Raw genomic sequence first — 278,360 nt, forward strand, 5'->3', positions numbered from 1 at the left:
TAGGGTTGTGTCAAACTCTGCGTAGACAAGTTGCCTACACTGGCTGATAATGTTCATGTCTACAATAGGTAAGATAGGTGGTTCGGTGCCAACGGGATCCCTGACTACTAGAAAGCTACAATTTGGTATCTTCATGCCCACTGCTTGAACCTCTAGGTCTAGATACCCAAGGTAGGGATTATCAAGACCGTTTGCAGCTGTTAAACTAAGCCAGCCAGCAGTGGACAACAGCCAGCACAGCAGTCCTCTCCATTCAAGTGTTCTCAAAAGAACTGCTCTCGGTCAGGGTGCTTTCTTGACTACCTGTGTTCGACAGACAATGGAGAGCGATACCTGCTATTTCAAGCTCAGCAACTGGACATGTTCCTATGATGCGTTGTAGCAACTGGTCACGGGATAGCGGTTCATTCTCCGTATCTGTGAGGTTCCATCGATTTGCCCGACTCCCAACCTCTTGAGGGCGGGAGGATGCAGTCTCCACTTCCCTTGCACCCCTCTTCCATGGGCAATTCTTGGCCAAATGCCCTCCCACCTGACTCTTGAAACATATTGGTTGCCCATTTTCTGTGAACCTAGGCTGTAAATTTTGTCTGCTGCTAGTAGCGCACGTAACCTCCCTCTGTACAGTGAGATCTTTCACTGCTCGAGTCAATTCACAAAGGGCTTTGCCCTGCTCTGCGACTACTTTAAAGACGTCATCTAGTGTGACAGATTCAGATTCCCGAGCTTCAAGAATCAATCACTGTGCCTGGCTACTGCTACACTCTGACTTTCCAGACTTTGTATTTCCCAGGGCCACAGACGAGCCTCCTCTCGCACTTCTATCATCGAGGACTCAGGGTGGTTCCGCACAAATCCGTGGAGCTCTCTTAAGAGGGAAGAATCCCTGATCCCCTCTATAAATTGATCTCTTAGTACCACCCTCTTATTGGTCACGGCATCAGGGGAGTGCTTCAGTATCAAGTTAGAGCTTGGGCTAGGGCATGTGAAAACTCTCTTACATCTTCAACCTTGATGCACCATCAATAACTCTCGGAGACGGGAGGCAAACGATAGGCTTTTATTAGCTGCAAATGTGACAACATCTTGGAGACTGAGGGAGGAGCAGTGCCTCCAATCGCCTTTATACAGGGGTGTGTGGGAGAAGCCATAGGAGCAGTCAGCAGAGGGGTGTGTCCAGACAAGTATACACATAGTTTACCACATTCACCCCCCCCCCCTTTGTTTTAAAAGAGAGTCCCCACGGGGCGAAGTTTCTCACAAGTATATTTACAGGTTAAGTCTATCAGGTGGTCGAGTCTATCGCTGCGATCTACGTAGCACCGGTGGTGATTGCACCGGTGACGGTGGTTGTGCTGGCTCCGGACTGACTTGAGGTGCCAGCCCGTTGGGCGTCAGTAATCCCTCATGCGTGTGCCTGGCGCCCGGTATGGGAGTGTCGTGAGGAGACTGCGTAGGGCTTGGTGTGCGCATGGGCCTCGGCTGAGAGGGGAGTGTGGGTGGGGTATCGTGGGTATATATATATACATCAGTGGGTACAGGGTTTATAGTCACCATGGAGTGTTCGGGGTAGGGGTCTGGTGCTCCTGCGGGTGCCAGGTCACGGACGAGCTGCGCACTGGCACACACTCCCCGTTATAGGGCATCAGGGGGCTCATTGAGTCTTCCAGGCCGGTACAGGATGTCATAGTTGTAGGTGGAGAGTTCTATTCTCCACCTCAAAATTTTATCATTTTTGATTTTGCCCCGGTGTTGGTTGCTGAACATGAACGCAACTGAGCGCTGGTCGGTCAGCAAGGTGAAACTTCTGCCGGCAAGATAGTGCCTGCAGTGCCTAATAGCTTCCACTATGGCCTGGGCTTCTTTCTCCACCGCGGAGTGCTGAATTTCAGGGCCTTGAAGGGTACGAGAGATGAGGACCCGCCCGACGGAGGCAAGGGGCAGAAAACCCGTCGGGCAGCGGCAGTCCGGCCGGACGCGCCCGACGGAGGCAACAGGTAGGAAGGGGCAGAAAACCCACCGGGCAGCGGCAGTCCGGCCGGATCCTCCCGACAGAGGCAACGGGTAGAAAGGGGCAGAAAACCGGACGGGCAGCGGCAGTCTGACCAGAGCCGCCCGACGGAGGCAACGGGTAGGAAGGGGCAGAACCCCAGCCGGGCAGCGGCAGTCTGAACGGAGCCGCCCGACAGAGGCAACGGGTAGGAAGGGGCAGAACCCCAGCTGGGCAGTGGCAGTCCGGCCAGACCCGCCCGACAGAGGCAACGGGTAGGAAGGGGCAGAAAACCCGCCAGGAAGCGGCAGTCCGGCCGGACCCGCCCGATGCAGGCAACAGGTAGGAAGGGGTAGTACCCCCGCCGGGCAGCGGCAGTCTGGCTGGATCCGCCCGACGGAGGCAACGAGTAGGAAGGGGCAGAAAACCCGCCAGGAAGTGGCAGTCCGGCCGGACCCGCCCGATACAGGCAACAGGTAGGAAGGGGTAGTACCCCCGCCGGGCAGCGGCAGTCTGGCCGGATCCGCCCGATGGAGGCAACGGGTAGGAAGGGGCAAAACCTCCGACGGGCAGCGGCAGTCTAGCCGGATCCGCCCGACGGAGGCAACGGTTAGGAAGGGGCAGAAAACCGGCCGGGCAGCGGCAGTCCGGCCGGACCCACCCGACGGAGGCAACGGGCAGAAAGGGGCAGAAAACACGCTGGGCAGCGGCAGTCTGGCCGGATCCGCCCGACGGAGGCAACGGGTAGGAAGGGGCAGAACCCCAGCCGGGCAGCGGCAGTCTGACCGGAGCAGCCCGACGGAGGCAACGAGTAGGAAGGGGCAGAAAACCCGCCAGGAAGCGGCAGTCCGGCCGGACCCGCCCGATACAGGCAACAGGTAGGAAGGGGTAGTACCCCCGCCGGGCAGCGGCAGTCTGGCTGGATCCGCCCGACGGAGGCAACAGGCAGGAAGGGGCAGAAAACACGCTGGGCAGCGGCAGTCTAGCCTGATCCGCCCGACGGAGGCAACGGGTAGGAAGGGGCAGAAAACCAGCCGGGCAGCGGCAGTCCGGCCGGAGCCACCCGACGGAGGCAACGGGCAGAAAGGGGCAGAAAACACGCTGGGCAGCGGCAGTCTGGCCGGATCCGCCCGACGGAGGCAACAGGTAGGAAGGGGCAGAACCCCAGCCGGGCAGCGGCAGTCTGGCTGGATCCGCCCGACAGAGGCAACGGGTAGGAAGGGGCAGAAAACCGGCTGGGCAGCGGCAGTCCGGCCGGACCCGCCCGACGGAGGCAACGGGTAGGAAGAGGCAGAACCCCAGCCGGGCAGCGGCAGTGTGGCTGGATCCGCCCGACGGAGGCAAAGAGTAGAAAGGGGCAGACAACACGCCAGGCAGCGGCAGTCTGGCCGTAGCCGCCCTAAGGAGGCAACAGGTAGGAAGGGGCAGAAAACCCGCCGGGCAGCGGCAGCCTGGACGGAGCCGCCCGACGGAGGCAACATCCCACAGTTCCGGAGCAGGCAGGCAGATCCCACAGATGGGGGCAGGCAGGCAGATCCCACAGTTCAGGGCAGGCAGGCAAATCCCACAGTTCAGGGCAGGCAGGCAGGCAGATCCCACAGTTCGAGGCAGGCAGGCAGATCCCACAGTTCAGGGCAGGCAGGCAGATCCCACAGTTCAGGGCAGGCAGGCAGATCCCACAGTTCAGGGCAGGCAGGCAGATCCCACAGTTCAAGGCAGGCAGGCAGGCTGATCCCACCATTGGGGGCAGGCAGGCAGGCAGATCCCACAGTTTGGGGCAGGCAGGCAGGCAAATCCCACAGTTCGGGGCAGGCAGGCAGGCAAATCCCACAGTTCGGGGCCGTGAGGCAGTCAAATCCGACAGTTCGGAGCAGGCAGGCAGGCAGATCCCACAGTTTGGGGCCGTGAGGCAGTCAAATCCGACAGTTCAGGGCAGGCAGGCAGGCAGATCCCACAGTTTGGAGCAGGCAGGCAAATCCCACATTTCGGAGCAGGAAGGCAGGTAGATCCCACCATTTGGGGCAGTCAGGCAGATCCCACAGTTTGGGGCAGCCAGGCAGATCCCACAGTTCGGGGCAGGCAGGCAGATCCCACAGTTCGGGTCAGGCAGGCAGATCCCACATTGCGGGGCAGACAGGCAGGCAGATCCCACAGTTCGGGGCAGGCAGGCAGATCCCACAGTTCGGGTCAGGCAGGCAGATCCCATAGTTCGGGTCAGGCAGGCAAATCCCACATTTTGGGGCTGGCAGGCAGGCAGATCCCACAGTTCGGGGCAGGCAGGCAGATCCCATAGTTCGGGGCAGGCAGGCAGATCCCACAGTTCGAGGCAGGCAAGCAGGCAGGCAGATCCCACAGTTCAGGGCAGGCAGGCAGATCCCACAGTTCAGGGCAGGCAGGCAGATCCCACAGTTCGGGGCAGGCAGGCAGATCCCACAGTTCGGGGCAGGCAGGCAGATCCCACAGTTCGGGGCAGGCTGGCAGATCCCACAGTTTGGGGCAGGCTGGCAGATCCCACAGTTCGGGGCATGCAGGCAGTTCCCACAGTTCGGGGCAGGCAGGCAGGCAGATCCCACAGTTCGGATCAGGCAGGCAGATCCCACATTTCGGATCAGGCAGGCAGATCCCACAGTTCGGGGCAGGCAGGCAGATCCCACAGTTCGAGGCAGGCAAGCAGGCAGGCAGATCCCACAGTTAGGGGCAGGCAGGCAGATCCCACAGTTCGGGGCAGGCAGGCAGATCCCACAGTTCGGGGCAGGCAGGCAGATCCCACATTTCGGGGCAGGCAGGCAGGCAGATCCAACAGTTCGGATCAGGCAGGCAGATCCCACAGTTCGGATCAGGCAGGCAGATCCCACAGTTCGGAGCAGGCAGGCAGATCCCACAGTTCGGATCAGGCAGGCAGATCCAACTGTTCGGATCAGGCAGGCAGATCCAACAGTTCGGGGCAGGCAGTCAGGCAGATCCCACAGTTCGGGTCAGGCAGGCAGATCCCACATTGCGGGGCAGGCAGGCAGATCCCACAGATCGGAGCTGGCAGGGAGGCAGGCAGATCCCACAGTTCGGGGCAGGCAGGCAGGCAGATCCCACAGTTCGGGGCAGGCAGGCAGTTCCCACAGTTCGGGTCAGGCAGGCAGATCCCACAGTTCGGATCAGGCAGGCAGATCCAACAGTTCGGGGCAGGCAGTCAGGCAGATCCCACAGTTCGGGGCAGGCAGGCAGATCCCACATTTCGGGGCAGGCAGGCAGATCCCACAGATCAGAGCAGGCAAGGAGATCCCACAGATCGGAGCAGGCAGGGAGGCAAGGAGATCCCACAGATCGGAGCAGGCAGGGAGGCAAGGAGATCCCACAGTTCGGGTCAGACAGGCAGATCCCACAGTTCGGGGCAGGCAGGCAGATCCCACAGTTCGGGGCAGGCAGGCAGATCCCACAGTTCGGGGCAGGCAGGCAGATCCCACAGTTCGGGGCAGGCAGGCAGATCCCACAGTTCGGGTCAGGCAGGCTGATCCCACATTTCGGTGCAGGCAGTCAGATCCCACAGTTCGGGGCAGGCAGGCAAATCCCACAGTTCGGGTCAGGCAGGCTGATCCCACATTTCGGGGCAGGCAGGCTGATCCTACAGTTCGGGGCAGGCAGGCTGATCCCACAGTTCGGGGCAGACAGGCAGATCCCACAGTTCGGGGCAGACAGGCAGATCCCACAGTTCGGGGCAGGCAGGCAGGCAGATCCCACAGTTCGGGGCAGGCAGGCAGGCAGATCCCACAGTTCGGATCAGGCAGGCAGATCCCACAGTTCGGATCAGGCAGGCAGATCCCACAGTTCGGATCGTGCAGGCAGATCCCACAGTTCGGATCAGGCAGGCAGATCCAACAGTTCGGATCAGGCAGGCAGATCCAACAGTTCGGATCAGGCAGGCAGATCCAACAGTTCGGGGCAGGCAGTCAGGCAGATCCCATAGATCGGAGCAGGCAGGGAGGCAGGCAGATCCCACATTTCGGGGCAGGCAGGCAGGCAGATCCCACAGTTCGGGGCAGGCAGGCAGGCAGATCCCACAGTTCGGATCAGGCAGGCAGATCCCACAGTTCGGATCAGGCAGGCAGATCCCACAGTTCGGGTCAGGCAGGCAGGCAGATCCCATAGATCGGAGCAGGCAGGGAGGCAGGCAGATCCCACAGTTCGGGGCTGGCAGGCAAGCAGATCCCACAGTTCGGGGCAGGCAGGCAGGCAGATCCCACAGTTCGGATCAGGCAGGCAGATCCCACAGTTCGGATCAGGCAGGCAGATCCCACAGTTCGGATCAGGCAGGCAGATCCAACAGTTCGGATCAGGCAGGCAGATCCAACAGTTCGGGGCAGGCAGTCAGGCAGATCCCACAGTTCGGGTCAGGCAGGGAGGCAGATCCCATAGATCGGAGCAGGCAGGGAGGCAGGCAGATCCCACAGTTCGGGGCAGGCAGGCAGGCAGATCCCACAGTTCGAGGCAGGCAAGCAGGCAGATCCCACAGTTCGGATCAGGCAGGCAGATCCCACAGTTCGGATCAGGCAGGCAGATCCCACAGTTCGGATCAGGCAGGCAGATCCCACAGTTCGGATCAGGCAGGCAGATCCCACAGTTCGGATCAGGCAGGCAGATCCAACAGTTCGGATCAGGCAGGCAGATCCAACAGTTCGGGGCAGGCAGTCAGGCAGATCCCACAGTTCGGGTCAGGCAGGCAGGCAGATCCCACAGTTCGGGGCAGGCAGGCAGGCAGATCCCACAGTTCGGGGCAGGCAGGCAGGCAGATCCCACAGTTCGGGGCAGGCAGGCAGGCAGATCCCACAGTTCGGATCAGGCAGGCAGATCCCACAGTTCGGATCAGGCAGGCAGATCCCACAGTTCGGATCAGGCAGGCAGATCCAACAGTTCGGATCAGGCAGGCAGATCCAACAGTTCGGGGCAGGCAGTCAGGCAGATCCCACAGTTCGGGTCAGGCAGGCAGGCAGATCCCATAGATCGGAGCAGGCAGGGAGGCAGGCAGATCCCACAGTTCGGGGCAGGCAGGCAGGCAGATCCCACAGTTCGGATCAGGCAGGCAGATCCCACAGTTCGGATCAGGCAGGCAGATCCCACAGTTCGGATCAGGCAGGCAGATCCCACAGTTCGGATCAGGCAGGCAGATAGATCCCACAGTTCGGATCAGGCAGGCAGATCCCACAGTTCGGATCAGGCAGGCAGATCCCACAGTTCGGATCAGGCAGGCAGATCCAACAGTTCGGATCAGGCAGGCAGATCCAACAGTTCGGGGCAGGCAGTCAGGCAGATCCCACAGTTCGGGTCAGGCAGGCAGGCAGATCCCACAGTTCGGGGCAGGCAGGCAGGCAGATCCCACAGTTCGGGGCAGGCAGGCAGGCAGATCCCACAGTTCGGGGCAGGCAGGCAGGCAGATCCCACAGTTCGGATCAGGCAGGCAGATCCCACAGTTCGGATCAGGCAGGCAGATCCCACAGTTCGGATCAGGCAGGCAGATCCAACAGTTCGGATCAGGCAGGCAGATCCAACAGTTCGGGGCAGGCAGTCAGGCAGATCCCACAGTTCGGGTCAGGCAGGCAGGCAGATCCCATAGATCGGAGCAGGCAGGGAGGCAGGCAGATCCCACAGTTCGGGGCAGGCAGGCAGGCAGATCCCACAGTTCGGGGCAGGCAGGCAGATCCCACAGTTCGGGGCATGCAGGCAGTTCCCACAGTTCGGGTCAGGCAGGCAGATGCCACATTTTGGGGCAGGCAGGCAGGCAGATCCCACAGTTCGGATCAGGCAGGCAGATCCAACAGTTCGGGGCAGGCAGGCAAATGCCACAGTTCGGGTCAGGCAGGCAGATCCCACAGATCAGAGCAGGCAAGGAGATCCCACAGATCGGAGCAGGCAGGGAGGCAGTCAGATCCCACATTTCGGGGCAGGCAGGCAGATCCCACAGTTCGGGTCAGGCAGGCTGATCCCACATTTCGGGGCTGGCAGGCTGATCCCTCAGTTCGGGGCAGGCAGGCTGATCCCACAGTTTGGGGCAGACAGGCAGATCCCACAGTTCGGGGCAGACAGGCAGATCCCACAGTTCGGGGCAGGCAGGCAGTTCCCACATTGCGGGTCAGGCAGGCAGATCTCACAGTTCCGGGCAGGCAGGCAGATCCCACATTTAGGGGCAGGCAGGCAGATCTCACACTCGGGGCAGACAAGCAGATCCCACAGTTCGGGGCAGGCAGGCAGATCCCACAGTTCGGGGCAGGCAGGCAGATCCCACAGTTCGGGGCAGGCAGGCAGATCCCACAGTTCGGGGCAGGCAGGCATATCCCACAGTTCGAGGCAGGCAGGCAGGCAGATCCCACAGTTCGAGGCAGGCAAGCAGGCAGGCAGATCCCACAGTTCGGGGCAGGCAGGCAGATCCCACAGTTCGGGGCAGGCAGGCAGATCCCACAGTTCGGGGCAGGCAGGCAGATCCCACAGTTCGAGGCAGGCAGGCAGATCCCACAGTTCGAGGCAGGCAGGCAGGCAGATCCCACAGTTCGGGTCAGACAGGCAGATCCCACAGTTCGGGGCAGGCAGGCAGATCCCACAGTTCGGGTCAGACAGGCAGATCCCTCAGTTCGGGGCAGGCAGGCAGATCCCACAGTTCGAGGCAGGCAAGCAGGCAGGCAGATCCCACAGTTCGGGGCAGGCAGGCAGATCCCACAGTTCGAGGCAGGCAGGCAGATCCCACATTTCGGGGCAGGCAGGCAGATCCCACAGTTCGGGGCAGGCAGGCAGATCCCACAGTTCGAGGCAGGCAGGCAGGCAGATCCCACAGTTCGGGTCAGACAGGCAGATCCCACAGTTCGGGGCAGGCAGGCAGATCCCACAGTTCGGGTCAGACAGGCAGATCCCACAGTTCGAGGCAGGCAGGCAGATCCCACATTTCGGGGCAGGCAGGCAGATCCCACAGTTCGAGGCAGGCAGGCAGATCCCACATTTCGGGGCAGGCAGGCAGATCCCACAGTTCGGGGCAGGCAGGCAGATCCCACAGTTCGAGGCAGGCAGGCAGGCAGATCCCACAGTTCGGGTCAGACAGGCAGATCCCACAGTTCGGGTCAGACAGGCAGATCCCACAGTTCGGGTCAGACAGGCAGATCCCACAGTTCGGGTCAGACAGGCAGATCCCACAGTTCGGGGCAGGCAGGCAGATCCCACAGTTCGAGGCAGGCAAGCAGGCAGGCAGATCCCACAGTTCGGGGCAGGCAGGCAGATCCCACAGTTCGGGTCAGGCAGGCAGATCCCACATTTCGGGGCAGGCAGGCAGGCAGATCCCACAGTTCGGATCAGGCAGGGCAGATCCCACAGTTCGGATCAGGCAGTCAGGCAGATCCCACAGTTCAGGTCAGGCAGGCAGATCCCACATTGCGGGGCAGGCAGGCAGATCCCACAGATCGGAGCAGGCAGGGAGGCAGATCCCACAGTTCGGGGCAGGCAGGCAGTTCCCACAGTTCGGGGCATGCAGGCAGTTCCCACAGTTCGGGTCAGGCAGGCAGTTGCCACATTTTGGGGCAGGCAGGCAGGCAGATCCCACAGTTCGGATCAGGCAGGCAGATCCAACAGTTCGGGGCAGGCAGGCAAATTCCACAGTTCGGGGCAGGCAGTCAGGCAGATCCCACAGTTCGGGTCAGGCAGGCAGGCAGATCCCACAGTTCGGGTCAGGCAGGCAAACTCCACAGTTCGGGGCAGGCAGGCAGATCCCACATTTCGGGGCAGGCAGGCAGATCCCACAGATCAGAGCAGGCAAGGAGATCCCACAGATCGGAGCAGGCAGGCAGATCCCACAGATCGGAGCAGGCAGGGAGTCAGGCAGATCCCACAGATCGGAGCAGGCAAGGAGATCCCACAGTTCGGATCAGGCAGGCAGATCCCACAGATCAGAGCAGGCAAGGAGATCCCACAGTTCGGATCAGGCAGGCAGATCCCACAGATCGGAGCAGGCAAGGAGATCCCACAGTTCGGATCAGGCAGGCAGATCCCACAGATCGGAGCAGGCAGGCAGATCCCACAGATCGGAGCAGGCAGGGAGGCAGGCAGATCCCACAGATTGGAGCAGGCAGGGAGGCAGGCAGATCCCACAGATCGGAGCAGGCAGGGAGGCAGGCAGATCCCACAGATCGGGGCAGGCAGATCCCACAGATCGGGGCAGGCAGGTAGGGAGATCCCACAGATCGGAGCAGGCAGGGAGGCAGGCAGATCCCACAGATCGGAGCAGGCAGGGAGGCAGGCAGATCCCACAGATCGGAGCAGGCAGGGAGGCAGGCAGATCCCACAGTTCGAGGCAGGCAGGCAGATCCCACAGATCGGGGCAGGCAGGGAGGCAGGCAGATCCCACAGTTCGGGGCAGCAGGCAGGCAGTTCCCACAGTTCGGGGCAGGCAGGCAGGCAGATCCCACAATTCGGGGCAGGCAGCCAGACAGATCCCACAGGTCGGGGTAGGCAGGCAGACAGATCTGGGTTAAAAACTTTAATAACTAATTGAATCTGTGGATACTGAGGGCCTGAGGGAACTAAAGTTGATGTAGGGGAAGCAAACAGAGAAGTATTGTAAGATGGAGAGGTGCCTTTGACCTCCTACAATGGGTTGGGGTGGACTTGATGCTCTGCCTGGCGCTCTCTCCCTGGCTCTGTGCTGTGGCACACTGCTGGATAAATGCTTCAGCAGCCATTGTCTCCTCTTCATGAGGTTGTTTCTCTCCATTAATTTTGAAATGCCTCGGATCCATTGCCTGGCCTCGTCGGCGTTGGTGGCCACCAGATCTAAGTTCTTCCGGCTGCCTTTAAATACAATGCTGAAGCATTGGTCGGTTGGTATGTCTGTGGCATTCCGCTGCATTCCCTGCGTCTGATGACCAGCCTTCAGCTCCTTGATATCATTAATTGAGACTGCAAGGGAGGAAGCAAAACAGCAGCAGAGATCAGAACAAGAGATTCAGACACATTCAGAAGCTGGAAATTCAGAGTAACACACACACAAAGTTATTTATTCACAGTACTCTATCTATTTAGAGATACTCTGTAGAACTGGCCCTTCTGCCCCAGAAAGCTACATTGCCCAACAGCCCACCTATTTAACACCAGCCTAACCGCAGGAAAATTTCCAATCACCAATCAGCCTTTTTTGAACTACAGGAGGAAACCCACATGGTCACAGGGAGAATATACAAACTCCTTACACAAAGCACTGGTATTGAACTCTGAATTATTACCTGCCCTCTCCCTGACCCCCCCCCCCCCCCATCCCTGACCGAACAGCAACAGCATCGCACAATCCCCTCTGCTATTGTGGTGCCTTAAGATGCCGGAGGAACTCTGCAGGTCAGGCAGTATCTATGGAGAGGAGTAAAGAGTCAACACTTCAGGCCAACGTCCTCCATCAGGATGAATGCTGCAGACAGGTGTGTGTGTGTGTGTGTGTGTGTGTGTGTGTGTGTGTGTGTGTGTGTGTGTGTGTGTGTGTGTGTGTGTGTGTGTGTGTGTGTGTGTGTGTGTGTGTGTGTGTGTGTGTGTGTGTGTGTAAACAGTTGTGGATGCTGCCTGGCCTGCTGAGTTCATTCTGCATTTTGTGTGTGTTGTTCTAGCATCTGCAGAATCTCTTGTGCAAAGGCATCATTTTGTTGCTCAGCTGCAGAAATTAGGGCTGTGTGGTGTGGGGCTTCAGGTTTCCCTAGCTCCTGCCTGATGGATATGCCTCATGTCATGTTTGTGGGAAACCTGGATGAACAGAGAAATGGAAATGGACCAAGAGCTGAGAGACAAAGGAACTTTGCAGGAGAATATTGCAACATGTGGGTCATATCGTCTGAAAGTTCTTCTGCCTGTGGAATGCTGAAGGAATTGGAGAGTTCTTATCCTGAGCAATACGCGCACGCGCGAATCGGTTCTACGAGCACCTGTGTGAGTCTACAGCCTGGAAGGGCACCCTTGCTCTCACTTTCTCCCCCGGCTGGCTCAGTCCACAAGGCAGGTTGCACAACCCCCAGGCTCACGGATATTAGCGCACGCACATTGCCACCCTTCCACCCCACCCATGGGTGCTTCTGGTACCACTTAAAGAGCTGTGAATGCTTGATGACACAGAAGAAACTGCTTAAGCTAATATTCTATCTTTGTCATCAGAAAAAGCACAGTGATTGTTGACGTTGGGGTATTCTGTTGCAGTGGCAGAGACTGTGTTTGGAGTACTGTGTACAGTTTAGCCCTGTTTTGCAAAATGCATGATTCAACTGGAAAGAGTTGAGAGAAGATTTTCCTGTCTGCAGTCAGGACCCGAGGGTCTGAGTTAATAGGGAGAGGTTGAGCAGGCTCAGACTCTCACCTTTTGTCTATGTGTCAAGAGTGATATATATTTAGTAGGTGCACTGTGGTTTGGAGTAACATTGTTTCGTTTGGTTGTAGATAATTACTGTCACATGGCAATAAACTCAAATTTGAACTTTATTCCTTGGAATGCCCGGAGACTGAAGTGAGGAAAATGATCAGGGCGAATACACATATTCTTTATCCAGGGACATGGAACCAACAACTAGGGCACAGAGGTCTAAGGTGCGAGGGGAAAGATTTAAAAGGGACATCAGGGTATTGTCATATGGAGTTGTGGCAGGTCGAATAATAATATTTCAGACCTTTGGTTAAGTGCATGTTTAGGAAAAGCTCAGAGGGATTTGGGCCAAAAGTGAGCGAATGGGACGAGCTTGGTGGACTCTGTGGTTGAATGGATGGTGGCTGTGGCATTGACTCTCAGGAGTCATGTGACTTTGGCAGAGTTGCTGAGACTCGCCCCAGTTCGCTCCTCTTGTTTGGCAGATTATAATCCAACCTCTGGGATTTAAGGTAAAATGAGCTTTATGTGTCTCATGTACATCGTAGCGAACAATGAAACATCTCATTTGCATCAACGAGCAACACGATTGGAGGATGTGCCGGACACAGCCTGCAAATGTTGCCATGTTCCTGGTGCTACCATTGCAAATATTCAGGTAAGATTAGTGAGTTGTGGGCATGCCGTGTTGGTACCAGGACATGGTGATGCTTTTGTGGGCTGCCCAGCATAACCTTCGGTGATTTGATTTGATGCATTTCACTCTACTTTCAATGCACGTGTGACAAATGAAGCTGATCTTGATCTTTTCTCGCCACCACCCCTGGCAGCCTCCGCACCCACCGCAGTGTGTCCATTCCAGTGTTGTCTGTATGGAGTCTGCATGTCCTTCCTGTGAGTGTGGGGGTTTCCTCTGGGTGCTCTGGACTCCACCCACAGTCCAAAGACCGACCAGTTAGTAAGTGAATTGGTCGTTGTAAATTGTCCTGTGATTTGGCTGGCGCTAAACTGGTGGACCGCTGGGTGGTGTGGCTGATTGGGCCAGAAGGACCTGTCTGTACTCTATCTCCAAACAAAATAGAATCAATGAAAGACAGAATCTAGGTCACTGGTGCAGTGAAGCAGTAACTCTACTGGCCTGAGAGTGGTGCCATACCAGGAATCAAGGACTAACACCTGCAATTGTTGGTGCCCAAGACAATTTTTTAAAACTCATTTAAAGTATGTTTGCCGTCACACCATCCCTCCAAGTTTTGAGCAACACTCACACGTTTGGCTCCTGGCTGACTTCAGGATCTTTTTGGAATTGTACCACACCGTCTGACAGTCTTCCTGGAGCTTGTAAAACCGGGTCTTCCTCCATGATCTGGATCTGAGCTTCTGCATGTGACTACCCTCGAGCATGGCTTTAATATCCTTGTCCTTGGCGAGGCCTTGGGAGGAGCACAGAGAGGACACGTCAGTCAGAGTGATGGCAGAAGGGAAGTGGGTAGTGAAGGAGAAGTGGAATGGAGGGAAGGAGTGATGGAACACACAAGAGGAGAGTGAGTGAGGATCTGGTGAGGTAGGGGTAGGAGTTCAGGAGTTAGGAAGGTAGAGGAGAGCAGTGGAGGACAGAGGAACGGTGTTAATGTGTAGGAGAGGGGCAGGTATTGCAATGAGTGAGATAGAACTCTAGAGCACACTACAGGCTCTTCAGCCCACAGTATTGTGCCAAATTTTGAACTGTTCTAAGATCAATATAACCCTTTCCCCAGATAGAGCACTCCCTTTTTCTATCATTCATGTGCTCTGTACAGGTATTTCTTAAATGTCCCCAATGTATCTGCCTCTACCACCACCCCTGAGGTGGTTCCATACACACACCACTCGCTGTGTGCACTCCCTGGTATTAGCCATTCCCACCCTGGGAAACTATCTCTGGCTATCCACTCGATCTATGTTTGTTATGAACTTGTACACCCCTCTCAAGTCTCCTCTCACCCTCCTTCACTCCAAAGGGAAAAGCCCTCACATGCTCATCCTCTCCTCATTTTTCATTTTCAATCTTTCTTTATTGATTTTCCAGCAGAGAAAAAATTGCAGATCAGAGGAGAAGTTTTAACAAAAACATAATACAAAAAACATTTAAACAACAATAAAGTATATAATGTCAAAGTCAATTAAATATAATGTTACGCTGCTGTATATAATATATAAACAAGAAACCACAACTCCTCTTGGCAGGTCGTAAAGAAAAAAAAGATTGGAAATTTTATTGTATAAGAAGAAAATAAAACCCGCTAAACTAGCCTAAAAAAAAGAAAGATTGGGCAGTCCATTTGAGGATAAAATTAGAAAAAAGAAGAAAGAAAGCATCCTTCCAGTCACCTCCAAACGGTCAGGGACGAGGAAAATTTTTCCTTAAAGAAATAAAATAAATAAAGAAATAAAATAAAATCGTATGAAAATATTGAATAAAAGGTCACCAGACTTGCTCAAAGTTAAAAGATGAGTTAAACGTCTGGCTTCTAATTTTCTCCAAACTTAAACAGGACATAATGGAGGAGAGCCAATGAAAAATGGTAAGTGGATTAGACTCTTTCCAGTGTAACGAGATAGCTCTCCTAGCCAGTAAAGTTGAAAAGGCTATCACATGTTGAGCGGAAGCAGGAACTCTACCTGTTTCCTCTGGAATAATCCCAAAAATTGCCGTGAGTGAATTGGGTTGTAAATCCACACCTATAACTTTTGATAATATTCTAAACACATCCCTCCAAAAGTTATTTATCGTTACACAGGACCAAAACATATGAGTTAGAATAGCCACCTCTGTGTTGCATCTGTCACAAATAGGGCTTATATTAGAAAAAATATGTGCAAATTTATCTTTTGACATATGGGCCCTGTGTACTATCTTAAACTGAATTAAGGAATGACGAGCACAGATGGATGAATTATTAAGTAGATAATCAATTTTACTCCATTGATCATCTGAAAGTGAATGTTGAAGTTCTATTTCCCAAGTACGTTTAACCTTATCATTAGGCGTCATATGTGCATTCTTTGACTGTTTACAAATAGCTATTAATCGTTTCTGAAATGGTTTAAGCTGAAAAATAGCATAAACCAAATTTGGTGAGTAAGCCAAGGGATAATTCAGTAAGAAATCACGTAAAAATTCCTAACTTGTAAATATCTAAAAAAAAAATGCGTACTAGGTATATCATATTTATCCATTAACTTTGAAAAAGACATTAACAATCCTCTGAAAATAAATCTAAAAAATTTTTTATTCCCTTAGTTTTCCATATTAAAAAAGCCTTATCCAGAGTTAATGGTTTAAAGAAAAAAGTTAGAATAGATATTACTAGAGAGTACAAAAAATTCAAAAAATCTACGAAACTGAAACCAAATTTTTAAAGTATGTTTACCAATAGAACTAAGACATTGTCTACCTATTCTGGAGAACGAAAAAGGAAGGGGAGCTCCTAGTAAGGAAGCTAAAGAAAACCCCCTTACCAAATTCTCCTCCAAATCTGACCATGAAGGGTAATCCTGGTTATCTATACCATGAATCCAGAAGGTGATATAACAAATATTAATTGCCCAATAATAAAATCTAAAGTTTGGTAGCACCAGTCCTCCCTCATTTTTTGATTTTTGCAATCAAAATTTACTCACTCTGGAGCTTTTATTATTCCAAATGTAAGGCAAGATCATAGAATCAATTTTATCAAAAAATGTTTTTGGAACAAAAAATGGAACTGCTTGAAATGTATAGAAAAATTTTGGTAAAATAACCATTTTTATAGCATTTATTTGACCAATCAACGACATCGACATAGGCGACCATTTAGAAAGCGCTTGTTGAGTATATTCAATTAGAGGGGAAAAATTATACTTATATAGGTCTTCTAAAATTTTTAATAATTTTAATACCAAGGTATGTGTAATAGCTTTTAGCAATATTAAAAGGTATTTGATCATAATAATCAGAATAATTATTAATAGGAAATAGTTCACTTTTATGTAAGTTAAGTTTATATCCAGAGAAAATACTAAATTCCGTAAGTATAGAAAACATAAAAGGAATAGATTTCCTAGGGTCTGAAATGTAAACTAATACATCATCTGCATATAACGAAACCTTATGTAATTTATCCCCTCTCCTAATACCCTGCACAGAATTAGAATCCCTAAGAGAGATTGCAAGTGGTTCTAAAACCAAATTAAATAATAAAGGACTGAGAGCACAGCCCTGACGGGTTCCTCTATATAATCTAAAATAAGGAGACTTTTGATTATTAGTTATAATTGCAGCCACCGGGGCTTGATAAATCAGTTTAATCCAGGAAATAATTCCCGGACCAAAATTAAACCTCTTCAAAATCTGAAACAAATAAGGCCATTCCACCCTATCAAAAGCTTTCTCTGCATCCAGAGACACAATACATCCAGATTCTTTAACCGAGGGGGATTAAATGATATTAACAGTCGTCAAATATTAAAATGTGAGTACCTGTTTTTATTAAATCCTGTTTGATCATTTGAGATAACAGTAGGCAAAATATTCTCAAGTCCATCGGCTAGAATTGTAGAGAGAATTTTAAAATCTACATTCAGTAAAGAGATAGTTCTATAGGATACACATTCCAGTAAATCTTGTCCTTTTTTAGGAATCAATGAAATTAATGCCTCATAAAAAATTTTCGGAAGATTCCCAGACGGTATAGAATCAATAAGAGTTTGATGAAGATGTGGTATAAGCATTTCATGGAAAGTCTTGTAAAATTCCACCGTGTAGCCATCTGGTCCCGGAGCTTTCCCTAATTGCATAGAGGATATAGCTTTAGCTATCTCAACTTGATTAATAGGTGCATCTAATATATCAACATCTTGAGTCGAAATTTTGGGTATATTTAACTTTTGCAAAAATCTATTCATAATAATAGTATTATCAGAGAATTCAGATTTATACAGATTAGAATAGAAATCCATAAATATCTTATTAATTTCACAAGGATCTAAGGTTTCAATTCTATCTGGTCTACGAATTTTTAAAATCTGTCTTCTAACCATACCAGCCTTTAACTGACCAGCCAAAAGTTTACCAGATTTACATCCATGTATATAAAATAAACTTTTAGATTTAAGAATTTGCTGTTTGATAGGAAAGGTCAAAAGCAAATCATATTGTGATTGATGTTCGACCCTTTTTAAAAAAAAAATTTATTAGTTTTTCAAAACATTTTACAAAATTAAAAACCCCAAATCCCAATGAGGAGCATTAATACAGAGCAAGGTTAATCATACAATAACAATATGCTACACAGGAAGAGAATTTAACAAAAAAGCACCTAAATTAAAGACAAGTGAGCTTAGTGTCCTCCCCAAACCCCACAACACAAGAAAAAAAAACAATTCCAGACCAACCACCACACAATATAGAGAGTATAAGTCCGGACAGTCAAACTCCCAGACTGTAAATACACTTAGCAACAGAGGATAATAATGCCTACTACCAAAAAAAAAGGGAGCTGAAAGCAAGGGACTGAAAAGAAAAAAAAAACCTTAGTCAAGAGGAAGGTTATGAAAGTACTCGATAAAAGGCCCCCAGATCTTATGGAACTTTAAATCCGAATTGAGAACTGAATAATGAATTTTTTCGAGGTCCAAGCAGGCCATAATGTCGTTAAGCCATTGCGCATGAGTGGGCGGGGCAACATCTCTCCATCTAAGGAGGATCAAGCGTCTCGCCAGGAGAGAGGCAAAGGATAGTATTCGGCATTTGGTCGGACCCAGACATAAATCTGTCTCGCCCCAAAAACCGAACAGAGCAATTAAGGGGTTAGGTTCTAGGTGCTGATTCAGAATACCCGATAGTGTAGTGAAGACATCTTTCCAGAATTTCTCCAAGCTAGGACAGAGCTAGTACATATGGATGAGAGAGGCCACGCCCCTCTTGCATTTATCACAGAGCGGACTAATGCTAGGGTAGAATCGAGATAGTTTAGATTTAGACACATGGGCTCTATGAACAATCTTAAACTGTAAGAGACAATGGCGAGCACAAAGAGAGGTTGAGTTAACCGATTTGAGAACTGAGTCCCAGCTCTCCTCGGATAAGGAGATATTTAAATCCTGCTCCCAGGCCATTTTAATTTTATCCACAGGGGCCCGTCATAAGGCTGCTAGTTTATCTTGGATAATTGAAATTAAACCTTTACCTAGTGGATTAATGGAGAGAAATAGGTCCATAGCATTTTTCGCAGGCATTTCAGGAAAGTTAGGAATTAAAGGAGCAGTAAAGTGTCGGATTTGGAGATATCTGAAAAAGTGAGCGTTAGGCAGGTTGAACTTAACAGAGAGCTGTTGAAAAGAAGCGAAGCGGTTATCAATGAAGAGATCTTCAAAATGTCTAATGCCCTTCCTGTACCAAACATGGAATGCTGAATCGAACGTGGTAGGTAAAAAAAGGTGATTATGTGCGACAGGGCTAGAAATGGAAAACCCCTGGAAACCATAGCATTTCCTGAACTGAGCCCATATACGCAAAGTGTGTCTAACCAGAGGATTAGCTATTGATCTGGGCAGACTGCTAGGGAGTGCAGAGCCAAGAAGTGCAGATATAGATAATTCTTTAGTGGAGCTCAACTCCATTGCCACCCAGTTAGGGCACTCAGGTTGACCGTGGAAGAAAGACCAGAAGGCAGCACAACGTATATTAGCTGCCCAGTAATATAAGCGAAAGTTAGGTAAAGCCATGCCACCCTCTTTTTTAGATTTTTGGAGGTGGATTTTATTAATTCTAGAGTGCTTATTCTGCCACAGATATGACAAAATAATAGAGTCTAAGGAATCAAAAAAAGATTTAGGAATAAAAATTGGGATAGATTGAAATAAGTATAAGAATTTGGGGAGAACATACATTTTGACAACATTGATACGACCTACCAAGGACATAGATAGAGGTGACCATTGTACCAGACTCTGTTTTGTAGCATATGAGAGGTAGACAAAGTTTTCACGGAAGAGATCTTTAAACTTCCTTGTGACTGTAATTCCAAGATAAGGAAATTGATTATGGACTACTTTAAAAGGGAGATCTCAAAATATTAGTTCTTGTGCTTCTTTATTAATTGGGAAAAGTTCACTCTTATGTAAGTTGAGTTTATAGCCAGAGATCTGGCTAAACTGGTCAAGAAGTGAAAACATTAGAGGTAAGGATGTAGACGGATATGAGAGAAAGAGTAGTAAGTCATCAGCATAGAGAGAGACTTTATGTTCAACACCCCCTCTCCAAATCCCGGTCAGTTCAGGACATTTTCGAAATGCTATCGCCAGAGGTTCTATAGCCAAATCAAAGAGAAAGGGACTTAAGGGGCATCCCTGACGGGTGCCACGTTTGAGATTGAATACTTGGGATTTCTGAAAGTTAGTTAGAACAGAAGCAGTAGGACACAGGTACAGCAATTGGATCCAAGAGATGAAACTTTGGCCGAGGTCAAATTTTTCTAAGACTGCAAAAAGGTAGTTCCACTCTATACGATCAAATGCTTTCTCCGCATCAAGGGAGATAACACATTCTGGAGTCCCAGTTGGAACTGAGTATAAAATATTAAATAGACACCGAATGTTAAAAAAAGGGAGACGGTTTTTAATAAAGCCTGTTTGGTCATCAGAGATAATGGAGGGAATAACGGTTTCTAATCTATGAGCCAACACTTTAGCTAAGATCTTTACATCAACATTGAGCAGAGAGATCGGCCTGTACGAGGAACACTCTGTTGGGTCTTTGCCCTTTTTTAAAAGAAGAATAATAGATGCCTCATTGAAAGAGGGTGGCAATTTGCCGTAGTTAAACGAATCAGATAATACTGAAAGTAACTGAGGAGAAAGAAGTGAGGAGAATGATTTATAAAATTCCACAGGGAACCCATCAGGTCCAGGAGATTTCCCTGAGGACAGTGCAGAAATTGCAAAAGATATTTCTTCTAGTGATATAGGCGCATTAAGTTTGGCTTTGAAATCAGATGAAAGTGAGGGGATATTCAGATTCTGTAAAAATTGATCCACAGAGATATTGTCATTCAGGGATTCAGAGGAATAAAGCCGAGAATAAAAATTTTTAAATGCGTCATTAATTTCTAAATGATCCGATGTAAAGTCTCCGTTCTCCTTCCGGATCTTTGTAATATGTTGTTTGGCTTTAGAACGCCTCAGCTGATTGGCTAGGAATTTACCAGACTTATCCCCATGAATGTAAAAGCGGCTCTTGCTTTCGAGAAGTTGGCGTTCGACAGGTTGAGTGGACAGAAGGTTAAATTTAGTTTGGAGTTCAACGCGCTTCTTGTATAATTCAGGGTTCTTAGTTTGGGCATATAATTGATCCACATCTTTAATCTGGTTAATGAGGTCTGCTCGATCTGCACGGGATCTTCTATTGAGATTTGCTGTGTAAGAGATTATTTGACCCCTCAAATATGCTTTCATGGCATCCCAGACAATCTGGGATAGCACTTCAGGTGGTGTATTAGTGTTAAAATAGAAGGTTATCTGGTCTTTAATAAATTTTACGAAATCATCATCCGATAATAAAGTTGAATCGAACCGCCAGTGTTTGTTCCTCTGAGGGAGACCGGGAAAGTTCAGAGAGAGGGTAATTGGGGCATGGTCAGAAATCAGTATACTCTGATAGTCACAAGTGTGGGCAAATGGGATAAGTTGGTTATCGAGTAGGAAATAGTCAATTCTAGTGAAGGTATGGTGAACATGTGAGAAAAAGGAATAATCTCTCTCCGTAGGATGGAGGAAACGCCATATATCAGAGATACCAAAATTAGAGAGAAACGACTGAATAGCTAAGGCAGATTTGGTAGGTGATCTGGTAACAGAGGACGATCGGTCCAGTTTAGGATCCAACCAACAGTTAAAGTCACCACCCAATATAAGAGAGTATGAATTTAAGTCTGGTAGTGAGGAGAAAAAACATTCAAAAAAGTTAACATCATCAAAGTTGGGGGCATACAGGTTTGCTAGTGCAACTTTAGTGTTATATAGTTTACCAGAAACAATAATAAAACGGCCGTTTGTGTCCGATATTTTATTATGGAGTTCAAAAGGAATATTTGAGTTAATAAGAATGGAGACTCCCCTAGCTTTAGCGGCAAAGGATGAATGAAAATGCTGACCCGCCCACTTGGACAGAAGCCGGGAGTTATCGAAACAACGGATATGAGTTTCTTGGAGGAAAGCAATGTCAGCTTTGAGTTGTTTAATATGTGAGAATACCTTCCTCCTTTTAACAGGGTGGTCCCTTTACATTCCAGCTCACAAATTTAAGTGCACTAGCCATTATCAATTACTAATGCATAAAAGGCAGCAGGCATATAAAAAATCAAGCGGTACAATAGCAGTCTGGGAGCAGAGATGTAAACATAGATTCGTAAGGTCAAAATATAAACATGTCCTAAACAATAAAGAAATGTTGGAACTGGAAAATCCACCCCACCCACACAACCCAAAACTAGACGGCTACCAAAACAAGTAGCTAGCTCTACCAGAAAAATTAACCCAAATACAACTTCCAGATCTGTGTCATTGACAGCAGTTCTGTATAAATGCTATAACAAACAGTAACTAGTTTATGCACTAGAAAACATAACTACAGATTAGAACACCTTCTGCCGAGATATACAACTTAATACAGAGCGAATCGGAAGAAAACCAAAACTAACCTACCCGCGAAATATTATAGAAGAATAAAGTAAGAGAAAGGGAAAAAAAAAGGTAAGAAGGGAAAAGAAAAAAAAGAGGAAGGGGAGAATTATAAATTCAAGACGAGTATTTATCAACCGTTTACCGAGAAGGGAGAACAAAACATTCAGAGAATGGAAAAAAAAGGGGATGAAGAAAAGAAAAAGATAAAATAAATAAGTATTTAAAACAGAGGAAAAATAAATCAGCAGTTAAACTGTGAACCGACAAACAGGGAGGCCTTCACTAAAGACTTCAAACCTCCAAAACAAGTTAGATTTAGTTGTAGAACTCTGCAGGTAAAGTTATACAGAGGTAAAAATAGATTACACACACACCAAATCCCGGGAGAGATTGTCAACAGCCTTTAGAGTTTCAGTGAATAATGTCTGAGTGATTCAAGTGAATTCCGAGTCCAAAGAAAGTAATTTTACTACGAGGAGTACTTATCCACCATTTTAGGAGGTCCGATCAGATTCCGAAGATGACTGGATAGCCGGAAGACTTGCCACAAACGCTTCAGCTTCCCTCGCTGATTTGAACCACTTGAATTCCCCGGTATTAAACTTGATTCTTAGGTCAGCAAGATTACGAAAGGAAGGTTTGAAACCACGATCAAAAAGCACTTTCATTACGCCTTTATACTCAGCGCGCATCTTTAAGGTCTGGGGTGCAAAATCTTCCACAAAGCGAATGGTTGTATCCTGGAAAGAAAAAGAGCCTCTGCAACGTGCCTCCACAATCAGACTGTATTTTACCTGGTATTGATGGAAACACAAGATTACTGGTCGTGGACGGGATCCCAGAATTCCGGGAGAGACATAGACTCTGGGTGCCCGTTCCAGCTCGGGCGGGTTTGGAAGCAGATCCTTCCCGAATATCTCACAGAGAAACTCGGCGAAAAACTTCACGATTGACCCCTTCTCAGTTGCCTCTGGTAATCCCAGAATTCTGATGTTGCAGCGTCTGCTGCGATTTTCGAGATCCACCATTTTGGAAAGAAGTTTATTAGATTTTTCCTCTAAGCTGGAACAGAGAGTCTCCAAGTATCGAACCCGACTTTCTAAAGCTTCAGAAGTCGAATCGATGCGAGATAAGTGTTCAGCATGTTTGTCCACTTTATCGTTGATCCGATCCAGTTTCTCTTCTAACTGTTTGAAAGCGGTTTTAATTTGCTTTAAGATTTCGTCTTGGAGATTTTCAAGCGCCTCCATCGTCACGTCCGACGAGGTCGTAGTTTCTTTTCTCCCGGATTTAGAACTCTTGCTAGACATTGTAGGTTAGATATATTCACAGGCAAGTAAGAGATACCGAAATAATTCCTAACTAAGCTTTATAAAATGGAGACATTTAGTGCAAAGGTAGCGACCGTAACAGAACAAAAGTTCGGAGCAGCTAAGCGATCGCCATCTTACCGGAAGTCGACCCTTTCTTTATATAGGTCTTCAGTAGGTTTAACTGAATATGCTTTATCTATCTCTCTAATTTTATTAGTAAGCACTGACAGTTCCACTTTAGTTTTCTTTCTTAAAGCTGCTGAGTATGAAATTATCTGTCCCCTAAGAAAAGATTTCATCGCGTCCCATATAACTAGGTTTGATATTCCTTCAGTTGTATTAAATTCAAAAAATATAGAAATTTGCTCCTTAATAAAACTAACAAAAGCGGGATCCTGTAACAATACGGGATTCAATCTCCACTGTGACATTTTCAAAAAGCTATCCAAAAACTTCAGGGTTAACTTCAAAGGCGCGTGATCCAACAATACAATGATGCCATACACACATTCAACAACAAAGTGTAGCAAATATGTGTCTAGAAAAAAGTAATCGATTCTAGACTATTTATGATGAAAGTGTGAAAAAATAGAGAAATCTTTGTCGTTAGGGTGCTTATATCTCCAGATATCGACCAGGCCATATTCTAGTAAAAAAGAATTAATACACGCCGCCGCTTTATTAGGAAGCGACGGATTGGTTGATGACCTGTCAATTACCAGATTCAGACAACAATTAAAGTCACTGCTCATGATCAACTTATATTACTTCAGATTCGGTAGCTCAGAAAAAAGCTTCTTAAAAAATTCAGAACTATCTACATTAGGTGCGTATATACACACCAGAGCTACCTTTTACTTGCACAATAAACAAGTAACAATTAAATATTTTCCAGTCGAATCAGTAATAGTATTAAAATGTACAAAAGGAATTTTGGAGGTAACAAAAAGTAGATACGCCTCTAATTTTATTAGTCGATAACAAATGAAATAAAGGAACCTTTTCAAAATTTGAAAAACCGGTCCTCATTCTATCTCCGTATATGATCTTCTTGCGCAACAATAATATCTGCGTTAAATGTTTTTCATTTCTTAAAAATCTTTTTACGCTTACTAGGATGATTCATACGTTCAGATTCCAACAGATTATATTAATGTTATTAACATTCATGTTTAAAATTTCATTTAATATTTTATAAAGAAAACTATTGCACAAGCGCAGATTAATCCAAAAGGCACGGATATGACTAGAAGGAATGACGTATTTGCGAAAAAAAATCCATCCAAAGAACAGCCCAATTGAGAAAAGAAACCTACTCTAATAGCCCCCTCCCACAAAGCCAGAAAGACAGCAACCAATAGGCTGGTCGCATGCTAACCTAGTGACTCCTGACTCCATCCTCCATTTTGCAGCTACATATATTAAATTTGAAATATTAATCCCACCCAATATAGCCATAATAAAAGGAACAAACAAATTTCAAATACTGCAATGTTATGTCTAACAGTAATAAAAACATAATTGGCGATGGCCATCTTTAATTCATCTACAGTATATTAATCACATATTAAAAGAAAAGTAAATCCAAGCAAATAATATTACAAAGTTCTTCTTTCTCTCAAAAAGAAAAAAATGAATATATATATATATATATATATATATATATATATATATATATATATATATATAACAAACCTAAAATTATATCAATGTTGAAGCAAACAAAAAAAATAAAAAGAGTAATACACGGCAGGTCCTATACAGACCTTTATAGTATAATACTGTAAGAGTTCCCTCCAAAACAATTTTATATATATATACTAATTATTAATGAGTAAAAAAAAGTTTGATCAGCCACATCCCATACCAGAGACTCAAAAAGCAAAGAATAAACTTAACTCAGGCATCTGTAACATCTCATACATCAGAATTACCTATTCAGCAATCAGCTTAACTTTTAAGATTTTTAATGTCAAAACACAAAAATACAACTGCAGATGCTGTGGATCAAAGAATACGTATACAACGCTGGAAGAACTCAGCAGGTCAGGCAGCATCCGTGAGAAAAGAGTAGCCAACGTTTCGGGCAGAGACCCTTCATCAAGATTTTTAATGTACTCCCATCCCTCCTGGGGAGAGTAGATTCTCAGTGACTGAGACCCTTCCGGAAAGATTATCAGCTGCGCTGGATGCCGAAGTGATGGATGTAAATTTAGCTTATACATTTCACTCATGACGTCTCGGTATTTCCTTTCGGCAAAAATTTCAGGAGGAAAATTTTCGACTATACGAATCTCTGTTGATTTAAAGATTATCTTTCACTTTCTTCTGGCCTCTCGAAGTACGGCTTCTTTGGTTGTATAATAATGCAAACAAAGTACAATTGGTCGAGGATGTAATTCAGATGAACGCTGAGAAATAGAATTCTATGGACTCTATCGATTAAAGGGCTAGCTTCCAGGGTCTCACTAAAAAGCGAGTACAGCATGTCTGAGAAGAACTTTAACAGATCAGCAGCTTCAGTATTTTCAGGCAATGCTAGTATACGCAAATTCCTCCGACGCGCTCTACTATCTAAATCAACCATTTTTTCTTCATTTTAGATAGATCCGAGGTAATTTCATTCATTTTCTTTTCCGTCGAAGACACCTTAACTCCTTGTTCTTTAATAGTTTGCCTGAATTCATCATGTTCGTTCTCAATTCGATTTGTAGTCTGCTTAAGCGTCTGAAATTGAAAGTCCAAATTCTTCAGAGATTCTTACATTAGAGATAGACTTTTCAAGCTTCCCGTTGGTGTCCGTCAGCTTATCAATCTTAGTATTGAGCGATCCAAATTCCAACTTCATGTTTTCTATTGAAGAAAATATTCCCGCTGAAGTAACAGGTTCCTCCGCTTTCTTTACTTGTTCAGTTTGGTCTGTTTCAGGAAAAGTCTTGCCGCTTCTCAGTTCAATACCAGATCGACTTACGGCCATCGTAATTCCTTCAGTAGAAGTAATAAATCATCAAACTTAAAAGGAATCTGTCAGTGGGATGTAAAAAGAAAAGTGGCGCCGCTGTGAAATGCGACTTACTCCATGCGCTGCAAAATGGCGGATCCCATCCTCTCCTCATAAGACTACATGAGGATGGGTTAAACTAGTCCAGATAGCATCCTAGTGAATCTCCTCTGCACAATCAATACCAGGAAGGGGGGAAATTGGAAGATTTCAATTGAACTTGGAGGAAATCCATGGTGTCTTGGGGAGAATGTACAAACTCCTTTCAGAGAGCAGTGGAACTGTATCCTGATTGGTGATCGCTGGCCCTGTGGAGTGCTGCAGTAATTGCTTCTCCACTGCCCTGTACCAGTGACAATCGGCAGTTAGATAATGAAGGTGGGTGGGAGACTGCAGGTAAACAAAGGGTCTGTGATGTCATGATGTGTCATCGAAAGATGAGCACAGAATCAGGCCATTCGACCCATCATTTAATGATGTCATCCATACTAGCCCCAGTTATCAGCATTTGATCAGTAGCCTTCTACAACTTGGATATTCCAGAGCCCCAAAATCTTTGGAACACTGACCCCTTTATATTAAAAACTTGATATAGCAATTGTGCCTATACATTTATTCTCAAACTCTTACACGTACACACAGACAGATATATTTAAACTAATATTTTTACCTTCATTCGCTTTACGGTCTTCTGTGTTCCTTCTTGGACTAATGGACTGCTCTATCCATTTTCCTTTCCTTGACCCAGCCTCAGGCACTGGTTCACTGAACCAGAGGACCCTTCTGCAAGTTCGCCGCTGCCCCCTTCTACTTCTCTGACCTAGAAAGACTTGATCCCTTTGAAGTTTATTCTTCCATCTCCTCAATTCCTTCCCCTCGCCAACCAACTTCTTTGCAAAAGAACGCTTTCTCTTGCCCAATTTTATTCTCCTTCGCTTGCACACTTGGCCATTAGTGGAGTGACCCCACACACCCCCCAGCCTCTCTTCATTGTTTGGCTCTTCCTGATCTCCGATGGTTTGTTTGTCATTTTCCTCCCTCTCCTCCTCTCGTTGCTCGTGTTCGTCCACTGATTCAGTCGCCTCTTTTTGGGTATCTTCAGGGCTTCGATCTGCCAGTCCCTGTGATGACATCGCATGTTCATTTCCTTCATCCCCTGACTGAATATGCCCCTCCTCCATACTTTCGTTCTAACCTTGTGGCTTCAGATCCACAGTATTAATTCTCAGAGTGTGAGCACTGCCCCCCGGCTCCACTTCCTCAGTGTTGGAATCTATTGTCTGGCCTGTGCCAACCACGGGCTTGGTTGTCACAGTTTGAGGGTGCTTCTTGTCAAACCTCAGGCAGCCCAACAGCTGAAGAAGGTGGCAATACCACCAGAGACCATCAGCCTGTATTGTTTACGGAATTCCGTTAACTTTGTCAGTTATTCCAAGAAACTGTTGTAAAAGCAGCTCAGCACATCGAGAAGAGTTCCCTTTCCTCGTGTACTTGGATGAACTGCACTCAGCCTGCAGTTTCTTGTGGTCAGGTACTGGATCATAATGACCTCACAATCTACCTCATGATGATCAAGATGTGACTACAGGAAAATGCAGGGTGATATGGACACAACTTAGCACATCACAGAAATCATCCTTTCCTCCTTGGACTCTCTCTACATTTCTCACTGCCTCAGTAAAACAGCAAGCACAATCCAAGACCCCTCCCATAATCTGTCTTATCCCCTCTCCCATTGGGCAGGAGATAGGAAAGCCCAAAAACACAAACCAGCAGGCTCAAGGAGAGCTTCTACCCTGTCTGCCATTGAATTTAGGACAGACACAGTAGGAACAATTAAACTCTTAGATAGGCACATGGATGAGGGAGAGACTGAGGGCTATGTAGGAGGGAAGGGTTACATAGATCTTAGAGTAGGATAAAATATTTGCAGAACATAGTGGGCTGAATGGCCTGTATTGTGCTGTAATGTTCTATTGAATGGTCCTCTACTGTGATGTGGACTGTTGATCTCACAATGTCAATTGCTACAATCCTGCACCTTACAGTTTACCAACACTACACTTCTCTGTAGCTGCTGCACTTTATTCTGCATTCTGTTATTGTTTTACCTTGTTCTACCTCAGTTCCGTGTGTGATGATTTGATCGGTATGAACAGTTTGCAAGTCAGGCTTTTCACTGTATCTCAGTACATGAGAAAATAATAAACCAACACCAAATAGTGAAAGTAAAGAATGAAGCCCGAGGCCTAGACTCTGGTGTTTGTTTTGGGAAGGGGTGAGGAGATGTCCATTTTAATTTCATCATGGTTATTTCTGGCCACACTTCCTGTGAGTGCCCTTCACTCTCCCTTGACTATGACACTGAGGCAATGCTGATACTGGAAGACCTTGTTCTACTGGGGACAAGGAAGATGGCAGATCAGTCATGGTTGCATACAGCACACAAACAGGCCCTTGGACCCAATTGGTCCATGCCAACAAAGCTGCACGTCTAAGCTGGTCCCATTTGCCTACATTTGGCAGATGTCCCTCTGAACATTTCCTATCCGTGTTCCCATCCAAATGACTTTTATATGTGATGGTCCCCACCTCTACCACTTCCTCTGGCAGCTCAGTCCATGTAATCACCTTCCCCTCTGTGTGAACAGCTGACCTCATGATGTTATATTGTCAACCCCTCGACCTTCTGCGCTCCAAGCAAAAGAAACTGTCCGATCCTATCCAGTCTTTCCTTATAACTCTAATTCTCCTGTCCTGGTCACAGTAAATTCCTTGTAACTTGAATTTAATGACTTCCTTCCCATTGCAGGATGACCAGAACTGTACACAGCACTCCAAATATGGTTTTCCCAACATCTTCCATAGGTTTTACAAACATTTGTGTTGATTTAGAGATACAGCACGATGATGGGCTCTTCCACCCAATGAGTCCATCAGAATCAGAATCAGGTTTATCATCTCCAGCATGTGACGTGAAATTTGTTAACTCAGCAGCAGCAGTTCAATGCAATACATAATCTAGATAAAAATAAAATAATAATAAAATAGACAAAATAATAAACAAACAAGTAAATCAATTAACATATATTGAACAGATTTTTTTAAATGTGCAAAAACAGAAATACTGTATACTAAAAGAAAAGTGAGGTCGTGCCCAAAGATTCAAAGTTCATTTTGGAATCGGTTGGCGGAGGGGAATAAGCTGTTCATGAATCACTGAGTGTGTGCCTTCAGGCTTCTGTACCTCCTCCCTGATGGTAACAGTGAGAAAAGGGCATGCCTTGGGTGCTGGAGGTCCTTAATAATGGACGCTGCCTTTCTGAGACACCGTTCCCTAAAGATCTCCTGGGTAGTTTGTAGGCTAGTACCCAAGATGGAGATGACTAGATTTGCAACCTTTTGCAGCTTCTTTCGGTCCAGACTGCCTAATCAGACAGATGTCATACATAATGGCCTTTGCAACTGATAATAGTGCTGCTTCGATGAGAAGAAGATACAGAGGATTCATTACTCATTGAAAAATGCTCTGCCTGACATACTTTGTATCATCCATCTTGTGAAAATATTGGGAGAATGTTTATAAGACAGCCTTGCTGTGTGATAATGGCTGTCAACTTCATTACATTCAACACACTTTCATATCGTCTTTTTCAACAATTTTGTGAGGAAAGTAAACAAGATATTGAATGGCTACTAATGCACACTGAGGTACGATGGTTATCAAAAGGTAATTGTCTTTGTTGGTTTGTTGAAATTTGTGTAGCATCTGTGCCCCCAATTTACCCCCGTTCACCTAGGGTGAACCACCGTCGTCCTGCCAGCAGTGCAATACTTCGGTGTAATGCCCCACCCCCCCCCCCAGTACACGCTCACAACACAATAATCAAATACACCAAATGCGAGTAAATAATTACAACTTTAACTATAAATTTAGTGATGGGTTAGTAGAAACGGATAACCTAAAGGCACCAAATCAGTAAGTTTATCAGTTTGCGCACATAATATTTTAATACTTTGGAGCTCACGCCTCCAGTTCCTTCCACAATGACCTTCCAAGCCTTTGGCCACCATCCAAACTGCCGACTTCCGTATCTGCTGCCCTGGAATTGCTGCTCGCTCCTCACACGTCTGTCCTCCTCGCTCGCCTCCCTGAATAAGACCATGAACACCCGCTCAGCTTACTCATACAAGACAGCATAACAATTCTCCATTGGTTAGTTCCCCCCTTACCTGCAGTTATAACCCAAACATTCCAGGCACAGAAACCCATTACAGCATTAAGTAACATTACAGAGAAGCCATTTCATTATAACAATACAGAGAAGCCATTCTGTTAGCCTGAATAGTTAACACCACAGTTAATGGTACTGACAGCCCTACATTTGGGACAGTATTGTAGTATTTCTAGGAGAACAAATTGTCACTGCAAAGTCTGACATATTTTACCTGTCAGATACAGTTGAAAAACTGAATTTATTAAACAGGGCAGTTATGGGGAAAAAAACTGCAAGGAGGCTCTTACTGTTTTCCAAGGAAAACTCAAACGTCTCGGGAATAATATTGGATTTCACAAGTTTATGCCCTTTCCTTCCCTGGCCACTCTTATAATGCAATTACAAGATGATGATCTATAGACCATTAGACATAGGAGCAGAAATAGGCCATCTGGCCCACTAAGTCTGCTCCATCATTCAACCATGGCTGACCCTTTTCTTTATCTCCCCCTCAACCGCAGATCCCGGCCTACTCCCAGTAGTCTTTGATGCCATGTCCAATCAAGAACCCATCAATCTCCACCTTAAACATACCCAATCACCTGGTCTCCACAGCTGTACGTGGCAACGAATTCCATAAATTCACCACCCTTTGGCTAAAGAAATTTCTCAGCATCCCAGTTTTGAAAAGGCGCCCCTCTATCCTGAGGTTGTGCCCTCGTGTCTGAGACTCTCCCACCATGGGACACATCCTTTCCACATCTACTCTGTCTAGGCCTTTCAATATTTGAAAGGTGGCAATGAGATACCCTCTCATCCTTCTGAATTCCAGTGAGTACAGACCCTGAGCAATCAAACATTCCTCGTATGATAAGTAAGCACAAAGTACACTGCAGATGCTGTGGTCAAATCAACTCAGCAGGTCGGGCAGTATCCATGGAAACGATCAATCAACGTTTCGGGCCGAGACCCTTCGGCAGGACTGAAGAAGGAGGGGGTAGGGGCTCTATAAAGGTGGGGGGAGGGAGAGAAGGAGAAGGCTGGTAAACCACTGACTCTCAGAACTACCTCGACTATACCTCTTCCGACACTGCCAAATATAAAAATGCTATTCCCTATTCCATAAGACGTTAAGACAAAGGAGCAGAAGTTGGCCATTTGGCCCATTGAGTCTCTCTGCCATTTCATCATGAGCTGCTCCCATCTCCCCTTTAGTCCCATTCCCCCGCTGTCTCATCATAACCTTTGATGCCCTGACTACTCAGATACCTATCAATCTCTGCCATAAATACACCCAATGACCCAGCCTCCACTGCCGCCCGTGGCAACAAATTCCACAGATACACCACCCTCTGGCTAAAGAAATTTTTTTGCATCTCCGTTTTGAATGGGCGCCTTGCAATCCTCAAGTCACGTCCTCTCATACTGGACTCCTCCACCATGGGAAACAACTTTGCCACATCCACTCTGTCCATGCCTTTCAACATTCAAAATGTTTCTATGAAATCCCCCCTCATTCTTCTAAACTCCAAGGAGTACAGTCTAAGAGTGGTCAAATGTTCCTCATATGTTAACCCTCTCATTCCCGGAATCATTCTAGTGAATCTTCTCTGAACCCTCTCCAATGTCAGCACATCCTTTCTTAAATAAGGAGCCCAAAACTGCACGCAGTATTCCAAGTGAGGTCTTACCAGTGCCTTATAGAGCCTCAACATCACATCCCGGCTAATATACTCTATTCCTCTAGAACCACACAATGGAGTAAAGCGTCGTGGAGCTTGCAGACGTGAAGCCTGGAACAGTAGAGGCCCTTCAATCCACGATGTGCCAACCTTTTAACCTTCTCTAAGAGCAATCTAACCCTTCCCTCCCACAAAAGTCACTATTTTTCTTTTCATCAATGTGCCTATGTAAGAGTCTTTTCAAAGCCCCTAATGTATCTACCCTGGCAGCACGTTCCAGAGACTCTCTGCAGAATTGTTATTTTTCTCATTTCTTTTTGTAGTTTAACTTTCTATGCTTTATGTATTTTATATAGTCCTCTATTATTGTGTAATTCTTCAAGTAAATGCAGTTGACAATGGACTCTTTGCTGCAGGGGATTCCTCATGTAGCAGTATATCTTGATGATATTTTGATTACGGAAGCCACGGAGGGGAAGCATCTGCCTAACTTAAAACAGGTGATGAAGAGACTCTCAGATTCAGAACTGCGGTTGAAAAGCGGAAAATGTGTCTTCCTGGCTCTGAGTGTGACCTACCTGGGACACAAAATTACAGCTGAGGGGCTTTGCCCAGTGGAGTAAAAAGTGAGAGCTATTAAGGAGGCAACAAGCCCCAGGAGCATCACTGAACTCAGATCGTTTTTGGGCATGGTGAATTATTATGGCAAGTTTCTTCTGGACCTCTCAAAGGTTTTGGCCCCACTGTATAAGCTGCTTCACAATAACACTAAGTGGCAGTGGGGTGAAGAGCAGGAGGAAGCTTTCAAGACAATGAAAGAACTCCTGCACTGAGTGAAGCTGCTCGTTCACTATGACCCAGACAAGGAGATCACCCTTTCTTGTGACGCTTCGTCCTATGGAGTCGGGGCAGTTCTCTCACACGTAATGGAGGACCGTTCAGAGAAGCCTATTGCTTTTGCTTCACGTACCCTGACGGCTGCTGAGAAGGGATATTCACAGCTAGACAAAGAAGGTTTGGCCATTATTTGCGGTCAAACTTTTTCATCAGTACCTCTATGGTCGTGCATTCACAATTTAAATGGACCACAAACCACTGATGAGCCTTTTTAGGGAGACCAGATGCATCCCACAGCTAGCCTCAGCCAGGATACAGCGTTGGGCTCTCACATTGTCAGCCTAACAGTATACTATAGTGTACAGAGCGGGTGGAGATAATGCAAACACCAATGTGCTGAGTCGACTCCCTTTACCTGAGAAGCCTGTTACTATGTATGTGCCTCCAGAGACTGTTTTCATTGGACAGACTGTCCGCGACACCTGTAAGGGCAACCCAGATCAAGCAATGGACAGAGAGGGACCTAGTCCTGTCTGAAGTCAAGATTTTTCTTTGATAAGGTTGGCCCAGAGTTGTGGAAGGAGAGGAACTGAGACCTTATGCCAAACACAAGACCGAATTGAGTCTGCAGGATGGTTGCATTTTCTTGGGGGGGGGGGTGCGAGGGCCATCGTGCCTCCCTCTGGCCATTCATAGATTGTAGAGGAACTATATACAATGCATACTGGGAGTAAAAGAGTGGAAGTAAAGACCCCGCCAACCCGGATAGTATTAACTTATCTTTAATAATACTCACATTACAACACTTCTCCCCCTTTAAAATCCAACATTCCCCAAATATAGAAGAACTGGGAAATAAAAACAGTGGTATTATTAGCAACAGGTTACCAATACAAAAACACCTAAAAAACATGGCAAATTCAACATTCAATCTAACAACAGAAGGAACTATCCAATCAAAGATTCAGTCTGTCAGGAGGTTTGCGAGGGTGCTGCGATCTACACACTACTCCCGGTGACCAAGCATGCACCGCTGGTGAGGATGTTTTGGGTGGATCTAGTGTTGGGGACATGAGAGGGGTCTGTGTGTCCGCGTGAGAATGGTCTATCCTCTTCAGGGGATTCTGCCCCCTCTGCCAGTGTCTCTCCCTCTAGCAAAGTCACTGGTGGACATGCTTTCCTGGTATGCATTAAGTGGTCATTGCTCCTGAACTGTTTTGGACTACTGAGCTTCTTTGAAATCTGTGGCAGGCTATTCTCAGCATTATTGGGAGAAACGACATCTGCAGGTTTGCCACCTAGCTTGGAATGCATTGAATAAGGAACTTTGGTTTTTGAACTTTTGGCTTTTGACTGTGGCTCAGAACAGACCCAAATGCAAATTTTTCATAGAGTTCCTTGTTATCACTTGGAACTATCTGGAGTTCAACAGCAGGAAATCGCAATGCGGTTTGGAAAACCTCTTGTGCTTGAACAAAGGTCTTGTCTGTTAAATCACAGTTATTGATTTGATGATACATTCATTCCCCTGGAGCAGGTTCTCTTTTCTTTAATGGCTGTTCTCTTCAATACCACGAATACTCAGGCCAAGAAATCTTCCACTCAGTGTAGAGTTAAAAGGCACCACAAGGATTCCCAGGGGGCCACCGCTTCCAGAAAATTCTATGTTCTTTGTCAAATCACTTAGAGTGCTTTCTGAATGCTTGTCTGGTGGTCCTGGAAGCTCTGTTCTTACATCGTCTGCGGGTGCCCCGTCTGCTACTGTTACGATTGGCTTCACATGCAGGTTCCTGTTAGCGAGATCATCAGGCTGAGATGCAACTTGCTGTAACTGGGCAGGTGGTACAAGAGCTGGGTCACTCACATTGCCATCGGCGAATTCATCTGCACGCTGCACCTCATACTCTTCCGTCATGTGTGCATATTTAAATTCATGCCAGTTGAGCCAGATTTTACAAAGCCAATCATGGCCCAGAAGACTGGGCCCACTACCCTTAGCTATCACCAACCTGGCTTCAGCCTTCTGGACCCCAGCCGAAATATCCACATATAGCATTCCTAAATGAGGTATGGGCTGCTCGTACAGGTCCTGAGTTAGAGTTCAGATGGTCTGATGGGAGGCAGGTTGGATCCCCATGTCCTGTAGGTTTCTTCACTAATGACCGATGCAGTAGCCCCTGAATCAATCTCGAACTTAATGTCCTTTCCCTTGACAGTGACTGTGGTATTATAGGGTTCAGGTGGTCCCTCGTCTGTTTCCAGCCCAAACATGTTGTAGGCACACGCTGCCTCTTCGTCTGCTTCCCCTAGGTGGTGTGTGGCTGCCTGAGTCTATTGAGCTTTCCCCTGCCCAGGCTTAACCTTACCCTTTAGGCTCCTGCACTTCTTAACTAAATGTCCCTTCTTGCTACAAGCACGGCTGACAGCATCTTTGAATTTACAAACATTTGCATAGTGCGTTCCTCCACACCGAAAACATTCCACCCGCTTTGCCTGTTTACCGGTCTCCCTTCTGACTTGGAGCACTGCCGTCCACTGCGACCACCCCCCCCCCCCCACCCCACCCCATATGCTTTGTGTATATCCTTGGCATTATTAACAGCCAACTCCATGCCTTGAGCAATTTCTAGGGCTGTCTTGATAGTCAACGGTGGGGTTTCCCCCAACAAGTGGCATTATTATTGCTGCATACTAATCTATCACGGAGCATGTCATCCGACACGGCTCTGAAATCGCAATGTTCCGACAGCTGCCGAAGCTTGGCCACAAAATCGCCCGCAAGCTGACCTGGCTGTGAAACTTGAACTATCACCGAAAGCTTCGGATTGCGGTGGTTCCCCACAAGCATGACCAGTTCGTCATATGGAATTTCTCCCGGTTTCTGCGGCGTAGCCAAGTTCCATATCAGCTTGTATGTCTTTGCCCCACACACACTCAGGAGAATAGAGTGCTTCTTAACCTCCTCAGTGATTCCATTAGCACAGAAGCAGAAGCCCAACCTTTCCTCGTACTCCGGCCACTCCTCGATTTGCTTGTCCAACACACCGACCGTTCCTAACGCAGCCATCCAAACACGAGGCTCCTTGCCCGCTCACAGCTCTTGACTGAAAACGGGGCCGACCCATCCACAAAACCAGTTTACCTCGTCACCAAAAATATGTGGTAATTTCTACTTTACAAAAAGACCACTCGACAGCTTGATGGCCAAAAGAGCATCTTTATCTGGGACGGCAAATGATATTTACAATACGGAGGCTTCCAGGTACCTCGTGCAGCATGGGTCGACAACAATGCATACTGGGAGTAAAAGAGCGGAAGTAAAGACCCCACCAACCCCAGTAGTTTAAACTTACTTTTAATAATACTTACATTACAACAGTAGTAAAGCTGGTTCTGTATTTTTCTAGCTTTTCCGTTTTTCTGTAACGATTGTCGTACCACTATTTTAAAGGTTATTTGTTATCACTGGAGAGTTGTTAGCATTTCACTCAGAGCAATATTTTTATAAGAAAAGACAACCACAACTTCTTTGCTTTCTCCTTTTTCTTCAGTTGTTTGCTCTTTATTGCTGTGACATTTCTCATTGCTGCTGTTACCTTGTGGCTATTGTTGTTTTGTTGCTTGTTGTGTTCTGTGTCGTTCCGCTGAGCACTGCGGGCGTGCAATGTTGGCGCTAGAACCTGTGGCGACACATGCGGGCTGCCCCCAGGTGTGTTGGCTGTTAATGCAAGCAATGAATTTCACTGTTCACTTCGACGTACGTGTGATAAATAAATCTGAATCGGAATTATTCTTGACTTCTGAATCTCTAGATTGCAAAAAAACAGGACACTACCTTTGCCACTCACCCCCCTCCATACTCTCCTACAATCATTTAAAATTATGCCCTCTTGTACTAGTCATTCTGTGGAATCATAATTGTACTCCTCCAAGAGTACCACAACTTTATCACAGGGTTTCAAGTCTCAATTACCCAGAGATCTATGTTGGCTGGAGTCAGGGCCTTGTGCTTTGGCTCTTGGTAATGTCACCTATGCCAATTAGGTCAAAGGGTAGAGGCCAGACTTAGAGTGGTCCACCAGTCCTTCAGGTTTGTGGGGTCAGCTCAGGACTAACAACAAAAATTGTTACTGAAACAGCCAATGACAAATCCTTCTGTATCTGTGTGCGATGATATGGACTGAGATGGAGGACCATCATCGCTGCCCTAAATGCCATCAGCGTAACAGGCCATTGATATAATTGTAATTGCATGACCTTTTTTTCCAAGTCTTCTGTGCATTTGATTCCTGGTCTTGCGTCTAATGGTCCAACACTATTCCTGCATGGTTCTTCTCCTAGTATTCTCTCCATAGACTTGACCTAGGTATGGTGCAGCCATCTATCTAGAAGCAAGGCTGGGCAGTTCTGAAAGGCAATGGAAAAAGACCCCTCAACTCCCATCAAAATATCTTTCTTTCTACGTCCTTTTATTCTAGAAGATTCGTGAGGGTAAAGGGGGAAGAGATTTGTTCAGTCTACTCCTTCTATAGCCCACATACGTTTACATACTTCAATGATGTCCTTCCTTAACCTCCTCCACACCAGAGAAAACAGACACAGCCACTCCAGTGTTTCCTTATGACTGAAAGGGTCAATCCCTAACAACGTCCTGGTGAATCTCCTCTGCACACTTTCTACAGTGACCACATCCAACAATATTTTGTATTCTCTTGTGTGGTGGCATGGTAGCATAACGGTTAGCACAATACTTTACAGTGCTCGGGGTTCAAAACCTGCCACTCCCTGTAAGTAGTATGTACATTCTCCACATGACAGTGTGGGTTTTCTCTAAGTGCTCTGCCTTCCTCTCACATTTTTAGTTGTTTGTTTGATAGATAGATAGATACTTTATTCATCCCCATGTGGAAATTCAACATTTTTTCCAATGTCCCATACACTTGTTGTAGCAAAACTAATTACATACAATACTTAACTCAGTAAAAATATGATATGCATCTAAATCACACTCTCAAAAAAACATTAATAATAGCTTTTAAAAAGTTCTTAAGTAGTTTACTTAAATACATTAAATACAATCAACCCCGGCACTTTAACATATCTTACTCCTGGCGGTTGAATTGTAAAGCCTAATGGCATTGGGGAGTATTGACCTCTTCATCCTGTCTGAGGAGCATTGCATCGATAGCAACCTGTCGTTTGTTGTTTTTCTCACTCTCTGCCCATCACTCTGCCTGTACTTCATCTCCCTCTGGTGCTCCCCCCCCCCCCCCACTTTCTTTCTCTCGAGGCCTCCAATCCCATGATCCTTTCCCTTCTCCAGCTCTGTATCACTTTTGCCAATCACCTTTCTAGCTCTTAGCTTCATCCCCCCCCCCCCCCGTCTTCTCTTACCATTTCGCATATCCCCCTCCCCCCACTACTTTCAAATTTTTTATTATCTTTCCTTTCAGTTAGTCGTGACAAAGGCTCTCTGCCCGAAATGTCGACAGTGCTTCTCCTTACAGACGCTGCCTGGCCTGCTGTGTTCCAGCAGCATTTTGTGTGTGTTGTTTGAATTTCCAGCATCTGCAGATTTCCTCGCGTTTGCTCATCGGGTATACTTAAGGCAGAGATTGATAAGTTATTGATTAATCGGGGCACAAAGGAATATGGGGGAAGGCAGGAGGTTGGAGCTGAGAGGGAAATAGGTCAGACATGATGAAATGGCGGAGCAGACTCAATGGGCCAAATGGCCTACTTCTGCTCCTATATCTTATGGTCTTATGGTTTCATATGTATGGTGTTTGATGATCTGTGAGGACTTGGTGGGCCAAAGGTTCTGATTCTGTGCTGTATGGCTCCATGACTGCAAATCTCTCCTCCACCTTCCCTGATCCAAGGAGATAGATCACAATTACTCTCTTCCTTCCGTCAGAAGTAGAGAAAATGCAGGATCATCGGGACTATCGTGTTGAGATTTGAGAGGCAACAGACAGCAGCAGGAATTGAACCCGGGTCACTGGAGCTGTAATGGTGTTACACTAATCACCACACTACTGTGCTGCCCCACAGTTGGACATGCTGCGACTTCTTGCTCTAGAAAATGGAGGAATGTCAGATCATTAGGAGAGTGATAACAGTCCTTTCCCCAGGGTAGGGGAGCCTAAAATTGGCAGGTGAGAGGGGGAAGATTTAAAAGAGACCTGAAGGATAACCACCTTCAGAGAGAGCAGGGGTTCCCAACCTTTTAAATGCCATGGATCAAAACAATGAATCGAGGGGTCCATGGACCCCAGGTTGGGAACCCTGACATAAAGAATTGTAGGTATATGGAATGAGCTGCCAGCATAGGATTTTATTTAGATATTTAAACAGTAACATGGATAGTAAAGGTTTTGAGGGCTATGGACCAATGCAGACAATTGGGACCTGCTCAGGTAGACAACTTGGTTAGCAAGCACGAGCTGAGCGGAAGGGGCTGTTTCCGTGCTGTATAATCCTTTGAGTGACTGACTCTGCCCCTGTTTTCTTACGTATGTTCTCCTGTACCTAACGACTTTCATGAATAATGCTAATTTCTCAGCACGGGCATGGTTTTGAAAGAAGTAGAACTTTTGAAAGAAGTGGCGTCGTTAGGCAGCTAATGGGAGGAGCCAACCATGAATCTTACTATCACCCAATGAGATCACAGATAAGAAGAGATATATTATACTTCATGAAATATTCATGGAATAGGTTTTCAATAAATCTCAGTATTGATTAAATCCATTAAAGCAGCTGGATAAAAATCATGAAGAATTAAGAATACGTATAGCTATGAAAGAGGTGGCACTTTGAGAAATATTCAGTCTCGTTTATTACCAAGCAGGGACCTTCTCGGAGTGCACCGACTCATGACAGCAGGTGATGCACAATGATGTGGCATTACTATGATGGGATGAATGGCCTCTTTTTCACTCCATGGACTTGAACTTCGAGATGTTTTGAATTTCTTGGACAACCTTTTTCAGAGAAATTTGTTGTTCCACCTATCACCCTCCCTGCTTTCTCTGCTACCTAGACTAAACTGCTCCTTCTCTTTTTCATTTCTGAAGAGGTTTCTCAGACCTGAAACACTTTTCGTTCCAGAAGCACACAGATTGTTTCCAGCCATGTAATAACAACATTTAAATGAAACAAGACAGAAACATGGATCAGAAAGGTTTAGATGGATATGGGAAAAGTGGGACTCGCTTGGACAGAAATTGAGCCAAAGGCCCTGTTCCAGGCTCCGTGACTCTGTGATTCTATTACTCGAAAAGATGTTGCGAGCATTGACAAAACTTCCTGTTTTTATTTCAGCTTCTGTTTTTATTTCAATTTTCAAGAAAGTTTGTGTTAAGATACAGAAAAGATTCACAAAGATGTTGCTGGGACAAGAGATTTTTCAGTGATAAGGAGAGGGGGCTGACAGTAATGTATAGCATTTTGAGGGCACACACGGAGGTTAGTCACAGTCCTTTTCCCAGGGTAGGGGAGAGTTTTAAGGTGAGGAAAATAATTTAAAGAGCACCTGGGGGGCAGGTTTTTCACAGAGAGTGTGGTGAATTCATGGAACAACCAGAGCAATACAATAAACCACATTCCTGGTCTCACCCCATATCCTATGACAAATCCCTCGAACGTAGAGTACTTCTAGAGATTTTATCTTAGGCTTATAATGACACAGAAGGTCCATTAAGTGCATGGTTCCTCCCCCCACCTCCCCAGGAACAGTAGTCCATTCATCCCATACTCTTCACCCTTTCATTTATCGCCTCACACACGTCTGGCATTCTTCTTTGAACCCTTTTATTGCCATTTACTGACGACTGAATTCTCTGAGGTAAAGGTTAACTGATGTACAGCAGAAAATGACTTTGATAAGGTCCCAAGCAAGAGGCTTGTACAAAGGAAGGTTATAAATTCAAGGAAAAAGTGATGGTTTGAATGCTCAATTGATTCAGCAGGTGGTGATGTTCAGTTACTGGTTAATCTACTGGGATGTAGGAGGAAATGGCTGCAAACCCATGTGACCGTGGAGAGAATATCCAAACTCTGCACAGACAGTGCCTGAAGTCACTACCTAGGTCTGCCCATGCCACTGAGCTGTGAGACAGCAGCTCTACGGCACTGTTCCATAAACGTAATACCTTTATTCAAGAAAAAGGGGGAAGTAAACGTATCAGTTATCTTCAGGGCAGCTGTCAGAAAAATGCTGGAGTTCATTATTAGGACCGCCAACAGGACAGTTGGAAAAGCTCAACATGTTTAAGACAAATCATGCCACGAAAGAAATGTTGCCCTGAATGAGCTTCGTGTTTTGGAGATGTGACAGGTAGGAGATTGAAATGGTTCGTAAGCTGGAATGTCGTCAAGTGAAGAAGCAATTACCTTTTATTTATATGGGAAAAATCTGTGACCGTTCGCAGACCCAAAAAATAACCTGCCAAATCATGCCAAATAACACATAAAACCTAAAATAACAGTAACATATAGTAAAAGCAGGAATGATCTGATAAATACACAGCCGATGTAATGTAGGAATACTTTTCTACAATTATTGCAGCACTGCCCCCCGCAACGAAAATCTCACGCAAGCGCTCTCGGCAGGAACACACGGCGCAAGCGCGACCGGCCCGGCAGGAACACACGGCTCAAACGCGCCCGGCCCGGCAGGAACACACGGCGCAAGCGCGCCCGGCCCGGCAGGAACACACGGCGCAAGCGCGCCCGGCCCGGCAGGAACACACGGCGCAAGCGCGCCCGGCCCGGCAGGAACACAAGGCGCAAGCGCGCCCGGACCGGCAGGAACACACGGCGCAAGCGCGCCCGGACCGGCAGGAACACACGGCGCAAGCGCGCCCGGCCCGGCAGGAACACACGGCGCAGGCGCGCCCGGCCCGGCAGGAACACACGGCGCAGGCGCGCCCGGCGGAAACATGAGCGCAAGCTCTCGCGGCAGAAGCACTTTTTCCAGTAACCTTAAATTTAAGCTATGAAGCTACTGAATAACACATAAAAATACAGAGCCTATATAAAGTTGATATAATGTATGTACAGCGTAGTTAACTTACTGAAAATCGGTAAGACAGCGAGCACACTGATGATGGTGTGCTAGGCTGAGTCGTCGGAGGTTGGGGTGGCGGCACACTGGGGTGTCATCTCATCGTCGTCTGTTTCCATCAGGGCAGGCAGGTCACCTTCTTCTATGTCGAAGGTCGAGCTTCGTCGTCTGATGTGGCTCATCTGGAAGGCCTGTAAAACGACAGTATGCTTGACTGCTCAGCCTCGCACATTTTTCTGTCATTCAATTCTTTGTAAGCAATCAAACCATCCTGCAAACCTGCCCTGAACCTACATACCCTTTCAAAATTAAAGTCAAACTTTTCTGCAATCTTTGCTGCGTTGTCAATCACAGCGGAAATCTCACGCAATTGCTTCCCGTTCAGTTCCTGGACGTCTTTCGCTACTGCGTTCGGCTTCAATTGTTATCCTTTCCTCTTCATCAGCTCTTCATCCATCAGCTCTTGGTCTCGGGATGCCAAAACCTCTTCAACATCATCTTCGTCAATTTCCACAAACCCTTAGCCAAACTCTCTATATCTTTACTTCGTTCACCACGATCGAAACGCTTTATTATCTCTAGTTTTACGCCGTGTAACACCCTTATGCGCTCTTTTAGGCTTTTCCGATACCTTAGAACTCATCTTGCTAATGGATGTACAAAATAAAACGACATGAAGCACAGATGCTCACAGGCACGTGTTTAAGCAATGGCGGCTAGAATCCGGTTCCGGGGGAGGAGCTAGTCTGCACGGCGCGTGCGCTGCCCTTATCCGCGCGCTGCCCTTTATCCGCGCGCTGCCCTTATCCGCGCGCTGCCCTTATCCGCGCGCTGCCTTTATCCGCGCGCTGCCCTTTACCCGCGCGCTGCCCTTTACCCGCGCGCTGCCCTTACCCGCGCGCTGCCCTTTACCCGCGCGCTGCCGTTACCCGCGCGCTGCCCTTTACCCGCGCGCTGCCCTTACCCGCGCGCTGCCCTTTACCCGCGCGCTGCCGTTACCCGCGCGCTGCCGTTACCCGCGCGCTGCCCTTTAACCGCGCGCTGCCCTTACCCGCGCGCTGCCCTTTACCCGCGCGCTGCCGTTACCCGCGCGCTGCCCTTTACCCGCGCGCTGCCCTTATCCGCGCGCTGCCCTTTACCCGCGCGCTGCCCTTACCCGCGCGCTGCCCTTTACCCGCGCGCTGCCGTTACCCGCGCGCTGCCCTTACCCGCGCGCTGCCCTTTACCCGCGCGCTGCCCTTACCCGCGCGCTGCCCTTTACCCACGCGCTGCCCTTATCCGCGCGCTGCCGTTACCCGCGCGCTGCCCTTTACCCGCGCGCTGCCCTTATCCGCGCGCTGCCCTTTACCCGCGCGCTGCCCTTTATCCGCGCGCTGCCCTTTATCCGCGCGCTGCCCTTATCCGCGCGCTGCCCTTTACCCCGCGCGCTGCCGTTTTCCGTAACGGTGAAAACACTTTCTGTTACCTAAAACAGGTAACTAATGCAAAATATCTCATACATTCACCATTGAATTGTAGACCATTGTCTGTGAAAACTTCATCAGGTATACTATGTCTATGTCTACTATATATTATGTCTGGAAAAAACTGTTTTCTTGCATGTAATTATGTTCTCTGCTGTTGTTCTGCTCAAAACCACACACTTCAGGATACAATGAGTAGTAATCTGTTATTAATAGATAATCTTTGTTGTCATTTACACAAAGATCAACGTCTACCTTCTGATAAGTTCTCTGAGGACTAAGATGTGGAAGCAGTGGCGCCTTCGGGTTGCTAGGTTGGTATTTAAAGCATATTCAACAAGAAGACACCAATTCTGCAATTTCTTGATTCATCCTGGGTCAAAACATCACTTCCCGCACCCTTCTCTTACACGTTTCAATACCTAGGTGGCCTTCATGAATTTTCCCAAGCATTTCTTTTCGGAGACTTTTAGGTATCACAATTCTACTACCTTTGTACAATATCCCATGCACAACAGACAGTTCTGATCTATGGTTCCAATAATCTTGTACTACTGAGGTACAGCCATGCCTATTATCTGGCCATCCATCCATCACCACTTGTATTACCTGACTGAGAATTATGTCCTTCTCTGTCTCAAGGCACAGCAGTTCCAACTTTCCGGGAGCAACAGGTACAGTCTCTATGATCACATCAACAAATGCCTGAACATCATCAGCGTCCCTGTGACTGTATTTTGTTGTTGGATCCACAGCGCTGGAAAGTGTGTCAGCCGTGTACATGAATTTTCCAGGTGTGTATGACACATTCAATGCGTATCTTTGCAATTTGTTCATCGTTCGCTGAATTTGCAAAGGACAGTCACTTAAAGGTTTGTTAAACAATGCAATCAGAGGCTTAGTCTCAGTTTCAACATCAATAGATTGCCCTGACACAAACTGATGTAATCTCTCACAAGCAAACATAATGCTGAGCAATTCTGTTTCAATTTGGGCATACCTTGTTTCTGGATTGGATAATGCACGAGATGTATATGCCACTGGTAGCCATTCCTGATCATGTTTCTGGAGTAATACTGCCCCTAAGCCTGCTTGAGATGCATCACATGAGATTTTGATGGGTCTGTCAGCATCATAGAATTTCAACACAGGTTCTTTGGCAAGCACTTTCTTGAGATTTTGCCATGCCTTCTGTTCATGATTCCAGCTCCATTTGTTTTTCTTTTCTGTTAGCTGCCTAGGTGGAGCATTCTATTCCAAAAGAATTTTCCCATGTAGTAGACCATTCCCATAAACCTTTGAACATCCTTTTTATATTGTGGTCTTGGCATGTCCTCGATACTAGAAACCTTCAGTGGATCAGGACGCACACCCTCTTTGCTGATGATATCACCCACAAAGGTAAGCTAAGTCACTCCTAGCTGAGATTTGTCTTTATTCAACTTCAGGCTTGCCTTGCGTGTTGCCCCTAAGACTTGTCTTGAGTCTGGTGTCATGCTCTTCTTTAGATAATCTCCAAACAATAACATCATCCATGGAAGTATCCACACCCTCAATGTGCTCATAGAGCATGTGAATGGTTTTATGGTACACTTCAGGAGCTGATGCCGTTCCAAATGGAAGCCTAAGAAAACGGTATCCAGAAAAAGGAGTGTTAAAGGCACACAACTTTGAACTCGGTTTATCTAGTTTACTTTTCTTTTTCAATCTTTTTATTAATATCATCATGATAAGATTAATACATTGTTATTGGGATTACAAAATTAAAATGAACATGAAAGGATACACAAGCAATAAGTACAATATAGTTAAGTTCCCAAATCATGAATGATACAACTATCATATAAACGAAACAACAAAAAAAACTAGGTATATCATGTTGAGAAAAAAAAGAAAAGAGAAAAAAAATATTGCCCTAAGAAAAACTAATCTAACAAAACTAACCACTAACTAATAAAGAGAAAAAAAGGGAAAAAAGGGAAGAAAAAAAATGGGCTGTTTATAATATCTATAAAAAGACAAAGAATTATCAGTGTCCCCCAACCCTGATCCTCTCAACAAACATATAATCAAAACCGGAAAAACAAATAGGATTGGAACGGGGTCGAATTACATCATGTGAAAATATTGAATAAATGGCCTCCAAGTCTTTTCAAATTCAATAGACGGGTCATATATGACACTTCTAATTTTTTCCAAATTTAGACATAACATAGTTTGAGAAAACCAATGAAATATGGTAGGGGGATTAATTTCTTTCCAATTCAGCAAAATAGATCTTCTAGCCATTAATATAAGGAATGCAATCATCCGACAAGCCGAAGAAGATAAATGAATTGACTCTATCATTGGTAAACCAAAGATTACAGTAATAGGATGAGGTTGTAAGTCAATGTTCAATACCGTGGAAATAATATCGAAAATGTCTTTCCAATATTTTTTCAAAAGTGGACATGACCAAAACATATGTGTTAAAGAAGCTATCTCAGAATGACATCTGTCACATGTAGGATTTATATGGGAATAAAAATGAGCCAATTTATCCTTGGACATATGAGCCCTGTGCACTACTTTAAACTGTATCAATGAATGTTTTGCACATATAGAGGCTAAATTAACTAATTGAAGAATTTTATCCCAATTCTCAATAGGGATAGTAAGGTTAAGTTCTCTTTTCCAATCATTTTTGATCTTATAAAAGGCCTCTGAATGTATTTTCATAATTATATTGTAAACATTTGATATTACACCTTTCTGAAAAGGATTCAGTTCTAACAATTTCTCCAAAAACCCGAAGAAACAAGATTTGGAAAGGTAGGAAGTCCAGTGTTTAAAAAATTCCTAATCTGTAAATATCTAAAAAAAATGAGATCTAGGCAAATTATATTTATTAGATAATTGTTCAAAAGACATAAAAAATTATCCAAAAATAAATCAGAAAATCATAGTATACCTTCAGTCTTCCAAGCTGAATAAGCTTGGTCCATAATAGAGGGATGAAAAAAGAAATTGGATACAATAGGAATTGCTAAAACAAACTGATTCAACCCAAAAAGTTTCCGAAGTTGAAACCATATACATAAAGTGTACTTAACTATCGGATTGTCAATTCGTTTATGCAATTTAGAAAGAGCAAAGGGAAGAGAAGTCCCTAAAATAGAACCCAAAGAAAACCCTTGTACAGATTTAGTTTCCAGATTTACCCAATGAGGGCTAGGAGATAAATCCAAATCCCTTAACCAACAATTCAAATATCGAATATTAATTGCCCAATAATAAAATCTAAAATTAGGCAATGCCAATCCACCTTCCTTCTTTGACTTCTGTAAATATCTTTTACCCAATCTAGGATTTTTATTCTGCCATATATATGAGGAAATTTTTGAATCAACATTGTCAAAAAAGGATTTTGGAATAAAAATTGGTACCGCTTGAAATATATATAAGAACTTGGGTAAAATAATCATCTTAATAGCATTAATCTGACCTATCAGAGATAAAGACAATGGTGACCATTTAGTAAACAAACATTTAATCTGATCAATTAAGGGTAAAAAATTAACCTTGAATAACTCCTTATGATTTTTTGTAATTTTAATCCCTAGGTATATAAAAAAGTCATTAACTAATTTAAAAGGTAAATTTCCGTAAATTGGAACCTGTCTCTTTAAGGGGAACAATTCACTCTTATTAAGATTCAATTTATACCCGGAAAAGTTACTAAACTGAGCCAATAATGATATAACTGCAGGAATGGATTTCTCAGGATCAGAAATGTATAATAACAGATCATCTGCATATAATGATAACTTATGTATATCTATCCCTCGAGTAATGCCAAAAATGTTAGGTGATTCTCTAATAGCAATTGCCAAAGGTTCCAGAGCAATATCAAATAATAATGGACTAAGAGGACAGCCTTGCCTGGTACCCCGAAATAAACGACAAAAGGGAGATCTTTGATTATTAGTAAAAACCGAGGCTACTGGAGTATGATATATCAATTTAATCCAGGATATAAATGTCGGACTAAAATTAAACTTCTCAAGCACAGTAAATAAATATGGCCATTCAACTCTATCAAATGCTTTCTCCGAATCTAATGAAATGACACATTCTGAGGTACTGCGTGAAGGAGTATAAACAATATTCAATAATCTCCTAATATTGAAAAAAGAATAACAATTTTTAATAAAACCAGTTTGATCCTCCGAGATAATTTGAGGTAATACCTTCTCCAGCCTGGTTGCCAATAACTTGGAAAAGATCTTGGAATCTACATTCAATAGAAATATTGGTCTATAGAATGCACAGTCAGTAGGGTCTTTATCATTTTTCAATACTAAAGAAATGGAGGCTCTATAAAAAGATTGTGGTAGTTTACCTAGTCTAATTGCTTCTTCAAAAACCCTGCATAACCAAGGAGAAAGAGTAGAGGAAAAAAACTTTAAAAATTCCACTGTATACCCATCTGGACCTGGTGCTTTCCCGGAATTCATAGTGGAAATAGCACCTTTAATTTCTTTTTTAAAAATTATTATTTATTTATTAAATTTTAGAAATTACAAAGAATAAATGTGATGATAAAATAGTAAGAAAATAATATTAACACTCCCCCTCCCCTTAAACCTCCCCCCTTAACCCTTATCTAAAGAAAGAAAGAAAGGAAAGAAGAGAAAGATTGCCTGGATATCAGAGGATCCCCACATGCTCCATGGAGTTCAAAATAATTTTGATATTTATTGTTACTTTCCCCCATTACTTTATAATTTTATCTTCAAAGGACCTATGTATTTAATCCTATCTTTTGTAAGTATGGGAACCAAATTTTCAAAAATATATCATATTCATTTCTTAGATTGTACGTAATTTTTTCAAGTGGAATACAACTATGTATTTCGTTATTCCAACGATCCATAGTTAAATATAAATCACATTTCCAAGTAACTGCGATAACTTTTTTGGCTACTGCCAATGCAATTTTTATAAATTTTTTCTGATACTTATTCAATTTAAGTTTCGGTATTGTCCCTTCAATGTCTCCTAATAAAAATAATAGTGGACTATGTGGGAGTTGTACTCCAGTAATTTGTTCCAATAAAAGTCTTAAATTTATCCAAAATGGTTGAATTTTAAAACGAGGCCAAGTAGAATGTAAAAAAGTACCAATTTCTTGATTACATCGAAAACATTGGTCAGACATATTTGAATTTAATCAATTTATTTTCTGTGGTATTATATATAAAAATGAAATATATTTCCTAGATTGCAATATTTATTTCAAACTTTACCAATACAATTACCTCAGAAGTTTTTTCAAGAACTGAATAAATATGTAAGGAAATTTCTTTGGAAAGGAAAGATGTCAAGAATATCATTGGAAAAATTGACATGTAAATTTGATTTAGGAGGGTTACAACTTCCAAATTTTAAGAATTGTTATAAAGCAAATCAACTTAGATTTATTGCGTCTTTTTTTGATGAAGAAAAACTGGCATGGATTAGAATAGAATTAGATAAGATAGGAGAAAACATACCGGAAGATTTTATATATAAATGGGAATCCAAATGGATACGGGAAAAAAAAGAGTCTCCTATATTAAGACACTTGATTGATTTATGGAATAAGGTAAATATGGACGATGAGATAAAGAAATCTTTATTAGCAAAAAGAACTTTAATTCAAAATAGGCTTATTCCTTTTACAATGGATAATAATTTTTTACATAATTGGTTCCAAAAGGGGATTAAATATATAGGTGATAGTTTTGAAGGAGGTATATTGATGTCATTTGATCAATTAAAAAATAAATATATCAAATAACACTCTTTTCTGTTATTTTCAATTAAAAGCTTACTTACGAGAAAAGCTGGGTCAAACAATGTTGATACCAAAACCTAGTGAAATAGAAATATTAATTCAGAAAGGAAAAATAAAAAGAAATTACATCTTGTATGTATAATTTGATTCAAAAACAGGCAATTAAATCAGGAATTCATAAATCAAGACAAAAATGGGAATCTGATTTGAATGTTAAAATCGATGGAAAAAACTGGTCAAGATTATGTTCTGATAGTATGAGAAATACAATAAATGTTCGACTTAGATTAATACAATATAATTTTTTACATCAATCACACCTTTGATTTCTGCATCCGTAATAGGAGTTTCTAATATTAAAAGTTCTTCAGATGATAATTTTGGAAAATTCAATTTCCCTAAAAAATCATGCATGGTATTATGATCATGAGGAAATTCAGAATGATACAGGGAGGTATAAAAATCTTGAAAAGATTTATTTATCTCATCATGATTAACTGTCAGTTCACCATTCTGTTGGCGAATCTTAATAATTTGACGTTTAACCAAAGCATTCTTCAATTGGTTAGCTAACAGTTTACCCGACTTATCACTATGTATATAAAAATCACTTCTGGTTTTCATTAATTGATTTTCAATCGAAGATGTAAGTAATAAACTGTGTTCCATTTGAAGCTCAACCCTTTGTTTGTGAAGCTCCTTACTAGGAGCAATCAAATATTTCTTGTCAATTTCTTTAATCTTATCAACCAATAAAAGAGTTTTCTTCTTAATACGTTTTCTCAAACCAACAGAATAGGAGATAATCTGTCCACGTATATATGCTCTAAAAGTGTCCCAAAGTGTTCCGCAGGAGATTTCATCCGTGGAATTAGTTGAAAAGATCAATCTGTTCCTTTATAAATTTAATGAAATCCGGATCTTGTAGTAAGGTAGAATCAAATCGCCATTGCTTAGTACTGGGAGCTGTGTCCATTAATTTAATAGAATGTTTCATTGGAGCATGATCAGAGATGGCTATAACGTCATAATTTCAACCAGTTACAGATGGAATAAAACGAGAGTCAATGAAAAGTAGTCAATTCTCGAGTAAGAATGCTAGACATGTGAGAAAAATGAAAACTCTTTGTCCTTAGGATGTAGAAATCTCCAAATATCGAAAATTCCAGTATCAGTCAAAAAAGAATTGATATAAGTGGCCGACTTATTTGGTAAAGTCTGAATGGATATAGATCTATCCAGCAAAGGATTTAAACAACAATTGAAGTCGCCACCCATTATTAACATATATTCCTTTAGATCAGGTAGAGAAGTAAATAAAGACTTAAAGAAATCAGGATAATCCATGTTTGGAGCGTAAACATTAACCATAGCAAACTTCTTATTGAAAAGTAACCCAGTAATTAACAAAAATCTACCATTTGGATCCAAAATATTATCGTGTTGAACAAATGTAATAGAGGAGTCAATAAAAATTGAAACTCCTTTTACTTTGGCATTCAAATTCGAATGGTACTGTTGACCCCTCCAAAAGCGAAAAAAAGTTGATTGTCCTCTTTCCTCACATGAGTTTCTTGTCCAAAAATAATACGCGCTTTCAGTCTTTGGAATACTTTAAAAATCTTTTTCCGTTTAATTGGATGGTTTAAGCCATTAGTATTCCAAGAGACAAAATTAATGGTCTGAGCCATATTTCTAAAGTCACGCCTTTGGTATATAAAGAGTTAACCAAAGTATGAACTCATGCACCCGGAAGAGGAACAAAAATAAGTGGAGGAACTGGAAATGATGACACATCGGACATTTTAGTAGTTTGAAGTCAGCCCAAATGAAAAAACTAGAAAAACTAATAAAAAGACCAATAGAATTAGAAAGAGATCCCCCACCCACCACCCACAAAAAAGAGACTCTCCTGAGCCTAAAGAAGGCAAGGAAAAAAAAGTGTGACACTAAATCTACCCCCATGTCTCCAGAAGGCGACTCCAAATATATAAAGGAGAAAAAAAAAATCCTCCCAAAATCCTAAAAAGTAGTTAACACTATGCTAAAACAGATTTCTTAATATAATTGCTAGTAAAAAGAAAACAAAAAGAATATGAACACTGGTAACTTATAAATCGGGTTAAAACCCGAACAAATAAAAGTTAGGATGTGATAAGAAAGGCATTATAGGAAGAAGAAGACCAAAAAAAATGGCGAAATCAAAAAGAAAGTAAGAAGTATTTTAAAAAAGAAACCGCCATCTTAGTTACACAAAAAAATGAAAAAAAGATATATATCAAAACGTTTTTAAAAATTCACCTTCAGAGAATTAATATAATAATGACCAAAAAATGAAATACAATGGTTAAAGTAAATAAATTTTAAAAATTAGTATGTCGATAAAGAAAAGCTTTAATAGGAATATAAAATGTAGAGTAAACCTACACCAATAACCAGAAACAAAATCTGGCTTTGGAAACAAAGATTATCTTGTAACGATCAAAACCATACATTTATTAGAGATGAGAAACTGAAGCAGTAGGATAATTCTCATCCAGAAAGCTTCGAGCATCAGATGTGGAGAGAAAAACATGTCATGGTGCATTCGAAGGCGAGATTCTAAGTTTCGCAGGGTATAAAAGCGCTGGTTTTAGGTTTTTCTCATAACATTTAGACATCAAAGGTTTAAAAGCGAGCCGCACCTTCATCACTTCTAGGCTAAAATCCTCCACAAGCTGGAATTGGAATTCTCGCAATTTAACCATCCCTAAACGACGAGCCAAACGAATAAGGTGCTCTTTAACATGCACATAGTGAAATCGAACAATTACAACAGGTGGTTTAGATGAAGAACTTGGTGATCGGCGCATAATTCTATGGGCACAATCAAGTAACGGAGGACTACCTGGGAAAACAGAAGGGAACGCATCCTTTAAAAGTTGAGCAAAATACTTTGAGGGGTCTCCTTGTTTGATACCTTCCGGGAGACCAAGTATGCGTAAGTTCTGTCTTCTAGATCGATTTTCAAAATCGACACTCTTGGCTTTAAGTATTTCCAACTGTTTAATCGCCAAAGATAATTTCTGCTCCAGATTCTCGATTTTCAAGTCTCGTTTCCGAGTGTCCTCTTGCAGAGTTGCGATTAAAGTTTGATGCTGTTTAACTTCATGACCAATCTTATCCAGAGAATCCTGGAAAGCCTTTAAATCTTCTTTGAAAGTTTGTCATTGTTCTTCAAATTTTTCATTTAAGTGCTCCAAAAACGTATCATAAGTCAATTCAGTACATTTAGGATCAGTCTTTTTTTTCTTTCCATTGCCGTTAGAATCTTCCCCAGGGTCTCGCCCTTCAGATCTTAAAGCCATTTCTGTACTCATTTCTTCAAAGTTCACAGTACACTCTTAAAGATAAGTCCAAGAAGGTAACAAGAATCTTCTGGTGTAGGTAAAAATAAGTTAAATAGGGGTGATCATAGGTTAAAAAAGTAAAGGTTATGGAGCGAATCTAAAATAGTGCTCACTGCATGAGCGTCTCCTGGTGACCTGGTTTATCTAGTTTAAGTTGCCAGAATCTAGAGGACGCATCTAGTTTACTAAAGTCTCCTGGAAATCCCACATCTTACACCCAGAACAGAACACTGGTTCTGTAAACATACTGCCTATTCTCTGAAGTTAATACAGAATAAGAAATAAGGAATTAACTTACCTACTTACCTTGCCTCTGCCTGTTCTCGCCAAAGCCTTGTTGAGCGAGGCCTTACAACTCTGCCTCTGTCGACTCCGATGACCGCACACACGATGACCGCTCTGCTAGGTGGTACCTCTCTTTTATAGAGATGCCCCATGTGTCTTATTTGTTATACTGTACTGTCTAATGAAGCCATGAAACTGTCAAGATGGCAGGAACACTTTCATAAAAGGCACCCTGATAAAGCTGCTTGTGGTATTACCCGGTTCCAGATGGTGAAAGAAGCATTTGAAAAGTGTTGATGCCAAGAAAGCTAAAAATGATCTTCTTCTTAATGGTGTCATTGTTTCTTATAACATTACAAAAATGTTTGCAGAGTGTGGAAAATCTCACACAATCAGTGAAAGATTAATAATGCCTGCTGTATCAGAAGTGCTCATCACTGTTCGCAAAATGGATACCAGTATTTTAAAATCAAATCCTTTGAGTAGTAACTCTGCAGCTTATCCTATTGAGGAAATGAGTGAAGACATTGAGTATCAACTATGCACAGAGCTACAAAACACAGAATTTGGGATCCATCTGGATTAGTCAACTGTGCAAGATAACAAGGTGTTGCTGATAGCATATGTACAGTTTGTCAAAAGTGGATTCTTTCCTCCAAACACCATAAAATTATGCCCTCTTGTACTAGCCATTTGCTCTCAGGAAATAAGTCACTGTCTAGCCATTCGATCTATGCCCCTTTTCATCTTGTACACCTCCTCAAGACATTTCTCATCCTTTATCATCCTCTATTGCTCCAAAGAGAAAAGCCCTAAATCACTCATCCTATCTTCATAAGATGTGCTCCCTAAACCAGGCAGCATCCTGGTAAATTTCTTTTGCACCCTCTCTAAAGCTTTCAATTCCATCCTACAATGAGGTGAGCAGAACCAAACATGATACTCCTAAGGTTGTCTAACCAGAGATTTATAAAGGTGTAACATTTTCTCACTTCTCTTGAACTCAATCCCCCACCATTTGAAGACTAGCACACCATACATTTTCTTAACCACCCAATCAACTTGCATGACAACTTTAAGGATCTTTGGATGTGCCCTCCTATTTCCCTGTTCCTCCACACCGCAAAAAAATTGCCATTTACTCTGTATTTTGCCTTCAAGTTCAACCGTCTAGAGTGAATCATTTAATACTTTTCCAGGATGAACTCTTATCTGCCACTCAGCCCAGCTGTGCATCCTATCAATGTGTCATTTAATCCTACAGCAATCTTCTACCCTATCTACAACACCATCAACCTCTGGAGTCCCATTAAATGTTCTCAGTGACTCTGCTTCCTCCACTCTCCAGCAGTCTTTTCCAAGTACTCACCGCTATCTGGGTGAAAAAGGACCCCTCAACTCCCATCAAAATCTCTTTCTTTCTATGTCCTTTTATTTCAGAAGAAGGGGGAAGAGATTTGTTCAGTCTACCCCTATATAGCCCACATACATTTGCGTACTTCAATCATGTCCTCGCTTAACCTCCTCCACACCAGAGAAAACAGACACATCCACTCCAGTGTCTCCTTATGACTGAAAGGGTCAATCCCTAACAACGTCCAGGTGAATCTCCTCTGCACACTTTCTACAGTGACCACATCCAACAATATTTTCTATTCTCTTGTGTGGTGGCATGGTAGCATAACGGTTAGCACAATACCTTACAGTGCTCGGGGTTCAAAACCTGCCACTCCCTGTAAGGAGTATGTACGTTCTCCCCATGACAGTGTGGGTTTTCTCTAAGTGCTGTGCCTTCCTGTCACATTCCAAGTACATATGGGTTAGGGTTAGGATTAGTAAACTGTGGTCTTGCTGGGTCATGCTACCCCAGCATGTCCTCAGTCAAAACAATCCTTTACTCCAACCCTCCATCTTCCATTACCACACACAAAATGCTGGTGGAACACAGCAGGCCAGGCAGCATCTATAAGGAGAAGCACTGTCGATGTTTCGGGCTGAGACCCTTTGTCAGGACTAACTGAAAGGAAAGATAATAAGAGATTTGAAAGTAGTGGGGGGAGAGGGAAATGCGAAATGATAGGAGAAGACCGGAGGGGGTGGGATGAAGCTAAGAGCTGGAAAGGTGATTGGCGAAAGTGATACAGAGCTGGAGAAGGGAAAGGATCATGGGATGGGAGGCCTCGGGAGAAAGAAAGGGGGAGGGGTGGATAAGCACCAGAGGGAGATGGAGAACAGGCAGAGGGATGGGCAGAGAGAGAGAAAAAAAACAAACAACTAAATATGTCAGGGATGGGGTAAGAAGGGGAGGAGGGGCATTAACGGAAGTTAGAGAAGTCAATGTTCATGCCATCAGGTTGGAGGCTACCCAGCCAGTATATAAGGTGTTGTTCCTCCAACCTGAGTTTGGATTCATTTTGACAGTCGAGGCCATGGATAGACATATCAGAATGGGAATGGGATGTAGAATTAAAATGTGTGGCCACTGGGAGATCCTGATTTCTCTGGCGGACCGAGCGTAGGTGTTCAGTGAAACAATCTCCCAGTCTGCGTCAGGTCTCACCAATATATAAAAGGCCACACCGGGAGCACCGGACGCAGTATACCACACCAGCCGACTCACAGGTGAAGTGTCGCCTCACCTGGAAGGACTGTCTGGGGCCCTGAATGGTGGTGAGGGAGGAAGTGTAAGGGCAGGTGTAGCACTTGTTCCGCTTAACAGGATAAGTGCCAGGAGGGAGATCGGTGGGAAGGGATTGGGGGGGGGGGGTGCGAGTGGACAACGGAGTCACGTAGGGAGCGATCCCTACGGAAAGCAGAAAGGGGAAGGAGGGAAAGATGTGCTTGGTAGTGGGATCCCGTTGGAGGTGACGGAAGTTATGGAGAATTATACACTGGAACTGGAGGCTGGTGGAGTTGTAGGTGAGGACAAGGGGAACCCTATCCCGAGTGGGGTGGCGGGCAGATTGGGTGAGGGCAGATGTGCAGGAAATGGGAGAGATGTGTTTGAGAGCAGAGTTGATGGTGGAAGAAGGGAAGCCCCTTTGTTTAAAAAAGGAAGACATCTCCTTCGTCCTGGAATGAAAAGCCTCATCGTGAGAGCAAATGCAGCGGAGACGAGGAATTGTGAGAAAGGGATAGCATTTTTGCAAGAGACGGTGGGAAGAGGAATAGTCCAGGTTTGGAGGAAGTGGGAGGAGCCAAAGGAGAAATTATTGAGAGTAGGAACTAATTCCACTAGTCGGAGGAGAGTGGTGGTAGAGGGGAATTGGTTAGGTCTGGAATCCAAAAAGAAGTGAAGAGCTTTGAGAGCGTCCCGATGGGGGACGGAGGTATATAGGGACTGGACATCCAAGGTGAAAATAAGGCGGTGGAGACCAGGGAACTTAAAATCATTGAAAAAATACAAAGTGTGAGAAGTGTCACGAATATAGGTGGGAAGAGGTTGAACAAGGGGGGATAAGACAGTGTCAAGGTATGCAAAATGAGTTTGGTGGGGCAGGAGCAAGCTGAGACAATAGGTCTGCCTGGACAGGCAGGTTTGTGGATCATGGGTAGGAGGTAGAAACGGGAAGTGCAGGGTGTGGGAACTATGAGGTTGGAGGCAGTGGATGGGAGATCCCCAGAGCTGATAAGGTTGGTGATGGTATAAGAGACAGTGGCCTGGTGCTCCTTAGTGGGGTCATGATCAAGGGGTAAATAAGAGGAAGTATCAGAGAGTTGTTGCTGTGCCTCGGCCAGGTAGAGATCAGTACGCCAGACAACAACAATTCACCCTTTATCAGCAGTTTTTATAGTGAGGTTGGGATTGGTGCGGAGAGAGCAGAGTGTTCGGAAGGAGTTAGGTTGGAATTGGAACAGGGTGTGGTGAAGTCGAGACGGTTGATGTCCCGTTGGCAATTAGCAATAAAGACCTAGGAGAAGCAGACAAAGAGGCAGCGTCTGCCTACAACATGTTTGGGCTGGAAACAGATGAGGGATCACGTGAACCCTATTATGCCACAGTCACTGTCAAGGGAAAGGACATTAAGTGCGAGATTGATTCAGGGGCTACTGCATCGGTCATTAGTGAAGAGACCTACAGGAGGACATGGGGATCCAACCTGCCTCCCATCAGACCATCTAAACTCTAACTCAGGACCTGTACGGGCAGCCCATACCTCATTTAGGAATGTTATATGTGGATATTTCGGCTGGGGTCCAGAAGGCTGAAGCCAGGTTGGTGATAGCTAAGGGTAGTGGGCCCAGTCTTCTGGGCCATGATTGGCTTCATAAAATCTGGCTCAACTGGCATGAATTTAAATATGCACACATGACGGAAGAGCATGAGGTGCAGCGTGCAGATGAATTCGCCGATGGCAATGTGAGTGACCCAGCTCTTGTACCACCTGCCCAGTTACAGCAAGTTGCATCTCAGCCTGATGATCTCGCTAACAGGAACCTGCATGTGAAGCCAATCGTAACAGTAGCAGACGGGGCACCCGCAGACGATGTAAGAACAGAGCCTCCAGGACCACCAGACAAGCATTCAGAAAGCACTCTAAGTGATTTGACAAAGAACATAGAATTTTCTGGAAGCGGTGGCCCCCTGGGAATCCTTGTGGTGCCTTTTAACTCTACGCTGAGTGGAAGATTCCTTGGTCTGAGTATTTGTGGTATTGAAGAGAACAGCTGTTCAAGAAAAAAGAACCTGCTGCAGGTGATTGAATGTATCATCAAAATCAATGACTGTGATTTAACAGAAAATACCTTTGTTCAAGCACAAGAGGTTTTCCAAAACGCATTGCGATTTCCTGCTGTTGAACTCCAGATAGTTCCAAGTTATAACAAGGAACTCCATGAAAAATTTGCAATTGGGTCTATTCTGAGCCACAGTCAAAAACCAAAAGTTCAAAAAACAAAGTTCCTTATTCAGTGTGTTCCAAGCTAGGTGGCAAACCTGCAGATGCTGTTTCTCCCAATAATGCTGAGAATAGCTTGCCACCGATTTCAAAGAAGCTCAGTAGTCCAAAACAGTTAAGGAGCAATGACCACTTAATGCATACCAGGAAAGCATGTCCACCAGTGACTTTGCTAGAGGGAGAGACACTGGCAGAGGGGGCAGGGTCCCCCGAAGAGGATAGACCATTCTCACACGGACACACAGACCCCTCTCATGTCCCCAACACTAGATCCACCCAAAACATCCTCACCAGCAGTGCATGCTGGTCACCGGGAGTAGTGTGTAGATCACAGCACCCTCGCAAACCTCTTGACAGACTGAATCTTTGATTGGATAGTTCCTTCTGTTGTTAGATTGAATGTTGAATTTGCCATGTTTTTTAGATGTTTTTGTATTGGTAACCTGTTGCTAATGATACCACTGTTTTTATTTCCCAGTTCTTCTATATTTGGGAAATGTTGGATTTTAAAGGGGGAGAAGTGTTGTAATGTGAGTATTATTAAAAGTAAGTTAATACTACTGGGGTTGGCGGGGTCTTTACTTCCACTCTTTTACTCCCAGTATGCATTGTATATAGTTCCTCCACAATCTATGAACGGCCAGAGGGAGGTACGATGACCTTCCCCTCTCCCCCCCCCCCCCAGAAAATACAACCATCCTGCAGACTCAGTTCGGTCTTGCGGTCTTGTGTTTGGCATAAGGTCTCAGTTCCTCTCCTTCCACAACTCTGGGCCAACCTTGTAAAAGAAAAATCTTGACTTCGGACAGGACTGGGTCCCTCTCTGTCCATTGATTGATCTGGGTCGCTTCTACAGGTGTCGCGGACAGCCTCTCCAATGAAAAAACAGTCTCTGGAGGCACATATGTAGTAACAGGTGTCTCAGGTAAAGGGAGTCGACTCAGCGCATTAGCGTTTGCATTATCTCCACCTGCTCTGTACACAATAGTATACTGTTAGGCTGAAAATGTGAGAGCCCAACTCTGTATCCTGGCTGAGGCTAGCGGTGGGATGCATCTGGTCTCCCTAAAAAGGCTCATCAGTGGTTTATGGTCCGTATAAATTGTGAATGCACATTCATAGAGGTACTGATGAAAACGTTTGACTGCAAAAACAATGGCCAGACCTTCTTTGTCTAGCTGTGAATATCCCTTCTCAGCACCCGTCAGGGTACGTGAATCAAAAGCAATAGGCTTCTCTGAACGGTCCTCCATTACGTGTGAGAGAACTGCCCCGACTCCATAGGGTGAAGCGTCACATGAAAGGGTGATCTCCTTGTCTGGGTCATAGTGACGTGCAGCTTCACTGAGTGCAGCAATGCTTTCACTTTCTTTCTTTCTTTCTTTCTTTTCAAATCTTTTTATTAATTTTTAAGAAAACATAAGTAAAATATAAGTACAAAACATTTGAGAGTACATAATAGATTAATAATCAAATATGTATTAATCAATACATAAAGTCTCCCAAACTCATAGTATAATGTAAAGGAATTAAGAAAAAAAAGAAAAGAACCCCCCCAAAAAAAACAACTAAAAAAAAACTAAAAAAACTAACCAACATGGGCAATTGCATAATATTAAATACATACAGTAGTGCCGATGACTCCCAACCTCCATCCACACAATTCAGGATAGTAACAATAAGGTTCAGGATCAGACCATTTAATTCATATGAAAATGTTGAATAAATGGTCTCCAAGTTTCCTCAAATTTAACTGCAGAATCAAAAACCACACTTCTAATTTTTTCTAAACTCAAACAGGAAATAGTTTGAGAAAACCACTGAAATACAGTTGGAGGGTTAATTTCTTTCCAATTCAGTAAAATAGATCTTCTAGCCATTAGTGTAACAAATGCAATCATTCGTTGGGATGAAGCGGATAAACGCTTCTTATCTATCATTGGTAGACCAAAAATTGCGGTAAAAGGATGTGGTTGGAGATTAATATTTAAGACTCTTGAAATAATATTAAAAATATCTTTCCAATAGTTTTGTAAACAAGGACAAGACCAAAACATATGGGTCAACGAAGCAATATCAGAATGACATCTATCACAGGTTGGATTAACATAAGAATAAAATCGAGCAAGTTTATCTTTAGACATGTGAGCTCTATGTACAACCTTAAATTGTATTAGAGCATGTTTAGCACAGATAGAGGATGAGTTTACCAATGATAAAATTTTTTCCCATTGCTCAGTAGATATAGGGCAATGCAATTCTTCCTGCCATTCCTTCTTAATTTTTTCTGATATATCTGGTTGTACATTCATAATCATATTATAAATGATAGCTACTAAGCCCTTTTGACAAGGATTAAGAGCTAAAATTCTTTCTGTAATGTCCAATGGACATTCTTTCGAAAAAGACTTTAGTTCATTATATAGAAAATTTCTAACTTGTAAATATCTAAAAAAATGGGTTTTAGATAAATTATATTTATTAGATAACTGTTCAAAGGACATAATGTTATCATCCAAAAACAGATCACGAAAACATGTTATACCTTTTGTTTTCCATAAAAGAAAAGCTTGATCTATAGATGATGGTCGGAAAAAGTAGTTAGATATTATAGGACTTGACAGCATAAACTTATTCAAACCAAAAAATTTACGAAATTGAAACCAGATTCGTAATGTATACTTGACTATAGGATTAGTTATCTGTTTATTCGTTTTGAATAACGAAAAAGGAAGTGAAGATCCTAAGATTGAGATCAATGAGAAATCTTGCACAGATTTACATTCCAAATTTACCCATTGTGGGCCAGCAACTGTAGTCGATTCTTGTGTCCAAAATATCAAATACCGTATATTAACTGCCCAATAGTAAAATCTTAAATTTGGTAGAGCCAAGCCGCCCTCCTTCTTAGGCTTCTGTAAATATTTTTTACCTAGCCTAGGATTTTTGTTCTGCCACAAATACAAAGATATTTTAGAGTCAACTATATCAAAAAAAGATTTAGGAATAAAAATTGGTAATGCTTGAAATAGATATAGAAATTTAGGTAGTATCATCATCTTAATGGCATTAATTCTGCCTACCAAAGACAAAGATAGTGGGGACCACCTATTAGCAAGTTGCTTAATTTGATCTATTAAAGGCAAAAAATTAGTTTTAAATAAATCTTTATGTTTTTTAGTAATTTTAATACCTAAATAAGTAAAATAGTCTGTAAGAATTCTATATGGTACCTGATTATAAATTGAAGTATGCATATTTAATGGAAAAAGTTCACTCTTATTAAAATTCAATTTATATCCAGAAAAATTACTAAATTGAGCAAGCAAAGAAGAAATAGCAGGAATAGATCTTTCAGGGTCAGATATATATAATAACAAATCATCCGCATATAATGATACCTTATACATCGTCTCCCCACGGGTAATACCTAAAATATTGGGTGATTCACGAATAGCTATAGCCAAGGGTTCTAAAGCAATGTCAAATAATAAAGGGCTTAAAGGACAACCTTGCCTTGTGCCCCGAAATAACTGAAAAAAAGGGGATCTTTGATTATTGGTGAAGACCGAAGCTAAAGGTTTCTGATATATTAATTTAATCCATGATATAAATTTTGAACTAAAATTAAAATGTTGCAAAGTATTAAATAAATATGACCATTCGACTCTATCAAATGCTTTTTCGGCATCTAAAGAAATGACACATTCTGGGATTTTAGATGAAGAGGTAAAAACAATATTAATTAATTTTCTAATGTTAAAAGATGAATAGCGATTTTTAATAAATCCAGTCTGATCCTCAGAAATAATCCGAGGCAATATATTTTCTAATCTAATAGCCAAAATTTTACTAAAAATCTTAAAATCCGTATTCAGCAAAGATATAGGCCGATAGGATGCACATTCAGTAGGGTCTTTATCTTTTTTAAGAATTAAGGAAATAGAAGCTTCATAAAAAGATTGTGGTAGTTTACCTATACTTAATGCATCTTTAAAAATTTTACAAAGCCAAGGAGAAAGTATGGAAGAAAAGGATTTAAAAAATTCTGCAGAAAAACCATCTGGACCCGAAGCTTTACCCGAGTTCATTGAGAAAATAGCCTTTTCTATTTCAGACTCCGTAATAGGTGTGTCCAAAAATACACTATCCTCAACAGTTACTTTTGGAATATTCAATTTCCTTAAGAATTCATTCATTATAGAAGAGTCTTTAGTACATTCTGATTGATATAAAGAATTATAAAAATCTTGGAAGGCTTTATTTATCTCTTTATGATCAATCGTCAAAGTACCATCTCGTTTGCGAATCTTAGTAATTTGTCGCTTATCCGAAACAATTTTCAATTGGTTAGCTAGTAGTTTACCAGACTTATCTCCATATGTATAGAATTGAGCTTTCGATTTAATTAACTGACTTTTAATCGAGGAGGTTAATAATAAACTATGCTCCATTTGAAGTTCCACCCTTTCTTTATAAAGTTCTTTACTAGGGGTCAATGAGTAGATCTTGTCAATTGCCTTAATTTTATCAACTAATGTTAATATTTTAGAATTAGTTCGTTTCCTAACTCCGGCAGAATATGAAATAATCTGTCCACGAATATATGCCTTAAAAGTATCCCACAAAATTCCACTAGAGATCTCTGCTGTAGAATTTATTGAGAAAAACAAATCAATTTGCTGTTTAATAAAGTTAACAAAGTCAGAGTCCTGCAGTAAAACAGGATTAAACCTCCAACCTTTAGTACTAATATATGAATCCGTCACCTTAATAGATAACTTCAAAGGTGCATGATCAGATATAGCAAGAGTCATATTTGCAATCCATAACATCTATAAGTAAATGCTGATCAATGAAAAAGTAATCAATTCTTGAGTAATTATGATGCACATGGGAAAAGTATGAGAACTCTTTGTCATTAGGGTGTAGAAAATGCCAAATTTCACAAATAGCTGAATCAATCATAAAAGAATTAATAAGAGAAGCCGATTTGTTCGGAAAAGTTTGAGTGGGCTTGGATCTATCCATCAAAGGGTTTAGACAACAATTAAAATCCCCGCCCATTATCAATCTATATTGATTCAGATTAGGAAAGGATGTAAATAAGCATTTAAAAAATTCAGGACAGTCAGTATTTGGAGCATAAACATTAACTAAAACAACTTTTTGATTAAAAAGTAAACCAGTAATAAGCAAAAATCTACCTTGCGGATCTGAAATTGTTTCATGATGTATAAAAGCAGTTGATGAGTCTATAAAAATAGAAACACCTCTCACTTTGGCTTGCGAATTTGAGTGATACTGTTGGCCCTTCCAAAACCTAAACAACCGCTGACTATCCACCTTCCTTACATGAGTCTCTTGTACAAAAATAACATTAGCGTTCATTCTATGGAATACTTTGAATACTTTTTTCCGTTTGATCGGATGATTTAAACCATTAGTATTCCAAGAAACAAAGTTAATAATCTTATCCATATTGACAATATATATTACAGTTAACATATAGGTTTGAAAGAAAAGTGAACTCATGAACCCGGAAGAAGGAAGTAAGTTCAAAGGGAAACCGGAAGTCACAGCACTGCAGCCATTTTTGTAGTTTCATATAAGCCCATGAAATAAAACTAAGCAAAAAGCAAGCGAAAAAAAGAAAAAAAAGAAAAATCCCCCTCCCACCACCCTCAAAACCCCAGGAAAAAAGCCAAAAAGAGGCAAGCGAGCGATCTAATACTAAAATTACCCCCTTGTCTCAAGACGGCAACTCGAACGTAACAAAGTTAAAAAAAATACAAACAACCCACATTATAAAAAAGGGTTGATATAGCAAAAGTTAAAATATAAAATTAGTGTTATAAATGTATATAAACAAAAGGGTTAAAAAAAAGAATTAAAACAATAAATGAAAGTTTAAAACTTTCAAACACATCAAAACAGTTATGACGCTGCAAACACTGGAGTCTGTCGGGAAGAAGAAACGCCATTTTATTTTTTCCCCAATCTTAATATTCAAATGTTAAAAGTGTAAAAGAGAGCGTATATCAATTTTAAAAAAAAGAAAAACAAAAAAGAAGAAAAAACCCTAATAGGTCATTTTCAACGCTAATAGATTAATAATATGAAAAAAATATAAAGTCAGAATAAGCCCAGCAAAATAAGAGAGCTTTAACCGTATGTAAGAAATACATGTAAACCGTATCAAAAAAAAACCCAAACGTCAATCTATAACAGATCCAAATCTATAGGCTAAATTACATTGGTCAGCCCGATAAAATGTCATTGTTCCAGGAAACCTTGAGCATCCGCTGGCGATTTAAACACCCGAATAGTTCCATCTTGGAGGGTGACTCTCAGGTGTGCTGGAAATAGCAGCGCTTGCTTGTAGCCTTTCTGGTGAAAATTCGACATAACCGATCTAAAAGCCAGCCTAGCCCGTAATACCTCCTGGCTATAGTCCTCCAGAATGCGAAAATTGAAGTTTTGATGGGTTATCATGCCTTTTTTACGAGCCGCACGAATCAGACGTTCTTTGATATGAGGATAATGGATTCTGAGGATTACGTGTCGTGGTTTCAGACTTGAATCTGCCTGAAATCGTGAAACCCGATGTGCCCGATCGATTACCGGGGGGTTATCCAGGACCTCTGCGCCCAGGACATCCACTAGAAATTTAGAGAAGAAAACGGTCAGATCACCGCTTTCAAATTTTTCCGGGATCCTAATTAACCAAAGATTTTGTCTTCGAGAGCGATTTTCCAAATCAGTAATTTTAACTTTATAACAATCCATCTGTTGAAACGTCGAAGTTTGCTCTTCTTGTATTTTTTCGATTATACGATCCTTCTTACGAGCGGCTTCTTCAAGAACCAAAATGCTTGCTTGTTGTTTTTGTGATTCCAGTGAAAGGGTCAGGAACTTTTCTTCAAGTGATTTCAAACGTTCGTCATACTGTGAAAATCTTACGAATATTTTTTTCTCCAGATCTTCAAATTTAGCTTCTATAAGCTTCACAACTGCTTCTAAAGTTATCGGTTCTTTCGTCTGTTTCGGTTCTTTTGCTTTAGACATTTCAGCAAGTTGAGAATAATTCAAATAGTTTAAAAAGAAAAATTCTATATGTTTAGACCCCTTTAGAATAAGTTTAAGGGGTGTTTGTAGGTTAAAAAAACGTAAAAGGTTTGGAGCAAAGCCTAGATGCGGTTTACTCCATGAGCGCCATCTTGAGACTCCGCTTTCACTTTCTTGAAAGTTTCCTCCTGCTCTTCACCCCACCACCACTTAGTGTCATTGTGAAGCAGCTTATACAATGGGGCCAAAACCTTTGAGAGGTCCGGAAGAAACTTGCCATAATAATTCACCATGCCCAAAATTGATCCGAGTTCAGTGACACCCTTGGGGCTTGGGGGCTCCTTAATACCTCTCACTTTTTCCTCCACTAGGCAAAGCCCCTCAGCTGTAATCTTGCGTCCCAGGTAGGTCACACTCGGAGCCAGGAAGACACATTTTCTGTGTTTCGACCGCACTCCTGCATCTCGGAGTCTCTTCATCACCTGTTTTAAGTTAGCCAGATGCTCCCCCTCCGTGGCTTCCGTAATCAAAATATCATCAAGATATACTGCTACATGAGGAATCCCCTGCAGCAAAGAGTCCATTGCCAACTGCATTTACTTGACAATTCATTGAAGAATTACACAAAAATAGAGGACTATATAAAATACATAAAGCATAGAAAGTTAAACTACAAAAAAAACTGAGAGAAGTAATAATTCTGCAGAGAGTCTCTGGAACGTGCTGCCAGGGTAGATACATTAGGGGCATTGAAAAGACTCTTACATAGGCACATTGATGAAAAGAAAAATAGTGGGTTTTGTGGGAGGGAAGGGTTAGATTGCTCTTAGAGAAGGTTAAAAGGTTGGCACAACATCGTGGATTGAAGGGCCTCTACTGTTCCAGGCTTCACGTCTGCAAGCTCCACGACACTTTGCTCCATTGTGTGGTGATCTGAGACTGAGGGGTGGGCCTGCTCTGGCTGCTCTGTGCTGCGTGCCTGTGTACTCACTCTTGTTCCAGATGCTGTTGCTTGCATTTATTGTTTTCACGTTCTGTGCTTTTCTTTGATTTGTTGGTCTTTTTAAATGGATTATTTCAGGTTTCATATTTTGTGGCTGCCTGAAAAGAGACAAATTTCAAGGTTGTATAATTTGTACATACTTTGATAATAAATGTACTTCGAACTTTTTATACATTCTTTTTTTATATATTGTAGTGATGTGCTATACACAGCGCTGAAATAACGACACGCAGTCGGTAAGTCATTTCCAGACTAGTTTATTCAAACTTCGCAGTGCTGGCATTTAATCCCTAGCGCCCGCCCTCTCTGGGCGGAAATGACATCACAGGTGCATTACCAAAGTCTCTCCCCGCGCGCTGGCTATTTGTGAGGCTGTTCGCCTGCGCAGAAAGTGGGTCGCCACATGACCTCCTCCCCCCAGAACCGGCGATACACCCCCCAGTGTCCACAGTCTGGATCAGCCTCTGTTTGGGAGGTCTGCCTCTGCGCTGCGGTGCCTGAACCTCGACCGGCTGTGCCAAGTCCACATGGGCTGGTTAGAGTCGGTCCACTGTGAAAACCTCCACTTTCCCCCCAATGTCCAGAACGTACGTGGACCCGTTGTTGTTGATCACCTTGAACGGCCCCTCGTATGGCCACTGTAGCGGTGCCCAGTGTCCGTACCTTCGTACAAACACAAACTTAACAGTTCTGCAGGTCTTTGGTACATGGGTCAGGGTCCATCTGTACTGTGAAGTCAGTACGGGGGCTAGGTTGCTGAGCCTTTCACGTAGTCTGTCCAGGACTGCTGCGGGTTTTTCCTCTTGCTCCCTTGGGGCTGGTATGAACTCTCCTGGGACGGCCAGGAGTGCGCCGTACACCAACTTGGCCGATGAGGCGTGCATATCCTCTTTGGGTGCTGTGCGAATTCCATTCACTGACCTGCTTGCGAAGTCCGTGCCATGCAAACTGCTGGAGACCATCCGGACGGTTGTCCTGATAGATGGGTGCGCCAAACTGTGTATGGAGTCGAAAACTCGCCGCCTCCAGGCCGCTGGGATGATGGGGCGAGGTTGGCCGGTAGCCACGTCGCACAGGAGGGTCCTCTCACCTGGGCCTACGAGAAAGTCCTGCAGCTGCAAACCCGAGACTGTGGTCCTGTAGCTGGGCATCTCGTTGTCTGCCTGCTGCGCCTCTGCCAGTGCTGCATAGTCCACCCCCAGGGACAGAGCCTGGATAGCTGGTCTGGAGAGTGTGTCCGCCACGACATTGTCCTTTCCCGAGACATGCTGGATGTCCGTCGTGTACTCGGAGATGTAGGATAGATATCGCTGCTGGCAAACCGACCAGGGATCGGACACCTTCGTGAACGCGAAGGTCAGTGGTTTGTGGTCCATGAACGCCTTCTAAGAAGTACCTGCAATGCTGGATTGCCAGATACAGTGCCAACAGCTCCCGGTCGAAAGCACTGTACTTGAGTTCGGGTGGTCGTAGGTGCTTGATGAAGAACGCCAGGTGTTGCCAGCGCCCCTCGATGAGCTGCTCCAGCACCCCACCGACTGCTGTGTCGGATGCGTCCACCATGAGTGTGGTCAGAATGTCCGTTCTGGGGTGCACCAGCATCGCGGCATCTGCCAAGGTTTCCTTGGCTTTAATGAAAGCGGCCGTGGCCTCCTCCTCCCAAGTAATGTCCTTGCCTTTACCCAACATTAGGGTATACAAAGGGCACATGATACGGGCTGCTGAGGGGAGGAAACGGTGGTAGAATTTCACCATACCAACGAACTCCTGCAGGCCTTTGACCGTGTTGGGCCAAGCAAAGTGGCGAATGGTGTCTACCTTGGCGGGCAGAGGTGTTGCCCCGTCTTTGGTAATCCTGCGGCCCAGGAAGTCGATGGTATCGAGACCGAACTGACATTTGGCCGGGTTGATCGTGAGGCCGAAGACATAGTGCATAAGGCAATGGATGCACTTAATGGAATCTTGGTGTTGCTCCTTCATCCAGTTCAATTCTGGCCTTCATGGCTTTGATTTTACCAATCCTATTTCAAACACCTTCTCATTAGCATTAAGCAGCTATGACAGTCTCTGGTTAGTGCTCCCAGGAGGGCTGCAGTTGCCTGTGATGCTACACTAAGAGCTTTGATTGTGTGCCAGTCTAGTGGGATTTTTCTCAACCATCATGTCCAAAACGTGCTGCCCTCCACCTTTCAACCTTTGACTGGTTCCTATTGTGAAATCTAAATCTCTAAGCTATTACCAGCAGTTTAGGGCTCAAATGATTTTGTAAAATTGCAACAATTTCATTGAATGTCTTGCTTGCTGGCTTTTCATGTGTTACTAAGTTCAGATTCAGATTCAGATTCAGTTTATTGTCATTTAGAAACCACAAAGGCAATGCAGTTAAAAAATGAGACAACGTTCCCCCAGAATGATATCACAAAAGCATATGACAAAACAGACTACACCAGAAAATCCACGTAACGTTTGGCAATCCCCAATCCAGAGTCTGGAGAGGCTGCTGCGTATTAATATCGCGCTACCGTCTAGCATGTTCCCCGGAAAGGAGCTCCAAATCCACCAGACAAAAACAAGACCAAAAACTAAAGCTACAAGACCTGCACAAAACCACATAATTACAACATATAGTTACAACAGTGCAAACAATAGCATAATTGATTTAAAAAAAAGACTATGAGCACAGTAGAAATAGTCCAAGATGTTAAAGGACTGTAAGTTCAAAAGAAATCACCACAGTTTCCACAAGTCCCCAGGGTCCTGACAGACTTGCCATCCCACGCCGGCGGAAGAAGGGAGTACCCCCACTATGGATTTCCAAGGCGCCGCCCAACTCAGCCGCACAGACACAGCACACAATGGAAGCTCTGTCAAAACCAGCCTCACAGACGCAGCACACACCAAAAGCGACCTGAGTCCGTTGAAAGCACTCCGAGTCCGTCGAACCTCCGAGCCGATGACCATCCCCTCCGGCACAGCTTCTCCGAGCGCCATCCTCTGCCGAGCGTATTAAGACAGCCCTGCCAATGGCCATTGGCAATGTGACCCCGAGGACTGGGGGGCTGTTCTTCCCAGCAGAGTCCCGGACCTCACAGCAGCAGCAGCATCGAAGAAGGTCTTCCTGGAATTTCCCGATGTTTCTCCGTGCTTCCACGTCTATTTTCAATCGATTATGATTGTGCACGGCACCCTACTTCACAAACAGCAGATAATCAGTTCCAGAGTGGCCGCTGCAAGCTGCGTCGCGCCGCCATCTTGGAGCAAGACAGCAAACAGTGCAAGACATGCGCGCAATCCAACAGGTCAATGTGCATGGGTACGTTATCCGTCAATAAGAGGTGCCAAGGGGAGTCATTGTGATAAACAAAATGCATCCATACATTATACTAATTATTCTAATACACAGTCAATATTTATGTTTTAACTGGTTACAGGTATTATTTTATGTTAAATATGTTACAAGTGTATATGAAAAATAAAACTTTTAAAGCTCTGAATAGGATTCTTTATTTACAATATATAAATATTCTTTTACAATATTCTTCCAACAAGCTGCAAAAACACGCTTAATTTTCTTACTTTGGCTGTTCAGGGAGATCCTCAGGACTGATGCAAACAAGAGATATTTTCAATATCTGACTGCAACTTGGTTAAAGATAATCGAAGATCACCTCTTTTCACAACATCAAGAGGGTTATGAGCTTTTGATAGCAGGTGTCGAACTTGACTAAAACAACATTCAACTCAATAAGAGGTGGGAAATCCAATTATAAACAACATTGCTTTCATCCAGAGCCATGGAAAGCTATTTTAAATATCACTAGTTATTCTGAAACATTGTTTGCTGTGTCAGAATTTTGCTTGAGCTGTTGTATTGCTCTGCAGCTCAATAAGACATTCTTGCAATTTGGAGTCAACATTGTTCACATTCAGTCCAAATGCATCCATCACCCACTTGGAAAATGCATTTCCAGCAGGTCTTGGAACCAAAATTCCATATCAGTGTGCAGTTGTTCAAGTGATCAATGTACATAATCGGATCACTGGTGAGGCCTCACCTTGAGTAATGTAAACAATTTTGGGCCCCTCGTCTTAGAAAAGATGTGCTGGCATTGGAGACGGTTCAGAGGAAGTTCACGAGGATGATTCCAGGAATGAAAGGGTTATCATACGAGGACAACATGCTGGAAGAACTCAGCAGGTCGGGCAGCATCCGTGGAAATGAGCAGTCAATGTTTCAGGCCGAGACCCTTCGTCAGGACTGAGAAAGGAGGGAGCAGGAGCCCTATAAAGAAGGTGGGGGGAGGGTGGGAAGGAGAAGGCTGGTAGGTGCCAGGTGAAAAACCAATCAGAGGAAAGATCAAGGGGTGGGAGAGAGGAAGCAGGAATCGTGAGAGAGGTGATAGGCAGCTGGAAGAGGAGGCAGAGTGAAAGTGGGATAGGGGGAGGGAGAAGGAGGAAATTACCGGAAGTTGGAGAATTCGATGTTCATACCAAGGGGCTGGAGACTACCCAGACAGTATATGAGGTGCTACTCCTCCAACCTGAGTTTGGCCTCATCATGGCAATACATGAGGCCATGTATAGACATACCCGTATGTCCTGATCCTGTCTGATGTTGCGGACGGAGCGGAGGTGATCGACGAAGCGGTCCCCCAATCTGTGTCGGGTCTCGCCGAATGTAGAGGAGGCAGCACAAGGAGCACCGGATGAAATAGATGACCCCCAACAGACTCACAAGCGAAATGTTGCCTCACCTGGAAGGACTGTTTGGGGCCCTGAATGGTGGTAATAGAGAAGGTGTAGGGACAGGTGTAGCATTTACACTTGCAGGGATAAGTACCTGGTGGGAGATCTGTGTAGAGGGACATGTGGACCAGGGAGTCGCGGAGGGAACGATTCCTGGGAAAAGCGGAGAGGGGTAGAGAGGGAAAGATGTGCTTAGCGGTGGGGTCCTATTGAAGGTGGCAGAAGTTGTGGAGGATAATATGCTGGATCTGGAGGCTGGTGGGGTGGTAGGTGAGGACAAGGGGAACATGGTCCCTGTTGTGGTGACAGGAGGATGAGGTGAGGGCTGAAGTGCGGAAAATGGAGGAGATACGGGTGAGGGCATCACTGATGCCGGCAGAAGAGAAACCATGATTTTTAAAGAAAGAGGACATTTGAGATGTCCTGGAATGGAAAGCCTCATCCTGGGAGCAGATGCGACAGAGACGGAGGAACTGGGAATAATTGTCTAAGGGTAGATAAGTCTCCTGGACCAGATAGAGTGCACCCTCGTGTTCTGAAGGAACTAGCAATGGAGACCGAGGAGGAATTAGCAATGATATTTCAAAAGGCGATAGATTCTGGCCTGGTTCCGGAGGACTGGAAGATCGCAAATATCACTCTGCTATTTAAGAAGGGGGCAAGGAAGCAAATGGGAAATTATAGACCTGTTAGCTTGACATCAGTGGTTGGAAAAATGTTGGAGTCGATCGTCAAGGATGAGGTTACGGAGTACCTGGAGGCATATGACAAGATAGGCAGAACTCAGCATGGTTTCCTTAAATGAAAATCCTGCCTGACAAACCTAGTGCAATTTTTTGAGGATATTACAAGTAGGCTAGACAAGGTAGATGCAGTGGATGTTGTGTATTTGGATTTTCAGAATGCCTTTGACAAGGTGCCGCACATGAGGCTGCTAAACAAGATTAGAGCCCATGGAGTTACAGGAAAGTTACATATGTGGATAGAGCGTTGGTTGATTGGCAGGAAATAGAGAGTGGGAATAAAGGGATCCCATTCTGGTTGGCTGCCAGTTACCAGTGGTGTTCCGCAGGGGTCCGTGTTGGGGCCGATTCTTTTTACGTTGTATATCAACGATTTGGATTATGGAATGGATGGCTTTGTGGCTAAGTTTGCTGATGATACAAAGATAGGTGGAGGGGCCGGTAGTGCTGAGGAAACAGAGAGTCTGCAGAGAGACTTGGATAGATTGGGGGAATGGGCAAAGAATTGGCAAATGAATTACAATGTCAGAAAGTGTACGGTCATGCTCTTTGGTAGAAGAAGTAAATGGGCAGACTATTACTTAAATGGGGAGAAAATTCAAAGTTCTCAGATGCAACGGGACTTGGGAGTTCTCATGCAGGATACCCTTAAGGTTAACCTCCAGGCTGAGTCGGTGGTGAAGAAGGTGAATGCAATGTTGGCATTCATTTCTAGAGGAATAGAGTATAGGTGCAGTGATGTGATGTTGAGGCTCTATAAGGCACTGGTAAGACCTCGCTTAGAATACTGTGTGCAGTTTTGGGCTCCATATTTAAGAAAGGATGTGCTGATGTTGGAGAGGGTTCTGAGAAGATTCACTAGAATGATTCCAGGAATGAGTGGGTTAACATATGAGGAACATTTGACCACTCTTGGATTGCACTCCTTGGAGTTTAGAAGAATGAGGGGGGACCGCATAGAAACATTTTGAATGTTGAAAGACATGGACAGAGTGGATGTGGCAAAGTTGTTTCCCATGGTGGAGGAGTCTATTATGAGAGGACATGACTTGAGGATTGCAAGGCGCCCATTCAGAACAGAGATGCGAAAACATTTTTTTATCCAGAGGGTGGTGAATCTGGAATTTGTTGCCACGGGTGGCAGTGGAGGCCGGGTCATTGGGTGTATTTAAGGCAGAGATTGATAGTTATCTGAGTAGTCAGGGCATCAAAGGTTATGGTGAGCAGGTGGGGGAATGGGACGAAAGGGGAGATTGGATCAGCTCATGATGAAATGGCAGAGCAGACTCGATGGGCCGGATGGCCGACTTCTGCTCCTTTGTCTTATGGAATAGGGAATAGCATTTTTATATTTGGCAGGGTCGGAAGAGGTATAGTCGAGGGCATTCTGAGAGTCAGTGGTTTACCAGCCTTCTCCTTCTCACCCTCCCCCCACCTTTATAGGGCCCCTGCCCCCTCCTTCTTCAGTCCTGATGAAGGGTCTCGGACTGAAACATTGACTGATCGTTTCCATGGATGCTGCCCGACCTGCTGAGTTCCTCCAGCGTGTTGTCCGTGTTGATTTGATTACAGCATCTACAGTGTACTTTGTGCTTACTTATCATACGAGGTATGTTTGATTGCTCAGGGTCTGTACACACTGGAATTCAGAAGGATGAGAGGGTATCTCATTTCCACCTTTCAAATATTGAAAGGCCTAGACAGAGTAGATGTGGAAAGGATGTGTCCCATGGTGGGAGAGTCTCGGACACGAGGGCACAACCTCAGGATAGAGGGGCGCCTTTTCAAAACGGATGCTGAGAAATTTCTTTAGCCAAAGGGTGGTGAATTTATGGAATTTGTTGCCACGTACAGCTGTGGAGACCAGGTGATTGGGTATGTTTAAGGTGGAGATTGATCGGTTCTTGATTGGATATGGCATCAAAGACTACTGGGAGTAGTCCGGGATCTGCGGTTGAGGAGGAGATAAAGAAAAGGGTCAGCCATGGTTGAATGGCGGAGCAGACTCAATGGGCCAGATGACCTATTTCTGCTCCTATGTCTAATGGTCTATAGATCATCATCTTGTAATTGCATTATAGAAGTGGCCAGGGAAGGAAAGGGCATAAACTTGTGAAATCCAATATTATTGCTGAGACGTTTGAGTTTTCCATGGAAAACAGTAAGAGCCTCCTTGCAGTTTTTTCCCCATAACTGCCCTGTTTAATAAATTCAGTTTTTCAACTATATCTGACAGGTAAAATATGTCAGACTTAGCAGTGACAATTTGTTCTCCTAGAAATACTACAATACTGTCCCAAATGTAGGGCTGTCAGTACCATTAACTGTGGTGTTAACTATTCAGGCTAACAGAATGGCTTCTCTGTAATGTTACTTAATGCTGTAATGTGTTTTTGTGTCTGGAATGTTTGGGTTATGACTGCAGGTAAGGGGGGAACTAACCAATGGAGAATTGTTATGCTATCTTGTATGCGTAAGCTGAGCAGGTATTCGTGGTCTTATTCAGGGAGATGAGCGAGGAGGACGGACGTGTGAGGAGCAGACAGCAGTTCCAGGGCGGCGGATACTGGAAGTCAGCAGCTTGGACGGTGGCTAAAGGCTTGGAAGGTCGTTGTGGATGGAACTGGAGGCGTGAGCTCCAATGTATTAACATATTAGGTGCACAAACTGATAAACTTACTGATTTGGCGCCTTTAGGTTATCTGTTTCTACTAACCCATCACTAACTTTATAGTTAAAATTGTAATTATTTACTCGCCTTTGGTGTATTGTTTGATTTTTGTGTTGTGAGCGTGTACTGGGGGGGGGGGAGGGGGGCATTACACCGTATTTACACCGAAGTATTGCACTGCTGGCAGGGCGACGGCGGTTCACCCTAGATGAACGGGGTTAAATTGGGGGCACAGATGCTACACAAATTTCAACAAACCAACAAAGACAATTACCTTTTGATAACCATCGTACCTCAATGTGCATTAGTAGCCATTCAATATCTTGTTCACTTTCCTCACAAAGTTGTTGAAAAAGACGATATGAAAGTGTGTTGAATGTGATGAAGTTGACAGCCATTATCACACAGCAAGGCTGTCTTATAAACATTCTCCCAATATTTTCACAAGCTGGATGACACAAAGTATGTCAGGCAGAGCATTTTTCAATGAGTAATGAATCCTCTGTATCTTCTTCTCATCGAAGCAGCACTATTATCAGTTGCAAAGGCCATTATGTATGACATCTGTCTGATTGGGCAGTCTGGACCGAAAGAAGCTGCAAAAGGTTGCAAATCTAGTCATCTCCATCTTGGGTACTAGCCTAGAAACTACCCAGGAGATCTCTAGGGAGCAGTGTCTCAAAAAGGCAGCGTCCATTATTAAGGACCTCCAGCACCCAGGGCATGCCCTTTTCTCACTGTTACCATCTGGGAGGAGGTACAGAAGCCTGAAGGCACATACTCAGTGATTCATGAACAGCTTATTCCCCTCCACCAACCGATTCCAAAATGAACTTTGAATTTTTGGACACTACCTCACTTTTCTTTTAGTATATAGTGTTTCTGTTTTTGCACATTTAAAAAAATCTGTTCAATATATATAATTGATTTACTTGTTTATTTATTATTTTGTTTATTTTATTTATTACTATTTTATTTTTATCTAGATTATGTATTGCATTGAACTGCTGCTGCTGAGTTAACAAATTTCACGTCACATGCCGGAGATGATAAACCTGATTCTGATTCTGATGGACTCATTGGGTGGAAGAGCCCGTCATCGTGCTGTATCTCTAAATCAACACAAATGTTTGTAAAACCTGTGGAAGATGTTGGGAAAACCACATTTGGAGTACTGTATACAGTTCTGGTCATCCTACAATGGGAAGGAAGTCATTAAATTCAAGTTACAAGGAAGTTACTGTGACCAGAACAGGAGAATTAGAGTTATAAGGAAAGACTGGATAGGATCGGACATATTTTTTTGCTTGGAGCACAGAAGGTCGAGGGGTTGACAATATAACATCATGAGGTCAGCTGTTCACACAGAGGGGAAGGTGATTACATGGACTGAGCTGCCAGAGGAAGTGGTAGAGGTGGGGACCACCACATTTAAAAATCATTTGGATGGGAACTCGGATAGGAAATGTTCAGAGGGACATCCCCCAAATGTAGGCAAATGGGACCAGCTTAGATGGCATCGACCAATTGCATAACAACCTGCATCTTCCTGTAGTCACGTGTTTGATCATCATGAGGTAGATTGTGAAGTGGTTACGGTGCAGTACCTGACCACAAGAAACTGCAGGTTGAGTGCAGTACACGAGGAGAGGATACTTTCCTTGATGTGCTGAGCTGCTTTTACAACATTTTCTCGGAATAACTCACAAAGTTAACAGAATTCCATAAACTGTATAGGCTGGTGGTCTTTGGTGGTATTGCCACCATCTTCAGCTGATGGGCTGCCTGAGGTTTTGCAAGAAGTGCCCCCAAGCTGTGACAGCCAAGCCCACAGTCGGCATAGCCCAGACACTAGATTCCAGCACTGAGGAAGTGGAGCCGGGGGGCAGTGCTGCTCACTCTGGACTACCAGTCAATAGAATTTACACTGTGGATCTGAAGCCACAAGGTTAGAAGCCAGAGTATGGAGCAGGGGTATATTCAGTCAGAGGATGGAGGAAATGAGCAGGGGATGTCGTCACAGGGACTGGCAGATCGAAGTCCTGAACTTACCCAAACAAAGACAACTGAATCAGTGGATGAACTTGAGAAACGAGAGGAGGAGAGGGAGGAAAACGACAAATGAACCATCAGAGATCAGGAGGAAAAAAACAATGAAGGGAGGCTGGGGGGTGTGTGGGGTGACTCCACCAATGTCCAAGTGGCAGGAGAAGGGGAATAAAATAGAACAAGAGAAAGAGATCCCTGGTGAAGAAGATAGTTGGAGAGGGGAAGGAAATGAGGAGGTGGAAGACAAAACTTCAAAGGGAACAGGTCTTTCTAGGTCAGAGAAGTAGAAGGGGACAATGGAGAACTCGCAGAAGAGTTCTCAGGTTTAGTGAACCAGTGCCTGAGGCTCGGTCAATGAAAGGAAAATGGAAAGAGCAATCCTTTGGCCCTAGCAGGAACACAGAAGACTGTGAAGCGAATGAAGGTAAAACTATTAGTTTAAATAGATGTGTCTGTGTGTACGTGTAAGAGTTTGAGAATAAATGTATAGGCACAATTGCTGTATCAAGTTTTTAATGTAAAGGGGTCTGTGTTCCAAAGACTTTGGGGCTCTAGAATATCTAAGTTGTAGAAGGCTACTGATCAAATGCTGATAACTGGGGCTAGTATGGATGACATCATTGAAATGATGGGTCCAAGGGTCTGATTCTGTGCAGATCTCTCGATGACATGTCATGACATCACAGAACCTTTGTTTACCTGCAGTCTCCCACCCACCTTCATTATCTAACTGCCCCTCGCCTCTGGTACGGGGCAGTGGAGAAGCAATTAGTGCAACACTCCACAGTGCCAGCGATCACCAATCAGGATACAGTTCCACTGCTCTCTGTGAGGAGTTTGTACATTCTCCCCAAGACACCATGGATTTCCTCCAAGTAAAATCGGAAGCTTCCAATTTCCCCCCTTCCTGGTATCGGCTGTGCAGAGGAGATTCACTAGGATGCTACCTGGACTAGTTTAACCCATCCTCATGTAGTCTTATGAGGAGAGGATGAGCACGTGAGGGCTTTTTCCTTTGGAGTGAAGGAGGGTGAGAGGAGACTTGAGAGGGGTGTACGTTCATAACAAACATAGATCGAGTGGATAGCCAGAGATAGTTTCCCAGGGTGGGAATGGCTAATACCAGGGAGTGTACACAGAGAGAGGTGTGTGTATGGAACCACCCCAGGGGTGGTGGTAGAGGCAGATACATTGGGGACATTTAAGAAATACCTGTACAGAGCACATGAATGATAGAAAAAGGGATTGCTCTATCTGGGGAAAGGGTTATATTGATCTTAGAACAGGTTAAAAATTTGGCACAATACTGTTGTTCATCAGGAGTCACTCCTGTTGAAGGGTTTCGGCCCGAAACATCATCACTACCTCCTCCCATAGATGCTGTCTGGCCTGCTGAGTTCTGCCAGCATTTTGTATTTTTATTTATTTCCAGCATCTGCAGATTCACTGGTGTTGCCTAAACTGTACATAGTACTGCAAATGCAGTCTCTCCCACTGCAACAGAATGCCCCAACTTCAACGCTCAGTGTGCTTTCTCTGACGACAAAGAAAGAATATTAGCTTAAGCAGTTTCTTCTGTGTCATCAAGCATCCACAGCTCATTAAGTGGTGCAAGAAGCACCCATGGGTGGGGTGGAAGGGTGGCAATGTGCATGCGCTAATATCCGTGAGCCTGGGGGTTGTGCAACCTGCCTGGTGGACTGGGACATCCGGGGGAGAAAGTGAGAGCAAGGGTGCCCTTCCAGGCTGTAGGCTCACACAGGTGCTTGTAGAACCGATTCCTGCCCCGTGTCCAAGGGTCAGAGTTACTCCAGCCCCAGGCTCTTGTCAGGGTGCACTCAGGCCCAGTTAAAACTGGCTAAGGCAGCAACACTGTTATTCACCACACCAAAGTGAGGAACACACTGACCCAATCTCCACCGATCCTGATGAAGGGTCTCGACCCGAAACGTCAAACATCAACTGTTCATTTCCCTCCATAGAAGCCACCTGCTATGCTGTGTTCCTCCAACATTGTGTGTGTGTGCATGCGTACTGCTCAGGATAACAACTCTCCAATTCCTTCAGCATTCCACAGGCAGAAGAACTTTTAGACGATATGACCCACAAGTTGCAATATTCTCCTCCTAAGCTCCTTTGTCACACACACACACACACACACACACACACACACACACACACACACACACACACACACACACACACACACACACACACACACACACACACACACACACACACACACACACACACACACACACACACACACACACACACACACACACACACACACACCTGTCTGCAGCATTCATCCTGATGGAGGATGTTGGCCTGAAGTGTTGACTCTTTACTCCTCTCCATAGATACTGCCTGACCTGCAGAGTTCCTCCGGCATCTTAAGGCACCACAATAGCAGAGGGGTTTGTGCAATGCTGTTGCTGCTCGGTCAGGGATGGGGGGCAGGGAGTGGGCAGGTAATAATTCAGAGTTCAATACCAGTGCTGTGTGTAAGGAGTTTGTATATTCTCCCTGTGACCATGTGGGTTTCCTCCTGTAGTTCAAAAAAGGCTGATTGGTGATTGGAAATTTTCCTGCGGTTAGGCTGGTGTTAAATAGGTGGGGTGTTGGGCAATGTAGCTTTTTGGGGCAGAAGGGCCAGTTCTACAGAGTATCTCTAAATAGATAGAGTACTGTGAATAAATAACTTTGTGTGTGTTACTCTGAATTTCCAGCTTCTGCAGAATCTCTTGTGCTTATGAATGTGTCTGAATCTCTTGTTCTGATCTCTGCTGCTGTTTTGCTCCCTCCCTTGCAGTCTCCATTAATGATATCAAGGAGCTGAAAGCTGGTCATCAGACGAAGGGAATGCAGCGGAATGCCACAGACATACCAACCAACCAATGCTTCAGCATTGTATTTAAAGGCAGCCGGAAGAACTTAGATCTGGTGGCCACCAACGCCGACGAGGCCGGGCATTGGATCCGTGGCATTTCAAAATTAATGGAGAGAAACAACCTCATGAAGAGGAGACAATGGCTGCTGGCTGAAGCATTTATCCAGCAGTGTGCCACAGCACAGAGCCAGGGAGAGAGTGCCAGGCAGAGCATCAAGTCCACCCCTACCCCATGTAGGAGGTCAAAGGCACCTCTCCATCTTACAATACTTTTCTGTTTACTTACCTATGTGACCTTTAGTTCCCTCAGGCCCTCAGCCTCCACAGATTCCATTAGTTACTAATTTTTTTTCAGTATTATTTTAATATATAGTCAATCTTTAGGTTTTAACATGTTATAGGTATTATAGGCTAAACTTAATTTTATAGGAGTTTATGAAATATAAAACTGCTTTAAAGCTCTGAATGAGATACTTTATTGATATAATATTCTTCCAATCATCAACAAAAATACACAATATTTTGTTTTTATAACCAATGCTGATGGTGGATGAAACCCTGTTTGCAAAATACAACAAGCACTGCATTTTAAATGAGTAATGAATCCTCTATGTCATCCTACCATCAAAGAAGGATGCTTCCTTACACAAGCTATGATATTTTCCAGCGGAATTTTGTTTTTCAAAAATAGTTTCACCTTTTGTATCTGTCTTTAACTGTCAAGAAAAAAGCATTTCCTCACTGGTGTAATCTCACGTGAAAAAGTATCAATATTAAATATACATGTAAAAATAAAACTAGCTTTTTAGGCAGGTTCTTAGACAGTGTCATAGAGTCTGAGCAAAGCACAGCACAGAAACAGGCCCTTCAGCCCATCTAGTCCATGCCTAACTAAGCTACCTTCTCCTATCGATCAGAGAAGATTCACAAGAATGATTCCAGGAATGAAAGGGTTGCCATAGGAGGGACGTCTGGCAGCTCTTGGGCTGTATTCCCTGGAGTACAGGAGAATGAGGAGGGATCTCACTGAAACATTCCAAATGTTAAAAGGCCTGAACAGATTAGATGTGGCAGTTATTTCCCATGGTAGGGGAGTCCAGCAAAAGAGGACCTGACTTCAGGATTGAAGGATCAGGGATGTGGAGAAATTACTTTAGTCAGAGGGTGGTATGTCTGTGGAATTTCTTGCCATGAGTGGCTCTGGAAGCCAAGTCATTGGATGCATTTAAGGCAGAGACAGATAGGTTCTTAATTAGCCAGGGCATCACAGGTTATGGGGAGAAGGCAGGGGAGTGGGGATGCCTGAGAGATTTGGATCATCCTGGTAGCTCATTCACAATCTCACAATCCTAGACCCTAGATTTAATCCTATAAACCTCAGGTGCTATCCTTGTGGAGTTTCTGCACTCTCACTGTGACCATATAGACTTTCTCTGAGTATTCCAGCTCCTATTGGCTAAACTAGGTCAAATTCTGCCGATATCAAAGACAGTTATTCCTGACCCTCCTATGGAATTCAGCTTTTCAGTGCCTCTTTGGACCAAGGGTGTGATGAACACAAGAACATTAGAACTAAGAGCACAAGTAGACCACCTGGCCTTTTGAACCTGCTCTGCCATTCAATAAGATCATGGCTGGTCTGGCCATGAACTCAGTTCCACTTACCACCCTTTTCCCCACAGCCCCTGCTATGCAAAACTCTGTCTATCTAAGTCTTATGTAACTGGGTGACCGTCGAATCTTATTCATTATCGTTAAAAGCGTACTTGGGCATCCATCTGCATGCTTATTGTGAAGACTTTAAAGACTTGAGCTTTTACTATGTTACGCTCAGAGGACACACCAGTTGAATTTGATTTAAATGAGCAAATTAGGGAATTGCGTAGTAGGTTTGATGAAGCCATGGCAACCCTAGATACATTAAGCAAAAGGTCCTATGTATATGGCCCAAGGGAAAAGACACATCGTTCCATTGACGGGGGTTGTTGAGAAAGATGGGAGGCCTGTTGATGACTTTATTGAAGAAGTACAATGTGCACTTCATAGCAGAAATTAGTCTGACCAGGATCAGTATGACTTTGTCATGTCCCTGCTCAGGGGTGCAGCCTTAGAGGAAGCACGTATGCGCAGTGATGCTGGGGAAGACCGGACTGATGACTTGTTCACCTATCTCAGGGAAGCTTTTAGAGACGAGCGTAGTGCACCCCAGCTGTGGTCATAGCTTCTACAGTTGCAACCAACGTGAGGGTAAAGATGTAAGAGAGTTTTCACATGCCCTAGCCCAAGCTCTTAACTTGATACTGAAGTACTCCCCTGATGCCGTGACCAATAAGAGGGTGGTACTAAGAGATCAATTTATAGAGGGGATCAGGGATTCTTCCCTCATAAGAGAGCTCCACGGATTTGTGCGGAACCACCCTGAGTCTTCGATGATAGAAGTGCGAGAGGAAGCTCGTCTGTGGCCCTGGGAAATACAAAGTCTGGAAAGTCAGAGTGTAGCAGTAGCCAGGCACAGTGCTCGATTCTTAAAGCTCGGGAATCTGAGTCTGTCACACTAGATGACATCCTTAAAGTAGTCGCAGAGCAGGGCAAAGCCCTTTGTGAATTGACTCAAGCAGTGAAAGATCTCACTGTACAGAGGGATTTTAAATGCACTACTAACAGCAGACATAATTTACACACTAGGTTCACAGAAAATGGGCAAACAATATGTTTCAAGTGTCAGGTGGGAGGGCATTTGGCCAAGAATTGCCCATGGAAGAGGGGTGCAAGGGAAGTGGAGTCTGCATCCTCCCGCCCTCAAGAGGTTGGGAGTCGGGCAATTCGGCGGAACCTCATAGGTACAGAGGATGTGCCACTATCCCGTGACCAGTTGCTGCAACGCGCCATAGGAACATGTCCAGTTGCTGAGCTTGAAATAGCAGGTATGGCTGTCCGTTGTCTGTCGAACACAGGTAGTCAAGAAAGCACCCTGACCGAGCAGTTCTTTTGAGAACACTTGAATGGAGAGGACTGCTGTCCTGGCTGTTGTCCACTGCTGGCTGGCTTAGTTTAACAGCTGCAAACGGTCTTGATATTCCCTACCTTGGGTATTTAGACCTGGAGGTTCAAGCAGTGGGCATGAAGATACCTAATTATAGCTTTCTATAAGTCGGGGATCCTGTTGGCACCGAACCACCTATCCTGTCTATTGTAGGCATGAACATTATCAGCCAGTGTAGGCAACTTGTTTTTGTAGAGTTTGACACAACCCTAGAAGGGAAGCTGGATTCTGATTGCAGAGATGTTTTCCAGAAAGTGTAGATGCACACTACTGAAAAGAAAGCAGTAGTCCGAGTATTGGGAAAAGATACTGAGCACATACCTGCTGGAACTGTAGTCACCATTGCACCTAGTCCGGGAGGCTGATGGTAGTATAAGACTGTGTGTAGATTATTGGAGACTGAATCTCAGACCAGAAAGGACGCATTCCTGCTCCCGCGTATTGATGAGAGTGCTGATGTCCTGCGGGGTGCGCAAATTTTCTCGACAATAGACCTCGCAAGTGGTAGTAGAGGAGCGTGATAGGCATAAGACTCCTTTTTTGACCCTGTTTGGTCTATATGAATATCTTCAAATGCTGTTTGGGGTCTGCAATGGATCGGCGACTTTTCAAAGGCTCATGCAGGCAACCATGAATGACTTAGTCTTCCAAATCATGCTTGTGTACCTAGATGATATTCTGGTGTATTCACAGACTTTCCAGGAACACTTGGAGAGGCTCAACACTGTGCTTAAGTGCCTCAAGGAGAATGATCTGAAGGTAAAATTGGAGAAGTGTCATTTTCTGCAGTCAGAGGTCAAGTTCTTAGGACACCAGATATCAGCCAAGGGGATAGGCACAGATCCTGAGAAGGTCTCAGCTGTTCAGCAGTGGCCAGTACCATCTACAGTTAAGGACCTAAGATCATTTTTGGGCTTTTGCAGTTATTCTCGATGATTCATTCAGGGATTCTCAAAGATTTCAGTCCACTGCATGATGTAGTGAATTTGTGTACTAATGTAGGGAGTCCAAGTAAAACAAACCGGCTGTTACAACAGTCTTGGACAGAAGACTGTCAAACTGCCTTTGGGGACTTGCTCAAAGAGAAACTGACCAGCTCCCCCATCCTTGGCTTTGCCGATTTCTCCCAGCCCTTTATAGTGGAGACCGATGCCAGCAATCATGGGTTAGGGGCTGTGTTATACCAACAGCAGGGAGAGGCAAAGAGGGTTATTGCATATGCAAGCCAGCGATTAAGGAATGCCGAAAAAAATGATAGGAATTATAGCAGTATGAAGTTGGAGCTGCTTGCACTTAAGTGGGCTGTAGTAGAGAAGTTTCATGGATACTTGTGGGGTTCGAAATTCACTGTAATCACTGACAATAACCCCTTATCCCACCTGAAAACTGCCAAATTGGGAGCAGTGGAGCAGAGATGGATCTCACAGCTGTCAGTGTTTGACTTTGATGTCCAGTATCGTCCAGGTCAGAGCCAAACCGTGGCTGATGCACTCTCGAGGCAGCCATTTGCAGGGGAGCCTGAGCCTGTCTCAGAGGATGCGGAGTTTGATGGGTCTGTGGTGATCTGTAGTTTGATCAATCGTGGCACTGCTCTTGACCTGGCACTGGTTACTGCTGGTCTCAAAAGCTGTAGGGTTAAGCAAATTCGAACCTAGGAAGTGGTACAAGTGATGTAAGAGGTCCAATGCAAGGGAACACTCCAACCCTCCCAGGTTTATTCTAATAGGGACTTGCATACTTTTCAGCAGCAAGACCCTGTGTTAAGTGTCCTAAGAGAGTTATGGGATCAGAAAAGAAAGCTGAGTTGCCAGGAGTGTAAAACTCTGCCTAAACCTGTTTCATCTCTGTTAAAGCACTGGGACAGTATCAGGGAGCATAAATGGTTGCTGTATGGGTAGTTGAGGATGAAAAGCTTGGGGAGTGTTACCAGCTTCTGGTACCTATCAGTTTGAGGAGCAAAGTATTAGAATATGTACATGACATCAAAGCATAGAACTTTGTTGTTGAGAAGCTGATGCTTTTGGGTGGGCATACACGAGGATGTGGCACGGTGGATCAAAAATTGTCCACGTTGTGTGCTAACTAAGATGCCACAGCCTAGGATCCGTCCCCCCATGAAGTCATTTCTGGCTTCTAGGCCGCTTGAAGTTGAGGCTGTAGATTTCACTGTGTTGGAGCTGGTGACTGACGGGCGTGAGAATGTCTTAGTGGTCACGGACGTTTTCACTGAATTCACCCAAGCGTTTCCGACTCGGGATCAAAAGGCAGATACCACAGCAACAGTGCCCTTGAGGGAATGGTTCATGAAGTACAGTGTTCCTGAGGGATTGCATTGTGACCAGGGCCATAACTTCGAAAGTGAGGTCATAGCTGAGCTCTGCAAACTATACGGGGTAAAGAAAAGCCGTTCCACACCTCATCATCCTATTGGCAACGCGTAGTGCGAGCGTTTCAACGGGACCATGCATGATTTGTTGCATACGTTGTCTCCAGGAAAGCAGCGCAGGTGGCCAGAACATCTACCCAAGTTGGAGAATGCATATAATACGACCCCTCATGCCACCGCCGGGTATTCACCTTACTATCTGTTGTTTGTGGTGGATCCCAACTTGCCCGTGGATGCTCTGCTGGGACAAGAATAGACTGTGGACTGGAAACATGATTAACTAGCTGTACACCACAGCAACTGAGGGATGCACATGCCAGGGCAAAAGAATACTCCGAACAGAAGCCGGCAGAACGCATTGTCTGGCAGGAGAACAAAGTTTCCTGTCTCAAAGTTGATGTGAATGCGCTTGTTTACCTGGGGAACAGACCATTAGGCTGTAATAGGATCCAGGATGCTTGGAACTCAACCGTCTACAGGATGGCAAAGGTACTAGGCCACACATACACTGTGGAAACTTGGGAGGGTGGGCCTAGCAAGAGGGTGAACAGGGTAGACATCAGGCCCTGTGAGAACCATCCCACTCCAGCTCCCCAAAGGAGACTGCAAACTCCAGTAACTCAGGCCAGCTCACCCCTGGGGCAGGAATCAGATTCTGAGGATTCAGAAATTGGTATGTGATGCACCATCAATAACTCACGCTGAGACTTAGGAAGTGAGATATCGGCTTTTATTGACTGAAGAACAACACTACATCCTGGGAAAATGAGGGGGAGCAGCAGACCACAGTCGCCTTTATACAGGGGTCTGTGGGAGGAGCTACAGGAGCAGTCAGCAGGGTCTGTGGGAGGAGCCACAGGAGCAGTCAGACAGGTATATCTAGTTCACCACATTCACCCCCCCCTTTGTTTAAAAAAAAATCCCCAAGTATATTTACAGGTTAAGTCTATCAGGTGGTCGAATCGTTCGCTGCGATCTACGTAGCTCCGGCTGCAATTGCACAGGAGCCGGAGGTGGTGATGGCACAGGTGCCGGAGGTGGTGTTAGCACCGGAGGCGGAGAGTGGGTTGGTTCTGTCCCAACAGGAGGTGTCAGGGATCCCTCGCGTGTGAGCGAGGTCCCTGGAATAGACGCGTACGAGATGCCCGGTACATGAGCGTCGTGAGGAGTCTGGGTGTGGCACGGTGCGTGCGGTGTCACCTCGGGTACAGGGTGCATAGTTACCGTGGAATGCTCGGGGTAGTGGTCTGCTGCTCTGGCGGGCGCCAGGTCGCGGACAGAGACCGTGTCCTCCCGCCCATCAGGCAAGACCACGTAGGCATACTGGGGATTAGCATGCAGGAGGTGAACCCTCTCGACCAGCGGTGAGTACTTATTACGCCCTGGGGACGTCAGCCAAACTGGTAGGGTGGTCCCACTGACAGACTTCCTGGGAAAAGAGAATAGGCGTTCATGAGGGGTGGCATTAGTGGACGTACACAACAGGGAGCGGATAGAGTGGAGTGCCTCAGGGAGGACCTCCTGCCATCGGGAGACCGGCAACCCTTTTGACTTAAGGGCTAAAAGTGTGGCCTTCCACACTGTGGCATTCTCCCTCTCCACCTGGCCATTCCCCCGGGGATTATAACTCGTGGTGCGACTAGTAGCAATGCCCCTAGCTAGCAGGAACCGGCGCAACTCGTCACTCATAAAGGAGGACCCTCTATCACTGTGGACATAGCAGGGATATCCGAACAGAGTGAAGAGCTGGCGCAGGGCTTTTATGACCGACGTGGTAGTAGTGTCGGGGCAGGGAACGGCAAAGGGGAATCGCGAGTACTCGTCAATAATACTGAGAAAATAGACATTGCGGTCGGTGGAGGGAAGGGGGCCCTTAAAGTCAACACTCAGTCGCTCAAAAGGGCGGGTGGCCTTGACAAGCTGCGCAGTGTCAGGACGGTAGAAGTGCGGTTTGCACTCAGCGCAGATCTGGCAGTCCCTGGTCATCGTCCTGATGTCCTCCAGGGAGTACGGCAGGTTCCGGGCTTTAATGAAATGGTAGAATCGGGTGACCCCCGGATGGCAAAGTTGGGCATGAAGGGCATACAGCTGGTCGAGCTGGGCACTAGCACATGTTCCCCGGGATAGGGCATCAGAGGGTTCATTGAGCCTGCCAGGCTGGTACAGGATATCATAATTGTAGGTGGAGAGTTCTATTCTCCATCGCAAAATTTTATCATTTTTGATTTTGCCCCGCTGTTGGTTGCTGAACATGAACGCAACCGAGCGCTGGTCGGTCAGCAAGGTGAACCTTTTGCCGGCGAGATAGTGCCTCCAGTGCCTAATAGCTTCCACTATGGCCTGGGCTTCTTTCTCCACCGCGGAGTGCCGAAGTTCAGAGCCTTGAAGGGTACGAGAAAAAAACGCCACTGGTCTACCTTCCTGATTGAGGGTAGCAGCCAGCGCGACGTCAGAGGCGTCACTCTCTACTTGGAAGGGAATGGTCTCATCTACCGCATGCATCGTTGCTTTGGCAATGTCCCCTTTAATGCAGCTGAAGGCCGCGCGGGCCTCGGCAGAGAGGGGAAAAGTGGTAGACCGGACCAGGGGGCGGGCCTTGTCTGCGTAATGGGGAACCCATTGGGCGTAATAGGAAAAAAAACCCAGGCACCGCCGGAGGGCCTTGAGAGTGGTGGGAAGAGGAAGTTCTAACAGGGGGCGCATACGGTCGGGGTCAGGGCCAATGACCCCGTTCTCCACGACATACCCAAGGATAGCGAGTCGTGTGGTTCTGAACACACACTTGTCCTTGTTATAAGTGAGGTTCAAAGCATCGGCCACTTGGAAAAATCGTTGGAGGTTGGCGTCATGATCCGACCAGTCGCGACCACAGATGGTGATGTTATCTAGATAGGGAAATGTGGCCTTCAGTTTGTACTGGTCCACCATCCGGTCCATCTCCCTCTGGAAGACTGAGACTCCATTTGTGACACCAAACGGGACGCGCAGAAAGTGATAGAGCCTGCCACCCGCCTCGAAGGCGGAGTAGGGGCGGTCCTCTGGGCGGATGGGGAGCTGGTGATAAGCGGATTTCAGATCAATTGTCGAGTACACCTTGTACTGAGCTATCTGGTTGACCATATCCGCGATGCGGGGTAGGGGGTACGCGTCAAGCTGCGTGAATCTATTGATGGTCTGGCTGTAGTCCACAACCATCCTATTTTTCTGCCCAGTCCGAACAACGACCACCTGGGACCGCCATGGGCTTGTGCTCGGCTCAATGATCCCCTCCCCGAGCAGCCGCTGCACCTCTGAATGAATAAAGGCCCTGTCCCCCGCACTGTACCTCCTACTTTTAGTTGCCACCGGTTTACAGTCGGGGGTCAGGTTGGTGAACAGCGATGGGGGAGGGATCTTGAGGGTGGAGAGGCTGCAAGTAGTGTCAGCAGCACAAGGTGTGGGTCGGTGTGTATGTGCGTGTGGTAACGGAGTATATGGCGAAGTCCCACCAAACTGAGGATTCCTGACAGTGAGTGGTGGGAGGGGCCCGTCATACGCCATAGTCACACTTTTGAGATGGCTCTGGAAGTCCAGCCCCAACAGCACAGGTGCGCACAGTCGAGGCATGACCAGGAACGCAAAGTTCCGATATTCTGTGCCCTGCACCACCAATGTCGCTACACAACCCACCCGGATGTCTGTGGAATGCGACCCAGAAGCCAAGGTGATCCTGTGACGTACCGGCCATGTCACGAGTCCACAGCGTTTCACTGTGGCCGGGTCAATAAAACTCTCAGTGCTGCCCGTGTCAAACAGGCAGCTAGTCCTGTGCCCCTCCACCAGGATATCCATCATCGACCTTGTGAGCTGGTGCGGAGTGCTTTGGTCGAGGGTCACGGAAGCCAGCGTTGAACGGGGCGAGTCGGGGGCGGGGCCTGGTGATGCCGGCAAAGATGGCCGCTCACATCCGGGCATGCAAGATGGCGAGTCGGGGGCGGGGCCTGGTGACGCCAGCAAAGATGGCCGCTCACATCCGGGCATGCAAGATGGCGGCTCCCAGGTCGCACACGGGTTAGTAGGGGCGGGGCCTGGTGACGCCGGCAAAGATGGTTGTCCACATCCGGTCATGCAAAATGGCGGCCCCCAGGTCTCAGACGCAGCGCTGCTCAACCCCGGGCGCGGTTTAGATTTACAGACCTTGGCGAAATGGCCCTTCTTCCCGCAGCTGGAACAAGTTGCTTCGCGAGCCGGACAGCTGTTTCTGGCATGTTTCTGAAGCCCACAAAAGTACAGTGTTTTATACTCGGCGAATTCGAGGAGTTCGTGATACCGCGACTGGCAGCGGCGTTGGCGAATTCGCTCGGAACCGGGGAATCGCGTGGCTGGACCGCTTCGGCGTACAGCTGCGCAGCCTCTAACGTATCGGCCGTCTCTATCGCGGAGCATAAGGTAAGATCAGCTTTTTCCAGCAGCCGCTGGCGTAAATACACTGACAGGACTCCAGTCACAAAAGCGTCTCGGACCAAGAGTTCCGTATGCTGTTCCGCTGTGAGCGCTTGGCAGTCACAAGTCCGCACGAGTGCCTGTAGAGCTTGGAGAAATTCAGCAGTCGACTCCGTAGGCCGCTGTTTTCGTGTTGCCAAGCGGTGCCGGGCATAAACAGCGTTTACTGGCCGCAGGTACTGTCTTTTGAGGGCGGCAAGCGCCCCCTCGTAGCTGGAGAGGTCCCTGATGAATGAATAAACTTTTGGGGCGACCCTCGAGAGGAGAAGTCTGTGCCGAACAGCCGAGTCGGTGTCACAAACCTCCTCCAAGTACGATTGGAAGCACACAAGCCAGTGTTCAAAGGCAAGAGCTGCTTCAGGGTCTCGGGGGTCCAAATCTAGGCGTTCTGGGCGTAAAGCGGTTTCCATGTTGAATTTTCAGTCAATAAAATTGATGCACCATCAATAACTCACGCTGAGACTTAGGAAGTGAGATATCGGCTTTTATTGACTGAAGAACAACACTACATCCTGGGAAAATGAGGGAGAGCAGCAGACTACAGTCGCCTTTATACAGGGGTCTGTGGGAGGAGCCACAGGAGCAGTCAGCAGGGTCTGTGGGAGGAGCCACAGGAGCAGTCAGACAGGTATATCTAGTTCACCACAGTATGGTATTGGTAGAAGATATGTCAGAACAGGATGTACAGAGTCTTGACCCTAGCCTAGACAGGAAAATATGACAGCTTCTGGGACTGAGACTGGGGAGCCGATGATTGCTAATGCAGGGGCGGAGGTCGGTAACCCTCCTAGGGCAGCACCCCGCTGGAGTAAATGAGTAAATGCTGGACAGCACCCTAACCCACATCGCAAACCAAGGTCAGTCCTTGCTGAGGCCTCTATAAGTCCAGCAGCAGTGTCTGATATACTGGCTAGTCTTAGATCAGTTGTCTTTAGAGAAGCAGTTAAGGAGGTTTAAAGTACCCTTGAAGTGAGCGAGTAATCGAGAATGATTACTTCAATGCAGGGGAGAATGTAACCGGGTGACTGTCGAATCTTATTCATTATCGTTAAAGGTATACTTAGGCATCCATCTGGGTAACGCCAGAATAGTTGTCTATGCCTTTAAGTGGAGACGGTGATGTCATTATCCATGCATGGGATAGCGGGGAGACCATTTTGTTTTCTGCTGAAGAAGCTGGTGGGGTTTTGGGATTAAGTTCCTCCCAGAGATACTGGGCATAGTGAGGAAAGGTGAGTATTAATTGACGATATCCATGTGAATTCGGTTATGCTTGTTGGTGAATCGAGAATATCGGTAATTTGACATGTTTTACATGTGGACACTTTAGATTTTCACGAGTGAAGGCATCGGCGCTTGATAGCGTGGCTTGTGCATAGTTCCTTACTGGCCAAGTAGGTCAGTCTTCCTGTAATTTAACTACCAGGCAATATCTTGTAAAAGTTGTGCCGAAGTGTACCTTTTGTCTAACTTTATTGTATCATGACTGATTGTGAATGTAACAGCGTAACATGAATGTTTAGTCTCTGGTTGGAAGTTAAGCACCTGTGTACTAAAAGGGAGTAGACTTCTTAAATGAGATGTACTCGCTTACATTTTCGCTGCTATGCATAAGGTACAGGGTTGGGGGGATTCTGATGTTGTTTGTATTGTCCTTCAGAAATGCCACTACCATACTAGTACTGTATTTGTTTTGTGCAGTTTGCTTTATGTATTTTTATACTGCATACGCAATTCGTCAATACTCAAGGGTGTGGATCGAAGGTTAAACTGAGATTGTAATGGCAGGAACTGGTTGTAAATGCATTTGTTTTGTTTTAAGACCCTCTTCCGGCACTAAAACATCTAAAACAGATAAAGGAATTAAAACCCGAAAAAGTATTTGTTGTCCTGAGTGTGCACTTTTCCCCAGGCTACAAAAATAGAAGATCATCCATAACCTGTTTTCAAGGCTGAGAATTCTCAAAGGGCTGAAATAACTACTACTGTTTTCTTTAGATCTATTTTGTGACATTGAACCGATGTCAGCTTCTAGTATGTCAGCCATCAAGTCTGGGGTTTACTTGTATGTGTTGTCTTGGTTTATTTATTCTTTTTAACTTTACTTACATCATCTACTTTTTGTTACTCAAATTGATTAGCCTCTTCATTTTCCTCTCTTTGTAGAGTGCTTTTTGTGTACTCTACTGTGTTAAATGTTTCAGCCATACTTCAACATCATCTCCTGTCAGGCATCCATAACCTCATTACTCTCTCCCTTTCTACATCATTGTAATTTTTCCCAGTTTATCACCAATCACAGTATCTATACTGCATAGAAATATATCCCTTCATATATGATAAACTGAGCTTCAGTTCATTTGGGGCATGGGCCTGATTATGGAAGATGTCTGCTCATCTTTAGAATGTCCACCTCGGAAATCAGAATCAGTCCTGCATGATCTGAAATGTGTTGTTTTGCAGCAGCAGTGTGGTGCAAATGCATAAAATTCCTGTACATTGCAAAATAAATCATGCAAATAAAGGAAATATGTGTCTTATTAAATCCACTCCAAACACACCCTGACCAATCTGTCAAGCATCTCTGGTGACAAGTTATTTGAAGATCAGTTATGCCGAGGCTGTTGGAAGCAGACAAAATACGTTTTGACTCTCAGAAGCAGTGGCTAGCTATGGACAGCTAGCAAAGATTCAGAGTAAATCATATTTCTCCAACTTGACTGAACTCTTTGACCTGCTAGAAAAGCTTGAAGGAGGTACTGTGGCAGCCAGTTGTTCTGGTTATGGATTTGAACAGTTCATCAAGGTGTTAGACTATAACCTTAAGGAAAATGTGGTGTAAAAGCAGAAATGATTCAGTAACAGGAAGCAGGTGTTGGTCTTTAGATATATATATTTAAGGAAGTGTTTTGGGGTAGTGTACCACAAGGGTGCGGCTTGGAGTCACTATTCAGTTTTGTGCTGCCTCTTAACTTTATAATGCAGCAAATACCTGTAGGTGGCAGCATTATAAAGTTTGCAAACATTGCAAAACTTAACGATGTAACTTACCTTTATAAGCTTCAAGATGAGAGGTAGAGTTGGTGGAGTGGGTAGAACCTAAATGTGGAGAGTGAATTGATGGACTTGTGTGGAAAGTCATGTAAAAATCTTCTGCTGAGCAGAGAGATCTTGGGGTTCACATCCACAAATCAGAAGGTGGAAAAAAAGTTTATAAGGTGTTAACATAGAATCTTGGTTAATTGTAATTCCAAAGATAGAACAGAATATAGAAGAAAAGTGTTTATGTTAGAGCCCAAATGGAAGATGGCAATATATTCGCAGCAAATTCTGGAAATCTGTAACGATTTTAAAATATATGTAGTAAAGTAACCCCCAAGAGAACCACAGCTTTGTGAGTTAGAGGCTTGCATGCCTCAATGACCTGGAGAGCTATGTTGGCTAATGTCAGGGCTTTGTGCTTTGGCTCTTGGTAGAGCTACCAATGCCAAGCAGGTCAAAGGGTAGAAGCCAGACTAAGAGTGGCCCAGATTCGCTGGTTCAGCTTAGGGCTAATAACTCTATTGTTATGGAAACACCAATGAAGAATCTTCCTATATCTGAGTGCGATGGTATTCCTGAGCCTCCTTCTGGGACTTGCATGACCTACTGTAGTGAAAACCGAGAGGAAGCTACTGACACAATGAAGGAAGCTCTGAACGCCACTAGAGATGAAGGACCTTCACTGCTACTCTAAACACCAGTGGTGTAATGGGCAGTTTCTCTCTTTCTCAGAGTGAAATATTCTGAAGGTCGTTAGACAAAACATAGTAGCAATCTACAAAGAGTGGAGGACAGGTTCTCAATGGACAAATAATAAGAGGCGGGTTTCTAAACTTTAGTTTAAAATTGTCTGTAAAAGATCAAGCTGGGAAATGAAGTCAAACTTTTTCATGGTGCTTCCAGATTAGAAACCTCTACCTGAAAAGGCAGTAGAGCTAATTCTAAAAAAAAACCCTGCAGGATTCCTGACAATAAACTCACATGTGGAATCAAGCAGGATGACTCTTTGAAAGATCTAGCACTAGCATTATGAGTCAACTGGCCTTTCTCTAAGTCATATGCTTTTAAGTTTCTCAGAGGAAGGTCCTATAACAACTTTATAAGTCACATTAAACCACGAACAGGAGAAAATCTGCAGATGCTGGAATCCAAAGCAACACACACAAAATGCTGGAGGAACTCAGCTGGTCAAACAGCACCCATGGTAAAGAGTAAACAGTTGACGTTTTAGGCCGAGACCCTGATCACTCTTTTCCATGCTGCCTGGCCTGCTGAGTTCCTCCAGTACTTTGTGTGTGTCACATTAAACCACTATTTGTTTACAGGTGTTTGGATTTCACATCATTCTGTTTGAATTCTAATTCTTACTTCCCTAGAGTTAACATTCCAACGGGAACATTTGTCAGAACGAAAGGGGAAGGCAACACATTGGGACTTACTGAAGTCTTTTAGCTCCAAAAATGGATCTGATAAAACCTAGTCTCCAATCTTTGGATCTTCCAAACTGAACACTCCATTAAGATGTTCCTTAAAACTAACTTTTTTAAACAGTTTGGTTATCATTATTAATATTACTATCATTTTTTGCAAGCAAGTGAAGGCACTTATAGGATAGTCTACAATGCTAAAGATGCTATACAAATGAAAGTTTTTGTTAGCAGTGATGGTGCTCAACTAAAATGTGGTCATCTAGAGGGAAACTTTTGACCAAGTCTGGAAATTTTGTTCTGATTTTTAACTTGAACTGATTTCCCAAAAGCATCTAAACATTGCTATCCAGAACATAAAATCAGCTCACCATTATCCTGTGCAACACACATAAAATATATTTTATCTTTACTATAATTCACACTAATTGAACTTTACATGTCACTAATCCAGCAGAAATATAAGAATAAAGGAACTTGACAGGAACATTAAAATACTAAAGCCAAATTATCTGTGGTCTCATACATGGCAATATTTACTTTACTATGGCAACCAGCTTAAAATTGACTGCAATGAATCTAACAAGTAACATCATTTGAATCTGAAACAGCTACATATTGTGGTTATTATGCTTTCATCAACAGATAGCCTTGATTTATATTGGTATATTAGTTTCATACACATTTTCAGTTTTAATTATTTCTCTACACATTGGGCATTCTTTCCATGGAGGTATCTTTGGACCCTCAGAAATTGTGGATTAGGATGTCATTTATCAACAAGTCGATATTTATCAGCCTAGTTCTTGTTCCAGCACCTCTTGCACTGTGCCCTTTCACATTACAGACATACAAAAAGGAGGTCCAAATCAACTCAACCTCTCAAACTGTTGCAACATTTTTTACTGTACATTCTTTGATAGACTTTCAGTTTTGTATTGTTCAAGGAAATGGGGAGAAAAAAAGTTTACTGGCAAGCAACTAACAAAAACAATTAAATGATGGTGGAGCACTGCAATACAATCCATTTGGAACAAGGAGCACAGATGTGACTACTTTAGGACACTGACAAAATCTCTGTACCTTATGACTGAAAGAATCAGACATTTTAATCTACATTCAGACTTCAGGAAGGGAAAGTAGGTTCTTACTGAGGGGTCAACAGTGTAAAAGGTGAGCAGCTTCAAGTTCCTGGGGTCAACATCTTATAGGATCTATCCTGGGCCCAAAACATTGATGCAGCCATGAAAAAGGCAAGCCAATAGCTCCACTTCATTAGGAGTTTTCGGAGTGTTGGTATGCTATCAAAGACGTGAATCTCTATAGATGTATAGAGGACAGCATTCTGACAGGTCAAGTCACAATATAGTACAGAGCCGCCAATGCACTGGATCTCAAGATCAAAATTAGCTACTTTGCAAGATACCTAGACAGAGCACCTCCCACCATCATTAACGTGTCCGCTAGACTGGGACAACGGTTCATGGTCACCATTGTCCGTGCCATCTGGCAAAACCAGGAACATGGTTTATTCATCGCTGGCCATACAAACCTGTCTCAGTCTGGAGCTGAACCAGCAAGTCCAATAATGAGTGAAAATTACTGGGGTATAGAACTCCAGCTAAGCCTCAGCAGCTCAACAAGGAACGCACCCTCATTGATTCACCGTGGCCACTTTCGGAAGTACACACACACATTGCGTTGTCATTCTGCTATCGTTGTGCTGAGTGTAGGCTGAGTGTCTTCCCCGGGATATTCTCATTATGGGTTTGGCTTTATGGCCTTTCCCGCCATACATGGTGGAATATTCCATTACATTAGTAATGGAGATGTGGAAATATTGTTTACGTACTGTATTTCAGATAGATATTGTTTAAATCGTAATATGATTGTAACTACATTGTGGGGTGCATCATATTCTAATTCCTGGGTAGATTTAAGTTAACCTTGTGGGTAATTAGTGATGGGTATATCCTGGTACCTAAAAACGGGCCTGATCGCTCTGAGTAAAAGTGGGCGACGGATGGGGGGAGAGGGATAGGGGGAAGAGGGGGAAGAGGGGGAGAGGGGGAGAGGGGGGGAGAGGGGGAGAGGGGGAGGAGGGGGGAGAGGGGGAGAGGGGGAGAGGGGGGAGGGGGAGAGGGGAGAGGGGAGAGGGGAGAGGGGAGAGGGGAGGGGGGAGGGGGGGAGGGGGGAGGGGGGGAGAGGGGGAAGAGGGGGAAGAGGGGGAGGGGGAGAGGGAGGGGGGAGAGGGGGAAAGGGGGAAGGAGGGGGAAGAGGGGGAAGCGGAGAGGGACGGGGAGAGGGAGAGGGAGAGGGGGAAGAGGGGGAGGGGGAGAGGGAGGGAAGAGGGAGAGGGAGGGGGAGAGGGAGGGGAGAGGAAAGAGAGGTGGGAGAGGGAAGGGGAGAGGGAGAGGGGGAAGGACGGGGAAGGGGGAGAGGGAGAAGGAGAGGTGGGAGAGGGAGGGGAGAGGAGAGGGGGAGAGGGAGAGGGAGCTGGAGGGGGAGAGGTAGAGGGGGGGAGAGGGGAGAGGTGAGAGAGGGAGGGGGAGAGGGGAGGGGGAGAGGGAGAGGTAGATGGGAGAGGGAGAGAGGGGGGAGGGGAGGGGGAGAGGTGGGAGAGGGAGGGGGAGAGGGAGAGAGAGGTGGGGGAGGGAGAGGGGAGAGAGGGAGGGGAGGGGAGGGGGAGAGGTGGGAGAGGGGGAAAGGGAGAGGGGGAGAGGGAGAGAGAGGTGGGAGAGGGAGGGGGAGGGGAGAGGTAGATGGGAGAGGAGAGGAGAGAGAGGGAGGGGGAGAGGTGGGAGAGGGAGGGGGAGAGAGAGTTGAGAGAGGAAGAGAGGGAGAGGGAGAGGTGGGAGAGGGGAAAGGGAGAGGGGAGATGGAGGGGTGAGGGAGAGGTGGGAGAGGGAGGGGGAGAGGGAGAGGGGGAGAGGGAGAGGTGGGAGAGGGAGAGGCGGAGAGGAAGAGGGGTGGAGAGGTGGGAGGGAGAGGGGCAGAGGGAGGGGGAGAGGGAGAGGGTGGGGAGGGAGGGGGAGAGGGTGAGGGGGAGGGGGATGGAGGGGAGAGGGGAGAGGGAGAGGGGGAGAGGGAGAGGGAGAGGGGGAGAGGGGAGAGGGAGAAGGGGAGAGATGGGGAGAGGGAGAGGGGATGGGGAGAGGGAGAGGTGGGAGAGGGAGAGGTGGGAGAGGGAGAGGTGGGAGAGGGAGAGGGGGGAGAGGGTGGGAGGGAGAGGGGAGAGGGTGGGAGGGAGAGGGGGAGAGGGTGGGAGGGAGAGGGGAGGGTAGTGGGAGAGGGAGAGGGGAGAGGGGAGTTGGGGAGAGTGAGGGAGAGGGGGAGAGGGAGAGGTGGGAGAGGGGAGAGTGAGGGTGAGGGGGAGAGGAGAGGGGGACGGGGAGAGGGAGAGGGGAGAGGGAGGGGGGAGAGGGAGGGGAGAGGGAGGGGAGAGGGAGGGGGGAGAGGAGAAGTAGAGGGGGAGAGGGGAGGGGGAGAGGGGAGTGGTGGGAGGGGAGAGGGAGAGTGGGAGAGGGGAGAGGAGAGGGGGAGAGGGAGGGGGGAGAGGGGGAGAGGGGGAGAGGGGGAGGTGGGAGAGGGAGGGGAGAAGGGGGAGGAAGGGGGGAGAGGGAGGGGGTGAGGGGAGGTGGAGATGGAGAGAGGGAGAGGGGAGAGGGAGAGGGGAGAGGGCGAGGGGGAGAGGAAGAGGGGGAGAGGGGGAGAGGGGAGCGGGGAGAGTGGGAGAGGGGAGAGGGAGAGGGGTGAGAGAGGGAGAGAGGGAGAGTGGGAGAGGGGAGAGGAAGAGGAGGAGAGGGGGAGAGGGGGAGGAGAGGGGGAGAGGGGGGAGGGGGGGGGAGGGGGGGAGAGGAGAGGGAGAGAGGGAGAGGGTGGAGAGGGGAGAGAGGGGAGGGGAGAGGGAGAGGGAGGGGGGAGAGGGAGAGGGAGGGGGAGAGGGAGGGGGAGAGGGAGGGGGAGAGGGGAGGCGGAGATGGGAGAGGGAGAGGGTGAGAGGGTGAGGGAGAGGGGGAGAGGAAGAGGGGGAGAGGGGGAGAGGGGGGAGAGGGGAGAGGAAGAGGGGGAGAGGGGGAGAGAGGGAGAGGGATGAGAGGGAGAGGGAGAGGGGAGAGGGGAGAGTGGGAGAGGGGAGAGGAAGAGGAGGAGAGGGGGAGGAGGGGGAGAGGGGGAGAGGGGAGAGGGAGAGAGGGAGAGAGGGAGGGGTGAGAGGGAGAGGGAGGGGGAGAGGGAGGGGGAGAGGGAGGGGGAGAGGGAGGGGGGAGAGGGGAGGCGGAGATGGGAGTGGTGTGAGGGGAGAGGGAGAGGGGGGAGAGGAAGAGGGGGAGAGGGGAGAGAGGGGAGAGGAAGAGGGGGAGAGGGATGAGAGGGAGAGGGAGAGTGGAGAGGGGAGAGGAAGAGGAGGAGAGGGGGAGAGGGGGGAGAGGGGGAGAGGGGAGAGGGAGAGGGGAGAGAGGAAGAGGGGGAGAGGGGTGCGGTGGGAGAGGGAGAGAGGGAGAGAGGGAGAGGGGAGAGGGAGAGATGGGAGAGGGGTGAGAGGGAGAGAGGGTAGGGGTTGAGAGAGTGGGGGGGGGGAGAGGGAGGGGGAGGGGGAGGGGGAGAGGGGGAGAGGGAGAGGGGGAGAGGAGAGGGGGGAGAGGGGGAGAGGGGAGCGGGAGAGGGAGAGAGGAAGAGGGGGAGAGGGGAGCGGGAGAGGGGAGAGAGGGAGAGGGGGAGAGGGGAGAGGGAGAGGGGGAGAGGGAGAGGGGGAGAGGAAGAGGGGGGGAGGAGGGGGAGAGGGGAGAGGGGGAGAGGGGAGCGGGAGAGGGAGCGAGGGAGATTAGGAGTTCACAGTGAGCATAGTATGACACTATAATGTTTTTTCTGCAAGATACCTTTTTGTAAACATTGGCAGTTTTTGCTAATTTTTGAAAGTTGGATCTTTGACGCACTGAATAAGCACTCTTGCATGAAAGTGCTAAGCGTCTCCAGCCATTTTTGTTGTCAAAACCCACATATCATAACAGAAGGACCCAGAAGTAGTTTGTACAGATATAGTGTTCTTAATCTGCATATGATTATTTCAGGAGGAAAGAACCCCAGAATCTGCATGTCACTGGGTATGTACGTGGAGTATCTCACCTGTGGGATGTGAGGATCGCTGGAAAGGGTCAGTGTTTATTGTACATCCTTAACTGGACTTGAAAAGGAAGTGGTCAAGTTTCCGCAGAGAGCTTCTGGTGAAGGAGCACCAGCTGTGCTGTTGGGTCACTGTGGTTTCCCACAGTGTTAATGCACCTGACGTTGGGGCTGAGCAGGCAAACAACTGGAATATACAGTCCGTGAAGTTTTAGAGAAAGCTAAGACCTAAGATTTCCAAATTTGCATTCTCCTGCTCTGCTCCCAACAATGTCACTGCACATGCTCTCTTCACTAAAGTCACAATGTCCACTGAAGTTTAGCACAGGAAGAGCTGTTTGACTTTTACTTTCAGCAATGTCTTTAAGTGGGTACACCTGTGCACATTTGCAGCTTATTAACCTGGAGAATACTTAGTGCAGGGACTGCACATGGGTGAGTGAAGGAAGACAAACAGAAGTCATGTCCCCCACACGATGGTGAAGCAGACACCAATCTTCTCCCCTGCCAATGTCACCCTCTACCACGTTTGGGCAGCAGGCGTCAGCATTTAGAACTCATCACTGAACTGAGGGGGCAGTCGAGAGTCATACTGAGCCCTGAACAGGTTTAAGTAGATGTCTACTCCTGCATGATGTCAGTCAGCTGAAGGATTTCAACAACTATCTGGTGGTTTCATGGCCACCACTACCAACTGTTATTCCCCAGTTTTTGCTTGAATTACATTCTTCAGCTACTATTGTGTAATTTGAACTCAAACATCTGGATGTTCAGACCCCCTGCTTGCTGATCTAAATTGGCCTCCAGTTAAACAATCTCTTGAAAATTTTATTGGGAAAACATGTGACGCAGTCCATAGAAGGGGTAGTTGTTGCTATATATTTAGTTACAGAAATGAATGTCTGGGATTTGTCTGGAATAACATGTCAGTGAGCCATAGCAACCTAATGGTCCAACTTTGCTGCTGTTTCACTGATGCTTTCAATCTGTTTTTGAGAAAGGTTGGAGATGCACAGAAAGGAAATGTGTAAAGGATACAGGAGGAATTTTAATTCAGCAGGTTACTGTGCAGTTACAGCGGCCACTTACCCACATCAACGTTATCAGGAGGCCTACTAGCTCAATGCAAAGCGTTCAGGAGCAGGGAACAGAAAGCATTGTTTTACTGAAGAGAAAGGAAACCTTCACTTCCTGCCTGACTTTCACAGCAGGGAACTGGATTGGGCCGAAAAGAGAAATGTTTTTATTTTATTTTCAATTCTTGCTTTCTTAATATATATGGAAAATTGTAACCAGAAAAAAAAGGAAACGGAGCAAGGAATACTGATTTGAACTTGAACACTTAAAGGTGCAAAGCAGCAAATACTTGGTGCCACAGCTTGGTGACTGGAAGAGCCTTTGATGTCGTGGTGTCATTCCCATTCTGAGAATGGAGATGAGTGAATGGCTTCCAAATGCTGGGATGTCTTACATAAAGTTGTTGGGGGCAGAAGAGACTGTCCAAACCATTGAGTCCACAACAGATCTAAAGGGATACCCAAATGTGGATGGAATGAGTGTGGGCCAAGGGGCAAAGTTCTCACCACTGAGTCAGGAGGTAGGGTCTCGGACAACTCCAACCACAGTTCTGGGGACTGCAAACTAGAGCACCATCTCCAAATAACATTCAGAATTGGGTTGAAAACAGTTGTTCACAATGTCCCAGAAACATGCGCACCTTTTTCAGTGGGAATTTGCTGCTGAATTCTAAATTGTCAGCTCGTTTCTGTTTGTGCACTTTGTGTCGATTCACCCTGTGACTTCCAGTTCACCAGAGAGTCCGCTAGAGAGCACCGACCTTGTGTGTGTGATCTGTGGGATGGTGCATGTGGAGACGGTGAACGCTGAGATGGAGAGCACTGAGTGATAACAGGAGTTAACCCTTGCTAATGGCAGCAGAACAATGCCTCAGGGGAAACTGAGGCGCAGGGTTTGTAATAGTGTGCTGAAACTCAGAGAATTGAGCATGCGGTGGTAGACATGATCTGTATTCACACTCTTCAATATAGTCATGTAGAGATACAAAGCAGAAATAGGCCTCACAGAGCTTGCACAATCAGCTGCCCAGTCTCATTAATCGTTCGTTTATTAGAGTTATTGAGTCATACAGCACAGAAAGAGGACAATCTGGCCACCAATTCCACGCTGACTAGTGAGTACCCATCCATATTAAACTCCTCCTCTTGAACTTGGCCTATAGCCTTCTATGCCTGGGCTTGTCCTGACACTTTGGCAATGTTATCAGTGATTCAGCTTCCATCCCTCTCTCAGACAGTGTCTCACTTCTCTCTGGGTGCCAAAGGTCCCCATCTGATCGCCTCTAAATCTCTTACTCCTTACCTTTAATTTATATCATAGAAGCATAGAAAACCTACAGCACAATACAGGCCCTTCAGCCCACAAAGCTGTGCCGAACATGTCCTTACCTGAGAAATTACCTAGTGCTACCCATAGCCCTCTATTTTTCTGAGCTCCATGTACCTGTCTAGGAGTCTCTTAAAAGACCCTATTGTATCCACCTCCACCATCGCTGCTGTCAGCCCATTCCACACACTCACCACTCTCTGCATAAAAAAACTTACCCTGATATCTCTTCTGTACCTATTTCTGAGTACCTTAAAACTGTGTCCTCTCGTGTTAGCCATTTCAGCCCTGGGAGAAAGCCTCTGACCATCCATACAATCAATGCCTCTCATCATCTTATACACCTCTATCAGTCACCTCTCATCCTCCATCGCTCCAAGGAAAAAAGGCCAAGTTCACTCAACCTGTTCTCATAAGGCATGCTCCCCAATCCAGGCAACATCGCTGTAAATCTCCTCTGCACCCTTTCTATAGTTTCCACATCCTTCCTATAGTGAAGTGACCAGAACTGAGCACAGTACTCCAAGTGGGGTCTGACCAGGGTCCTATATAGCTGCAACATTGCTTCTCTGCTTCTAAACTCAATCCCATGATTGATGACAGGCAATGTACTGTATGCTTTCTTAACCACACAGTCAACCTGCTCAGCAGCTTTGAGTGTCCTTTGGACTCGGACCCCAAGATCCCTCTGATCCTCCACACTGCCAAGAGTCTTACCATTAATGCTATATTCTGCCATCATATTTGACCTACCAAAATTAACCTCCTCACACTTATCAGGGTTGAACTCCATCTGCCACTTCTCAGCCTAGTTTTGCATCCTATCAATGTCCCGCTGTAACCTCTGACAGCCCTCCACACTATCCACAACAGTGGGGATGTGCAAAGTTGAGACAAAATGCCACCAAACCACCAGGATGTATTGTTATGCTGGAAAACGTTAGGCTGGATCACATGAGCCAGTAGCATCAAACGGGGTCAAGGACAAAATTGTATGGTTGATTTGACAGCATTTTATTTCATCCATATTCTCTTTCATGGGGTTGTCATTGTACATTCAATAACAAATGGAGGCCAAGTGTTAAATTCCACAGAAATGTCAAAATTTTGAAAAACATTGTTGTATGGGAAAGATGAAAGAGTTGAAAGGCATCTAAGAGCCTGATACTGGCTCCCACTGGTACATCCCTTAAAGCATGAGATTACACAGGGAGCGACACTTGGCAGTGTGTTGAGGGCCTCAGTCATGTCCCAGACAGGTGAAAGGAGCAGCAGAATTAAAACAGTTTCTTCTCATATGCAGTTGTTCCTACAGCAATGGCAGCAGAGTTGGGGACACCTACAAGTGTGAAACGAGGGTATGAGGGGTAGAGAAGAGGCATTATCAACAGTTCCTCTTAGGACATAAGCCACTGTCATCTCCCTGATGTCACAGAATGGACAGCAGGGTTAACACATCTCATGTGGCGTTTCACACAGGGGCAGATTACACTATCTCCAAACCTGCAGGGAAGAACTTCCAGGGTGATTTGCAAACTGAGGACAAAACCTGAAGGCATACAAGTGTCATTGTATGGTTTCTGACACATAATTCTAACTGCTCCCCCAGTCCTTTCTCGTCCCTGATGCACCATCAATAACTCACGCTGAGACTTAGGAAGTGAGATATCGGCTTTTATTGACTGGAAGAATAAACAGCACTACATCCTGGGGAAAATGAGGGAGAGCAGCAGCCCACAGTCGCCTTTATACAGGGGTCTGTGGGAGGAGCCACAGGAGCAGTCAGCAGGGGTCTGTGGGAGGAGCCACAGGAGCAGTCAGACAGGTATATCTAGTTCACCACAGCCCCCACACAATCAAATCACAATCTTTCTCACATGAGCCACGCCCCTGTGTCCCAACCAAGGAGTGTCTTCTTGCCACAGCACAGTGGGTAGTGTTCCTATCTCCGACGCAGCTGGCCCGAGGGTCAAGCCTCCTTTCAAATCACTTCAGCAGAATGTTAGGTTGGGTGCTGCTGTGCGGTACTGGGGGAGCATTGATCTGTCAGTCACAGCCAAAGAGATGTTGAACTGAAGTTCTGCATGCCCGTCCAGTAACAACGGAAAAGCTCCTGGTTCAAAGCTGAAGAGAAGTGAAGTTATTTACAATGTGCTGCGTGATATCTATTCACCTATCAGCACCCTCGACATAGAACTGCTGTCTGTGAGGCACAGGTTGCGTGCTGTATCTCCCACATTTTAATAGCGACTGCACTTCTAGATGTTCCAAGTTTGTGGAAAGTGCCGTAGTAAAGTCAGTTCTTTCTCCTCCCTTTAATGCTTTCCAAACTGGCGGACTACTCTGGTGCCGTGATCCATGTTAATAGTGTTGTTGCCTGAGCTGAAAGATGCTGATTATAGTGCGATCATGTGGCTCCCATAACCAGGCCGTTCAGCAGAATAGGCCGAGTGATGAAGCTGCAGTGCACCTGGGTTGGATCCGGTTGAAAGGTGCGAGGATGAATCCAAAGACTGAATCTCTGTCACCAATGAAATAGGTGCATGTTGAGGGTGGGGTGACAAGTAGGTGGTTCTCAAAACTCCTGTAACACTGAAACTTCTTTAGGCTGCCTGAGCATCCTCACTTCCAGTTCCTTGGCATCAGTACTGAATTCAATCATGTCTCTCTCTCTCTCTCTCTCTCAGGTACTTAGCTTATTGAAAGAATTCTGCCAACCGAAGGACCACAGCTTACATCTGTCAAGGGAGTAAAAGCAAACAGGAAAAAAGGAAACGCTTTACTTTTCACAAAGTTCCTGACAAGGATCACAGGCGTGGTCTTGATCACTGCAAAGAGAGAGAGAAAGAGAGATTTGTGAGCAGGTTTGCAATCCAGGCCAATATTATTGAAGACCCTTCGTCAGAACAGGGAAACAAAGAATTTGCTTGTTTTCTCTCTTTCTCAGTTCAATTAGAAGAGACTTCAGCTGAAAAAGCTAAGTCTGTTTCTCATTTTGCAGATGACCTGCTGAGTCTTTCCAGCATTTTCTAGTTTTATTTCCCAAGTCCACCAACAGGCAGACTTCTGATTTTCATTAACAATTAGTTGTGATGATTACATTACCGTTGGTCTTCCTCCCCCTCTCAGCAGCTCTCCAACCTCTAGCTCCCAAAATTCCCCTTATATCAAAACTATTTTAAACTTCGCACAGTGCTTAGACACATGAATTCCACACAAGGATGACGTCTTTGTTAAAAACATTGACGGCTTCGAAATATGTTGGGCATTTAATGGTCATTCTTTTTTTTTGACCACCTTCTGACTTGTGACCACCGAACACCATACAGACTAGTGCAATACCCCCAGATGCAACTTGCCTATGGAAGCCAAACACCCATTTACCCCACCACCTCCCAATCCGACCCAAAGACAAAATAAGCTTTGACAGCTGATTTAGCCGTTCCACAGGAAAGTTTGCAGGTACAAGCAGATTGGTGTTGGGATAAGAAAATAGTTATCAGGTGACTGGGGGTGTGGTTCTGCCTGGGCAGGAGACTTGTAGGGGTGATGGTCAGTTGTTGTGAGGGGAAGGGCAGTTACTTCAGTTGGTGGGGGGGAGGACCGGGGGGAGCTTCGCGGGGAGCTCTCTGCATAATGGGAACTTACCCGAAGCAGCTGAACAGATCTCTTTTCGGTCACACAGCTAAGGCTGCACAAGTGAGTCATGTGCCAAGCGGGACTAGGTGTGCACACTCCGAAAGAGGCTCTCACACTGCACAAACGCTCTGCTTCCTTGCGGTACAAGCAGGTTGGTCTGACCCATCAAGTCCAGGCTGGCTTCCAGAACCATCCCCCATTCCCCCACTATTTTCTCTCAAAGCTACTCCCGCACGCTCATTAACTCACCCTCAAGTTCTCCTGCCACCGGCCCATATTAGGAACACAAACTTGGCCAAGGGAATGTTGGATAGAATTTCTGGCATTGAAACAGGCCACTTAGCCCAGCTAGAGAGTCCGTCTCCTACCTTGTGCCCCTCCTAATCTAGTTACTGATTAAAATTAATGCATCTTTCGAATTCCATATGAAGGTTGTCTGCAAGTGCCTATATTTATAGCAAACATATCTTACTCACCGAGACACTGGCCTGTTGTCCTACACTTTGGCTGCCGCGTTGCTTGGCTTGACCCATGATCTCTGTGCTATCCCTGTAGTCTTTCAGTGCGTGCTGTTGCTCCAGCACCTTCTGACTCTTGACCGGCAGTGGGGGTCTGTTGGGCAAGGGGACCCACGTGCTTGGCAGGTTGGCACCTGGCTTGGAAAAGTTAGCTGGGGCAGGAGCTTGTTTGGTCTGCTGCTTCTCCTGGGCCGAGCTCTTCATCTCTGATACGGTGTAGGAGCGATTCCGCACCACTGCTGTCTGGGGAAGCACCTGCCAATTTGACTTGGTCAATTTATTGGCAGAGATCTTATCCGCAGCTGCTGGGGCCTCTTTCCTTGGGGGCCAGGCTGTTCCTGGCTCGCTCCTTAAGCCCGCGTTCGGCCTCTGTTCAAATGTTTCATACAAGGGATTACTAATCATCTCCATTGACCTCTGCTCACACGATGGGGTTGGTGGCCTCCTTTGGGCTTTCGGTGAGTTTATTTTCCAGGAATTTTCAGGCACGCTGCTGTTTGGTTAAGAAGCACAGAAGGTGACATTACAACATGAATCAAAGAATGAGTCAATACACACAAAATGCTGCATGTGCACCCGTACAGGATAGTGATTCAAGATCTGGACTGCAACTCCCAAAGAGATACGTCACAGTCGGCACACTTTGCAGTTTTTGTGCAGTGTGTCTATATATTATATACACACACACACACACATATACTGTAATATATAAAATTATATTATAAAGTTTTGTGTACACAATCAATCAAAACCAGATTTATTATCACCGCCTTAGATGACATGAAATGTGTTGTTTTGTGGCAGCAGTACACTGCAAAGATATAATATTATCATCAATCAACACACACAAAATGCTGGTGGAACACAGCAGGCCAGGCAGCATCTATAAGGAGAAGCACTGTCCTCAGGTTGGACATCTATAATGTTGACGGCCCGAAACGTTGACAGTGCTTCTCCCTATAGATGCTGCCTGGCCTGCTGTGTTCCACCAGCATTTTGCGTGTGTTGTTTGAATTTCCAGCATCTGCAGATTTCCTTGTGTTTGCTCATATTATTATCAATTACTGTACAAAAATAATAAACAAGCACAAAATAACACATACAGGAGAGCGTTGCAAGGTACACAGAGGTTTGGAATAATACAGAGCTATATAGCACATTGTGCACAGACATTATCTAAACACTTGCACAGTTATTTATTGAGATAAAGCATGGAGTAGGATTTCCCAGCCCTTCAAGCCACACTGCCCCACAATTGACCGATATGATCCCACTGTGGGAGGTCCAAGCACATCTTTCCCCTCCTCCCACTTTTCGCTTTCTACCGGTATCACTCCCTATGCGACTCCCTTCTCCATTCGTCCCTCTTCAATGATCTCCCTCCTGGCACTTATCCTTGCAAGCGGAACAAGTGCTACAGCTGCCCCTACACCACCCCCCTCACTACCATTTGGGGCCCCAAACTGTCCTTCTAGGTGAGGCTGTGGGTCTGTTGGGATCATCTGCTGTATCCAGTGTTCCTAGTGTGACCTGTCTATCAGTGAGACCCGATGTAGATTGGGAGACCGCTTCGCCAAGCACCTATGCCCCATCCGCCAGAAAGAAAAGGGATCTCCAGGTGGCCACCCATTTCAACTCTACTTCCCATTACCACTCTGGTATAAGCCAACACTCCAATCTGCCAGAGGCACACCTTGTGTCAATGAAGTTCGGAACCTTCATCCCCCTGGACACACGGTATCCTGACTAACCCTGAAACTACAGTCTCTCGAAACCTCATCATGTTCTGCACACCACCTTTAACAAAGGAAAACATCCAACGAGTTTTCACAGAAGTGTCGACAGATAAAAGAAGTGACTTTGTTAGGATTTAACATTTCCATTCAGAGAATGTGAGCACCACTCAGACATGCTGGAGGAAGTCAGTGGGCCAATCTACGTTTCAGGGGAACAATCTACGTTTTGGCTGAGATCCTTCATCAGGACTGGAAAGAGAGAGGAAGAGAGTCAATATAAAAAGGTGAGGAGGGGGTGGTGAGTGGGAATGATGCAAGAAGCTGGGAAATGATAGGTGGAAATGACCAAGGGCTGAAGAAAATGGAATCTGCTAGGACAGGGAACCATGTAATAAAGGGAAGAAGATGAGAGAAGGAACTGGTAGTAGGGGTGTCTTGATGATGGGCAGGTGGGGGTGAAGGGAGGGGAAACAGATAGGGTGATGAGGGCCATGAACATCATTTCCCTAATTTCTAATAACCATTCTTCTTGTCCCTTCTATTTTTCCATTATCCCACTAGTTCCTATTACCCTATATTTTTCTTCTCCCTGACTCACGCCATCTGTCCATTACCCAGAGACACCTCCCACCAGTTCCCCTCCTTGCCCCCTTCTATGGTCCACTTCTCTGGCCCTTCGTTACTTACACCCATCTTCTACACCCTTAAGAGTCTCCCTCACCTTCATATCATCCTCCTCTCACCCAGCCCCTTCATCCAGATTTTAACACTGGCTACCTTTCTTTCCAGTCCCAATGAAAGGCCTTGACCTGAAAAGCCAGCAGTCTATTTCCCTCCATGGATGCTGCCTGACCCACTCAGTTCCTCCAGCATTTTGTGTGTTGCTCCCGATTGCCGACATCAGATATTTCTTGTGTCTCTTGCAGAGTACTTGTGCTCTTACAGGACTAGCGTGAGCCTGCTTGCTAGGTTCATGTGGTTAAAACTGCATGAGGTTAACATAGACATTCACACAAAAACAACCAGGATCTTAAAGTTTAGAATTTACAGTCTGAATAAATGATTATGATGGAATTTCGGATTCTGGGCTTAGCAATTCAGCCGCTTTGTGATGGTCTTTTATACAGATATTGCTTTTGGCTCTTTTGTCTGTCTTTATTTTTCCTTCTGATCCACTCAATGAATACAATCAAGTGTAAGAAGAAATACGAGATGAGCACGGCTAGGCAATTCAAGATGCACAGCTGCACAAGTATACTAATGTGGAATAGAATCTGTACAATGCTGAGTTCACAAGTACACTAATGTGGGATAGAATCTGCACAATGCTGTGTTCACAAGTACACTAATGTGGGATAGAATCTGTACAATGCTGAGTTCACAAGTACACTCATGTGGGACAGAATCTACACAATGCTGTATTCACAAGTACACTAATGAGGGATAGAATCTACACAATGCTGTGTTCACAAGTACACTCATGAGGGACAGAATCTGCACAGTGCTGTATTCACAAGTGCACTAATGAGGGACAGAATCTACACAACACTGTGTTCACAAGTACACTAATGTGGAATAGAATCTGTACAATGCTGTGTTCACAAGTACACTAATGTGGAATAGAATCTACACAACGCTGTGTTCACAAGTACATTAATGTGGGATAGAATCTGCACAATGCTGCGTTCACAAGTACACTAATGTGGATTAGATTCTACACCAATGCTTATTTGAATATATACAGGCTTTCAGTCCAGCTGTGGAGTCTGACTCCGGCAGACTGAATCCATTACGAGTGTGCAAAGGCCTCTGAATGACAGTCTACCCAATTTTTCAGCGTAGAGAGTTGCCATATATGGGGATCCTTTGCATTGTTATACAGATCAGGTCAGGTGAAGTCCTGAACTGGGTTTAATTCTTCCCCTGAACATGGATGTAATTGCTTTATTTTATATCTTCCTCTACTTATTAAGAATGAGATACATTCATTGGTACAGAATTCTGTTTTATGCATCTCCTGCCAGCAATTAGAAGAGGGCACTAATTATAAAACTGCACTGTTTATAAATGTGTGCTACCATGAATGACCAGGCTACTATGTATGTAGATTCAATTGTCAGTGATAACTTCACTTGTGAGTTATCAGATATTAATCTAAAGCTTGTGTATTTATATACTCCGAGGCCACTTTATTAAGTATACCTGTACACCAGCTCTGTAGTACAAATATCTAATCAGCCAATAATAGATAATGTGAGGAGTTAATTATAGTCCATAGGCTTGGTTATTATTGCACTATAAGAGCTACTAAAGGAATAAGTGGATAATTATTAATGCATTACATGGAAAGTTAATGATAGATTTCAGGGAGAGATATTGGATGATAGGAAAGGTATGGGTTACAGAGAAAATTAGTTTTAGACTAAAAGAAAAGTTCTTTTTATAATATATGAAATTATTAAGGGGCTACTAAAAGAGTTAGTACTGATCTAAAGGGAGGTTTATTAATTGGCTATAAATGCATTATTAGGCACTACAGTAATTAATCGTCTACAGGCAAAATTGTAAATGAACTACAAGGATAGTAGTTACTGCCTAAATGGAGAACTATGAATGGATTGTAAATTGGATTATTATTGTTTATAAAAAGGGTTATTGATTGACTATATAGTTGTTAATGTGTAATAGAATTGTTAATAGCATTGGCAAAAGTGTTATTGGGCTATCCGGAAAGATATTAATGGGCTACAAGGAGTTATTAATGAACTAAACAGTTCATTGAACTATACTGAGTTATTAATTGCCAATTAAATGGCTATTCATGAATTACATAATAACCTGTTAGTGGGGTACATTGTAAGATATTAAAGAGAGTTCATAATGGAATACATGAAGAGTTATTAATTGACCAGAGCATTAATAACAATGAACTAAAGGAAGAATTATTAATGAATTACTGGGATGGTTATTAGTAGCTAAAGGGGAAGTTGTAAATGGATCTCATGGGCTATATGTTGTGATATTAATGGTGTGCAGTGATATTTATTAATAGACTATAGAAAGTGTTATTAGTTGACCACATGACAAGTTTTTTTTGGACAATAGGGAGGGACATGAACAGATGATTAGGTGAGTCATTGCTTAACTAAAGGCAGACCTATAAGTAGCCTAGAGGAGAGGGTTCTTAATCAACTTCGTGACCATTTATTAATTAAATTAATGGACTGTTATTAATGGACATGAGGGTGAATGTTATAGTCACATGGATAGCAGGGAGAGTTACTGACAGACTACACAAGGAGTTATTAATAAACTACAGGAAAGATTATTTATAAATTAATTGTTTAATTATTGGGAGGGTAATTCATGGACTACATAGAGAACTATGAATGGGCTACAGGAATAAATTATGAATGGGATACTTTGAGTGTTATTAATGCACAATGGAGAGAGTAATTAGAGGGAGTAACTAATCAATTGAAAAGGAGATTGTAATAAATAACTATGTGGATTGCTGGATTGCATGGAGAGTCATTAATCGACAAACAAGATTTATCAATGGATTTTAGAAAGTCATAATGAATCATGAAGAAATATTTACGAATTACTCAAAGTACATTTTTCATATACTACATGAAAAATTATCACTCAGATGCAGAGTATCATATACAACATGAAAAATTATCAAACACGAGGAAATCTGCAGATGCTGCAAATTCAAGCAACACACACAAAATGCTGGTGGAACACAGCAGGCCATGCAGCATCTATAGGAAGAAGCACTGTCGACGTTTCAGGCTGAGACCTTTTGTCAGGACTAACTGAAAGGAAAGATAGTAAGAGATTTGAAAATAGGAGGGGGGAGGGGGAAATGCGAAATGATAGGAGAAAACTGGAGGGGTGGGGTGAAGTTAAGAGCTGGAAAGGTGATTGGCAAAAGGGATACAGAGCTGGAGGAGGGAAAGTATCATGGGATGGGAGGCCTTGGGAGAAAGAAAGGGGGGGAACACCAGAGAGAGATGGAGAACAGGCAAAGAGTGATGGGCAGAGAGAGAAAAAAAGGGGGGAACTAAATATTTCAGGGATGGGGTAAGAAGGGGGTGAGGGGCATTAACAGAAGTTAGAGAAGTCAATGTTCATGCCATCAGGTTGCAGGCTACCCAGACAGAATATAAGGTGTTGTTCCTCCAGCCTGAGTGTGGCTTCATCTTGACAGCAGAGGAGGCAGCACTCGGATACAGAGTATCATTAAATAGTCAGAGGGAGGATCTGAATGAATTATAGATACCGTTATTTCCTGGCTAATGGCTGACTACAAGAGTTAACGATAGGTCTTATAGAAGGTTACTCATAGATTATAGGGAGGAATAGGAATCTTTATGCAATCCTTTACAACCTTGGCATATGAACCTTTTATGACTTCTTGTGGCATACTGATATTTCATATGGTAGGTTGTTTATACATCACTGTTATAATTAAGAATGATCAAATGGGGAGTAGTTAATAGGCTAAAACAGAGCATATAATCCACTATATGGGATTATTGATGAACCACAGGGAAATTACTGGTCGTCCACAATAGAGAGCTATTAAAGGACTACATAGAGATTTATTGAGCGGTTGAGCAGAGAACTATCAAATGACAGTAGGAACTTAAGAATATGATTTTGAGAAAGTCCATAAAAGTGAGTGTCTAGATAGTTCTGGACAAAGAGCTGAACATTCCTGGACACATGGGGTGTTATTAATGGAGAGAAGGGAATGTTATTCACAAATAGCATTGGAATATGTTATTTAACTACAGGGATAATTATTACAAAATGACACAGAGAACTATTAAATGATGATAGGGTTAAATATTAAGAGACCCTAATAATACTTAGTAGGGATATAGGGATAGGCATTATAGCCTGAAAGGAGAGTTATTAGTGAAATACAGGCTATGGATTATGTTATTAATGGACCAGTGGTTGGGGGGGGTATTAATTTATAATTGGGAGATGATTAATGGGGTATCTATAAAGTTACTACTTATCTATGGGGGAGTTATTAATGGATTGCATGGGTAGTTATTAATGGTATATTTGGGGAGTCACTAATTTGCTATAAATGGAATATAAGAAGAATTACTAATATGCTATATTTAAAGTTATTAATGGAATAGATGGACAGTCCTTAATCATCAATAAGGAAAATTATTCATGATCAAAAGGAGGGTTGATATATAAATTACATTTTGGGTTATTAAGAGACTGGAGCAATCAATATCGTACAGGTACACTTATAAATGAACAACATGGGAAGTTGGTAATTAGTTATGCAAAGATTATTATTGACTTAATGAGGTATTAATTGACAGGAGGAGTGGAATGTATATTAAGTTATTATTGGGCTACTGGGAAACACTAATGGGCAGCAGAGAGTCTGGAAATGTTAACTGAGTATACAGGGAGTTATGTTTAGGTTGCAGCAAGATTTATTAATGGAAGACCCATAGAAATAAATAGAATGCAGGGAGGGAATGTAATAGATCACTTAGAGTGTAATTAATGGATTACATGGGTGTTATGTAATGAACCGGAGGTGATTAGGGAGCTTAAGGTAAATGAGTCCTTACGAGCCAGTGATCACAATGTGATTGAGTTCAACTTGAAATTTGATAGGGAGAAAGTAAAGTCTGACATGGCAGTATTTCAGTGGAGTAAAGGAAATTACAGTGGTATGAGAGAGGAGTTGGTCAGAGAAAATTGGAGGGAGCTGCTGGCCGGGATGACAGCAGAGCAGCAATGGCATGAGGTTCTGGGAAAAATTAGGAAGGTGCACGACAGATGTATTCCAAAAACAAAGAAATGCTCAAAACAGACAAGTTGGGGAAACATTTAATTGCAGTAAGGGGAAATATGACGCTATCAGGCAGGAACTTGGAAGCATAAATTGGAAACAGATGTTCTCAGGGAAACGTTCAGAAGAAATGTGGCAAATGTTCAGGGTATATTTGCAAGGGGTGCTGCGTAGGTACATTCCAATGAGACAGGGAAAAGATGGTAGGGTACAGGAACTGTGGTGTACAAAGGCTGTTGTAAATCTATTCAAGAAGAAAAGAAGAGCTTACAAAAGGTTCAAAAAACTAGGTAATGATAGAGATCTACAAGATTATAAGGCTAGCAGGAAGGAGTTTAAGAATGAAATTAGGAGAGCGAGACGGGGGCACGAGAAGGCCTTGGCAGACAGGATTAAGGAAAACCCCAAGGCATTCTACAAGTATGTGAAGAACAAGAGGATAAGATGTGAGAGAATAGGACCAATCAAGTGTGACAGTGGAAAAGTGTGTATGGAACCAGAAGAGATAGCAGAGGTACTTAATGAATACTTAGCTTCAGTATTCACTTCGGCTGAAATGGCTAGCACGAGAGGGCATAGTTTTAAGGTACTTGGATATAGGTATAGAGGAGATGTCAGGGGTAAGTTTTTTTACGCAGAGTGGTGAGTGCATGGAATGGGCTGCCAGTGGAGGTGGAAACGATAGGGTCTTTTAAGAGACTGCTGGATAGGTACATGGAGCTCAGAAAAATAGAGGTCTATGGGTAAGCCTATGTAGTTCTAAGGTAGAGACATGTTCCGCACAGCTTTGTGGACCGAAGGACCTGTATTGTGCTGTAGGTTTTCTATGTTTCTTATGTTTGATGGCTTGGGGTCTGTACTCGCTGGAATTCAGAAGGATGAGAGGGGATCTCATTGAAACCTTTCTAGTGTTGAAAGGTCTAGACAGAGTAGATGTGGAAAGGATGTTTCCCATGGTGGAAGAGTCTAGGACAAAAGGACACAGTCTCAGAACAGAGGGGAGCGCCTTTCAAAACTGAGATGCAGAGAAATTTCTTTAGCCAGAGGGTGCTGAATTTGTGGAATTTGTTATCATTGATGGCCGTGGAGGCCAAGTTGTTGGATACATTTAAGGCAGAGATTGATAGGTTCTTGATTGGACATGGCATCAAAGGTTACAGGGAGAAGGCCGGGAACTGGGGTTGGGGAGGGGAAGAAAGGATCAGCCACAATTAAATGGCAGAGCAGACTCAATTGGCCCAATGACCTAATTCTGCTCCTATGTCTTACAGCCCTATGATTAGATATTATTCACCTACGGAGAAGACTATAAATGTCGGAACAGACTACATGGGCAGTTAGTAATGGAAATACAGAGATTTGTTGATGGGTTGCAAGAAATGTTCTTAACAACTTACATTTGGAGTTATTAATGCTTCTTCAGAAGTACCATTTATGACTGCATGGAGAGCTTATAATTGACGGCAGAAAGGGTTACTAACAGATTACACAACGAGTTATTAACGGGTGAATTACATGATGGATTATTAATGGACAATGGAGTGTTATTACTTTAACACATGAAGTACTGTATTATTAACGGACTGTAGAGACAATTAGTAGACCACATAGAATGTTAGTAATGGTCTATAGAGAGGGTTATCTGTGAATCACATGGAGAGCTCTTAATAGATTCTGTGGAGTGTTATCAATGAGCTACAGTGAGTTATTTATTGGGTACATTGGGAGTTATTAATTGGCAGAAGAGTTAGTTATGAACTATGTGGAGAGTTATTAGTGAATCACAGTTGTAGAGTCATTAATGAATTGTAAGGAAATTTAATAAGGGAATGCAGTTATTGAAGGATTTGGAAAGCATTTAGTGGACTATTTGGAGAATACTTGAAGTACAGAGAATGTTATAAATAAATAGTTATTAATGACCTACCAGTAGAGTTACTGATGGATTATAAGGAGTGATATAAACAGGATATGGAGGAGCTGTTGATGGACAATGAGAGCTAATAGAGAGATTTATTGATGCATTATTAGTAAAGCTATTAACAAAAATTATAAATGGACTATGAGAGAGTTGTTAAAAAAGTGCAGTACAACATATAAATAGATTACAATGGAGTTATTAAAGGACTGCACAGCCATTTCTGGGTGTATTGAGCGCCATGAAGAATTATACAGACAGATGTTAATGTGTTTCATGAAGAGTTAATAATGGGCATGAAGGAAAGGTAATGGGTGTAACAACAGGTGGCACCAATCAACATTTTAGTGAGTTATTAGTGGGTTTTGGGTGAGGGTTTCTAAAGGACCAAGGAAGTTTTAACATTTTATTATTGCTATTAATTGCTTAAGATGGCTTTAATAGGCTACTGAGAAAGTTATTATTAGGCCGTCAGGAACAATATTAATTGGCAAGTTTGTTTTATTAAAGGATTATAAGAGAGGTTACTAACTGGAAACAGGAGGATTATCAATAGACATACTGGCAGGCTATTAATGGACAAGTAGATAGGATTATTTGCACTGATGTCTTTAAGTTATAAATTCATTAAGTCAACACTTGCCACATATCAATGTGCTCTTAATTTGTAGGCCTTAATTGTGTGTAAAGTTGGCTGAAGCATTACGTCAATAATTTGATCCATTGCTGTTAATTGATGGTAAAGATCTTTGACAGATACAGAAGACTCTACCTATCTGTACGTTCTTTCTTCTTTTAGGGCCAAAATCCACACAGCTGGGGCTTGGAGCAGAAATCCTGGTTTTCAGAGGATGATCTCTGAACAATTTCAGTATTCTCTTGGTATTCCTGGAATAACTAAAACTCCACGTCTGAATGGACTCTTAACTCATTTGTTGGTACCTCAGCCATTTTTCACATCAGTTCTTGTCACTGGAATTCATTCCCACTCATTTGTCTAATATTCATCACGAGTCCCACCATTACAACAAGACCAGGATCTGCCCTCCAGGTTTTACATTTTCACCATTTAATGAGATTATAGTTGATCTAAAATCCAAACTTCCCTCAGATACCTTGATTACTTGCTATCAAGGTTATGTTGATTTGTGATGTGAATGTGTGCCATGTATGAACATGTATAACTTTCCATGGTAGATGATCCCAAACATTCACAACCTTTAGAGCTTTTCTTTATTTTGGCCCTAGTGAGTGATCCATTATTCTAATGTTCTGACCAATAGATTCAGGATCTCCTCACTGGTAAAGCATTATCTCAAGTGGCTTGGTCAAATGATATACCAGAAATACAGTATACATTTCAATGGGGTCACCTCACTAGGGGAAGAAGCTGCATGCATCTTGTCTCTCTTCAAAAGACAAAGCCCTCATCCCAGTCAACATAGCTCCACTAACTTTGGGGTCAAGTAATATCCACGCTTAGGTATAAGATCAATAATGTATTCCAAGTATGGTCTCATCAAAAGTCAGTTAGTCTTCTACTTTGTTGAGCACTTAGAAGTGGAACTTGCTGGTGGCCAAACATTTCTATTTCCCATTTCTATGACCTCCTCTTGTGCCAAGATGAGGCCACCTACAGGGTGGAAGGGCAACACCTTATATTTATATTCCATCTGAGCAGCCTCCAGTCCATTAGCATGAGTATCGATTTCTCCATCCAGTAAAAATAATTTTCCCACCTCCTTGACTTCTCTTCTTTTCCCCACACTGACCTCTTACCTTCTTCTCACCTACCTGTCACCTCCCCTCCTCCTTCACCCCTCTTATCAGGTTCCTTCCTCTCCATCCCTTTATCATTCCTACCCACCTAGCTTCACCTAGCACCTTTAGCTGTCCTCCTTCACAAACCCCTCTCCACCACTTTTTTATTCTGGCACCTTCCCCTTTTATTTCCAGTCCTGAAGAAGGGTCTCCGTCTGAAATGTTGGCTGTTTATTCATTTCCATGGATGCTTCCTGGCCTGCTGAGTTCTTCCAGCGTTTTGTGTGTGTTGCTTTGGATGTCCAGCCTCTGCAGACTTTCTCCTGTTTATTATTAGACCCTTGCGCTCCAATTTACTTGTAACTGAAGGGCAGTGACTTAGCTAACACACGTGTGAGGAGTATGCATGACCTCTCGGTGATTCTGGGGAATTTCCTGTGGTTGCTCTGGATTCTTCCCACATTCCATACAAGTGTGGTTCTTTGTAAAAACTCCCCATGTGTGTAACAATGTGGTAGAATGCTGGGGGCGGGCAGGAACCGTAAGGTGCTGAGAATCAAGTAAAGGATTATTGCAGGAGTAGTGTAAACGGGTGGTTGATGATGAGCGAGCCCAATGACCTGTTTCTGTGCTGTATCACTCTATAGCTCTATGAAGGCTGACTATTATTCTTCAACATTTATTTCTGCTTTATCAAATATGATAGATTCTTTATAAAAACACTCAACCACAAAAATCTATATTTCCACCTAGCCTTTCAAAAGAAAAGTCCTGCTCTTTCATTTTTCTTACTGAAGTACAAATACAGTTTCCACAACTTCTGAACATACCCATTTGCAGATGTTTTGTAAGACTTTCATACCTTACTTCAGCAGCATCAGTGACAATCTGAAGATAGAGCAGCTCACCTCCATCGCTGAAAGTAGTTATGACCCACTTCTTCCTCCTCCATGTCATCTGGTTAACACTCATTTACAATCCATACAAATATGTTACCCCTATTTTATGCCACCAATTTTATAATAGCTGCTTAGTTATATTTTTCCAAAGACTTTTTAAAACTCTGAATATTCCATATCTGCTGGTTTCCTCTTCATTGCTGGCTACAGACTTAGAAAACTTAGAAACTTTTGACAGATTGTTTCTTTGTATAAATCTGAACTGCAGCATATCATTTTCTAAATGCACTGTTCCAACATAACCAAAAGTATGTTTCCAACATTTTCTTTGCTACTGTGAGTTAGCCTGCTCACCTATAGTTCTGTGTTCTCTCTCCCTCTCTTTCTCTCTCTCTATCCTTTCCTGTGTAATGGGATTCCGATCTGCATTTTCCGATCAATGGACGTCATTCTAAACCCATCTCCATAACCAACAGTTTCAAAATCTTAGAATGCACACCAAGTTCAAAGAGTATGACAGCTTTGAATTCCAATAAATTTACTTCTATTAAAAAAAAGGCTTTAGTGGGAACATTCTTTTTCCCCACATTTTAGGAATATTTTTGGACTTTTTCACCATGACTTTTCCTTATTCCCATTACCCAATCCTCCCAATCACAATTTGTTTTAGCTGCATTAAACTCTTGACAAGATACAATTATTTAACCTCCATTATCAATGGATGGATCTCTTTACTGTGACGTTTTATTTCCTAAGGGAATGTATAATCATTACAAATTATGATGTAGTCTTAAATCTCCCTTCAATTCAGTTTTTGAAACCTGCTTCAACAAACTTGCAGTTTATTTGTTCATATGTAAGGATTTACATTTGGGCATAATGAAAACACGCCAAAATTCAAGGTTTTTTTCTCTCTTATTGCAGCCAGTCTTTCCCAGAGACTTCTTTTCTAAAACAACACTAGCATTTTTGAAATAAAATAACATGTTTCAAGTTTGGTCCCTTGACACATTGATTCCAGCATAGTACAACCGCAAATCTGCCAAGACTCACGTACATGTTGTTGTGTTTGCTGTACCAGCTTGCATTTTCCTTTATATATATTCTGACCAAAACTATAGCACCCTGACGGTATCTGTACACAGTGCCAGAGAGTATTTTCTGCCCTCTTTCTAAATTCCTCCTAAAGTAATTCTCCATGTCGATTTATGCTGTGGAGGACCATTGATTTTATATCCTCCTTCACAATCAGGGCTATTCCAATCCACTCCATCCTTTTACCAATTTGCCTGTCTTAAGAGACTGAAACTGTTGGGTTTTCAGTCCTGGCCATTCTACAATTGTGCCTCCATGCTGGTTAGATAATCAGAACTATTTATTTAGTTTTGTGCTTTTATTCATTCATTTTTAATAAATGCACCACACATTTAGATACAGCTTCTTCAGCTTTTGCTCTTTTTACTCTTCTGGCATAACCCAAGTCACCAACATCCTGCAGATTATAGTAAGACCTCCATCGTTCCTGCTCTGCGTGACTTTGCACAATGCTTCTCGATTCAACAATCCTGACTTTGTTCTTCCTGCCGTTGAATCTAGCCTTACAGAATCCTCCCTTTTTCTCACCCTCCTCTTCAGCTTTATTATTTTAAAACTCTACTTGCCACATTGGCCCTGCCTTGGTATCAATGGATTCCCATTGCTATATCCCAATGTTTCTCCTCTTTCCAATCTACTAGAACAACATTCCTTCTGGCTGTGTGCTACTTTTACATATTTATACCTGACCAAAACGGTGCTTTTTAAAACAGGAAAACACTGCAAGGGAATATAGTCCAGAAACTAAGCTATTTGAGTTATTAGTGACATGAGAGAGGTAGCATATTTGGAAGGAAAATGATGACCTTGGGTTCTAAATGCTCCGAACTAGAGGCACTTTCTTACCTTATTTCATGGTTTGTTGCAGAGGAAAAAAACTCAATGATAATTATTCCCAGGTTTGCCCTCTCCTAATCTCTTCTCAAGTGTCACTCTTCTCAGAATGAGGTGGGTTATTTTTGCTCACAACCCAGGCTGACACTTTAATCCAGTACTGAGGATATACCGCAGTTTGAAGTGCTATTTTTGACTGGGACATAATAAATGAGAACTTCACTGTTTGTACAGGGTCCAATAATAGGTTCTCCCTGCATCATGAGAAGCAGCACTGGGTATTCTACTAAAGCAGGGGTTTCCAACCCGGGGCAGCACAGACCCCTTCCTTAGTGGTAACGATCCATGGCGTAAGGCGGCTGGGAACCCTTTTTCTGATGGCATGGCTATTATTCTGCAGAAATCATCAACACCTTGTGACGCTTTATCCACCATTAGCGGAGTAGTCTGCAGAATTGCTTCAGAGCCCCTGTAAGTGTTTTTGTAAAAGTGTAAAGAAATGAAAGGCAATCCAAGTTCCTTTTCTGAACCTGTCAACGCATGAATAATGTTCAGATATGACTGTGGCCAATTTGTTAACTTGAACCTAGATGCCTGAGATGCTGTCCCAGTGAAATTTGCATCGATTCTGTTTGATTTGCAATGCAAATTAATTTCTTCATGCTTATACTTTATTATATCTTAAATGAGTATTTTTCATCAATGGAAAAAAACTCTTAAGGTATATTTGCTGAATCTTAACATTGTTTTCAAGCTTCAGTTTCCAGATTACCTTCAAGTTGTACATGACTCGCCTTTGATCAGCTTCTGGGCATCAGATTCACCGTCACACTGACCCATTTTATTTTTATTCATTTGTTCTATATTAGAAGTATTTCTGCCAGTACAACACATGAAGCTAACTGACTTTTCCCAGCTTCTCCTCCATTTCCTGCCAGCTCCTGTTCCATCACCGTTTGCACTGCCCTCTCGTCCCTACGCACATCTCTATTACCGACATGGTCCTCAAGTCCTTCCTGTTTCATTGAGACTTCCTGACCACTGCTGTTGCTCTTCTTTATGCTTCAGGTTTCCTGTTGTGATTAACACCTTCTGTGTGCTCTTGGTTGGCCTTCCAGTGCCTCTACTTTGCCTCTGACTGAAGCGGCTCTGTGGGCACTGAACATGTCAAACATATCCATTTGTAAGAATGAATGTTATAAACCATTCTCAGTCCCAGTGTTACTTTGACAGTGATGCAGAAAAATACATTAGTTTAGCACAGCATACATAAACAGAACATACAGTAATAAAGCTTCCAAGACATAAGTATTATAGAAGTACAGCACATATAATATTAGGGTACACGGGGACGGAAAAGGCAAACAAGTATTTACAAACAGGAATGAAATACAATTAAAGGAATGCAGAGTGAAGAGCCCAAGATACAAATACAAAAACATCACATACACAGCAATATATCATTGAAAAAGCAAAAAACCGTATATGCTGGAGATTTGAAATAATGGAAGTACTCCACAGGCCAGATGGTGACAGAAATGGAGTTAATCTTTCAGCTCAGCCGCACTCGTCAGAACTGATAGAGGGCCACGAATCTAAGGGGTTAACCCAGTTTCCCTCTCCACAGGCGCTGTCTGACCTGCTAAGTATTTTCAGCATTTGCTGTTTTTTGTAGACGTATACAGTGAATTACATAGATGACACGGAATGGAAACAACTGCTCCGTGCAGGTGCTTATGATTCCCTGAAGCCTCCACTCACTCTACACTAACAACACTGTTAGTTTCTCTTTCACGAGTTTCTCCAGGTTCCTGTGAAATGCATCAATGGTATTTTCCTCAATGCGGTAGCAAGTTCCACGTTCTCAGGATGAAGAGGATTCTACTGAATTTCCTGTTGGATTAAATATTCACTCCCTAATATTCATTGCCCTTGGTTTGGTCTCCTCAGGTAGAAACCTTGCCTCCACCGAATACTCTGAAAACAGTGGATTCCGATTAATTGAGTCATCGGTTAATTGGGGCAGCCGCTTATTTGGACAACTCTTAAAGAACAAAAAACAATTCAAAAAAATAGCTGGGATTCCCTTTGTTTATTTGGGAAATTATGATGCTTAATTGGGACAGGAGACTAGGGCAAACAGTTTTTAAATAGCTTCAGTTGAGTGTGTATTCAAAAAGCAGTGAATGTTGGCAAGATACAAGCAGTAAGACAACTCAAAACTGGTTTGCTCACTGCGGTTTCAAGCATTCAGAATTGAAGATGCCAGAGACGACCGGGGGTGAAAATGAAACAATTGCATTACTTCAACAAGCTTGGGACCAGAAAGAATTTGAAGGTATTGACAATCATTTTGAATGTTACAATGAAAATGAAGATTTGAAGGATGCAATCATCAAAAAGATTGTATGAAGGCTGTCCATTATACGTACTCTGAATCTGCATTGATTTTGTTCATTTACAAGTCAATCAAAAGAATATGGCAGCATACACTGAGTAACTATTCCAATAACTATAACTAGAAGGTTATCCATACATAACCATTGGGAACTACAGTTTTATAGTACTGTAGTAGAATTGTTAGTTTCTAATTCATTCTGTACTTCTCTTAAATGCATAATTTATTAGTTAAGTGGTAGGTTGTTCTTTCTTATATGTTTTTAGCTATTTCCAAGAAATTTCAGCTAATGAGGTCGCCTCTTAATTGGGACAAAATGTACTGGTCCCGGTGTGTCACCATTAATTGGAATCCACTGTAAATACTACAGTAATGGCAAATAAATCTCTAAGCCATAAATATGATCTGAAAGCACTGCACATAGAGGATAAAAATTAAATATAAATATTTGTAAATAGAAGATGAAGGGTGATGAGTACACATTCAAAACTGAAACAAACATTCAGAGATACATACTGTAAAGATGACAGGAAACTAATTAATACGAATGTGCCACTAAATACAACAATATCTGAGAAAATCAAGAGTTTGAAGGTGGGTCTACACTGGGACAGAGATACAAATATATAGGAAAACATTAATCTGCAGGAATATAACTCTATCATTAATAAACTTATATAAGCTTAATTTATTAAAGGCAATACAAGTTCTTTTTGAACCTTTTCAAAGCACGAGTAATATTCCGGTTACTGCGGTCAATTTATTAGGTTGGAATTAGTTGCCTGAGACGCTGATCCAGTACCAGTGACCCAGGTTCAATTCCCGCCACTGCCTGTAGGGAGTTTGTACATTCTGCCCATGACTTTGTGGGTTTCCCTCGGGTGCTCCAGTTTCCTCCCACAGTCCAAAGAGATGCTAGGTCAATTGGTCATTGCAAATTGTCCCGTGATTAGGCTGGGGTTAAATTGGGGGTTTGCTGGGAGGCATGCCTCGATGAGCCGGAAAGGCCTATTCCACACTGTATCCCAATAAATAAATAAAACTATACTTTCACATTAAGTAAACAGAATAAAATAATTGTTAAAAAGGACAGAAATGAATTACTTTCTGTCACTAAATGCTAGTTATGTTCCCTCGCACTATCTGGTGCCTGTGAGTCTGATGGCAGGCAAATACGACCTGGGGCTGGGACGCGTCCACATTTAGCACAGCTACTCAAGAGTTGCACTGCATCATCGAAGTGTCCAGTAACAGAACACAAAAGGGCTCAGCACAGAGACACAGCGGATCGAAGGAATATCCCCCTGCAAAGCAGGGCCAGGGAGAAAACAGATCTAGCCTGGGAAACATCAGAATGAAAAGCTGACGAGTGAAGTTATCATTGAATAATGGGTGGCCTTTAAAACAGGGATGCTCCAGCTGCAGTGTGGCCCTGTTCCTGAGAGAGCGAAGGATGAGCGAAGCAAAGATGCAGCTCCCTGAGTAACCTGAAAGGATTTGTTCTGCTAAGGGAGGAGCAAAAGGATGTGTAGCATCTGCATTAATCTTGCATAGTACTGGTACAGGCACGGTGGACAGACTGAATTCCCGTGCTATAACCGTTTTGTAACTTGCTGATACAGCTTATTAACTGTCTACCCCCAGGCTTCTCATCACACTATTCTCACATATTAAGCCACCCCTATACTGCCACAGAAGACCTTATAGTTGATCAAAAGCAGTTGCAACTCCAAATTGTTTAGGCAAAACCTAGGCGGAACTCTGCATTGTAACATTGACTTGTGTCACAAATCCAGTACAGTTCCAGAAAATGGAACCATTGCCCTTGCACACTCTGGGTCTACAATGAGGATGGTCTCACGTTTGAGTTGATTTTGTTCAACACCAACCAGTGCTGACTCACTTTGTAGGCTTGCTTGCCTATAACAGGGTCAGACTATGCAGTGAATGCACTGTATTGTTCTATGCACTCATGCTTGGCAAGGACTGGGCTAACGGAGTTCAGATTATGCTTTTAACAAGGCCCTAGACAGGTATGAAGTCATCACAAGTGCTGAGTTTTTCATCCTTTGAATTTGATCCTAATCCAGAGTTCACAGGGAGAGGCCCACATGAACTAACGCCTTTCCTCTTTTTGGGTTCTCAGTTATAGTACCTTGAGGGCTTGGCATCATCCTTGGCGGTGCTGTCTGGTAGGCACGGTAACGGCACTCGGTCTCGAGCCTTGGCAGCTGCTTCTTCTGCTACCACATTGGAGGACGATCTTGTTGCTAACCTAATGCAATGGTGAAAGGACACATCATTTCCAAGAAAATATTATTTCCCGTTCACACCAACTCAACATCAACTGTGCCCAGTATCTTTGTTGAGAACGTTCCGATCAGAATATTCAGCACATTTTATACACTGCCTGAACTGGAACTAACAGTTGTGTGACAAGACTTCCTCACCAATTTCATTCGCATGTAGGCAGTGCAGATAACAGCAAACTGGAGCACAGTGTTGGATTGGGAGTGACTGAATGGATTAGACAATAAAAAACAGATGAACTAGAAGTCTCTGGGTTCAATTCTCATTCCAAAGCATTGAGTGTATAAATCTAGGCTGACAATTTTGATAGAATGCTGGAGGTGCCATCTCCTAGACACAACCATAGAGGCACATAGAGAGCATCCTATCAGGTGCATCACAGCTTTGTAAGGCAGACATCACGAAACCAGCTTCCCCTGATGAAGGGTCTTGACCTGATACATTTACTCTTCATTTCCCTCCATAGATGCTCCCTGACCTGCTGAGATCCTCCAGAACTTTGTGTCTGTTGCTTCCCTCTATTAATTTTGTACAATTAACACTAACCTTTTAAACGGACCTCTTGTATAACAGGGATATCTCATGGTTACAACCCCAGCACTGTATTTGTCTACCTGCACAACACTTTCTCTGCTACAACAACTCTGCATTCTGCATGGTTTGTTTTTGGCCCCTTTTATACCACCTCGGTGTATCTGTGTAAGGAATGATCTGCCGGGAAGGCATACAAATAGAGCTGCATCTCAGTCGGTGTGACAAAAATAAACCAATCACCAAATACCAAACAAAATTATTGAACCATGACAATCTCTTAGAAACAGAACTTATTCCTTATTAGTGCCCAATCCATCCATAAAACAACATAACCAAACAAATCCCTGGTTATCCTTGCATTTCCTATAAGAGATCACATAGCTGATGAAGTGCTTTGGGAAATCGCAAATATAATGACTTACACAGTATAAAATGCAATTGTCTGTCTTTAACTAATAGGCATATATTGTTTTGTGAGACCCCACTTCCAACATTTTTGTAGTACCATTGCAGTGGTTCCTAGTGGGTCCTCAGGTGGTTGAAAAGGCCAATCTGCAGACACGAGTAAGTGGTGGCAGTGGCTGATGATTGGGTCTTTTCGTTGTTCATTCTTTCCTTTCTCAGCTGCCCCTTGTTCTCTGCAGCCCAGCAGAGGTGGGTCTCATGTAGCACTACTCCCTCTTGAACAGATTTCCTCTAGGTGCATCTATTGAGTGCAATGTCTTCCCACTTTTTAGATGTCATGTTGAATTTGTTCATGCTGATTTTTATGCTATTTTTGAAGCAATTTCTTTGCCCACCGGGGGCTCACTGACCTTCCTTCAACTGGGAGTCAAGTACCTGTTTGAGGAGATGTGAGTTTGGCATCCAAATGTCATGACTTTTCTATCGGAGTTGGTGTTGTTTTATTGTGAAGGAGATGCTGTTCCTGTGGCCTCCTCCAGTACACCAGCGTTAGTACGTCTGTCCTTCCAGCTGATCCTCAAAACCTTTCATAAGGTTCTTTGGTAGGATTGTTCCAGGGTTTTCAGGTGACCACTGTAGGTGGTCCATACTCAGATCTAGGAAGATCTGAATGTAGGAAGGACAACTGCTCTGCAGACTAAAAGTTTTGTTTGGGCCTGTATGTCACAGTCTACAAAGACTCTTTTCCTTAATATTACATGGGCTGCACTAACATTGCTCAGGCGGTGGTTGATCTCTGAGTCGACGTCTGCTTTTGAGGAGAGAATGCAACCAAGGCAGGGAGAGTGAACTATATTTTCAAGGATAAATGACTGGCTTGGTGGTGGCTGAGAAAGGGATTGTGTCTTTTTTATATTTAAACCAAGACCCAGGGCACAATATGTCTTGCAAAGGTATTGGGGATACACTGGAGTTCTCTTTCAGAGTGTGCTGTGATGGCATCGTCATCTGCATAATGATGCTCCATGATAGTGGTTGTGCTGACCTTGTTCTTGGCCTGGAACTGGTTGACAGTGTTTTCCGTTCTGTGCACGATTGGGATTCCCTAAGTCAGGCCTTGGCCAATGAGGTGAAAGATGACAGCAATAAAAATGGCAGATAGGGTGGGTGCAATGAGAAAGTAAGGAGGCATGGGATCCAAGGGGATATTGCATTGTAGATCCAGAACCGGCTTGCCCACAGAAGGCAACAATTGGTTGGAAATGGGTCATATTCTGCATGGAGATCAGTGACCAGTGGTGTGCCTCAGGGATCTGTTCTGGGACCCCTACTCTTCATGATTTTTATAAATGACCTGGATGAAGAAGTGGAGGGATGGGTTAGTAAATTTGCTGATGACACAAAGATTGGGGGTGTTGTGGATAGTGTGGAGGGCTGTCAGGGGGTACAGAGGTACATTGATAGGAAGCAAAAATGGGTTGAGAAGTGGCAGATGGAATTCAACCCAGATAAGTGTGAGGTGGTTCATTTTGGTAGGTCAAATATGATGTTAGAATATAGTATTAATGGTAAGACTCTTGGCAGTGTGGAGGATCAGAGGGATCTTGGGGTCCGAGTCCAAAGGACACTGAAAGCAGCTATGTAGGTTGACTCTGTGGTTAAGAAGGCATACGGTGCATTGGCATTCATTAATTGTGGGATTGAGTTTAGGAGCCGAGAGGTAATATTGCAGCTGTATTGGACCCTGGTCAGACCCCACTTGGAGTACTGTGCTCAGTTCTGGTCTCCTCACTACAGGAAGGATGTGGAAACTATAGAAAGGGTGCAGAGGAGATTTACAAGGATGTTGCCTGAATTGGAGAGCATGCCTTATGAGAATAGGCTGAGTGAACTCAGCCTTTTCTCCTTCAAGCGACGGAGGATGAGAGGTGACCTGATAGAGGTGTATAAGATGATGAGAGGCATTGGTCGTGTGGATAGTCAGAGGCTTTTTCCCAGGGATGGAATGGCTAGCACGAGAGGGCACAGTTTTAAGGTGCTTGGAAGTAGGTACAGAGGAGATGTCAGGGTAAGTTTTATTTACACAGAGAGTGGTGAGTGCATGGAATGGGCTGCTGGCAATGGCGGCGGAGGTGGATCCGATAGGGTCTTTTAAGAGACTCCTGGATAGGTACATAGAGCTTAGGAAAAGAGGGCTATGGGTAACCTTAGATAGTTTCTAAGGTAAGGACATGTTTGGAACAGCTTTGTGGGTCGAAGGGCCTGTATTGTGCTGTAGGTTTTCTTTCTATGATGCACCCAATTTGACTCCTGAGTTGCCGGTGAATGGTTCCAATTCAGCGCCACTATTACTGAGTACTGTGGCTGACATGTCATCACACAGCAGTCTCAGTATTTGTAAGTACTTGTCAGGATAGCCAAGATTTGATAGTATATGCCAGAGAGCTTGACAGTTTACTGTATCAAATCTATGAAAGCCAAGTACAAAGGTTGCCTTTATTCACGGCAATTTTCCTGTAATTGGTGTGCTGGGAATATCATGTCTATTGTACCTTTTGGTTTGCACGTGGCCAAGTGGTTAAGGCATTCATCTAGTGATCTGAAGGTTGCTAGTTCGAGCCTTGGCTGAGGCTGCATGTGTGTCCTTGAGCAAGGCACTTATCCACACATTGCTCTGCGACGACACCGGTGCCAAGCTGTATGGGTCCTAATGCCCTTACCTTGGACAACATCAGTGGCGTGGAGAGGGGAGACTTGCAGCTTGGGCAACTGCCGGTCTTCCATTAAAAAAAACTTTGCCAGCCCAGGCCTGCGCCCTGGAAACTCTCCAAGGTGCAAATCCATGGTCTATCGAGACTAACGGAGGCCTACTACCTTTTGGTGGGTGGAAACCACATTGTGATTCAGGGAGTACTTCAGATAGCGAATGGAGTCAATTAACAAGGATACGAGCATATGTGCAAGCACTTTGTCTGTTGCTGATAGGAGGGAGACGCCTCTGTAATTGTCGCAATCTGCCTTGTCTCCCTTCTTGAATGTGCTCATTATTAGAGCATCTCTGAGCTCTGAGTTCCTTTTCCCAGACCTTCAGGAGAAAGACATGTGTGTGGTACAGGTCAGCTGGCCCACCTTCCTTAAGGATCCCATCAGGTCCAATGGCATTGTTGCTCTTCACACTCCTGATGACATCACAAGCCTCTTTCATACCAAGAGCTTCCCCCATCTTTCCTCTCACAGGTCTCTGGAGGACTTGATTAGTAACCTTTGGTTCAGCAGTGTTGTTACGGTTAAGAAAGAAGACAGCTATCAAGCCCAGCATCCATGGCATTGGGTTTGCCAGCTCGTCAGTCAACACTCTGAACTTCTCGTGGGGAATCAGTGAATGTCTCACGATGATCCATTTGGCACTTGCCAACAACCAGATAGCAACCATCATCAGTGCTTATGCACCAACTCTGGACTTGCACGAGTATGACAAAGAGGCCTTCTATGCTTGCCTAGATGCGACAGTATCAAACATCCCCAAGGATGAGGTAATTCTTTTAGGGGTTGGGACTTCATGCTTTGGAAGAGTAGCGTAGGAAAGGAAGGAATTGGCAACTTCAACTTAATTGGAGTACTGCTTCTCTCCACATGTGCTGAGCACGATCTGATCACCAAAACTCTTTTGCATCAGAAAAACAAATTCAAGGCATTGTGGCAGCAGCCCCGATCTGGGCAGTGGCATCTCATTGACTGTGTCATTGTCCGAGTTAGGGATCGGCACGATGTGAATATCACAAAGGCCAGGAATGGCCCCGAAGACAGCTGGACAGATCATTGACTGATCCGCTCCAACAAGCGCCGGGCCGGATCAGGAAGACTGGGTGCAGGTTGAATCCAGGCAGCGGGGTCCAGGCCCCATTGCGTATCAAAGCGACTGAACCCTATGTTTGGATGATGATTTAGGCACTGGGCTGGATTGAAAAGGTCAGGGTGTCAGGGGCCAAGGTTCAGCTTGCTGCTCCATGATGTTTACTCGGCTCTGCACTGAACTAAGGGTCTGTGCACGGACTCTATTTGTGGACTTCAGTTCTGAATGCTATTTGCTTGCTCTTATTGTTTACAAGATTTATTTTTTCCCCCTGTGCATTGGGTGCTTGAAGATCTTTTTTCCAAAAATTGGTTCTTTTGAGTTTCTTTGTTCTGTGGCTGCCTGTAAAGAGGTGAATCTGAAGGTTGTATAATGTTTACATACTTTGATAATAAATGTACTTTGAACTTTGTACTGCCTTTTTACATTTGACCTCCCAAAGTGCAACACATCACATTTCTCTGTGTTAAACTCCATCTGCCACGTCTCTGCCCACACGTGCTTTGATGACAAATCTACTTTGAACTTTTTGAACTTTGAATCATGTCCATCAGACTCATGAAAAAGAGAAATGTTCATAAGAAGAGACCAGGCCAAGACTAAAACTCAAGAGCCTGGTTGACACTGCCACCCAAAAGCACCTTCAGGCCTCATTTGGGGAAAACCTCCAACCGGATTATCTGGAAGATATCGAAGAGCATTGGGGTCTGCTTAAGTCCACTACCTTTCATACCTGCAAAAACATCCTTATGGTACAAGTCCAGGAAACATCAGGAATGGTTTGATGATAATGACAGGGAGATAGAACAATTTATCTCCAAGAAACAGAAAGCCTTTTCTGCCTGGCAGAATGACATTGGCAGCAGAGCCAAAAGAAGACTTTACTCCAGGGCCAAGCCAAATGTCCAGCACCGGGCGAAGGAGCTAAAAACTTCTTGGCGGAGTAAGCAAGCCCTGGAAATGTAGAAAATGGCAGATTCTGGTGACACAAGAGGCTTTCATGGTGCTGCCAAGGCAAGGCAGTCTACGGACCAGCGGTGGGGGGAGTGGAGGGAGGTAGAGAGGGGTGGAGAGAGGGGAGGTGGAGGGAGGTTTGGACGAGGAGGTTGGGGGATGTTGGAGAGGGGGACAGTTGGGGGCTGAGGGGCGAGGGGGTGGGTTCAGAGGGGGAGGGACCATAGAGGTGGGGGACAGAGGGCACAGGGGAGAGAGAGGGGGGATTAATCAGAATGAGGTTCAAAATCACTGAAGTGCCTGAGTGGGAGGTGGAGAGGGAGTTTTGGATTTGACAGAATTTTTTTTATTATTTAGCTTTTATTATTTAGACATACAGCATAGTAACAGGGTCTTCCGGCCTAACTACACCCATGTGACCAATTTCACCAATTGACGAGTATGTCTTCGTACCATCGAAGGAAACCCATACGGTCACAGTGAGAATGTACAAACTGCTTACAGGCAACAGCGGGAATCGTTATTGTTGACCCTTCTCTGCTGTTATTTTCTATTTTTCTTTTACCATCATGACATCCTGTGGTGGGTATTTCTCAGAGATAATGATCATACAAGGTGAAACGTCAGGCATCCCATATTTATCGTTGAAAAGATCAACTCTTCAAGGTGCTAGGTGTTACTACAATAATCTGGGCATTGAATGAAGTAAGTGTTGTGGGCAGATCAATTCTCACCCAGAAACTGAAAGTGTCTTTTATGGTTTTCTCAAATGGAAACCTAGAAATTTCACCAACAGGTCAACTGCAACACAATGATTTAACAAGATCTTACATTTCAACACTGAACGCTGGGACATACTGGGTTGACCTTAAAGAGCTGGCATGAATTTATCAGTGTGCTCCCTCCATGCAGACCCCTTATAAATCAATCGCCCAGTTTAAAGTGGGGAAAATTCAGTACAACTAGCTAACCATAGGATAATGCACCAGCCATCTTGTTATTTTTGCTCTGCCTTCCTGAGCTACTGAACAAGAGAAGTTGTAAAAACTGCTGATGTGGGCAGTGGCCTGATCTGTTATAACAGCTAGTGGAATACTGTGATGTACCATTGAAACAAAGATACAAATTCCATTCACACTTATATTCCCAAGTGCAAATTTCATTACCAAACACATCTTTAGCCTCAATGCCAATTCAAAACAAATCCATCGAAACAATTCGATTGCTATCCCAACCTTAATGCCAAGTTTACTTCAATCACTATCTCAGCCTAAACCTTAAATCCACCCTAACACCCGAATTCCAGTCCCAAATGTATTTCTATGTGTCCAAACTCCAAATGGTTGGCCTGGTGGTGTAGTGGCATCAGCACCGGACTTCGAGGTGAGTGGTCCTGGGTTCGAATCTCGCCGGCTCCTGCACACTTTCCATCTGTACTGGGTTGAGTGTCGAGCTTGCAACTCGGCTTTGTGGAAAACACACAAAATGCTAAGGTAGCGACAATGGTTGCCGCCTGATGTGCCACAAGGCACAAAGAGGACCAGCTAACTCCGAATGCCATAGCAGCCATTGCTTGAATCTTAGGGTTCCCATAAAATATAGCAGCAGAATTAGGCCATCCGGCCCCTCAAGTCTCCTAAAACCCATCATGTAGCCATCCCAGCATCGACTCAAATCTAAAACAAATGTAATCTTATATTAACTAAACGGAACTTACCTTGCAGACCTGTCTCCAGTTTTTTGAGGTTCTGCATAAGTACTTGTTTTGTTTTGTTTAACTGAAATCATATCATCTTTTTCCAACTGTATAAAATCTGCAATTAAGAAGCAAATTAAATGAAATGCCAACTGAGTGAAAGAAATATAAAAACAAGGTTAACGTTACAACTGTTTAGAAAATCCCATGCACAATTTAGAACATGATATTCTCAATGTAATATTATCCATTACAATCACACCTATCGAGCATACTGATGACTTGGCATATAAAGGGATTGCCTATGTAGTAATGAGCCATGGAACACATTCAATGTGGGGCACCTATTCAGTCAGGATGTAATACAATCTATATATTGCTCTGAAAATATTGAGTTCTCGCTATGGATCATAAAGCTCTGTGCACCAGCTCCTTTGTCCTCTTAAACCCTATACTTTGAATATCTGTACCACACAGGTTGGTGTAGGGGAGTTTCCTGGAATCCCTGTGCTCTCACAACATTTCGATGGGACTAATGCTAGAACCTGCACCTTTTGTTGTGGATCTCAAGTACAATAACAATGTAACATGAGCAACCAAATGCAGCCTCGGGGTGCTCAGATCAACTGGCCAACATACAAATGTATATACATACAAATAAAAGAGAAAAAAGATATATATAGTGAGGTAGTGTTCTTGGGTTCAATATCCATTCAAAAACCTGATGGCAGAGGGGAAGAAGCTGTTCCTGAATCATTGAGTGTGCCTCTTCAGGCTCCTGTACCTCCTCCCTGAAGGTAGCAATGAGATATTTGTGAGTGTCTTTGGTGACATACCAAATCTCCTCAAGCTCCTAATGAAATATAGTCACTGTTGTGCCTTCTTTGTAACTGCATTTATACGTTGGGCCCAGGATAGATCCTCAGAGATGTTGTCACCCAGGAACTTGAAAGTGCTCACTCTTTCCACCTCTAATGTCTTGATGAAGACCATGTGTTCCCTCGGCTTACCCTTTCCTGAGTCCACAATCAATTCTTTGGTGGGACTGATGCTGAGTGAAAGGTCGTTGCTGCGACACCACTCAACCAGCTGATCTACCTCACTCCTGTATGCCTTCTCATCATTTGAGATGCCGTCAGCAATAGCAGTGTCATCAGAAAATGGCACTTGAGCTGTGCCTAGCCACACAGTTACAAGTGTAAAGACAGCAGAGCAGTGGGCTAAGCACTCTTCCTTGACGGGTCATCTGTGTTGATTATCAGCAAGGTAGAGATATTATTACCAATCCGCATAGACTGGGGTCTTCCAGTCAGGCCCAGGTTTTTGACTAGATCTGTGGAATGATTGTGTTAAACCAGCTAGTTAATGTTGAAGTGTAGACCACTTCTGAAAGAATTAGCTCTCTCTTTCAGCTAATATCACCTGGACCTAGACTCTCCAACCAATGGAAGTTTATTGTTTCCATTTATCCCATCAACTCCACTCATATTGCCAGCTGCACCAAAGGAGTCACTGGTTTTGTCCTCTGTAGGTTAGCACACCTTGAAATATGCACAGTTAAAAGGCATGCTTGAGGTCAGACACTGGTGCACCTGAATGTTCACTGATTACCATCGAGCACAGTGACACAACACTGGCTTACTACAGCCAGGGTGAGGGAACAATTTCCATTTGGTCCTTCAGCCTTATACCCTGGAGGACTGGTGTGTGGATGGTGATCACCTGCATGAGATCACTGGTGGTTCAAAAGGTCAGTGCACGTGACGCTTAAAAACTCACTTTACATTTACGATGTCATATTTTGATGTGTTTCTTGATTTACCTCTACATTTTAAATATTTATTTTGTAATTATTGAAATCCACCTGAATAGCTTTTAAATGTTTCACCATTATACAGAGTTAAAAATCCTTTGACAATGGCAATTAGTAGTGTGGATGAAGAGGTAAAGATCTAGGATCCAATGATTGAGCTTGGCTTGCTGCTCAGACCCCATCCATTTCATGGACCCCTGTTGTAGAGGATCAGCTTGAAGTGGCCACCATTTCTAGAAGATGGCTGCCCTGGTAGAGACCATGGCAGTGAGTCCAGGGAGAAGGCCTGCTTGATTTATCCCAATACTTTGAAAACTTTTACTGTCATCCTCAAAAGTGACAGTAATCTCACCCTGCAAGTGGAATCCATGTATCGTTCTGCAACGTTCACGCTGCACTCCTTCCAAAGCCCAGAAATTCTCACTGAACCCCAAGACTAATTAGGAGTTTGTTTAGATTTAAATTAATGATGGCCCCCTTTGTAAAAGTCCTGGAGTATGTAATATGTTTTAACATGTATATCTATGACATTTTACAGGACCATCTATTTATGTTACCATTCTTTCTACTTTATCATCATACAAAAAGTTCTCAATTTTATCCCCTTTAGGTCCAAAGTTGCTGATCTCAAATTTTCCTACATTACATTGGATTTACCACCATTTTCCTATTTACTAAATAGGGATTTTTCACGTTAACGTTGCCATTATCATACTTTACGTCCACAACATATCTGCAGCCCTTGGATTCAGAGACGACCTCTGCTCCTAATCATTGTCCTAATAAATAATGTAGTCTGGATATTGCCCGAAAGAGGATCAAACCCAGCGGTTGGGCCTAACCTGATTATTGAATAACCTACTCTCTCCTTAGCATTATGGGGGCAGCCATTAGGACCGTCACAGGGGCTGCTGAGCGAGCCTCCAGATGACTAACGATCAAGAGGTGTGACCCGTGGACCAACGCAGCTGGGACACAAGCCAGAGCCTGATCAACCCTGGCTGGGTGGCCTGGGTGAGAGTGTCTGACATCGAAGCATTCGAAACACCTGATGACCCCGGGTCACATCCCTCTTGTGTCCCAGCATACACCCTCGGATGTACCTCAGCATCAAAGCAGGCCTCAACTCCTCCTTTAGAATCAGCATCGGTACTCCAGGCCTGTGCCAATCCCAGCCCAGCACCTTCTATTATATGCATGGAGCACACCGATAAAGAAAGAATGCCTTCCTACCATACAAAGTACCTGCTTGTGTTTGAAGATCGGTGGTTGTAATGTTACATGATATAACAGAATATTTTATGTCTATAATTGAGAAATAAGACAATCAGTACAAGGAGTCCACACTACAGATTGTGTTGAATTTTGTTTAACTTCACCTCTATTCTTCTCTGAGTTGATATTATTTCCACATCCATAATCCATACCACTCAGCACTGTGGCTCCTTTTGATAGCAAACTCTACTCCACCAGCCTCCGGGTTGTTTCTCCTGAATTATTTACTAGATTATTACCATTTACTTAGAGCTATCAGCTTAATGGTCTCGAGTTTTAAACTCTCCCACATGCAGTAATTTTGTTACCTCTATCTTTTTCTACTTTTAACAGGCTGTATTGGGTAACATCATTCCTCTTTAGATTTACAGAAAAAGGCTGTAATTATTATACTCTCGAAGTTCTGGTAAATATCATTTACACCTTCTCCAGTGCCTTTATTGCCCCTCGTAATAAACTCAGGAGGTTCTGCAGATGCTGGAAATCTTGAGCAATACACACAAAATGCTTGAGGAACTCAACAAAGTCAGGCAGCATCTGTGGAGGGAAATAAACCGATGACGTTTTGCTCCAGGATCCTGCATCAGGACTGGGAAGGAAGGGAGAGGAAGCTAGAATGAAAAAGTAGGGGAGGGGAAAGGAGTACAAGCTGATGTGAAATCAGGTGATTGGAGACGGGGGAACAAAGTGAGAAGCTAGGAGTGATAACCAGAAAAAGTAAAGGCTGAAGGAGGAATCTGAAAAGAGAGGAAAGTGGACCAGGAGAAAAGGAAGGAGGAGGGGTATCAGAGGCAAGTGATGGGCAGGTGAGGAGAAGAGAAGGGTAAGAGGGAAGCCAGAATGGGGAATGGAAAAAGAGATAAGGGGGAGGAGCCCAAGACTGGCTAAAAGATCTCAGCCCAAAAGATTGACACTTTATTCCCCTCTACAGGCGCTGCCTGACATACTGAGTCCCCTCAGCACTTTGGGTGTGTTGGTAAGGAGTTCCAAACCCTGTCCATCGATGGTCCCTTGGGCAGACCCAGCTCTCCACTTGGAGTTAGACCCCCCTCCCTGTCCCAATATACCAACCACTGAAAATTACCGTAAGTCTTCTCTCGCTGTTTCCCCTCTGACATGATCAGTTTATAGGAGCCGCTGAACTTCCCTGTCTCCTCTCCACGGTGTTCCAACGGGACCTTGAACGTTATCTCATTGGAGCCGGCTTGCAGAGCAATGCATCCCTCACCTGGGTAACAAAACACAGGGCAAATCCCCAGGGTTAAATGCAGCAGAGTGGGATGGAAGATTCACTTTGGGGAGATCGCAAGGGAGTGGCTCTTTCAAAGGAGCAAGAATATGTGATAGATCAAATGGCCTCGTTCTATGCTGTACAGTTATACAAGACCTGAGCAATTTGCACAAATCATATCAAAGATTGCTATTTGTATTGATAATCAACAAGGAGGCCACCCAATCCACCTTGCAAATGATCTAATATTCATTTCACTCCCTTGCTCCTCTCCCTGCACTTCTAAGATGCATTTACCCAATTCCTCTCTGAAACCTCCTTTTCCATCTCCCTGCTCCACTCTTTGTTCCAAGTTGTTGTGAGGAGGAGGTTTCCCTTCTCTTTTCATTTAAATATTGGATCTTTGGATGCACACATATACCTGTCTGGACACGCCCCCCTGTTGACTGCTCCTGTGGCTCCTCCCACTGACCCCGGTATAAAGGTGATTGAGGCCTGAGCCCTGCCCTCAGTCTCCAGGATGTAGCATGGTGGTCAATTGCTGCTTGTTCTTTCTTCCAGTCAATAAAAGCCGATATCTCGCCTCACGTCTCAGAGAGTTATTGATGGTGCATTACCCAGCCATCACTCAACCGGTACAAAGCACGGCATTTGTGTGTCCATCCATCTTCATCCACTCTCTCTCTTTTGTTCCCCTCACAACTAAATACACTGCTTTGGATACTTCTGGGTGGATGTGGGGATGGGGGGTGGGGTGATCTACCAGGGGGGAGGTTCATCAACCAGAGTCCTGGAACTGAATCTTACCTGAGGCTCTGAAAGGAAGGGGGAGGGGGAAGAGGACTGCAGTAGTAATAGAGGATTGCCCAGTTAGAGGAGCAGACAGCAGATTCTGTGGACGTGAAAGGGACAACTGGATGGTAGGTTGCCTCTCAAGTACCAAGGGCAGGGACTTCTTAGATCAAGTCAACGGCTTTCTAAAGGGGGGAGAGTTCCCCAGAAATCGCAGTATATATCGGAACCACATAGGAAGGAAAAGGGATGAGGTCCTGAAGAGAGAATATGGGGAGTTAGGTAGAAAGTTGAAAAGCAGGGCCTCAAGGGTAGTAATCTCTGGATTGCTGCCTGTGCCACGTGCCAGTGAGGATAAGAATAGGATGATCTGGTAGATGAATGAGTGGCTGAGGAATTGGTGCAGTGGGGGGGGGGGGGGGCGGTGGTGTTGAGATTTCTGGATCACTGGGACCTCTTCTGGGGAAGGTTTGGCCTGTACAAAAAGGACCCATTTCACCTGAACTCAAGGGGCACTAATACCCTTGAGGGCAGGTTTGCAAGAGCAGTTGGGGTGGGTTTAAACTAATTTGGCAGGGGGATGGGAACTGAAGTGATAGGACTGAAGTTGGGGCAGTTGTATTACAAGTAGATGCAGTGTGTAGTGAGACTGTGAGAAAGGCAGATGACAGGGCAAAATTATAGTCAGAGGGACAGGTCGATGGGAATACATTGTTTAAATGGTTCGACACAGACTAGATGGGCCAAAGGGCCTATTGCTGTGCTGTACTTTTCTATGAATCTAATCTATGAATCTATGAGCTAAAGTGTAACGTGAGGGTAAAATTGAAAATGGTGATGAATACAGGACTGAAGGTATCTTATCTGAATGCATGCAGTATATGGAATAAGGTAGCAGTTAGAGTTTGGCAGGTATGAATATGTGGGCATCACTGAGAAAACCACTAGGGCATAGGTGTCAAACTCAAGGCCCGCGGGCCATATCCGGCCCGGCGTACAATTATATCCGGCCCGCGAGATCATTTTAGATAGATCTATTATTTTAATTATTAATGGCCCGGCGATATGAAGCCTATGATTGTTAATCCAAGTTAATACCAATCATAAAAATAATGCTTGCTCAGCAGTCTTCTTCATAAGAAACGGAATTTGTGAAGTGAAACACTTTGTAGTTATAGCAGAGACTGAGACACATGAGAACAGGCTGAAAAAATGGAGGCAATGAAAGCTACGTTTGCACGCGCCTGACTGATCCAGCCCGCATGAAGCTGCATTTTGCCCAATCCGGCCCGTGACCTAAAATGAGTTTGACACCCCTGCACTAGGGAAAACGCAGTTCTGCATTGGGTGTTGTGTAATGAACCAGACTTGATTAGGGAGCTTAAGATAAGGAACCCTTAGAAAGCAGTGATCATAATAAGACAGAATTCGTCAGGCAGTTTGAGAGGGAGAAGATGAAGTCCTATGTATCAGTATCTCAGTGGAGAAAAGGAAATTACAGAGGCATGAGAGAGGAACTGGCCAAAGTTGATTGGAAGGGGACACTAACAGGGATGATGGCAGGACAAAAATGGTTGGATTTCTGGAAGCAAATCAGAAAGTGCAAGATAGACACATCCCAAAGAAGTATCCTAAAGAGAGGGTGATGCAACCGTGGCTGACAAGGGAAATCAAAAACAGCATAAAGGAAACATAATATTGCAAAAATTAGTGCAAATTTAAAATATAATAGTTAGAGCCTATGATACAAAAGAGATATATAAAGTTGTTTTAGATATATAAAGAGGAAAAGAAAGGTGAGATTGGATATCAAACTGCAGGAAAACAACACTGGAGAGGTAGTAACTGGAGACAAAGAAATGGCAAATGAACTTAAAAAGTATTACGTGTCAATCTTCACTGTGGAAAATACTAGCTGTATGCCAGAAATTTGAGAGTATCAGAGAGCAGAAGTGAGTGCAGTTGCTATTACTAAAGAGCAGGGAAGCTGTAAGGTCTGAAGGTAGATAAGTCATTTGGACCAGGTGGACTACACCCCATAGTTCTGAAAGTGATAACTGAAGAGATTTTGGAGCAATTAGTAGTGGACTTTCAAGAATTACTCGATTCTGGAATGGTTCCTGGGGACTGCAAAATTGCAAATGTCACTCCAACTCATGAAGAAGGGAAGGAGGCAGAAAAAAGGAAATTATAGGCCAGTTAGCCTGACTTCAGTGGTTGGGAAGATATTGGAGTCTGTTATTAAGGATGAGGTTTCAGGGTACCTGGAGCCACAAATAGGCCAAAGTCAGCATGGTTTCCTTAAGGGGAAATCTTGCCTGGCAAATCTGTTGGAATTCTTTGAAGAATTAACAGGCGGGATAGAAAAGGAGACTCAGTGAACATTGTTTACCTGGATTTTCAGAAGGCATCTGACAAGGTGCCACACATCAAGCTACTTAACAAGATAAGTGTCCATGCTATTGCAGGAAAGATATCAGCAAGGATAGAAGATTGGCTTACTGGCAGGAGGCAAAGAGTGGAAATAAAGGGGACCTTTTCTGGCTGGTTGCTGGTGACTAGTGGTGTTCCGCAGGAGTAGATGTTAGGACCACTGCTTTTTGCGTTTATGTCAATGACTTGAATGATGGAACTGATGGGTCTGTGGCCATATCTGCAGATGCTATGAAGATAGATGGAGGGGCAGGTAGTACTGAAGAAGGAGACACAAGTAACCTGCAGATCGGACAGGTGCTGATGTCCTGGGGAGCAAACTAGACGAAGGCTCCTTGCTGCTGTGGGCAGACAGGGAATTTGGCAAAGCTGTATAGGCAGGCCTGAGTGCAATATCAAAGAGCTGGCTGTAGTCCAGCATTCACCTAGCATGGGGCTCAGTGTGCAGCAAGGATGAGGTTGTTCAAAAGCACACGCACACGTGCATGTGTGTCCTTACCAATTTTCTGATGACTGAACCTCCACTGAAGCACAAGCAGCATGGCTGGGTGCAGTAGGCACTAGTCTACTCAGCACTTCTCCGAGTCCCTGTTTGGCAATTTGCTCCCTGGGCCGATAAAACTTTCTATTGAAAGCCCGTTTCTCCTGACTAAAATGTTCCCCGTTCATTGTCTGTTTCCAATTACACTACACTTTAACGGGAGTGTAAATCCTACTAAACTATAAAGAACAAAGTTGTTCATCTTCAGTCATACCATATTCTAGACTTTAAAGTTTTCACGAACTTTGGAAAGCACCAACCACCTGTACAATCATACCAATCACCTGATGCAAACAGCAAGCAGCAAATATACTTGTAGTCATGTGGTACCAGAATTGGGTCCTTCCTGTACTAAGTTCAAGTTTAGCCCCGAGGTTCAATGAGCTCCTGTCCAGCAGAGTTGCCATTAGCACGTTGACAGACACCACTGCTAACTCTGCGTACCTGTGGTGGGCATTAGTGTGCGCTCTGGCTATCTCACCAACTGAACAACCACCTTGCCTTGCATACCAATGTTCCCAGGTTCCTTAATGGAACCAGCTTAACGAACAGTAGCTCCCAAATGGAGCTGTACTTTAGGGCCTTGGTTTGTTACATGGGAGAAAGCGTCTACCAGAAATGAAGGTTCAGCCACATTGGGATAGGATGCTGATGAGTACAGACTGCAGATGGTCTGACTGTCCTATGTCTACAGTCTGACCAATGCACATTGCTCCATCCTATCAGAAAATTCCTTTTGCCCCTCTGTCCCTCCCCAACTCTTGCTGCAATTCAAAGCTAACTTGTTTTCTTTCTTTTCCAGTTCTGACATGAGGCCTTTGACCTGAAATATCAACTTATTTCTCATTCCACATATGCTTCCTGGCCTGCTGAGTATTTCTAGAATTGTCTGTTTTCTGTAAAGATTATGGTGGGGTGGATTTCATCTCTCATCTTCAACTTTCCCTGCACTGGACAATGCACCATCTGCACAGAGGTAGTGAAGTCTCCCCCTGGTGTAGGAACCACTGTAAGAACGGTCACTGAACGTTGGGTCTGTCCACACACGCTTCCTGCTTACCATATGATTCGTAGCTGTCTGTAGACTTGACACAGATGAGGATGTGTTGGTCCAGTAAGTACTCTGGGTCAGAGATAATGGGCATTAACTGTGGGAGGTTGGTGAGAAAGAGAGAATGTAAGTTACAAGCAATAGAAAGCCAGATCCAAGAGACCTGAACATTTCATACGGTGATCTGTTTCATTCCAACTCTTTACTGCCTACCTTCAAAGGCATCGAGTTGTACAGTGGAGAGACTTCTGGGCATCCAGTGCAAACTATCATTCCAGAGTCAAACCACAGCCGCAAATCCGTTTGTAGTATCAGTACTGCCACTCTAACTTAAACAGGGCCAGGTCTCAGACTGGGGCCTAGCAGCCTACAAGGGTCACACAGAGCACATACCTACCCAGCCTTTCAGGGAGAGTTTCTCTTACCTGAGGCTCGGTGGGCTCATTCTGTAAGAAATCTAAACTTCAGAAAGGGAACACACACCAAACACAGCTTCAAACTCACTATAGGGCAAAGGTCACAGTGTCAGGCACCTTTGCTGGCTTCTAGATTAAGTATAACACACACAAAATGCTGGAGGAACTCGGCAGGCCAGGCAGCATCTACAGAATAGTGTACAGTCGATGTTTAAGTTCCTCCAGCATTTTGTGTGTGTTGCTTGGATTTCCAGCATCTGCAGATTTTCTCTTATTTGCATTGAAGTCCTGGATTTAGAGGTGTCTGGATGCAGAGATGCAGTTGACAGTCTACTATTTTCAGAGGAGATGCTGCCTCACGGTTCAAGGTTATAACTCAGACCTGCACTTGCTTAATGGCAGTGAAATCTTTCCTATTTCACCGAGAACAAACTAAATGTTCACTAATCACAACATTAATTAGCAAAGTCTAAACTGGAATAGAGTTCTGCAAAAGTTGGCAGAATAAGAGTTAATCCTTGCTTAACTGTAAGAAATTTGTGCTTATATAGTGTTTCATTCAGCTTAATTCAATGATCTAAAGAATAATTGCTGTGTTTGACAAATAAAGACACCCATTTATTATGTAGGCTTAGGGTTACTTCCTGACAAATGCCTCACTGTTAAGTAATTTATATTTATTACAACTGCCTTGACCAGTGCTTACTGAATTCCTTCAGGAAGGTGGCAGTATCATTAAGAATACCTGCCACCGTAGCCATTCCCTTTTCTCCCTTCAACCTTGTCAGAAGATGCAGGAACTTAAAAGCTCAAATGTTCAGATACGAACCATTGCTTTCCCACTGTTATGAGACTCCTGAACCAATCATCTCTACCTGACGATGCTGCCGCACCCTTAATTCCACTTCTCTGTTATTAAAAACTCTTTTTGCCCAACTTCAGTTTGCACCTCTATCTTTATACTATTCAGCTGCTTTGCACTCATCGTTGTATTCATTACTTTCATTTATAGTTTTCTCATGCAGAACAAGGATTTCCATTGCACCCTGGTGGATATGGCACCCAACTAATCTAAACCACTGCACAACAACTGAACTAATTTCGTTAGAAACATCCTAAACTTGACCAATGATAACGAGGAGTGACAAGGTGAGTTTAATCCCGGTTACCTCAGGGGGATTATTCCACGTGACCGTCAGGTTCTCGTCCTTCGACTCTTGATTCTCACCTTCAGCACTCTTCACTGGATCTAGAGGAACCACAAGGTCAGTGTAGATTCTTCTCCGAGGCAGAGCGAAGTCCGCGCAAGAAGCTGTATACTTCTCCAGAGCCTCAACGACTGGACCCAGTACAGTAACATTCAAAACACTTATCTGTCATTCACAGATATGTTGGTAACAGCTCTACTACTGAGCTTTGAAAACAGAAAAGGATGATGCCAGATGCCAGCGGAGCAACTTCATTATAATCTGTTTCTTGTCCTTACCTCTCTGTAGCCCTGCAACATTATTTTTGCACACTCACCCATCACTCCCTTCCTGTTGCCACTGAATGGTGATGGGTTGAAGCCAATTCATCTACCAGCAAATACTTAGGGTGTGGGGAGAAGCTAGAACACCCCAGGGGTAAGGGAAAATGAGGGAACTCTCCATGGACAGTCCCGCAGGCCAGGATCGAACCAGGGCCGCCGTAACTATCAGGCAGCAGAAGGAACCGCTGTGTCAGCGTGCCACGTCCCTGCAGAGCTATGAGGTGGGGGGGACAAATACCTATGCTGGGGGGGGGAGTGGGGGCTGTCATGAGCACATTGAACCGCCAAAAATCAAGAATATTTCATGGAACCATTTAAATTTCTTTGGAAACAGCCATTTTTATGAGGCGCCTAGCAGCAATGCATTTGGCAGAATAACAGTCAGTCTCACACACACACACACACACACACACATACACACACACACACACACACAACCACACAACCACACAACCACCACCACCACCGAGCAAACTGGGGACACTATGTGACATCAAGAAAAGGGCCAGCCCTAAAGTTGTACCCAAGGACTGATTGGGGTCTGGGAGTCTAGTTTCAGTCATGTGATCTGGTAAAAGTAAACACCAATCACAGAATGTAAACATGGCCCTCTTGCCAAATGCAACTGGTCTCCATCATCCTGAACTAAAGCAAAGCTCAGATTGCTTTGGTATGTAGTCTTGATGGACCATGAATGCGCAAATATACGTCAGGCAAATCATATCAATGCACAGCAACACTGGAACCAGATGCCCGACTTAAAAACACTGGAGATGTTTATGTTAAATGTTGAGATTTCACACTGAACGCAGTTGCTTAATGCACAGAAATGAGTCTCTATGCAAAGAATTTCGAGCCTTCAGCTGTTATGATTGCAATTTTTGAGATTAAATACAAGTTGCAAATTGGCAAATGTTTAAAAGTACACACAGCCCCAGAGATGCAATGGGTAGAGGAACGGAGAGCACATACAGCACATGCAAATATGTTGTCACAGAGTGTTGCTGAGCACTTCTACACTGGACTGCACACAGGAAATAGGCTGTAAAGCAACGAAACAACATGGGGTTTGGGTAAAAACCTGTCATTGGGAGTGCTCTTACCTTCTAAGCAGCTGGAGTGGAACTCAATGAAGAACTTGGTCTTAGATTTTGTTTTCAGAGTGGCTTCGCAGTGGAGGAAGTTGATAGTGCCTGCTGAGTCAGCATTGTTTGGGTCTGAGAAGTAACGTGACAAGTTAGTGTGGTATCAGTTATTAACATCACTCAGTCACTCCAACACTACTATCGTTGCTCTGTGATTGGTCTTTTCTAAACGGACAGAGGCAGAGCATTAATGTTTATCTCTCCCTCTTAACACTCCCCTCCATCAGTCCACCCTCTGCTGTCTGTCCCCACACCCTGTCATCGGCCATCTATCTTCTGTAATTATCTCCTCGATGGTGGGTGGGCAGTTTTAACAACCCGTTGTAGTGTCTCCCTGTCTGCCACAGTGCAATTTCCGTACCATGCAGTGATGACCATTTTAGGATGATCTGTACTGCGTTTCTGTGGAAGGACGTGATGTGCACAGTACAGCTCTCTTCAGTTTTCTCAGAAAGAGGTGCTGGTAGGCTTTTCTGACTGCGTAAGATGTGTTCAGGACCATGAGAGATTGTGTATGATGTGCACTCCCGGGAGTTTGAAACCGCTTGCAGTTTCCACTGCTCTGTCGCCGCTGTAAGGAGGGGTGTTAGTGGTGCAAGTTCTCCAGAATTTGATAACCATCTCCTTTGTCTTGTTGACATTGAGGAAGAGGTTATTTGCCCAGCACCAGACCTCGAGCTCTTCCACCTCCTCCCTGTAGGCCACCTCATCGTTGTTGGTGATGAGCCCCAGCACTGTGTCATCGGCGAACTTGACAATGTGATTACTCAGGTGTTTGGCTGTGCAGTTGTGGTGAACTACATATACCTGTCTGGACACGCCCCCTGCTGACTGCTCCTGTGGCTCCTCCCACAGACCCCGGTATAAAGGTGGTGGAGGTCTGAGCCCGGCCTCTCAGTCTCCAGGATGTAGTATGGTGGTCAATCACTGCTTGTTCCTTCTTCCAGTCAATAAAAGCCGATACCTCGCCTTTACGTCTCAGAGTGAGTTATTGATGGTGCATCAGCAGTCGTGTGAGCAGAGTGTCCAGCAGTGGGCTCAGCACACAGCCCTTGGTGGGCAACCATGTTGGGCATGATGGGGAGGGAGGAGGGAGGTGCATCCTGACTATCTGTCCTAACTGGCTGGCCAGTTATTTTGTTACATGTTAGGTAGGTGCCTCAGTCATGTTGAACTTTGGCACTGAACATACCACGGTGGCACTTAAAGGAGAAATAAGTTACCTTGGCAGCTACTAACCAGTTTTAGAAACGAACTGTGTTGACACGCCCACCTCAAAGGTTGCAAACACCGGGGAATGGTCGCTGGTGACGATATCTGTGGTGCACCCTGTGATCGAGAACCAACAGTTTTGTCACATTCACTACTCTGTGCACATATTAAAATAACAGCAGGACCCCAGGCCCTGTGATCTCCCGTTAAATTCCGTGCAAACCATTGTTGTACAATTGAGCATCAATTTAACCTACTGTAGAGTGAAAGTGCACCCATTTCCACGCCTGTCAGTGCCTGGGAGAAAAATCGACCCTCTGGTTTTCCAGCAAGATTTTCACTGAATCAATCAATAGCATTTACTTAAAGCACAGTCACCATGCACACAATCGTTGACATCTTCCCCCCATCGCCGAAAACATCTATCAGAGGTTATGTCTCAGGATGGTGATATCCATCATTAAGGACACCCACCATTTTGACCACACTCTTTTCTCGCTGATGCTATCAGGTAGGAGGTACAGCAGCCTAAAGACTCACACCTCAGTGTTCAACAGCAGTTTCTTTGCACTGATTCATTCTAGCTATGCATCAAACTTGTGACACATTACAATCAGTCCTTTCATCCAACTCATTCATGCAGATTGTAAGTAGCTGAGGCCTAAGCTTTGATCCTTGATCCACCTTATTATCTGATAATGTGAATACAAAATATGAGTTTGGGTAACCCACACTTTTGTTCATTTCTCTCTCCTTCTGAAACACCTGGATTTTCTCACACCCTTTCCAACCCACCCTCCCCAAATCCCACCCGTTACCTTGTTAAAATCTGCTCATCACCCTACTTAAGTCACCTTTTCCCATCTCCAAGCTAGTTCCATCTACCCCCTACCCCTTCCTTAGCTCTTTCCATGTCTCCTCTCTTACTTATCAGATTGCAGTCTTATCCATCTCCATATCACCTCGCAGATTTTATCTATACCTCCACCCTTCTCCCTTCACCTGCCCCCTTTATTTTCCTCTCTATCACCCACTTGCTGCTGTCTCCTAACACCACCCCTCCCCTCCTGTCCCCTCCACCTGCCCATCACCCCCCTCCTCATCCAAATCCATGTACCACCTGCCAGCTCCTGCCTCGACCCTCCATGCAGGCTGTCCTCCGCTCTACACTTTCAGTCCTAATGCAGTGTCTTGCCCCAAAACACCAGCCGTGCTTTTGCATTCTCAGATGCTGCTGACCTGCTGAGTTCCTCCAGCAGATTTCTTAGTGCCCCAGATCCCAGCGTCTGCAGCCACTTGTGCCTCTAATTTCAAATAGTGCTTGTTTATTGTCCCTGAAACAATGCAGCATTATGATCTCTTGCATAGTGTCCTTTGGAGTGACTTTAGAGTATTTCATCTATTAAATCAACAGACTGCAAAGAGTAATGAGAGAGGCAGCAACACCACCACCACCGGGATTATTCTCAACACGGGTACTCCCAAGGTTGTGTCCTCAGTCCCCTGCTCGACTCCCTGTACAGCCATGACCACGTGGTCAGATCCTGCTTTAAACCTATCTACAGGTTTGTAGATGATATCACTGTAGAGGGCCATATTTCAAATAATGATGAGTCACAGTACAGGAAGGAGATAGAGAGCTTAGTGACATGGTGTGATGACAATAACCTTTGCTTCAATGTCAACAAACCAAAAGAGCTGTTCATTGACTTCAGGAAAAGGCGGGGGTGAGTGGGTGGGTGCACATGCTCCTGTCTACATTAACAATGCTGATGAGAATCACCAACAGCCTGTCCTGGGCCAACCACACAGATGCCACGGCCAACAAAGCTCACTGATGCCTCACCAGGAGGCTAAAGGAATTTGTTATGTCCCCATGATACTTACAGATGTTTATCGATGCACCATTAAAAGCGTCCTATCTGGATGCAAAAAGGCAAGATGCCGCTGAGCTGCAGCCTCTGCTGAGTCACAGCTCAGGTTTAGTAGTTTGTTAATTATTTACTTGTTCAAATTTTCATTTTCTCAGGTTTGCATGGAGGACTTTTGGAAGAGGGAAGTTAGGGGTCAGTTTAGGTTTTAGTAACTGAGAAGTGGGGCTATTAGAGGTCAGGGTGGAGCCGAAATCGCTACTCCTCGTTCTAAGACCAGCGATGTGGATGTGCGACATTCGTGGTCAGATGTTGGATGTGAATGAGGGTCTTCCAGGTCAGCGAGTTCTGGAATTCTGTTCAGGCAAGAGGAACAAGTTCAGATCACCCCCAGGGTTCATGACTTAGCGGGTCTGGAGTTCGCGGCCTAGCGTTTGGTGATCGACATGCCCGAGTGTTGTGGGCCGAGAGTAAATCAGAAATCCATGAGTCAGGGCTTGTTGTCCGGAGCTAAGTCTGAATCCCCGTGAGTCTGCTGGAGAGGTTGAAGCTTGAAGTCTGAAGCTCTATGTCCATTAGAATGCGGAGGTCTCTCCTGGAGTTAAAGGATTGTGTATGTAAGTGCGTAGGTGGGAGGGAGGAACAGGGCTTGTTTTTCTGTTGCTTGTTGTGTTCCGTGTTGTTCTGCCGAGTATTGTGGGCATGCTATGTTAGCGCCGGAATGTGTGGCCACACTTACCGGCTGCCTCCGGCACACCCTTCTTTGTCTTGATGTATACATGTACCAGTTATCTGGAATCTTTAATATTGGTATGGCGACTGCTTTGCCCACGAACAAAGGAAACTGCCGAGCATTATGAACACAGCTCAACACATCACAGACACCATCCTCCCCCCCATGGACTCCGTCTAATCTTATCGCTGCTTCAGTAAAACAGCCAGCACAATCAAAGGCCCCACCATCCCAGACATTCTCTCTTCTCCCCTCTCCTATCAGGCAGAAGTTACAAAAACCTGAAAGCACATACCACCAGGCTCAAGGACCACTTCAACCCTGCTGTTATAAGTCTAGTGAATGGTTCCCTACTTGAACTAAGTGGATTCTTTACCTCACAATCTACTCATTATAATCTTATTGTCTACCTACACATCCACTTTCTCCTTAGCTGTTACTTTTTATTCTGCATTCTGTTACTGTTTTAGACCATAGGACATAGGAGCAGAATTAGGACATCTGGCCCATTGAGTCTGCTGGGCCATTCAATCATGGCTGATCCTTTTTTTTCTCCTCCTCAACCCCAGTTCCCAGCCTTCTCCCTGTAACCTTTGATGCCATGTCCAATCAAGAACCTAACAATCTTAAAATAACATATTAAAATAACAGCAGGACTCGAGGCCCTGTGATCTCCCGTTAAATTCCGTGCAAACCATTGTTGTACAATTGAGCATCAATTTAACCTACTGTAGAGTGAAAGTGCACCCATTTCCACGCCTGTCAGTGCCTGGGAGAAAAATCGACCCTCTGGTTTTCCAGCAAGATTTTCACTGAATCAATCAATAGCATTTACTTAAAGCACAGTCACCATGCACACAATCGTTGACATCTTCCCCCCACCGCCGAAAACATCTATCAGAGGTTATGTCTCAGGACGGTGATATCCATCATTAAGGACACCCACCATTTTGACCACACTCTTTTCTCGCTGATGCTATCAGGTAGGAGGTACAGCAGCCTAAAGACTCACACCTCAGTGTTCAACAGCAGTTTCTTCGTACTGCCATCAGGTCTTGAACCAACCTGAATATCCCTAATTCTACATCAGACAATATTTCCCTCAACCTGCACTAATGCTATTACTCACTGGAATTTAGAAGATTGAGGGGGGATCTTATTGAAAGGTATAAAATTCTAAAGGGATTGGACATTCCTAGATGCAGGAAGATTGTTTCCGATGTTGGGGAAGTCCAGAATGAGGGGTCACAGTTTAAGGATAAAGGGGAAGCCTTTTAGGACCGAGATGAGGAAAAAATTCTTCACACAGAGAGTGGTGAATCTGGAATTCTCTGCCACAGGAAACAGTTGAGGCCGGTTCATTGGCTATATTTAAGAGGAAGTTAGATGTGGCCCTTGTGGCTAAAGGGATCGGGGGTATGGAGAGAAAGCAGGTACAGGGTTCTGAGATGGATGATCAGCCATGATCATACTGAATGGCGGTGCAGGCTCAAAGGGCCGAATGGCCTACTCCTGCACCTATTTTCTATGTTTCTATTCTGTTAACTTTTGTTTATATTGCTGTGTAAGTTAGGTATAATTTATGTAACTTATGTTTTTAATGTACTGGCTGCAAAAAGCTAGTTTTCCTGGTACTTATACCACCGACAATGAACTTCAACTCCTTCGCGTGAGGATCCTTTGGTTCATATCATCTCATCACCTGCTGTTGGGTTCACTGCATGTTTTTGATGGCTGGATTTCTGGCAATAGGGAGGAGATGTCATGCACGTTGGTCATGCTATTTTGTGTGCAAGTGACCCCGTACAATATTGGAGGAGCTACTATGAATCCACTTAGAACATCACCACCTAATGGTGATATTTCAATGGTAATTGGTTACCATGACATTGAAACACATGAAGGTACAAGTAGCTTGTTGGGATGCAGGTCATAGTGTCATGGAGAAGTACAGCACAGAAACAGGCCCTTTGGCCCATCCAGTCCATGCCAAGCCTTTTAAACAGCCTACTTCCATCAACCTGGACCTGAGCTATTCATACCCCAGCCTTCTATGTACATATCCAAACTTCTCTTAAATGTTCAAATTGAGCTCACATGCGCCACTTGTGCTGGCAGCTTGTTCCGCACTCTCACAGACCTCTGAGGGAAGAGGGTTCCCTTCACATTCCCCCTTATATTTATCACATTTCACTCTGAAACCTGACCTCTAGTTGTAGTTGTAGTCCCACCCAACCTCAGTGGAAAAATCCTGCTTGATTTTACCCTATCTATTCCACTCATAATTTCGTATACCTATCATATCTCCTCTCAATCTAAAATCTTAACCTATTCAATCTTTCCTTCTAATTCAGGTCCTCCAGATCTGGCAATATCCTTGTAAATTTTCTCTGCACTCTTTCAACCTGATAGATATCTTTCCTGTAGGCAGGTGACCACAATGCTCCAAATTAGACCTCACCAACATCTTATACAACTTCAACGTAACAACCTATTTCCTTTACTCAGTACATTGATTTGATCTGGACATTTATTAGATTCCAGAATGTACAAAATCCATCATTATTTGCAGTGAATGTGCTTCTAAAGACATTAGGAAAATAAAGCCTCATTTCTGCCAAAATTGTTTTCATATGATTGTGATGGAACATTGGCCTATAAGGGCCAATGTGCCAAAAGCCTTCTTTACAACCCTATCAGCAAGTGACACGCTTTTCAATGAATTATGGACCTGTACTCCCAGATCCCTTTGATCTACCACACTACTGTTACGGTTCACTGTGTAAGACCTACCCTGGCTGGTCCTACCGAAGGGCAAAACCTCACACTTGTCTGCATTGAATTCCATCTGCCATTTTTCTGCCCATTTTCCAGCTGCTGGAGATCCTGCTGTGAGCTTTGATAGTCTTCCTCACTGCCCACTATGAACTCATGAAAGGATCAGGGTGACAGAGCTACATAAATTCATGCTCTCTCTATGCACATGTAGAATGCAATGACATGGCCAAAGGGATTTTGTGCATAAACAGTTGTGTTGTTGAGCCTGTGTGCAGGTCTTTTCACACTGGAGCTCAGAGGCAGGAGGCTGGTCCCTCTGCTAGATATTCTCATTTACTATATATTACGTGCTCTCTGATCTGCTACATGAATAAAGGGTTCTTTTAAAGAACCATGTTAAATGCAAACAGGCACAGGTGAAAAAGAAAGAAACTCCCTTACCATACGATTGACACATAACATGAACTTTGGGATAGCTTTTCCACAGCACACGATCACACCAGGATGGCAGGTTATACTTCAACTGGGGACAGAGTAGATGGTTACCAAATGCCAGGACCATGCAATCCCCCAAATCAACTCTTCCTCAAACCCAATCGACAAGCGATTTTCTCCCAATACCACAACCTGCTCGGTCTCTCCAAGACCCTCCACCGACAGGCACGCTGAGGAACTTTCTTCACCTGGGGGATGCAGGATGGAGGAAGTGGACTTAGGGGAGCTAGAGGCACAAGAGCCGGCAGATACTGGAATCTGCTGCACCAAACAATCTGCTGGAGGAAACGACTGGGATATGCAGACAGGGTTTCAGGTTGGAAATCCTCAACCAGAGGGGAGATGGCCGCTATGAAGATGACAGAGGGCGGATCAGAGAGGCACAAGGAAATTGGAGGCCAAGAAAGAATGGGGGGGGGATGAGGGTAGGGGGTGTCAAGGGAAGGGAAGAGAAGGAGGGAGAGAAAGAGGGAAGGGATGGGAGGGGAGGGGGAGTGAGAGAAGGGTTAGAGAGAGAGGGAGGGAGAGGGAGAGAGAGGGAGAGGGAGAGGGAGAGAGAGGGAGAGAGAGGGAGAGAGAGGGAGAGAGAGGGAGAGAGAGGGAGAGAGAGGGAGAGAGAGGGAGAGGGAGGGAGAGGGAGGGAGAGGGAGAGAGAGGGAGGGAGGGAGAGGGAGGGAGAGGGAGGGAGAGGGAGAGAGAGGGAGAGGGAGAGAGAGGGAGAGGGAGAGAGAGGGAGGGAGGGAGAGAGAGGGAGGGAGGGAGGGAGAGAGAGGGAGGGAGAGAGGGGGAGGGGTGGGAGAAGGAGGGGGGAGTGAGGAGGAGGGAGAGTGGGAAAGAGGGAAGGAGGGAGGGGAGGATGTGGGAGAGTGGAAGGGACAGGGAGGGAGAGAAGGAGGGAGGGGGAGGGAGAGAAGGAGAGAAGGAGGGAGGGGGAGGGAGAGAGGGAGGGAGGGGTGGGAGGGGGAGGAAGAGAAGAGGTCGAGTTGGGAGAAAGACGCAGATGAATGATAGACAAAGCAGACAAAACAAAGGATGGGAGACAGATGAACCCAGGTGGGAGACGGAAGGGTAAAGGCAGAGACAGGTTAAGAGAGTGAGAAGCAGGAACAGAAAGCCGACCACTACTGGAATCTGATAGCTAAGGAAAATGATGATGCAACCACTAGGGAAACGGTGAAGGGCAGATAGAAGCTGCTATGAGTCTGAAGGAAACTCACCCTCTGACTAGTCCATGCTAAGCCTGTCTTGATAGAGTCTGATGGGGCAGTATAAAAGAAGCATTAACCAAAACCCCATGACACTCCACATGTGTGGCACAGTAACATAGTGGTTAGCACAATGGTTTACAGTACCAGTGACCCAGGTTGAAGTTCTGCCACCGTCTGTAAGGAGTTTGAACGTTCTCCCTGTGACCGTGTGGGTTTCCTCCAGATGCTCCAGTTTCCTCTCACAGTCCAAAGACTTACTGGTTGGTAGGTTAATTGATCACTATAAATTGTCCTGTGATTAGACTAGGGTTAAATAGGTGGGTTGCTGGGCAGTGTGGGTTGAAGGGCTGGGAGGAGATGGCTGGACGGATATTCTAACAAGTTCCGAATCAGCGCGTGAAAGCAAGTTGGAGAAGCTATGTCCATGATACTCACTCCTGTGGCCTTCTGTTTTGTGTAGTTGTACGTGTCTCTGCTGTCACGTTCATAACGATAGGTTGGAGGGAATGTAATCTCTTCTTCCTCTGCAGATTGAAAAATACAAGCAATTTACTTCCATCCTCCCCCACCATTCCCTAATGAAGGAGTTAACTTACCAAAGCAATCAAACTTCAATTACAGGCACCCAGCAGCCAATCTCAAGTCTAAATGATTTAAATTTCCATATTCAACCCAGCAATATTACTATTTCTGTAAAGAGCACATATATTGTTGAAATGGAATTATGTCTGTAATTACTGATCATTGATGGAAACTCATTGTATCAAACTAAGACTCGTCTCTGATACCTATAATGAACTACCTGAAAGTGCTGCCTAATATCTTCACTTCTTTTCTCTATCTAATCTTTTCAGAATCAGAATCAGGTTTAACATCACTGGCATAGAGGTCGTGAAATTTGTTGTTTTGTTACAGCAGTACAGTGCAATAAATTACAAAACAAAACTATAAATCATAATGAGAAAAAATATACATATATAGAAAATAAAAAATAAATTAAATAAGTAGTGCAAAAAGAGAGAAAAAAAGAAGTGAAGCTGTGTCCACGGGTTCATGTCGATTCAGAAATCTAATGGCAGCAGGGAAGAGGCCATTCCTGAGGCGATGAGTGTGTGTCTCCTTGTTGATGGTAGCAATGAGAAGGGGCCATGCCATGAGTGATGGGGATCCTTAATGATGGATGCCACCTTTTTGAGACATCACCTTTAGAAGATGTCCTCTATGCTGGGGAGGGTAGTGCCTATGATGGAGCTGACTGATCTGCAGTTTTTTTCTGATCCTGTGCATTGGTCCCTCCAATCCAGACAGTGATACAACCAGTCAAGAGTGCTCTCCATGGTACCCCTGTATAAACTTGCTAGAGACAGAGCAAGTCTCGTCAGACTCCTAACGTAATATGGTTACAGCCGTGCCTTCTTTGTAATCAATGTGCTGGGCCCAGTTTAGATCTTCGGAGATGTTGACACACAGGAACTGGAAACTGCCCACCCCTTCCACTGTTGATCCCTTGATGAGGATCGTGTTGGTACAAGTGTTGGATCTGGAGACATTATGATCAAGAAGTCAAGAACGACACATAAACACCTGAGGTTATGGCCATTTTGTTAGGTGTTCATGGCAAAGAAATAACAATTACCATCTCATTCCTCTGTAGGGAGAGAGGAAAAAGTGAGAGAGCAAAGAACCAAAACCATTATAGTCATCTTGTACTTAAATCAAACCAGACAGATAAGAGAAATTCCAGTGATAAAGCAAAAAAGTCAAGTTCAGTTCTGACTATCATTTCCAACAATGCACTTAAGCCCAATAATCCACTGCTTGAAGAATCTACCCAAGCTCTCATCCAGCTATCGTGTTGACTGGTCAGTGAGCTAGAGGCCAGTGTTAACATTATTATAACCTTCTCTCATCCTGAATATCTCCAACCGCCTGCTACTTTCCCACACCAAGTAATACCAGCTTTGTTTCTCAAGCCATTCCTCATGCCCAGAGCTCTCTCATACCCTGTGTAAGGTTGCCGAATTGTATACCATGTTCTCAGTGCAATCCTCAGTCTCCTGCTGCACTCTACTGAGCGACAGCATGAAATCTGATCTTATGTTTACATTTCCACAACGTGTCACCACCCACATCCTGCGGCAGTATCCCAGCGTGCACACAGCCTGAGCCCTTGTACACGACGGAGCCTCATCGTGGTCAGGCCCATGTCTTCCCTCCCCACCTTACGGAACTTACGGAACTGGAGGAAAACCTTCTTGTCATTCTTCTCGATGGTCAGCTGGTCCTTGGCCAACAGCTCCTGGTACTGCTGCTGCTTGATTTTCTCCACAATGTTCTCTGCTTCCTGCTCAGAATCAAGGGAGATTTAATTAAAATGGCGCCTTGCACTAAGTAGTCCTGGTCAAAGTATGTATACATTATATAACCTCGAGATTAGTCTGCTTACTGGCAGCGACAGAGCAAAAATCCCAGAAAACATCAGACAGCCAGTGTGCAGAGAGTAAGAAAGAAAAGTCCTGCAAACAATAAAAGCAAGCAAATAGCATTCATAATGATAGTCTGACAAAAAGCATGAAGCCTCAACTCATCGCCGAGCTGAGTAAATGTCGTGGAGCCATGAGCAGAACCAGCCCATCCCTCACGTCCGGTTCTGACACCCTGACTTTTTCCAATCAGGCCTGATTGTCCAAACACTGGGTCCTTCCTTGCTCTCGAACCTGGATCCTGCCACCACTATTCGGACAGGTGACTAAATCAATCAGACATCGGGACTTCCCTCGCTCCCACCTCCACTTGCCTTCTCCTTCTCCTCCCGTCTCCGCCATGCCCCCTATTGCCTCCGCACGCCTCCCCATCGTTAGCAGTGATCATTACCTAAGGTGTTTAGTAGTTTTCTTTGTTTTGTAATTTGCAGCTGATAAGTAGTCCTGGGCATCACCACCATCATCTTAAACCAGTTGACATTGAAACTGCCAAGTGGGTCACTAATGACGTTTGTTAAATTCCTTCATTTGCAAATTTGCCGAAATGCTGCTATCAGGCTTACCTGAATAATGCCTTTGTTTATACCCATGTCTCACTCAGTGCAACGTTCCCCAAGATTTGCTGCAAGCTTTTGTATTTACCCTCACACCTGTGATTATTCCCACATTTCCAATATATGCAACTTTCTTCTATCTACCGGAGAGAGTGAATGGGTTGGAACGGGTGGCAGGAGAATGTTCTGGCGGGGTCAGAGGGATCTGGAAGGCTGGTAAAGAACACCCTCAGGATGCATTGCTGTGCAAGGGAGCCCAGAGACTCTCCGAGATTGCAGCTTGGCCCAGTTGGTTTGAGGTTGCTGGGAGATTGTTGGATGGCCAGCAGTGCAGTTGATGCACCATCAATAACTCACTCTGAGACGTAGGAAGCGAGGTATCGGCTTTTATTGACTGGAAGAATGAACAACACTACATCCTGGAGAATGAGGCTGGGCAACAGGCCTCAGTCGCCTTTATACAGGGGTCTGTGGGAGGAGCCACAGGAGCAGTCCAGACAGGTATATGTAGTTCACCACAGCAGTCCATGAACATCTTCAGTTCAGTGAAGGACATAACATAGGCAATCTCTCTGTGTGCTCCACGTTAAGGAAAGCTCAACCGGCCTCTTCCATCTGAGTATATCACATGGGTGCATGAAGGTAATTGAGTGAGTATTTCCAAGATGCTGTGTTAGTTTGGATTGGAAACCAATCTTTAACATTGGAGCTACAGGGTGCAGTGGTTCACACATTGCCCTCTCACACTCTGGGGCTGAAAAAGATCAAGAGAAGACTGTAAAGCTGCTGAGAGTCCAGAGTGAGGGGGCGGGGAGGAGGTGCGAAGTATCTGATAGGGTGAAACAGGGGTTACCATGGGGATAAACAAAGTTCTCTGGTCAATGAGTGAATGGGAGCAGTTAAAAAATAAGAGCATAGGCAAATTAGCCTAAAGAAAGAGGAAGCATAGTTGAAAATTGTGCTGGAGGTGAATTCTGGCTGTTGAAATACTTGGAGAGAATTTTACACTGGAAAGTAGGTGCTAAAGGAGATCCTGTTGAAAAGTCAGAAATCACATTTTTCAACCATACCAAAACACGTACACATGCCCAATGTTGCCCAACTCGAGGACTGATTAATCTTCAAATTCAGCATCAGGCTTTTTGAAACATGTATGAATGTTTTTGGCCTTCACTTTTGTGAGGTACGATTTTAATAATGTTAAATTCAGTAAAAAGCAACTTTAATATTCCTTAAAACACACATAGATCAAATGCTCTGTTAACCCAAATGTCTGGTTATCGCGAGATTAAAATGTCCAACACACTTTTCACTTAGATGCAGCACACCTTAACAAAAATATTACATCGAATTATTTGCTGGAATAAAATAACAGTGTCTTTTGCCCCCCAGAGAGACTACAGTGAGAAAACTGTTTCACAAGTATTCACCCTATATAGGCAGCAGAGTGGTTAAATTACTGCTCCAGCAACCCAGTGCCTAAGGCTAATCAGAGATCCGGGTAGAAATTTTAAATCTTGATAACATGGATCCACAACAAATAAAAACAATAACCAGAAGTAGTAATGGATTGTCGTAAAAGCCCATTTGGTTCACTGATGCCCTTCAAGACAAGGAAACCTGTCCACCTTTACCTGGTTTGCTTCCTTGTCACTCCAGATCTACCCCATGAAGTTGAGTCTTACTGGTTAGGCAAGTCATGCAGCTGAAACATTATTGGCACGTTCAAACAGAGGAAAAACATCTCCAAATTGAACCACCAGAGGGACTGCAGGGAGGTCTAGAGGGTCGTTCATCATTACCTTCTTGGCGGCATTCAGGGATAGGCAAAAAGTACTAGTTTTGGTAGTAATGAACAGATCACAAAAAGTAAATAGATTATATTTTAAAAGGTATCCATGGTCACAGGAGCTCATTGTAGAATATGCAGTTCCTGCAGTAACCTTATTTCCCTCCACATGCTTCCATTGGGCAACATTCCAGCTACCATCCAAAAGGCAGGTATCTGCTTCAAGGTCCACTCCCCATGGTTCTCAGTTACTGGGATACACCCCACAATCATTCCAGTGTCGGCTCACTTAGACCAAGGGGTGCTTATCTCATATAGTTCCACCAAACATGGATATTCATTATCCTGTCTCACTCTGCCTTTCTATGATAGGGATCCCAGGTAAAATGTCTGTCCCTTCCTTGGTCAAGATATGATTAGTTCATCACATAATTATAACATCAAAGGAATTTGGGCACCATGGAAGTGTACTGGTTAGTGTGATCCTGTTACAGCCCAGGGCATCGTAATTTGGAGTTCAGTTCGCCACCCTCCGTGAGAAACTTTGCACTAATTTCCCGTTTGCTTCAGTTTCCTCCCACAGTCCAAAGACAGACCAGTTAGTTGGTTAATTTTTTTTTGTTCCTGTCCGAGCCTTGTGGCACATTGGGTGGTAACTCTGCCATTTCTTTAGCATTTGTCCGTTCTTTTACAAGGCCGAGGTGCTAGCTCAATGCTCCAACTCAGCACAGATGGATAGAGTGCAAGGAGCCGGCCAAATTCAAACCCAGGACCACTCGCCTTGAAGTCCAGTGCAGATGCCACAACACCACTGGCCAGCATAGTAGGCTAATTGGTCATTATAAATTGTCCTGTGATTAGACTAGGATTAAACTGGTGGGTTATTGAGCAGTGTAGCTAGGTGGTCCTGAAGGTCCTGTTCTATGCTGTACCTCTATCAAAACCTTCCAACTGCTTGAGTTTTAGTAGACTAGACTTGTTTTATTTAAGTATGTCCATTCTGATCCTCTTGTTTGAGCAGAGCTGAAGCTGAAAGGGTGTCAGCTGAGGTCTCAGATTGGCCAGGCTGGACCAACCACACAATGAATAGTGTTTACCTGCTCCTTCAGGCCATCGAGTGATCTCACTGAGAATTATGAAAAGCAGGGAGGGGCAGGCAGGGCCAGGTCTTTCCACCAGCCAGAGCTGTTACAAAGAAAGAAGTGTAAGAGGCCAACCAGGCAGAAGACCGCAGGGATATGGAGGAATTTAAGGTGGGGGGATATAAGGGAGGCAGGGTGTAGGGGTCGGCACAACATTGTGGGCCAAAGGGCCTGTACAGTGCTGTACTATTCTATGTTCTATGCTTATGTTACACTGAAGGTTGAGGATTTTTGTAATTCTCTTCCTCAGGGTTCTGAATGCTCTGTCACCAAAGCGCTTGAGATACAGCAGGATGCCATCACCATACAAGGAACAGTCCACTCTGACGCATTTCAAATCATAGTCGGGGATTTCAGTCGAGTTTGGTTGAAGAAACCCCGGCCCAATTACCATCAGCATATAACCTGCAACACCAGAGGTCCCAACACTGCTAGAGTAAGACAAGGAGTGCCTACTGTTCCACACATATTTCGCATTTCAGGAAAACTGATTACTTGGCTGTCCTTCTCCCACCTGCATACAGACAGAGGCTAATGAACGAGACTCAAGACATTCGAACAAAGAGATGGTTGCAGGAGGCAGCAGCAGCTACAGGGTTGCTTCTGGTCAGCAGACTGAGCCATGTCCAAGGACTCATCTGACAATCTGAGTTCATACTCCACAGTTGTCATGGACTTTATAGAGACAGTCGTAGACGAGTGTGACCCCATAACATCATTCAGTCTTCCCCAACCAGAATCCCTGGATGAACCGTGAGATCTGCAAACTGATGAGGGCCACCTCAGAGGCATTCAAGTCTGGCAACCAAGAAAGTTTCAAGAGGTCCAGGTGTAAAATCTCCGGAAAGCCATCTCACAGGCAAAACGGCAATTCTTGACTAAACTTGAAACAATCAAGGATTCTCAACAGCTGTGTCAGGGATTGAATGCTATCACTTCCCACAAACTGAGATCAACTGACATAGGTGACACCAGGGCTTTGCTTCCAGGTGAGCTCATTGCCTCTGTGCTTGCATTGACTGTTAAAACATGGCAAAACCATCATGAACTCCCAGAGCCCCTGATGACCCTGTGATTTTAGTCTCTGAGGCAAACGTGCAAGCATCCTTCAGGGGAATGAACCCATGGAAAACATCTGACCCAGCTGGGGTACCTGGCCGAGTACTAAAGACCTGCTCTGACCAACTGTCTGGAATGCTCACTGAGATCTTTAACCTCTCGCTACAGCAGTCTGAGGTACCCACCTGCTTCAGACAGGCTTAATTTATACCAGTGCCTGAGAAGATCATAGTAACCTGCCTCAGTGACTATCATCCAGTAGCACTTACATCCACAGCGATGAAGTGTTTTCAGAGGTCGGTGACTTGGATCCGCTCCAATTTGCCTACTGGCACAAAAGGTGAGTGTTGACCTGCAATTTCATTGGCTCTTCACTCAACCCTGGAACATCTGGGCAGCAAAGGTGCATACATCAGGATGCTCTTTATTGACTACAGCTCAGTATTCAAAACCGCCATCCCCTCAAAACTAATCAATAAGCTTCAAGATCTTGGCCAAAATACCTCCTTGTGCAATTGGATCCTCAATTCTCTCACTTGCTGATGCCTCCTCTACAATCTCCATCATCATAGATGCACAGTCCTCCTGATCTACTTGCTTCATACTTACAACTGTGTGGCTAAGCACAGATCGATGTTTAAGGAGACAAATCAGCATACAGGAGGGAGATTGAACATCTGGCCGAGTGATGCCACAACAACCTCTCACTCAGTGTCAGCAAGACCAAAGAGACGATTATTGACTTCAAAAGGAGGTGACCAGACGTCCATGAGCCAGTCCTCATCAGGGGATCAGAGGTGGAGAGGGCCAGCAACTTTAAATTCCTTAGTGTTACTATCTCACCCAGCACATAAGTATAATTATGAAGAAAGCACAACAGCAGTTCTACTTTCTTAGAAATTTGTGAAGATTCAGCATGACATCTAAAACTTTGACAAATGTCTATAGATGCGTGGTGGAGCCTATATCTATTGGCTGCATTATGGCCTGGTATGGAAAGGCCCTTGAATGGAAAGGCCCTTGAATGGAAAAGCCCTTGAATGGAAAAGCCTACAAAAAGTAGTGGTTACAGCCCATTACATCACAGGTAAAGCCCTCCCATCATTGAGCACATCTACACAGAGCGCTGTTGCAGGAAAACAGCGTCCATTATCAGGGACCCCACCACCCAGATCATGCCCTCTTCTCAGGAGCAGAAGGTACAGGAGCCTCAGGATTCTCACCACCAGGTTCAGGAAGAGTTATTACAAGGAAATGAATCTGAGCTGTATACAGTGACATATATGTAACTTCGATGATAAATTTACTTAGTCTTGATTATATTCACAGTACAAAATCAACAGTTCGGACATCTGGGAAAGAGAGGACATGGGATTCAGGGCAGGAAAGTAGACATGATATCGAATCAGTTGTAATCTTAATGAATTTTGGTGCAGACCAGCCAAGGGGTTGTCAGGCTCTTAAGGCTCTTACGGGTACACCTGCTTCTGCGTCTTGTGTAAATATGCAGCACCTTCATGGAATGGTGCTTTATAACTTACAGGCAATCATTCAACGGTTAACTATTTTGCATGGATTAAGCTATGATATTGCTTCACAGTCCAAACAACACTACGATCTGAACAAACACTAAATAAACAAAGATGGGGGGTGTGGGGAATGCCAACAGAAACCCCATGGCTGCTGCTTCACTGCTACCTTGGCTCGTTAGCATCTCTGGAAGTCAGATGAATGTTGATGAATCCAAAGAATATACCATTTGGTGTTGGACACAAGGGGGCTTACAGGGAGTATACGGGTACTGACAAAACCAACACTCCACACCAGAGGACATTGCGTACATCGAAGCAGTAGTCAGCTACCAGATGTTCTGATAAATTTTTGAGGTTTATTTGTCACCACTTAGCTTTTAGGTGTGATTCCAACACTGGACAAAAATTTAGTCAAACAAACAAAAAGCCCCTGCCTCCTCAGAAGGAACTGGGCAGGACAAGAAAATTCGATCAATACAACTGCTGTGAAATCACAGGCAATGCAGTGACGACCCCCTCAGGTCTGTTGCCTCACCTGTGTTGGGAGCTCCACTCTGTAGTTCAAGTCTCCAAGCCAGAAGAGATGTGTGAACCGATTAGTAATGTCAAATGGACTCAGGTTTTTGTCTCCAAGGTTAACGAAGCGCAGGATATTAATGTAGTTTTGGTTTCGTCTATCAAAGGAGAAAAACAGAACAAGCCATTAAAGAACAGACTTTTCACTTTCACGGTGCAGTTGTGAACTGTAGAAACATGTCCCATCATACCAATCACAAGAGCTTCCAGTTAGTATCCTCCCCTTGAACTTTCTCATCTCCACAAATTTCAAACATGTTTCCAATTGGCTTTTGAAGATTACCATCAAATATACTTCACTGCTCTTTCAGTATGAGCATTCTTCTTCCCGCTAAGTCATTGTCTGAAAATGTCTCTGCCCACACACTTCCAGTTTCCCCATTCCAACCAGCTGCTTCCGAGCTGAGGTTACTCGTCAGCAGTTCAGAGAGCCAGTGTAGAAGTTCCCAGATGTGCTCAGCTTATGATCCAGTTTATTCATTAAAGCGGCAGACAGCAGCATCAAACACAAAGCAGGCAAATAAAATGAATAAACCCTGCACACAGGCTAGATTGTATCGAGAAATCTTGGGCAGACTCCAGCTGCAGGACATGGGCACTTATAAAAAGAGAAGGCTGCATTAAATTGTGGCCTTCACAGATAGAAAACATCCCAAATGCTCAACAACAGAAGAGGCAGCTTTGAAGCATAGTCACTGTTGCAGTGCAGAAAAGACAGCAAGTAATTTTCTGCAGAGACTGGTCCCAACAATATTGAAGAATTCCAGCAAAAATAAAAGCTTTCTGTGTGGAATGATGTTGGAGGCACAAGTACGTAGTCCAAATTGCAAGCAAGCACGAGGCAGCTTCTTGCAGTTCTCTCGATCTGGCACTTCCATATAATCTCCAAGGGGTGTTTTGCAGGGGCATTTGCTTCACCACCTCACTAACTTACAGGCAACCAAAGTCCAAGCACCCAATGACTGACTGCTTTACAGGGATCTAAGGAAGATATTGCTTCATTGACCAATGGTCACTGCCATCCTGAGAAGTTTCAAAGAGGGAGGAAATGCCAATTGTACCACAAGTCAAAACCCCATTGCTGCTGCTTCACTCTTACCTCAGCTTCTTCCCACCGCCGGAGGTCAGGTGACTGTTGATGAATCCAAAGGGTGTACCATTAAACATGAAGGACACACCCACTGCCCCTTTATTACCTGGAAAAAATATAACACAGTAGCCCAACAGATTACCCGCCAATCAAAACAATAACCCTTTACTTCAAGCAGCACGCATTCATTGACAAGATATGTATCATATAACTATATAACAATTACAGCATGGAAACAGGCCATCTTGGCCCTTCTAGTCCGTGCCGAACACTTACTCTCACCTAGTCCCACTGACCTGCACTCAGCCCATAATCCTCCATTCCTTTCCTGTCCATACATCTATCCAATTTTACTTTAAATCTTCTTCTGTTTTCAGTAACTAAGTACCTCGTACCCCAATGGCAGTGTTCTGAACCCAGATAAAACTACTAGCCACTTGAATATTACTATTTGAGGTTTGGATGCCCTCCCTGTGACCATGTGGGTTTCCACTGGATGTTCCAACTTCCTCCCATTTCCCATAGACCTGCTGGTTGGAAGGATTATGAATCACTGTAAGTTGTTCCTTGGTCCATTATAGAACCCAAAGGTAGTAGATAGGAAAGCGGGAAAATAGGTTACAGGGAAAATTAGTGTGGAACTGACAATGCTTTGTGAATTCATTGGGAAATAAGGAAATTCCAAAATCAACAAGAGAGTAAATGGGATCTACCTACAAATTACCTGGATCTCTTGGCCCTGGGGTTCATTATAGCTTTTTTCCAAATGTAGATAAACAGAAGTCTAAATACTGGAACTCCCTAACAGTGTTATGGGATAGACCTCGTTGGCTGCCTGGACCCGAGGGCCTGAGTTCTGAGGAGAGGTCGGGCAAGCTGGCACATTATTCCTCAGAGTGCGGAAGGCAGAAAGAGTGACCTCGTAGAGGTGCATAAAATCATGAAGGACATAGACAGGGTGAGTGCATTGTTTATCTTTCAGGGAAAGGGAACCAAGAACTGGAAGGGGTAGATTTAAGACGAGGGGGAAAGATTCATAGAGAACCTGAGGAGCAACTCTTTCATGAAGAGGGCGGTGCAATATAGAATATGCTGCCAGAGGAAGTTAAAATAACAACATTTTAAAGACATTTGGACAGGTACACGGATAGGAACGGATCTGAGGCATCAAATGGGCTTTAAGGCAAGCAAATGGGACTAACAGATAGACATCTCGGTCAGCATGAAAGAACTGGACTTAAGAGCTTGTTTCCATGTTTAATATCCCTACACCCTGCTCACAGCAATTAGTACCATGCTGTTTGCTTTGGAGATTATTAACTATCCACAGCTTGGAGAAATGTCACTCCTTCTGTCTCTGTAAATTCTCCAAACCTATTGGCAGGATAGATAATTCAACGTTAGCATCCTCTCCCTTGACAACATTCCCAGTGTCAAGACCTTGATGCCATCCAAGATGCTCTATTGGAAGAAACTACATTTGCCATAGCCTGATACTTGATTTCCAAAACAACAGCTCTACTCTGAGCACTGGCACAGTAAGAGATCTTTAGCAGGTTAGAGAGAAGGTTCCCAAGTCTCCCCAAAAATGTTAAAGATCCCCACCAACTGCAGAGCACCAGCATGGACTTGGTGGGCCGAAGGGCCTATTTCTGTACTCTATCCCACTACGACTCCATGAACTTAATAGAATCACTGGCCCATGGCTACTCAAGGCAGAGAAGGTTCATTCCAGATGCCATTGAATAATGGTCAAACTTAAACAGGAGACAACACCCTGAATGAACTGCCCACCACCCCCTATCCTACAAACTTCCATGCGCCCCACCTGTGCCAGAGCATGTGTATTTTATATAGGACTCTCAGCCAAAACCAGTCAGAAGAAGGGAGAGCATTAACTAAACAGATTCACTGGTCTTAGTGGGGAGTTCACCACCAGTTTCAGAGTGACTAGGGAGCGTCCCGATAAAGGGTCTTGGCCCAAAGCGTTGCCTGTTTATTTATTTTCTATAGACGCTGTCTGGCAAGCTGAGTTTCTCCTGCGTTCTGTGTGTCTTGCCTTATATTAACATCTATCGGTCAGGGCAATCCCAGACCACGTAAGGAGACAGCGTCCACTTAGACAATGGCACGCTGCACTGCGAGTACTGGATTGTGAAAGAGCAGTTTGTCACTCTCTATAGCGTCCAGTCCCACAGTGTGAAAGGACAATGTGTGCCCCATTGTACCACTCAGTCCAAATCTAAATTCCGAATGTCTGAACCAAGCACTTGTGAAGATCCTTTGTGTTTGAAAACAATTCACTGAGCGTGTTCCCCAGCACACATGCCCAGATTTCTATAACGCTTGTACCAAGAGCATTGGCTATTCCAGTTTTGACACTGCTTGTAGAAATGTGACTGATCCGATTTTCATGTTCCGGTTTTGCAAGGATAACGATGCGGATATTCCACAAGGTCTGAGTTGCAATCTATGGGAGAAAAGAAGTACAATCAGTCAGATCAGAATTTAATTTCTTGTAATGTCATTTGCTTGTTGTACACAGGGTAATGCTGTTACGGGGTGGGGGAGCTGTGTGGGTAACATTGAAACAGGAGTAGGAGGTACGGTGAGGACAGTTACTACATTAAACCCATTCCTTAAATGAGTGAAGTTGGACAGAATGATACTTCACAGAATTAGAGGAGGGAGTTTTATGCTGCACATGCATTGATTGCATGATACACTATTTTGGCCATGTTCCATAACCACATTCTAGCACTTTAGCACTGTCCTAGCTGAGTATTGGGAGTATTGTCATGTGGCAGATCTGTTCTCCGCACCTGCACCAAGAGGCTTGTTTTCATACCAACTGGATAGGCCAGCTACCTAAAATTTCAGTTTCCAGTTCCTACCAGAAGAGGCTCCTGAAAGATCATTAACCTGCCATATTGCCTCGGCCTTTCTCAATAAATGAAACCTGACTTGTTTTGCTCTGCTCTCAGAGCACTCAGGTTCGAGAATCCCCCAAGCACATGTGGAAGTTTAGAGCAACGTGAACTTATCTGGCCACTCTGAAACATTCTCTCCAATTGCCATGGGCTTATATGGACTTTAATACACTTACATGTTTAAACTTTATATAGGTGATGTCCTTCAGCGTGGATTTGAGCAGCTCCACCCATTCCTTCTCTCCCTGCGTATCTTCCTGAGTGCCAATGATGTAAATGTCATGGGGAATGTCGGCGGCCGTGTCATCCCGAGTCTTCCCCTGGCCTCGACACTGGAACCATGATCGTATGTCCGCAGGAGGAGAGGCATTCCCTAAACAACAGATGAATTTTATAGCACCACCTTCAGCCCAAAGAAACACCCTTGACACTTCAAACCGGTCATTATCAGACCAAATGTGTTGACAAGTAGCCAAGCTTGCACAAAGAGGTGGGTTTTACAAGAAGCTTTAAACACACACTGTAAGAAGGGTGAGATCGCTGTGGAGTAGGTGCAGAGGAAATTTACCAGGATGTTGCCTGGGATGGAGCATTTCACTCCCAAAGATAGACTGCATAGGCTGAACTTGTTTACCTTTGGAAGGGAGAAGAATGAGAAGTGATCCGATAAGAGATGTACAGAATTATAAGGGGGAGAGCATAGGAAACATCTCCCTGCAGCAGGTACGTAACAGAGGGGATCTGACTTGCAGTTTTTCCATTGAGGGTGCTTGGTGTCGTCCATTTAATATTTCAATAATACTTGAGTAATCTTGTATGTACAGCATATTAGTTGATGAACACTCGCTAGTTTAAATAATTAATTATGGGTTATATGTCATCACCCTATCACATGATACATGCACACCTCGCTTAAAGTCAAAGTTACACCCATATTCTTCAGACTGCCGTGTTTTCTTTGAGTTAGTTTAATGTTTTGAAGTTACACAACTGAAATCTGGAATGCACTGCCCGAGTGAACGATGGAAGCAGGTTATTCCTACAATATTTAGCAAGTATCTCGATGAGCAGTAGAATCACCAAGCCAGAGAAAGCCGTGGCCCAGGTGCAGGGATATTGGTTGGGAACATGGTGGCTGATGGGCCCTTTTCAATGCTGTGAAGCTCGACAACAGACAGAGGCACTGAGAGGATATTCTGAAGCTTCACGCCTTCTCGGTTGAAGGAACCGAGGAGCTCCTCCCTTCAGAAAAAACTGTGGAAGAAGCAGAGCATTGTGGGAATTGTAGGACTGGATGAAGCTGGAGGGAGGGAGAGACGTGATGTGAACCTTAAAATCAATGATCCAAATACATTCCGTAAGCACAAGAATAGGAAAGCAAAGCACACTTCTAGATAACTGACTGGGGTTTGATATCCTTAAGGAGCTTCTATCAGCAAGCTCTCAATCACCAGCCCCCAGTGCTTTATTTACGTATTTATAGAGATACAGCATGGAATAGGCCCTTCTGGCCTTTTGAACTGACTGCCTAGTAACCGCCCCCCCCCCCCCCAAGTTAATCCTAGTCTGATCATTGGACAATTTACAACGACCAATTAACCTACTAACTGGTACGTCCTTGGAGTGTGGGAGAAAACCAGATCACCCGGAGGAAACTCACATGGTCACAGGGAAAACATAAAAACTCCTTACAGACAGCAGGGGAATTGAACCTGGGTCACCGATACTGTAAAGCATTGTGCTGACCACCATGCTACCCTTTACTTTGTCTTGTTTCCAGTGAACTTGCAGCAAGCACTGAAACTTATATAACTGTAGGGTTTGAACTTTCATTTCCCCTCGCCAGTTGCCTGAAGAATTGTGGTGAGCCATCCCCTTGAACAGCTGTACCCTCTGTCGTGCTCTCTGCTGAACTTTGTTGAAACAGAGAGGAAATCAGTCATGTTAAGATAGATTAGTCACATAGATTGTGGAGAGGTGGCAGATATTAGTAAACCAAATGATTTTTGTTTTATTTTTACTCACATCGTACTCTTTTATTTCTGGATTTCTGAGCTGCTGGTAACTAGATTCCTAAGCCAGTGATGTCATGTCACAGTTCAGTGTTTGACATAAGGTGGATGAACTCAGAGCATGGACTGGGTTGTTCTAGCCATAACAGAAGGAGAAGGGCAGGGCTGCCAGCTTAATATTGCACGACACAAATGCCACAGGGGTGACTGAATATAGGTGGTATGTGGGGGGCGGGTGTGTGCATTTTTGATCATGGATGATGTAACCACAGTACCGAGTGATGAAATTCTTGGGAGATTGTCAAGTGAGGCCATATGGGTAGAACTTAGAAACAAGGGGAGGGTCACTTTGGTGGAGCTGTATTTACAGACCACACCCCCCCCCCCCCCCATAGTCAGCAGGAACTTGAGGAGCAGCTGTGTAGAGAAATTGTAATAATGATTGGGTGGGATTGTTGGGAGATTTAAATTTCCCTTGGTATGGATGAGCCAAACCAGAATGTTAAGAGAATGGACAGGGTGGAATTTGTCCAGAGAAGTTTCCTAAACCTCAGGACCCTAAACAGGAGGCCACAATAATGGAACAACACACACAAAATGCTGGTGGAACACAGCAGGCCAGGCAGCATCTATAGGGAGAAGCGCTGTTGATGTTTTGGGCCGAGACCCTTTGTCAGGACTAACTGAAAGGAAAGATAGTAAGAGATTTGAAAGCGGGAGGGGGAGAGGGAAATGCAAAATGATAGGAGAAGACTGGAGGGGGTGGGATGAAGCTAAGAGCTGGAAAGGTGATTGGCAAAAGGGATACAGAACTAGAGAAGGGAAAGGATCATGGGACGGGAGGCCTAGGGAGAAAGAAAGGGGGAGGGGAGCACCAGAGGGAGATGGAGAACAGGCAGAGTGATGGGCAGAGAGAAAAAAAAAGCGGGGGAAACTAAATATATCAGGGATGGGGTAAGAAGGGGAGGAGGGGCATTAACCGAAGTTAGAGAAGTCAATGTTCATGCTATCAGGTTGGAGGCTACCCAGCCGGTATATAAGGTGTTGTTCCTCCAACCTGAGTGTGGCTTCATCTTGACAGTAGAGGAGGCCATGGATAGACATATCAGAATGGGAAGGGGACGTGGAATTAAAATGCGTGGCCACTGGGAGATCCTGCTTTCACATATCTGAATGGGAAGGGGACGTGGAATTAAAATGCGTGGCCACTGGGAGATCCTGCTTTCACATATCAGAATGGGAATGGGACTGAGCCACACTCAGGTTGGAGGAACAACACCTTATATACCGGCTGGGTAGCCTCCAACCTGATGGCGTGAACATTGACTTCTCTAACTTCCGTTAATGCCCCTCCTCCCCTTCTTACCCCATCCCTGACATATTTAGTTGTTTGTTTTTTTCTCTCTCTCTCTGCCCATCACTCTGCCTGTTCTCCATCTCCCTCTGGTGCTCCCCTCCCCCTTTCTTTCTCCCGAGGCCTCCCATCCCATGATCCTTTCCCTTCTCCAGCTCGGTATCACTTTCGCCAATCACCTTTCCAGCTCTTAGCTTCATCCCACCCCCTCCGGTCTTCTCCTATCATTTTGCATTTCCCTCTCCCCCCACTACTTTCAAATCTCTTACTATCTTTCCTTTCAGTTAGTCCTGATGAAGGGTCTCGGCCCGAAACATCGACAGCGCTATAGATGCTGCTGTGTTCCAGCAGCATTTTGTGTGTGTTGTTTGAATTTCCAGCATCCACAGATTTCCTCGTGTTGGCCACAGTAATGGAACTCTGAACAGCTGAGGCAGGGCATGTAACTGTAGAGGGAGAGCGAGAGCACTTTGACTCTGGGGACCGTAATTTCGTTACTTTTAAGATAGTTTTGGAAAAGATAGGGCAGGTCCACGGTTAGGATCCTGAACTGGAGCTGTGCTACTTCTGGGGGAAATCTAGCAAAAATCAATTTGGAGAGATTGTTTGAAAGGAAAAGAAGAAATGGCAGAAAATGGGAGGCTTTTAAGAGTGTGACAGCAAGTGTCCAGGAGCAGTATTTTCCTGTTAAGGTGAAGGGTAAACAGGCAAGTATATGATGGAGGATATTGAGGTTCAGCTCGAGAAAAAGGAAGAATACATTGAGTTTAGGAGGTAGTGATCGAGCAATGTCTTAATAAGTATAAATAGATTAAGAATATTGTTAAGAGGGAAATCAGGAAGCTTCAGAACTTGTCCTCTGTTCCTCCTTATGCAACTGGATCCTTGACTTCCTTATCAGGAGGCCACAGTCAGTGCAGATTGGTAATAGCACCTCGCTGACAATTGACACAGGTGCACCTCAGGGCTGTGCACTGCTCTACTCTCTCTACACTCATAATGTTGCAGCTAGGCACAGCTCAGACGCCATCTATACATTCACCAATGACGCCACTGCTGTTGGCAGAATCTTAGAGAGTGATAAGGAGGCGTACAGGAATGAGACAGATCAGCTGGTGGAGCGATGGTGCAACACTCAACATCAGCAACTGATTGTGGACTTCAGGAAGGGGAAATCAGGAGACCACACACCAGTCCTCATTGAAGGGTCAGTGGTGGAAATGGTGAGCAGCTCCAGGTTCCTGGGCCTCAACATCTCATTGGATCTGCCTGGATCCAACAGACTGATACAATCACAAAGAAGGCACAACAGTGTGTCTACTCCATTAGGAGTTGGAGGAGATTTGGTATGTCACCAAAGACTCCTGAAAATTTCTACAGGTGTATGGTGGAGAGCACTGTGACTGGTTACATCACAGCCTGGTATGGAGACCACACTCCCCACCCCCATTGCACAGTATTGCAAGAGGCTGCAGAAGGCTGTAGACTCAGCCTGTTCCATCAAAGTCATAACCCTCCATGCCAACGAGGACATCTTCAGAATGCACCACCTCAAGAAGGCAGCATCCATTACTAAGGGTCCTCACCATCCGGGACATGATCTCTTTTCATTACTACTACTGGGGAAGAGATACATGACCCTGAAGACCCACACTCAATGTCTTAAAAACAGCTTCTTCCTCTCCACCATCAGTTTACTGAACAGTCAGTGAACTTAGAGCACTACTTAATTTTTCACCTTTTGTACCATTTTTTAGTAAGTCATCGTACTGTACTGCTGCTGCTAAACAGTAGATTTCCCAATATATGGCATGGTAATAAATCTGATTCTGAGGAGGACAACGAAAGGGCATGGGACAGAAATATCAAGTAATGTTAAGGAAAAACCCAAGAAGTTCTATAGCTATATTATGAGTAAAAGTGTTGCTAGGAGAGAGTAGGGATCAGCAGGACCGCATATGTTTTGAGCCGTGGAAAATGAGTGGGATTTTTAAATAATATTTCTTCTGTGTCTACTGAGGAGATCATGATTGCTCGAGAGATAACGGATTCAAATGGAACTGCTTTGGCAGATATTTACATATATTACTAGGGAGGAGACACTTGCTGCTTTAAAATGCATTAAGTTGGACAAAACCTCAGGGCCCGACCAAGTGCATTCTCAGACATTGTGAGAGGCGAGAGAGAAAATTGCAGTGGACGTTATGGAAATAGTTACTTCATCGTTAGCCACTGGCAAAATGGAAAATAACTGAAGTTGTTCCATTGTTTAAAAAGGGTAGCAAAGACAAGCCAGGGAAATTGTGGTCTGTCAGCCTGCAATCAGTAGTGGGCAAATTACTGGAGGGAATTCTGAAGAACAGGATCTACTAGCATTTGGATAGATAAACCTTTTAATGTTCCTTGGGAAAAAACACTCTAAAAGGTTTGACAAACATGACTTCCCATGCTTTGTGCTTCCCATGGAATCCAGGGAAAGCTGGTTAGTGAATTCCAAATTGGCTTGGAGGCATAAAGCAGAAGGTGGTGCTTCAAGGTTGCTTCATTAGACAATGGAGTAGTAGAGTGTCGCAGGGGTCAGTGTCGCGACCTTTGCTTTTTGTTATTTATGTAAGTGATTTGAATGAGAATGCACAAAGCTTGATTAGCAAGAATGCTGATGACACAAAATTAATTGGCATTATTGATAATGAAAAAGGTTGTCGTAGATTAAAGGGGGTTCTTGACTAGTTAGGAAAGTGGGTTGAAGAGAGATAAATACACCTCATAGACACTTTATTAGGTATTGTACATCTGCTCATTAAAGCAAATATCTAATCAATCAACCATGTTGTAGCAACTCAATGCATAAAAGCAATGTGCAGTTGCTGGAGAACACAACTGAGGACTAAAGAGCAAGCTTGCCGTATTGAAGGGAAATGAAGAATTGTTGTGTTCTGTGTTCTTACAGAGATGTGGCTTACTCGGAGTATGCCAGATAGGGCGATCAGACCTGAAAACTTCTCAATACAAAGGACGGACTGAACTGCTGATTCAGAAAAAGCAAAAACTAGGGGTATGTGTTTTATGATGAACAGAGGGCTATCCATTTATATGTCTCTGAGGCTATAGTGAGATTATCAGAATCAGGTTTATTATGTTGATATTTGTTGTAAAATTTGTGGCTTTGAGGCAGCAGTGCAGTGCAATATATTAAAATAAAGAAAACAAACTACAAGTTACAATACAAAATATAAAACAAATATGTAGTGCAAAAAGAGCAAAGTAGAGAAGTAGTGTTCATAGGTTCAGAAATCTGATGGCAGAAGGGAAGAAGCTGTCCTTAAAATATTGTATAGTGTGTAGCTTTAGGCTCCTGTACCTCCTCCATGATGGCAGCAATGATCTGGATGGTTGGAGTCCTTAATGATGGATGTTACCTTTTTGAGTCATCACCTTTTGAAGATGTCCATGATGATGAGGAGACATGTGCCCACGATCAGGTTTGTAACCCTTTGCAGCTTTTTCCAATCCTGTGCATTGGCATGGCGGTGATGCAACCACTCAGAATGCACTCCAGGGTACAATCGCAGAAACTTGCTGGAGTCTTTGGTGACATAACTAACCTCCTCAAGCTCCTAATTAAATATAGCCGCTGGAGTACCTTCTTCATAATTGCATCAACATGTTTGGCCCAGGATAGATTTTCAGAGATGTTGACATCCAGAAATTAGAAAATGTTCATCCTTTCCACTGCTGGTCCCTTAATGAGGACTGGTGTGAGTGAGTTCCTCTGATCTGCTTTTCCTGAAGTCCACAATCAATTCCTTGGCCTTACTGATGCGGAGTTCAAGGTTGGCAATGTAAAAGCAGATATTATTTTAAATTACAAAACTTTAAAACACCTTTCCTAAATTCAAAAGAAGTTAACGTATGCTATACAGGACAACAGTGAGCTGGGAGTTGTGCTATGCAGGACTCAAGATAACAGAAATTGTCACACTAATTAAATGAGATACAAGATTGTTCAACAAATTGCTGAACTGACTCCCAAGGGCTGTCCTGTATTAGGAAACAGTTTTTCTCAAGTGGGTCTTACCCATGTTCCATGTTCCGATGAAGATGTTGATCATGTCTGGTTCTGGAAAGTCCGAATGTTTATTTTTCATCAGTTGCAGAAGTTGGCAGAATCCTTCCCGCTTCTGGTAACAGAAAGACGAAGGTAAGCACAAAATGATAGGTGTAACACTAAACGCTCTGCTCAGACTTTCTGAGTCCATAGAGGCCAAATCAACCATCACGCAGGAACCATTGAAGGTGCCAAAGAAAGATTATTTGTTTCTCTATCTGTTCTTTCCCCAGAGCAATAACAGGATCAGGTGCTAGCTTGCACAAACAATTCTTCATTGCCCACATGCACCTCACCTCCCACTCCAGTTCGTCTGCACACCTTTGCCCATTCAGCTTGCTGTCCAGCTTGTGCTTTTCCCATTGGTGGCATTCTTGCTCATTGGTGTTTGATGCACACAATTCTTCTTCAGAAGGAGTACAGTAATTATCTAAAGCTCACTGATAAAATGTGGAGGGCTATGGGTCCACTTTCTGCACTATATCAATTTCCTGATTGTTAACACATCTCCACACTAATATAAGGCAAGAAGCCGTAGACTGTAAAAGAGTGAGCCTAAACTATATATAACTAATGCAGTATCAAGATTCATCCAGTTGTGCCCTTTGATAAGAGAATAGGTTTACCAGACAGACAAGTATGTTAAGATAACAAAGAGCGACTAAGTTATGGTGTTATAAGGCGAGGATGGAGAGGAGGGGAGACAGAGTATTTAAGGAAACAACTCTGGGGTGATAGATCTAGATTATTAAAATCATGACACATTGTATATACTGATCTTGAGACACAGGGCGAAAAGATGTTTAGAGCTCAAGTTTTATCAGTGGGGCTCTTCACAATCGCATGGTGTATTCAGGTCCTGAGTCAATTGAATTGGAACAATCTTACCCAGGCAAACATGAGTTGAAAATGTGTTGTGCAGAGTACTGAGTTGAGAGTGCATTGCACAGCATGAGAGGGCTGTGAATCTCTTAGGATAACAGAGCTGGTGATATGGATGCAGCAGCTTCTATTGTTCATGAAAGTTGAGATAAAGGTGGAACTGGAATGGTCCGGGTGAGAAACACACAGACTGCGGTGCAGTGCCCATGACAAACCTTGGAGTCTGTGAAGACATACTCCTTCCGTTGTGTCTTCTTCATCTCGGAATCAATGACGATCACCAGCTTGTTGTGGAACTTCTGTGATTTGATTAACTGCAAAACTGAAACAAGTCATTCCCATAAAAGACCAGATAGTCAATCACTTAGTTCAATACCTTTGAGAGTTATCAAAAGCTGGCAGGAAGCTGGCCGGAACACACCTGCTCAACAGAACTTTGTGTCACTAGATACATCATTAGAATATTGTTGAAACAAGACTGAGGACAAAATCAGTAATGAAATGACAAAGGGTTGTGGGGGGTGGGAGGGAAGAGTCAGACAACAGCAATATAGCAATATCCTAGATACTAAAATGGTTATCAACAACATAGTAATCCCAAAACAGCGTTGGGGACCCAGCACAGCCAGAAGGAACCAATAACTCCACAGATGTGCCAGGATAGCTGGGGTGAACATGTACGTAAGATTAGACAATCCCAACATGTACTGAAGTGATCTGTCCCACCAGCTGCTGCACTACATCAGCATTCTTGCCTATGAATGAGAAAGTTGTGGTTTAGAAATTATATGGCACTGGGAGAATTGTGTTGTTGGTAGTGTATAATGCGCCAACAGATGTTTGCCTATTTCATGGGCATTTTGCAGCAAACTCTATAGATCAGGTGCTACATTTCAAGCAAGAGCCTGCAAAGATAAACAGGAAAGTCATGGACGCGGATGCAAGTAACCGGAGAGGGAGGATAATGGCTTTGGGTAGGAGCAGGGTGATATAGTTTAGAGGGGACTGAGTCATGGGGAGGGGTCACTCATTGGTTGCTGGGGCTTGTGGACAGTGGTGGATCAAACCAATGGCTTGGTAGGGTTGGTGATCAAGCCTTGACGAAAGTTGGCCTAGTGATCTGGGATAGGAGCACAGCCGGATTAGGGAGTAGGTGAAGTTTGCAATCAGTGAGGGTTATGGAGAGGTCAAGTGATTGCTGGGGCTAAGGTGGGTGGAGAGGGGAAGATTGCAGCAGCTACTGAGGGTGACGCTACAGTTCAGAGGAACTTGGAGGGGTACCCTCACAATGTGTGGAGATCATGTCAAGTTGTGAAGTTTGGGTGGAGCATTTTCTGTTTTACTTAAACATCAGACTCCATGTACTGGGAGCCCCCCCCCCCCCCCACTCAGTCAGATTCACTCGAAGTAGAGCTGATCCACCCTTCTCAACAGCAGTGGGGCTCACTTCTGCATGAGTGACTCATGCCATCCATGTAGATGTGAACCATGATCACAAGATGTCTTCATGCATTTTATTTTAGATTTAGGTTGCATTGTGTATCACACATGAGCATTGCAAAGCCTTTCTAGACTTATGAGTGAGACTTGGTCAGATGACTCAGACAGAGAGAAACAGATTGGACATGCCATTTCTAGGGTGGCAAGTTAAACTGAGCTGTACCTGACATTATTCAATTAAGAAATGGGGACTATTTCCAAGTATCCTGGGAAGCACTTATCCATCACACAAGATCTACAAATGTCATTATCATAATCCTGTCCACGGGGCTGCCCCTTTCAATAGCTGGGTTCCATGTTTCCAAGGTTATAAAGTGACCATGTGCCTCACTGGTGATTATGAATATCACAAGGGCATGCAGATAAACCATTCTTTCTAATCAAGGGGCATCAGCACCCAACGATATTTGGCAGTAACCAAAGGGTCCTGGTGGAAAAGTCAAAATCCCATGAAGAGGAACTGAAATCAGCAAACACACAGTGATAAAACTACACATCTCATTACAGCAGAGAAACCAAACTTCCCTCCATGGACTCCGTCTGCACTCCTCACGCCCTCAGTAAAGCAGCTAGCATAATCAAAGACCACACCCACCCCAGACATTCCTCCTCCTTCCCTCTACCATCAGACAGAAGATACAAAAGTCTGAAAGCATGTACCACTTCGCTGAAAGGTAGATTGACCCTACTGTTGAATGCTTCTCTAGGATGACAAGATTGCCTCTTGGCCTCACAATCTACCTTGTCATGATCTTGAACATTATTGTCCACCTACGCTGCACTTCCTCTGTAGCTGTGATTCTTTATTCTGCATTATGCTATTGTTTTACCTTGCACTACCTCAATGCACTGTGTAATGAATTGATCGGTTTGAACAGTGTGCAGGACAAGCGTCTCACTGTATCTCGGTAGATATGACAATAATAAACCAATTCCAATTCCAGAAGAGAGAGAAATAAGCAATGTAGCACACTGCAGGCTATGTTACAAATTGACCAGAGTTCTTACTTTTGTTATGACTGTAAAACTTATCCTCATCCTTCGATTTCTTGACGATTAGCTTCCCATGTTCTACATCCACTTGCAAATGAAGTTTCATCAATATTCCAAAACTTTCCGATTTCACCTGAAAAATAAAAGAAGGCCATGCCCAGCAGTAAAGTCTCTGGGTGCCCCTTGCTCCACTCCTCAGTTGAGCTGCAACTGATTACAAGTTACCCAAAGAGAAAAGGTGAAAAAGCAGTGGATAGAGTTTAAGCAGAGGACCAAGGGAGGTTCGGATGGTAAGGATGTGAAGGACCTCTGGACATAAGAGAGACCATGCAAGCTCCCTGCATCTGAATAAGAAACACTGACTTTGTGAATGTTACTGAAAAATTAAATTACCTACCTCAAAAGTCACTGGCGGTATTTGTGACTGCTGGTCTTCAACATCTGTATCTGGAGTCTCCGGTTCATAATCCTTCACCTGTGCAAGGGGATTAGCAACAGAATGGGACATAAGTGAGTTGATCAGCGTGCTTCCCGTCCATTCTTTCGCCTGCCAGGTTTCTGAATTTTGGTGGGCGCGTGAGCTACATCAACTCTGATAACCGAGGAATATCAGGTTACTGAGATTCAAATAAAAATAGAAAACGGCAGGGACAATCAGTGAACACCAAATCTCATAAACCAGGGGTATTCCCTGCTTTGTCTGCTTCTCTAGTCTTTTTATGGCCTCAGCAGCTGAGACATTACTGTTGAACTTGTACACCCTGAGCCAACTTGCATTGTCTTCTTTTGAAAATGTTTCTTGTCTAGTTACTCAATAAGGCATTGTGTTGACATTAAAAGGAGTTATCAAAAGCTATTAAGATAAGAACAGTCAATTCTACAGATACTCGTCAGGACAGATAGCATTAGAGCATTGGGCAGATTGTTGGTTCAAATTTCAGCGTTGGCAGTCTATAGTGTTGCAAAGGTATGGAGCATTGGATCATTCCAGAAACAAAGGGCGACACAGTGGTGTAGTGGTTAGCAAAACACTTTACAGAGCCAGCAGCCCAGGTTCAATTCCCACTGCTGTCTGTAAAGAGTTTGTATGTTCTCTCTGTGACCACATGGGTTCCCTCTGAGTGATCTGGTTTTCTCCCACAGTCCAAAGATGAGTCATTGTAAATTGGCCTGTGGTTAAGCTAGGATGAAAATTTGGGGTTGCTAGGTGGCATGGCTTGAAGGGCCAGCAGGGCCTTCTCTGTGCTGTTTTCAACCAATTGTACTTTCCATGGAAATGTAGGAACTACTTTCACTACTGAGAAACCAAGGTTCATATGATGCAATACTAAGCTTTGAAAAGAAGCTCACTCATCAGCTCATCCAAGGTGAGGCAGACAGATGGACTACAGAAAGCGAGACCTTTATATTCGTTAAACAAAAGCACTTACTTACATATCAGAAAAAGAACATTGTTTTAAACCAAAAGAAGTGGCAATCACTTCTGAAGAGTAGCCTTGAGCAGAATTACTGTGAGGATCAACGTCCCACAATAAACCTGATGTTATTCAGTATCAGGTTACCTGGTTTTCCATGGATAAGAGCATTCTATTCAGTTCCGCAGCCGCTGAAAGCAGTTTTTTGATATTGTCTTCTGCAGCAATCTACAAATAATCATATCGATAATTAATTATTAGCTTTCATCTCCCATCGATCCAAAATGGCATTACATTTGTTAGATTTTTCACTCAATTTGCAAAATTAGCCAAAGATGAATCCCACAGAGTAACCATCTAACCTGAAAATCTCTCTGTCCAAAGCACCCCCAAAGAATGGATAACCATAAGCAAACGCAGAGAAAATGTAAATTTCCAGAAAATACTGAAATGACCTCCAGTGGATCAGAAGATTTCTGACTACAAAGCTAATTTATGTGCAATTAGCTAATCTTCTGAGATGTGGGAAATCCCACCAATGTAAGGAGTTTGCACACTGTCCCCATGACCATGTGGGTTTCCTCTGGGTGCTCCAGTTTCCTCCCACAGTCCAAAGATGAACCGATTGGTAGGTTAATTGGACATTGTAAATTGTCCCACAATTAGGCTATGATTAATTTGGGGGAAATCGCAGGGCGGCGTGGCTCAAAGGGAAGGGCCTATTCTGTGCTGTATCTCAATAAACAAAATGAATAAACAGTCAAACATACAAACAGAAATAACGCACTGCAAAGTGAGACAACTCTCAAATAGTGATGTGGGCATCTGTCCAAGTGAAGGATGGAACATTGCTCCTCCAAGAAATGGATGTCCCTCAAAATGACAATAAGGAGGGTCTATTTGCCTAAATCTTCACAGTGGAAGTTTTATCATTGGTCTTGGAGGTAAAAACAAAATATACTGTTGACCCATGAAGCTGACTGCCACTGGCAGGGCAATGTCTCCAAGAGACAAACCCAGTAAATGTTAACCTCAATGAAAGGAAGCCTTTATGGGACTGTGCAAGGATTCTCCTGGCGGTCAGGTTGGTTTGAGACATCCCATTTCACTATATCCCTCACACAGGAGTTTTCCCTGATGACCTCTCAGCCAACATCATTAATCGGACGATCTCAGAAGTTAGCCTGTACCATTGATGCTATATAGAGGAGGTTGTTGCATGGTACTCTACCACTTGTTTTGACTACATTAAAACCAAAACCCCACTAAGAATGTTGATGTAACATGAGGTGATGGAGAATTTATTTGCCATTTTGTAAATTTTTTTTGTCAGGGAAAAATCCAGAAACGACACTTTGCACTGATGGTTAGTGGTGTGTACAATTTCTGTGTTGAATTTGATTACTTCACCCAACAAGTTGCAGCCATCCTAGTCTTCTTTTGATTCATTGTCCAGACTTTATCAGGTTTGCTGAAAGAGGTTGAAACTAGTCAGGCACTCACTAGTGGGTGGAGGAAGGGCAGAGCCAGGGTTCCCACTCCCATCCCTCTCTGCCATACACTGTAGAGAGAGTTATGTGCACCAAGTTCCAGGGAGTTCACATCACAGATGACCTCAATTGGTTCCCTCAATATCACCTCCCTGAATTAGGCGGCACAACAGCGCCTCCATGTCCTGAGGAGACTGAGACAAGCAAGGCCCACCCCCTAATCCTAACGGAATTTTATAGGAGCACCATGACAGCGGCCTGACAAGCTGTATCTGGGATGGGAACAGCAGTGCACGGGACCGGAAATCCCTACAAAGGACTGTGAGAAGGTCTGCAAGGATCATAGGGGTCTCCCTACCTCCAATCAGGGTAATTTATCATGAGCACTGAATATGCAGGGCTATTATCATAGATCACACTCATCCATCCAGCATCCTCTTTGACTTCCTGCCATTGGGCAGGAGACTCCGATGCATAAACACATGAATGATGAGGATGGGAACCATCTTCTTCCCTCAGGCAGTTAGGCTCCTGGACTTCCTGCTGCATTGTATTCAAAGTGTCACTGTATAATTTGTACTGTACCCTACAATATTTAACTTATGCACGTTACTTTGTTTATCTACACATAGTTCATTAGTAGATTTAAGTCTTACTTCTTTCTCAAGTTATTGTGTGTTATATGTGAGTTATGTTGTCTCGTTTGGCAATATACTTGTATATAGTTAAATGACAATTAACTTGATTTGACTTGACTTGAGTGACCTTTAATCTATAAAGGTCGTAGATAAGGAAGAGTATTAACCTTGTTTACGGGTTAGGGAAGTGCAGAACTAGAGGACAGAGGCTTAAAGGTGAGAGAGGAGCAATGTAAAGGAAACTTGATGGGTAATGTTTTCCCCCACACTGAGGATGGTGATTGTCTTGAATGAGCTGTCAGAGGCAGTGGTAGAGGCAGATACAATTACTACAGTTAAAAGACATTCAGATAGGTACTCGGGTAGGGCAAGGATAGAGCGATACGGGCATAAAGCAAATGGAATTAGTGTGGATTAGCATCACAGTCAACATGGATGAAACTGTAGGTTTCTATGTTTGTAAGTAGTATCATTGGTAGTCAAGTATCAGGTCAAAACATTGCTGCTCTGAAAGGTAGAAAGATGAAATATTATATCAATAATATCTATTAATTATAGCACTGTTAATATAGAAAAGCTATTGTAGGATGCTTTGTGGATGAGTTAACAACAAATGAAAATGGTGACAAATTGCATTATGAAATGGAAAACTGACTGGTTGGTCAAAAGAGATGGGTTTAGGAAAAGGAGATTGAGATACAGGGAAGTTAAAGAGGGAATTCTAGAGCTTACGACGCTGATAGCTAAGTAAATGTGAAGTTACTAAAATTGGCAATGTTTGAGAGTAAGACATAGAAATGCTAAGAGTAACCCTTTATAGTCTGAAGGAGAGTGTAAGAGAAGCAGAAGGAGCTGTGTGAGATTCATTCAGAAAGGCCAAGACTTCCCGTGCTATTTTTACTGAGCTCATCAGTGGTTGCTGTGCATCAAAGGAGAACAATGTGCAGAACTCGTTTTCAACCAAGCTTCAGCAAGATTAAATGCGAGATTAGCGTTTCTTTCAAAGGAAGGCTGATTTGAAGACAGCCGCAGCAGGAAATGCTGTTTGATGCTGCACATCACATCGCTGTACAATCTGAAGTAAAGCAGCGGCAAACCAAATGAGAATTGGACTTCAGATTCTGAGGGGAGTGCAAGAAATTTCTAATAAAAGGTCATACAGCGGAAACGTTCACCGTCTTCCACTTCCCAGGTGCTGTCTGACCTGTGGAGAACGTACAGCACTTCTCCTAATTATTTAAGGAAGTTTCATCTGTTCGATTTGGTAAAGAGATTTTGACCTAAACTAACTAAAAGGTTCTTAAAGGAATCTATAACACCAGTACTGCCAAACTATTCACTGTGCTACAGAGTTAACATGTGCACAATTAATTTAGGAAATATTCAAAGGTTCTTTATTAATGATGGGTGGAGGGGGGGTTAAATAAATTTAGAGAAGAAAGGAAGCTGGGGGATGGGAGGAGAACTTGGCGGTTAAGAGAGGTGTCTAAATGTTTGATGATAAGAATGGGTTTTTGTGTCGTTTCTAAAGGCAAAGAGAAGAGACAGTGCAGGCAGCACATTCCTAGCTTTCATGGTGTGAAAAAAGGATGTGGCCCAAATTATAGGAGCTAGATTTTAGATTATGGGATGAGAGACAGCGAGACAGATGGTGGGGGGGGGGGGTGGTGGGAAGCAGGAGAAGAGATGTTGGGGGTGGGAAAGGGTGTGGGGGGATGGGGAAGGGTAAGAAGAGACGGCAGAGGGCAAAAGGTGTAGAGAGTGCAGGGAGGACTGGTGGGGGGAGCGGCAGGTGAGGGGGACTCTATAAGACTGTCTCCAACTCTCGAGTATATGCAAATGCAAAAAAGTCCATTTAAGATATCCCCCATCTCTTCTGGCTCACGCATAACTGACTAAGCTGATCTTCAAGTTGACCTATTTTGATCCTTGCTATACTTTTGCTCTTAGTATGTCCATAGAAGCCCTTCTACCTTGTCAGCCAGAGCAACCGCTTACCTTCTTTTAGCCCTTCTGATTGCCCCCTTAAGTGTCCTCTTGCATTTCTTGTACTCAAGTACCTCACTTGTTCCTTGCTGCCTTGACCTGCTAAACACCTTCTTCTTAATCAGAGCATCAATATCCCTCTAAAGCTAAGGTTCCCTTTGCCTGTTAGACTTGTTTTTATTCTAACATGAATGCACAAACTCTGTCCTCCCAAATTTTCACTTTTGAAGATCTTCCACTTACCAAGCATCCCTTTGTGAGAAAACTACTTACCCCAGTCTTCACCTGCCATATCCTTTCCGATGTCATTCTCCACTTTAGAATCTCAACCCAAGGTCCAATCCTATTCTTCTCCATAATTATCGAGAAACTAGTGGAATTATGATCACTAGATCCAAAGTGCTCCCCTAAACACACTTCTGTCACCCACTCTCGTTCCTTGATAGGAGATCCAGTATTGCACTCTCTCTAGTTGTGACCTCTATACAGTGATTAAGGGAACGCTCCTGAACACAATTGACTATTTCTTTCCGAACACAAGGAAATCTGCAGGTGCCGGAAATTCAAACAACACACACAAAATGCTGGTGGAACACAGCAGGCCAGACAGCATCTATAGGGAGAAGCACTGTCAACGTTTCAGGCCAAGACCCTTTGTCAGGACTATTTCTTTTCTATGATGTATTTTTACAGTATGGGAGTGCCAGTCAATATGTAGAAAGTTTAAATCACCTATCACAACCTTATTCTTCTTGCAACTCTCTGCCATCTCTCTGTAATCCCACTGACCATTAATCATACTAATATGGTCATCCCTTACTTATTCCTCCATTCCACTCATGTAGCTTCAATAGGTGAGCCAGCCAGTCTGTCCTGTCAGCACTGCCGTGACATTTTCCCAGACTAGCAATGCTGCCCCTTCCCTTCTATCACATTGAAAGCAACAGAACCCCAGAAGAGTGAGCTTAGTCAACTCCACGGGATCTTGCTAGACAGATGTTGAGATGTTTTCCGCTAGGGTGGAAAAATTGAGTGAGAGGACATAGTTATAAAATTATTCAGTAGTCATTTAAAACCGACGTGAACGAGTGGATTTTCCTCACAGAAGATGATGAATCTTTGGAATTCTCTACACCTGAGGGTTCTGGAGATTGGATCACTGGAAGTGCAAAGAGAAAGAAGGTACATTTTTCAGAGATTGGGAAATTGAAGGTTTCAGGGTACTGGCATAGGAGGAGAGCTGAGAATTGGTTTAGATCAGTCATTATCTCATTGAGTGCTGGAGCAAGCTTGAGGGGCTGAATGGCCTGCTACTGCTCCTGCTTTCTTGTGGTTTTTAAGTTGTAGACTGTCCATGTGGAATTTTTCTATCAAACGCAGGCAGGTTTATCGGGCCCAAATGTATGATATATGTTTCCAGAAGTTCTTCTGTTGACAGAGCCAGCGCCCACGAAAACAACAGAAACTGTGGCTTTATAGGATAGTTTGAGATGCTACCGTGTGACGTTGCTGCAGAATGCAGGTCCTGGCATGTCCCAACAGAGGTCTCAGGGCTCTCAATCCCCCTGGTGGCCTGGCATCATTCAGAATGAGTTAAACAAACATGAACACCTGCCCTACAAGGATCACAAGGAAGAAAAACAGTTTCTGGAGAACCTACCTGGCCCACAATTTTAGAAGACGAGGAAGAGAAGCAGCAGTAGAGCCATCAGCCCCTCATTTCTGCTCCAGCATTCAATAAGATTATGGCTGATCTTTTCCCACAATGCAGCTTGCTTATTATGCCTTGATTCCATTCATACTCAAAACTTTATCAATCGCGCTCTTGAATAAAGTCAGTCACCGAGTCTCCACAGTCCTCGTGGATTGAAAATTAACCCCTGAGTGAAGAGATTTTTTCCCATCTCTGTCCTGAATGGACAACTCCTAATGTGTGACTATGTCTCTAAGTTCTAGACATCCCAGCCAAGGAAAGCATAAACTGCACGTCCCCACTGTCAGGCTTCTTAAGAATGACCATATCCCAAAGAGATGACCTTTTATTTTGGTCCTGAACAGTACTGGCTCTCAGCAGATCTAGTCATTACATCAATTATAACTGTTATTGTGTTAACCAGTACTACCTCAATCTACTTATGTTTTGAAATGATTTGTATTAACAAAGAAAGTGTCTTTTTAAAACTGTATTTCAGGTCATGTGACAACAATAAACCAATCAACACTCTAGAGAATAATGTCTCCTGATAATGACATTTCTGCTGTTCCAAGAATCAACCTGATGATACTTAGCTGTTCTTAGTTAGGGAGAACCATCCTATTCTCTCTGTTCCAAACGCAAACTCACTGTAAAATTGGAGCAAGATATCTCTATTGCTGTATTCAAATCTTCCTGCAGTAAAATGCCTTCCCAATTCTCGCTATATCTGTGTGTTAAAGCAAACTCTCCAATCTTTAAAATCTCACATGAAAAAAAACCATTCAATCACTCAGCATCATCCTAAAATGAGTCTAAATTAACAATTTACGTTGAAGTGCTGTTGAGGGGCAGCACAGTAGCACAACACTTTACAGTACAGACGTCCTGGGGTTCAATTCCCGCCACTGCCTGTACGGAGTTTGTACGTTCTCCCCGTCACTGCCTGGGTTTCCTCCGCATGCTCTGGTTTCCTCCCACAGTCCAAAGACAGAGCAATTTTAGGTTAATTGGTCATTGTCAATATCCTGTGATTAGGCTCAGACTAAATAGGGAGGGTTGTAAGGCAGCGTGACTTGAAGGCTGTACCTCAGTAAATAAATACTCAGAGCAGCAGTCACTCAGCTCCCCCCCCCCCCCCAACACCACCTTTTGTTGGTATCAGGAGAAGATTCTCTCATATCAGTACGGGTGTTCTGGGAGCTCAGTAGGAAGCTCTACCAAGCTACACAGACAGCAGAATAATCAGGACAGAGCATATTCTACGATGGGCATGAGCAAGAGTCTCTGCAGCCTAGTCTGAAACTATTTTATGGAAAGAGGATTACATTGTTTCTCACTGTCGAAATCCCACGGGTGCTTTGGTGGCTCCACTTACTTCCCCATGTTACAACAGTGACTATGGTTCAAAATTACTTCACTGGATGAACTCATTTTGGTTCTGAAACCATAAAAGCACTATGGAATATATTTTGTAACAAATACCCTATCAAGGATAAAGCCGCTTTTGCCACTAGGGAGTGGGTGAGAAGCCTTTAGGATAGGAAGAAATGAATTGGGGATGGGGGGAGGACTGTACACGAAAACATTTTGAGCTGTCTGGGGAGACAGAGAGATTCACTGGTACCCAGCAGTTATGAAACACCAGCTTTGTTTACTGCTGTTGATTGCCGTCTGTTACGGAGTAAATGCAGGTTGCAATTAAACCGGAGACTCAGGGGACAGTTCAGTTGCTTTTCTGCATCGCTAAACTCAGCAGGGAGCATTGGCTGGGTGTTTGTGTCAATTTGATTGGCTTGTTGTCTCTCGGTGCTGGTTATGGCTGACAAACAGTGGAACATGGGAAATTCTGTTCACATGCAACTCACTTGGGTTTGAGCATGTGTTGTGATGAGACCTTTTCTGATCTAGTGTAGACACAAAACAGGGAAGATTTCCAATACTTATCCCACAGGTAAGAAAACACTGTTTGTAGGCAATCCATATATGGAGAAGGCAGGGATTCTACTTGGCATTCCCTCCATGAGCTGATTTTATATGTTCCACTTATGGAATCATTAAATGGTAGAATCCTTACGGCACAGAAGGAAGCCATTCCGTCCATTCAGTCAATGCTGACTTATTGTTGAACAATCCAGGCAGACACATTTCATTATATATCCTGCCATGCCTATTGTATTTCCCATTTTTGGGTGAAGATTCTGTAATAATCAGCAAAATACAGGAGTTAAGATAATCTCCGACTGAGATAGCGAATGCATTTTGTACCTGCCGTCATTGCCCATCAGCATGGGGGATGATGCAAAGTGGGAATGCCCTTTAGTTTCCATAGGTAGTTTAAAGTGATCCACTTGTCACAAATATTACATAACGGCTGCAGGTTAAAATGACCTTGTCCTGAACCTCAAGCTGTTGTACCACAAACGAAAAAAAAATCTGCAGATGCTGGTGATCAAAGTAATGCACACAAAACGCTGGAGGAACTCAGCAGACCAGGCAGCGCCTATGGAAAAGAGTAAACAGTTGATGTTTCAGGCCGAGACCCTCCATCAGGCCCAAAACATCGACTGTTTACTCTTTTCCATGGATGCTGGCCTGCTGAGTTCCTCCAGCATTTTGAATGTGTTATACACCCGGTCCCTTTCCTGTTTTTTCTCAAAAACCCACTCAACATTCGAATGGCCGTTGTCTGTATTCAGATTTACACTGCAATTGTATATGTTGTCATAGTAACAGACCTGGCTCTGTGCGCTTCCTCCAGGCGATGGCTGGTTACCAAGTAGTCTCTGTGATGCCTCAAGTGGCGACATTATCTGCATTAGCTCACTGAAACACATGCAAACTCCAAATGAGAAACAGAATGGTATTAGCCACAATCTACAACTTTTATGTGAAGCATTAATGAACACAATGAAGTGCAGAATTGAAGGACAGTCCTGTGAAGATATAGACATCACCTACTATGTATGCCCCTAGTGCATTGTCAAAGAATGCAACTATCACACTAATAGAGACGTCTTCTAACTTTATGCACAAAATCCCATTTGACATTAAAATGGCCATTGCTCGCATTCAGCATTTTGTCAAATGAGGTTCAAGGTCTGATGCTTGATACGTGCTGAATGAACTGACTCTAGTCAAGGTGCAATGACTTGGCTCAGTGTCGGCAGTAATGAGTTCTTCCCTTTGTTAGTATCAGTCACTCCTGTTGGAATGCATCGCAAAAGGACATGGGTAAAGAAAGAAAAGCAGGCTAGTCTGGTCAGGTTTTTGAGGACTGAAATAAAAGAACTTTATTCACCTCTGGTCTTGGTCACATCATCTTTCTGTTTTGCTTTTGGCAAACCCTTGCACTATAACTGAGTCAAGAGAATAAAGGGGAAGTGTTTCCCAAATTAGCTATTAGGGCCATCAGTTTGCACTTTTGCAAGCTTACCCAGAGGATAAATTTTTATTTCTTTATTTCTTCAATGAGAACAAATTCCACCAGCACTAATAACCCTGTACCCTCCATACTCCAGGTGAACTTGCAAAAGTGGAAACTAATGGCCTAAGCAGCCAACTTTCCCTTTATTCACTGAAGAGAGCTCAGTGATATTGTCAGAGCAGACCACGGACAGTATGCTCAAGACCAGAGATGAAAAGCAATTAAATTAAGCTTTTCCCATATTTCAGTTCAGTCCTCATTATATCATCTCTGCAGGATTAACTTGTTTTTCTGCCCTCTTCCAATGAAACCATACCTCCCTCTACTTCAGGATTTGGCTACGGGTTCTACTCCTAGTCTTGAACATTTACTCTTGGGTTTAGTCATTATTTACTCTCCAAAAGTGGAGTTACTTCCTTTGACTAGCCTCCTGCTTTCCCTTCAACAACGTGTAACCTTCTGTGAAGACCCAGTTCAGACAAGGCCTGGATCCTCCCCCCAACCCCAAAGAGGCTCTCCTCACCCTGCCTTACACTCACACCATCTCACCTCTAACCTTCAATTGTTTTCCTTTTCCCATAATCTCTATTTTTAGATCATAGACCATAGGACATAGGAGCAAAATTAGGCCATCTGGCCCATCGAGTCTGTGTCTCTATCAATTTTGCCATCAGTCTTCTTAATGTTCCAATTTTATTCCTTCTAAACTATAAGGGATTAGATAAGCAAATACATGGAAAGACAGGTTGATTAGAAATACCACGGCTTTCTGAGCCGGAAATTATGTCTCAGGAATTTGACTGAACTCTTTGCAAAAATAACTAAGAAGGCTGATGAGGGCAGGGCAGTAGGTGTGGTTTTTAAAAATCGACTCCAATAAGGCTTTTGATAAGCTTCCGCATCGTAGGCTGCTGTGGAAAGTTAGATCACATGGGATCTAAGAAGAGGTAGATCACTGGACACAGAATTGGCTTGATGGTTGGAAGGGCAATGCTAGAATGTTGTTTTTAAGACTAGTGGCCCATGACTACTGTTGATACCCAGGGCTCAGTGCTGGGCCCATTGCTATTTGTCATACTGGTCAATGACTCAGATAAGAATGTACAAGTCAGTAAGTTTGCAAATGAACCTAAGTAGATGATGCCATTGACAGTGAAGATAGTTATCAGGATTTACAGAGGGATCTGATAAACTGGGTAAGTGTTGAGGAATGGCAAATGAAATTTAATTCTGATAAGTGAGAGGAGTTGCATTTTGAGTAGACAAATGAGCATGGGAGAGTTAGGGCCCTAGAGAGTGCTGCAGAACGGAGTGCCCTGAAAGCGATATTGCAAGTAGTTGAGGTGCTGAAGAAGGCGTTTAGCTTGCCGGCCTTCATCAGTCAGGGCACTGAGTTAAGAAGTTAGGATGTTAGGTGACAGTGAAAATGCATTTGGAGAATTGTGCTCAATTTTGGTCTCCCTCCTCTAGGAAAGATGCATTTAGTTGGAAAGAGTGCAGAGAAGGTCTACAAGAATGTTGTTGGGATTTGAGGGGCTGAGTTATAGGAAGAAGCTGAACAAGCTGGGAGTTTTTCCATCGGAGTCTAGAAGAATTAGGTGGTCTTATCGAGATGTATAAAATTATGAGGGGCATAGACAGGGTGAATGTGTAGTGTCTTTTTCCCAAGGCAAGGGAATCAAGAAGTGGAGGGCATCGACTTAGAGGAGAGATTTAATAGGAAACTGAGAGACAACCATTTCACTCAGGGAGTGGTCAGTATATGGAATGAGCTGCCAGAGGAAATGGTTGAAGCAGGTATATTAGCAGCACTGAACAGGTACTTGGACAGTTAGATGGATAGGAAAAGTTTGAGAGAATGGACAAAACACAGGCAAACAGTACTAGCTTAGATAGGAATCTTGGTTGGCAAGGACCAGTTGGGCTGAAGGGATTGTTTTGAGATCACTCTAGTACATCCCATTCCTACTGCATCTTGCTGCCTACTGCTTTGTCATCTTTGAAACCCATTCCAAACTCATTTTTTCTCAGGATCAGCAAACTGTGGAAAAGCTCTCTTCTCTCTGCCTTCCATGATTCCCACTATAACCTTTAAAAAATTCAAACTTCTTCACCAAACCACTTTATCCTATTTGCTCTATATGCTGACTGAGAAAACACATGGTGACTGCTAAGAGTGTCAGTGCTAACTGCAGATACTTGAGACCTATGTTCAGTTCGGCTACTTTGATTTCCATTCTTCTCCCACTCTGACCCCTTTGAAAGTGGCCTCCTGCACTGAAGCCCAACATAAGCTGGAGTAACAATACCTCCTTTTCCATCTGGGTGCTTTACCGACTTAATATTGAACACCCCAATTTTAGGCAACTCACCTTTTCCCCAATCGCCTAGGGCATATCCTCTTCTCATTGCTACCAATACGGAGGAGGTACAGGAGACCGAAGACACACACTTAATGTTTTAGGAACAGCTTCTTCTTCTCCGCCATCAGATTTCTGAATTGACAATGAACCCAACTACTGCTGCCACAAAACAGCAAATTTCATGACGTATGCCTGTGATAAATAAACCTGCTTCTGATTCTTCCCTTCTCTGCACCAGAGCCACTGTTAGTTATCGATATGCAATATTCTCTCAGTTTACCTCTGTCCACTGGTAAACCCTACAATGCTGGGCATGACCCACAGCTACACATAGCACAAGGCAAAGAAGCATAATCTGCCTCTGGAAGCCACATCAACCCCAATTCGACTCAGTCTATTGGAGATATTCCTTTTCCCTTTCTATTCTCCGCTCAACTCACTGCAATTTAAAACTAATTTGTTTTCTCTCTTTCCCAGTTTTGACAAAAGCTCTCACACCGGAAACAGTGACTCTGTTCCTCTTTCCACAGATGCTACCTGGCCTGATGAACATTTTCAACAGCTTCTGTTTTTGTGCCGTGCAATGGACTTGCGCAGAGTTGCTCTCAGAGCCCTGCATGCAACGGTCTGCTGAGGATTAGTTGGTGTACACCACGAATTTATCCTTGAAACTGCTGCTAAGTGGAATACGTGCTTACCTGTTGAGACCTTTGGTGAGTATGCCGAGCAAAAGCCTCAGCTGCCACAACTCTGTGGATGTGCCGTTGACATGTTCAGCATCCTTGAGCACACCCCGCTGAACGTAGTCACGGAGAGCCTCCTGAAATCCAGCTGGGACCCTGAAACATTAGAGAGTCCAAAGGTGCACATGGTTACATCTTAAGCAGAACTTTCTGCTCTGAGGAAGACTGCAGAACTAACTTGATTGTATAGTATCTTTCAAGTGTCCATTTTCCAATAGGAACAGAGCATCCCCTCCGTAGAGACATGCACTACTAACCAGTGACCTAAAGGGAGTATCGCTAGGCTTGTCATTACCAAATTCTGGTGTGGTACTAAATAGTGTTTGTATTGGAGGTTGAGCTGGGGGAGGCTGAGCTCTGATATTAAGGAACTTCATTCTTAATTTACTTTCCAAACCCTGCTGCCCCCCGTTACCAGTTGTAGGTTCACCTCAAACCAGCTACTTTAGTATCTTCTGGAGGAACGTCACTGCAGCTCTGAGCACAGTGGCTCAGACACACTGGACTTCTGGTCACCCTACGTAGGTTCACATGGTAGATCTGGGTGGGAGCACAACATCAAGATGATGAGATCAATTGGAACAGAAAGGTGGCCTTGATAAGTGCACTGCCACTTCAGAAACATTCCACAAAGTCGAGAGAGGCTTGTGAGCTGTGATGCAGTTTGCCTCATCCTCCTCAGCAACATCACTATCCAGTGACGGAAAGATGTGGGAGAGGGGAAGACAGCGCCTTGAAAGATGAACACAAAGAGAGGAAGAGTGGAGAAACAAGATACGCTGAGTGATGTTGGTCTGCAGGGCAATGGAGATTAGGACCCCATCTCTCCCCCCCATACCATCTGATATCTTCCCCAGTGAATGACAATGTGTTGCCTGTGGTGAACTACATATACCTGTCTGGACACGTCCCCTGCTGACTGCTCCTGTGGCTCCTCCCACTGACCCTTGTAAAAAAGGCAATTGAGGCCTGAGCCCGGCCCTCATTCTCCAGGATGTAGTATGGTGGTCAACTATTGCTTGTTCTTTCTTCCAGTCAATTACGTCTCAGAGAGAGTTATTGATGGTGCATCATTGCCTTAGTCCTGAATGGACCTTACAACCAAGTCCATTGTATTTTTATTTAGTGCTTCCTTTGCAAGAGGAGTCACTGAATGCTGGACTACATTAACATAGAAAATTAGAAAAGTATTGGATCAAGCACATCAATCATATATAGCATGATACCACAGGAACAGGCGCTTCAGCTCACAGTTATACTGAACTAATTGAACTAAATGCTTAAATAAACTAATCCCTTTTGTCTAAACAATGCCATTTCTCTATTCTCTGCACATTCATGTGCTTTTCTAAGAGCCTCTTTAAAAACCTCTATTGTATTTGTTTTCACCGCCACCCCTAACAGCATATTCCTGGCACCTACCACCCACCATGTAAAACACTTACCCCATGCATTTCCTTTGAATATACCCCTTCTCGTCTTAAATGCATGCCCTCACATATTAGAAATTTTGACCCAAAGAAAAAGATATTGGATGTTTAGTCTCTCTATGCTTTTCATAATTTTATAAGTTTCTATCAGGTCTCCTCTCAGCCTCCACTACTCCAAAAACAACCCAAGTTTGTTTATTAGCCAATATTAGCTATTCTCCCTCTAGCTGTCCTCTTGGTCTTGATGTATTCTCCCTCTTGTTGCCCTCTTGCTCTTGATAGAATGCCTTGGGATTCCCTTTAATTCCATTTGCCAAAGATTTTTCATGGCCCCTTCTGGACCTCAACATTCCCTTCTTGGGTCCTTTTCAATCTTCTTTATAATCCTCAAGGACTCTGCTTGATCTTAGCTTCCTAAACCTTCCATAAACTTGCTTTTTCTTCTTGAGTAAATGCATCACCACTCTTGTAATCCAAGGCTCCTTACCTTGCTATCCTTCGTACTGGAATGTATATCCTATGGTCTTGTCCCTATATCTTATGGTCTTATGAGAGGTTGACAGGTTCTTGATTGGTCAAGGGATGAAGGAATAAGGGGAGAGGCAGGAGAGTGAGGCTGAGAGGAAGATGGATCAGTCGAGAAGAAATGGCGGAGCAGACTCAAAGGGCCAAGTGAGCTAATTCTGCCCTTATATCTTATGGTCTTATCAACATACTTGTCCTGTACTCTATGCAGTTGGTCTTTTTAAAAAAATCCTCCATGTCAGGTGTATACTTGCCAATGAACTCTCCCTAGTCTCTGCCATAATACATCCTGCCACGACTTAATACCCTCCCATAGTTATCCTTATTCATAGCTATTTTAAAACACAAGGAACTGTGATTTCTATCCAGTTCTCCCACTGAAAGGTCAGCAACCTGGACAGGTTTCTTTTCCAATACCAGGTCCAGTAGGGCCCCTGCTCTAGTTGGACTATCTACATAGTGATTTAAGAAATATCTCCACAGATGAGGGGTCTTTAGTCCAAAGTGCCTGCTAGATGTGGTCCCACCAACATCTACTATCACTGTTAGCATGTTGACCTGTATCTGAGTACATAGGACAGACAGGAGGACAGTACCAGTATTAAGGCTCAACTTGCTGCAACATTCTCTTAGCAAATACTGGTCCATCTGCTGAGAGGTAGGCAAGGAAATGGGCAGATGTTTGTCCAGCTTGGGATATGGGGAGAGCAGGAGTAGGGAAGTAAATGTAGAATATATTCAGATCTCAGCCTTTCCTAAGCCAACACCCATTTTCTACCCCCCCCCCCCCACCAATCCTTCCAAGGCCGACTGCCCACTGTTCTCAGAGGTCAGTTTCAGCTACTTACATTGTCAAAGCTCCTGTATCCACTCCTTCAAGACGCTGTGCGAGGATCTCGTTGACCAGGGTCTGGTTAACATCGCACTTGGTCTCTGTGCGAGAGTCAGTGACATCAGCCGCACCTTCAAAATGCCAAGACAAGTAGCTGTTAGGATCGCCTCTTACTGAATATCAGGATAAACCTTGGATGAAGGTGTATAAAAAACACAGCAGCTCGGTTCCAATGGAACACACCTATTGAATTCTCCAGGGTGCACATATCTGGGGGGAGGGTGTGTCAGATAGTGGGGGCTTTGTGCTCAGCATTCTCCCTCTCACATTCGGACCAGACTACAACATTAGATCAATAAAGTATGGCACTAGCTTTAATAGGTTTTGCAGCAAGTCAAGCAAAGCTCAGCATCACAGCTACACTCAACCAAGACCCAGGGGAACCCTAGAGTTCAGGGTCCAAAGTGGAAAATGGAGACACAGGAGACAGCAGACGCTTAAATCCGAAGCAACAAACAATTTGCTGCTGGAATCCAGTGGGTTGAGCAGCATCTGCAGCAGGAAGGGGACTGTTGATACTTTGGATTGAAACCCTATATCAGGAGAAGGACGAGGGATAAGCAATATAAAGAGGAGAAGGGGAATAGGGACAGGTGACTGGTAGACCAGTCTCCGCCCTCTCGCTCTCTATACTGGCTACCTCTCTGCACTCTCAGTCCTGATACGGAGTTTTAACCTGAGGTGTTGACAATTCCTTTCTCCCCTCAGACTTGCTGAGTTCCTCCAGCGGGTTGTTTGTCGCTCCAAAATGGAAAACCAATTTCATTGTTGTTCCTGTCACAATCTACTCCAACAAGTTAACCCACCTGTTCTACACCATTAGTCAGATGACATCCTCATGTTTCATTGTTGTATTCTTTAATTCAGGACATGTGTTTCAAAAGAGAGTTAACAGACTGTTTAAGCTCTGAGGCCACAAGAGCTGAGCTCTATCCTGTCCTCAGAAAGCTGTCGGTGTATGCAGATACAGGCTCAGTGGGCAGAAATAATGGGCCGACCTGGAAAGGCAGGTTTGTAGAATTAATCTGGTCAATTTCTGACACCTTCCTCCCCTTTCTCAATCTCTGGAGACAGCTTATTTACTGATGGCTATTATAAACCTACTGACTGTCACAGCTACCTGGACTATGCCTCTTCCCACCCTGTTACATGTAAAAATGCCATCCCCTTCTCTCAATTCCTCCATCTCTGCTGCATCTACTCTCAGGATGAGACTTATCATTCCAGAACAAAGGAGCTGCCCTTCTTGTTCAAAGAAAGTGGCTTCCTTTCCTCCACCATCAATGCTGCCCTCACCTGCATCTCTTCCATTTCACGCACATCTGCCCTCACCCCACCAGGGATGGGCTTCTTCTTGTCCTCACCTACCATCCCATCAGCCTCCACGTCTAGCACATAATTCCCTGTAACTTCCGCCATCTCCAATGGGATCCCACCACCATGCATAACTTTCCTTCCCCCTAAATCTGCTTTCCACAGGAATTGGTCCCTACGCGACTACCTTGTCTATTTGTACCTCCCCACTGATCTCCTTCCTGGCACTTATCCTTGCAAGCAGAACAAGTGCTACACCTGCCCCTACACCTCCTCCTTCACCACCATTCAGGGCCCCAGACAGTCCTTCCAGGTGAGGCGACATTTCACCTGTGAGTCTGTTGGAGGCATCACCGATATACAGGAGGCCACACCCAGAGTACTGGATATTGGTGACACTCAACGTAGATTGGGAGATTGCCTCTCTGAGCACTCGTTCTCTGTCTGCCAAAAAAGCAGAATCTCCCAGTGGCCACCATTTTAATTCCCATTCCCATTCCGATATGTCAGTCCACGGCCTCCTCCACTGTCACGATGAGGCCACATTTAGGTTGGAGGAGCAACACCTTGCATTCTGTCTGGGTAGCCTCCAACCTGACGGCATGAATATCAATTTCTCAAACTTCCAATAATGGCCCCCCTCCTCACCATTCCCATTTCCCTCTCTCACTTCACCTCCTTGCCTGCCCATCACCTCCCTCTAGTGCTTCCCCCCTTCCCTTTCTTCCATGGCCTTCTGTTCTCTCCTCTCAGATTCCCACATCTCCAGCCCTTCATCTCTTTTACCAATTGACTTCCCAGCTCTTTACTTCACTCCTCCCAGTTTCACATATCACCTACTACCTTTCATTCCTTCCTTCCTCCCTTCCTTCCACTTTCTTACTCTGGCTTCTCATCTTTTTTCTCCAATTCCAATGAAGGGTCTCAGCCCGAAATATTGACCGTTTACTCTTTCCCGTAGATCCTGCCTGGCCTGCAGAGTTGCTCCAGAAGTCTGCGTGAGTTACATGCCCACCCTATTGGGGTGAAAGGGCACTAGCCCAGGGCAACTACAGCTTACTTTCCTGGGGTGTTCAGCTGGAACTAACCACGGTTCACTGGAAGGCATGGTAGCAGGGTTGGTCTCTCAGGATCAGAGGCCTGGGTTCAGTCCTGAGACATGGTGCTGTCCTAGTGGAGTTTCCGGTTCTCCCCGTGCCTGCGGGGTTACTATTCCCTCCCACAGTCCAAAGATGGTCGATTAGTTTAAGTGGCCCTTGCTGGGCAGGTGAATGGTAGAATTGTAGGGGTGGGGGGAATTGATGAGAATGTGAAGAGAGTAAAATGAGTTCAAGTAGGATTGGTATAGAATGGGTTCTTGGCAGTCAGTAGGCTGAAGGGTTGGTTTCCATACTGTCTCTCCCCCCCCCCCCCCCTCCATGATTTATTAACACCAGTTTACAAAGCAGTTTGATGCTCCCATTACCTGCTTCTGTCTCTGGACTCTCCACCTCTTCTACTCGCTCCACAGGATACCGCAGGTGAGTCACCAGCCCCATATTCTCTTGCTTATAATATTCAATCAGGTCGGGCATCTTTTCAAAGTTCTTCGACTTGATCCCCGCTGAGGACTGTGAACAGATATACAATATTTACCAGAACGGTCAGCAGCTTCAGTCCTCACATGTGGTACTGATCCCCACCACCTTGCCTGTTATACCCAGAACCTCCAGGGTCACTCACACAGCAACTCAAGGCCGTTGGTGTGGTTTTGCTTTTTCCGAACCACAAGGGCTCGGTCCAGCTCACACTTCTTCCTTTTTCAAGCTAGGCTAGTTGCAAATTGCGTGAGGCAGGCAATCATATAAAAAACCCTAATCTCACATACCCTGAAACTCATACATGGGATCAAAGCTTCAGGCATCATAAGCAATTCAAGAAGGTGGCTCACTACCACTCTCTCCAAAGAAATTATGAAGGACCCCACACAACCCTCACACAAACTCTTCTCCCTCCTGCCATCTGGAAAAAGGTACCGAAACATTTGGGCTCTCACGACCAGACTGTGCAACAGTTTCTTCCCCCAAGCCATCAGACTCCTCAATACTTGAGTCTAGACTGACATTGTAATGTGTCCTCTACTGTGCCTACTGTCTTGTTTATTAATTATTGTACTGCCCTGCATTATTTTGTGCACTTTATGTAGTCCTGTGCAGGTCTGTAGCCTAGTGCAGTTTTTATGTTGTTTTAGGTAGTCTAGTGTAGCCTTGTGGTGTCTCACATAGTCTAGTGTAGTTTTTGTGTTGTTTCATGTAGCACCAGGGTCCTGGAGGAACGTTGTTTCATTTTTACTGCGTTCTGTACCAGCAGTTTATGGTCAAAATGACAATAAAAGCAACTTGAACTTGAACAGTGGGTGCAGACAACGATGCAATTTGAGTGTCAGCCCTTTGAGCATGCAATTTTAGGAGAAATGGTTGCAAAGTCTACTTGTTCTCTGGATAGAAAGGAACTTTCACTTCTCTTCCAGTGAGGCGGAGAATTTTACGTGCTCACTACTACTGATGTCATTGAGAATTCTGTCAGAAAAGGCTTGTGGGCTGGGAAGAACTGAACGGATAAAGGAAGTTAACTTGGTAGCCACAGAGTGTCCCAAAATATGCACAAAATTGTTCTGCTTCAAGTTAATTTGACTTTTAACAGAACAGCACCATTTTATTTGCAAGCTGTTAATACACTTCTAGCTCAGCAGAATTCCATAAAGACCTGTTACATATCCTGTCTGATCTTCCAACCAAATTAGCTTAATTTGCCACATAGACATTAAACTACAGAGTGAAATATGTTGTTGTGTCAACAACATAGTCTGAGGATTGTGCTGGGGGCCGCCCCCAAGCGCAGCCACGCTATGGTACCCAGTCAGCATGCCCACAACTCACTAACCCTAGCCAGACATCATTGGACTGCGGGAGGAAACCAGAACACCAGGAGGAAACCCACACAATCACAGGGAGAGCGTACAAACTTCTCTCGGACAGCCGTGGAAATTGAATCCAGATTGGTGATCTGTAACGTGCTGTATTGGTGCTGTAATGTGACACTACCCTTCCGTGTCACCATTTATGATACAGGAATTGAACAGGGGGTGTGGAAAATTACAGGCAACCTGCGCGTGAGTGTTTTCAAAAGTGTGGAGGAAGATGAAAGGGCCTAAACTGCATTCCATCCCCAGCCACTATGTGACAGAGGACTCTCTGATATAGGGGCTGTTCACAGGGTCGCACATGGAGACAAACATTGAGTGCTGCCGCCAGATCATCAATTCGGTGAAAGACTCTCTTTGGTCGGCCTGAAGCTTGTTGGACTGCCAGCACATCGAGATGTCTGTGGCAGAATGCTGCCAACTGGCTCATCCAGGCTGCAGGATTACATGCTGAGGGAAACACTGAAGTTTGGTGCAGTCACCGGTGGAGAAGGACCACAATATGGAGTTCTTCTCTTGTTGAAGGGAGCAGCTGGGTGGGGAGAGGAAGTGGCTTACACTGGACAGCAATTTTTTTTTATTTTGTGGTGACGAACTTGAAGTTGAAAACAAATATAATTTTATGATACTTGTCTAGTAGGAATTTGGAGAAACACAAAATTAACTTTTATTGAATATAAAGGGTTTAATTGTATATCACTTTGCAATAGTTCTACTAAGCTAAAACTGTTTTGTTAATTTTTATTTGTACTCAGTGTCTGAGACTTCTCATTTAAGTGTCTAACAATATTCAGCCAACATTTATAGATTCCAGTTGCCCTCACACCGTTTCTCCATGGCTGCAATGTCCTGGCGAAATCCTTCACCATGCTCCCCACTGACAGTGCCAAGATTTGCAAGGAAAACATCTAAATGGGAATGCAGGAAATGAATCTTCTGTGACATGTTGCACTCCATGATTTATGTATGCTGGAAGCATGTTATCAACCAGCTGCACGTAGTTTGGTGCTCTGTAGTTGCCAAGAAAAATTTCAACAACATCCTTGAATGCCTTCCATGTGATTCTCTCTGGTCCCACTAGAAGTTCTTCGAATTGCTTGTCATTGATGACCCGTTTGATTTGTGGACCAACAAAAATGCCTTCCTTAATCTTGGCATCAGTTATTCTGGGAAACATCTTTCTCAAGTATCAAAATCCTTCATGGAAATGTTTGTGCCAGACGACAGCAGATTCTATCCTTGCAGTCTTCCATCCAACTCAGGTTTTGCCTTTGACAAATCCAAGTCTCTGACCAGGTCATTCAATTCAGAATAAGTTATCAGGCTTACTAGACATAAAGGGTTCAGCATCACAATGAATTTCCATTCCTGGCTCGTGCATCATGGCATTTTCGTCAGCCCCCTCTGGACTCCTCGTCGCTGATGGCTTTGGTACTGGAAGACTATCACCATGTGGCACAGGTCTCATGGCTGAAGGGAGACCGGGGTATTCGATGGATTTCTTGTTATTAAGCAGAGAAACCAGACACACTGGTCAGACAGAAGTAGCAGTCTGTCACATGATCCTTCTCCTCTCTCCATACCATCAGGACAGCGAACGGCACTGAATTCAGAGCATCTCTGAGCCAGGCTCTAAGATCAACAGCTCATGTCGCTCAACTAATGTGAGGAACCCAAGCTTTGACTTAGGAACCAATTTTACACCCAATGTAGAGCTCATAGGCTTTCATAATAAGAGGAGTCATGCTCTCTGAGATTTAACTGTATACTCACTACAAACATCACGGCTGTTGCAACATTGGTGAGACATTTTGCAATCTTAAATACTCCCAAAAATACAATTACTTTATTATAATGGGTACACACAATATGCTATGGGCATAGAGCATACACATCAATGGGATCGCAAACCGATATACCTGTAAACACAATGTGTAGAGAGGAGTGTGCACAATGCTTTTATAGTCTTTTGAAAATCCATCCTGCCTAATCTGTCTTGAACAAGATAGATAATCTGTCTTGAACAAGATAGAAAATCTTTCATCCTACATTGTGGACAACATTTTAAATGACTTGAATTATGAATTGAAATCACTAATATTGTTGTTGGTGTTCCTTTCCACACCTTGTGATGCATCAGGCAGCAAACTTGCCATTTCATTGTGTTTTTTAAACAAGGCTGACCACAAACTCGATGCTAAACCCAGCGCAGTTGGAAAGCATGCAAGGAGTCGGCCGGATCTGAACCCAGGTCCACTCGCCTCAAGGTTCAGTGCAGATACCACTACACCACCGGCCGACAGAACAGATATTGGTGATCACAAAATAATGGTGCGCGATAGGAAAATTTCATGGTGATTTTCATGATCAGCAGCCCAAATTCCATGAGTGCACTCTGAAATATTCAGGAAGCAAATCATTTTGTCCAGTGTAATTATAATATTTAATATAAAAACCCAGAGCGCCACATAAATGGCAACAGTGCTAGAACAGTATGGAAATGGGTGGATGGTTTATTCTGATAAATAATATTTTATTGTCAACAAAGTTTATTTTGTTAAGTAATGTTACCATCCATTTATCTTTCTCTCTGGTCTAGATGAATATCAACCTCAAGGATGCTTTTGCTTATGGACCCTTATTGCAGTGTCTTTTCTTTTGGTCTTAGTTTTGATTAATTCTATACCATGGTTTCAAAAGAGCTTAATGCTAGTCAATACAAGCACATCCTTAAATGACCCCTTTGGTTTCAAACACGAGAAAATCTGTAGATACTGGAAATCCAAGCAACACACACAAAATGCTGGAAGAACTCAACAGACCAGGCAGCATCTATGGAAAAGACTAAGCTGTGTCCCGATGAAGTATCTCGGCTCAAAGTGTGGACTGTTTTACTCTTTTCCATAGATGCTACCTGGACTACTGAGTTCCTCTAGCATTTTGTGTCTGTTGCTTTGTTTTTTCTATAGGTTTTTCCATCTTGATCTAGTGATCTGTGTTAATGACGCAAACATGCCAGAACAAGCCGGATCTCCCAGTGGCCACCCATTTTAATTCCACTTCCCATTCCCATTCCAGTATGTCCATCCATGGCCTCTTCCACTGTCGTGATGAGGCCACACTTAGGTTGGAAGAGCGATATCTTGTATTCCATTTGGGTAGTCTCCAACCTGGTGGTAAGAACATCAATTTCTCAAACTTCCGGTAATGCTTCCCACCCCCTTCACCATTTCCCATTCCCTTTTCCATCTCACATCTGCTTACCCACCCATTGTCTCTCTCTTTTTCTTTCTTCCATGGCCTTCTGTCTTTTTCACCAATCGACTTCCCAGCTCTTTACTTCATCCCTCCCCCTCCTGGTTTCACCTATCACCTTATGCTCTCTCACCCCTCCACCCGCCTTTTAAATCTACTCCTCAGCTTTCCCCTCCAGTCCTGTTGAAGGGTTTTGGCCCAAAATGTCAACTGTATTTTTTCCCCATCATAGATGCTGCCTGGCCTGCTGAGTTCCTCCAGCATTTTGTGTGTGTTGTCATAATTATAGGCTTTTTTTTCTAAACTTACAATCATTCAAGTACATATTTAGCATGTGGAAGGAACTGCAGTTTGAAGTGTCTTTCATGCTGTTTATAGAGCAATGTACCACTAGTCAGCAGATTGCTCATCCTCCATTCAGCATCTGCCATGTTCCCTCAAGTAGAGGTTCCTTACTCCAGGTCCTAGCAGATGACTTTTTCCATGAGTTGAAGTTAACTTCTTATACAAGGGTACAGGGAACTTCAATGCTCTCAGCCTGTCATGGGCCACTGAATTGAATTGGATTCAATTGACTTTATTACTTACATCCTTCACATACATGAGGAGTAAATCTTTACGTTACATCTCTGTCTAAATGGACAATTTATAATAACTTGTAATAAATAGTATGTACAACAGGACAGCCAATATAACATAGAAATAAAATTGTATCAGCCTGAATTAATCAGTCTGATGGCCCGGTGGAAGAAGCTGTCCCGGAGCCTGTTGGTCCTGGCTTTTATGCTGTGGTGTCGTTTCCCAGATGGTAGCAGCTGGAACAGTTGGGGACTCAGGTCCCCAATGATCCTTCGGGCCCTTTTCTCACACCTGTCTTTGTAAATGTCCTGAATAGTGGGAAGCTCACATCCACAGATGTGCTGGGCTGTCCGCACCACTCTCTGCAGAACCCTGCGATTGAGGGAAGTACAGTTCCCAAACCAGGAGGCAGCCGGCTGATGTAAAACAGGTGCTGTTGTGCTTCAGGAATGTCATTTAGATAACAAGGAGCAATGGGTCAACATTGAGGTGAAGTGCTGCAGCCATGACAATCTCCTCCGCTCAGCAGCTGCTGCCTAGCTTTACAAGACACCTTTCACTATTTTTAACCAAGGGCTGTCTGATGCGTTATGCAACTGTTATGACTGAATTGTCAGCGCTCAGTACAAGCTGTGAGACAATGAAGTGCACCGTGGCAAGGCCATTGTATTTGATTGACTGGGACTGTCACGGAGCAAAGAGGAAGGTGTGGTGTGCTGAGTAATACCAAAGGGCTTCAGTGCAGCTGGTGGAAAATTTCTTTGCAAGATTGCATCTCAGAGTTGTACAGTGAGAGACTTGTACCTTGCTGTAAAAAGCCACAATGTCAAACAGATTTGTACCCCGTGATCTGGAGCAAGGCTGGCGGGGGGGGGGGGGGGTGGATGGGGAGAGGTCAAGGCCTCGAGGTGATGTGTTCTTTGCCCCATTTACAAAGGCCTTTTGTCTGCTCCGGGTTCAGCGGTTTCTCAGCTGCAAACTGAAGGTCCCTTCTCTGCTTTATGTGATGATGGACCAGGCATTCCCAGGAGTTTGTGGGATGTTGAATTTCTTCAAGAGAGAGCTCTGAACAGGTCCTCAATCTTTTCCTCTGTCCAGCTGGTCATATCTTCTCAAAACAGAGCTCAGAGCAGAGTCCAACTTGGGAGTGTGGCAGCGGGCATGGGAAAGACATTAACCTGGTAAACATGGCGACTGGAGTAACTCAGACCTCAGTCCTCACATAAAGCCAGGCAGCTGCAGTTAATCGGAGGGAACTGTACTGGTTGCAGCACTTGGAATTGATTTTTCCAGTGCCTCCATATGTAGCTCAGTTCTGAGAAGCCTATAGGATGGCCGTGTTTACTACCACCCTAAAGACTGTGACTTCTATATCTGATCTGGATCACTGCACTGGAGGCCACAGTGGTATCACTTCACAAGATACAGACCTGGAGGGTACATGTCTGTTTAACAATGGAGTATCTTTCCACTGGGCACAGATCTCTCACTGTACAACTCTGAAATGCAGAGTACTTATCTTTCACTTTGTAACCCAGTTTCTTTCTCTACAGCGTGTACAGATCTGCCAATTGGTAACACTGGAGGATTGAGCTCTGGGTACGCACTTTGCTACCCAGCTAACTGAAATTTCAAAGAACTTTGTTTTAAAAAGCGCGGTTGTTACAACCATAATGGGTTATGAGGTTCTTTGAATTACCACTCCTGCCCTGTCTTGTGCCTCAGCGTTTACTGCAGTTCAAAGCAGTAAAGCACGTGACCTTGAGGGGTTCCCAGATATGGCTGATGCAGCTATTTAGAGTGGTGTGGAAATTTATTCTGCTTCCTGGTTTATGTGGGTGGCAAATGTCTGCACATGCTTTCAAAGAAATATAGATTTTAATTTTTTGCCTAAGTGCCCTGGAGTTCTCCCTTCTAGATTTAGAGCTTTACATCACAAAACCAGCTTTATAGCCCAGCTGGTCCCCGCCAACCAATAATCCCATCAATGTATCCGATTTTCTGGCAATTGGCCCACTTCCATCAAACTCTCCTATTCATGCACCTGTCTGCATGCTTTTTTTCTTAAAAGTGTTCTCAAAGCACCTGCCTTAAGCACCTCCTCTGGCGGCTCACTTCATATCTGGGTGGAAAAGTTGCCTCTTGGGTTCCTATTAAATATTCACCCCCCCCCCCTTGCCCTCTACTGATTCTTCAACCCTAGGAGAGAGGCCTCTGACAGTAACTGCACACTTTGAGGTCTGCATTACATTCAGTAGGAACATATTATGTAGTACATTTTCAGCCTCCTCTTTCATTTACAATATTTTAATCACTGAACACAATTATAAGGGACCATTCAGCCCAATAGAGCAAGATGGCAACCCATTATAACTGGGAACTATGAGGCACCCCCTACAAGCCCCAGCCATCACAAGTCCCAGATTCAAACCTCACCCACATGAAGCCTCAGCCAGAAGCCTCACCCGCAACAAGCTTCAACCAAAATCCCCAGGGCACAAATTCCAATCAACCTGCAAGGCTCATCAAAATTCCCACCACAAAAAGCCCTGGCCACAAGTCCCTGATTACTGCAACATAATGTGACGTCCATTGGGTAGACAGTATAACTTCCCTCTAGAATCCACGGTGTAAATACACGGTGCAGCTTGGAAAATACAGCAAAGCATATTCTAACAGACACTGTAAATTTGCGAACCACCTCCTACAACCAGAACTGGAACAAGGGAGCCACTAAATGAAATCAGTGGGGTTGATACAGACGGGTGCATTTGTCTCCCAGCGATGGGCGGGTTCAAATAAACATCTAACTGAACATCTCAACAACAAAAAAAAGCAAGATTTTACACTTAATGAAGGACAACCAGAGGAGAGGGTTGAAAGCGAGACACACAGAACACTGGAGGATCTCAGCAGGTCAGGCAGCATCCGTGGAAAGGAGTAAACAGTCAACATTTTGTGCTGAGACCCTTCATCAGGATGGAGAAGGAAGGGGGAAGATGTCAGGATAGAGAGGTGGTGGGAGGGGAATGAGGCTAGCTGGAAGGTGATAGGTGAAGTCAGGTGGGTGGGAAAGGTCAAGGGCTGGAGAAGAAAGAATCTGATAGGAGATGAGAAAGGGAAAGAGGAGAGGACCCAAGGGGAAGCAATAGGGAGGTGAGAGGAAGTGAAAAGTGAGAGTGAGAATAGGAGGGAGTGGGAGGGGTGGGATTTGTTCACCAGGAGAAATCAATATCATGTCATCGGGTTGGAGGGTACCCAGATGGAATACAAGGGTGGCCTCATCTTGGCAAAGGAGTTGGCCATGGATCGACATGTCAGAAGGGAAATGGTTTTGCTCTGGTAGCAACAATGATTAATATTTCCTATTGATTTTTGAACTGTGGTCAGATAAAGAACACTCATTTTCTTCAGTTTAAAAAAAATCTTCCGTTAGCCTCAGAAACGAGAAAGTCCCTACTGTACAATAAATGCACTCTGGGAATAGGTAGCAGAGCCTGGATATTAACAGCTTACACATTGTAGGGAAGGGGGGCCAGGAGAGGTAGAGAGACTTGTGGTTTGCCACCCTTGGTCAGAGCAGGAAAGGGTTAAAGTCTCAATGTTGGTGTCATGAATCAGACATAAAACATGATCCCTAATCAGTTCAACCAGATGCTTCCGCAGGCAAAAGGACTCTTTTTAAAGAAAAGGCTAGTGAAATTAAAACCGTACTTTCTAATTGCAGGTCAATTTACTGATTGGACATCTCACAGAATGAGAAGTAGTTCACTGGTTTTAAAATGGCCCCAAGGGCTAGAAACAAGACAAATCTCCACTGAAGACTTCTCTCTCTCTCTAATGCAGCAAAATTGCTGGATGTGTTCTCTTTCAGACACACAGCCTTGGCTGCTCTCGCAGCTGGCTGAAGAGGTTTGCACCTGTAGTGTATTCAGTCTTTGAGAAGTATTGTAAATATATTCATTCACTAAAGTAAAACGAAGTACATGAGTTATTCTGCGCTCCCAAGCTTTTCCTTCAATTGATTTCTGGAGTTATAAAGCATAACAGCATCAACTAGACATGGCACATAACATATTCACCCAATGCAAAGCTGCAGGCAACAAGGTTTTTAAAAGGAGACCAGGGTGCTTCTCTCAGTGTGCAGGTCATTTTTTCTCCAAGGGAGAGAACACACACACACACGCACACCCCGCCCCCCAAAAAAAAAAACAGGCCATGCAGAATCAATGGAAGAGAATAAACAGTCGACGTTTTGGGCCGAGACTCTTCATCAGGACTTCAGACTCTGAACTTCAGGTATCTCAGCAAGAAGCTGAAGCCAAAGGTCAAATCTACTATGTTTGTACTAAATTGTGGAGAAGGTTCAAGACGATGGGCTTCTCCTGTTTTACTTCTTTATCGGTTTGGAATCATCTTGGAAAACAAAACGGTGCTGCGCAGTGCTTTGTCCAGCGCAGAGTAAAACTGCATCCATTTCCCAACCTCTCATTGAGAAGAGTTCCAGTAACAGCGGAAATTTTCTTCAGGTGTGGAATTCCTCCAGAGACTTCAGCAGTAGAGCAATGTCCAAAGTCCATCTCTGTAATTTTTAACTTCAGTGATCAGACAGATGTCAGCTCACATTCATCAGTCCTGCTTTCCCTGAAACCTTGCTATTTAAGGGGCCTACACTCAAGCAGTGAGATACAGCCTCATTCCCTTGCCAGGACTGCTTTGCCCATGCAGATCAGGGTCACAAGCACTCACAACTCTTGCAACTTGGCTTCATTCCAGGCTGCCACTGCTAATTTTGCCACATCTCACAGCTTGCTGCCAACTGCTGTAATAAAGTGTCCAAGCCATCTCCATAATGCATGAAAAGATTTCAATGACTCTTTTTCTGTTATTCACAGGAGTGGGCAAACTAGGGTTCCCCAAAGTGCAGTCAGGTACAGTAGGCACTCATGTCCTTAGAGGAACCTTCATGGCAATCTCTTACCAGGAATTGCTAGCTGAAGCTCTTGATTGCTCCCTTACACCAAAACCATGCCTCCTGCTGGTACTGTTGTTCAAACCCCTGATCCGCTGGGAAGTGTCCCACCAACTCCATCTCTCTCCAAATTACTGAAGCAGCCTGACTTTAAGCTGCAAGACTGCCTAGCAGCTAGAAAGATGCTGCGTGTGATGCATACATGATTCCCTCTCACAATGGACGTAATATAAAGCAGTAGGACACAAGAAACACAACAACTGATCACAAACCCTACTATCAAAGATCATGATCTTAATAGGCTAGGATACAGACACACAAAGCTATTAAAGTTGTGAAAAAGTATTAAAGATTTTCTGGGCTGGTTTCCCTCCATTTGTATGTGGACTTGTAATGCATATTTGGGCTGCCATGATTCCTGCAGCAATGAACAGTGACCACATCTCATTGGCTGTTGAATACTTTGGAATGCTCGGAGTGGATGAAAAGTATTGCAGAAACACAAATGTTTCGGTAATAAAGCCATGAATCATTTAAGTAAGGAACAAGTGCATCAGATTTAGTTGAAGAAACATCACCTGCCATGTATAAATGGCAATCCAGCAATTAAAAATGTTTATGAGGAACTACTTGGTGAGATAAAAAGGAAAATTTACGATAGATAAGGTAGCAATGGTAAATAGCACAAGGCACAGCTGCCAAGAGCAGCGTCATAATAGGAAGGGCCAAATACATTCAGTGATATGTCCATACTTTATTCCCAGGACTCAACACTCTCATTTTACATCCTGTTCAGGTGTACAAGATGATAAGAGGCATAGATCAAGTGGCTAGCCAGAGACTTTTTCCCAGGGTGGTTATGGTGTGTGTGTGTGTGTGTGTGTGTGTGTGTGTGTGTGTGTGTGTGTGTGTGTGTGTGTGTGTGTGTGTGTGTGTGTGTGTGTGTGTGCGCGCGCGCGCTTATTTAAATAATTCATTATTGGTTATATGTTTCAACATATGAATTGTATAATCATCACACATCACTGCTCGTTTCAGGTAAACATGAAGTTAGACTCGCATTTCAGACTCCCATGTCTTCATCTGAATTAGTTTAATGTTTTGAAGATACAAAACATAAAATTATGCCCCCTGGTATTTGTTAATGTGATTTGAGAAAAATATGGGCAGTGAGGGGGGTATGTCAGAGGCAAGTTGTTGTTGTTTGTTTGTTTCTTACGAAGTGAGTGGCAAGTGCGTAGAATGCCTTGCATGCCTTGCAGGGATGGTGGAAGAGGCAGATACGTTGGGGGCATTTACCAAATCTTAAGATAGGCACATGGATAATCGAAAAATGGAGGATTATATAGGGTGGAAGGGTTGGAGTGCCCTTAATGTTAAGTGGTCAACACAACATTGACAACATTGTGTGCTCTGCTGTTTTATATTCCATTTATATTAAAAATCTGGATTAATTCTGTAATGGATGAGTAGGTCAGAAAGCAGAAATTACATTTATATTTATTATGTTGAAAGACTGGAAGATGTTGAGCTTCCTAGACTTGGAAAAAAGACCTCGTAGAACCACAAGATTGTAAACAGTAATGAAAAAGGATAATCCAGATTAGGACTCACGGTTGAAAAGATTTATAAACACAAGAAATTGGTTATTAGATAACAAAAGTAAATTCTCAAGGATAATTGACAGTCATAGAAACTGGCCCTTCACCCCGTCTAGTCCATGCTGAAACCATTTAAACTGCCTATTCACTTTGACTTGATTCTCTCCAAATCCCTACTATCCACGTACCTATCCAAACTTATCTTAAACATTGAAATAGAGCTTGCGTGCACCACTTGAGCTGGTAGCTCATCCCACACTGTCTTGACCCTCTGAGTGGTTTCCCCTCATGCTCCCCTTAAACTTCTCACCTTTCACCCTTAACCCATAACCTCTGGTTGTAGTCCCACCTAATTGCAGTGAAAAAAGCCTGCTTGCATTTGCCCTATCTGTACACTCACGACAGAACAATTTAACATCAGAATAGATTTTTTCGTAATTGTTTCGTAATTCATTTTTAAGACTTAATGTTAATTGCCTGGAGAGGTGCTAATGAAGAGTCTTCCTCAACTATTGCAGTCTTTCTATAAAGGTACACGCACAAAATGCTGGAAGAACTCAGCAGACCAGGCAGCATCCATGGAAAAGAGCGAACAGTCAATGTTTTGGGCCGAGACCCTGCATCAGGCCTGAGAATTTTTACAGTTTACTCTTTTCCATGGATGCGTCCTGGCCCGCTGAACACTATGGGGACATTCCCTGCTCATTACACATTGGCGTTAGCTGTCGATTAATGCTTTTCCTTCCACCTAAAGACGGGTGGGATGAGAAAATTGCTCTGAGGAACTCCTGCAGTGGATGTTTTGGTGCTGGGTCATTGATATCAGTCAAGTAAAGGCACTTCCCTTATATGAGGTACAAGTCTAACCATTAGTGTATTGTTCCCTTGCTGCCTATTGACCAGAGTGCCTCAATGTTAAGGGGGAGTCACCCTCGCCTTTCTCTGGAATTCAAATCTTTTGTCCACGTTTGTGACAAGGCAATGACGATATCTGAAACCAGTGATCTCAGCAAAACTCAATATGGACATCTGTAAGCAAGTGCTGCTCGATAGCACTGGCAAAAGCAACTTCCTGACTTGCTGATGCTTGAGAGTAGGCTAGACATTAATTAGCTGGATGGGAGTCATCCTGCTTAGGACGTACCCGGCCATTTCCAACCAGTGCCATAATTACAATGGAACAACTAATGTTGAAACACAGGTCTCCAATCCTACATCTCAGCTGTTGTCTGGTTTCATGGCCAGTGCTCTCAGTCCTTTCTTCAGGTGGGGCTGGACACTCAATTCTGCAATTGCTTGGTTCTCAAAAGAAGCAAGATAGACCACATGCTCTGCAATTCTACCTGAACTTGCTTGCAAAGGCTTCAGCCTTTTCTTGAGCATTTAAATGCTGGAGCCTGTCAGCAGTGAGAGTCAGGTTAGGATGAATGTCCTTCCTCAACTACAGGAGACAGGAGCTTCAAAGAAGAGTGTTTATCACTTTAACTCTAACAGCAGAGCAACATTACATTTGGTGCTTAAACTCTATCAATACATGTCCTATCACTATACCCCTTTTACACAAGTACACTGCATTTTCTACCTTTTTTTTCTTATCCAGGTCAGTAATAGATTAATTGGTTGAGACTAATTGGTCAACAGCTTCTACATTATGATGAAAATCAGCTGCAGGTCCAGCAGATATGAAGACCAAAGTACCCAACTACAGCAAAGCTACAAATACAAGGAGAATATAATGTTCAAACTATACACCATTCTAACAAAATCACAACTTCTGGTGTGAATTCGGTTTGCTCAGGTACCACTAAACCTATCACAAGTCCTCACTGACATCTTTAGAATGTCTTTGGTGGAAAGTAAATGCTATCTTAGATTTTGGTTTAGTTAAGCAGACTGCAGGAAAAGATAACCACAGATGCTCAACCACACAGAATAAAACCAACTCAAACACTTTTACCTATTACTAGGTATGAAGAGCATGAAGTGCCATTTTCAAATGTTCAAATGACTTCTTTACTACTCAAGTCCCAGGATGACTTCAACAAAATCAAATCATTGGCCCCTATAAATAAACCCCATTGGTTTTGGTATGAATAAAGTGCACTAAACATCTGGAGCCTAGAGGACACTGTTGTGGACCTGCTCTCTTCCCTGATAATTCTTCCCTCTATTGTGCCTCACTTTAGTTTCATGAGAGCAATAATGTCCAACACTGAAGCTCCCAATACCTTCTCCACTCTTACACTGTAGATCTTTACTCTGTTATAAGAGGTATCCAAGACTAGGGAACATATGTTTAAGGTGAGCAAAAGGGTTAGAAGGGATCCAAGGAAGAATATTTTTCCTGTCTGGAATGCAGTCGATGGGATGAAGGCATAAAGTAACAAAATTTAAGTAGTTTCTGAATTAGCTCCTCAAATCACCCGGGCACAGTATGCCAAGTTCAAGTACAGAAGGGTGCTTGATCACCGGCATACACATGGTGAGCCAAAAGGCCAACTTCTATGAGGAACGAGTAGGATTTTGACTCTAAAATTATTATGGTAGTCAGTAGCAAACATATACTGAGGTGCACCGAGAGCCAGGCCTCTTTCAACTTTTAAAAAGCCAGTCTCCTGGTGTCCTGAATCATGGGTCCAATTCCATTGCTGGTGACCTGGGCTGCAAGACTCCGTTATATGGGATTTAACTGTGAAAAATCAAACATCACAGTTCATGTGAACCAAATTCGACCAGCAGTTACCGAGAACAGTAGACTGTGTAATAAATATATTTTAAAAGTCTTTCACAACTCCAAAACATCAGTCAATGAAAGCAAGCATGCAGGTGCAGCAGGCAGTGAAGAAAGCTAATGGCATGCTGGCCTTTATAACAAGAGGAACTGAGTATAGGAGTAGAGAGGTCCTTCTGCAGCTGTACAGGGCCCTGGTAAGACCCCACCTGGAGTATTGTGTGCAGTTTTGGTCTCCAAATTTGAGGAAGGACATTCTTGCTATTGAGGGAGTGCAGCATAAGTTCACAAGGTTAATTCCCGGAATAGTGGGACTGTCATATGTTGAAAGATTGGAGCGACTGGGCTTATATACACTGGAATTTAGAAGGATGAGAGGGGATCTGATTGAAATATATAAGATTATTAAGGGATTAGACACACTGGAAGCAGGAAGCATGTTCCCGCTGATGGGTGAGTCCAGAACTAGAGGCCACAGTTTAAGAATAAGGGGTAGGCCACTTAGAACAGAGATGCGGAAAAACTTTTTCACCCAGAGAGTGGTGGATATGTGGAATGCTCTGCCCCAGAAGGCAGTGGAGGCCAAGTCTCTGGATGCATTCAAGAGAGAGTTAGATGGAGCTCTTATAGATAGCGGGGTCAAGGGATATGGGGAGATGGCAGGAACGGGGTACTGATTGTGTATGATCAGCCATGATCACAGTGAATGGCGGTGCTGGCTAGAAGGGCCAAATGGCCTACTCCTGCACCTACTGTCTATTGTCTATCACAAACTACCTCACACAGTCCTAACTTAGGTTTAATCTGGAAATTAGTCAGGCTGGTGTTGCTCAATTTGATCTAACAAACCAGCAGTGAAATAATGACTAATAAGTTTGTTGTAATGGTGTCATCAAATTCGCAAAGACAAGATTACCACAAGATCCTTTAAGCAGAGTAGAGAGGACAGAAGTGCTTTGACTCAATCAGCACTTTCAACAAGGCAGGGGTATTCTCTCAGCGCCATAATTACAGTGCAGACTTGCATGTTTAAGTTCAAAGTACATGTAAGACCCATACACAACCCCGAGATTGCTTGCAGGCATTTACAGTAACTACAAGAAACACAACAGAACCAATGTCCAGCCCCAAAAGGGCAGACAGAAAATCAATATGCCAAAGCCAGCAAACTGGGCAATACAAAATAATTCAAAATAAATAAACAAGCAATAAATATCAAGAACGTGAGATGAAGAGACTTTGAAAGTGAGTCCAGAGGCTGTGGGAACTGTTCAGTAATGCAGCCAAATGAAGTTGAGTGAAGTTATTTCCTTTGGTTCCAGAGCTGGATGGTTGAGGGGTAATCAATGTCCCTGAACCTGGTGGTGTGGGCTCTCAGGGCCTTGCTCCTCCTTCCTGATGGTTGAGGGGTAATCAATGTCCCTGAACCTGCTGGTGTGGGCTCTCAGGGCCTTGCACCTCCTTCCTGATGGCGGTAGCAAGAAGAGAGCATGGCCTGGATGGTGGGGGTCCCTGATGATGGACGCTGCTTCCCTGCGATAGCACTCTAAGTAGATGAGCTCAGTGGTGGGAGGATTTTACTTGTGATCGACTGGGCCATATCCACTACTTTTTGTAAGATCTTTTGCTGAAAGGCATGTGTGTGCATACCAGGCTGTGATGCAGCCAGTCAATACAATCTCTTCCATACATCTATAGGAATTTGTCAAAGTTTCAGATGACATGCCAAATCTTCACAAGCTTCTAAGTAGTAGCACTGTCGTGCTTTCTTTATTATGGCACTTGTGTGCTGGACCCAGGACAGATCCTCTGAAATTATTACACCAAGTTACTCTCCACCTCTGATCCCTTCATTGAGAACTGGGTCATGGACTTCTGGTTTCCTCCTCCTGCAGTCAATAATCTGATCCTTGGTTTTGCTGACATTGAGTGAGAGGTTGTTGCAGCACCCCTCAGCCCGATTTTCATGCCTCCCTCCCATTTACTGATTCATCACCACCTTTGATTCGGCCAATGATAGTGGTGTCATCAGCAAACTTAAGTACAGCATTGGAGCTGTGCTTAGCCACGCAGTCATATGCGTAAAGCGAGAAGAGCAGGGGTCTAAGCACACAGCCTTGAGGTGCACCTGTGCTGATGGAGATTGTGGAGGAGATGTTGTTGCAAATCCGAACTGACTGGGGTCTGCAAGTGAGGAGATCGAGGATCCAGTTCCATGAGGTATTGAGGGCAAGACCCTGAAGCTTATTAGTTAGTTTTGGAGGGAAATTGTAACGTTGAACTGTAGTCCATGAAGAGCATCCTGATGAATGCATCTTCACAGTCCAGATCTTCCAGGGTTGACTGAAGAGCCAATGAAATGGATTCTGCTCTGGACTTGTCCTGGTAGGCAAAATTGAAGTAGGTCCAAGGTCACTTTTCAGCCAAGAGTTGATATGCGTTATGACCAATCTCTCAAAGTACTTCATCGCTGTGGATGCAAGTGCTGCTGGATGATAGTCACTGAGGCAGGTTACCACATCTTCTTGGGCACCAGTGTGATTGAAACCTGCTGGTGAGTGTCTCAGACTGCTGAAGTGAGAGGTTGAGGAGTCGGTTGATCGGCACAGGTCTTTAGTACTTGACCAGATACCCTGTCTGGGCCGGGTGCTTTCCATGGGTTCACCCTCATGAAGGATGCTCTCATGCTGGTCTCAGAGTCTGAAATCACAGGGTCATCAGAGGCAGTGGGAGTTTGTGAAGGTGCATCTATGCCCTGATGGTCAAAATGAGCATAAAAAGGCATTGAGCTCACCTGGGAGTGACCTTTGTTGGTTGATTTCATTTTGCAGGAGGTGGCAGGAGGAGCTGTCTAGCATTCATCAGTGATTGAAATTTGGTCCAGGATTGACACTTCACAAGCAAGATCGCTTTCTGGAGGTTGTGTCTGGACCTCTTGTACCTTACTTGGTTGCCAGACCTGAAAGTCACCTGATAGGCCCTCAGCAGATTGTGGATCTGAGGCTCGACTAAGGCCTCATCTTGAAATCAATGCCTCAGCAGAAAAAAAATATCACCAGCATGTGAGGAGGACTTTCTAAACACAGTAACCTTGCAGAGTCTAGAGTAAAATCTGGTGTAAAAACAAACCAGCAACAAATTATTCTTAATTGATATATTCAGAATCATGGCAGAGACCCAGTTTTTCTTTTTACCCAACAAAAATTGAGGAGCTCTTTTGGACCATTGTTTTAATAAAATAAATCAGGAAACACATGACCAAAGGTAGCAGAGTACTAAAGCCACCAGTAGCTTTATCAGCAGTGTGGCTCTCCTAGGAAACAATGGAACAATCTTGTCCAAGATCCAAGAAGGGTGGTGATTTTCATTTTGAAAACCCACCAGCTCATTTTCTAGCCAGGTTTCCAACATAAAGTGTAGTTAGACACCCCACCCCCAACTCCCGGAGTGTGGAGGCGTCTCTTCCAGCTAGTGGCCTACTAACACACAGAACAGCTCTCCCAATAGGCCACCAGATACAAACTGCTAACATTCACACTTCCTCTCTAAGTCAACAGGATCTGTGACTATGCAGAGCACTTCACAAGTTCCATACCTGCCCTGCATGGAGACAAACTCTTCACCCATCTCCTCGAAAGACCTGCAGATAAAATTTCTTTCCAAGCAGAAAGCCCACCAATGATTGACTACTGAGCTTATGGCAGCTTGGGCAAAACACATGCAAAGGCCAAAAGAGTATACAATCCACTGTTGCACATGTTCTCCTGGTCAGGAGAAAGAAAGGCTATTGAGAAATCAGCCCTCTGGGTACATTACCATATCCTTGATCAGATACATATTGTCCTGATTGAAGGGTACAGCGTTGTACAAGACTGGTCAGGGTTGATTGTGTGGGTCAGCATACTGCCCAGGCCAGTGGCCGGTCCGAGCAAAATAAAATCTTGCAACCTGTGCTGAGGGACATTTCTTGATGCAAGTGTCTTCAAAAGAAGGGGATTGTTCCATTCGTGATGTTGACTGCCTTGGATTATAAAATAAATTGGAAAATTTGTTTATTATTGTCACATTATGGAGGCATAGTCAAAAAATTGCTTACCATCCATACAGATCAGTTCATTACAACGGTGCATTGAGCTGGTAGAAGGGAACACAACAGCGTACAGAATAAAAAGTGTTGCCATTCAAGTAGACAATAAGGTGCAAGGCTACAATGAGGTAGATTGTAAGGTCAAGAGCCCATCTTATCACACTAAGGAAACATTCAACGGTCATACAAGAGCAGGGTGGAAGCTGTCCTCAAGCCAAATAGCACTTGCTTTCAGGCTTTGTATCTTCTTCCCAATTGGGGTTGGGGTTGGGGTTGGGGGAGAGCAGAGGGTGTCTGGGGTGGGTGGGATCTTTGATCATGCCGGCTGTTTTTCCGAGACAGCGAGAAGTGTATAGTCCATGGAGGGGCAGCTGTTTTCTGTGATGCACCGAGTTGCATCCACAACTGTCTGCAGTTTCTCAGACGGTAGAGCGGAGTAGTTGGCATACCAAACCACGATGCATCGGATCAAATGCTTTCCGTGGTGCATGGATAAAGCGCCAAATTCCCTTAGCCTCCTGAGGGAGTACAGCCACTGGTGAGCTTTCGTGGCCATAGCATCAGGACGGGTTGAACCAAAACAGGCCACCTTCAATGTCCACGGAGGAATTTAACACTCATCCTCAGCCCCATTGATGTAAACAGCAGCCTGTGCATTGCCCCCATTTCTGAGGCTAAAGCCTGCTCTTGTTTTGCTGACATTGAGGAAAATGTTACTGTCACCACATCGTATCACTAGCTTTCCCTCTCCTTCCTGTATTCTGGCTCATCAGTGTTTGGGATATGACCCACTCTGGTGGTATCATCTGCAAACTATTGGAATGATGGGGTTTGAGCAGAATATATTAGTCTTAAGTATACCAGGGGTAGAGTTGGGGGCTGAGGATGTAGCCTTGTGAAGGATTGGTGTTGAAAATAATTATTGCAGAGGTGTTGGTCAGGAAGTGAAGAATCCAGTTGCAAAGTGAGGCGAGATCATAATCCCAGGATTAGGAGTTTGAATATGAGTTTTCTTGGCACAAAGACTCACATAATTATTGTGAAGAAATGCAGTCAGATAAATATTGAGGGTATCTGTTGTGTATTTAATATTTCAATATATATTTTAATTGAACAAGTTATCACACTACCATATGATACGTGCGTGCCTCACTTAAACTTGAACTAGACTCACATTTTTTGACTCTTGTGTCTTCTCTTGAACTAGTTTAATGTTCTGAAGTTACGAAACACAACTCTATCATGAAACATCTTAGCCAGCAGTTTAAACAGTGTCATGCTTTCTCAACAGATTTGGGAACATCAGCCTCAGTTGTTGAGCTAAAATCTGCAGTGTGATATGAGCCCATAAACCTAGGTTGGGGGCAAAAGAGCAACCACAGACAAGAAGATTGATGAAAGTGTCTGCCCGCTAAATAGCTATCCAATCGATTCATGAAGAAACTTGAGTTAAGTGCTGGTTGCTTGATGCTATTTGTAATGTAACCACCAGCAATCTGCAGAGACAAAACTCATGGAACAGAAGGCTCGGTGGATTAATTTTAGATCTTAATGTAGCTTGTGGTCACAGAAAGAGGAACAATAAATAAAATACAACTGCAAATTGGTTAAACAAACACTGTTGCAGGAGGTAGAGTTACTGTTCAGATGAATGAGCCAAATCTCTATTATAAATTGATTCCAAATTAAAAAAGATTTGGGCCCATAAAAGTTTAGATTTTTTTTTAAACAAGCCTGTTTCAAATTGAGCAGAGTCCAGCTGTGATGTAGATTTATTCAAAGTAGGCAAAATGGTGGTTTCATTCTCCACATGATACAAAATGGCTGACTGAGGTTCATCAGTCTACAGAAAAGCAACCTACTAGTTCAGTCGTTGCTGGGCAACTGATTGAAAAATTAAATGTTAGATTGTTTGATAGAGCCAGTCCTATTTCAATAACTAAAAGAAAGTGACAAACCATCATACAAATACATCTATGGACTCTCAGGAGATAAAATACCATTACCGATTGAAGCAAATAACATCTTATTAGAATGGCATCTCCTAACTTGAAGGGAAACAACATTAAAATCCAGGACCATATAGGAAGTCAAGAGGGACTGAAATTGATGGAATCTGGTGGAATACATTTGCCCACACATATCCTGAGTTCTAACATCCTGTTCCCTGGACTGTACCATGTTGCCATTGTCAAATTTCAGAACAGTGATTAGGCCAGAGGTCTTCAGTCACTTTAACCAATCAGACTCCCTCCATTATATCAGAACTGGGATGATTGCTAATGGAACAGTGTTCAGTTTTATTTGTTCACCTACTTTCTGGCAAGTAGTTAAGAATATCCAGCCTCCACAAGAACCAAGAAATGGCAGTCACCAAGAAAAGAGAGAGACTCAGAACCTCGCCTTGTCATCATCCTTAATACCACAGTGTTGCAGAAGTATTACATAGCCAACCACAAAAACACTGTCATTCCAAGAGCAGATCAGATGCTAGGTATAAAGCAATAGTCATCTACACCTGCTCAAAGCCTTTCCACTATCTGCAAAGTACAATTCCATGGTATTACGAAATACCCTTTATCTGCTTGGTTGAGAGCAAATCAAACACTTAATATCAACAATATAAATCATAAACTACCTTGCTTAATAGCACTCCAACCACTCAAAAAAATACACTGCCTATACCATTGATCCAGTGGCTGTGCGGAGTACAGTATATAAACTATACTTGCAGTCACTTGCCAGGACTGTTGGTAGAACCTTTACATCTAGAAGGCCAAAGGCAGCAAGCAATTGGAAACAATACCAACTGGAAATTCACTTCCAAGACATATGCTATCCAGGCTTGGAAACAGTTTTCTCCTCCTTTCTGGTCACTGCTGAAAATTCTGGATCCCTACCTTGGTGCACAGTGGGAAGGTTTTCATTACAAGAACTGGCAAGGTTCAAGTTTGTTCACCAAACGCTATCAAGAGTAATTATGGATGAGAATTAAATATTGATCTTGCTAGCAGAGTTCATATTGCAAGAATTAATATGAACATTTGCACTGAGCTTTTATATGCAATGGGCCTGATGAGAGCTCAAGTTGGAAATGATCTTAATAATTGGGGCTCCAAAACAAAGTGCACAAATGTCTTCTGGATTTCCCTCAATTTGTGGCAGTAAAATTCCAAATGGGGTGACAAGCCTTTGATTCTCTTCATCCCAAATACCTTGCCTTATAAGTCCTTCTCATTGCCTGAGAAGGACTCTTTGTACTTTTAAACTTGTAATCCTATCAATGAGTAACACTATTAATGTTTGGCCTTTCTTTTTGTTCTGATGTACAGTACTTTTATACCTGGAAGTAAACTGGCAAAAGTAACTTGGCCTGTATTCAGAGGATTGATGTTTGTTGTGTTCCTACATCTAGTGAACAGCTGGGCAAAAGCAATGGCTGTCCCAGGTACTGTCCGCAAATAATTTATGGACCAGTTATTACACATGGGATGCTTTAACTACTGTAAAAGGCAACAAATAAAAAGCATAGTTTCTGCACATAAGAGACAAAACTTGCAAGTCTCTCCAAGTAGCTGGTACCAATAACTATTGAAGAATACCTGACTCATTACTTTTCTGTTATTGTTTGTCATACAAGGATAATTCCCACTCAATCCAACTAGTGAAAATCTACACAACTGAAATACCAGTTTCTTCTTTAGCCCTCCCACCTCCCCCCACCAATAACTTCATACAATGTTTAAAAGGTACATATAAAGGGGTGTGAAATCACCATAAAATTTGATTCTGAACTTTCGCCCCAATGGCAGCTTTGGTGAAATAAGTGCCATATATAGAATACAGGGAAAAGGTGGGAGATGTGTTTATGTAATTGCGGTAGAACAGCCTACCAATATTCACCAAACTCTCATGAGAGAACTGCTGGTAGAAGTGCTCACAGTAAAAGACAAATCAAAAGCTCAAAGTACAAAGTATTTATACATTATACAATCTTGAGTTTTGTCTCCTAACAAGCAGCCACAGGAAAGAAACCCAAAAGAACCCATCTAAGAAAAGGAAGACTATCAAACACCCAATGTGCAGAGAGAGAGAGAGAAATCATGTCAACCAATAAACGCACGCAGATAGCATTCTGAACTGAATACTCATCTTCAACGGCACAAACCTGCTGGTGGAGTTGTAGCCAGATTGCCAAGGTGAACAACACAAACCAGGCTGGTGGATCACTGCTGGTCGCTTTACATCACAAAAGACTCAGGAGAGATTGCCAGTATCCTGACAGATGAGGCAAGTAAGCTACAGGAAAAAACTGCCTACTGTGGAGAATAGATAAGTGTCAGTTTAAACACTCTGCTGGAGCTCCACTCTTGCAAGGGCTATACAACACCTGAACAGATAAAGATCAGGTAGTAATGATGCACGGAGACAAATAATAGTCTTACATTCTTGCCACTAGTACAAGGGAGTTCAGACTGCGGACACTGGGATCTAGGACAACACACTCAAAGCTGGAGAAACTCAGCAGGTCAGGCAGCATCCACGGGGCAAAATGGAAATCAATGTTTCAGAGTCAGTACACTTCAGCTGGAATGAAAGGTAGAGGGGAGATAACCAATATAAAAAGGTGAAGGATGTTTCTGGAGCAGGAGCTGCCGCCTGGTGGATCCAGGTGAGAAGTGGGGGGGGGGGGGGGACGCGGGAGGGGTGGAAATAGTGGCAGAAGCTAGATGAAAGTGGCAATTGGCTGAGAGTGATGGAATGTGAGAGGAGATGAAGATTAAGCATGCCATCAAGCGATGGGGAGGCAAGGGTAGATGGGAACAATGGTGGGAAAAGCCAGTGGGAGGAGCGTGTGGGTGATGAGTAGGAGGAGGAGCAAGAAGAGACACTGATTAAGCCAACAGAATATTAAGCATCAGAATTATTTCTATTTCTTGTGGGGCATGGAGGCAAGAGATAGGCATCTCTGTTGTGGGGAGGTAAGAACTGCCTATAGTCCTGCTTTCCAGCTGAGTGGCCACATCATTACTCACCTTTTTTTTAATTATCCCCACAATGACTCTGCGTCACAAACAGATGAGGAAGTTTTCAAGGACACTAGTGACTGGCAGCTGACTTGGCTCAATGGGCTTGAAGCAATAGTCCCGTCACTAGGTGTGTCGAGATCCTCCTTTCTTGAAACTGATGCCACTTAAGTCTCAAAGAATATACATTCATGTCGAACCTTGTCTTTATTGACAACTGAGCTAATTTTGTTGACCATTGCACATGTTTGCAAAGTGAAGGCAGCACTCTTGGGTCAGGATGGGATTTTATCCATCCCAGGCAGGAGCAGAGAAAGATACCTGTCCAGGCTATGAGCTTGCTTCTGACGGTCACCCAGGTGCAAGACCTGAGCTTTGGAATACAACTGCAGCCATTTTCAGATGACTGGTTATTCTACATAAAAATTGGTTAACTGCTTGTTTAAGTTCCAGCCAATGTTTTGGGCTGAAAAGTTGACTGTCTACTCTTTTCCATTGATGCTGTCTGGCCTGCTGAGTTTCTCCAGCATTTTGTGTGTGCTACTTTGATTTCCAGCATCCGCAGATGTTCACTTTAATTAGGCAACAGCTTGCAAATTCGGCTGATGGTGTGAGTGGGCGCTGATTTTTGAACTGCAGAGCGTGACTGCTGGATAAATGTTTGCTATGCTGCCAATCACAGAAACAAAAAGTCAAGGATCAGGAAGGAAGAATTTACAGCCAGAGCTATCGCAATTTCTCCTCATAAAACCAATCTTTTTTCAAGTATGCAGGAAGGGGATATTACGCAAGTTAAAAAAACAGATCAGACTCTTTCACGAAAAGAAGCTACCTAGCTAGATGGAAGAACAATTACATAACCAGTCCCCCTTTGGCAGAAGATTTATTGTGTGCAATTTTTCTATAAATAGACTTCCCCAAATTCTTCAATTAGATTTCAGTCTATAGCTTATTCTGGTACCCCTCTATGAACCATTCGAATTATTCAATTACATTGCAGCCTGTAACTCACTGCGACATCTCCATTATTTGGTGCAAAATCTAATGGAGATCTTCACTGAAATCATGGAATTTGTCAAACAAGTTGGAGTTAGCAAGTTGCCAGTTTCATTGGAACAGGGCCAAGATCCATATCCAAAATGAATTGACTTGCACAGAGACAAAAACTTAGAGAAGCAAAGCAAATGCATTAACTTTTTTTTTTAAAAAACCGGGTTAATGTAAAACAGTTAGTAACTCAAAGACAGATTTTGTTCATCTACAGACCACATCAGGCAAAAGGCACTTGTCTCTTCCTCTTTTGGTGACCAACTTGGAATCAGTGCCTTAGCAACTTCCTCAAAAGTACTGAAGCAGAAACATCTCACTGAAAAAAGTCTGGCTAAGGATTCAGACTCCGACCACTGCAATGCTTCCAGACTCAGTTATTACACCAGAGGTTTCTAAAACTGTATTCAGATCAATCAAAGATTCATAGTTTTGACCTGCTTCCCACCCACAAGTTGCTCACTGAGCATTGAAAGTGTTTCCCACTCCAATTATAGTCACTCCAAATTATATTTGAGGTCAATTTTGCTTGTCAAATTTCTGTTCACAATCTTACTGCTTCTAACCCAGCATGAACATTAGAAAACCCAGCTGGGACCTACTATACATAAACCAAGACTTTACCTTGCAAAATGGTATCAGAATCAGGTCTAATATCACTGGCATATGTTTTGTGGCAGCAGTACATTGCAATACATAATTTTAATTAAAATAAATATATATATAAACAATTAAGTTAATGCAAGAAGAGAGCAAAGAAAGTAAAAACAATGAGGTAGTGAACATGGATTCATCATCCATTCAGAAATCTGATGGCAGAGGGGAAGATGCTTTTCCGAAAGCATTAAGTGTGTGCCTTTAGGCTCCTGTACCTCTTCCTTGATGGTAGCAATGAGAAGAGGACACCTATTGGGTGATGGGGGTCCTTAATGATGGATGCCTTTTTGAGGCATCGCTTTTCGAAGATGTCCTCGATGCAGTGCCTATAATGGTGCTGGCTCAGTTTGCAACTTTCTGCAGCTTTTTCCGATCCTATGCAGTGGCCCCTCTGTACCAGATGGTGATGCAACCAGGTACATGATACATCTGTAGAAATCTGTGAGAGTCTTTGATGACATACCAAGTCTCCTCAAACTCCTAATGAGATATAGCTGCTGTCGTGTCTTCTCTGTAATTGCATCATTATGTTGGGCCCAGGATAAATCTTCAGAGATATCGACACTCAGGAACCTAGCTCACCCTTTTCATTTTCGATGAGCTCACCCTTTCGATAGGACTGGTGTGTGTTCCCTTGACTTCCCCTTTCTGAAGTTCACAATCAATACCTTGGTCTTACTGACATTGAGAGCAAGGTTATTGTTGAGTCACCACTCAACCAGCCAATCTATCTCCTGTACACCTCCTCATCGCCATCTGAAATTCTCCCAACAATAGTTGTGTCATTGGTAAGCTAATAGATGGCATTTGAGTTGTGCCTAGCCATAGTCGTGAGTGTAGAGAGCGTAGAACAGTGGGCTAAGCATGCATCCTTGAGGTGCTCCAAATCTATCAAAGGTCCCTACCATCTTCCTCTCAGCTGTGACTTCCTCTCAGCTATCACGACAGGACATACAGAAGCCTTAAGTCCCACACCACCATGTTCAAGAATAGCTACTTCCCTTCAGTCATTCGCTTCTTGAACCGATTTATACAACCCACAACACAAACCTAATACCTACCTCAGTATAGCAACATAATTTACATTACTCTTGTGGTCGCTGTGTATCTGATGCTATGTGTCTGTGACACTGCTGTAAGTAGGCATTTCATCACACTTGTGACTACTTGTGCATGTAACAGTAAACCTGATGTTGACAAACAGCACAAAACCATTGCCAGTTAGAAGGGTTGGGTTCAAGCAGATCTCAGGACAAATTCCCATTTAATTTTCACAGAACAGCACCAGATATTAACAAATGCACACAAAGGAAAAAGTGAAGCTCACTTGTAGGACATAGCAGAAGGAATGTTGGCATGGTTAACACAAATGGCAAGGGGAGATTCAATTTAAGTTTGTGTCACTTAGCTTTAATCAGATTTATGGTATGTCATTAAATTTTGTATTGCCATTAAATCTGTTGTTTAGTGGTGGAATACAGTGCTGACAAAAATCTACAAAATAATACTGCAAAAAAAAAATAAGAATAGCAAGATCAGTACTTGAACACTTGCAGAAATACAACTGCAAAAAAAAAGACTACTCCTAAATTGTTAAGTGTGGCCTTTGTGCTCCTGTAGCACATCCCCAGAGTTAGTAATAAGAAGAGGCATGCCACAGATGGTGAGGGTCCTTAGTGACAGAAGTTGCCCTCTTGAAGATGTCCTCAATGTTGCAGAAGGCTTGCTGAGTCTACAACTTTCTGCAGCCTCTTGTAGTCCTGTGCATTTGAAGCTGCACACCTGGCAGTGATGCAACCATGCAGAACGTTCTCTGCTGTACATACCAAATCTCCTCAAACTCCTAACACAGCAGAGCCACCATCGCGCCTCCTCCTATGTGACTGCATCAATGAGTCAGACCCAAAACAGATTTTCTGAGACACTGGCCTGAAGCTGCTCAACTTTTCCACCTCTGACCCGAGTAAGGACCAGTAAGTTCTCCTGACTTCCCCTTCCTGAAGCCCACAATTAATTCTTGATCTTGCTGACGTTGAGAATGAGGTTGTTGTTGCAACACCATTCCGGCATTCGATCTACAGTACTTCACTCTAGTATGCTTCTCAAATGACAACAGTGAACTTGGATCGTGGTTGAACTGTGAGCTCAGCCACAGTCATGTGTAGAAAAAGTAGAGAAATGGGAAGGTTGATCAGTAGTGATATTAATAGTCAGCCAGGAGATACTACTGACTGATCTTCCGATGTGGAAACTCAGGATCCAGTTGCAGAGAGAGATGTGGAGTCTCCGGTTTTGAAGCTGAGGTGGGTAATGGTGTTGAATGTTGAGCTGTGATCAGTAATTAGTGGCCTGGTGCTTGCAGAGTGGGAAGTCAGTAAGACGGAGTCTGCTGTAGACCTGTTGTGGTGGTAAGAGCAGTTCCAGGTCCAGTACCTACTCAGGGAGGAGGCAATTCTAGCCATGGCCAACCTCTTGAAGCACTTCTTTACATTAGTTGTGAAGGGTACTGAGCAACTGTGGTTGAGCAGCTCACCCTGCTCTTCTTGGGCACCAGAATGATAGCCGCCCTTTTAAAGCAGGTCAGAACCTCACAGCATCTGCGAGGTTCCATCATTGTTTTGTCAGTCTGCAGCAGATAGTGTCAAATTCAGCAGAAGGAAATCTGCAGTAACTGGAAGGAACTGCACAGCAAGCAGATAGATTGCCAATGTAATTTAACACAGGAAAAAAAAAGTAGATTTTGAAAATAAAATACAAATCCTTCAAAAAGTAGGAAATCTGGCCCAGTCCATCATGGGTGGAGCCCTCCCCACCATTGAGCACTGTTGCAGGAAAGCAGCATTCATCATCAGAGGCCCCCACCACCCACGGTCATGGTGTCTTTTCGCTGTTATCATACAGGACTCACATGACCAGGTTCAGGGACAGTTATTACTCCACAACCATCAGGTTGTTAAAGCAGAGGTGATAACTTCATTCAACTTCACTTGCCCCATCACCGAACTGTTCCCACAACCTCTGGACTCACTTTTCAGGACTCTCCATCTCATGTTCTCGATATTTATTGTTTATTTATTTATCTTTTTTGTATCTGCACAGCTTGTTGTCTTTTCCACGTTGTTTGTTTACCCTGTTGGGTGGAGTCTTTCATTATTTCTATTAAGGTTCTTGGATTTACTAAGTATGCCCACAAGAAAACGAATCGCAGGGTCATACACATGCCACCATATACTTTGATAAAAATTTAATTTGAACTTTGAATGTGTGTTTTAAATGGTGAACTAATAAGAGAATACAAACTATAAAGGAAATCAAGAAGATACATAGACAGTTAGACTGAGCTCTCCAGAATGAAAATAATCATTTCAATCTTCCTCTGAATATTGGTTAAGGATAGAATTTTTCATTCATTTCTTGGTGGGAACTTTCACTGTTCTAGCTCATGCTAAGGAGCCTCCCGAGCCTAGTTCATGCCAGCACTCTCCATATCTTAGGTACCTGCACTGCACCCAGAATAACAAATGTCAGCACCTTCCCTGCCCCAGGTCATGCAGTAGCAATCCAACCCTGAGAGACTTAAAATGGGGGCCAAAGTTTGAGAGTGTTCCCAAATTCCTGTCAGCTATATCCACCTGCTCTCCATTTCTTACAAGAACTGTGTGAGGATCCACAGGTTAATAAAAATATAAGAGTGGGCAATTTCTCATGTCTAAAATAATTTCTTCCAGTTTGTTTTTAAATGCTTTTCGTCACATACATTGTTGGAAACTGATGAGCTAGTACCTTCAGTTTTGTTTTTGTCAACCATCATGTTATGGTGATAGCTCCTGAGCAGACCATTTGAGTGAAATTTCTAAAGTCCTTCTCCCAATGTGATCACCATATTCTATCAGAAAAAAAATGATTTTCCATTTACCAAGGTGAATGCCATTAGAATTTACAGCCACAAATGTCTTGAGGATATCATTCTCCCATCCAAATCAAAAACAGTGGGTTCAACACGTGTACACAAAGCTAGGTCAGCATCACACGGGACTGAGGGAGTGCTGCATTACTGTCAACGGTGGTCTTAAGGCTCCCAGTGCACTATTTTAAAGAGCAGAATTCAACCCCCACCCCAATTCCTAGAGTCTAAGGCAATATATTCCCGCAAAAAGTTTCTCCTCATCATCACTTTGTTAATTGTGAAAACTTCCCACAAATGCATAGCTGCATTCTTACAAAAAGCAAGAATGAACACAACTAAACTGACTAAAATGACTAAATTGGCTGCAGAAAGTTTTGGGATATCCTACAGTCATGAAAGGCATCTCAAAAGTGCAAGTCTCCATTTTAATTATTCAAATAGACTCTGTTTAAAAAAGATAGATAATTCTTCGATAGGAGGACATCTGGCAGCAAGTAACCCATGATTTTCGACTGAAAATTAAAAGTGACAGCATCATAACACCCCTTCTGAATGAAATAGCCTGCACTGCTCAATTACACCCAGGTGACCAATTAACCTACTAACCCGTCCGTCTTTGAAATGTGGAAAGAAACCAGATCACATGTAGGAAGTCCACAGAGTTATGGGGAAAACGTCAACACTACTTACAGATATCAGTAGAGTTGAGCCTGGGTTGCTAGTGCTGTCGTACCATTATGCTGCCATGTCACTTTCAACTTCCTATTCAAAATTCCCCAGAGTTGGTATACAAATGGAAGTTGTTGCTTGTGTTTGTTCCTCAATTAACTGGTGGGTATCACCTAACACAAGTGGAGCGATTATGTTGATGTTATTCTTCTGACTTCAAACTGTAAGCCCACATTGAAGTGGGGCTGCACAATATCTGACCGCTTTACTGAAGTTCATCCAAGTGGTGCCTTGTCTTGTGTCTTGCCGGGATTGCTCTCATCCCCGCATTCACGTTCTATAATGGACAGCATTAGTGAACTGCAGTTAGTCTTCAACTCCTCTTCCATTTGGTGGATCCAGCAAACATATTCCATGTTCTTGCACCCAAATGGACGGTTAATGTACAAATGAGAACACCCAGTGTTTGGAACCAATTCTAATACATACTGCTTAATCATCCCCCTCCCCCAATATGGTTTCTACACAGCCTCCCTCCTGTGAGATACTCACACAAATGTTGAAAAATAACTAAAAGGATTAAACTTCTCCAAGTCTCGAAGAGTAATCATTCAGATCTCAGGGAAATCATGGTGGTGCAGTGGTTAGCACAATGCAACGAGGCTAGTGATCTGGACTTAATTCTGGCACTGCCTGTAAGTTTGTACGTTCTCCCTGTGACTATGTGGGTATCCTCCAGGAGTTCTGGTTTCCTTCTACGTCCCAAAGACGTACGTGTTAGGACTTTAATTGGACATTGAGCAGTGGTGGCTCGGTTGGGGGGGGGGGGGTGGGCAGGAGTGGACAATACAGTAACAGAAGGGCCTGTCTCTACCCATGAAGATCAAGGAGGGCACAGATTTGACTGGGCTTCAGTGAAAGTCATGGCGCAATCAAACCTGTGGGCATGCAAGAGAATTTCTAGAAGTGTGGTTTTCCACCAACAATTCCGTAAACGAACACGTAGACTTTGATCCTATTTATGAGCCGATGCAGGCAAAATTCCAGACCACAACACAGTAAGTTTGCCACACAGCCAATCAGTGACGAGATATCCTCCCCACATCACAACTGAATTTGCAAAGTGCCGTCCATTCAGCTGATTGAGAAGTGTACAGAGGCCAAGCATTCAACGGTCACACCACAATCAACAGCACACTGGCAATATCTCCTCACATGGTGACTAAACGTTTACAAGTAAATTGCCAAGATCAGAGAAGAACTCAGCCCAACCATCAACCACCCAAGCTACGCATCTTCCAAAATATTTCCAATTAACAATGTGCTCAAAATTGCAACTCTTGATATCAAAGTTGAAAGATGAGTATTACCGTTTCTAGCAAAACTGCATAGTTCTACAGGTTACACAGGAAGCCCATCCTCACTGTCACTAGCTTTCAATACACTTTTAACACAGTTGCTACTGAAACTTTGGTATCTGTCCCTATTTGAAATGAATTTCATCTCACGAGCTTTCATACAGCTCTGCCCTTCCAGGCAGAGATGGTCACTAGTTTTACTACAGTTCACTATTTAGGTAAATGAGATCACCTACCTGTATAGACAATGAGTTGTCTTCATTTATAAAAATCCTGTAAGTGTAGATAGCTTTTTCATACCTGCGGGGAGAAAAAACAAAATTATGACAGGTTCAGATGGAATATTCACAATTGCTTTAAGAGCACCCAATTTGATCACTACTGCTCTTGGTCAACAACTACACCCACCAGCATCTCCCTAAATTGATAGCACCTTGTTCCTGTTCCAGATCTATTAAGTGGTATCTAGCCAGGCATGTAAATAGGCAAGGGGCAGAGGATACAGCCCCCAATAAAGGAAAATAGGATTAATGCACATTGGCAAATCATTTGCATGGACATCATAGACCAAGGATTCTGTTTCTGTGTGCTACAACCATAACCCAATGAAATTCAATCCAGTGAAGTTTCATAAAAGGTAGCAAGATAACGAGCAGGTACTCAGAGGATGTACTTGGACAGGATACTGAGGATAATTTACCAGAGTCCTTTTGGGCATAGCAATAGGACTTTAAAAATATCCACCCAAGAGAATGGACCAAACGAGTGTTTAAGATTAACTTTTCATTTGAAAGCTAACACCCCTATCATACTCCCTCTTATTTGCACTTTGTATTCTCTAGCGGAGGGGGTGGGAAGAGAGTTGTTTTGGAAAATTCTGGATGTTATGTTTAGTAACTTCAAAACATTAAAATAATTCAAAGGAAGACACAGGAGTTTGAAATATGTGCATCTGACTTGGTGATTACTTTAAGCGAAGCAAGCAAATATCGCGAGATAGCAAGATAATGTTACGCAATTCACATATTTTTACATATAACCTGTAATGAATTATTTACACAAACACACTCAAATATTACTAAAATATTAATTACACACACTGGAAAGTTCATTCCGATACACAGCAATTGATAAAGATCATAAACCCACAGCTGGATTCTTTCCCAGGGAGGCTGTCCAGTCTTTGGCCCATGGCACCAGATGCAGATTATAGTGAGCATTTAGTAAGGAACAATACAACACACACAGGTCACAGTGCAAGCACTGGGAAATAAAGATGCAATCCGACTCCTTGTTGTCCTTAGCATCAGTTGTTCCAATTGCACCCAGTGCTCCAGCTGGAATCTAACCTGCATTTTACAAAGCTTTAGCACAGTCCTTTGATTTTATACTCTATTTCTCTACAGTAAAAGGGATCCTCAAATTGATGGATTACAGTTCCAAGATATCCCCATAGTTGAAATTGCCTATCTTCATACTTCCTCTATACATCATATCACTGTATTGGTGTTAAACTGAATCTGCTATGTGTTTTACCCATACACTCCAGAGCTCTGTCACTGTTCATTTCTAAATGTATTATCACTTATACACTCTGATATTGCCCCTATGTATACGAATGTAGGATATTACTGGGTACACTTGCTTAACTTTCATGTGAACCCACACGTGCACAAGGTCTTTTCCAACTCATGCAGTGAGCTTTCATTTCTCACCATCACTTCTCCTTTTCCATCTAGGTCAGTATGATCTAACCTTTGCTTCCCTTCACTGTGAGTTAATTGCATTGCATCACACGGAGCTGAATGAAATTGATCATGCAACAAAGTGATCTCATCAAGTTCCTTGGTCTGCACAAAATGAAAAAGCACTCACTTACTTACACCAACAACCCACAAAGCATCTCATAACAACTGTTATCAAAATTGTGGCATTAGCTTACAGAACATAAAGAGCATAGAACACTGCGGCACACTACAGGCCCATGGGCCTCGACGTTATGCACGTCTTTTACCCTACTCTAAGAGCAATCTAATGCTTCCTCCCTACATTGCCCTCCATTTCTCAAGCATCAATGTGCCTAAGAGTTTCTCAATCGTTTCTCTGTATCTGCCTCTACCACCACCACTTACCATTCTGCAAAAAAAACAAATTACCTCTGATGTACCTCTATACTTTCCTCCAATCACCTTAAAATGATGCCCCCAGCATTAGCCATTTCCACACTGGGAAAAAATTAAGGCTGCCCACGTACTCTATGCCTCTTATCATCTTCTACACCTCTATCAAGTCCCCTCTCACTCTCCTTCATCCCAAAGAGAAAGGTTGAGCAAGCTAGGGCTTTTCTTTATAACTGGCATTCTCAGCATCCTGGTAAGACTCCTATGCATCCTTCCTATAATGAGGCCACATTACCTCACATTACCTCAAGACTCTTGAACCCATATCCCCAACTAATGGAGACCAACACACCATATGCCTTCTTAACCACCCTATCAAATAGCATGGCATCTTTGGGGGTTCTAGGAAGATGTACTACTTTGTTCCTCCACTCTGCTGAGAATCCTGCCATTAGCCCTGTACTCTGACTCAAAGTTCAACCTTCTAAAGTGAATCACTTTACACTTCTCCTTGTTAAACTCCATCTGCCACTACTCAACCCAGGTCTACATCCTGTCAATGTCATTTTGTAACCTGCCACAATCTTATCCACAACTCCACGTGCTGTAACTCAATAAATAAATAACCAAAAATCTGCAAACTTAACAACCCACACTTCCACTTTTTCATCCAAATCATTTATAAAAATCATAAAGATCAGGGGTCTCAGAACAGATCCCTGTGGAACACCACTGATCATTGACCTCCAGGCACAACACACTCCTTCTACAACCACCCTCTGCCTTTTAAGGGCAAGCCAATCTTGAATCCACACAGCCAAGTCTCCTTGATCCAGCCTTGATCCCATGTCTCCTGACTTCCTGAATGAGCCTACTGTGGAGAACCTTATCAAATGTTTTACTAAAATCCATATGTATCACATCCACTCCAGTATCACCACCAATGTGCTTTGTCATTTCCTCAAAAGATTTCAATCAGGCTCATGAGGCATGATAAATAGATAATGCTTCTCCAAATGCTCATAAATCCTGTCTCTAAAAATCTTCTCCAATCTTAGTTGTTATGGAAATAATAAGAATTGTTCTGCTACTGAGATTAATGCTGAATCAATAAAAATCCACCACCATACAAAAATAATCACATCAAACTCAGCAGAATAGGACCTTCTCCTATCTCCTCTAGAATAAACCTTTACTCACAATGACTGCCATCAACCTCTTGTTGTGTTAACCAGAAACCTCATGTCAAGACACATCAAGTAAAACTGAAATGGGATTCTGATGCCCAAAATCAAACTTGCTGATGAAAAAGGACCCCATTGTTTTAGAACAACTTTCCATCTAGCTGCTTAGGTGAGCGAATCAGTCCCATGGAATTTCTATGTACAGAAAGTGATCTGGCTGACCTTTTATTTAAACTTTACTTTCAAAATTATATAACCAAACCTTTAAATTGGGGATTGAATGAATGAATTAATTAATTCTTTTATTTGTTATTTATTTTTTATTGAAGTTCATCATCAAAAACACATATCCATAAGATGTATTTCAGACATTGTACATATATATCATATAATCATATATATCATAAATCTCCACAAAATATTTATCTGAGGTATACACTTATAGAAAAGAGTGGAAAGAAAAAACAAGCAAAAAGAAAGAACTATGTACAAGTAGGATGTGATCTTTTTTTATATAACAGCTTCATTGATTTGTGAGAATAAAATCAGGCCTATGAGGCATTATGCAGTTAAACCATTTTTCCCAGTATGAATCAAATTGTTCCAGCTTATGATTAACAGATGCTGTTATCTTCTCCATTTTGTAAATGTCCATTGTAATTTCCATCCATGTATTTAAAGTTGGGATCTCCTGTGATAACCATTTCCTAGCAAGAGTATTTTTACCAGCCACCAACAGCATACTCATTAATTATATATTATTATATAAATTGGATGCTAGATTTAAGGACTGGACAGCTAAAGGAATAACAGTTCTTTGCAACATAATGAAAGAAGGAACACTGTTCAGTTTTGAAATGCTTAAAGAGCAACACTTATTAGAAAAACAAGATTTTTATTGGTATTTACAGATACGACAATGTTAATAAGATGCTTAAAAATGTAACCAAGGCAAGTACATGCTTGATAGAGCTATTTAGAAAGGCAATATAATTCAGATAATGGTAGTAGAATCATTTCAAGCATGTATAAGGGGTTGTCAAATCTTAAAACACATTCGACTTCATACATTAAAACAAAATGGGAGAAGGAAGGAGGAATAATTATATCTGAGCCAACAATAATGGACAACAATATGGAGATATCAATGGAAGTGTACCAGTTCACAGAAATGGAGGGAGTTTGGATGGAAAAACTTGATATTTTTTTACACCCTCTCAGAAATCCCATTATGATAGTAATCTCCCTGTTTGCTGGAGAAATTGTGGAAATCAAAATGCAAATCATTATATTTTTTGGGACTGCCCTGTTATCAAAAACTATTGGAGGGGGATACACAATGCCCTACAAGACATCTTTAAATGTGAAATACCCTTAGAGAGTAAGACGGGATATATACCTCAAGAATGGTTGAAAAGAGATAAATATTTAATGAATTAATTAATTCTAATAAAGATTTTTAACAATGTAATCACTGATACGCACAGGCCATGCTCTCTCCTCACTGCTGCCATCAGGCAGAAGGTAAAAGAGCCTCAGGACTCACACCATCAGGCTCAAGAGCAGTTACTACCCCACCAGGATCATAAATAGAAGACGATAACCGCATTCACTTGCCCCAGCATGGAAATGTTCCTACAACCAATGATCTCACTTTAAAAACTCTTTATCTGATGCTCTTGTTATTGATTGCTATTTATTTATATTCACTTTTGCAGAGTTTGTTTTCTGCACTCTGGTTGATCTTTCATTAATCCTGTTATAGTTACTATTCTATAGATTTGTAGAACATGCGGACAGGAAAATGAATCTCAGGGTTGTTGTACATGATGACATCTGTATTTCAACAACAAAAATTACTTTGAACATGAAAGGCGTTACCATCTTGCTTTAATTAGAGATGCAACAGTTAATCTTAGATACCAGCTATGGTTTGTCAGTACACTTCTTCTTAGTTGAAAGTTTGAATTCAAATCCCACTAGAAAGGCAGCAGCACACAAACAAAACTTATGCTCCAGTTTCAAATTGGTGCATAATATCTTTTAGATTCAAAAGACAAAATCAGACTTCACAGCAAAACATTATGCCATTATTTTAATAGAGAATAGGCAATTTCTCCATGGATGCAGGCAGATACTTATCCCTCAATTAACATTTATCAGACAAATGTGCCCAGTCATAAGTCACATTGCTATTTGTATAAACTTGCTGCTGCATTTATATTAAACGAGCGATAAGCTTCAGACACTTGATTGGCTGTAAACAACACTTTATCAATGCACCTTTCTTTAGGTGTGATTATCTTCCTTCCTAAAGGAGAATGGGGGAAAAATAAATCAGGAATAGTACAAACCAACCCCAAGGTACAGCAGAAATAAAAATTAGCTTTCCTTGAATGAATGTAGTATATTCCTTGTTGCAAGTTCCCATTTTTTTAAAGTCAATGTGCGTGGATGATTGGGGTAGCATGGTAGCATAGTGGTTAGAACAGCACTTTACAGTACCAGCATTCTGTGTACAATTCTCGCCACGGCCTGTAAGGGGTTTGTACATTCCCCTATGACAGCCTGGGTTTCCTCCGGGTGCTCCGGTTTCCTCCTACAGTCCAAAGACGTGCCAGTCGACAGGTTAATTGATTGTACATTGTCCAGTGATTAGGCTAGGATTAAATCAGAGGATTGCCGGGTGTTGTGACTCGAGCGGCCTATTCTGCACTGAATCTCAGGAAATTGGCAAATAAATGATGAACAGTCATCTTCGGGCTTTCTTTGCCAGGTTAGCTTTGGGTGCTAGCGTAAAATGCATGATCTCAAATAGGCTGCCAAAAGAGAGGATGGACATAAGCCTTGAAAAATAAGTCATGGTTTTAGCACATGAGGCACTAAACATGGCAGTGCCCAGATAATCTAAAGAAGGCAAGTGGGCATTCATAAATAAAGGCTTGATACAGTGGCAAGCAGCACAATGAAGTCCAATAGAGTGCAAAATAGGAAGCTTTGGGAGGTATTTTATCTGTCACCCTTCACCTGTGATGGCTACCAACCAAAAAAACCACCTTTGGTGGGTCGTTCACCAATTGAGACAGCAATCATTCCAATGGAGAATGGTTCACATTGAACAGCGGGACAGGCTCAAAGGGCTAAGTTACCCATAACTCAGAGAAATCTTGTAGGGGAATCAGGAGAGACAAAGCTCGTGTACTGCATCATGCGTCAATTCTTAAAGTAGGTTGTGAAGTGCCTTTTCCAAAGACTTTTACTTTTGTGCTGTCAGAAAGGGCAGCCAAAGTAAAGGCAGCTACATGAGACTATTAGTGAATGAAGAGCCTGTCGAGGTCACTGGCATTTCACATTGATTATTAATTATATGAATTATCAGCATCGTCCAGACCATGAAGACCTACACCATGGGGAACTCTGCAATTTCCAAAAATGAAGAAATGGCTTGTCCATATTGTCGCCTACCCTTCTTCTACTTCTGTTGTACCTTCTACTCCATCCCAAATACCTGTTCCTTGGGTTCTCTACCACCATCTATTCAAAGCTCAAAGTAAATTTATTATCAAGATATGCAGATGCCACCATATACTACCCTGAGATTCATTTTCTTGCAGGCAGTCATTCACAGGAGAAACAAAACTTACCAAAGACTGACAAACATTAAGTGTGCAGAAAGCAAATTGGGCTAATAAACATGGTATATAAACAATACTGAGTTGCAAAGTCCTTGAAAGTAAGTCAGTTCAGTGTTGAGGTGAGTGAAGTTATCCACGCTGGTTCAGGAGAACTGATGGCTGTAGGGTAATAACCGTTCTTCAACCTGATGTAGTGGGACACAAGACTCCTGTACCTCCTGCCCGATAGTAGTAACAAATTTAAATACAGCACTGGACTTGCACTTAGCCACACAATCATAGGTATAACGTGAGTTGAGCAAGGGGCTAAGCACTGCCTTAGATGTGCCTGTACTGATGGTGATTGTGGAGATGTTGTTACTGACTGGGGTCTTCAAGTGAGGAAATCGAGGATCCAGGTCCAAGTCATAGACTATGAAGCGTGCTACCACAATTGTCAGCCAGATACTACGATACTGAGCGCAGCTGTTGAACCAAAGATCTGGGTTCAATTCTGGCTGCAGATGCAGCACATGGAGCTTGTAAGTTCTCTGTGACTGCATCAATTTCCTCCCTCCTCCCAAAGACTGCAGAACAGGGGGATAAATTGTCCTTAGTGTGTGGGTGAGTGGTAGCATGCTGGGTGCAGATACAGTTAATGGTGAAACAGGGTGGAGGACCCAAGAGGCTGGCCCTCTTCCCTCGACTCTACTGATGAAAGAGAATGGCTCAAGAGCAGAACCAATAAAGGTCATTTAAGTTCATCAGCCATCAAACATCTTTTACCCAGAAATTATGAAAAATCACACATACTACAACAATGAAGCTGCACAGCAGAGGAAAGCAAACCGATGACCACCGTGAATCAAATGTTTACATAAATCTGCTTCACCTATTCATTCTGTGCAAGCAAAGCACAAACCGGAAGTCATCAGATATTGCAAGCAGATGATAAACCATAAGGCCATCTCCTTTACGGTGCACATTTACATAATTACACAAGCCCACAGCACAAACAACTGATCAGTTCCACTATTTGTACTGCAGCTGGTTGCAGAACTGGAGCAAATTGTACTGTATGGTAACAGGAAAGGCTCAAGAAGGTGGCAAAGACAAAGGTCAGTTGAACGATATGGACTCACGAAAAACTCCTCTCAAACTAGTGAATCCTTGCTACACAATGCTGTGCATACCAAATCAGCAACAATATTTACAGCAGAATTAAATTTTTGAACTTCATGGAGTATTATGGGTTGTGATAATGTAGCTGTCAAATCAAGGATAAAGTACCCAACAGCTATGATTTTATAGAATTGAGGGTCAAGCTCAAGGGGTTTACGGTCTACAGTTTCTATTCCTTGTGTTCTTTAAATGGGTTCAATTTCTCACTGCTTTTCACCCAAGCCTAACACATTCTTCTGTTCCTTTCTCTCTCTTACTTGTACCTAAATGAGGACTCATTTGCTTGCGTGTCAGTTCTGTTTTCTTACTGGTCTCTGGGGAAAGAGACGCCGTCTTAACTTCCGCTAATATTTAAGTGACCACCTTATCTTCATCAGCCATAGCTTTGTTCTAACAAGTGGAACAATTATCTCAACAGTCCAATTATAACTTGAAAAAACGTCAGCAGATTGCCTTCTCTCTCTCTCTCTCTCTCTACAGTATAGAGCTTCAACCCATTACGCTTTTCTCAAGTATATCCTGGTTTCTTTCCTGTGAAACTTTACTGCACATTCTGTATTCTTTACATCTTTTAAAGAACATGCAAACCAGGATTATACCTGGTGATGCTAAATCGAGCACGCATTCTTTCCAATCCTCCAAGAAATAACTGCACGTGTTTTTTTTTCTAAATTTTACTTCATTAGTGTCTCCACTTTTAATGATTTGTTCATCTCTACCCCAAAATCATGTTGTCCCTCTACTCCACCTCATAACTTATGAAGCACGGCAGGGTAGCGTAGTGGTTATCACAGTGCTTTACAGTACCAGTGAACTGGGTCCAATTCCCACCGCTGTCGGTAAGGAGTTCGTACACTCTCCCCATGTATGACCACACACATTTCCTCCAGGTGGTCTGGTTTCCTCCCAGTCACCTACCGGTTGATAGGTTAATTGATCATTGCAATTGTCCTGTGATTAGGCTAGGATTAAATGGGGGTTGCTGGGCTGCGTGGTTTGAAGGGCTGGAAAGGCCTATTCCGCACTCTATTTCAATCCATCCATAAATAAATAACGGACAACCGAGTTATTTTCTCTGGACATCAGAGGCCAAGGGAACACCTGATAGTAGCGTAAAGTTATAGATGTACAGATAGGGTAGAAAGTCAGAATCTTCTTACCAGGGCAGAAAATGTCCAAAGTCGGTGGACAGGTAAGTTCCCCCCATCCCCAGTGCACTGTGCCTGGAATAGGCTGCCAGGGGAACTGACAAAAGTAGATATGACAGTGACACACAAGAAGCTTTCAGATAGGCATGTGAATATGCAGGGGTAGGTATCGTGTGTTCAGGCCGAAGCAATCTAGTTCAATTTGGCATCATGTTCAGCACACACTGTGGGATAAAGGATCTTTTCCTGTGCTGTACTGTTCTATATTTTATGAATATACGCATCTGTATTACAGAATCCATCATCAATTACATACCCATTTTTCAGATTCATTGATGCCATCTTCTAGGTGTCAGAAAGCACAGGTAGATTCAGTAATAAACCGATAGTTACCAACATTAAAATTTCCAAGATCACTTGGAAATTCAGAACCCAGCTGGTGAATATTTGTACATGGGGCCTGAATGGGTGAGCAGAGGGGAAGTGCAGCGGAAAAGGTGAAAATAAGAGACCTTGATGCAGCCACTGATGAAGACCCACCTGAGATAGAATTTCCCAGGCATGTAATAACATTGTCATAACCTGACATATTTAGGAATGGAAATAATGGAACAACAGCCAGCGTACTACAGACAGAACCAAGCCCTTTGCCCATGTTAATCTGTTTTTATTAGAACTGCACAACAAACTGTGACTCAATACTAATTAAGTGTAAGCTCACGTTTGAAAACTTGTTGACTACACTGCACACAGACATCTCAAAAAGTAACATCTCATTTTGGGAAACTCATTACAGCACACAACAGAAACTGTGAATGCCAAGCACAATTGCCTCTGACTTAAACAGAAAGGTTCGAAAAGGGAAGTACTGACAGTAATAGGGAGAGCAGTGACCTACTGAGTCTTTCCCTTGATCAGAGCCACCAGCTGAATTGTTCAGGGGCTCCCAGCAAACGGGTGGGGAGAAGGGGTTACACCTCATCCCTAAAACACACCTATGGGAGGGAGGACAAGGGCTCAACCCTTCCACATAGGAAGGTGGGGCCTATTCCAGGCACTGCGGCTTGTGGATGCAAAAAGCCTCCCCTCTTACCTTAAGTAAGTGTCCTCCAACATGGGACATTTTTACCCAGGGAAGAAGATTCTGACTTTCTACTCTATCTGTGTGGAGTCTCAACCACATAGCATGCACCTCAAGGAGGAGAGGGGCTGCCTAAAGTGGGGGGGGGGGTAATGTGCCACCGCACCCCAAACATACACCACACGGAGAGGGTCTTCATGTCTACACGGACTCTGGAGAGAGCCAATCTAGTCCGCCCCCCCCCCCACCCACCCAACACCGGGGGGTGAAGAGACACCCGCGGATTCCCGGTGAGGAATCCCATTCACTGAGATCAAACCCCGAAGGCGATTCCGGGTTGCAGCGCGGACCCAGATCGATTAAAAAAAACCGGGAATCCAGAGACCTTGCCAGAACGGCAGGGCAAATCGGTGGGCGATGACCTGGGTGAGAGGGCTGTGAGGTCCGCTGCCAAAGTAAGACCATCCCGCACCCACAACCTGGCTGTCTAACCCCGCCCCGGAGTGAGCTACAGGGCAGTCCCGGTCCAAGAGAGCCGGACATTGGTACATCCTCGGCGGCGAGGGGCGCGGCTGCCCCGACCCGGTGTCAGTGAGAGCCATCCCCTCCTACCCCCACCGAAGCCAGGGAGCGAGCCCCGTCCTGTCCCTGTCGCGCCATTCCGGGAACTTACAGCACACACAGGGCGAACGCGCCTCCGATGGACTCGCTCTGCCGGACCAGAAAGCTGCCGTCCTGCGCAGCCTTAGCCAGCAGCTTCTCGGCCATGGGCCGGGAGATGTCCTCATGGTACCACCGCTCGTTCATCTTCCCTCGCCTTATTCCATTCAAGCGCCCGCTGCCCCGTTCAGTTCAAGTGGCAACCCCACCGCGCCCCTGAAGCAGCCCGTTCCACCCGCGAGGAAGCTAAAATGAGCTTTACTTCCTTATGCTATTGTCAGACATACAGAAATAACACGTGTGTTGAAGTTTATTCCAAATGCAGCACCATCAGTCCAATCATCTACAGCCTCGCGAGCAGCCGATAAATTGTTCACGGCTCGTTTCACCACAGAATCGGTCTGTTTACACCCGCAGTCTCAATACGTCGAACCATTCGCACAAGTCTGAGGTGAAGTTTCTCGGTGTATGGATGGACACAAGGCTTAAATGGAAGATGCGTGTGAATAACATTACAGCGAGGTGTAAAAAAAAAGCCCTTAATGTGCTTAGTTGGGTGTGATTGGGATGCAAGTAGGAGGACACTTAAACAAATGTACATTGCTTTAATCAGAATGTATAATTCTCTTTGATTATGGATGGTCAGCCTCACCAGCGGTATTAAAGCCCCAGGATAACGTTCAAACCCAGGCGTTGAGATTACGTTGTGGAGCTATAAAATCATCCCCGATTTCGGTGTTACTGGTAGAAACGGGTGAGGTTCTTTTACATCGACGCAGATTATAGTTAGCAATGGATTATTGGGCTAACATAAGAGCCACATAAAGTTGGTCATTTAATATTGGCAACGTTAGTAGTGTTGGAAGCACTGTATTCATAAAGTCTCCAGTTCTGGGAAATGAATGAGCACAAAATCTTGGGTTGTTTAATCAGGAATATCGAGTCCCAGTGTACCACTTTCTGTTGTTCCTCCATGGTCTTTACCTTTGCCTGGGGTTGATGTAGGACTGAAGGAAAATATCGAGATGAGGAGTGATTATATATCAGTGATACAAGAAGTTCAGTAATATATGCTAGGCAGATATTACTGATTCTTACATATCTCCACAGGTGGTCCAAAAGATCCAGTGACAGGTCGTTCAGGTGTTTATGTTTGTGTTCTGAAGTTTCAGGTGATAATTAAGAAGTGTTTGTTAGAGTATCAATATTCTTGTCTGAGATGGTAGCTCTCATGTTCACCTTGGATGGGTCAAAGAAGTACAATCTGATTATGTACTGTGATTTGTTCTTGGTCTTGACATCTATTAAAACAGGTATTTCAAATTGTAGACTAAACATTCTTCTTGAGATTGGAGGACATCAGCAGGGACATCCCTGTCTGTGTTGGGGTTGAAGGGGACAGTGTGGCAAACATTACAGCTTACAATTAAGGATATGCAATAAATGTAGTGGGGCCTGAATAAAGAAGAGGTGAAAGCCATGAATGAAATGTTGGGGTAAGGAAAAGAAAGGAAGGCATTTATATAAAAATCAGAGGGTGGCGAGGACCCAACTGGGAGATTTGTTAACAAGAGGGAAGAAGTTACACTTTCACATTTACATATCGGAAATAATAGGTTGAATAATTCCCTGTTCAGAATTAATATACGTGATACAAGCATTTGTAGGGTGTGCCCTTGTCAATAAATAGTGCAGTATATTACTTAAAGGGAATTATTACTTAAAATATATACTTAAAGGGTTGATGGTGGTTATGCAATGGCAAGCATTTAAAGATCGCATGGATAAACTACAACAATTGTTCATCCCAGTTTGGCAAAAGAATAAACCAGGGAAGGTAGTGTACCCGTGGCTGACAAGGGAAATTAGGGATAGTATCAAGTCCAAAGAAGAAACATATAAATTAGCAAAAAAAAAGCGGCACACCTGAGGACTGGGAGAAATTCAGAGACCAGCAGAGGAGGACAAAGGGCTTAATTAGGAAAGGGAGAAAAGATTATGAGAGAAAGCTGGCAGGGAACATAAAAACTGACTGTAAAAGCTTTTATAGATATGTGAAAAGAAAAAGATTGGTCAAGACAAATGTAGGTCCTTTACAGTCAGAAAAAGGTGAATTGATCATAGGGAACAAAGACATGGCAGACCAATTGAATAACTACTTTGGTTCTGTCTTCACTAAGGAGGACATAAATAATCTTCCGGAAATAGTAAGGGACCGAGGGTCTAGTGAGATGGAGGAACTGAGGGAAATACATGTTAGTAGGGAAGTGGTGTTAGGTAAATTGAAAGGATTAAAGGCAGATAAATCCCCAGGGCCAGATGGTCTGCATCCCAGAGTGCTTAAGGAAGTAGCCCAAGAAATAGTGGATGCATTAGTGATAATTTTTCAAAACTCCTTAGATTCTGGATTAGTTCCTGAGGATTGGAGGGTGGCTAATGTAACCCCACTTTTTAAAAAAGGAAGGAGAGAGAAACCAGGGAATTATAGACCGGTTAGTATGACATCGGTGGTGGGGAAAATGCTAGAGTCGGTTATCAAAAATGTGATAACAGCACATTTGGAAAGAAGTGAAATCATCGGACAAAGTCAGCATGGATTTGTGAAAGGAAAATCATGTCTGACGAATCTTATAGAATTTTTTGAAGATGTAACCAGTAGAGTGGATAGGGGAGAGCCAGTGGATGTGGTATATTTAGATTTTCAAAAGGCTTTTGACAAGGTCCCACACTGGAGATTAGTGTGCAAACTTAAAGCACATGGTATTGGGGGTATGGTATTGATGTGGATAGAGAATTGGTTGGCAGACAGGAAGCAAAGAGTGGGAGTAAACGGGACCTTCCATTCTTCCTGAAGGGTCTTGGCCAGAAACGTCGACTGTACTCTTTTCCACAGATGCTGCCTGGCCTGCTGAATTCTTCCAGCATTTTGTGTATGTTGCTTGGATTTCCAACATCTGCAGATCTTGTTTGCAATTCTTGTCATGCCATTTTTACCCAGTCTCACTACTAGCTGGTCAGTGCTGTCCTTTCTAGCCCAGAGTATCTGTTTCATTCTCACTACAGGGGATTCAGAATGATAAAAAAAAGTGAGTTACAGATGTGACATGACTCTGCCTTCCATTACCATCAAGTGGTATGTGACTATGAATTGCTTCAAGGCGGGTAGCACAAGTGGGGTCAAAGGAAGGCAGAGGGAAATCGTTACAATGACTGGAGACAAATTTCACAAATATGCCTCTTCTATCACCTAGAAGGCAGGGAGCAAGGCTTTCTATGCTGACTCCTTCTAACTTGCCATCTCACTCATGTACCGTCCTGACTTGGAAATATGTTGCTCCTTCTGTATTGTTGTTGGATAAAGGTTCCTTGAACTGCCTTACCACTCACACTACAAATGTACAAGTTGGTGCCTCAATTGAGGTTGAGTACTGGTCTTGTCAATGATATTCAGAATCTGAAATAGAATCAGGTTTCTTATCACTGAAAATATTGGGAGATGTGTTGGTTTGTGGCAGAAGTACAATGCAATAGCAGTGCAAAAGAGAGCAAATTATTTTTCATGGATTTATTGTCCTTTCAGGAATCGGATGGTGGAGGAAACAGAAGCTGTTCCCAAAATATTGCAGGCTCCTGTACCCCCTCACTGATGGTAGTAATGAGAAGAGGGCATGTGCTGGGTTGTGAGGGTTCTTAATAATGGTTGCCACCTTTTTTAAGACATCAATCTTGAAGGTGTCCTCAGTGCTGGAGAGGCTAGTGCTCATGGCGGAGATGGCTGCCTTTGCAGCTTCTTCCAGTCCTGTGCAGTGGCCCCTCCATACCAGACGGTGATGCAACCAGTTAGGGTGCTCTCCATGGTACACCTGTAGAAGTTTGCTAGTACCTTTGGTGACGTAGCAAATCTCCTCAAACTCCAAATGAAAAATAGCTACTGTGCACCTTCTTTGTAACTGCATCAATACGTTGGGCCTAGGATATATATTCAGAGATGTTGACAGCCAGTAACTTGAAACTGCTCACCCTTTAGTTCTGTGAATTAATAACATCTTCCACAAATAATTTCCAATTCAGAAAAAAAATCCAATGAATACTCGTCCCCATTCACTCCTCATTTTAATTTTCTATTTGTATTATCATACATAATTTAATGCCAAATGCCTTACTATGTTTAACCAGTCTCCTAAGTGAAACTCTATTAAGTGCCTTTTGATTACCTGACAATAACCCTTCTCTCAACATCAGCAAAGACAAGAGCTTATAACTGACTTCAGGAAGGGGGCAGTGCACATGCTCCTGTCAACGTCGGTGGGGTTGAGGTTGAGAGGATTGAGAGCTTCAACTTTGGAGGAGTGAACATCACCAATAAGCAATATCATAGACCAACACATTCAAGAAAACTCACCAAAGCAGGAGGCTAAACAATTTGTCACATGGCCATCAACCCTTACCAACATTTATTGATCCGCCATAGAAAGCATCCTTTTTGGATGCACTACAGCCTGGTATGGCAGCTGTGCTGTATGCGACTGCGAGAAACTGCAGAGAGTTGTGGACAGTTCAGCACATCATGGAAACCAGCCTCCCTCCAGGGGTTTCCCGTGGCCTTGGTGAGTCAGTAGCACAGACAAAGACTTCATGCATCACAGTCATTCTCTCTTCTCCGCCTCCCATCATGGAAGTGTGTACCACCAGGCTGAAGAACAGTTTCTATCAAATGTTCCCTAGTGTGATAAGATACCTCACAAGCTACCTCCCATGATGTTGGACCTTATTATCTACCTGCACTGCACTTTTCCTGTACTTTGTAGTACCTCAATGCACTGCTGTAAAGAATAATTTGTATAAATGGAACTCAGTACATGACAATAATAAACCAAAATAATAAAAATTAAAAGGAGATTGGCCATTTTGGAACAGAGGTGAGAACAAGTTCCTTCACCCAGAGGTTAGTGAATGTTTAGAATTCTCTACCAAGCACGTTCAAGATGCCCAGTCATAGTTACTGAGTGCATTTAAAACAGAAGATTTTTTAGATATTTAAGGGGTCAAAGGGTATGGGTTTAGTGCAGGAATATGGCACTGACATAAAATGTCTTACTTAATGGCAGAGCAGACATGAGGTGTCAATGGCCAGCTCACTTTCTGTTCTTTGTGTCTTTAGGCCGAATTGACCTCTCAAGCCAGCTTTCTTTAAATGTACTCATTCAAGGGGTGTAGGCTGTCCCATTTTAATCTGGGATTGAAGGCCAGAGGGACTGTGTGTGTGTGTGTGTGTGTGTGTGTGTGTGTGTGTGTGTGTGTGTGTGTGTGTGTGTGTGTGTGTGTGTGTGTGTGTGTGTGTGTGTGTGTGTGTGTGTGTGTGTGTGTGTGTGTGTGTGTGTGTGTGTGTGTGTGTGTGTGTGTGTGTGTGTGTGTGTGTGTGAGAGAGAGAGAGAGAGAGAAATGGACATGTTGAGAACATGTGAGAATGGTAAGAAACGGTGAGGATGGTGAGAAATGTTGTGTTGTTTTGTTGTTGCTGTTTATGTTGTTCCGCTGAACACTGTGGGCATGGAATGTCAGTGCTGGAATGTGCGGTGACACTTGCCCAGCACATCCCTACATATTTCACTGTTCGTTTCAATCCACACATGGTAAATAAATCTGATTCTGAATCTAGATGGCCCAAGTAGTGCTGGCGTTTGGATGGCACGGTAGCGAGGTGGTCAGCACAACACTTTACAGTACCAGTAACCCGGGTTCAATTCCAATCACTGTCTGTAATGACTTTGTACGTTCTCCCAGAGAACGCGTGGGTTTCCTCCTGGTGCACCATTCCCACCCACAATCCAAAAAGGTACTGCTGGTAGGTTAATTGGTCATTACAAATTGTCTCGTGATTAAGCTAGGGTTAAATCGGGGGTTACTGAGCAACACGGCTTGAAAGGCCAAAAGGGTCTGTTCTGCTCTGTATCTCAATCAAAATAAATGAATTGTAGCTCATCCCTAATTATTCATAGTTTTGGAAGCGGAGTCACATGTAGGCCAGACTACAAATGGCAGATTTCTGTCCCCACGAAATATTAAGGTGAGTTATTAATGACAACACCTAATTTTATGGTTACAGCTACAGAGACTAGCTTTATTTAAAAAAAACACAGTGTTATTTAATTGCAACAAGAAAAAACCTGCAGATGCTGGAAATCCAAGCAACACACACAAAATGCTGAAGGAACCCCTTATTTTAATTTATTTTAATTCCACGTCCCATTCGCATTCTGATATGTCTATCCATGGCCTCCTCTATTGTCAAAATGAATCTAAACTCAGGTTGGAGGAACAACACCTTATATACCGTCTGGGTAGCCTCCAACCTGATGGCATGAACATTGACTTCTCTAACTTCCGTTAATGCCCCTCCTCCTCTTCTTACCCCATCCCTGACATATTTAGTTGTTTGCCTGTTCTCCATCTCCCTCTGGTGCTCCCCCCCCCCCACTCCTTTCTTTCTCCTGAGGCCTCCCGTCCCATGATCTTTTCCCTTCTCCAGCTCTGTATCACTTTCGCCAATCACCTTTCCAGCTCTTAGCTTCATCCCACCCCCTCCGGTATTCTCCTATCATTTCGTATTCCCCCCCCCCCCCCCACTACTTTCAAATTTCTTACTATCTTTCCTTTTGGTTAGTCCTGACAAGGGTCTCGGCCCGAAACGTCGACAGTGCTTCTCCTTATAGATGCTGCCTGGCCTGCTGTGTTCCACCAGCATTTTGTGTGTGTTGTTGTTTGAATTTCCAGCATCTGCAGATTTCCTCGTGTTTGTGCTTTCAAGCTAGCTTGTTTAAGCTGTGCCATGGGGGCAGCTGGATAGTGTAGCGGTTAGCGTAATGCAACCCGGGTTGAATCCCACTTCTGTTTGTACATTCTCCCTGTGACTGGGTGGGCTTCCTCCTGGTGTAACGGTTTCAAACCACATTCCAAAGATGCATGGGAGAGGAGTTAATGGGCCAAATGCATTTAATAGGTTGGCATGCACTCATTGGGCTGAGAGGGCCTGTTACCATGTTATATCTCTAATTAAAAAATAAAATAAATAGAGTAATCTAACCTGAAAGGCTTTACAATTTGTTTCCAACATGATTCAATGTGATTCACTGGCAGGCGTGAAGTTTAATGAAGTATCAGTAATTAGACGTATGTTTATGAGCCTAATCCTCTTGAACTCAACAGCACTCTGCATTTCATGTAACAAGTCACATTCCAAACAATGTGCTCCCTGTTGTGCATCTCATACTAAACAACCTGTTATCTCCTGCGTGACACACTGACAAACACAATTAACCCGTTTCCACTCCCCAGTTTAATTCATCCCACCAACTCAACTCACTTCTGTGTTCTTGTAAACATTTACAGGCTGTCCCTGGGTATTGAACAGATTCCATTTTTACAGATGTCCTTAAGTCGATTTTTGTCCATAAACTGGTAAATACACAAAAATAGTTGCTATAGTAACCATACATCTACTGTATTCCAATGAAAGGCATCAAAAGCACACAATACAAAAATAATTACTAGAAGTGGAGAAAGAGTGGAAACTAGTTCTGCCATTTGTAGGAATGAACACTGGACTTTTGAATTTAATAATATGGTGGGAGCTCAGTTTTATGTAGGAGTGTCCGTAATGTGGCTGTTCATAACCCAGGGACGGCTTATACATACATTAAATATTTTTAAACAAGATCTTGTATCAAAATCATTGTGAATTGATATTAATATATTAAACTGTACTTCGGGCAGATGGGGCTCATCAGCCATGGTTGACAGCTCATTTAGGAGAAGGAAAACTCTGATCTCAAACCTCAACTGCCTTGGGGCTACACCCACTCATGGGGAAGGCTTCAGAAGTAAACCCTGAGGGAAAAATTTGGAGCTGGAGTCCCTAAGGCAGTCCTACGTTGAGTTCAATGCTGACTGGTAGCTCCTGTGGCGCTGCTGGTGCCAAACTGTATAGGTCTCTGCCGTTCCTTTGGGTTCATCAGCTGCATGGAGAGGGGGAGCTTGCTGCACTGGCAACAGCTTGCTCTCCATATCGTACTGCCCAGGCTTGTGTATCTGGACAGCTAGGATGCAACATCCACGGTCAGCCCTGACAGATGGAGGCCTTATTAAACTGTACTTGTAGTTCACTGCACTTATAATGCTAAAGCATGGAGTGCTGCTGTTACTCTTTAAGTGCTTCATTCATCTTGCTGATGTTCTGCTCATCAGCATCAGCATACCAGGGGTTCCCAACCTCTTTCATGGTATGGTCCCCTACCATTAGCCAGGGAGTCCATGGATCCCAGGTGGGAACCTCTGAACTATACAGTACTTACTCATTCCATTGCTGATCAGGAAAACAATCTGCCCTCAACCTTTGCCCTAGTATTTTCACCTCCAGAAGCCTGAATATCTACTTACAGACCTGGATCAAGTTTAAAGATTGTCCTTATCGGGAGTTTTGAATACAAAGGAGATAGGCTTTTGAACCAAACTGTCCTGAGTGTCATTCTATCAGAATCAGAACAGATTATCACTGATAAATAACATGAAATATCTGGTTTTATGGCAGCAGAACAATGCAAAGTCATAAAAAATCCAAATTGTTGAGTGTGAATCTTCTGTACTTCAATGAAGCATTCGGGCTCTCACGACCAGACTGTGCAACAGTTTTTTCCCCCAAGCCATCAGACTCCTGAATACTCAGAGTCTAGACTGACATCTACATCATTTATTATTATATTGTAATTTGTCCTCTATTGTGCCTATTGTCTTGTTTATTAATTATTGTACTGCCCTGCACTGTTTTGTGCACTTTATGTAGCCCTGTGCAGGTCTGTAGCCTAGTGCAGTTTTTATGTTGTTTTACATAGTCTAGTGTAGCCTTGTGCTGTCTCACATAGTCTAGTGTAGTTTTGTGTTGTTTCATATAATACCAGGGTCCTGGAGGCACGTTGTTTTTACTGTGTACTATACCAGCAGTTTATGGTCGAAATGACAATAAACTTGAACTTGATGGTAGTAATGATAAGATTGCATGTCCTGGATGGTGAAAATATTTAAGGACGGACGCTGCCTTCCTGAGGCTCCAGTTTTAGAAAAAAATCCTCATTTGTGGGGAGGTTTGTGCCTGTGATGGAGCTGGCTGTCTACAACCCCTTGCAGCCTCTTGAGATCCTGTACATTGGGACTGTGATGCTCTGCATTGTACATCTACAGAAATCTGCAAGATCCTTTGGTGATATACCAAATTTCTTAACAAAGTAGAGCCACTGGCATGCTATCTTCATGACTGCATCATTGTGATGGGCCCAGGACAGATCTTCTGAAATGTTGATGCCCTGAAACTCGAAGCTGCTCACACTTTCCACTGCTGACCCCTCAGTGAGGACTGGTGTGTGTTCGCTCAACTTCCCCTTCCTGAAGACCACAGTGGGTTCCTTGATCTTGCTGATACTGAGTGTGAGTTTGCTGTTGCAACACCACTCAGCTAGCTCACTCCTGCACGCCTCCTCATCGCCATCTGAGATTCTACTAACATCAGTGGTGTCAACGGCAAAGTATAGACAGCATTTGAGTTGTGCTTAGCCACACACTCATGTATGTAAACAGAATAGAGCTGTGAGCTGAGCACACGTCATTGAGATGTGCCTGTGCTGATAATCAGCAACAAAGCGATGTTATTATCGATCCGCATCAACTGTGGTCTCCTGATGAGGAGGTTGTGGATCCAGCTGCAGAGGGACGTGCAGAGGCACAGGTTTAGAAGCTTGGTTATTAGTACTGAGGAAAGGATGGTGTTGAACACGAGAATGCAATCAGCAAGCAGCAGCCTAATGTATATCTTGCCATTGTCTATATGCTTCAAAGCAGGGTGGAGAGCCAGTGAGATTATATCCACTGAAAATCTGATGTGGCAGTAGGCAAAGTCCAGGTCGTTGCTCAAACAGGAGTTAATTCCAGCCACGATCAATCTCTCAAAGCACTTAATCACAGTAGGTGTGAGTGTAACTGGGCGATACTCGTTCAGACAGCTCACCCTACTCTTCTTGGGCACCAGTACGATTGATGCCTTTTTGAAGCAGATGGGAACTTCTAACAGTGAGATTGAAAGTGTCCTTGAAACTCCAACCAGCTGGTTGGCATAGGTTTTCAGTGCCCAAGCCGGGTATACTTTGGGGCCTGATGCCTTTGGTGGGCTCATCATCTTGAACGACGCTCGTACATCTGCTTCCAAGAGAGATCACAGGGTCACTGTACGCTGAGCAGGTACAGTGTTATTTCCCCTTTGAAAGTGTGTATAAAAGGCATTCAGCACATCAGGGATTATAGCCGCACTTCTGTTAGGTTTCATTTTACAGGAAGTAGTTTATGCAAACGCTGCCACAACTGTTGTGAGTCTAATTCTGTCTCTAGTTTCACAAAGAGTTGCCTTTTCACTCTCACGATAGCCTTCTGTAGACTTCCTGTATGGATCAGGATTGCTGGTTATAAATGCCTTAGATCTAACCCACTGCAGATGCCTTTGTTCATCCCTGTGTTTCTGGTCTGGGGCCACTTGGCACAAACTTATTCACAAAAATCACGATGAAGTCCCTGAAAGCCAGGGCATATTTTTCAGATCTGAATGTGGTCCAGTCCACTGACTCAAAGCAGTCCTGTAAATGGTTCTCCACCTCCCTCGACCCTGCCTTTGCTGTCCTCATTCTCTATATGCTGGGCCAAGTGACTGGATTTGCCGACAGTGAATGTTCTTGGTGGGGGCGTAACGGTGAGCAAGTTTATTGGCCACTCTGGTTCTGCAGGTGACACTTCGGTAGTAGTTGGTTAGAAAATTTGGTTAGTAGTTGGGCATGGAGTGAAGGCGGGGGAGTGGGGATGACTGGAAGAACTGGATCAGCCCATGATTGCATGGCAGAGCAGATTCAATGGGCCGAATGGCCTACTTCTGCTCCTGTATCTTATGGTCTAAAATTTTTTTAAGCTAACCTGGTTGATATATGGAGGAATTTAAGGTAGGGGGTTATATGGGAGGCAGGGTTTGAGGGTCGGCACAACATTGGGGGCCAAAGGGCCTGTACTGTGCTGTACTGTTCTATGTTCTATGTTCTATATGCCCACCATGAATGATTGGGAGCACGTCGGGGTGTACTGTCTTGGACGGTTGATCATGGTGCTCAGCTTCTGTAGTGCCAGTTTGATGTTTGACCGGGATGGAATGTACATCACTTCCACAATGATGGCAGAGAAATCCCTTAACAGGGAGGACGCATGACACTGATGTTCCAGATCGTGGGAGCAGGAGTGAGCCAGAAACTCCACGTCTGTGCACGATGGTGAATTAATCATGAAGCAAACACCGCTGCCTCTGCCTATACCTGATGCTACTGTCCAGCGCATGTAGTGGATGGTGTGGCCTTCAGGCTGGAGCACCCTATCTAGGGTGCTGGAGTTGAGCCACGTCTCTGTGAAGCAGGCTACAGAACAGTTCCTGAACGTCCCTCCAGTACTGCATTCTTGCTCTGAGGTTTTCAATTTTATTTTCCAGAGATGGGACCTTAGCCAGGAGGATGGTAGAGAGAGAGGGTTGAGGTGGGGTGGGATGTAGTTGAGGGCCCTGTGCTTCAATTTTATCTGGAGCTCTCGCCGGTGGCCACGTTTCCTGAGACAATGGAGATCTCCCCTGGTTTCCAGCTGCTGCACTCGCTCCTTCGATGGACCAGAGTTCACTAGTTCACTTAAATCTTTCTTACTGCAGTCTCTGTGGCTGCAGGTTTCCGTTATAGAACTTGTTATTGGGAATATTTGATGATTCCCTTGGGTGCTGCACACAAAAAAATCTCCCCTTTCTGGTGCTGTTTTCACCTTTTTTTATGTCTTGTTTACATTGAATTGATGCTGATCCAACAGGAATGCAAGAATTGGCCTTTTGATGACCAGGGACCAAAGTGGGGTTGCGCTTCGGATAGTCCACATCCACTGACTCCTACCGGGATAGCAGTTCAATCCTCTCCCAGCAGCTGCTAACACCATTCCAAAATGGGAAGTGGGTACTTGGATGAGGATATGATGAAAAGCTGCACCTGTTCAGCAACTCAGCAGTTCTGCTAGAGTAAGGCAAGAAATAGAGAAGAGAAAGCAAGTTGGACGTTCAAAGCATGTTGAATCCATCAAGGAATGTTGAAGTATTTTACTTGCAGGGACCGCGGTGAGTCAATGGAAACAAGCAGGGCCTACTGCGGTGCTTGAGATTGTCTGAGTTATTAAGCACCGGGCAAGTGCCAATGAAAGGAAGTTAGGTTTAGCAGAACAGCCACTGTGGGAGCGGACAGAGTTAGACTGAGGAACTGAGGATTTGGCTTGAGGGAATTTGGCGACGAGTGGCAGAGGCCAGGTTGAGGTTTCTGTCAAATTTCTCTTCCTTTTGTTACAAACGCCTAGCTGAAGAGTTGATCCCAGGTCAGTGGCGTGCTCCTCATGCAAAGTGGGCGAGATCTGTGAGACCTCCAGTCTCCCTGACTGCTACGTCTGTGAGAAGTGCATCCGTTATCAAACTAGAGCTAGATGACCTTAAGGACGATGATAGATAAGAGCTACAGGGAGGTAACTCACACCTAAGTTGCAGAAGGTAGATATCTGGGTGACTGTCTGGAAAGAGAAAGGGTATAGGCTGATAGTGAGTTTGGTGTTCCCCAATGAAAAACATACTGCTTTGGATACACTTGGGAGGGAAAACAAACCAGCAGGAGAAAGGTGCACTGACCAGGTCTCTGGCATGGAATTTGGCCCCATGGTTCAGAAATGAAGGGGGAGAAGAGGAGAATGTGGTGATAAGGCTTTCAGTAGTTAGGGGAACAGACAGGAGATTCTGCAGACATGAAAAAGACCTCTGTTGCCTGCCAGGTGGCAGGGTCAGGGATGTCTCGGATCAAGTCCACAGCATTCTTAAAGGAGAGGTTGAGCAGCCAAAAGATGTGGTACATATTGGTACCAATGATGTATCTAGGAAGAGGGATGAGGTCCTGGAGAGAGAATAAAGCAGGACCTCAAAGGTAGGAATCTCTGGATTGCTGCCTGCTCCATGCTCAGATACCATTGAGAATAACAGTAGGATGGTTTGGCAGATGAATGTGTGGGTAAAGTGGCAAGGGGCAGGGTTTCAGATTTGTGGATCACTCAGATTTCTTCTGGGGAATGTATGAACTCTATAAAAGGAATGGGTTACACCTGAACATGAGGGGAACCTAACTATTTGTGGGTTGGTTTGCTAGGGAAGATTTTCATTTCAAGACCAAGGTGAAAAGCAACATTGGTTTTCATAATTTATTTGCATATTTCTAAAAGCTCATAGCTTTCAATGAAAAAACAAAGCAAAATTATGCATCTGATTATATTTAGTTCTTGCAATACAAAGACACCATTTCTTTATCATCAAAAAAAAGTATCTAACAACAAAATGAACAGCTGGAGGGATGCAGTGGGTCGAGCAGCTGCTGTGAAAGCAAAGGAACGGAGGTCATTTTGGGTCATGACCCTTCATCAGGGTGCTTGACCCACTGAGTTCCTCCAACGATTTGTTTTTACCTCAAGATTCCAGCACCTGCAGTTTCTTGCACCTCCACCACCTTTCAGATTGCTTCATCAATGCATTCAAAACCAGCTAGTTGAAGAGGTTTTTGGGAGCCTTATCTTGGTAGAATTTTAAGAAAAGGTAACCAACTGCAAACATTTAAAGAAAGCTTTCACATTTTCTCAGTACAAAGTATTACTTGGACAAATACATACCTCATAGGAAAAGTGATCCATCTGTGACCAACTGAAGGGGATCAAGGTATGAATAGATTAAAGGAAGTGGGCAGTAATGTGACTGGAATTTTGGTGAAGATTGGGATCATTTTTTGTAAGTGGCAATGGATGACCAAAATTTAAGAGGGAAGATATGGTATAGTATATGACAGTAAGTTAAGTGAATTTAGAGTCATTGAGTTATATAGCACTGAAGCAGGACCTTTAACCCAGCATATCAATGTTGCCAATCAACCACCATCTCTACGAATCCTCCTTTGCCAGCACTTCATCTGTAACTTTCTATGCATTGGCAATCCAAGAGCCATTCTAGATCATTCTTAAATGTTGTCAGAGTCTTTGCCTCCACCACCCTCTCAGGCAGTGCACTCCACATTCCAAATACCTTCTGGGTGAAAAAGTTGTTCCTTAAATCCCCTTCAAAACCTTTTACTGCTTTATGTAAATCTATACCCTCTTGTTATGGACGTCTGTGCTATGGGAAAATGTTCACTGTCGTCTGCCCTTCTTAATTTTGTGCAGCACTATCAGGTCTACCTTCAGCCTTCTCTATTTCAAGGTGATTAAACCCAGCCTATCCATTCTTTGTCATTGATACCGTTCGTCCCAGGTGAAGTCCTGGCAAATCTCTTCTGGATCCTCTCCAGAGCAATCAGCTCCTTTCTATAAAAAACACACAAAAGTCCGCAGATGCTGAAAATCCAAAGCAAAGCTCACAAAATGCTGGGGGATCTCAAACAAATCAGACAGCATCCATGGAAGTGAATAAACATTCGATGTTTCGGGGGAGAGATCTTTCTTTAGGACTTTTCAATAATGTTGCTACCAAAACTATACACAATATTCTACATGTAGCATACCAATGTTGATAAATTTGTACTATAACTTCCCTACACCAATATCTATATGCCACCAAATGAAAGCTAGCTTCTCACATGCCTTCTTTGTTACCATATTTACTTGTGTTGCCACCTTCAGGAATATTTTGAAATTTGGATGATATTCCTGAAGCCTTAAATTAATTTTATTTTTATTTCTGCAGTTCTATTTCCAGTCAGGAGATGGTGCTGGTTTTCAGTGTAAGGTGACTGTAAAGACAAAAATATTTCCAATGACTCTTGAATGACAAGAGAGTAACAGGTGCCACTCTCCCCATCCAACGTCTTTCACCCCATCCCTATACCTAACTAAATATAGGAAAGCTTTTATCCCTCCTCTGCTCACTTGGCCTCCATTCCCTCAAATAACTTTTGTACTGTTTCACCACAATTGATTCAATTTTTAAAGATTAGTAATCAAACTATTTTTATGTGGTTGTAAGTCTTTAATTCGTTTATTTTCAGACGCTGGGAGAGATGGAAAGGTTTAGGTGGTGGGCAGTGGTACCAGTTACGTGCTTATCATTTCTGCTTGAAGATGGAAGTACTTGTGAGATTATGTACCTTTGCTGAGGATTAGGTTATTTTCCTTGTTAGTGTGATGGAAAGTCCTACAACAAGTAGTGGATTCAGCCCTGTACATCACAGGTAATGCCAGCCAACCACTGAAACGCTATCTATGAAAGCAGCATCTAACCCCACCACCCGGGCCATGCTCCCTTCTCGCTGCTGCCATCAGGTAGAAGATACAAGGGCCTCAGGACTCACATCACCAGGTTCAAGAACAGTTACTATCCCTTAACCACCAGGCTCTTGAACAAAAGGGGTAACTGCACTCAACTTCACTCACACCATCATTGAAATGTTCCAACAACCAATAGTCTCACTTTGAAGGACCCTTTATCTCATGTTCTCATTATTCATTGCTAGTTACTTATATTTGTGTTTGCACAGTTTGTAGTCTTCTGCCTTCTGGAATCATTGATCCTGTTATAGTTACTATTCTATAGATTTGTTGAGTATGCCCACAGGAAAATTAAGGTTGTATATGGTGACATATAGGTACTTCGATAATAAAATTTACTTCAAACTTTGCTAAAAAGTAAATGGGTTACATCTTTACCAACTAATACCGAGGTTTGTTTCAAGATGTAAAGAGCCATTAATATTAAATCTTAATTTATTTGTTACTTGAACACAGGAACCACAGTTAATAAGTGAATTTAAAAATGCAAACACGAGGACATCTGCAGATACTGGAAATTCAAGCAGCACACACAAAATGCTGGTGGAATGCACACAAAATGTCGACAGTGCTTCTCCCTATAGATGCTGCCTGGCCTGCTGCGTTCCACCAACATTTTGTGTGTGTTGTGTTAATAAGTGAAGCTTGTTTGGTTAAATCACATGTGAGATGATAAATATGCGAGACAATTGTCAGGTGATACCTGAAGTCATAGACTATTCCCTTCACTGAATTCTGGGCCTCCAAAAAAGTTTTCGGACTAAATCTGCCAAAAGTGAATGTGTGCACCATATAGAATCCCATTGTAACCGTGCACTCAATACTGCTGTTCATTTTGTGAGCTGTGCTGTGCACACTGTGAAGTCAGGTAGATCGCAGGCGGTGTAAGTACTTCCTAGAAGCTGTTGTCTGGAAAGAGCTCAGTCCACCTGGATGTATCAATGAAAATGGAGCAGGACCCGTGATAAAACCAGAGGCGTGGCAGGAAGCTATCAATAGTCCACACATCCTTAGCACAATCATACACCTCCAGCTCCACACTGTAGTCCCCTTCCATTCCCGTCCAGTGGCCACCAGTGACATAGATCTTCCCAGCAATCGCCACCATACCACCATTTTCATGTAACTTATGGAGCAGCTGGACCTGAAAGAGGAATGAAAAAGAACAATGGATCATGCACATAGTCTGTGTCTACAGGGGTTATGTCACAGTATGATGTGTTTGATCATTCCGCACCTGAGCCTCAAATACCTTTTCAAATACATAAAGCACAGGACAAACTCAGCAGTACAAAAAAGATGGAAAGAAGGGGTGGATCAAGGACTGACAGGTGATAGGAGGGGGACAAATAGGAGTGGGCACCCTCATGGCTATCTCTCATTTGAAGTGTTGACTCTCCATAGATGATGCCGGACCTGAGTTTCTCCAGTGCTTTGTGTGATGCTCCAGATTCCAGCAGAAGACATGGAAGCAGAATTTGCATCTGCTCCACCATTTGAACACTGTGATCTATTTTCCCTCTCAACCTCATTCTCCTGCCTTCCCCCTGTGACCTTTGACACCCTGACTAATCAAGAACCTATCAACCTCACTTTAAATCTACCCAGTGACTTGGCTTCTACAACCGTCTCTGGCAATGAATCAAACAGATTCACCATGCTCTGACTAAAGAAAGTCATCATCTGTTGTAAGGAGATGTCCTTGTGTTTTGAAGCTGAGCTCTCTGGCCCTAAACTCTCCCACTATTAGAAACATGCTCTGCATATTCAGTCTGTCTAGGCCTTTCAATGTTTGGTGGGTTTCAATGAGATTCCCCCCCCCCCACCCCCATTCTTCTAAACTCCAGTGTAGTCCCTTGTGTCTACACCTTTCCGAACTGTATGTTTCCTGCATATTGCTTTGAATTGTCTATGTACATATTCACTAAATAGAAACTCCACTGGACCAGCCACATTAATACTGTGCCAGTTAGATGCTGTGTATCCTGCGTATCTCCCCCAATGTCTTTCTGCCACCTACCAGGCCACAGTAAGCCCTACTTTCAAGTCAAGTCAAGTCAACTTTTATTGTCATTTCGACCATAACTGCTGGTACAGTGCATAGTAAAAATGAGACAACGATTTTCAGGACCATGGTTTACATGACACAGTACAAAAAACTAGACTGACCTACGTAATAAAAAAACACAGAGAAAGCTACACTGGACTACAGACCTACACTGGACTGCATAAAGTGCACAAAAACAGTACCGGCATTACAATAAATAATAAACAGGACAGTAGGGCAAGGTGTCAGTCCAGGCTTCAGGTATTGAGGAGTCTGATAGCTTGAGGGAAGAAACTGTTATATAGTCTGGTCGTAAGAGCCCGAATGCTTCAGAGCCTTTTCCCAGACGGCAGGAGGGAGAAGAGATTGTATGAGGGGTGCATGGGGTCCTTCATAATGCTGTTTCCTTTGCAGATGCAGTGTGTAGTGTAAATGTCCGTGATGGCTTAGTTTTCCAAGGACTCCCTTGCACTACCTCAAGGCATGGGAAAAATATTACTAACGCTGCCTCGGCAAAATCTTCCAAATTCAATAGAAACATCAACAAACTAAAATCAGTCTTCTCCCAGGCCAAGGCCCCAAGTTCAATTGACCTGCCTGACACCAGATTCTCAAAACAAGCACTCGATTCTGAATTCTGTCATGGGAAGAGTTGCTCAGTGAAAAAAAATTCAAAAGATGCAGCATCTTCCCTGATGCCTAAGAATCTCAGGCCCAAGAATGGCCAAAGGAGAACATTTGTGATGGTGGTGGTAATGAGAACTCCGAGTTAGGAGCACAAAGACTAGAATGAGTGCACCATTTCAGAGTCAACGTCAGGCACCTTCTTCCCTATCTGTGGAAGAGCTTGTGGTTCCCACATTAACCTCATCAGTCATCTCAGAGCCCACAAAACCCAGAACATGGCGAGGGGAGGGGGAAGGAAGAAGGACAAAGTGAAGCATGAGAATGAAAGGAGAAACAGGAGAGACGGGATAAAAGGAAAAAGGAGAAGGAGATTATCCTTACTTTCTGCCACATATTGGCCTCAGGGTCATATGCATAGACTTTCTTTGTGTTGTCTCCAATTAAATAAATCACTCCATCTACCGCCACACATCGAGGGGATGAGAGGTACTTTGGAATGAAGGGTGACGCAATGACACTCCAGTTATCTGCAGCAGCAAAATGAAACACACAACGTTTTTAATTACAATGGCTTTAAGATCTGAACACTGTTGTTGCAAGGAACACAAGGAAGCTGAAGGGATTGTGATTATGGGAGCAAGCTCTTAACTTCTGCTGGTAGATGGCTTGCCAATGGCTTAACAACACTGAAGTCTAATCAAGCCATTCTTCATTACTGGGTGTTGCCATCAAAAGATAATCTGCTCTATTAATGTAGAGATTTGCCGAGACTGGTATTATGGTCTACAGTAGCTTTCCCTGTATTCATAAAATTATTCATGGGATAATTACTGCTGATTTCAGTGCTTATCTCTATTTGAAGTTCCCAGAGTAGCCAATTCGTACAGGCAGCATTAATGTTTGGCCGATAAGTGACAAGTAACATATAAAATACGTAAGTGAGGCAAATATTGCCTCCAACACGAGAGACTCTAGCCAACTTCCCCTGACAATCAATGACATGATCTTGACCAAATCTTCAGCCATCCACAGCCTGTTGATGGAGGTGGCCCCTAGAAACCAAAAGCAAGCAGGCCAGCTACAGAAAATAACTCAGAGGCCAGATATTCGGTGATGAGTGGTTGACCCCCCCACCTTCATTCTACCACCAGACAGGAAACTCCAATGCATAAAGACAAGGTGGTCAAGATGGGAAAAAGCTTCTTCCATCGGGCCATTAGGCCTCTGAACTCCCTTACGCATCGCATTCAAAGTATCACCGCATAATTTGTACCGTACCCTACAATATTTAATTTATGCACTTTACTTGGTTTATCTACGCGTAGTTCATTTGTAGATTTAATTCTTACTTTCCTAAGTTGTTATGTGTGCTACTGTGCTTTACACCCTGGTCCAGAGAAATGTTGTCTCATTTGGCGGTATACATATGTATTGTTAAATGACAATAAACTTGACTTGACTTTAAAGACTTCCAACCATCTACAAATTATGTCAGGAACATACTGATATATCTCAGTTTCACGGAATGAATATAACTCCTGTGACAGTCAAGCCACGTAAGGGGCAACCCTTCACCACTTTACCATTCACCCCACCCACTACTAACACAGCACAGGCACACTGCGTACTGCCGACAAAATGCACTGCAGCAGCACGCTACGGCTTCTTGCATAAGAATCACGGAATCAAGGCCTCCACCAACTAGAAGAGCAAGGTCAGCCATTTATTTGATACTACCTACAACAAGTTAACTCCATTTCACACAGTTCACCAAATTATGAATAAAAATCATTCTTTTCTTGTCTGTAGAAAAAAACCCCTGAAAAACATTCCAGTCCAAAGCACAGTGAAAGTTTCTACTCTATATGCGTTATATTAGTGGTCGCCAACACGCCGATCTCGATCGACTGGTCGATTTTTGAGACTTTCCCAGTAGATCCCCAAAAAAAAGAAAAATAAATACACAAATACTGTTGAGAGATTATTTCTGGGTTGCGGGGTTTTTGTTCCATTCTTTCTGCCCAGTGCGCATGCGCGTAGGTCCCCCGCACTGCACAGTGTGCTTCAGTGGTCCCCAACCACCAGGCCGCGAGGAAATGATATGAGTCAGTTGCACCTTTCCTCGTTCCCTGTCTCAGCCACTGTTGAACTTGAACCCACGCGAGGTCATCAGTCGCCTAAATGCACGGCCGACGGGTAGTGCTGATGCTACAGGGCTGGAGTGCGGACAAATGGGCGGCGCCTCTGAACCTGTTTAGCACACCGAATGTTTGTGGGGAATCCGGTGCTAAAATATTCGTAGACAACCTAATTTGGGCTCACGGTTTCGTAAGTATCAGAGCAGCTACCTCGCTGTGACCTGCTGAAACAAACTTTTGTCGGCCGATAGATCCTACATGGGGGGCGGGCGTGGGCCTCTCGCTCTCCTCGCTCAGTCGGTTGCTCTGTCCGGACTGCAACCGCCGCGGCCCTGGCACGGGGACTTCTGGCCCTGACCTTGTCCTCTCACCCCACCCACGACCAGCCGCACCTGGCGGCGGACGGGCAGAGGATGGAGTTCGGGCCTGGAGGCTGTCTAATGCGGCAATGAAGCCCTCAAAACTGCTTCAGTACCTTGAGTCCAAGCACTCTGCACTTAAAGACGAACCCGATGAGTTTTTTCCGCGGAAAAAAACATGAGCAGGGCGGGACAGCAGCTAAGTGCCAAGAGCCACAAAGGTCGTGTTGAACACACCCGCCCCCCCACCCCCGTCAGCCAGTCCGCAAGAATATTGTCAATATTAAACTGGTCTATGGTGCAAAAAAGGGTAGGTACCCCTGGTGCTTATGCATTATTTCTACTTACGGGTTGCGGGGTTTTACTTCCGGTCTTTTCTGCCCCAGTGCGCATGCGTGTGACTAATCAAATTGGAGTCGATCTCGCCTTTCAGTAAGGCCGAGGTAGTGGATCTTGGGTTTAAAAAGGTTGGTGACCACTACATTAGAGTGTCAAGATGGTGGATTACCACCACCTTCTCAAGACCATTTGGGGATGAGCAATAAATATTTGCTTTACTGCCATTGCCTGACCCTGCACTTGAAATAATTTTGATCACTTTACAGAAAAGATAGACGAACAACCAAGGTTCAGCAGAATGCAAAAGCTATCCTCTGTGGAAATTCTGAGTGGGATTAACCTATCTTGTGAAGCCATCCCAGTGAACTATCTAAAATGGACAGGCTTAACGCTCAGGCACAATCTCCTGTTGACAGATTATAATTTCTGTAGAGAGATTGATATGAAAGGAAATACAGTTATCTAAGAGCTGCAAATCTTTGCAATTTATTACCCTTAAACTTGACTCAATCATTAAGAATATCAAGTCAAGTTTATTGTCATTTAACTATATACGTGTATATAATATATATAACCATATAATGTATATAGAAATGAAACATTTCTCCAAACCCGGGTGTAAAGCACAGTGGTACACGTAACACACAATAACTTATGAAGGCAAGAATAAAATCTACAGCTGAGTCACGCATAAAGAAAAAACTAAAGTGCATTAATATTAAGTATTGTAAGGTACGGAACAGATTAAGCAGTGACACTTCGAATGCGATGCAGCAGGGAGTTCAGAAGCCTAATGGCCCGAGGGAAAAAGTTGTTTCCCATCCTGACTGTTCCTGTGTTTATGCGTCAGGGTCTCCTGCCTGATGGTAGAAAGTCAAAGAGGATGGAGGATGGATGGATGGGATCTGCCTGAGACCAATAGAAATTTGGACACAAATAAATGTGATGAGGTACATAACCCATTAACTAAATTGTCTTAGAGTCCTCAAGAGGCAAAATGGGTCTGTTTCTGCATTCACATCCTATGCCATGTACTCAATTACTTCAACACATTGAATGCTAAAAGACCGTGACACATATAAGTTAAAAGGAAAGGACAGTCTTTTGGTCTCAGTGAAATTGAGTTGTCACCAGATTTAAAGTTTGGATTGGGCAGAATACATTTGCTTCAAGATGACTTGAAAGCATTTTGTTAGAATTTGTCAATAGGTCTGCAGAGCATGGTGGTGGAATGTTGGCGTGGAATCACGTTTAAAAGAATAAATTTAGGATTAGCCTCTGGCATTCCCCTCTCATGCATCATCTACTCTGTACAAATTCAGCTTTGCTGCTGTCAAACAACTCTCAAAATAAGGCCACCTCTCCCATTATTTACCGGAGAACTGGTTGCCCTGGTGACACCATGACTCTCCGATTTCTTGCTTTAATTTCAGACAAATCCATGGAGCATTCCTCTTGAGAAAGAGTCCATCTCCAAGACAGTGGGGGAGGTGGCAGAAGTAATGAGAAATAATATGTCTGTGAGGCATTGGCAGTTGAAGAGGGTTCATGTGTGGAGAAAAGCAACCAGTTGCCAAAATTAATAAGAAAGGAGGTGAGAGAGAGAAAAAAAAGCTGAAAGAAGTGGAATAGGAGCAAAAGGGAAAAGAACTAAAGAGGCTAGTATATGTACGTATACTGTATATATTCATTATGATCAGGAAGCTATTCAGCCCATTGACCAAAGAAATGAGGGAAGAGAATGGACTGGGAATGGAGTACAGGTCATAAAATTAAATATAGCAAGGCATTTATTAGGAAATAACAATTAAAGGCATCCATCAAATGCAGTACATTCACTTCAGTTTCCCATGAATCACACTGGCACCTACCTATGACAGGATTGTAACACTGTAGCGTGAGGACATTGTACTTGGCTGCACATGAGCCAATCACGTAGAGCTTTCCCCCACAACCTGTAGCTGTGAAGTTAGTAACGTACTTCACTGTTGGACCAATCAGAGTCCAGCTGTCGGTGTAGGAATCGTAGCGTTCCACCTCCACAACATCCAGTGTGGTTCCTGCAATTCAGAAGGTACCAAACTTCACTACACAGGATGGTATGAATTCATTTTCCTTCCGCTGTAATAGAGACATTATATCCCTCTCAAACACAGTCATTTCTTATCTTGTATCTCTACGGATGCAGGAAGAATCAGTGAGAAAATAATCCCCGGGCGATACCGCATTTAATTAGCTGTGTTATTGTTTTCTATATGAAAACTACAGGCAACACAAGAGGAAATCCTCACTGCACTCAGAACTATCCAGGGGGAAAAAAAGTTTTCCTGCAAGAACTATTTTCTGCCTAAACTCCAGAATTCTTTTAAAGAAAACAGAATAGCATTTGGAACATCCAATTCCAGTGGGAATTCTGTACATTCTGGGGAAAACACATTAGATAGTAGTGATATCCTGAAGAGGATTATGTACTGAAAGAACATTGTGGAGGTGCCACAAAGAATGGCAGAGTGAAGCAGCTGGTAGAGCTGCTGCTTTCCTGCTCCGGAGAGGCAGGTTCAACCATGACCATGAGTTCTGTCTGTGTGTGCTTCGAACATTCTTGCCAAGACCGTGTAGGTTTCCTTCAGCTCCCTCATTTGCTTCCACATTCCAAAAACATGTGGGTTAGTATGTTAAATGATCACCGTAACTTACCCCTTTAAGCTTACGAGTAGTAAAATCTTGGGAGAGTTGATGAGAATATGGGGAGATAAAAATGGGGTTAATATAGGATTAGTGTAACTGGGTCAATGATTGGTACGTACTTGGATCACAAATTACAGTCTTGCGCTGACTATTGTGAATGTGCAATAAATGGAAACATACTGGGACGAGTAGAGGAATAGAGGGGTGCACATCTGAATTCTTAAGGGTAACAGGTTGATAAGTTAGTCAAAGAGTGGTTTGTGTGGTTCAGTGACATTGAGCTCAGTTGATTCAAACTGACAATCTCTTATTTCCATGGTTACGCACACAATCACAGTATCTGTAAAACTCCAATAAGCTTTCTTTTCTCATAGACGAGCTACCGCAGGCAGCTGTAGAAGTTAGAGTCTCGTGGACGAAACAGGATGCTTTGAGTTAAAACATCACCACTTTCGTGCACAATAAACAGATCTGCGTGCAAAATTGATTTGTATTCCAGGAGGACCTAACTAGAATATCAGTACAGAGTAAACCAGATTGGCCAATTTCCATCATCTTTTTTTTTGCTTCTGCCACACTACCTCCAATGGCATAGATTTCTCCATTTAGTGCTGCTGTTGTGTGGTTGGTTCTGGGTTTTAACATTGGAGCAATTGGTTTCCAAACCCCTTCTTTGGAGTCGAATTTCCAGGCCTGGGTTGTCGACCAAGTATCTGTCCTGCTGCCTCTCGAGCCTCCTGTAAGGGCAAAACGTAGAATTGTTTGTCAGCTGAACTTTGGATAAGTCTTCAAAAATCTCTTTTTTTGCCCTTTAATCTTTGCAGGAGTTTAAGTTATGATTTTGAAAAAAATCACAGATTTCTTGCTTCATTGTAAAATTTCAGAGTCGATAAACAAATTGGGATTAGACAAAGGCCTTAATCTAGTTGGATACTAGAATTGAAGGCTGGTTATGCAGCCGAGCATAACTGTGGGTCAGAACTAAGACAAGGTGATAATTAGGAAATGTGATTGCAATTGGTAGGTGCGATGCTAAGTAGGGGAAGAGTGGGGAGCCTGAAGAAAAGGACGGAGGTAAGAGAACCTATAATCTGTGCTTCCTAATCTTGGGTTGCTACGTAATTCAGTGCCTTTAAAATATTATTAATCTGAGAGTGCATACTGTCTCACAACCATATCTCTTCATTTAAGAACATAGAATAGTACAGCACATTACAGGCCCTTCGGCCCACAACGCTGTGCCGACCCTCAAACCCCGCTTCACATATAACCCCCCAACTTAAATTCCTCCATATACTTGTCTAGTAGTCTCTTAAACTTCACTAGTGTGTCTGCCTCCACCACTGACTCAGGCAGTGCATTCCATGCACCAACCACTCTCTGAGTGAAAAACCTTCCTCTAATATCCCCCTTGAACTTCCCTCCCCTTAACTTAAAGCCGTGTCCTCTTGTACTGAGCAGTGGTGCCCTGGGGAAGAGGCGCTGGCTGTCCACTCTGTCTATTCCTCTTAATATCTTGTACACCTCTATCATGTCTCCTCTCATCCTCCTTCTCTCCAAAGAGTAAAGCCCTAGCTCCCTTAATCTCTGATCATAATCCATACCCTCTAAACCAGGCAGCATCCTGGTAAATCTCCTCTGTACCTTTTCCAATGCTTCCACATCCTTCCTATAATGAGGCAACCAGAACTGGACGCAGTACTCCAAGTGTGGCCTAACTAGAGTTTTATAGAGCTGCATCATTACATCGCATCTCTTAAACTCTATCCCTCGACTTATGAACGCTAACACCCCATAAGCTTTCTTAACTACCCTATCTACCTATGAGGCAACTTTCAGGGATCTGTAGACATGTACCCCCAGATCCCTCTGCTCCTCACACAACCAAGTATCCTGCCATTTACTTTGTACTCTGCCTTGGAGTTTGTCCTTCCAAAGTGTACCACCTCACACTTCTCCAGGTTGAACTCCATCTGCCATGGCTCAGCCCACTTCTGCATCCTATTCTGCATCCTCAGACAGGATGAAGAGGTCAATACTCCCCAATGCCATTAGGCTTTACAATTCTACCGCCAGGACTTAAGAACTTTTTAAAAGCTATTATTAATGCTTTTTGAGATAGTGATTTAGATGCATATCATATTTTTTACTGAGTTAAGTATTGTATGTAATTAGTTTTGCTACAACAAGTGTATGGGACATTGGAAAAAAGTTGAATTTCCCCATGGGGATGAATAAAGTATCTATCTATCTATCTATCAATGTCTCTCTGCAATCTTCAACAATCTTCTACACTATTTACAACACCACCAACCTTTGTGTCGTCTGCAAACTTGCCAACCCACCCTTCTACCCCCACATCCAAGTCGTTAATAAAAATCACGAAAAGTAGAGGTCCCAGAACAGATCCTTGTGGGACACCACTAGTCACAACCCTCCAATCTGAATGTACTCCTTCCACCACAACTCTCTGCCTTCTGCAGGCAAGCCAATTTTGAATCCACCTGGCCAAACTTCCCTGGATCCCATGCCCTCTGACTTTCTGAATAAGCCTACCGTGTAGAACCTTGTCAAATGCCTTACTAAAATCCATGTAGATCACATCCACTGCACTACCCTCATCTATATGCCTGGTCACCTCCTCAAAGAACTCTATCAGGCTTGTTAGGCACTATCTGCCCTTCACAAAACCATGCTGACTGTCCCTGATCAGACCATGATTCTCTAAATGCCCATAGATCCTATCTCTAAGAATCTTTTCCAACAGCTTTCCCACCACAGACGTAAGGCTCACTAGTCTATAATTACCCGGACTATCCCTACTACCTTTTTTGAACAAGGGGACAACATTCGCCTCCCTCCAATCCTCCAGTACCATTCCTATGGACAACGAGGACATAAGGATCCTAGCCAGAGGCTCAGCAATCTCTTCCCTCACCTCATGGAGCAGCCTGGGGAATATTCCGTCAGGCTACGGGGACTTATCCGTCCTAATGTATTTTAACAACTCCAACACCTCCTCTCCCTTAATATCAACATATTCCAGAACATCAACCTCACTCATATTGTCCTCACAGTCATCAAGTTCCCTCTCATTGGTGAATACCGAAGGGAAGTATTCATTGAGGACCTCACTCACTTCCACAGCCTCCAGGAACATCTTCCCACTTTTATCTCTAATCGGTCCTACCTTTACTCCTGTCATCCTTTTGTTCTTCACATAATTGAAGAATGCCTTAGGATTTTCCTTTACCCTACTCACCAAGGCCTTCTCATGACCCCATCTTGCTCTTCTCAGCCCCTTCTTAAGCTCCTTTCTTGCTACCCTATATTCCTCAATAGACCCATCTGATCCTTGCTTCCTAAACCTCATGTATGCTGCCTTCTTCCACCTGACTAGATTTTCCACTTCACTTGTCACCCATGGTTCCTTCACCCTACCATTCTTTATCTTCCTCACCGGGACAAATTTATCCCTAACATCCTGCAAGATATCCCTAAACATCGACCACATGTCCATAGTACATTTCCCTGCAAGTCCCATAGTACATTTCCCAAGTAATAATGCAAAGCACTGCTGCTTTGGGAGTTATATCATGGGTGAACATGTCGATATTCTGGTGGATATCTCTATCAGAAGGGAGGAAGTGCTGACACATTAAGATGGATAAACACCCAGGGGCAGATGGGATCTATCTCAGATGATAAGGAATGCAATGGAAGAGCTTCCTTGAGTTCTTAGAAAGATTTTTACATCTGGTGACGTACCAGAAAGCCAATATTGTTCCCTTGATCAAAAGCAGAAGTAGGAACAAGCCTGGAAGCTACAGGTTGCTAAGCCTCTTCCATCAATGGTAGGGAAGTTGTCACAGAAGATTCTGAGGGGCAGCATTTATGTTTACATGGACAGACAGGGACTGGTTTGGAAGTCAGTGCAGTTCTGTGCAGGGGAGAGAACAACACACACAACTGATGGTTTTTTTGAGAAGGCAGGCAAGGAGACAGGGCAGTAGATAGTAGGTTAGTGCAGAATGTTACAGCATGAGTGATCCAACACATGCTGCTGAACTCGATCCAAAATTGGAAAGTTGATAGGGGGCCAAGAGGAATTGTGGATGGATGTCTATCAGTCTGGTAATTTGTAACACTGGAGTCGGTGTTGTGACCTTTGTTGTTTGTAATACATACAGTTGACTTGGATGTGAATGCAGCAAGGTATGATTCCTAAGTTTGCAGACAACACAAAAATTGGTGGAGTTGAAGATAATGAAGAAGGTTGTCCAAGGATAGAGCAGGACATAGATCAATTGGAAAGCTGAGTGGAGCAATGGCAGGTAGAATTTAACTCAGACAAATGCCAGGCACTTTGGGAAATTAAATTCTGCTCAGATATATAAAGTATATGGCAGGAATCTTAGGTGTGTTAAGGTACAAAGAAACCTTGGGGTGCCAGCTCATAACTCCCTGAAGGTGGTGACGCAGAGGGATAGTGTAGTAACAAGCATTTGGTATGCTTGCTTGATAGGCCAAAGCATTTAGCATAAGAAATGGGACATCATATTGCAATTGTATGAGATATTGGTTAGACTATGGTCCTGGTCACCACACTGTTGGAAGGATGTGATGGTAATAGAGAGGGTTGCAGAGGCAATTAACCAGGTGGCAGTTTTACTTGCTGTGATTTACCCCAGAAATCCATGACATCTGCACTTCCCACTCACAATGGAACACTGTGCTTACTCCCCATCCCCAGATGCAGTATCCATGAATATTTCGAAAGGCTACCTACATTAAACATCCATGGGGATTGTTCCAAAACATTGGGATAGTGTGTCTCAACAAATCCACTTGAATGCTGAGTTGTTGTGGTGCTCTTCTGTCATAACATCATTGTTTATTTTTGACCCATGCTAATGAATCAGCCATGATCAAATGGGGGAAGCAGATGCAATGGGCCGAATGGCCTAATTCTGCTCCCATGTCTTATTGTCTTTATGGTCTAATGCAACATCATGTTTGAGTTGCAGATGTTATTTTAAGCAGAGATTTTAAATCAATTTCCATTACCTTCAGGTGAGATTTTAAAACAAGTTTTAATTGAACATTAAGAGGAAACAAAGTTCTAGAGCCATTGTAGGATCCACCTTTTGAGTAAAATCAATAAAAGCAAATAGGTTATTTATTCAGCTTATTGCTGTCTGTGGCACTCACTGCTGTTATTAGAGGAGTCTTTAATACAACATCTGTATGATTAACTGTGAAATTTATCGGGACGTTCTGAGGAGGCGAATTGTGATGCGTAAAGGCAAGTCCTTCCTTTCACAAGTTTGTGCTGGATGTCTTTAGCATCTCACCTGTGATGTAAACATCGTTGTTCAAAGCTGTGATGGCAAATCCCCACTTGTTATGGTCTGGGAAGTCTGGCAGGATGCACCATTGCTCTGTGGATGCAAAGTGACAGATTAGCCGCACAATCACCACCCTCAACCCGAGGCTGCTGGAAATCCCAACCACTCCCAGTATCTAGACACCAATGCTGGAAAATCGGGTAGGTGCGATTATGTGCAAACTGCATCACTCATTAATAACGAGTCTACTACATTGCTCTTGAAGACCTAAGAACTGATTGCAGGCTCCAGCCTGTCTGTACAATTATACACTGTTCTCAATGTGTAAGCAATGCTCCTAAATATAAATTCATGTAAAAAAAAAAGTTAAACCTGGTATCTGGCTCTTACCAGAAATAACGTTAAATCCACGGATGGTTCTTGAGGAGAAACCTTTTTATGTAACAAGCTGTAATGCTTTAGAATGAAAGAGAGGATGGAAAAGATTGCAAAAGTGACTTCAAAAGAGAAGTGAGTATGTATTTCAAGGTGACATAGTTGCAGGACAGAAGAATGGGGGCAACTGGATTGACCCTGTCAAAAATCCGGCATTGACAGGCTTACAACATATCTTAAACTGGCCATATCTGAACCAAAGGTGATGATCAGATTGTTGGCGATCACGCAATAAAGATCTGACCAGATGCAATTGCACTGTATTAGTTTTCATGTTGTGGCATGTATCGAGAAGGATTCCCCCTGCTTAGAGGCTTAATCATTATAGAAAATTGCCAGCTCTTGCATCCACAGAACATCCATATCATTGTATCACTTACTGGTCCTACTGTTGTAAAACCCGCAATTTCTTGACAAGATCTGATTATCTCCAGCATCTTCATCTGAGTCCTCCAATGCCCGTCCTCCAATGACCACCAAGACCTCCTGAAACCTCTTGAGACTGGGTTCATGTCTTTGCCTAGACTCAGCCTAGAAGTGAGGGATGAAGAGCAGAGATAATTCCATCCATATGCACTCTCCATTTTGTTAACAATGCTATCCACATTCTCTGTATTGCTTTAATTCTCAGCCCATGTATCAGTATGTCTGAGTCCCATTTGCACAGAGTGTCATTCTTTACTGTGGATCTCCTGGTAAACAGTCAGTGATGATCTCAAGCACCACTTAGTATTTCTTTGGTTACAGGCACAGTTAGTCATAGTTACTTTTAGTTGTACTGCACAGAAACAGGCTCCTTGGCCCATCACATCCATCCTGACTATCCTGCCTTCTACATGAGTCCCATTTGCCTGCATTAGATCCATTTCTTATTCTACTTGCTTGTCTACATGTCCTTAAACATAGTGATTGTACCTGATTCCACCAGCTCCTCTGACAGCAAGTTCCAGAAATCAACCACTCTCTTCCTTCAAATCTCTTTAAAATTTCTTCCTCTCATCTTAAAGTTATATGCTCCTGTTTTTGATACCCCTACTGTGACTATTTTCTCTATTTCTGCCACTTATAATTTTATATACCTCCCTCAAGTCCCCTCTCAGCATCCTTTACACCAGGGAAAATGAACTCAGCCTATGTAATGGCTCCCCATAACTAAAATTCTCCAATCCAGGAAACATCCTTGTGAGCCTCTTCTACACTTTCTCCTACTCAACTCTATCCTTCCTGTAGTGTGGTACCAGAACTCCACACAATAGTCCATGTGGTCTTACCAGTGTTATATAAAGTTGCAATATTATATCCAGGATTTTATATTCTATGCCCCAATCAATGAAGCCAAACATGTCCTATGCCTTCTTTATCACCTAATTACCTGTGTTTCTGAGATATGGTCCTGATTTTAATCTTCTGCCTAAAGTTTTAAGCTAATTTTGCTGGACTTTGTCCCTATTTCTATCTACTGTATATAGTCATACCAATATACACTGCAGCCTCTGCCTATTGTTCCTCTTTTTTCAGAACCTCTATACCCAATCTGAGACATCCCTGATCCTGGCATTAGGGAGAACATACCCTTTTGGAGTTTTGCTCTCAGTCACTGAAGAGATTTGTCCCCATCACCAACAAATTTCATCTTCTGCCTCTGCTTTAATAAGATTTTATTACACTTTTTAATATTAGCAGAGCATAACTTGAAATCACACCTTGTTAAGGATATGAAATAAATTTAGTAAACAAATGATTAGACAATACCTTAAAAGTTAAACAATTAAAATGGAAGCATTGAATCTAATAAAGACTTCACCTAATCTTTCATAACTGACTTTTAATGCAGATAGCATTTCCCAAGAAAAGAATATGTCCTTGGAGATTTTTAACAGTGAAAATGGGTAGACATAATGTATTTGGGGTTAGGGAAGAGGGATCTAAGAGTAGAGATACAAAGATTGCCGAAAGTAGTGGAAAGGGTTACCAAACACGATGAGGTTGGTTGCTAACAGAATAATGTTCAAAAGTGAAGATCCTTGATTACGTTACTCTTCGAGTACTGTGATGAGTTGTGGATATGGAACCAATGGAGAAGGTGCAAAACAAATTTACGAGAATGATACCACTGGAGTTCATGGTGACCAGGGAAGACTAATCACAGCTAGGACACTTTTCTCTACCAAAGGCAAGGCTGGATGATTTGACAGAGGTCTTCATGATTTGGGGGGGGGGGGGGCTTGATAAACCAGAGCGAGGGAAACAAACTCAAGGAAAACCACTGTAGAATTCACACATATAAATAAATTGAGTAGGATCCTGTTGAAACTTACCCAATGAATGACTGAGTGGTGGAACTCCCCATCACAAGAATAGTTAAGACAACCTGTAGAGCTGTATTTTAAACTGAAGGGGTCTGGGGAAATAGCTATGTATTTGAAGTTATATATCAAAGAGCATGGGTGGGCTAATGAGCATGAACAAGGCTTAGTCCTTTCTCTATTCTTTAACTTGTCAATTAGCTGGGAATAGAATTGGACTCTTAGCCATATCGCAAATGACATTTCACTGATATGCACGTTTGGGGCCTTCCGATGTTAGAATGAAATCTCTACCTAATCCTCCCATAAACCTGGCTCTGGGTCCTTGGGTAATTACAAAAGCCCTTCTTTATCGGGAGGATTGGATTAATGCATTAAAGAGACCACAGGGTTCCTCAAAATCTTTCTTGCAGCAAGTCACTCTCAGAAAGATGGGAGGGCACTAATGGGCTTTCTATCTCTATTTGGGGTGTATGCAGCTACTGCCCTATCACTTTCCATGGCCTATTCTAATGGCGTCTCAGACAGTTCTTGGAAACAGAAATCAGAGGCAGGTAGGAGTGTCGTCATGGTAATTTGGGCTCTTTCACAACTGGCCAAAATAACATTTGTCTGGTGGAAGGGGGTGAGAAAGGGGACTTTAAGTTACATGGCTGAAGGGCTTTCATATCGCTATTCTAAACCATTCACTATCCCACTTAAATTTGATGCTGACTGATATTGGATCCATGGAATTAAAAGGCTTTCTGCGAGCTGACTGAATGTGGATTCTGTGCTGCACTCTGCAATAAATCCAATGAATGGCCCACATAATTTCCTGGCCAGGTCATATTTTATACACACACTCATGATCTCAAGATACTTCCAGTTTGATACACAATATTTGCTGTGAAGTAATAGCACAGACTGTTCTTTCATCCTTCTCAAATAACACTGGAGACTCAAAACAGCATAGAGTTACTCAACAATGAAACTACCCATAGGGTGTCATTGCTGGAAGAAACAGCATGCTGGTGTGACATCAAGAACTATCAGAGCAAAACATAAGCAATCTAGATCTGCCAAGAAGATAGCTTGATTTAATTTCAGCCTAGAATTAACCTCTAGTGATCTGTTTTTTGCATATAAACCACTGACATTCCTGGATCGAATTACAGCCCGTAATGATTCCAGGCATCTGTTAGTCACATGTAAAACTGAACCCTTCAAGTTGACTGCACAGCTTACCACTCAGGCTAACTGCTGGCTATCCCTTATCTCAAAAGTGTTCTAAACCTTGTTTAGATTCCAACTTGTAACTCATTCAAAATCATTACCCATTTACACCCAGTGGCCAGTTTATTAGGTTCATCCTCTGCCTGATGAAGTGGACACTGAGTGTATGGTTGTGATCTGCTGCTGTTGCCCATCCACTTCAAGATCTGATGTGATGTGCATTCATAGATGCTCTTCTGCACTCCAATTTTTTACTGTGTGGTTATTTGAGTTACTGGTGCATTCCTGTCAGCTTCAACCAATTTGAACATTCTCCCCTGACCTCTCTCATTAACAAGGCATTTTTGCCCTCAGAACTGCCACTCACTGGGTGCTTTATTTTTTCGTATTATCCTCTGTAAACTCTAGAGACTGTTGTGCATGAAAATCCCGGGAATCAGCAGTTTCCGAGATATTCAAACCATCCTGTCTGGCACCAACAATAATTCCATGGTCAAAGTCATTTAAATCACATTTCTTCCCCGTCCTGTGTTTGACCTGACAACAACTGAACCTCTCGACCATGTCTGCATGCTTTTATTTTATGCATTGAGTTGCTGCCACATGATTGGCTGATATCTGCATTACCGAGCAAATGTTCAGGAGTGTCTAATAAACTGGCCTCTGAGTGTAGATAGTATCTCACACAGAGCTCACAATCTCATCATACACCCAAAGAGTTCTATCAAAAGCAAAGTTAGATGCTCAGCCACAAATATATATTGGGCCAAAGATGAGAGATGGATGGGAGATGCCAGAGAGTAGTGGTGGATAACTGTTTGTCAGGTTGGAGGCCGGTGTCTAGTGGTGTGCCTCAGGGATCTGTACCGGGTCCAATGTTGTTTATCATATACATTAATGATCTGGATGATGGATGGTAAATTGGATTAGTAAGCATGCAGATGGTACTAAGATTGGTGGTGTTGTGGATAATACAGTAGGTTTTCAAAGTTTGCAGAGAGATTTAGGCCAGTTAGAAGAGTGGGCTGAAAGATGGCAGATGGAGTTTAATGCTGATAAGTGTGAGGTGCTACATTTTGGTAGGACTAATCAAAATAGGACATACATGGTAAATGGTAGGGCATTGAGGAATGCAGTAGAACAGAGTGATCTAGGAATAATAGTGCATAGTTCCCTGAAGGTGGAATCTCATGTGGATAGGGTGGTGAAGAAAGCTTTTGGTATGCTGGCTTTTATAAATCAGAGCATTGAGTATAGGAGTTGGGATGTAATGTTAAAATTGTACAAGGCATTGGTGAGGCCAAATTTGGAGTATTGTGTACAGTTCTGGTCACCAAATTATAGGAAAGATGTCAACAAAATAGAGAGAGTACAGAGGAGATCTACTAGAACGTTACCTGGGTTTCAGCACCTAAGTTACAGAGAAAGGTTGAACAAGTTAGGTCTTTATTCTTTGGAGCATAGAAGGTTGAGGGGGGGACTTGATAGAGGTATTTAAAATTATGAGGGAGATAGATAGAGTTGACGTGGATAGGCTTTTTCCATTGAGAGTAGGGGAGATTCAAACAAGAGGACATGAGTTGAGAGTTAAGGGGCAAAAGTTTAGGGGTAACACCAGCGGGAACTTCTTTACTCAGAGAGTGGTAGCTGTGTGGAATGACCTTCCAGTAGAAGTGGTAGAGGCAGGTTCGATTTTGTCAATTTAAAAAAAAATTGGATAGGTATATGGACAGGAAAGGATGGAGGGTTATGGACTGTGTGCAGGTTGGTGGGACTAGGTGAGAATAAGAGTTCGGCACGGACTAGAAGGGCCGAGATGGCCTGTTTCTGTGCTGTAATTGTTATGTGGTTATATGGTTAAAGGATATGTTTAAAGAAACATTAAAGACGAAAAAGAGGTGAAGGTGGAGATACTTAGGATAAATATTCCAGAGTCTCTGATTGCCATATATTGATAGAAATGGAGGAGCACAGAGGTTTTGTGAGGGCAGGGGGAGGCCATGGATGAGTCTGAGAACTCATAGGTGTGAATTTTCAAACTGTAGGTCTGGAAGCCAAGATTTATGGTGAGCACAAGGGCTGTGTAGAAATGGGAAGTTATAGTGAGTGGAAGGAATGAAGCAGAAAGTAGGCGGTATGCTTGAATATAGTAGGCTGTGGGGGAGAGGCAACTTTTTGTGGTTGGCAGAGCTACTGCTTCACAGCTTCAGCTACGTGAGTTCAAATCTAACTTTGGGTGCTCTCTGTGTGGAGTTTGCATGTTGACTGATCCCTGGTACTCCACTTTGCTCCCACATCCTAAGAAGTGCAAACTGGTAGGAAAATTGACCACTCTCAATTACCCTTTGTGTACAGGTAGGTGGTGGGTTCTGCTTTAAATTTTTTGCTGGTATCATATCAGAAGACGTGTCCTGGAACTGTCACGTAAGTGCCATCACAAAGGCAGCACCTCTACTTCCTTAGAAGTTTGCGAAGATGCGGCATGGCATCTAAAACTTTGACAGACTTCCATAGATGCACAGTGGAGAGTGTCCTGACTGGCTGAATCATAACCTGGTATGGAATCATCAATGCCAGGAACAGAGAAGGTGATGGATACAACCCAGCCCATCACAGGCAAATACCTCCCCAACATTGAACACAACAACATGGAGCGCTGCCACAAGAAAGCAGATCCACCCAATATTCAGGCAATGGTCTCTGGCCACTACTACCATCCAGTAGGAGGTACAGAAGCCTTTGGTCCCACACCACCAGGCACAGCAACAGTTATTACCCATAACCATTAGGCTCCTGACTCACCACAGTTCTGAACTAATTCTACAACATACAGACTCACTTTCAAGAACTCTGCAACTCAGTTTCTCAGTATTATTTTTTATTTGTGCAATTTGTCTTCTTTGACCCATTAGTTGTTTGTCAGTATTTGTTTACTAGATAGAGTTTTTCATAAATTCTATTGTATTTATTTTCCTGTACAAGAAATGAATCCCACGATGGTAACATATACACACTTTGAAAATAACTTTTACTTTGATGTTGACTTTGAGTTGAGGTTAGATTATAGGGAAAATTAGATAATATGAATTTGTATTGCAAGTTGAGCCTTCTATGTTGTAAAGAAATATGGAAATTATTCTGCATGTAAAACGTTCTCTTGGAGCTCATATTCTCTCAATCTATGAATTACCAGACCACTTGACACAATTAACCCCTACCTTGAATCTCTCGATCTGTTTTCTGCAATGGTCACACGCCTGAATGAGTTTGTCAGGCAAAAGTTGATCTCTCAGATATTCTGCAGACAGCAATGGAAGGTGAACAAGCTCAAAGAGCTTGGGAAGGAGGCAGCTCCTCTCTGCCTCATTGTACCTGATCCACCTGAGGAGGGCTTGGACCAGGCACTGTTCCTCTTGGACTTGCAGCAACTCAGCCCCCATGTAGGCCAAAAGCCTCTCGCTGCCCAGTAGCAGAAACTCCTCACTCCGGGACACTGCCTCAAAGTTCTCCTGGAGGAAGGAGCGTGCCTTGGCAATGACTTCTGGGAATCCGTGCACCTCCCCAAACTCGTAGATGCCCAGGCAGTTGGTGTGGTCAATCTGCTGCTGGAGATAGCGGCTGCACACCTTCTGCACTGTGCTGAACTGCAGCAGGTTGGAGGTCTGGGTCAGGGATTCCACGTTCTGCTGGTTAATGGTCAGCTTCCCTGTATAGGCAAAGTCGACCAGGGTCTCCATCGTCGCAGGGTCCACCTCCTTCAGCTCCACCCGGGCCGAGATGCTCTCCACGAAGTCCCCCGTGAACATGGCATGGAAGTACCTACTGCATAGCGCCAGCACACTCCGGTGGCAAGGGAACTCGTGCCCGCGCACCAGGAGGGTAACATCCGAGAGCTTTGGGTTGGACCTCATGCTTTTCAACCCGTCCAGGAGGCTCTGGGCATGGGTGGGAAGGCAAAAGTCAAAGTCATCCACGTTCCGAACCATTGTGTGATCGTGCAGAAAGTCGGAGGCTCCTACTGATTGGCAACAGCCATTACCTGCAAAACAGGACAAAGGTGGGTAAGTGAACAGTATCTAGCCGCTTTGGGGGGATGCTTGTTGAGTGGCTGTTGGTAGTGCTGCTGGGTCCTAGTGCCAGGCAGGTGACATTAGCTTCCCCCATGGCCTCTCAGAATGAACTCAAGCTACAAGCAGTGCCTGGGCACGTAGATTCAGACAACACACAAAGTATAAATTATACATAAACTGCATAAGGCACAAAGATTAAACATTGTGCACTAGTGGATAAACACAATCAGAAACGAGTCCATGGTAGTGCAAGAGGTGGTCTGTAGAGTTCTGATGCTGAGGTAGGATTAGGGATGTGTGGGTCAGTTCAAACACGTGATGGCTATAGGAAAGCGGCTGCTCTTGAGCCTAGTGGTTCGGGACTTCAGAGTTCTGTAGCTCTTGTCAGATGGTAGCAGCGAGAAGAGGGAATGACCTGGCTGGTGGGGATTAGGGGCTGTATGTGGCCTGAGGAAGGGTTACCTTGGGGAAGGCCTGTCTGAGAATCTCTCAAATGGACTCAGAGCATCCAACAGAACCAGATCAAAACCGAACTGGTAATTCCTCCTCACAAACCTGGCCAATATTCACCCCAAACCCAACACCTTGTGCAGTGTTGCTGTGTGTCCGTTGGCTACAGAGTGCTTAAGGGACATAACTTGCATGAACCTTGTATTGCCTGCAACACAGGTTGGGATGTTGGGACATCAAGATTGCATGGCAACCACAGTGTGAAAACTGCTTACAGTGCCGCCCAGATCTCCACAGCGACTCAGCTGAGGCTCCTGCTGGTCTGCTGACTCACAGCTCTGGAAATCCAATCAGCTGTTCCACATCACGGCCTGCAGAGGCCCATCTCGCTGGCTCTCCTGTTTGATCCCTCGTCTCAAGGAAGTGTGGGTTGGTGTTTCACGTCAGATTTCACCCTCTGGGAGTGATCAGGCCTGGGGGAGGTTGAAGGGAATGTGGGGAGAATAAAGTGCGGTGAGTGCAGGATAAGTGGGAGCTTGAAGGCTGGCCCAGACACAGTGGGCAGAAGGACCTGTTTCTGTGCTGACTGGCTCCATGACACTCACAGAACTGGTTACAAAGCACTTTGTGATCTCCTAGAAGGAAAATCAAAGGGGCTATGCAAATGTATCTTTATTTCTTAAGCGGTTATAAGTCTAGAAGGTGAGGAGATAGGAAAGAAGCTTTCAGTGAAGTTGAAATACGATTACTGAGATGCCGGCAATTTGATCTGCAGCACCCAGTCACAGCATTCTGTCTCTTGGAATGACTGCTCACACAGGGAGGCTGTTGACAGTGGGAACCCTGTCTTATGCTGAGGGTCTAAGATGTCGTGCAGCCTGTCACATGGGACAGCTTGTGAAACAAACACATCCAGTGAGAGGCACGAGACTGGAATCACAAGAGTGACCCAGGAAACACGGGGAAAGTGGGTGGCCCTGTTCCATGCAGTGATCGGTAAAATGTGGAATGGCGACTGTAGCACAGAGCCTCCTATGAAATGTGGAGGGGCCTCTGACACAAAATGACCCTATGAAACATGAAAGGACGACTGACACAAAATGACCCTATCCAACACCGAGGGGCCTCCATCACAGAATGACCTGTGACTCGATGAGGCTGCAAGACAGAATAGTCTTTGAAACAGAGCAATTCATGACAGAAAACAGACGGTGAAATATGGCGGGACAGAGCAGTCGTTGAAACAGGGCCAGTCATGACCCAAACAACCCGTGAAACCCAGAGCAACTTTCAAATCATGTGACTCAAAACAAACTATACAGAAGCTAAAAGAAAGAGAGTCCTGAAGGAGAGTGGGAGGGAAACATGGCCTAGCATTTACTCATTGTATACTACAGGCATGGCTGACCAACTTTTCCAAGATCTTTGGCTCTATAAAGGAGCTTTTTTTTTTACCTTGAGACCTCTCTCCTAACAGCAGGGATCTTTACTCTTGTATGCTCCAAGCACAAACTCAAACTTACCCAGCTCTTGAAACGTCTTCTTGGAAGTTTAAAATTGCTTTCTGGCAGATTCTTCGCTGAATGTAGGCTTCATTTAAAACAACGGAGAGGACTCTGACAGGACTGCAGCTGAGCTGTCAGTGCTGTGTGGGTATTATGTCTTCATTTACATCGTCATGGTCCTGCTGTTATATTTATCCTCTCTGGGGACACGGCACTGCCTGGAATATCAGGCTCCCTGTCCAACCACCTGTTCTTAAAGCAACACAGCAGTAAAAGAATTTCTGCCAGCCAGTAGCTCCCAAGCCATTCATTTCAATTTATACTGTGGTCAGTAGATCCAAGTGCAGCGACTGACTGGACAACTGCTCAGTGCTGATGTGCCAGGACCGACCCGGTCTGTATTCAGCAACAGGGGCACAGAATGGACAGTCTCTGCCCATTCTCAACACAATCACTGAGACAGAGAGCTACAGCACTGAAACAGGCCCATAGGCCCACCGAATCCATGACAACCATCTGCACTAATCCCCCATTGATCCCATTCTGTTATTCTCCCCCCATCCACACCAACTCTTCCCCGGATTCTACCTGTGCACTACCAGCAATGTCCATTGGCCAGTTAATCCACCAGCTCACATGAATTTGGGAGACGGGGTGGGAGGGCCCGAAGGCAGGATGAAGAGGGTGGTAGCGTTTGCTTGGGAAGTATTGGGAAGGTGAGCCTGGAGATGGAGAAGCATTGAGCAGGATTTCAGCTGGGAGAAGGGTTGAGCAGGACCGAAGTCCGCAGTGATGTTGTGGTGAAGCCGCAAGGCTTCTGTGGCTTGCCGTAGAGCGTTGGGCTTCAAGGTTCCTCAAGCACCAGTATTTACTAGTTGTTGGAGCTGTTAAAACCAGATTCTTTTGGTTTAGCCTTGACAGTTTACTGTGATCCGCTGGTGTTTCACAGAGTCTATGAATATTTAAAGGGGACTCTCAGTGTAAGCAGAGTCCTACTATGTGTTTGCGAGTGTGATTTCTCTCGCAGTGTTGCTTGCTCGAGCCTCCGATGCTGTGCTGGTATTTCTATGCCTAACCTCTTGTGTTCCTGTCTCTTCATGGGGAAGCTGCCACTGCCCCACTCCTGGGTCGAGTGGGTGTCAGCGCTCACCGTGACTGAGGCTGCTGTCTGCCACACACCTGGTGTGAGTCGGTGTCCGTGACCCCCGTGACAGAGAGAGTCAGCCGTTCCTCCGTGCTGGGTCGAGTCCTGCAGACATACTGATTCAAAAATCAGCAGTATAAGCTAAAGCCCTGGTGATGACTGCAATTAGACTCTTTTTTTTCAGGCATCCTGAGAATGGAATACAAATGTCAAGTTAATGAGCCCCTCAGCCCTGGAGATTACACAAATGACCTCCGGCAGGCTGCAATCGGCGGTCTGCACTGAGCTGCTGAAGGCTAAAGGTAAATTCTGCGCCCTTGGGCTAAAGGGGCCCAGCTGTGAAGCATACTGGTTTGGGGGGTCGCGGACCCAACCGTGAGGGAGATGACAGAACAGGACGTCAGCTCACTCACACGCGTGCACAAGTACACGAGCGACAATTGTGATAAGTGCACGAGTGAATAAACT

The 278,360-nt window shown here is 44.1% G+C and overlaps 2 protein-coding genes across 3 annotated transcripts; both read right to left on the bottom strand.

The window, feature by feature from the left end:
• Positions 1 to 102,757: 102,757 nt before the first annotated feature.
• Positions 102,758 to 239,418, bottom strand: inpp5d (inositol polyphosphate-5-phosphatase D). Of its 2 annotated transcripts, XM_073040773.1 has the most exons (27): positions 237,791 to 239,414; positions 227,025 to 227,088; positions 195,402 to 195,546; positions 192,579 to 192,693; positions 189,731 to 189,871; positions 185,981 to 186,068; positions 177,583 to 177,663; positions 176,418 to 176,495; positions 176,036 to 176,153; positions 173,743 to 173,849; positions 172,616 to 172,718; positions 165,348 to 165,544; positions 164,594 to 164,711; positions 162,251 to 162,347; positions 161,111 to 161,249; positions 154,252 to 154,360; positions 152,452 to 152,540; positions 150,755 to 150,836; positions 144,959 to 145,048; positions 143,678 to 143,791; positions 142,213 to 142,292; positions 140,637 to 140,724; positions 135,664 to 135,807; positions 131,513 to 131,609; positions 123,895 to 124,014; positions 105,215 to 105,749; positions 102,758 to 103,927 (listed from the first exon to the last, which is right to left on the bottom strand). In XM_073040773.1, exons 1-27 carry the CDS (start codon positions 237,922 to 237,924, stop codon positions 103,925 to 103,927), a joined length of 3,276 nt encoding a protein of 1,091 aa, XP_072896874.1. In that variant the 5' UTR covers positions 237,925 to 239,414; the 3' UTR covers positions 102,758 to 103,924. The 2 variants fall into 2 exon arrangements, with proteins under 2 accessions (XP_072896874.1, XP_072896875.1); XM_073040774.1 differs by lacking the exons at positions 102,758 to 103,927; positions 105,215 to 105,749 and adding an exon at positions 119,913 to 120,499 and having other exon boundaries at positions 237,791 to 239,418.
• An 11,683-nt stretch (positions 239,419 to 251,101) lies between these two features.
• On the bottom strand, positions 251,102 to 276,929 carry klhl30 (kelch-like family member 30). Its single transcript, XM_073040775.1, has 8 exons — positions 276,767 to 276,929; positions 273,942 to 274,762; positions 267,583 to 267,733; positions 266,774 to 266,860; positions 262,001 to 262,156; positions 260,603 to 260,791; positions 256,277 to 256,422; positions 251,102 to 254,365 (listed from the first exon to the last, which is right to left on the bottom strand). Exons 2-8 carry the CDS (start codon positions 274,707 to 274,709, stop codon positions 254,117 to 254,119), a joined length of 1,746 nt encoding a protein of 581 aa, XP_072896876.1. The 5' UTR covers positions 274,710 to 274,762; positions 276,767 to 276,929; the 3' UTR covers positions 251,102 to 254,116.
• Between the last annotated feature and the right edge of the window lie 1,431 nt (positions 276,930 to 278,360).

The sequence above is a fragment of the Hemitrygon akajei genome, chromosome 3, assembly GCF_048418815.1.
Source record: "Hemitrygon akajei chromosome 3, sHemAka1.3, whole genome shotgun sequence".
Classification (NCBI taxonomy): Eukaryota; Metazoa; Chordata; class Chondrichthyes; order Myliobatiformes; family Dasyatidae; genus Hemitrygon; species Hemitrygon akajei.

What these genes read in the sequence shown, in the direction of transcription:
- inpp5d (XM_073040773.1), bottom strand. Translation starts at nt 237,924, where the DNA reads ATGAACGAGCGGTGGTACCATGAGGACATCTCCCGGCCCATGGCCGAG. An exon ending in CCTATATAAAGTTTAAACAT is followed by an intron (nt 164,712 to 165,347) that starts GTAAGTGTATTA and finishes TTTCTCCCATAG; the next exon opens with ATTGCAACTCAGACCTTGTG. An exon ending in TGGAATAGCCAATGCTCTTG is followed by an intron (nt 162,348 to 164,593) that starts GTACAAGCGTTA and finishes TATTTTTTCCAG; the next exon opens with GTAATAAAGGGGCAGTGGGT.
- klhl30 (XM_073040775.1), bottom strand. Translation starts at nt 274,709, where the DNA reads ATGGTTCGGAACGTGGATGACTTTGACTTTTGCCTTCCCACCCATGCC. An exon ending in AACAGATCGAGAGATTCAAG is followed by an intron (nt 267,734 to 273,941) that starts GTAGGGGTTAAT and finishes CCTCACTTCTAG; the next exon opens with GCTGAGTCTAGGCAAAGACA. An exon ending in GTGTTACAATCCTGTCATAG is followed by an intron (nt 256,423 to 260,602) that starts GTAGGTGCCAGT and finishes TTGCTGCTGCAG; the next exon opens with ATAACTGGAGTGTCATTGCG.